The sequence below is a fragment of the Blastomyces gilchristii genome (genome assembly GCF_000003855.2).
Source record: "Blastomyces gilchristii SLH14081 genomic scaffold supercont1.1, whole genome shotgun sequence".
NCBI lineage: Eukaryota > Fungi > Ascomycota > Eurotiomycetes > Onygenales > Ajellomycetaceae > Blastomyces > Blastomyces gilchristii.
Window position 1 is genome coordinate 156,225 of NW_003101682.1, and position 267,748 is coordinate 423,972.

Genomic DNA, 267,748 nt, shown 5'->3' on the forward strand with positions numbered 1-267,748 from the left:
TCAGTATGAGTGTATAAGTGACTGAGATATAACATCTTCTATCACTGTTCTGTATACTCTTGAGCTTGATAAGATGATTATTCAATGTCTGAAGCTGTGTGCAGAAGTCTTCATACGTCTGGTCTTCATCTACACTTATAAGAATCTGTAAGAGTTCAAAAGTCAATGTCTTCTTAAGCATGCTAATCTTTATTCAATTCTCTTAAGATTGATTATCTGCTTCTAGAATCTTGATGTTGAAGTCAGAAATGAATATTATAAGAGAAGTGTTTCTCTGTCAGATACTCTGTAATCAATCTAATACTTTCTGTTGTATAACAGTGTCTCAGAACAGAATATCAAGATATTTTATAAAATTATCAGATATTCACAATACTGATTCACATGCTTTTATTCATGAGTGAAATTTCTGTTTTGCATGATCTTTCAATTGTTCATTGATATATCAATCTTGATTGATTAGTAAACTGATAGCATCTTCATCTACACTCAGTTTCATAAGCATTTTCATTCTTCATGATGAGTAGAGAGTGAGATCAGAAGTATTAAAGTATATAGAAGCATCTAAGCATTCTTTCAGTGCTTTTGTATTTAATTCTGTAGATATTGAAATCACATGAGTTAATTATTAAATCTCTTCATATTGAAGTTGTTGAGTTGCATGTATATCTGCTATCTGTTGCTGTTATAATTTCAACATTGCTCAGAGTCACTGTGACATTATATCTATACTTGCATTCAAGGGTTTTATATTATCATTAAACATGATTATATTGATTGTCAGATGTGTGATATCTGTAAAATCTAAAGAAGTGTAATTATATTCTCATATATCTGAGTGTCAAAACTCTCAGATCTTTCACTGATATTCTCTTATAAGATCTTATTCTCTTCATAAGATCTTGTTACAGGGTCAGAGTGACTGATAAGTATACTTCTATCTGAGAACTCAGTGTTCACTTAACTATTTGACTGTTTCTCTATTTCTTACACATTGTTACATGTTTAGATATCTCTTAATAAATAATCATTTCTAATGAGAAGATAATGCATGAATAATCATTTTCTAATAAGAAGATGATAAATGTTTTTATAGTGTAAGAGGCCTATGCTGAATAGATCAGTATAATACATAGATCTTATATAACAAAGATAAAAACATTAGAGAAGGAAAGAAAGAGAAAGTGTAGAAATCAGTAATCAGAGTGAATATTTATACACATATGTGATGATGTATGCAGTGAAGCTTCAGAGTGGAAGAATCTATACACATTTGTAGCAGCTGAGGATCGGCGATCATCTATACGCGTTCATGGCGGCTGAGGATTGGCAATCGAGAATGGCTGAGAATCAGAGCGTATGTGTTCGAGAGTGAAGTGGAAGAATCTATGAAGTGTAACAGAATAGTCTATATGATTGATCGGGCGCAGCCCGCCACATAAGAGTAGACAGTAAGTCTCACTGAGACAGTATAAAACTACTATCTAATGTTAAAACTGTGTAATAGAATCAGTTGAATTGATAATAAGACTATCAAAAAATCTGATTCTGGTCTCAGACACGGTTACACAGTCAGTCTAATTATCAGGCATTCACAACACTGATTCATATGCTTTTATTCATGAATAAAACTTCTCTTTTGCATGATTCTTCAATCATTCATTGATATATCAATCTTAATTAATTAGTGAAGTGATGACATCTTCATCTACACTTAGTTTTATAAGCATTTTCAGTCTTCATAATGAGTAGAGAGTGAGATCAGAAGTATTGAAATATGTAGAAGTATCTAGGCATTTCTTCAGCACTTGTATTATGTTCATATTCAATTCTGTCAGTGTTGAAGTTACTTGTGCAGAGATTTCTAGTTAAGATAATCATTGAATTTTCTTATATTGATATTGTTGAGTTGCATGCATATCAGCTATGTATTAGACTGGCCGCCGGGATCATGAATTTCATGTTTGATCTCATTTGATCTGATTCTATACATTTCTTGATGTGAATCCCGCTGGGACTAGTCATTAAAAAAACATGCAAAGTGACTATATATCAGATCTTAAAATGAAACCATGACTTGAAAAAAATGAGAAAGTGGTTTCATTTCATCTCATTTAGTCTCATTCTTAGCATAAAGTTACTATTTTTAGACATTTTAAGGTTTTTTTTAGACTATTTTTAATTTTTTAAAAAGTAACACTTTTTGATAATGCTCAAATGAGATTTAAAGTCATTTAAAGCAATAAAAATAATTTAAATTGAGAAGTGAAAATCATAATCTCATTTGGAAAATGTGATAAGAGTAGACAGTAAGTCTCACTGAGACAGTATGAGACTACTATCTAATGTTAAAACCATGTAATGAGATCAGTTGAATTGGTAATGAAACTATCAAAAAATCTGGTTCTGGTCTCAGACACGGTCACACGGTCAGTCTAACTGACACACTGTCTAGACAGCTTGATTATAATATCATTGATGAGAAGAAGAATTCTATAAAAAATCCTCTGTTATCACTGCAGAAGAAACTGACTGTAGGGAATTGAAGTTCTCTGAAGCTCAGAAACAGTCCTGATAAGACAGCTGCATGATTTAGTATAGAAGGTAAAAGAAAACTCAGATTCTCACAGAGAACTGACACTGAAGATCATGAGCTTCTCATATCACATCTTACTATCATTGAATTGATAAAGAATGAAATGATCTACAATCTTTCAATCTGACTACTTTTGAAATTCATTAATAAGTTATAGAAGGAGAACATCTCTACTGCAGCTTAAATTCAGAAGTTGAAGAAGAAAGAATCTGATTTGAACTTGAAAGAGACAGGCTCTGAGTGAGATGATACTGCTAAGAAATCAAGTTACTAATAACTAGAAGAATGTGAACTTCTACTACTAAATGATTTAATCTTTGTCTCTTATAGTAGAACAGTGTGTCAGAAGTTATTGAGAATTCAATATAATAATTCTTATACTAAGCACTTCAGATTAGAGAAGACTGAGAAGCTTCTAAAATGTAAATATATTTGTAAGAGGCCTACGCTGAATAGATCGGTATAATATTAATAGGTCTTATATAACAAAGATAAATATGTTAAAGAAGGAAAGAAAGAGAAAGTGTGAGAATCAGCAATCAAGATGAATATTTATATGTGTATGTGATGGTGTACGCGGTGGAGCTTCAGAGCGGAAGAATATACGCGCGTTCATAGCAGCTGAGAATTGATGATCAGAAATGGCTGAGAATTGAAGTGTATGTTATATGTGTTCATAGCAGCTGAGAATTGATGATCAGAAATGAAAGAATCTATGAAGTGTAATGAAATAGTCTATATAATTGATCAGGTGCAGCCTGCTATATTAGCTTCTCTCTTTCAGAAGCAGTTCTCATCAGTCAAGAACTGCTGTTTCAGATAACACAGAACTCAGAGTTCAGATCAGTTGATTATAGCTGACTCATTTCATAAGATATTGTCAGCTGCAGCTGCAGAGTCTCTTATCAAGAATATTCTCAATCTCTCACTCAAGCTCATTATCTTCTTCTATGATGTCTGATGACTGTCAGTCAGAAGTCAGCTGAGAAGAGAATAGATTAATGATAGTATAGCAGAGTAAGCTTGTGTAAAATATATTATGAATTTCTGATAATATATTAAGACAGTAGTTGTGACTATCTAGAACTTCTATCACTTTATACCTGATATAGCAGTAATCTAGCATATGAGATGAATATGTGATTTATATATTCTTAAGATTCAATTATATCAGATCTTCTATCTTATATTATTCAGTGAGATCTTGATAAATATTAATTTCATTCTCTTGATCTTGTTTTACAGTTGTTATGAAGATCTCTACTCAATTACAGATATCTCAGAGCTTTATTACTATATTATCAGTGATCTGAATTAAACTGCAGAGATTCAGTGTGAACTGTGTAATCTCTAAAAGATTTAACACTTTCATATGATATTCATATATAAGAAAGAACAGGCTTATATTTATTAAAATAACATCTTAATCATTGATAGCAATCTCTGTATGTAGAAGAAGATTATATCAATTATCTTATAAGTAGTTGTAGAACTTATAAAGATAATTCTTTATAGTCTGAATTATTCATTCTGATATATCATCAGCCTTGAAGTGATAGATAGTTAACAGATAGTATATAATCTTGAGAACTTGACAGATTCTAGTTCAGAGAATACTCATGAATTGATGACTCTGATCTGATACTATGAATCTCAGTAATTCATGTATTTAATAGAATGAGCTCTGTAGAAAAGCTTCAGTGACTTGTTCAGTATTTATCTTATTATAAGATTCTAATATTACATCTTTGCTCAATTGATTCATGATGATCAGAATGTTTCTACAACTCTTACTCTTAGATAGATTGATAGTGAAGTCAATTACTACATCTTATCAGATTCTATCAGAAATATTAAGTGATTTCAGTAGATTCTTTCTACAGTTCTTTTATGAGATAATGAAAGAACAGTAGTTGCAGTTTCAGACAAAGCATCTGATACTGTTTAATATCTCAGATTAATAGAACTCTCAGAAGATTATTCTATACAGTTATTTACAGTCTGAATAATCAGTCATATGTAAATCATGCATCTCTTGTATTATTCAGATGTGTTAGAATTTGAAGTGAGAGACTCAGCATTGTTCATAAAATCATAGAGTGTTATTATCATTGATTGAATATTCTGAGATGTTAATTCTTACATGTAATTCTGAGAGAAATCAGAATACTTCTTATTGTACTGCTTCAGTGAGTGTTTGAAGAAGTTTATCAGTTTAAGCTACTGTATATTATAGCTCATCTAATGTAGGTTCAGAAGAAGTTAAGATATCAGTGACAGTTCTAATCAGAGAAGTATATATAGTGTCATGAGCTGTTTCATCTTAATCAACTAGTATCTTCAGATTCAAGAGTCAGTGCTCTTAGTTCATTCAGTAAGTATCTGTTACATCAGATAACATATTCTGCTCTTATTATAAGAGAGTATCTGTCATCAAGTTCTGACTGCTAGAACAGTAGTGTATTGTAAAATGAAAGCAGCTTAAGAACTCAGATCATTGTATCTGTTATTTGATAAGTTTACAGATAGTTGTGAAGTATTTGAGATTCTTATAATCTGTAGCTATCTCAAATTCAGAGATACTTCAGAGTTCAGAGTCTCATTCTTCTAAACAGTGTATAATTATGAGAAGTTTCTTATTATAGATCTCATAATTGCATTCAGCAGAACTCAGTTTCTTAGACATGAAGACACATAATTATAGAACATCTTCATCATCATATTATAATATTACTTCTTCTATTATATAGTCAGAGAAATCAGCTTCAATAACTGTCTTATGATCAGAATTAAATGTTATCAGCAGAGAGATATTAATGAACATCTTTTTCATCTATATAAATACAGCTTCATTGTCTGTTGATTATTGAAATACTAAGTCTTTCTTAGTGAGATCTGTAAGTGATCTCACAATATCTGAGAAGTTTTATATAAATTACTGATAAAAGTGAGTAAATCTGATAAAGCTTCATACATCTTTCACAGTACACAGAGCTTCTCATTCAAGAATGATGAAGACTTTCTCAGAATTCATTCAAATTCTCTTGTCAGCTTGTATAATAAAACTCAGATACTTGATACTCTTGACTTCAAAATCATACTTGTTAATATCTATTAGTAGTTCTGCTTCTTATAGCTATTGTAATATCTTTTACACATATTCTTGATATTCTTTTCTGAATTCATTGATGAAGATGAGAATGTTATCTAGATAAGTAGATACAAACTTATCAAGAAAATCTCAGAGTACTCAGTTGATATACTTCTGAAATGTACTGAGAGTGTTAGTCAGTTCAAAGAGTATAACTATTCATTCAAAGAGATCATAATATGTTCAGAATACTGTAAGTTATTCATCTTCTTTGATAATATGAATCTTGTGAAATGCAGTGATAATATCTAGTTTTATAAATCATTGAGCTTATCTGATTCATGCTAGAGTTTCATTGATAAGAGATAAGAGATATCAATCTTTCTTTATCAATCTGTTCAGATCTCAGTAGTTCACACAGAATCAGAGTTCTTCATCTGATTTCTTTACAAAGAGAATAGAGACTGTGATGAAAGAGTTACTAACATGTATGAATTCTTTATTCAACAGATTATTAAGTGTCTTTCAAAGAAGAAGAAGTTCATCTCAGAACATGTTATAAAGAGAGTCTTATAATGATTCAGAGTTCTTATCATTCTTTTTCTCTAACTTGATACTGTGATTCACTTCAGAATCTTGTAAGAGAGATATATTTATAATATTATCTTATCAGAAGTCATCTAGATATTCATAATATTATTGAGAGAGTTTTGTATAAGAATCTGTTATTATAATATGAAATAACTTTTCTAGAGTCTTTTTAATATCAGTCAGACTGATGAAATAGATTAATATATAATTCTACTATCAGTAAACTTATTAATAACTCTATCAGTGATTTTGATAATAACTTCTTTTTCAGAGTATTTTATAAGTATTGACAGAGATCTGTGTAAGATTCATAGTCTTGTAAATATCATCTTCATGAATTCTATTATTATTAGAGAATATCAAGCTTCTGTTTTAAGCATTCAGTAAGATGTCTTATTCAGATAGTCAGACAAGTTCTAATATAAGATTATAATTGAGATTATTAACTTTATATGTATAGATATTTTCATATTGATGTTCTTTCACATCTATGTTTAGTTTCATTATGTAATGAGTATAAACATCTTTCAGATCATCAAATCCTGTGAGAAGTTGAGATTTTGATAAAGAAATATACTGAAGATTATGATATCTTACAACTGAAGATTTTATTATTGTATAGTGACATAGATCACTGTCTATCATGGCTTTCATATTATACATGTTATCAATCACAGTAGATACAAGAATTGTATTCATTATTATCTTCTCTTCAAATTGTTATTGTCTGATCTCTTTAAGTTCCTGTTTATAAATTTGAATAGAAGCTAATCTTTTTCCTGTTTCACTGAGACATTCTTGTAGTTATCTTCTGAATCTTTCTTCACTGCAATGTGATTGGTGCGGACAGACACTGATCTTTCTCTTGAGTGTGAAGACACATAGGTTGATTAACAGTTGAAAGCAATATGTTCTGATCAGTTACAGTTGATACACACTTCATGTTGACATTGATCAGTGACTTCTTTGGGAGTGATCTCAGGGACTCAGAAGCCTGTTTGAATGGCGGAAACTCTTACTTGTGCATAGGCATTTGAATCTATTCAGTTCATGGCCTCTGCATCATTGTTCTTCGGTGCGGGTGTATGAGTGGCTGAGGTGTAATCGTATTCTCATACGTCTGAGTGTCAGGACTCTCGGGTCTTTCACTGACATTCTCTTGTAAGATCTTATTCTCTTTGTAAGATCTTGTTGCAGGGCCAGAGCAACTGGTGAGCAAGCTTCTATCTGAGAACTCAGTGTCTGCTTAACTGTTTGACTGTTTCTCTATTTCTTATATGTTGTTATGTGTTCAGATATCTCTCAATGAATAATTATTTCTAATGAGAAGATGATGTGTGAATAATTGTTTCCTAATAAAGAGATGATGAACATTCTTATAGTGTAAGAGGCCTACACTGAATAGATCAGTATAATATTGATAGATCTTATATAACAAAGATAAAAACATTAAAGAAGGAAAGAAAGAGAAAGTGTGAGAATCAGCAATTGAGATGAATATTTATATGTGTATGTGATGATGTACGCGGTGGAGCTTCAGAGTGGAAGAATATACGCGCGTTCATAGCAGCTGAGGATCAGTGATTGAGAATGGCTGAGAATCGGAGCATATGTTACGCGCGTTCGTAGTGGCCGAGGATCGGCGATCGGGAATGGAAGAATCTATGAAGTGTAATGAAATAGTCTATATAATTAATCGGGCGCAGCCCGCCACAATATTTAAGACAAGCTTCAGACAGATGTCAAAGAGTATATTAAGACTTACAATGTCTGTCAAAGAATAAAGGTCTCACAGTATAAGTAATACAATGAGTTAATATCACTGTCTATTTCAAAGAGCTCATGACAGAATCTATCAATGAATTTCATAGTTGATCTGCCTAAGTCAATAAGAGTCAAAGAATATGACTCAATTTTAATTATTATTAACTACTTTACAAAGATAATCAAATATATTTCTACTTATAAAAAGATTAAAGCCTCTGAATTGACTGATCTGTTTTTAGATATTATTATTCATGATCACAGTACTCTGAAATTGTTAATAATAGATTAAGAATTTCTCTTCATCAGTAAATACTGATGAGCTTTTTACTATCATCTTATAATAAGATATCTTCTCAGTACTGTATTTCATCTGCAGACAGATAGTCAGACTGAACATCAGAATTAGACATTAGAACAGCATCTTCAAACATTCTATTAATATTATTAGAATGATTAACCTAAACATCTTCTAATCACTGAATTTATGTATAACAATATAAAGAATGCAATCTTAAAGATATCTTCTTTCTATACTTATTATGAATATAATTCTTCATTACTCAGTGATGTTGTGAACAATATTTTAAAGAAGAGAATAGACAGTCAGAATGTTGAATAGATACAGAGAATAGAGTATTTCTCAGTATCAGAAGTAAAAGCAAGATTGAAACTTTTGAATAAAATTCATAAGAAGATGATTAAAAGTATTCACTGTGCTCAGAAGTAGCAGATAGAATACTATAATTGAAAACATCTTTTAATAAAGTTCTTGATAGAGAATCAAGTGTTACTTTCAGCAAAGAATATCAAGATAATGAGATTATATAAGAAGCTCAGTGAATAGTGACTAGAATCTTTCTCAGTAATAAGAGTGATGAATAAGCAGATATATAAGTTGAAATTAATCTCAGAATTGAAATCAATTTGTTCTATTTTTCACATCTTCTATTTGAAGTTCTATAAGCAATGCTCTGAGACAGAGCTGTCTCAGTCAGATGATATCAAGATTGAGAGTGATACTGAATATCTTATAAAGAAAATATTGAATAAGTGAACACATTATGATAAGCTCTAATATCTTGTTAAATAAGAAGATTATTCATTGTCAGAGAATTTATAAAAATCACTTAAGCATTTGAAAAATGCTGAGAAATAGATTGTAAGCTATGAGATAACTAGTGAAGATCACTCTGTTATATATTAGAGATATTGAATAAGAAATACTACTTAAGACTTCTTATTTTTTCTCAAAGAGTTTTTTTAGAGATAATTTTATAATGATGAGCTGATGTCTTGTAAACTCTATAGCACTCTTCTTCTATTTTCTCTCAAAGAATTTTTAGAAGTTTAATAAGACTATATAAGTGTAAAATTCCTGAAGCAGTTAGAGAAAAGAAATATTTGAAATTAATAAAGATTGATATTATTAATCTGCAGACTGCTGCTATTCTAATAGAGCTGCAGCTCACAGAAAAAGTAAAAAGAGAGAACTTCAGAGTCTACTTATTAATAATCACACTCTTATTAAACTTATTCTTCACTGTTGAAGTCTTCAGCACTGATATCTTTATCTGTTAAGAAGTTAGCACTGTAGTGTCACAGAAGAGTATGAGAGATGTATAAAGTATTAATTTATTAATTTATAAAGCATCTCAGTTATCTGCTTCAATTGAAGTGAGATTCTCTTTAATCAGTGATTTATCTCTGTGATACTTTCAACAGTGACACTGACTGATTTCTTCTTAAGATCAGTTATTCTGAGATGTTTTTTCATCTCAGAGATTCACACTTTCATCTTCTTTTACAGATAAGTAAGAAGAATCTTTTCAGTCTTGACAGAATTTATCAACACTTAAAGCTCTGAGACTCTCACTCTGTACTACTTGAGTATCTGAGCTTCTTATCAGAACTGATATAACATCTTCTTGTAGAGTAGATAATACTTACAGAGAGATAGAAGTCATTGTTACAGATATAACAGAAACAACAGAAGTAAGAGAAGAGATAGATGTATAAGATTTATTCTTTCTTCAACTGCTTAGCACAGTGTAGACAAGTGACAGTGTTAGTCAGAGACTGCATCAGAGTCTTCTTACAGAGAGAAGATAAAGAAACTGCAGAATTCTGTGAATTCAATTCAGCAGCATTCTGAGCAGGGCTTGAGTGTGTCACAGAAGAGAAACTACAGATTGAGCTTCTCAGAGCTGCTGTTTTCAGAATCAAGCTCTTTTTAAGATTCTCTTCAAATAATTACACAGAGTCATACATCACTGTGTCAGCTGAAGAGAGAAACAGTGTCATAATAGCAGCAGAAGAGGCAGAGAAAGAACTGAATACAGATAAACTGACTGACAGAAGAAATAACATCTCACTGCAAGATGTAACTACTATCACTACAGTTGCAAGAGGTGCAGAAGAAGAAGAAGATGTGATAATAAAAGCAGTACTCTCACAGCTCATTGACACTGCTGTCTTCATCTTCAATCTGACTTTCTTAACAGTCACAGAGATCACAGCTATATCATAAAGACATTTATTACTTACTAGAAATATCAGAATAAGTCTCTTATTATCTTTCAAAAACAATACTCTCATGCACTCACTATTGAAGATGAGGAAGAAGAGGAAAATTATGTCACAGAGATGAGAAATCTTTTAAAAAATTCTGTCACTACTGTTAACTTTATCTCTAAAATACACTACTTTTGCAGGAAATTTCATACACAGAATAGAATATAATGAGTGATCTGTAAGTCACTTATTAACTATATTTTTCACATTTCAAATCAATATATAAGAAACTCACTTATCACATATTTAATTTGAATAGAGATGAGAAAAGAAGATCTACACAGTCAGTAGAAAAACTCATCTATTTCTTTGTACTATATACAGTACATGCACTGTCAAATCAGTTGACAACTGTTATATTATTATTATTATTATTATTATTCTTTCATTATACTCATATGCAAGCGGAGCTTATAATGAGTCCTTGTGTGATGTTAAATACAGGTCAAGTGTTGATTATACAGGAGGAAATACAGGTATTGAGACCATGTCAAGATAACAAGAACATAGGAAAATACAAAGGAGTGACAATTAGATACATGCAATAATAACATCTCAGCTCAGAAACATAGAGTGATTCATTGAAGTGATTTGTATACCTCTGTATTTATTAGAAACCTGAGGTGCTTGAGTTTCAGATTTAATGTATCCCCTGCGAGTTTCGAACCCACGCGCCTTGGTTTCCCACGCCAAGGCGCTACCGGGTGGCCGCATTAATCATTCAGTCACCGGGGTAGTTAACAACCGTTGCTATACAATAAAGATAACTTCTAATTCAGTAATCTTAAAAGCATCAGAACTATACTCTTAAAGAGAAGAGTATTATCACACTCTCAGCTGTGCTAAGACTCTGTTGCAGTTTTATACAGCTTATTACTTCTCTGCAGATGATTTCATTTATCTTATAGATTATTTAAATCAGTTTTCAATCACTTTATAACATCATTCAGATATATTATAGAAAGATTCAATTGATAACTATGAGAATCTCACTTCTATACAAGATCAGCAGATTACTCTTTCTTAATAGTGAGATACTGCTGAGGTATTACTTCAGCTATTCTCTCTCATGAAATAAGAGAAAAGTATTCACTCATTATCTATATAGAATAGCTAGATACTGACTTCTTATTAAAGAAGTCAGCAATTCATTTTTCTTCTACTGAAATATATACAAGAGTTACTGTATTTCTCATATAATCTTCTTAGTATACTAAGTATCATATCTGTGATATTCTCATAATAACTCTGTAGTCTATAAGCTTGCTATTTAAGCAAGATAGTCAAGCTCACTTATACAGCTTTTTAAACAACTATCTCTATATAACACTGCTGATTAGTCACTGCTTCGGTTCTGCTACATTACATTACTTCTCAATTTAAATTATTTTTATTGCTTTAAATGACTTTAAATCTCATTTAAGTGTTATCAAAAAGTGTTACTTTTTAAAAAATTAAAAATAGTCTAAAAGAAACCTTAAAATGTCTAAAAATAGTAACTTTATGCTAAGAATGAGACTAAATGAGATCAAATAAGATCACTTTCTTAATTTTTCTAAGTTATGATCTCATTTTGAGATTTGATATATAGTTACTTTGCATGTTTTTTTAATAATTTGTCTCAGTAGAATTCATGTCAAGAAATGTATGAGATCAGATCAAATGAGATTAAATGTGAAATTCATAGTCCCGGCGGTCAGTCTAGTTGTACATGTAATTACAACACACATAAGACTTCTCAGAAAGAGAGAGAGAGACACAGAGAAATGCAGAAAGCAGAATACATTATATCAATAGCTCATTCTCATAACAATATCTAGACTGACCGTGTGACTGTGTCTGAGATCAGAACTAGAATTTTTGATAGTCTCATTATCAATTTAACTGATCTCATTACACAGTTTTAACATTAGATAGTAGTCTCATACTGTTTCAGTGAGACTTACTATCTACTCTTGTCATATTTTTCAAATGAGACCATGATTTCCACTTCTCAATTTAAATTATTTTTATTGCTTTAAATGACTTTAAATCTTATTTAAGTGTTATCAAAAAGTGTTACTTTTTAAAGAATTAAAAATAGTCTAAAAAAAACCTTAAAATGTCTAAAAATAGTAACTTTATGCTAAGAATGAGACTAAATAGAATCAAATGAAATCACTTTCTCATTTTTTTCAAGTCATGGTTTCATTTTGAGATCTGATATATAGTCACTTTGTATGTTTTTTTAATGATTAGTCCCAGCGGGATTCACGCCAAGAAATGTATGAAACCAGACCAAATGAGACTAAATGTGAAATTCATGGTTCTGGCGGCCAGTCTAACAACATCTTAAATAAGACATACAAGTCTCATATCTGCAGATGTAAAAGAGTATAACATCTATATTTCTGTTTCTGAAAACACAGATATCTTTTATCTGCATTATAAAGTCAGATAATAGATATCAGAGAATAGACTGATACAGATCTATTATCTCAAAGAAATTCATTAGAGCAGATGTACTTATAATATTAAATTTAACAGTTATAAAAAGTTTCTTAATATCTGTTGACATTATAACTTTGTGCATAACAAAATCTATAATAATTTCTTCTTGAAAAATCAGCATTAGAAGAGAAGAAGAAAAAGAAAAAAGACTTACAATTTTGATACTGTTAAAGAGAGAAGTGATTCTTCAGTATAAATAAATAATTACTTCATCACAAATATTTAAAATAAATGTAATAATCAGTGTTCATGACCAAGGTTCAGATAGTTATATTATATACTATCTTCATATAATATATCATTCTAGAGATTAATAAAAAGAATGAAAGTGTATATACTGAGAAACATGATTTATCAAGCCTATGCAACATCTCTTTAAAATAAAGAGAGCTGGTAATGAAAGCAGAAGCAGTAGCAGAGACAGAGAGAGCAGAAGTAGCAGAAGCAGAAGTAGTAAAAGTGAGGATTACAAGAATAGAAATAGTAGAAGTAGGAGAATCAGACACAGAGACAAGTGTAGAAGATTGACAAGAAGTAACAGAGAAAGAAACAGAGAGAGCAGAGAGAGATATGAGAGACTCAGTTATATATAACACAGACAATTTCTTTATTATCATGTTCTTTAAGTTCTTGATCAATAATTCAATATTGAGATGTTCACTATTATCTGCAGATACAGATCTGTCAATACATAAAGATTCTACATGAATTAAAACAAAAATATCAGTATCTGTATTCACACACAATCAGAAAACATAATGAGATACTCACTGAGAAAAGAAGGTCAAGAGTATATAAGAAGATGAAGAAGATATGCTATTCATAATAGTATATTCTGACAATCATTAGAAGATAAACAAGTTCTGATTATATTTCACAATATATTATACTTTCTGCTAATGAACTGCTTAATATGAGCACTATGATGATACTTGTTATAAGAATAGAGAGTTATCATCAGAAATATATACAATGTAATAGATGAATTGATTGAAAAAAGCTTAATAAAGAAGAGAGTGCAGGAATCTTGAATAAGATGATAATATTTAATAATAACAATAATGAAGAAGATGATTGAAGAATGAAAAAAGTTAGTGAATAAGTAATATAATATAATGAAAGTCTCTTTGTGAGAGTGTAAGAAGAACACTAGTCAGATCAGAAATAGACTGTATAATCATGAATGCTAACAGCACACTAATCTGCATGAAGCTAAAGCTTATGTCATAGTTATATGAGTATGACTGAATCTGATGAAGAAGAATGTGATTCAGAAGAATGTACAATTACTAGATAATAACACAGCTACTTCTGAACATGCTTATAAATGTGAAGAGGTCATAGCAGCCACTAATTAATTTAGTATAATGTATATAAGAAGCCGGCGTATGCCTGTAATCGTACGCTGGCTCAAGCAACCTTTAAATCATATCACAACCTTTGAATCACACTCAGTAAGTGTGAGACTGATACATCTGAGAATAAGATCTGTGAAATCTTTTCACAGTTGACATCAGAGACCTTTCAATATTGAAAGAATTAAGAGATAATAATCTCTGAAGATATAAATAAGAGAATGTCTGTGAGAGAAGATTTTTTCACAGAGTTTATAAGATGCTGTAAATGAAGATCAGTGATCTTCTTCTTCAAGAAGTTATTACTTATATAGAGAAGATATAATACTTATAATCAAGAGATATTAATAATTATCAAATTCTTTAAGATCTGATAATATTATCTTCAGAGTAGCAAGTACTCAGTACAAGTTCTCACTGATTATACAAATCTATGTTACTTCTTGATGTGGTTCGGAAGAACGTATGACCGCCGGATAATAACGCGGCCGCTTCCGAACTTGCTTACGAATGTAAAGGGGCCATAGCGGCCATCAATTAATTTAGTATACAGTATATAAGAAGCCGGTATATGTCTGTAATTGTACACTGACTCAAGCAACCTTTGAATCACATCTGATAGCATGTCTAAAAACTGATGAGAAGTGCAGGCTTCTCCAGAGTATGATAATTTCATCTATGAAGTGATTTATAGTTATTATGCCAGTGTGATTCTAGAACATCTCAAAAGATAGTGTATGAAGAGTGATGAGTGAAAGAGTATTCAATTGATACTGCTTCACTTGTTAAGAAAAAACTTCATACTCAGACAAATGCCACATATGTGAATGAATAAGATGTGAGAAAAGAAATGAGAGTAGTGAACTAGATTCAAAGAAGATCACTCTTCACTGAGAGAAATAAAAGAGAGAAGTGATTATCACCGGAGTTGTATAATAATAACAGAAATCATATAATGATATAGTAATATAATAATATAGTGATATAATAATATAGCAATATAATAATATAGTAATATAATAATAGAGATTGTATAATCAATGAGAAACTACTGAAATAAATATCTTCTCTAGTCAATATAAACAACACTCTTCTCTGCTACCTGAACTGAAAGGTATGCAGAACCTCTCAGAGAGTTTACTTGAAGCAGTAAGAAAAGCAGCTGAGACTGTCAAATCAGAATTAAAGCTCTGTATATATATGAGAATTCTAAATGAAATTGAGGTCTTGTGTACACAGTGACAGACTGAGACAGAAGTCAAATAATAATTGACATTCACTGTGAATCAAGTATTCACTATGAAGAGCTTCACTGACATAATTATCACTATTAATAAGAATAGAGAAAATCAGGTCTTAGATCTGCAGTGAGAGATTGAATATTTATATAGATAGATAACTATACTAAATCTGAAGATCTCATCACAATCATTTATAATCTCTTTAGAAGTATACACATCATCAGAGACTGCTGCACAGAATGAGAATCTAAGTATGAAATATATTAAGTCAGAAGATCTGCTGAAGTTATTAAGCTTTAATAATGACTGAAAAAATAATGCTGCAATCAGCTGACTAAGTCAGATACAATTATATTATTAAATTGAATACAAACTTATAGATAGATAGTTAACAGAATTTTAACAAGTCTTAAGATCTGCTACATTTCTATACAGAAAAGCAAAGTCATTATAAATAACTAATAAAAAGATAAATCTCACAGATCTGAAGTGATATTCATTCTTATAAATATGAAATGAGTTTTTCAAATGAATCTTACATGACTTTGAGAAAATAGATATATAAGATAAGTATTATAAATACTTCACTGAGTGTAAATAAGTAAGTAATCTTATATTATACTTCACACACTTCAGTTTATACTATCTTATATTAAATGAAGAGCTTTTAATATCTTTCTATTTACAGATCTTCATTCATGATCTTATACCTGAGTTGAGAGTGAAATGAAAATGCTTAATCTTATAATCAGACACAGTGAAAGAAGTGTATAACATTCTCATTATATGAGAATAAATGAGTTAATTATAACAGAAAATACTGCAATCAAGTATATCTCAGTGAAGAACAGATAATCAGACTTCTATAACATAAGTCACACACTCAGATGTGATAAATCTAGATCTGAATACTATCACTAAAGTGCTGAATTCTCTGCAAAAGAGATTCTCTGAGTGAAAATCTTGATATTATAAGCATTGAGCTTGCTTCAACTGTGAATGTTAAAATCATAATATAAAAGATTGCACACAGTGTGTACAGTCAAGAGAAGTAAGAGAGTTAAAAAACTAGTAGAATCAGTAAGCTTGAAGACACTCACTGATATTCTATGAAAAGTCTTCAAAGTGAAAGAGATGTCTGTGTTAGAAGATTCTCTGAATTCTGTGAATATCAAGAGAAAGCAGGCTTCTGACTGAGATGTAAGTAAGAATGAAGCAGACACTCATCTCAATACCTTAAGACCTGAAATATTAATATATAAGAAGCACTTGAGTAAGAATTAAGAGATGACTGTAAAAGTGTTAGCAGACACAGAAGCTTCTATACAATATATTAATAATTATATAATTCAAAGACTAAAAGAGATCTGCTGAGTGAAGAATCTCTGATATATAAGATTATCTGATAACTGATATTTGATATCATCTACAAGAGTAAGAGTTTTCTTATACTTCAGAGAATAATCTTGTTATATTTGAGCATGAGAGCTGCAGAATATGAAATATAATCTTATTCTTAAACTCAATTGATTTTAAAGATTCAATCTGCAGATTCAATGATGTACATGTCATATACAGTTAACTGATAGAAAGAAAATAGTTCATACAATTTTATCAACTGATATAAGAAGAACATTTCACATCTCTGATATAGAAGAATTAAATCTGCTTACACATTAACAAGTAAAGAGAATGATTTATAAGACCTTCTCTGAAAGTATTCTGTATATTATACAGAACTCAGAAGTGAAGAAAACTAAGATAAAGAATATATAGAAGAATAAGTATATGAAGAAGCTTCTGAAGAAGTATGAAAAGATCTTCTGAACAGATCTTTCACTGAAATTGCTGCTGAAATGAGAATTCATACATAAGATTAACACAGAGGACATGAAACCAGTTAATCAGAATGCATACTCTCTGTCACAAATGCACTTTGAAGAACAGAAGTATCAGATCACAGACCTTCTAGAACATAGTCTTATATAACTCTTATTAAGTGCATGAGACTTTCCAGTTCTATTTATGAAAAAGATAAGTGAGAAGTGACAGATATGTATTAATTATCAAACACTTAATAAGCTTATAATCAAGAATGAATATTCACTATCACAGATTTAATAACAGTTGAATATGATTGAAAATGTCTGATATCTATCAAAGATTGATCTTCTCTCAGAATACTGACAGATCTGTGTAGACAAACTATCAGTTCTGTGAACTGCATTTAATATATAATAAAGAAAGTTCAAATTTCTGATAATATTATTCAGTCTGATAAATATGCCTGTCATCTTTCAAATGATGATGAATATGATTCTTTATAAACAAAATAAAACCTCATATTTTATATATCTCAATGACATTCTAGTCTTTTCAAACTTATATAATGAACATCTGAAGTATCTTAATAAAGTGCTTATAACTCTGACAGAGTATAAGCTCTATATCAAATCAACAAAGTATGTGTTTAAAATGAAAGAGTTGAAGTTTATAGAATATGTAGTGAGTGATGACTGTATATATCTCATTCTGAAGAAATTGAATATCATAGTAAATTAGTCACAGCTGAGAAATGTATATTATATACAACAGTTTCTTGAGTTGATCTCATATTATCATAGATTCATCAAGGATTTCACATGAATATCTGTATCACTCTCAAATCTCTTAAGAGAAATGAATACAAATTTGTGAAAGAAGAAGTTGCATTCAATCATCTGAAATACTGTGTACAAAGAGGCTTTTCTCACACTGAGAGAATATGTAATAATATTCTCAGTGCTTATTCAATCAGATCATGATAAACCTTTCTATATCAAGACAGATATATCTGAATGAGCTATCAGAGATACTCTTCTACAGATGAGTAAGAATGACAAGCTGCATTTGATGATGTACAATGATAGAAAACTATCAGATGCTGAGCTTAAATACAATGATCTCTCACTTGAAGAATAACAAGATGTTAGATGATAAGTATCTTATGAAAGTAGTAGAAGAGATGCTTCTGAACTTCAAGCTGAGGAAATTGAAAAATGATATTATGCTTTACTATAATCTAGAATATGCAGAAACTCTCTATCTAGAATATTCATTTAGATGTGACTTAATGACTTACATGCACAAAGGAATTCAGTCACTTAGAAAGCTCTGAACTTATAAGTGTACTTAAATCAAGAGTATACTGATCAAGCATGACTGAGAACATTCAGACATACACTCACAAGTGCCTGAATTGCCAGATCATGAAAGAATCTAAGAAAGAGTTTGAATATAAGAAAGTGCAATATCAGATAAAGTGTATAATACAACTGTTTAAATAATGAGAGATGAACCTCATAGACATATTACTGCAAACATCAAATGAAAATCAATGAATAATCACTGCTATTGATTATACTACTGACTGGTCAGTTATGAAAGCAGTTTCAGAGACAATAGAGAAGATGATGATGAAGTTTCTACATGATAAGATCTATATCAACTATGAAATACTATATGAGATTCTAACTGATAATGATGCAAATCTTGTAAGAGAAGTAGTGAGACATTTCATGAGCCAGTTACAGACAAGATATCATAGAACAATGCTATATCATCCGCGGATAAATAGAAAGATGAAATGCTTGAATGACATCTTAAGTAATATGCTGATGAAATATCTAGTGAGCAAGTCTATAAGACTATAAGATGAATATCTCAGACAGGCACTATTAGTCACACAGATTCAACAGCATGCAGTCTTTAAGTGTTCATCATTCTATCTGTTGTATAAATTGCATTCATACATTCTGAAGAATGCTTTAGAAAAGATGGAGAAGAAAACAGCAGTTATGAATACAACAGTTACAGACATAACAGTTGTGAATGCAGCAGAAACAGCAGTTGCAGATACAGCAGTTGTGAACACAGAACCAAGATTGAAGAAGATCAGCCATGCACATGCAAAAGTTAATAAATTACTTCTGAACTGAGCAATTCAATTGAAAAGAATATGAGACTCACTAGTTAAGAAATCAAGTCTTAAGATAAGAATGTAAGTTCTTATATACAATGAGAGTTCTGAGAAGTTTCAATCTAGATAATTTAAGTTATATAAAATACTCAAATCACATTCTCTGAGAACATATGCATTGAAAGAATCAGAGAGATGAGTCTTACACAACTTAATAAATAATTCATGTCTTATGAAAGCAAAGATACAAGATCTGAGTGAATTATAATTATTCACAGCACTATCATCAGTGTTGAAAAAGAAGAGACTTATAATTGAAAAGTCTCACAAAGTAAGAGAAATCATAGATGCTTATAAATCAGATAATCTCACTTATTTCAATCTTTTCACAATTATAAGAAAAGAATGAGAAGAAATGAAGAAATCAGATAAATATCACACTTCAATAAGTGATGAGACTGTAGTCAGTCATATAATAACACACTGCAGATAGTGAGTATAACACAGTAAAGAGTAGTTTCAAAGCAGCAGACTTGCATATGAGTTAGATTGCAGAAGAAAAAGAAATTCAGAGTTGAATTTAACTGTTTACATTAGTTCAATCACAGAGATAACAGAGAATGAATCATCTGAAACATCTGTAAACATGTGAGATCAAGCCATCTCAACTTCTGAAGATTCTCAGAGATTGAATGAGATTAGTTTCAATGAGCTGTTCACTGTAGTGATCTGAGTGAGTGAAGAGAGACAGTATAATACATGAGACAGAATTACAAAAGATGAAAGCTGCTGAATCTAGTCACTGAACACTGTATCATATAGAGGTCATATAAGAGTAGTGACTAGCAGACAAAGAAAACGTGTAAGAAAAGAAAAGAAATAATGAATTGATTATCAACTGTAAGAGTCAGCTGTAAAAGACAAATGTTATCATACACACTTCATTCATTTTCATATGCCACATGTTTAATCTATTTTCAACATCAAAAATAAAGAAAATCTCAAAACTTGAGATCTGCAAGAGATTTGAGAGCTGCAAGCTACTCTTGTAATAACACTGTACATGTCTCTGATTCCTCTACTGCTCTGTGTACAACATTAATGTCATTTATCACAAGATTGACTGAAATGCCAATATAGAAATGTGTATATATATATGTAGAAAAATTGAAGAAGAGCGTGGAACCTGCAGAACCAGAAGCCAGGACAGAGAGAGTAGAGACAGAAGAAATGAAAGAAGAAGAAGATGCAGAACTGAATGAATGACAGCAGAAACTACTCAGAACTGAACACTTATAACTTAGTATGTGCACAACCTTCTCTGCAGAGAAGGAAGAGAAAGTGATAGAAGAAGTTTAAGAGTGAGAGAAGATAGTCTCAGTGATGTTATTATCTTTAATTAGAATGATCTCTGACACTGAAGCAACTAAGAATCATTATTAATGTATAAAAAAACTGTAAAATCAGGAATGAGAACAGTTACTGAATGAACACTCACTGGCCTTAGAGTTGTACATACAATTACAACACACATGAGGCTTCTCAAAAAGAGAGAGAGAGACACAGAGAAATACAGGAAGCAGAACACAGTATATGAATAGCTCATTTTCATGATAATATCTCAGACAAGGTGTATGAGTCTCACACCTGCAGATGTAAAAGAGTATGATATCTGTGTTTCTATTTCTGAAAACACATATATTCTTTGCCTGCATTATAAAGTTAAATGATAAACATCAGAGAATAGACTGATATAGATTGATTATTCTGAAGATATTCATTAGAGCAGATGTATCTGTAATATTGAATTTAACAGTTGTAAAGAGTTTCTTAGTATCTGTGAATATCATGACTTCATGCATAATAAAACTCATAACAATTTTCTCTAAGAACAGAAAAATCAGCATCAGAAAGAGAAGATGAAAAAAGAAAAGACTTACAATCTTAACACTGTTGAGAGAGAGAGTAATTCTTCAGTACAAATGAATAATTATCTTATTATAAATATTTAAAATGAATGTAATAATCAGTGTCTGTGACTGAGCTTTAGATAGTCATGTTGTATACAGTCTTTATACAATAAATTATTCTAGAGATCAGTAAGAAGAGCAGAAGTATATACACTGAAAAATATAATTCATTAAGTCTACACAACATCTTCTTGAAATGAGGAGAGCTGATAATGAAAGCAGAGGCAGCAGAATCAGAAAGAGCAGAGATAGCAGAAGTAAGAGAATCAGTCACAGAGACAGAGATAGTAAGAGTGAGAGAATCAGACACAGAAGCAGGTATAGAAGATTGAGAGAGAGTGACAGAGAAAGAAACAGAGAAGGCAGAGAGAGATATGAGAGATCTGATTATACATGATATAAGCAATTTCTTCATTATCATGTTCTTCAAGTTCTCAATCAATAATTCAACATTGAGATCACAATCATTAGCAGACATAGATCTGTCAATATATGAATATTCTATATAAATCAAAACAAAAATATCAGCGTCTGCAGCCATGTAAAAAAATCAGAAAAACATAATTAGATACTACTGAAGAAAAGAGAGTCAGAGATGTATAAGAAGATAAAGAAGATGTGTCATTCATAATAGTATATTCTGATGATTGTTAGAAGATAAACAAGTTCTGATCATATTTCACAACATGTTACACTTACTGCTAATAAACTGCCTGATATGAGTACTATGAGAATGCTTGTTATAAGAACAGAGAGTCATTATCAGAAGCATGTATAATGTAATAGATGAATAACAGATAGAAGATATTAAACAGAAGAAGAAGCAGAAATCTTGAATGAAATGATAATATTCAATGATGATGATAATGAAGAAGATGATTGAAGAATGAGAAAAGTTAGTGAATGAGTGATATAATATAGTGAAAGTTTCTTTGTGAGAGTGTATATAGAATGCTAGCTGAATCAGAGATAGATCACATAATTGTGAACACTAGTGACACACTAATCTGCATGAAGCTAGAATGTATATCATGATTATATGAGTATGACTGAATCTGGTGAGAGAGAATGTGATTTGAAAGAATGTATGACTGCTGAATAATAACACAGCCACTTCTGAACTTGCTTACAAATGTAAAGGAGCTATAGCGGCCACCAATTAATTTAGCGTACAGTATATAATGTGGCGGGCTGCGCCCGATCAATCATATAGACTATTCCATTACACTTCATAGATTCTTCCATTCCCGATCACCGATCCGCGGCCGCTATGAACGCGCGTAGTGTACACTCCGATTCTCAGTCATTTCTGATCACTGATTCTCAGCTGCTACAAACGCGTGTATATTCTTCCACTCTGAAGCTTCATCATGTACATCATCACATACATGTATAAATATTCATCTTGATCACTGATTCTCACACTTTCTCTTTCTCTTCTTCTTTAACATTTTTATCTTTGTTATATAAGACCTATATATTATACTGATCTAATCAGTGTAGGCCTCTTACACTATAAAAATGTTCATCATCTTCTCATTAGAAACAATTATTCATTGAGAGATATTTAAATGTATAATAACATGTAAGAAATAGAGAAACAGTTAAACAGTTAAGCAGACACTGAGTTCTTAAATAGAAGCTTACTCATCAGTCACTCTGACCCTGTAATAAGATCTTATAAGAGAATATCAGTGAAAGACCTGAGAGTTCTGACACTCAGATATATAAGAATACAATTACACTTCTTCAGATTTCACAGATATTATATATTCAATAATTGATATAATCATATTTAACAATAATATGAAACTCTTGAACATGAGTATAGACATGATATCACAGTGACTCTGAGTAATATTGAAATTATAACAGCAACAGATAGCAGATATGCATATAACTCAACAACTTTAATATAAAAAGATTCAATGATTAACTCATGTAATTTCAACATCTACAGAATTAAATACAAAAGTGCTGAAAGAATGCTTAAATACTCTTATATACTTCAATACTTCTGATCTCACTCTCTACTCATTATAAAGAATGAAAATGCTCATGAAACTGAGTATAGATGAAGATGCTATCAGTTCACTAATTAATCAAGATTGATATATCAATGAACAATTGAAAGATTATATGAAATAGAAATTTCACTTATAGATAAAAGTATGTAAATCAGTATTATAAACACCTGATAATATTATGAAATATCTTAATATTCTGTTCTGAGACACTGTTATGTAATAGAAAGTATTAGATTGATTACAGAGTATCTGACAGAGAAACACTTCTCTTATAACATTTATTTCTGACTTCAACATCAAGATTCTAGAAGCAGATAATTAATCTTGAGAGAATTGAATGAAGATTAACATGCTTAAGAAGATATTGACTTTTGAACTCTTACAGACTCTTGTAAGTGTAGATAAAGACCAGACTTATAAAGACTTCTACACACAGTTTCAGACATTGAATGACTGTCTTATCAAGCTTAAGAGTATATAGAACAGTGATAGAAGACATTACATCTCAGTTACTTATATATCTGCACTGAAGAACAATAATGATGCAGATGTCATGAACTGAATAGATTCAAATATCTATATATAAGCAAGAGTTTCTGCTGTTCAAACAGACTTTCAAGTCTCTGAGATTACTTCTGAAGAAGTTGCTGATCAATGTCAATATGAAGTATACATCAACTATAACTGATCAGAACACATTACTTTCAACTGTCAATCAATCTATATATCTTCATACTTGAGAGAAAGATCAGTGTCTTCTTATTTAAAGAATAAATCAGCATCTGTCTGCATCAATCATGTTATATTAGAGAAAGATTCAGAGAATAACTATGAGAATATCTCAGTGAAACAGAGAAAAGATTAGCTTCTATTCAAATTTATAAACAGAAGCTTGAAGAGATCAGATGATAATAATTTGAAGAGAAGATAATAATAAATGCAATTCTTGTATCTACTGTGATTGATAACATGTATAATATAAAAGTCATGATAGACAGCAGTCTATGCTACTATATAATGATAAAATCTTCAGTTATAAGATATCATAATCTTCAGTGTATCTCTCTATCAAAATCTCAACTTCTCACAGAATTTGATGATTTAAAAGACATTTGTATCTGTTACATGATAAAGCTAATCATAGATGTGAGAGAACATCAGTGTAAAGATGTCTATATATATAAAGTTAATAATCTTGATTATAATCTTATATTAGAACTTGTCTGACTATCTGAACAAGATATCTTATTAAATGCTTAAAACAGAAGCTTGATATTTTCTAACAATGATAGAGTTTATAAAGATAATATTCCCAAGATCATGAATCTGACACAGATCTCTGTCAACATATATAAAATACTCTGAAAAAGAAGTCATTATCAAAATCACTGACAGAGTTACTGATAAGTTCACTGATAGTAGAATTATATATCAATCTATTTCATCAGTCTGATCAATATTAAAAAGACTCTAGAAAAGTTATTCTGTGTTATAATAACAGATTCTCATACAAAACTCTCTTAATAATATTATGAATATCTAGATATCTTCTGATGAGATAATATTATAAATATATCTCTCTTATAAGATTCTCAAGTGAATCATAGTATCAAGTTAGAGAAAAAGAATGATAAGAACTCTGAACTGTTATAAGACTCTCTTTATAACATGTTCTGAGATGAACTTCTTCTTCTTTAAAAGACACTCAATGATCTATTGAATAAAGAATTCATATATATTAGTAACTCTTTCACTGCAGCCTCTATTCTCTTTATAAAGAAATCAGATGAAGAACTTCAATTCTGTATGAACTACTGAGATCTGAACAGATTGACAAAGAAAGATTAATATTCTTTATCTCTTATCAATGAAACTCTAGCTCACATTGAATAAGCTTAATAATTTATAAAACTAGATATTATCACTGTATTTCATAAAATCTGTATCACTGAAGAAGATGAATAACTTACAGTATTTTAAATATATTATAATCTCTTTAAATGAATAGTTACACTCTTTGAACTGATTAATACTCTCAGTACATTTCAGAAGTATATTAATTAAGTACTTCAGAATTTCCTTGATAAGTTTGTATCTATATATCTCAATGATACTCTCATCTTCACTGATGAATTCAGAAAAGAACATCAAGAATATATACAAAGAGTATTATAACAATTATAAGAAGCAGAACTAATCAATAGATATTGATAAGTATGACTTTAAAGTCAGAAGTATTAAATATCTAGGTTTTATTATAGAAGCTGATAAGAGAATTTAAATAAATCCTGAGAAAGTCTTCATCATTCTTGAATGAGAAGCTTTATATACTGTGAAAGATGTATGAAGCTTCATTGAATTTGCTAACTTCTATCAACAATTTATATGAAACTTCTCAGATATTATGAGATCATTTACAGAACTTATTAAGAAGAACTCAGTATTTCAGTGATCAGTAGATGCTAAAGCTGCATTTATACAGATGAAGAAGATGTTCATTAACATCTCTCTACTAATGATATTTAACTCTGACTGTGAAATAGTTGTTAAAGCTGATTTCTCTGACTATATTACAGAAGAAGCTATATTACAATATAATAATAAAGATATCTTATAATCATGTGTTTTCATATTTAAGAAACTGAGTCTCACTGAATGCAATTATGAGATCTATGATAAGAAACTTCTTATAATTATACACTATTTAGAAGAATGAGACTCTGAACTCTGAAGTATCTCTGAATTTGAAATAGTTATAGATTATAAGAATCTCAAATACTTCATAACTATCTATAAACTTATTAAATGATAGATACAATAATCTGAGTTCTTAAGCTGCTTTCATTTCACAATACACTACTATCTCAGCAGCCAGAACTCAATGATAGATACTCTCTCATGATAAGAGTAAGATATGCCTTTCAATGTAACAGACACTTATTAAATGAACTGAGAATATTAACTTCTAGATTCAAAGATATTAGTTAATTAAGATAAAACAACTCATGACATTATACACACTTCTCTGATTAGAATACTTTCTCTTCAAATCATCTCTAATACTGATATCTTGACTTCTTCTGAATCTATACTAAATGAATTATAACATGCAATAGTTCAAACTGATAAACTTCTTCAAACACTCACTGAAGCAGTATATTAAGAAGCATTCTGATTTCTCTCAGAACTATGTATAAGAACTGATATCTCAGAATATTTAATCAATAATAATAATACTCTATAATTCTATAAATAACACTGAGTCTCTCACTCTGAACTCTTATACACTCAGATAATACAAGAGATGCATGATTTGTATATAATCAGTTATTCAGACTGTAAATAACTGTATAGAATGATCTTCTGAGAGTTTTACTGATCTGAGATATTAAACAGTATCAGATACTTTATCTGAAACTGTAATCACTGTTCTTCTATTATCTTATAAAAGAACTGTAGAAAAGATCTATTGAAATCACTCAATGTCTCTGATAGAATCTGATGAGATGTAGTAATTAACTTTACTATTAATCTATCTGAGAGTAAGAATTGTAGAAACATTCTGATCATTGTGAATTAATTAAGTAAAGATATAATATTGAAATCTTGTAATAAGATAAATACTGAACAAGTTACTGAAGCTTTTCTACAGAGTCTGTTCTATTAAATGTATGAATTACTGAGATTCATAGTATCAGATTAAGACTGTTAATTCATGAGCACTCTCTGAATAAGAATCTGTTAAGTTCTCAAGATTATACACTGTCTGTTAACTGTCTATCACTCTGAGACTAATAATGTATTAGAATGAATAATTCAGACTGTAAAGAATTATCTTTATAAGTTCTATAATCACTTATAAGATAATTGCTATGATTTTCTTCTACATACAGAGATTACTATTAACAGTCAAGATGCTATTTTAACAGATATAAGCCTGTTCTTTTTTACACACAGATATCACATGAAAGTGTTAAATCTTCTAGAGATTACACAGTTCATATTGAATCTCTGCAGTTCAATTCAGATCACTGATAATATAATAATAAAGCTCTGAGATATCTGCAACTGAGCAGAGATCTTCATGACAATTATGAAATAAGATTAAGAAGATTAAATCAATATCTGATGAGATTCTGCAGAGCAGTATAAGATAGAAGATCTTGTATGATTGAATCTTAAGAATATATGAATCACACATTCATCTCATATACTAGACTACTGTCATATCAGATATAAAGTGATAGAAGTTCTAGATAGTCATAACTACTGTCTTAACACATTATCAGAGATTTATAATGTATTTCATACAAGCTTGCTCTGCTGCACTATCATCAATCTATTCTCTTCTTAGCTGACTTCTGACTGACAGTCACCAGACATTATAGAAGAAGATAATAAGCTTGAGTAAGAGATTGAAGATATTCTCAATAAGAGATTCTACAGCTGCAGCTGACAATATCTTGTAAAATGAGTCAGTTATAATCAACTGATCTGAACTCTGAGTTCTGTGTTATCTGAAACAGCAGTTCTTGACTGATGAGAACTACTTCTGAAAAGAAGAGACTAATGTGATGAGCTGTACTCAATCAATCATATAGACTATTTTATTACACTTCATAGATTCTTTCATTCTCAATCACTGATCCGCAGCTGCTACAAACATGTGTAGTGTATGCTCTGATTCTCAGCCATTTTCAATCATCAATTCTTGACTGCTATGAATGCATGTATATTCTTCTGCTCTGAAGCTTCACCGCGTACATCATCACATACACATATAAATATTCATCTCAATCACTGATTCTTGCACTTTCTCTTTCTCTCCTTCTTTAACGTTTTTATCTTTGTTATATAAGACGTATATATTATACCGATCTAATCGGCGTAGGCCCCTTACATATAAGAAGCCGGCGTACGCCTGTAATCATACGCTGGCTCAAGCAACCTTTGAATCACATTGATAATAAAGAGCTTGATAGAATGTTAAGTCAGATGAGTAGAACTGCTTTCAGAGTATAATTTCTATATCTGATACTATTCAGATCAGCTTAATCTCACTGATACACTGTTTAAACAGCTCAATTATAATATTGTTAATAAGAAGAAGAATTCTATAAAAGAATCTCTATTATTACTGCAGAAGAAGCTAGCTGCAGAGAGTTAAAGTTCTCTGAAGCTCAGAAACAGTGCTGTTAAGACAGCTGTGTGACTCAGTATAAAAGATAAAAGAAAACCTGAGTCTCTGTAGAGAACTGACACTGAAGATCATGAGCTTCTTATATGTAAGAAATCCCGCTTCTTGCGGATTCTTTATCTCTATTTCTATCTCTCATGTAACTAATAGAGTTACCAGCTCTTGACTACACACAACTATATAGACTGAAGTTCATGACTACTATTCACAACTCAGCTTGAATGCTATTATACATTTAATCTCTATATTTATCTTTCTATCATAAATACTTCTAGTAGTTAACAGTATATATCATATCAAGCTGTAAACACTTAAATAATCATCTGCAAGTACTTATTCTTACATTTCAAGCTCTGTTAGTCAGCAACTGTCTATTATAACTGAAAGAACTAGAATCTTATATACTTCAATCTCTATCAACTCTACTGCAGGCACTCAGAAGCAGTCATCTGAATTATGAATAATCTCTGTAAAAGAAGTCTCAGAGAACTTACTAATTACTCACAGAATATTATTCTCTATATCTGTAACAGAGAAATTCTCTGAATTAATAAATGAATCAATCTTAGTGAAGAACATTCTTGAGTATCTCTCACAGAATCAAGCTATTTTTCTATAAGAAATGCTTACTACTTACAAACACTTTTAAACTGAGTCTCTAGACATGATCTTCAGAAATATCTGTGAACTGAAAAGAAACTTTCTTAAGCTGTAATCACTTAAGATTAACTACTGAATCACAATCTATAAAAGCTTTTATAAGTTTGTATTTAAAATTGACTCATAAGCTCAGCTGTGTAATATAAAAGATGAAGAAGCTGTTATTTATATAATAATAAATCTCTACTACACTGAAGTCAAGAACTGACTGAATTATTTAGAAAATGATTATAAAAGATCTCACTGATCTGTTCTCAAGATCTATCTAGAGAATAAGTTAAGAGACTCTATAAGCTGAACAGAGAACATCTGAGCTGTGATCATTAATATTAGAAAAAGAGATGGGAAATCTGATGAAGACTACTCACAGTACTTTATAAAATTATAATATGAATTAAAATCTGTGAAAACAGAGCTCTGAAACAAGATCTGAATAATGATGTTTATAAAGAAACTAAATAAAAATATATAGAATAAGCTCATTGAGTAAGACTCTAAGTTCTTAGCTCTGAAGAAACTGATAACTCTCATTTACTGCTTATAAATCACTATAAGAGTCACAGATCTGTAGAGAGTGAATCACTGACTGACTCTGTGAGAGTCAGAATAACAGAGAATAGGTTTGCTGAAAAAAGATGATAAAATATAGAGAGATTTATAGCTGACTACTGAGCAGAAAGAGAGAGCTTTATAAGCTTCTATAAACAGAGTGTATAATAGAGAGATTAAGAAAAAGAGTCTCTACTTTATCTATTCTAAATCAGAACATCTCTGTGCAAACTGTCTGAATAAATTAAAATAGAAATTTGAGAAGTCATAGACAGAGTCAGTAATAGTCTTCTTAAGAGTCTTAAAGCTGATATCTGAATCTGTTACTCTCTCAATAAAAATACATACTCATAGAAAGAGATTATACTGCAGTACTACTGTCTCACAAGTATAAGAAGTATTAATAAACTCAGAATCTCAGGTCACTGTAGTGTTTTTAAAGCTCACAGAGTGAATAAGCTGAGTAATAAAAACTGAAAATCTGCTCTTATAATAAGCAGGATGTGAGAACTCAGATCTGAGAACTGAGAGACTTATAAAAGTCATCTTTAAATTACAAGATCTCTCTGAAATCTGAAGAAGATTTGCAGAAACTGTGATTATTATAAATATCACAGATGACATGTACTTGAGACTTGTATAACTTTAAAGACATAATCCGCACATAGCTGTTCATAAGTCAGATTTATACTTTCAATCAGTGTTAATAGACTCACTTATGAAGATAGAATCAGTTAATAATATAGAGTTAATTAGAGAAGATAAGCTTATCTATATAATGACTTTATAAATATCTGAGAACTTCACAGTCATGAAAACTGAGCTTCAGATATCAGAGAAATATCAAGATCTTGTAGAGATGTTCAGTTCAGCTAAGATAGCTGAGTTTTCATCTTATTATGAGAAGAATCTGATAATAAATTTAATAGAAGAATAGAAATTCTTCTGAGAATCAATCTATAAGCTCTTTCATCATAAGACAGAGGTCTTGTGAGCTTATATAAAGAAGAATCTGAAGAATGACTTCATTTAATCTTTACAGGCCTCTGTGAGAGCCTCTGTGATATTTATAAAGAAGAAGAATAGAGATCTCAGATTGTGTGTGAACTACTGTGATCTGAACTTTAAGACTATAAAGAGTTGTTATTCTCTATCTCTGATTGAGAATGTGATTAACTGTCTCACAGAAGTTGTTATATTCATATAACTGAATATGATTAATATATATATACAGCTGTGAATATAATCTGAGAATGAATAAAAGACTGTCTTTAGAACTGTACTGAGATTATTTGAATATCTAGTAATGTCTTTTGATTTGACTAATATTTTCACAGTATTTCAGTCTTTCATTAATAAAACACTTCATGTATATCTGAATGTCTTCATGATAATATATCTGAATAATGTGATAATGTACTTCATGAAGAAGAAAGAACACACTGAGTATGTATGAACTATATTGAAGATCTTAGATGAGACAGAACTGTATATTAAGCTTATAAAGTATAACTTCAGTGTCTGTTAGATTAATTTTCTAGAATATGTAATCACTGCAGATAATATTCAGATGAAATCTTCACAGATTAAGACTATTCTATCATGACTGAAGTTAACTAGTATTTATAAGATTCAGATCTTTCTGAGCTTTGTGAATTTCTATAGATAATTTATCTTTGTATTCATAATAATCTTCTTGACTCTTACAGACATGCTGAAGAATGAAAATAAGAAGAAGTCATTTCATAAATAAAGAATAAAAAGATTATTGAGAAGAGAGAACTGTGAGAACTTTCTTATTTCAGAAGCTTATAAGATCTTTGTAAGATTGAAACAGATATTCATAGACACAGTAATACTGTTCTACTTTGATTTCTTACTCTTAATCAGATTGAAGACAGATGTCTTCTTCTTTATAATTTCAGAAATAATCTTATAACTACAGTTAAATAAGAACTGAGTTTCAGTGATTTTTTTCTTACAGAAGATGCAACTTGCAGAGATTAACTATAATATTTATAATCAGAAGCTTTTTATAATAGTGAAATTCTTTCATTACTAATGTCACTACTTTAAAAACCTTGTAACAGTGATTACTGTTAGAACTGATTATAATAGCTTATAACAGTTTACTTTAATCAAGAAACTCTTATAATAACAGGTTTACTGAGCTCAGAGACTGAGTGAGTTCTGGTTCAAGATAGAGCATATCAAGAGAACTAAGAACTCAGTAAATGAACTCTTGCACAGATCTGACTATGTTAAGAAGATCAGAATAACAGATATAGAGAGACTAGAGAAGATAGAAAAGCTTTACAGAATACTCAGACTGAGTGTTGTAAAGAGATTGACTGAAGAGTCTCTCAATTCTCTATAAGAGAAAAGAGAAGAGAGAGATTAGAAGTCTATACAATTACTCTCTATAATACTGAGAGTTAACACTCTGAGAATCTTTATAAGAATTCTTGAAGAGAGTATCTATAATCTGAAGAGTTTACAGGCTTTAAGAAGTACTGCAGAAGATCTGATATAAGAAAAAACAAAGTATAAGTCTTTATAAGATGTTCTATTCGGGGGGGGGGGAACTGTAACTGAAGAATGAATATACTCAGTATATTCAGAAACTGCTCACAGCAGAGATTAATCCTGCAGAAATAAAGAATTGAAGAGACTTAAATAATCTCTTATAAAGAGAGAGCTGAATTTATATATCTATAAATGAGTTTCTATGAGTAGAACTTATTAAAAGATATCATGACTCTTCTCTAGCAGGTCATTTTACAGATACTAGAACTCATAAGTTACTTATAAGAAAATACTTCTAGCTGAAGATGCAAGAACTTATGAAGAAAATAGTGAATTCTTATATTACTTATCAGAATTCATGAATAGTACAGTTCAGATTATATAAAGAACTTACTTCTCTATTCATCTTATAAGAATCTTAGAAACAGCTAGAAATGAACACTGTTATAAGCCTCTCTGAAAGTAAGAATATATATAATGCCTGCTTTGACAGTGTGCTGATGATAGTAGATCACTTCATCAAGATAATATACTTTATATTCATTTATAAGAACTTAAAGTCAAAGAATTTGACTTATATCTTTGTTCATAATATAATTCAGTTGTATGAATTATCTGTAAATATTATCTCAGATAGAGAATTAATCTTTACAGAGAAGTTCTGATCTGATCTGATAACTATATTTAAGATCTTATGAGATCTAAGCACAGCTTTTTATCAATAGATAGATGATCAGACAGAATATCTGATAAGTATATTGAAATAATATCTGTAATGCTTAGTCAATTACAATCAGAATAACTGAGTGTATTAATTATCACTCACAGAGTTTATATACAATATCTTAAAGTATATCAGTATAAGTAAAACTCTCTTTGAGATGCTCACTGAGACTTATCTGTGAATAATCTTGATGAATCTATGAGAGTACACTATAGAGTGTAATGATGTCTGTAAACAGACTGAGAGAATTCAGAATATCTGAGAGAAAGTCTGTGAATTCTTGAGAAAGATCTAAGAGTATCAGAAGAGATACTATAACTTCAAGTATATTATAAAAAGTTTCAAGAAAGATAATAGAGTCTGACTGAGTCTAGAAAATATCATTATATAGAGATTTAGTAAGAAGCTGAATCTCTTACAGACAGAGTCTTATAAGATTATAAAGAAAGTTAGTTTATAGTTCTATAGATTAAAACTGTCATCTGAGCTGTAGATATACAATGTCTTTTATATCTCTTTACTTTATAAGTATAAGAAATTCTTAGAAGAGAATTCTGTGACTCATCACTCTATTTATAAAGTATTAGAGAGTGAAAGATAATATCAGATCAAAGAAATTATTAACTCAGAGAAGTGAGATTGTAAGCTCTGATTCAAGATTCAGTGATAAGAGTATTCTGATAAGATGAATAAGTTCACTTGAAAATTATTCAGATGAATAAGACATCTGTGAAAGCTGAGATATGACTTTCATATCACAAATTCTGATAAGTCAGAATAATGTAATCTTCACTAAGAATCTAATTATAACAAAGATATTAATACTGTTATTTATAAATTCTAGTCTATAAGATAATGAGTTTTTACTGAGATGAACAGTTCACAGTGTATACAAAGAAAAGAAGAAATCATATTCTCATTAAAGTTAAAAAATAAAGAAAATAAAAACAGAATTATAAACACAATTTAGAGATTAATAAAGAAAAAATAAAGAAAACTCATACTTACATTCTTAATATTTATAACACTTAATCTTCTTATAACTATCAATTTCTCTCTTCAAAGAAGCAGAGAGTATCATATCTGTGATATAGATAATTATTATATTTGATATAAAGATCATCAGAAATGCACAGACTTCAAGAGAGTCAGATATCAGAATATATACAGTTGCAGCAGAATCTTGAGAACTGATTATCAGTGTGTATAATCAGATATCTCTTATAAAGCTATGTCTGCTCTCTCAGTTGTACTGAAGTATTCAGTCTGAAAATAATTGAGATACAGAGAGAGAGCTTATCTATTCAGATTAACTCTTATCACAAATTCATAGCATTCACATTGTCTTGATTATCTGGATTTTGTGAGTACTCAGAGACTTATCTTTTATTAATAATGAGATTGTGAAAATGCGCTGCAGCGCGAGAACTGTTGATAGAAAATCTAAACATATTCACATATGTCTGATTAGAGATTATGTGAGTAGAGATAGGCCTACAGAACTGCAGAAAGTACTGACAGTATCAGAAGCTTTGCAGAAACTATTAACTAGAGTCTGTAAGAAATTACTTATAAAGAGACTTACAGCAAAGAGTAGAACTATACTACTTAAAGTCAGAGACTGATCTGAGAGAGACTCAGAGTTAATCACTGATCTGAAGATCAGATGTGATGACAGAGCTGAAGAAAGTGAAGACACTGTTATAAGTGATAACACTTCTGCTTTATCAGCTAGTAAAAAGTAATCAGAGAAGTTATGAAGATGTCTGTGAGAAGCTCAGCAGTGATCAGATATTATTTATAAAGATATTGAAATTGAAAAAATTTTTATTCTTGAGAAGTTCTTGAACTAATATACAGACATTGTCAGAAACACTCTCTCTCTATTATCTGAGTGAAAACACTTTATGAATGAATGAGAATACTCACAGTTTATAAGAATGAGAGCTGTTACAGAAAAAGAAAAAAGAAGATGAGATTTTATAAACAGATCTGAAGTATTTATACTACTCTAGAGAAGTTTGTTTATACTATGAGTGATTCTGTAGAATAGTCAGATCACTCTAGTAAATAAAGAATGATTATGAATTACAGATCTTAATCTTTCTATATAACTATAAAGAGTGATTGCAGACTGTGAATATCTTGATTCTATAATTCTACAGAGTTAATAAAAGAATAGAAAATTCCTCACAATTCTACAGTGTTAAAAAATGATGATTTGTGAGAATGAGTGAAAGATCAACTCATAAATGCTTCTCTTTGATGAAAGTGATCTCACAGAAAGTGATTCATCTGCAGAATGAATCTGTGTAATGATTATATAAGAATCTCACAGAAATGATTAAGAGTCAGTCAGAACTCTTCTATATGAAAGATGTAAGATAAATCTGTATGATAGTCAGAGAAAGATCTGCAGGTTACAAAGAATCTCACAGAATAAGAAACTGAGTGACAGACTCTTTTCTCTTCATGATAACAATGGATTTTTCCTCACTGAGATTTTTTATAGATATGAAGAGTTTTAGTGAGTATCACTGCAGTACTGAGCCTGATTCTATGAAATCACTCAGTGAAAGACTTCATAAACAAAGTCTTAGAGAGGAAGAAATATGTAAGAAATCTCACTTCTTACAGATTCTTTATCTCTATTTCTATCTCTCATGTAATTAATAGAGTTAGCAGCTCTTGACTACACACAACTATATAGACTGAAGTTTGCAATTACTATTCACAACTCAGCTTGAATACTATTATACATTTGATCTCTATATTTATCTTTCTACTGTGAATACTTCTAGTAGTTAACAGTACATATCACGCCAAGCTGCGAACACCCGAATAATCGCCTGCGAGTACTTATTCTTACATTATATCATGTCTTATTATTATTGAATTGATAAAGAATGAAATAGTCTACAATCTTTTAACTCAACTACTTTTAGAATTTATTGATAAGTTATAGCAGAGAGATATCTCTACTACAGCTTGAATTCAGAAGTTAAAGAAGAAAGAGTTCAGTTTAAACTTAAAAGAGATAGACTCTGAGTAGAGTGATACTGCTAAGAAATCAAGTTATTAATAGCTAGAAGAATATGAACTTCTACTGCTAAATAATTCAGTCTTCATCTCTTATAGCAGAGCAGTGTATCAGAAGTTATTAAGAATTCATTATAATAATTTTCATACTGAGCACTTTAGATTAGAGAAGACTGAAGAGCTTCTAAAATATAAATATATTTAAAACAAGCTTCAGATAGATGTCAAAGAGTATATTAAGACTTATAATATCTGTTAAAGAATAAAGACTCTATGATATAAGTAATACAGTGAGTTGATATCACTGTCTATTTCAAAGAACTTATAATAAAATCTATCAATGAATTTCATAGTTAATCTGCTGAAGTTGATAAGAGTCAAAGAATATAACTTAATTTTAGTCATTATTAATCACTTTATAAAGATGATTAAATATATCTCTATTGATAAAAAGATTAAAGCCTCTGAATTGACTGATCTGTTTTTAAATATTATTATTTATGATCACAGTACTCTGAAATTATTGATAATAGATTAAGAATCTCTCTTCATCAGTAAATACTGATCTGCTTTTTACTATTATTTTATCATAAGATGTCTTCTCAGCACTGCATTTCATCTGCAGACAGATGATCAGACTGAATATCAGAATCAGATATTAGAATAGTATCTTTAAGTATTCTATTTATATTATTAGAATAATTGACTTAAGCATCTTCTGACTGCTGAATTCATGTATAATAATGCAAAAAATGCAATCTTAAAAGTATCTTCTTTCTATACTTATTATGAATATAATTTTTTATTACTCTGTGACATTATGAATAATGTTTCAAAGAGAGAAATAGACAGTCAGAATATTAAATAAATACAGATAACAGAGTACTTCTTAATATCAGAAGTAAAAGCTAGATTAAAACTTTTAAATAAAATTTATAAGAAGACAGTGAAAAGTATTCACTATGCTCATGTGATTCAAAGGTTGCTTAAGCCAGTGTACGATTACAGGCATACGCCGGCTTCTTATATATTGTAATATTGTACACTAAATTAATTAGCAGCTGCTATGGCCTCTTTACACTCATAAGCAAGTTCAGAAGCAGCTGTGTTATTATTCAACAGTCATATATTCTTCTGAATCACATTCTCTCTCATCAGATTCAGTCACATTTACATGATCATAACATCCACCCTAGCTTCATGCGGATTAGCATGCCACTAGTGTTCACAATCATGTGACCTATCTCTGATTCAGCTAGCATTTCATGTATGCTCTCACAAAGAAACTTCCACTATATTACATCTCTCATTCACTAACTTTTCTCATTCTTCAATCATCTTCTTCATCATCATCATCATTGAATATCACTATCTCATTTAAGATTTCTATTCCTTGTTCTGTTCAACTCTTTTCATCTGTTCATCTATCACATTGTACATGTTTCTGGTGATGATCTCTCATTCTCATAACAAGTGTTCTTGTAGTACTTATACCAGGCAGTTCATTAGCAGTAAGTGTAATGCATTGTGAAATGTGATCAGGACTTGTTTATCTTCTAACAATCACCAGAATGTACTATCATGAATGACACATCTTCTTCATCTTCTTATACATTCTTGACTGTTTCCTTCTCAGTGAATTTCTGATCATGTTTTCTGACATGATTTTATGTGAATGCAGATGCTGATATATTTATTTTTATTCATATAGAATCTTTACACATTGACAGATCTGCATTCACTGATGATAGTGAACTCAATGTTGAATCATTGATTGAGAACTTAGAGAACATGATAATGAAGAAATTGTCTGTGCCATGTGTGGCCAGATCTTCTGTGTCCCTTCCTGCTCTCTCTGTTCCTTTCTCTGCTGCTTTCTCTCAATCTTCTACACCTGTCTCTGTGTCTGGTTCTCCCACTCCTGCTACTCCTGTTCCTGTGACTCTCACTCCTGCTACTCCTGGTTTTGCCATCTCTGCTTTCATTACCAGCTCTCCCTGTTTCAAGAAGATGTTGTGTAAACTTAATGAATCATGTTTCTCAGCATATACACTCTCACTCTTCTTACTGACTTTCAGAATAATTTATTGTATAAAGACTGTATATAATACAACTATCTGAAGTTTAGTTGCAGATGCTGATTATTACATTTATTTTAAATATTCATAATAAGACAATTGTTCATTTATATCAGAGAATCACTCTTCTTCTTAACAGTATTAAGATTATAAGTCTTTTTCTTTTTTATCTTTTCTTTCTGATGCTGATTTTTCTGTTCTTAGAAGAAATTGTTATAAGTTTTGCTATGTATGAAGTCATGATGTTCACAGATATCAAGAAGCTTTTTACAACTGTAAAGTTCAATATCACAGAGATATCTGCTCTGATAAATTTCTTCAGAATGATAGATCTATATCAGTCTATTCTCTGATATCTGTCATCTGACTTCATGATACAGGCAAAAGATATCTGTGTTTTCAGAAACAGAAACACAGATATTGTACTCTTTTACACTCACAGATGTGAGACTCATACATCTTGTCTAAAATGTCATTGTGAGAATGAGTCATTTGCATACTGTGTTCTGCTTCCTGTATTCTCTCATGTCTCTCTCTCTCTTTCTGAGAAGCCTCATGCATGTTGTAATTGCATGTATAACTCTAAGATCAGCAGGTGTTTGTTCAGTAACTGTTCTTATCTCTGATTTTGCAATTTTCATACACTAATAATGATTCTTAGTTGCTCTGATGTTAGAGGTCATTCTAATCAAAGATGATAACACTGCTGAGACTACTCTCTCTCACTCTCAAGCTTCTCTCATTACTTTCTCTCTCTCTTCTGTGAGAAAGATTGTGTGTATATCAGATTATAAGTGTTCAGCTCTGAGTAACTCTCACTGTTATTCATTCAGTTCTGCATCTTCTTCTTCTTCTGTTTCTTTCATCTTCACTCTTTCTGCTCTGGCTCCTGGTCCTGCAGATTCTGCACTCTTCTTCAATTTCTCTATGCATACACATGCGCATTTCTATATTGGCATTCCAGCCAATCTTGTGATAAATGATATTAATGTTGTATGCAGAGCAGTAGAGAAATCAGAGATGTGTACAGTATTATTATAAGAGCAGCTTACAGCTCTTGAATTTCTTACAGATCTCAAGTTTTAAGATTTTCTTTGTTTTTAATGTTTTTCAGATGACATGGTGTTGGAAATAGATTTAAATATATGATGTATGAAAATGAATGAGATGTATATAATAATATTTGTCTTTTACAGCTGACTCTTACAGTTGATAATCAATTCATTATCTCTTTTCTTTTCTTACACTTTTTCTTTATCTGCTAGTCACTACTCTTATATGATCTCTATATGATACAGTGTTCAGTGACTAGGTTTGACAGCTTTCATCTTTTGTGATTCTGTCTTGTGTATTATACTATCTCTCTTCACTCACTCAGATTACTACAGTGAACAGCTTATTAAAACTAATCTCATCTGATCTCTGAGTGTTCTCAGAGGTCAAGATAGCTTAGTCTCATGTATTCACAGATGTTTCAGATAATTCATTCTCTATAGTCTCTGTGATTGAACTGGTGTAAACAGTCAAATTCAACTCTGAATTTCTTTTTCTTCTGTAATCTGACTCATATATAAGTCTGCTGCTTTGAGACTGCTCTTTACTGCATTACATCTGCTGTCTGCAGTGTGTTATCATACAACTGACTACAGTCTCATCACTTATTAAAGTGTGATATTCACCTGATTTCTTCATTACTTCTTATTCTTTTCTTATAATTATGAAAAGATTGAAATAAGTGAGATTATCTGATTTATAAGCATCTATAATTTCTCTTACCTCATAAGACTTTTCAATTATAAGTCTCTTCTTTTTCAATGCTGATGATAGTGCTGTGAATAATCATAATTCACTCAGATCTTGTATATTTACTTTCATAAGTCATGAATTATTTATTAAGTTGTATAAGATCTGTCTCTCTGATTCTTTCAATGCATACATTCTCAGAGAATGTGATTTGAGTATTTTATATGGCTTAAATTATCTAGATTGAAACTTCTCAGAACTCTCATTATATACAAGAACTTATGTTCTCATCTTGAGACTTGATTTCTTAACTAGTGAGTCTCATATTCTTTTCAATTGAATTGCTCAGTTCAGAAGTAACTCATTAGCTTTTGCACATGCATGGCTGATCTCTTTCAATCTTGATTTCATGTCTGTGACTGTTGCATCTGCAACTACTACTGCTGCATTTGCAACTGTTGTTCTCTTTCTTATCTTTTCTGAAGTATTCTTCAAGATGCGCGGATGCAATCTATACAACAGGTAGAATGATGAACACTTGAAGACTGCATGCTGTCAAATCTGTGTGATCAGTAGCACCTGCCTGAGATATTCATCTCATAGTCTTATAGGCTTACTCACTAGATATTTCATCAGCATGTTACTCAAGATTTCATTCAAGCATTTCATCTTCTCATTTATCTGCAGATGATATAACATTGTTCTATAATATCTTATCTGTAACTGACTTATGAAATGCCTTATCACTTCTTCTATGAGATTCACACTGTTATCAGTTAGAATCTCACACAGCATTTTACAGTTAACATAGATCTCATCATGTAGAAACTTCATCATTATCTTCTCTGTCATCTCTGAAACTGCTTTCATGACTGGCCAGTCAGTAGTGTAATCAATAGCAGTGATTATTCATTGATTTTCATTTGACATCTGCAGCAATATGTCTATGAGGTTCATCTCTTATTATTTAAACAGTTGTATCATACACTTCATCTGATATTGTACTTTCTTATATTCTAACCCTTTCTTAGATTCTTTTGTAACCTGGCAATTCAGGCACTTATGAGTGTATGTCTGAATGTTCTCAGTCATACTTGATCAGTATGCTCTTAATTCAAGTACATCTATAAGTTCAGAGCTTTCTAAGTGACTGAATTCTTTGTGCATGTGAGCTATTAAGTTGCATCTAAATAAAGGTTCTAGATAGAGAGCTTCTACATATTCTAGATCATAATAAAGCACAATGTCATTTTTCAATTTTCTCAGCTTGAAGTTCAGAAGCATCTCTTCTACTACTCTCATGAGATGCTTATCATCTGACATCTTGTCATTCTTCAAGTGAGAGATTATGATGTTTACTCATTCTGATTCCTTGTATTCTCTCAGTATATTTAACACAAATGTTTCTTGTATCTGATTCACAGAACTCTCACTCATGAAATTAAGTCTGTAACTGATTATATCAGACATCACAGCATTCAATCTCTTTCAGTATTTAATATGAAGATTGTACACTTGAAACTCTGAGATTTAATATGCTAAGTATTTGAAAGATTTTATTATTAATTATAGATAGACAAGGCTTTTGTGATCTGTGATCACTGTTATTGTATGCCTGTTATTAATATATCTATTTCACAATGTCAGTGTGTGCTTAATCACTAGCAATTTCTTTTCATGCACTGAGTAATTGAGCTCAGTGTCTGATAGTTTCCTATCATTATATGTCACTGAGTGCAGCTTGTCATTCTTGTTCATCTGTAGAAGAGTGTCTCTGATAGCTCATTTAAATATGTCTATTTCAATGTAGAAAGGTTTATCACAATCTGATTGAATAAGTACTGAGAATATTATTATATATTCTCTCAGTGTGAGAAAAGCCTCTTTGCACATGATATTTCAGATAATTGAATGAAACTTCTTCTTTCACAGATTTGTATCTGTTTCTCTTAAGAGATCTGAGAGTGATACAGATATTTATATGAAATTCTTGATGAATCTGCAGTAATATGAGACTAACTTAAGAAACTACTATATATAATATACATTTCTTGACTGCAGTCAATTCACTATGACATTCAATTTCTCTGAAATGAGATGTATACAGTTATTACTTACTACATGTTCTACAAACTTTAACTCTTCTATTTTAAACACATACTTAATTGATTTAACATAGAGCTTATACTCTGTCAGAGTTGTAAGCACTTCATTAAGATGCTTCAGATATTCATTGTATAAGTTTGAAAAGATTAGAATGTTATCAAGATATACAAGATATAAGATTTCATTCTGTTTATAAAGAATTGTATTCATCATTATTTGAAAGATGATAGATGCATTTATCAGACTGAATGATATTATCAGGAATTTGAACTTCTCTCATTGTATATTAAATACAGTTCACAGAACTGACAGTTCATCTACACAGATCTGTCAGTATTCTGAGAGAAGATTGATCTTTGATAGATATCAGATGTTTTCAACTGTATTTAACTGTTGTTAAATTTATGATAGTGAATATTCATTCTTAATCATAAGCTTATTAAGTGCTTGATAATTGATATATATTTACTACTCCTCATCTGTCTTTTTCATAAATAGAACTGAAAAGCCTCACACACTTGATAAGAGTTGTATGAGATTATGTTCTAGAAGGTCTGTGATCTGATACTTCTATTCTTCAAGATGTGTTTGTGACAGAGAATATGCATTCTGATTGACTGATTTTACATCTCTCATGTCAATCTCATGTACAAATCCTCATTTCAGCAGCAATTCTGATGAAAGATCTGTTCAGAAGATCTTCTCATACTTCTTCAGAAGCTTCTTCATACACTTGTTCTTCTACATATCTTTTATCTTGATTTTCTCCACTTTCAGATTCTGTATGATATACAGAATACTTTCAGATGAGATCTTGTGAATTGTTCTCTTTACTTATTAATGTGTAAGCAGATTTAATTCTTCTATATCAGAGATGTGAAATGTTCTTCTCATATCAGTTGATAGAATTGTATGAACTGTTTTCTTTCTATCAGTTAACTATATATGACAAGTACATCATTGAATCTATGAATTGAATCTTTGAAATCAATTGAGTCTGAGAATAAGATTGTATTTCACATTCTGCAGCTCTTGCACTCAAATATAGCAAGATTATTCTCTGAAGTGTAAGAGAACTCTTACTCTTACAGATGATATTAAATATCAGTTATCAGATAATCTTATATATCAGAGATTCTTCACTCAGTGAATCTCTTTCAGTCTTCAGATCATATAATTATTAATATATTATATAGAAGCTTCTGTGTCTGCTAACACTTTTACAGTCATCTCTCAATTCTTACTCAAGTGTCTCTTATATATTAATATTTCAGGTCTTAAAGTATTGAGATGAGTATCTGCTTCATCATTCTCACTCACATCTCATTCAGAGACCTGCTTCTTCTTTATGTTCATAGAATTCAGAGAGTTATCTAACACAGACATCTCTTTCACTTTGAAGACTTTTCATAGAATATCAGTGAGTGTCTCTGAGCTCACTGATTCTGCTAGTTTTTTGACTCTCTTGCTTCTCTTGATTGTACACACTGAGTGCAATCTTTTACATTATAATTTTAACATTTACAGTTGAACCAAGCTTGATACTCACAATATCAAGATTTTCATTCAGAGAATTTCTTTTTTAAGAGATTCAGTGCTTTAGTAATGATATTCAGATCTAGATTTATTATATTCAGATGTGTGACTTGTGTTATAGAAGTCTGATTATCTGTTCTTCACTGAGACATACTTAATTACAGTATTTTCTATTATAATTGACTTGCTTATTTCTGTATAATGAGAATATTGTATGCTTTCTTCACTTTGTCTGACTGTGAGATTATGCATTTTCATTCCACTCTTAACTTGAATGTAAGATCATGAATGAAGATCTGTAAATAGAAAGATGTTGAAAGCTCTTCATTCAACATGAGATAGTGTAAGCTGAAGTATGTGAAGTATGATATAAGATCACTCACTTGTCTACACTCAGTGAAGTGTTTGTAACACTTATCTCATACATTCACTTTCTCAAAGTTGTGCAAGATTCATTTGAAAAACTCATTTCATATTTGTAAGAATGAATATCACTTCAGATCTGTGAGATTTATCTTTTCATCAGTTATTTATAATGACTTTACTTTTCTGTGTAGAAACACAGCAGATCTTAAGACTTGTTGAAATTTCATTGACTGTCTGTCTGTAAGTTCATATTCAATCTGATAATATAATTACATCTGACTTAGTCAGCTGATTGCAGCATCATTTTTTCAGTCTTTATTAAAGCTTGATAACTTCAGCAGATCTTCTGACTTAATATATTTCATACTCAGATTCTCATTCTGCACAGTGATCTTCAATAATATATACACTTCTGAAGAGATTGTGAACAATCATGATAAAATCTCCAGATTCAGTGTAGTTATCTATTTATATAAATGTTCAATCTCTCACTGCAGATCTAAGATCTGATTTTCTCTATTCTTATTAATGATGATGATTATGTCAGTGAAGCTCTTCATAGTGAATACTTGATCTGTAGTAAATGTCAATTGTTGTTTGACTTCTGTCTCAGCCTGTCACTGCATACACAAGGCCTCAATCTCATTTAGAATTCTTGTATATATACAGAGCTTCAATTTCAGTTCAGTGATTTCAGCTGCTTTTCTTACTGCTTTGAGTAAACTCTCTGAGAGGTTCTGCATATCTTTCAGTTCAGATAGCAGAGAAGGATGTTATTTATATTAACTAGAGAAGGTATTCATTTCAGTGGTTTCTTATTAATTATACAATGTCTATTATTATATCATTGTATCATTATATTACTATATTATTATATCACTATATTGTTATATAATTTCTGTTATTATCATACAACTTCAGTGATAATCATTCTCTTCTTTTATTCTTCTTTTGAGTAGAGAGCAGACTTCTTTGAATCTCATTCACTGCTCTCATTCCCTTTCTCATATCTCATCTATTTGCATACATGGCATTCACCTGAGTGTGGAGTTTTTCCTCTACAAGTGAAGTAGTATCAATCAGATGCTCTTCTGCTCACTGCTCTTCATACACTATCTTTTGAGATATTCTAGAATCACACTGATATGATAACTATGAATTGCTTTGTAGATGGAATTATCACACTCTGAAGAAGCCTGCACTTCTCACCAGTTTTTAGACATGCTATCAGATGTGATTCAAAGGTTGCTTAAGCCAGTATACAATTACAGGCGTACGCCGGCTTCTTATATATTGTAATATCATATGCTAAATTAATTAGCAGCTGCTATGACCCCTTTACACTCGTAAGCAAGTTCAGAAGCGGCCGCGTTATTATCCGATGATCGTATGTTCTTCCGAACCACACTCAGAAGTGATAGATAAAATACTATAATTAAAAACATCTTTCAATAAAGTTCTTGATAGAGAATTAAATACTACTTTCAGTAAAGAATATCAAGATAATGAGACTGTGTAAGAAGCTTAGTAAGTAATAACTAGAACTCTTCTCAGTAATAAGAGTGATGAGTAAGCAGATATATAAGTTGAAATTAATCTCAGAATTGAAATTAATTCATTCTGTTTTTCATATCTTCTATTTAAAGCTCTATAAGTAATGTCTCAGAATAGAGCTGTCTCAGCTGAATAGTATTGAAATTAAGAGTAATACTGAATATCTTATGAAGAAAATATTGAATAAGTGAATATATTATAGCAAGCTTTAATATCTTGTTAAATAAGAAGATTATTCATTCTCAGAGAATTTGTGAGAACTGCTTGAGTATTTGAAAAATACTGAGAAAGAGATTACAAGCTATGAGATGACTAGTAGAGACTGCTTCATTACACATCAGAGATATTAAGTAAGAAATGTCACTTGAGACTTCTTATTTTTCTTAAAAAAAGAGTTTTTTAGAGATAATCTCACAGAAATGAGTCAGTATCTTATGAACTCTGTAACACTCTTCTTCTATTTTCTCTCAAAGAGTTTTTTTTTAGAAGTTTAATGAGACTATACAAGTGTAAAATTCCTGAAGCAGTTAAGAGAAAGAGATATTTAAAACTAATAAGATTAATATTATTAATCTATAAGTCACTGCTATTCTAATAGAGCTGCAGCTCACAGAAAAAGTAAAAAGAGAGATCAGAGTCTACTTATTAATAATCTTATTCTCACTAAACTTATTCTTCACTGTTGAAGTCTTCAGTACTGATATCTTTATCTACTGAGAAGTTAGCACTGCAGTACTGCTGAAGAGTATGAGAGATATATAAAGTATTAACTTATTAATTTATAAAGCATCTCAGTTATCTGCTTTAATTGAAGTGAGATTCTCTTTAATCAGTGATTAATCTCTGTGATACTTTTAATAACAGTATCAGCTGACTTCTTCTTTTTAAGACTGATTATTCTGAGGTGTTTTTTTATCTTAAAGACTCACACTTTTATCTTCTTCTACAGATAAGTAAGAGAAATCTTCTCAGTCTTAATAAAATCTATTAATATGTAAAGCTCTGAGACTCTTACTCTGTACTGCTTAAGTATCTGAGCTTCTTATCAGAACTGATATAATATCTTCTTATAAGATAATACTTACAGAGAGATAGAAGTTATTATTACAAATATAATAAAAATAATAAAAGTGAGAGAAGAAGTAAGTATATAAGATTCTCTCCTTCTTCAGCTACTTAGCATAGTACAGATAAGTAACAGTGTTAGTTAGAGACTACACTGAAGTCTTCTCACAGAGAGAAGATAAAGAAACTGTGAGACTCTGTGAACTTAATTCAGCAGTATTCTGAGCAGGTCTCAGATATGTCATGAAAGAGAAACTATGAATTGAACTTCTTGAAATCACTGTCTCTAAAATCAAGCTCTCTCTGAGATTCTCTTCAAATAATCATACAGAGTCATATATTACTGTGTTGATTGAGAGAAGAAACAGTGTTATAACAGCAGTGAGAGAGATAGAGAAAGAATTAGTTACTAATAAACTAATCAGCAGAAGAGATGACACTTCACTGTAAGACATAGTTACTACTATCATAACTGTAAGAGATATAGAAGAAGAAGAAGATATGATAATAAAAGCAGTGCTTTCACAGCTTATCAATACTGTTATCTCTGTCTTCAATCTGACTTTCTTAACAGTCATAGAGACTGCAGCTGCATTATAAAGACATTTATTATTTACTAGAAAATATCAGAATCAACTTCTTATTGTCTTTCAAGAATGATACACTTATACACTCACTATTATAAATTGAGAGAGAGAAAAAAAGATGTAATAGAGAAGAGAAATCTTTTCAAAAAATTCTATCACTACTATTAACTTTATCTCTAAAACACATCACTTTTACAGAGAGTTTTATATATAGAATGAAATATATTAAGAGATCTGTAAGTCACTTATTAACTATATTTTTCACATTTTAATTAATATATAAGAAATTCACTTATTATATAGTTAATTTGAATAGAGATGAAAAAAAGAAGATCTACACAGTCAGCAGAGAAAGTCATCTATTTCTTTATATTATACATAGTATATACACTGTTAAAATTGATTAATAACTGTTACTATATAATAAAGATAATTTCTAATCTGATAATCTTAAGAGTATCAGAACTATATTCTTAAAGAGAAGAGTATTATCATATCTCTAACTATGTTAAGACTCTGTTATAGTTTCACACAGTTTATTACTTTTCTATAGATGATTTTATTCATCTCACAGATTATTTAAATCAGTTTTCAATTACTCTATAACATTATTCAGATATAATATAGAAAGATTTAATTAATGAATATAAGAATCTTATTTTTATACAAGATTAGCAGATTACTCTTTCATAATAGTAAGATATCACTGAGGTATCACTTCAGCTACTCTCACTTATAGAATAGAAGAAGAGTATTTACTCATTATTTATATAGAATAGCTAGATACTGACTTCTGATTAAAGAAGTCAGTAATTCATTTTCTTCTACTGAAATATATATAAGAGTTACTGCATTTCTCATACAATCTTCTTAGTATACTAAGTATCATATCTGTAATATTCTTATAATAACTCTGTAGCTCATAAGCTCACTATTTAAGCAAGATAGTTAAGCTCACTTATACAGCTTCTCAAACAACTACTTCTACATGACACTGCTGACTAGTCACTGCTTCGGTTCCGCCATGTTACACTCAGTTTAAGAATGTTTATAGATAGTAAGTATTTCTTATAGAAAAATAGCTTAATTCTGTAAGAGATATTTAAAAATATTCTTTATTAAGATTAATTTATTTACAGATTTAAAGAGTTTTTCTATTATAAATATAGAGAATAATATTCTATAAATAATTAATAAGTTCTTTAAAACTTCTTTTACAGAGATTATTTATAATTCAGATAGCTGCTTCTAAGTATCTACAGGTAACAGTAGAGTTTATAGAGATTAAAGTATAGAAGTTTCTAGTTCTTTCAGTTATAATAGATAATTACTAACTGACAGAGCTTGAAATATAAGAATAAGTACTTACAGATAATTATTCAGTGATTCACAGCTTGATGTGATATATACTGATAGCTACTAGAAGTATTCACAGTAGAAAGACAAATGTAGAAATCAAATATATAATAGTATTCAAGCTGAGTTATGAATAGTAGTCATGAACTCCAGCCTATATAGTTGTGTGTAGCTAAGGGCTGCTAACTCTATTGATTACATGAGAGATAGGAATAGGGGTAAAGAATCCGCGAGAAGCGGGATTTCTTACAACAGGCCGTTGCAGCTTCCTCTACAGGCGGTCACATGAGGTGTGCATTTTTTCAATCAATCATATCACAGAATGAGGCCTGCAAGATCGCGCCTTCTATTCTAATCAGGTTTTTAATGCATCTAACATATTGCTTCGCTTCGCTCCGCAAATTAACTCTATGTTCTTTCTGTATAGATATAATGTAGCTGGCTTCTCTCACATGAATACAAGAGATTAACCATTCTACAGTTCTTAAGGGCAGCTAGCTTTGATCATAAGATTCATATACTCTGTACAATAAACTAAAGTTAAATGCTTAAAAATTCCCCAAATGGTGCTACAGATATTATTGCACGTATTATACTCTGTATGAACTTTGATGGTTTATAACGCTGTTTTCAAATTTCTAAAAATCACCAAATGATCTCTTCTGTAAATAATTCTTGCATATCACTAGCATGATTCATAATAATATTGTGTAACACCATTATATCTCCTCATATTTCGGATTGACATTTGCCATTTCATAGGAAAACTAGGGTAGCAAATCCCAAAACAGTTACAGGTATTGAAAAAAAAAAAAAAAAAGAAAAAAGAAAAAGGGGGGGGAGGAAGGAAAGGAGAGAGGGGCAGAGAGAAGGACGGAATGAGTGGAATGAGGGAAGCGGGCGGGATAATCAAGTGAGACAGTAGGAATGGTGGATAGACTATGCACGAGCAAGCAGCAAAGATGGAGTGTACACTTCACTGTAGATTCAATATCAGCGGGAAATGAATTGCGGGTGACGGTAGTAAGTGACAGTTTAAAGAGACGAATAGCTTTAAGCGTAGCCATGGACTTTCTTGGGCTTCATCGCCCATCCAGTTACGCACCGCCACCCCGCTCCAGACTGCTGCCCCTCCGCATAAACACCAGGGACCTCATCCAGTAGTTTTCCCTTCTCGCGGCCCATCTCCATCTGGAGTTTCAACATCCATTGTTCCCACATCCACCCACCAAGCAGGCCAGTGATATTGGCTATGTTGCTCGTAGTTCCCATAAGTTCACCGGCTTCAGGATGGATATCTGCTTGCGTCTGAGGGGCAGAGGTTCCCGCACCAAGAGGTAGAAACATCCATGCTCGCTTGGCTGATGAGAAATTGGCTTTCTGCAGTCGAGACATGAAAGACTTAGTAGGGACAGGATCGTACCCGCGAGTCTTAAGGTTAAACCCAAATTCAACAGATACGGCGGCACCATACGATCCAGCGCGAATGATCTCCGAATCCATCAGGAAGAACTCGAGGATACCTCCTGGTTTGAGGCATCGAAAGCATTCCTTCAAACACAGATCGTACTCGTCCTGCTCTTCAGCATATGGGCGATCGGTCTTTAACAAGGCGTGGAAAGTACGAGAAGATATGACGTCGAACTGATTGTCGCGAAATGGAAGTTGCCAAACATTTTGGACAGAGACCTGTCGATGGTTTGAAGGCCCGTTCATTCCTGGATTCACAATGTGCTGCTTCGTAACAGCCGTGTAAACTTTGACGTCGCGGTGATCCCTAGAGACATGCCACGCCCAGCCGCAAGATGGTTCGCCACCAAGGTCTAGCACTCTAATTCGCCGGGATCCGGCACTCTCCACACCTCCCAGAGGAACCTTTGCTCTAGCAAGCCGCTTCACAGCCGGGGCAGACAGGAGAGAACCACCCTTCAAAAATTTTAGAGCTTCCATTGCCCACACTGAACTGCGTAGCTGATGTGTTGCATCCTGTTCCTTCTCCAGCTTGGAAAACTTAGCTTGGTCAGCAAGGATCTGGGGGACGGTGGAATTCCGGGGAGCTTGGGAGAATGGCCCGCGATAAGGAGGGCGAACAGGGTCATTCAGGGCATATTTCCCAACGAGGCCGTCGATGTGCTTGTCCATATAGCTGAGCCGCGTTGCCTGAACGGATTCGAAGCGCAAGTTGCCATGGGAAAAAGCATGACGGGCATTAGACTTGCGTACTAAGCGCTGAAAGGCTCGATAGAACAAGGCGCCACCCTCCACAAGATGACAGGGGGACTTTAAACAAGCGCCGTTTTCCAAAATAGTGGCTAGTCCAAGCGACTTCCTGGTCGAGTTTGGCGAACTATCTTGTGGGCTTTCCGCGACAATTAATGCCGGTGCGCCCTCAACCTGGTTGACGGGATTAGTCTCACGTAATGCGGACAGGTAGGCTGTCTGGGCTGCGAGCCAAATGCTTGTACGGTCGAGATTGGAAGTAGCCTGAAATTTCAATTCTTCTTCGTATAGTTCGTCGTAGTCATCCGCGATATGACCAATGCTGGAATTGCGTTCCCTCCCGACGGAATCAAAGGACGTGTATAAACCATCGAAGAGCAGGTAATTTGCTGCCTTCAGGGAGGCAGGGTCACTGCGACCCAACGGATACGTAGTGGGAAAAAAGCCATCAGATATCATGGGCTGGTTCCAAGGGCAATTGTAGAAATTCTCCGCTGTAGCAGATGAAGGCGGTGGGATGGTAGAGAAACACCAAGTATGGCGTGCATCGCCTCCTAGTGACGAAAAGAAGCCGCCCGGGGATGGAATGCTGAGAGGCGTGAACGGATTTGAACCAGCGGAAGCAGGAATCGCAGCGTTCATGCTCCGGGGTCTGGCAGAGTACAGTTTCACTTCCTGCATTTCGCCAATTTCGTTGACTCCAGAAATATCAGAGTCGCGATCACTATCGTTATCTAACTCGATATGTTGAAGGGTGGCAAGAGCGTTTGTTGGAAGCTCAACACCTATGTTCGAACTATCCGTTGACGAGGGTCTATTGATTTCCGGGATATCCAAAACACTTTGTACGTCAATTTTGGGTTCGCGCTCCGGAATACGCGGGAAATGACCCAGGACATGGCTCCAGTCTTCGGGGGGTTCCATCTCAATCTCAACCTGAGGACTCATGGTCGCACTGTTGGGGGATTCGACGTTCCCATTAGTATCGGAGTCAACGTAAAAGCGTAGATACTGTGCATCCCAATCAACGTCTGATGCCACTTCCAGCTCAGGAGTTCGCGGTGCGCTCAAAGTAGAAGGTTGGTCCGAAGCTGCACTGCCATCTAAGGATGGAGGAGCATATACCTCCGGAACAAACCTTGGCAGGCGAGAGAGAGCTTCTGGCGAAACGGGTATTTTGGGCGGCGGGGTTGGCGGAACAGGGGAATGCTTGTGGAAAGAATTGAGATTGGCCCAATGTGTCGAGGAAGGGATAACAATTGCGGGATATTTTTTGCGGCTACTACCTGACGAAATCGTGGAGAGTTTTGATGACTTGGTAGATTCGCTGTTCCCCTGGCTGCAAAGGGACGGACAACTATCGCTCAGTTCCCCTTCATCATCCTCATCAGTGGCATCGTAGAGATCGTCAAAATCGGGGTTCTGTCTAGGGCCTAAGTGCATTGAATGGGACGAATCCGTAGATCCTGGGGATACAGCGCGATGTACAGGCCCGAGGGGTGAGCGGCGGGTCGGTCGGGTCTGATTCACTACTGAGTGCCGACCAGCGGCCGCGAGCTTGTAATCAATGGTCCTTTTTCCCTCAAACTGGGACTCTCGTTTATCTTCGATTATGGTATTAAGGTGTCCACTTCGACCCAGCCGAACTTGTGGCTTTGTTTGGATGAAATGGTTCGCCATGGCAGCAGATACCGGATCTGTGAGCGGGCAAAATCCAAATTCGGAGGTTTTCAAAATTCTTAAGCACGTCGAATCAATAAAAATAATAAATAATAAAATGAATAAAATAAAAAAACCAACTAAACGGCTGATCCGTCCTCGGACTGGCGAATTGAATCAAGATCACTGTGCCCAGAATAGGGTTTGGAAAACAAATAAGATATGGTTTTAACCCGATCAACAGGTTAATTTCACGAACAAACCGTACAGAATCAAAGAATGGGGCTGAGGGAAACAATGAGAAATAGAAATAGGAATGAAAAAGAATAATAACGATTAAAATGGACAGCGAAAGGGAAAAGAAAAAGAAGGAAGGGGAAAAAAAAAAGGAGGAAGTCAAAAGGTGCACACTCAATATGCACTCAGAGGAACAACCAGAGTTGAAAGGAATAAATAAAAGATGAACGCAAACACATCCAGGATTCAGCAGCGGCATTGAAATGGTATTAGTACTCGGTGATTGTTACTCAGGGCCACAGGCTGCGGTCACAATAAGCACCCACGGTCTTCAGGATGAGGGTTGCGAAGGGCCATGATTGGACATGGCAGCATTGACAGCATTGGCAGCATTGGCTGCAGAAACAACTCCAAGGGGCCTTGCATGGAACAAGCCTGAAGAGTATTTGGCTGTTGCTGCCAATCAAGTTGATCATAAACCCTCTTCTGCAACCTCACCTCCCTGAGCCCTGAGTCTCTGGGCGGGCGACACGCTGATCGAAGTGACGTGACGGATTTGGGGAGGTTTGGGGGACGAGAGGAGAGGAGTAACTTAACTTTTATTAGTTAACAATTAACTTAGTTAACTTAGTTAACTATTGGTTGGTGTGTTCTAAGCGCCCAGCGTCCAGCAAACCAGGTCCGGCCAGACCCCCAAGCCATCGGCCCATCGTGCTGCCCAATAATAACATGCCAGTGCCGGCCATCGCATCGCCAATTCAGGATTCAGTCAGCCCTTTCATTATTGAAGATGGATTGAAGATGGATGCCAAAAGTAGGCGCGGTTGCAGGGCTGCAGCGAGAGGCCTTGTAGTGCCACTAATAACTTAGTCACCCCGCCGCCAAATAGTTATTATTATAATTATTATTATTATTATTATTTCGCACTCCAACTCCTCTTCACCCCCAAGCTTTGATTATATAGTTAGTTACGCGTAGTTATACCTAGCTAACTGTATGTGGAGATATGACCATAAACTAACTAGTTACGGAGGAGAAGAGAGGGGATTCCGAGGTCCACTCATGTGTCAAACTGAGGGATATACATTTTGTACAGGACATACAGTACGTAGTAGCGTAGGCTACCCAACTACGGAATATTTGAATGAACATATCCTATAACTAACTAGTTAATAACTAACTGGACTGATGGTTAACTTAGTTTAAATTGTGTAAGATTTGCCTTTCCCAATCAGGGATAGCCTCGGCATTCCGAGTTTCCTTGTTATTCCTTCGGAAATGGCGGGGCAGAAATTGCAGAAATTGCAGAAAGTGCAGCAATTGAGCATTGTTATTATTGTAGATAGCATTTAATTGCGTCTTGGTGACAACTCTCTTCTTCTTATTCTTCTTCTTCTTCTTCTTCTTCTTCTTCTTCTTCTTCTTCTTCTTCTTCTTCTTCTTCTTAGTTAGTTATTAATTAACTATTAACTACCTAGGTTGTCTCTTCTATTGCCCGCGAGAGCTTTACCCCTCCCCGAGGTCAGCTTAACTTGTTCTTGCTACTCGCATCATCTCACCTCTCTATTTCTCTGCCTAGGATTCCTTGATCAGTTTATTTATTTATTTATTTATTTTTCTTCCTCGCGTCCATATTCGTTCTATAGGAGTCCATCTGTCCTCTCTTCCAGCCCACTCATTCGCCATCTGTCCGCCCTCCTCCCCTCCTCCTCCTCCTCCTCCTCTTCCAACCATGACGCCGCCAGCTATCATTGCTCCGTCCATTCTATCGGCAGATTTTGCCGCCCTTGGGTCAGCATGTTCAGATGTGATGGACTGGGGAGGTGATTGGATTCATGTGGATATCATGGATGGCCATTTCGTCCCCAATATCACTTTTGGCCCGCCCGTTGTAACCAAAATCCGGAAACATGTAGCCGAGCCTAATAAACACTGTGAGAAAGGTACCTTTGATTGCCATATGATGATTGCAGAGGTGAGTTTTGGTTTGCTATAATCCCCCTCAGCCGTCGAGTAATCTGTTTCTCTCGATGACCACAGAGTTGTGTTTTTTATCGGATTATCATTTTTCTTTTTCCTATTCTTTGAATTGGCTTTTATTAATTATTCATTTATTTGTTCATTTTTAACATATATCGACTCAATATTGGACGGTATCCAATGAGCGCGGGCGTAATATTTGACTTTGGAGGCGCTTCCCCAACCTCCCATTGTATTTGCCAGTTGCTAGGTCCAGGGCTGTTTGAATAGTTTCAATTCCGCTTTGTTGTTAATTCACGATACCATGAAAACAGGCAGCCTGCAATCCAATTTTATTGGAAAAGAATAATTTGCTAACTCATCTGCTGCGAGAGAGGAGGGGTTGCTGCGCCCCACAACCCCCCACCCAGCCACCCAACAAACGGCGGCCGGGGGAGGGTTGTGTGTCCGGCGCCAAAACAGCATTGAAATCCCCCTCCTGTTACTGCGCATGATGTCACCCACATAGCCACAGAAATGGGTGAAAGAGTTCAAGAAAGCAGGTTGCAACTTATACTGTTTCCATTATGAAGCAGCCGTCGCGTCAACCGCCGCGAAAGACCCAATGGATAACTCCACAACGCGCCGCACCAGTCCCACCGAGCTTATTCGGTATATCCATGATTGCGGTATGCGAGCTGGTATAGCTATCAAGCCAGAGACGGACGTTGATGTGTTGTGGGATATACTTGATCAGAAAGATGAATTGGACACACCTGATGTGAGTCTACCATAACCGCTCGCTACCGCCATAACAAATATAATAAATAACCTCTTTGTACGATATCCAAAATTGCCCGTTTCCGATTGGACTCTGGCATTTCGATCTAATACTAACCAATAATCCTCCACAGATGGTTCTCATCATGACCGTGAGACCCGGATTTGGCGGACAAAAGTTCATGGAGTCTCAATTGGAGAAGGTCAGGGCGCTACGAGCACGGTATCCCAAGATTAACATTCAAGTCGACGGGGGTCTGGGAGAGGACACCGTGAAACTAGCGGCGGACGCTGGGGCCAACGTGATTGTTGCTGGGTCGGCTGTATTTCATGCACAGAATCCTGGGCATGTAATTAAATTACTAAGGAATGCGGTTGAGGATCAGAGGAAAAAGTCCACTTGAGGAGGCCAATGCGAAGTCCATGAAGGTTAGATAGAATTGATGCTTTGCAGGGAATAAGCAGAAACAGCCGATGTAGAAGACGTAAATACTCTCAATACCGTACTGTACATACAAAAATGTTGCTGGGGCGGTTGCGCCTAAGAGACCCGCAAAGGGAAAAGGAATTCGGGAATAGCCCTTTAAATGTCTTTGTGGCGTTTGTATCAAGGATCAAAGGTGCAATACACCCAGATGTGATATAAAGATAGGGATCACCGCACAAGCAGAGCAGCAGCTAGTGAATTATCCTGATTAAAGGGGTTATTTTCTATCATTTTAGCTAAGCGTATAAATCCTGGATTAGCTCTCGTAGCCTCCTCATAACCCACTTCAGACTCAGTCTTCCGAGGTTTCTGCGGTGGTCTCTCCTTCGCCCACTTTCTTCTCCGTGCTACCTTCATCCTTGCTTTGTAGTGGGTAAATCTGCTCCCTCTCCCGCATCATTCTCCTTCCCTTCGACGTGTTCGGTTGCAGGAACGGCATCTGGCTTCTCAGCTTTTCCTTCATCCTCAAGTATGGCCCCTTCCTGCAATGTACTAAGCTCTTCGACAAGCTGGTCTTGGTCGCTGGGCGACGTGGCAGAGACCACAGACCCACGATGATGCACCGGCATGGACACTCCTTCGGGGCTGTTTACCTTCAAGTCAGCAGTGGATTCGGCAGCTACCCCAGAGAGTGACGGTCTGTCAGCCGAGATGCTTTGACGAATTTCTTTTATACGCTCTAGTGCACTTTTCGGTGCCTCCAGGGATTCCGGGCTCCGCTTCGCTTCAGGTTCGGGAGTTTTAGGACTCTCCTGCTCTAATGCAGCCGAGGGCCCTTGGGCAGTCGTAGCCTCAGACTGTTGTGATTCCGGCTGTTTTGATTCAGGCTGTGTTGAGATCGATTTGGCGGCTAGGTTTGTTCTTGTGTTGTCCTTAGCTTTTGAAGCTGCCTCTTCCCCGGCTTGTCGTAAAGCGAGCGTGATGCGATCTTCCGTATGTGATTCCCTTGACGGGGGGGGCTCTTGTATTTGGATTCGTGAGGGAGTGGATTCTCTGGGAACTGAAGTTGCAGCGGCTGTGACTGAGGGGGCAGTAATATCCGGTTTTGACGAAGCAGTAGTCGTGGCCGACGGTATGGGGCTACTTTTAGACTGCGAAATCTGCAGTTGCTCTTTGAGTTCCCCATATTCATTCCATTCCTCAATCTCTTTTAAATCCTAAGCATGGTTCTGTCAGCCACGACATATGCACCCGTGTATAAATATACACCCAATATATGTAATATACAAGTAAAAATGCCACTCACCGCAACGACCATCTCGTCCCTCACCAGCACGGGCAGGCTTTTCCCCTTTGACCGCCTACGCCACATTGTGCGGGCTTCCTCATCTGTGGCAACATCAACAGCCCGAAACTGAATTTTGTTGGCTTTTAGGATTGTTTCCACTCGCGAGGTGGCTGTGATTATGTGGGATGAGCCTGCAGTCAGGGAGGTAAAGAGATAGAGCGTGTCGGTGTCAGAGAAGTAGGATTTGGGGAGAGAGTTAGCCATGATAGGAGACCCGACGAGTGTTGGTTGCTAGGGATTAGATAAATACTGTAATTTGCCTGTACAGAAATGCAGAAATATTAGAGTGAAGGAGCTCTTGAATAATGAATTAGAAACGGCAGATAGAACAAAGCGTGTTGATAACCACAAACAAAATCCATGGCTGAAGGAACAAACAACCGATGATGTCAAGAAGCCGGTGGATTGGGGGATTGTCACGTGTGCAAAATGTCTTGCTGTCTATTCTGTAGTTAACTAATGGAGGAAGCAACAGGGAGCACTCTCTCTCTCTGTACTCTAGTCAACAACTCCTTTATTTTCATTTCATATTAGATAGAGCCAACTCTTCTCACCCTTTGACCCTGCTCATGTCTGTGATTTTCAAGTTACTTGCTTTCTGTTGAGTGTCTTTTCCCTTTATCAAAAATTATCCTCATCTGTTGTGAATAATAAGAACAACCTTCACACATGAACTATAATATATTCTATGACTCTACGGATTTAATCTGTTCTTACCCAGGCATATGGAGCCTTATGAAAGTCATGAAGAGAATAGTCATATACAGGCTTCTTTGATTTCTTCTCTCTTTTCATCCTGGCAAGGAGAATTTAAAAATCTGAATACACTGAGAAGTTAGTATGCTCTGTATATGTTCTTCATTGAAAAGAATATGAACAAGAGTGATCATTCAACTGATTTATGTTACATACTGTTGACAGATAACAGGTCTGAAAATAGAGAAGTGATTGTACCTCCTGCACAACATTCACCTGCCTTAAGGAAAGTAAACCGCATCTGGCTGTCCTTGTTTAGAATTGCGACCAGAATCCTCCCTCTAAGAGTGCTATGCCCTGCAGTGTCATCAATTGTCTATCCATTCAGTCCTCACACCTCAGCTTATAGAAACTAAAATGTCTTTCTCTCTAATGTTCAAGCAGATTGAGCTTTGCGGCTCCTAGCTAGTAGCCATGGTACAGAAGGATACATGGAGACTCTCTGTGGATTGAGCCAGCCACACTACCTGTATGTTGGAGTCAGAGCTTTTGCCGATAAATTTACTGAACCCTCAAATTTTTCACTGTATAAATCTTAATCACTATAGTGTGTACAAGTTTCCATTCGGCACTCTGATGTTTCTTTTGGAGAAAGGTTGCTCCACTGTCATGTCACTGAAGCCAGTCTCATGGAAATCCAGGGACTGTGCAATAAAGGCCAATCTTTGAAGTTCAGAATGAGGTCTCTTCTCTCATGAAATTGAAACTCTGCTGTTTGAATTTGTCCATTGTGTTATTTCAGTGAATTCTGTGTTCTAGTCTTCTTTGAATGCATCCACCAGTGCTTCCACCATGCTGGCAAGAATAGCTTAATAGGCGGGATCTTTGGCCTGAGAGTCTGAAATGCAAGCCAATGACTAGTGAGGCTTGCAGTGGAAAAAAAGTATTCACACTCATAGCCCATCATAATGAACTCTGAGGCACAGAGATCCTCAACAAGCTGATATAGTGAGCAGAGAGAGTGGTGTATCACAGATGTGGTAGATTGGGATGTTGTGGATTTTTGATTCCAGATTGATGCTCATTGTGAAAATTAGAGTGGTTTTCAATATCTTCCACTGATAGAAGTGGATATGGCAAAGGAATATCACCATGGAAAGGGCCAAACAAGAAAGAAGAGGGTTGACCATGGATGGGGAGAGGCATGTATTCGCTGTAATGTCGGTCGAATCTCCAATGGAGAATGGCCATGAATTATGGCTCCAAGCGGATTGCACATTTTGTTGTCTGGCGGTGATAACCAGCGTTCGATCTATCTTTGTTTGTCTCGTTGCCCAGGTGTTTAACGGCACAAGCTATTTTTTGAGAAGTCTGCTGCAGTTGATTCACCCTATGCTCAACTTAAAACATTGATTAGCGGGATGATTTGAAGGAGTATCGACTGAGCCAGACTCACCAGAAGAAAGGATATCCCTGATCGGCTTCTCAACCTCCACGTTCCCTGGACGGAGGCGGTAGAGAAGATCTCTAGCATATGCAGCTGCCACCATCGCTGCATATCGTTGCCATTCCTCATTCTTGTGAGACTCTGAATAGTCGCATATTCCGCGAATTACCAGACAGGGAAAGTTAAACCATAGTGGATTGCTGGATAATCACCATCTTCAGTCCGTTGGGCACGAACTGTCAACTTTGATGGATGATCACCACAGACTACCGCACAGCTTGGTTTAATGTTTAGGGGATGAATGAATCCAGGTTTATATAGCCTGTCACTACTTGGTTCTGGTCGCTTATACTTCTTTTGTAACCTCGGCTTCTTCTCAAGAACACTGTTGACAACCTTCATGAGCTCAAGACCTTCATTTTCAAAATGTGCCTTGAGTCTATTCACAGCCTGTAGGACTGTTGGCGGCTGGTTCAAAACCCCTGTCTGTATGAAATTATCCACATGAATCGTTTTGCCGAAGTCATACTGGAACCCACCACCCACCCATCCCATCCCGCGGACTGATCACCACAATGTCACCCAGGCGGATATCATGCTGACTTGGGACGCCGCCGCCAATGCCGACATCAGGCCGTTCTAATGTTGGGAAAACAAAACACCATTGCCACTGTTGCTGCAGAGGAAGTGCCATACTCTCCATCAGGCAAGACAGCTATGGCAACATTGTGGTTCCCCACTCTTCCCAGGGTGTAATCATTGTTCTCATTAGGCTTCCGTTTGCCTAGTGGTTGGGTGTTTTTCATCAAGAAAAGCTTGTGCCGCGACATACTCGAGAACGATGGCACAGATTCAGCCGATCGTGTAGTCCTGAGGGTTTGCTATGCTAGCTGCCAGAGTTTCGCAGCGTCAAAGTGTCTAAGGCAACTCAGAGTCGGAGACTTGACATTCTATCGCTTGTCGGATTGGGTGGAATTACTTTGGATATAGGTATTGTAAATGCCTGAGTGTTATCCCTTTTTTTTTTGGCTTCGCAAGAGAGGTTTAGTTAGCAGAACAGCTGACGCCATGAATTGAGGCAATGAATGACTTTAAGAAGAGCGCTGTTGCTTTCAGCCTAGAGGATGGCTCTAGGCAAGCTGCAACCATCAACCATTAATTAAGCGCTTGGGCTTGACATGGCCCCTTCTTTTACCAAGAGCTGGGAATTACTGCTACTAGTAGACACTCATCACCCTTCAATCTTGCTATCTGGATGGTCTAAGCACACGCAAAGAGGGCCCCAAACCTCAAGGGTCATGGGCGATTACCCAGTAGTATCTCACCAAGCCTCGCCTCCCTCAGGTGCAGCATGGTCAGTAAAGCGGCGTGCCACCGGCACTCCTCGAGGAGGATGATATTGTTGGACGGATTGCAAGCTTGTCGAGCAAGTGTCAAAGATAAGTTGATTGAGGGGAGCATGGGGGCATGTGACTCCGGTTCCCGGAAGTTCCAAGGTTGTCCTGCTGTCGCAATAGCAAGCACGACTGTCCCTGATTTGCGAGGGTCATCGCATAGATCCACATCATTTTAAACGAGGTGTCCGTTCAATCTGGTCAGAGCACGGCGTCACTGAATTGTAGTGGCCGCTTGGTCATGACTGGTTTGCAGATGTCTCCCCGGCTTGGCGTGCAACTTCGACGCTTGACGCTGCATACATCGGCGGCTACGTGGCAGGCTCACATCCAGTAAGCCCTGGTACATGGGGTCGTTGGCCCCCATCAGCACCCCAAACAGCTCACGAGGTTAGCTCTAATGCATGGACTTCAATGGGCATTTTCATCTCCGGACAAAACATTAGACGACACGGGATAATTGACAACGCAACTAATCCCTCAGGGAAAGGGCATCATTGTGTGTTATGCGCCAGTCACGCACTGTATTTGGGCGTTTCACTTCAACCGTTTCAAGGGACGAATCGATGCATGCTGGAAGAAAGAATGGACATTTTGCCAAACACTGCAGCGGATTCTTGTCCTGGCGTCGACAATAGTAGTAACCTAGGGATATAATGAATTGGGCTATCCGCTGTTCCGCAGTTCCGCAGTTCTCCTCGTCGTCTCAGATGATGTAGGAACTCTCTGGAGGCCTATCACTTGAGTATACTCCGTACGGTGTATAGAGTAAATGATCCTGAGAGAATCCCCCCCCCCTTGGGACGAATGTGAAGGCGGCAGGGGAAGGTCTAAAGCTTTCTCAGCCAGGACTGTTGTGATGGTGAGAGAGAGAAAAGAGAGAACGGTTTGGTGGGGCACCATCTTGTTGATAATAGGAACAAGAAAAACCCATCATGACCCACGGGCGAGAATTGGATCAATTATTATTGGAGCCCATGTTCATTCGACAACTGGCCGGCAACTCCCTAAGCAGCCGGGCCAAAAACCAGGCCCATTCACAATCCAACCGTCGCCCGATTTTGCGGCAGGACGACGTTCCTTTGGTCGCCTCACTTTGAAGCTGCGGGTCCATTGGAGTCCTGGTTGGCAGTAGCTAGCAGTAACTAGTTAGCTGGAAGTGTATTGGTTGGACAAAGGGACGAAGGTTCTGTCAGAATACGCTCCCGTAACTATTTCCAACTGGAACTGCCAGCCAGAGAGTCGAACCCGGGTTTGTTTTGTGTCTTTGTGCCGGATCCCAATAATAATAATTATTATTGATGTCGCGATACGAGGATCCTGCACCGGGTCAAACCAGTCCCAATTCTCATCATTCCTTCATCCTTAGTGGCCCTGCGGGTTCACTCTCCAATCACTGCCTTAATAACTTCATGGTTATTCAACGTCGACATGCTCGTATTGGCTGCGGCTTCATGCACGGCTGCATCCCCCAATCCAGCTAGAAGGAATTTCTGCTCCGTTTTATAGTCCTGCTTGTCCTCTCTTCGCCCTCCGCCGATTGCTCTTCTCTCGGCCTTCCCTTTCACTCCCTCCCGAAATACATACAGACATTTTGTCAGGACAGTCCTGCAAAGGCTTCGCTATCAGATCAGAAGATCAGGAAGTCTTCTCTCTGACTATCTATCCCTCTTGTATGTCAATTCAATAATACTGATCCTCGCTTTTGGGGAAAAACTGAATATTAATTAATACAACCCAGATTACCTGCCTTCTCCCCAAAATCCCTCTCTCTCGTAACTCCTTCAAGGAGCCAGGACCAGGACCGGAACCACATCCACCACAACCACAACCACAACCACGACTCCAACTACAACACTTAGATAACACGATTTGAGGCACATCTAAACATAGCCATGGCCCCTACTTTCGACGATAGCCTCTTCACATCGGCTCTCACCTCCTCCCGGAACGTCTTTTTGGCCAACAATGCACATCTCCCCGAGTTGGAACGTGAACAACTTTGGAGCCAACTCCTCATCTCATTCATGCCTCATCAAAATGTACTCGCCGGAAACACGTTGAAAAACGGCGATGCGAGTGGAACCCCGGACCCTGCTGCCAAACGATCCTGGGAAGATGTGCCGCGCACGATAGCTTCAGCATCACCTCCAGCCAAACGGCGAGCCACCGTAGGTCACCACTTCTTTGGTTTTCATGTCCCTTCTTCTTGTCTCCTCTTCACTGGTTTAACATCGGCTGCATGTAGACTCCGGAATCTCAAACCGCGGTTGATCCAAGTCGCCCAGTTCCCCAACGTGCATCTCCTGCCACTGTCCGTGTGAACCGTCGCCTCTCGACCAGGTCGCGAAACGGGGGTTCACCACTCCAGAAAGCCGGAAAGCTCCCCAATGTGTCATCTCCACACTCACTAGGCGTCCCGGTTTCGGCCACTACCCCCCCGACACCTTTGGCTCCTAAGCAACAGTATTCCCTCCAAGCCCAACAGCTAAACATCAGCAATATTCACGAATACTCCCCTTCGGAGTACGCCCAGCAGCAGTCTTTGGATGGTCTTCCTGACTCACCATTCATGTTTGAGCCCGGCCCCGAGTCCTCCCCGTTGAGCAACGAGAAGTGGCAGTATACCACCCCCTTCTCTGACGGTTTGGTTCCCCCACCATCTCGAAATTATTCGAGAAGTAACTCGACCGCAGCTGTTGAGATGAGTCGAACTGCAACAACAGATTCTCTCTGCGGAGGAATGGGTATGATCCGGTTCGATTCGACCGGATCAGTGCCTAACAATCTGGCAACGCTAGATGATCATTCTTCTTCCTCTCATCTCTCTCATCAGTCATTAAACATAAACAATGACGCTAATTATTGCATTGCCCCATCTCCTATTTCGAATTTTCGTTCGAGTAGTAACATGAATAATGTTCGCTTTTTTTCTCAATCGTTGCCTGAATCCAGGCCTGCTTTCCCTAACATTTCTCCTTCTACTTCCCTTGCTTGTTCCCCGTCGTCCTCATCCCCCCTTTCTTTAACTCCTTCATCTTCTGAGATGAAGCATTCTCTGTCTAGCGCGAGCGATAGCTCGTCGCTGTCAAATCAGTCTAGGGCTGTGCGGAGGACTCAGGAGCAAATTGTGCAAGGCACACGGCGTATCGCCCCAAAACAAGAAAAGAAAACTGCTTCACACTCAAAAGTTGCAGAGCACACAATGCTTAGGATTTCGTCGGAAGATGGCACGTCACGAGAAGTAGCCGCAATTCCAAAAGCCTCTGTTCACCGTCCCGCCAGAACGAAGACTTACTGTGGTAACTGCAAGGAACACCCAGATGGCTTTCACGGCGAACACGAGTTGAGGAGGCACGTTGAGCGTGTCCACTCAATGGTCCGCAAAGTCTGGGTGTGTGTTGACATCTCGCCTGACAAGCAGTTCCTCGCAAACTGCAAGGCTTGCCGTAACGGAAAACGGTACGGCGCCAACTACAATGCCGCCGCTCACCTTCGACGCACCCACTTCAACCCATGTCAGCGTGGGCGCGGAGGCCGCGGAAAAGACAGCGAAAAACGCGGTGGTAAAGGTGGCGGCGTTCTTCCTCCCATGGATGTGCTAAAGCATTGGATGGAACAACGAGAAGAATATGTCATCGACAACGTCATCGACAGTGACAACGTGGCTGAGGAAAATATCGCTGCCAGTCCCTCCGAACCCAACGACAGCAAGGGCTACACAAATGACTCCCAAGACCAGAACGACAGCCGAAACCCAAGTCAATCGGACGAGGTCTCTATCACACCAGAAACAACCACAGATCTTTACTCAACGATGACTATCGACCTTGACGACCTCAACGCGACGACTTCGAACTCAGATCTCTATGGTCAGGGGTTCCCTAGTGGGTATGATGGTGTTGAACAAATGTCGATGAATGTTCTTGATTCATCATCCTTCTTCGATCCGTCTCTGTTCGATGCTCATCAGTTGGGTGGGCTCGACCCCTTTATTCCCGTTATGTTGTAGAACACCGTTGGTCTACGAGCCCAAAATTTCTTCTTCTATTTCAATCTCCTCTACTTCTATTTCAGCTTTCTCTTCTTTTTCGACTTGTCTAATTCGTTTCTTTTCTTTTCTTTTTCTTTTTTCTTTTTTCTCATTCTACTTTTTCGTGTACTTTTTTCTCTTTTTCTCTGTTCCTCTTTCACTTTGTCTAATCTTAATTTTCTCATTTTCCAAGCTGGAGCATTTATTGCCTCCACACTTCTTTCCTTCGGATTCTTATCATCCGTCCAACATCTCACCATGTTAGCGGACTACGAATCTACTTTTTAACGTACTTTGAATGATGACTGTAACGAGTATGATGGTTTACCTATCTACTATTTCTATTTTCTACTTTTCTTTTCTTTTCTTTTATTCCCTAAATATATATCTTGCCCTGGTCTATTCAATAATCGCCTGAAAATCTCCCGCGATTCAGTAGTTTTATGTATAACCTACGTTTTTCCTCTTCGATTTTCCTTATTTTTGAATCTCTCCCCCCCTTCTGATTTCTATGTGCTCGCTGAAACATAGTAGCTAGCGCGGTTCCCCTCTGCGGCACTTTTTGAAATAATGCTAATAGTACCTATTGTAATGTTTTTTTTTTTAAAAAAAAAAAAACAACTAACTCCTTCCTACGACATTGATCCGTCCACCCGGGTTTTTTAAAGTTCCAGATACTGAAAAATCTAAAACATGTTTCTCCCTCCCTCTTTCCGCCTCTTTCGAGTGGCTTTATCCCAACGCTGTACATGTGTAATCTACACGCTGCACTAGCAAGATAATTAACAAACGTGCATGAATAATAATAATAATAATAATAATACGCACAAGGAATGCCCGAATCGCTGTTGCTGCGGGAGTGCGGAGTCTGGTGATCATGATATTCAATTCTGTGTCCAGCTGACCATTTTAATGGATCTGCCTCGGGATTGATTGGCTAGCTCAGGGCGCTTCCTTCCGCCTTTGGATGAACTGTTGATCCTCGTCAAGCCTCACCAGAGCGGGGCTCAGGGTCTAGGGCTGAACGCGGGCCATCGATTCCTACTGGTTGCTGCTGTGGGGATGCCACCATCGGGCGCCGGTGAAGCCATTTATCCGACGGCTGAGCGGGAGAGCTTATTGTGTGATTGGCTGGCGGACAGGGCCCAGGCACAAGCGGGATGACTAAGTATGTGGTTCGACGTGGCTGGACTGTGGCTAGGCGCTAAATTGGCGCTAATATGGCGCTAATAGGGTTATCACGGCGCGATGGTTGTTCTACGCCGCGTAGATCATTATTATCCACCCCGGAATCGATTCATCATCTATAAGACTTATAAGGTTACGACCAAAATTCCCTCGGTGGCGAGGTTGTTGTTATTCTTCGAATAATAATCACCTAGATACTACTGTGTCTAGACGTCTATACGATCCAACACAACTATCGAGTCTGCTGACCCCAAGCGAGCAAAACTATACCACCATTATTCTCTCCAGTTCTAAATTATAATCTAGAGACTACTCTTTTCTCCTTGCGTTAAACCCCAACAACTTTACCCCTATCTCGCTCTCTCCTCTATCTAGAGACATCATCATGGCTTCTCAGGGTAATTACCCGCAACAGCCTCCACCTCCCCAGCAAGCGTAAGTTCTTCCCTCGATCCCCTTCACCCGCTCGCTCGCCCTTCTACAATCACAACAACCACCTAACACACTAGTTTTTTGTCCCCGCTTTAGCTACGGTGGCTACCCGCAGGGCTATCCGCAACAGGGATATCCCCCTCCGGGCCCTCCTCCGGTACGTTTTCCATTCTCTATCCTATCCCTCCCTCCCGTTCCTTGCTGCCGGAGCGCCCAAGCTCATAAATAACGCCTGACACAAACCACCGCATAGATGCAGATGCAATACCAACAGGCTCCTCCGCCAGAATCCCCCAGGGATAAAGAACGTGGATGCTTAATGGCCTGGTACGTCTATTATCATACACAAAAACACACACACATATATATATATATATATATTATATACCCACCTCTCCCTTTCAAAAATTTACAGTATCACTAATATCTCTTTTCCTATGATATCAGTCTGGCAACGCTCTGTTGTTGCTTCCTTTGCGAGGAGGCATGTGAATGCTGCATCGATTGTATTTCATTCTGCTGCTAGTTTTGCTAGTCTTCGTCTGTTCGTACTCCGTTGTTGAGCTATGCTTCATGCTTATTCGTCGAATGCAACATACCTACATACATACATATACGACAACACCCTGCATTCTGTGCAGTGCATAGCGGGTCTCTTGCTGCATTGATCTTTTTTTTTCACTTTCTTTTCTCTTGGAGGGGGGGTTATTTGGTTACTGCGGGCTTATATATATGTAGCTCTATTTGATATTCTGTTGATATTCTGTTGATATTAACCTGTAACCCTATTCTGGGGCCATGATATTATTATTATGGTTCGTATAGCCCTAGGTTACAAGGTGGAACGAGGTTACGATCCTGGGGCAGTTAGTGTAGGTTCTCAATCCAACAAAAATGTTTGGAAATTCAAAGTGATACAGCCATAACGGCCTTATTCTTTTTTCATCATGAAACTCTGACAGATTCTCATGTGCATGTACTCGAAGTTTAAGGGGTGGTCTGTTGAAATTGAGTGAACCGCGTAGTAGTAGTGCATGTATCATTAACGGGGTATCAGAACAGTAGAACAGGAGAGAAGTAAAAGCTAACTATTGCGTTCAATATTATATATAAATATCTAACAGCCGTTCAACCAAGTTCACATGAATCATAATCGTATCCAACCGCTATATATATCTGCACTTCCATGTCATTAAAGCACACCGCGCCGTAGGAGAAGCCCAATAGTGGAAACAGAACCAAAAGAAAAAGATTCATCAGTCGATTCAACAAAAGGCATGTAAGATCATATAAGCCCCTAGAACGCGACATTGCTCACTTACGCCATTGCATTTTGGAAGTCCTCGGTGCGACGCTCCGCCGCCTCCTTGGGAGAAGCAAGCACCCATTTATCCTTAGCAACCGGCTTCAGAACCCCTTCTTGGACCGCCCACTCTCTCAACGCAACATCTTCGCAGGTTTCCACGTCGCGCTTCCCGTAATGTTTCCCAACATGCTCCATACGGTCATCCCAGCAGTAGGTGCCAGAAAACTCCCGGCCGCAGAAGGTACATATACTCCGCCGCGGCGCTTTCCGCCGCTCAATCCAGCATCTCTTACGCACTTTCTCTAGGCTCTTGTCAAAGGCATCTTGCTCCTGCTTGCTTGGGGAGACTCTGTTAGATGACGCCCACGGAGAATGCATACGTCGTTGATGCTGCGTGAAAAGGTCCTTGCGGTTGAAGTCATTGGGTGAGCGCAGGTTTTGTGAAGATGAGGTCGGAATGCAGGATGATGACGCCTCTGGGGTGGAAACATTACAGCTTCCCACGTCGCAGCGGTAAAATCCAAGCTGGAGATGTTGAGAAGAAACGTGGCGCTTCCATTCGTTTTTGGCAGAGAAGGTACTGTGGCAGCCATATGGGGCAAATACGCAGATAAACTGACGATCGTTGGGCTTCTGTTGGGACCAAGAGGAGTAAGGGCCTCGAATAGACCGCCCTGATTTTAGCTTGCGTCCCTGTTTTGTGGCCGGCTTGGAGAGGACGTGGTTGCGCGTTGATCTGCGGTTATTGTTTAATTTCCGTGGTGGTGATGGCATGCTTCGTTGAGATTGGATGGAATATGCTGTCCGCTTGCGTGGGAGCGGCCCCGGCTCTGTTCTGGGAACTTGCTCGGATTGAATTTGGGTCATTGGGGAGGCTGTTTGGATATTGATCTCCTTTGGAAGTTCTCCAACTTCTTGTCCGTCTTGGTCTGCAAGAGAGGATTTGATGACTCCAGGAAATGAGCTCCTCTTGGGGAAATTTGCGTGGAAGGTAAATGATCGTCCAGCCCATCCAGAGTCGATTTCAAACCTTTGTTCTGCCTCCGGGTCTGGATCAGGGTAGTGTTGGACTTCGCGAAGGCTGACTGAGTGTTCACTTCCACAATAAGAGCCTTCCACGTTTGTGGAGAGGAAACAGTTCGATGGCCCTCGATGTTGGAAAGTGTCACTTAGAGGTGAGGGAAATGGGCTATGACTGCTGGTGCATTGGGACTCTCGGGATGCATATACATGGCTCCACGACTGTTCACTCAAGTTAGAATCGGCTTCTGTCTCACCGCCACATGATCCGCTTGGGGATTCGTATCTCCAGCTTGAACGAGATAAACCACTGGGTTCGCCATCGCTCTCCTGGGCTGATAATGTGTGCAACTGGTAAAACCTAACGTGTGCAATCTCATCCGTAGCGGGAATTGGCGAGCAGCTATCGGCAGACTTTACCAAGTATGGAAATTGAGTCTCCGTGTATGTTGTTCCGGCCGCTATGGCATCATGTCGGAGCTCGCAGGTATCAGAAACATAGGGGTAGCTAGCTGGGGTTGTTACAAAAGGCAGAGTAGTCGCATTCATGGATAAAGAGTACGGGTCTCTCGATGGCTCATCACCGGAAAAGCGAATATAAGGAACGTCGTTTATCTCTTGGGTGAACCCGATATCTGCCATTTTAACATAAGCAAACTATTATCAACTCAAGTCAGCAACCTCCCCAAGGTCGTGGCATCCGTAGAAGCTTTCGAAGCTTGAGCAAAAAGTGGGTATTATTAGAGACAGAAAGATGAACGTATGATGTCATGTCAGACATACGAGTATAAGTGAGCTCTTCGGAGGTATTCATGTGGAGGGGATCATCACTCAATATAAAGAAACTTCTTACCGGCCCATCCTAACTAGACTTAATGGCCCTGGTAGTTAATCGAGTACGGCGTCAAGTATTAACCAAACGAGCAAGCAACACACGAGGAGATGTCGCAGAGCCGCACAGCCAGTCATAATTTCTACGCTGAGAAAGAAAAAAAAAATTGGTTGTCGACTCTGGTCGAATCGAGTGATGCAAAGCTCAACCCTGGTCAGCCCCTGCATGGGCAGGATGCGGGCGTTGGGGGCTGTTTGTCCAAAACTGGTTCGCCAGGTCAATTGATAGCGGCAGTGCCTGGCGAGTTTGCGAACAAGACTCTAACTAGCCCAGTGGCCCAAGAAACATGCAAGGATGTCTGGGGCGCATTAGAATCATAAAGGGGCTACGAAAGCAGCCTACAAGATAGCCCTGCCCTGTGAAGGGAAAGTCAAGGCCGGGGATCGTCATCATTTCTCCTCCTTACGGCATCCAAGATCTGCCGTCACCCAAACTCCGGGGAGTCGGGACCCAAAAGAGACTCGGGTGCATGATCTTCGAGTTGAGTTATTCTTGGAATCGGCATGGTGACACTCGTTATGGTGGATTTTGTGCCGAGGGAGAAATATGTGAAATTTCAACTAGCATCCTGCGGCACAGCTTTCAGCGTTTTAGAGGGGAACGACTGAGCAAAAGCAAACATCCGGACGCTTCAGACTGGCTGAACACGTAAGATGCTGTTATAGCATAGTTATACGCTGTACCCAAAGAAAATTACACGGCTTGCTATGGTCCTTTGGGGTAAGTAGACTAATGTTGAAGCCCCTTGTCTCCAATAAGAATTCTCCTTTGTAAGGTGCCAGTTGGATCGGAACAACATCGTTCGCCTGCGCCGACGGCGACTCCTTGCGAGTCAGCCACATTGGGGGATCTGGGGCATCCTCAATTCCTCATTAATACAGCGTAATAATTGATGCTGGGGAAATCCTCCGTTCAACTGGGATCACCGCGGGGCAGCGAGGTCTGGGGACACTGGCTTGCGCTAATGTCACCAGGCAATCGAAAGTGGCTAATTACTTTTGAAGCTAGAACGCGATGGATTAAAAAACAGGGCAAAAAAGAAAAATGCGTTGCTTCATGGTAAACTCATGTTCACGACGGCTGCTGTTAGTAAATCTCGACACAACCGCTCATGACTTAAGCGGAGTTAACTATCAAAAAAGGCATGTACGGAGTAACTGCCCATCTGATTTTGTTTCGCTTTAGCTCCAGCTGTCACCAAGCTATGCAAGGCAAACCGGTGCCTTTGCGCATGAGGCAAACTCGTTACCATGGAGTTGACCAGGGGTTTGGGGGTTTCGAACCAAAACTCAGATTGCTGGTGAAGAGTGAAGCTGCGTCCGCTCAAGGGAAAAACGGCACCATGTTACACCAGGCGTAACCAGGCGTTGTTCATGGGCTCAACCCCGGCGCCGCCACTATTCCGTACAAGCGCGATCAATTCCTGTTCTAGCATCCGCAGAGAGGAGGGGGAGAGGGGTTAGATTCCGCGATGGACTGTGCCGCTAGCTAATTTTTAGCAATGTTGAAAGTTGTCGGTGGGCAGTCTTGGACGAAGCTCTTCCGCTGTGTAGAGCTGGGCAACTCTCGACCCAAGTATCCCGGCTCGTCGGATGGTTCATCCATGCCTTCCTATCCTATTAGAACTATCACCACCCCAGAGTAGCTGTGGTGTTGCTCGCTCTCGAGGATATGCAAAAATGTTTTGACAAGATATTCTTTGTAGCCTCTTTTGAAGAACTGATGGTTTCCACCCTAAATCTCAGCGAGCTTCTTTGCTTCGGCGTTGAGAAATTTGTTACATGTGTCCTGTACAATGGATACCCTATTATTGACTTAGCACTGCAAAGATTGCTGCTTAACAGGGTGCAACTATTAATAATTCCAGAGGCGTGGGGTGTCCCCGGCTCCTGATAAGACTCCACTTCCCCGGTTTAGATCTAATTGCTCATCAGTATCTGCTTTTGTACCTGTGACTGTCTGTTTTTTCTTCTTTTTTCTTTTTTTTAGAGAGAGATGGAGGGTCAGCGAAAGATTGTATGTACTACGTTACTAGTTATATTTAGAAACGTTTGCCATAGCACAAAACAACACAGAGCAGGCTCTGCGATTCAACTTTGAAGGAGTATGAAATCTTTAGCCATTCCTTGCTTAGTGTGAAGATATGAAGGACTTAAATTGTTCTACTTCCTAATTAATAGAATGTTGTCTGTCAGTTTTTTGCCTTTTTTCCTCCGCTTTCTTGATGTTCTAATTCGTGGCATGGTGGCTTGGGGGCGGGGGGGGAGAACTTTCCGGTTTTGAGATCGGTACGCGGTACGTCGACTCAAGCCCTTTTGCTTATGACCTCTTCTGGCTGAGGAAGGGTCCTTTGTCAGGGAGGCGGATCGACTTGCGTGAATATTTGGAACCCGCCTGGCATGGGAGCGAGGCAATTGGGGCCCCTTCAAGGAGCTATTATTGCAAACTTCGATGTTGAAAGCCTGTCTACGCAGTAGTCGAATGTGTCCATCTCGCTTTGCTAGATTTGGAAGCCTAATCGCACTAGCCCCCAAGTCCACGAAAAGTGCGTGGCAGTGTCTTCGAACTGCCGATGCACCTCGCTCCGTGTTGCTATTTATTATTCTTCTTCCATTAGTTATCTTTCCCGCGATGATGTCATTGGAGATCTGCGTTTGACGATACCATACCGTTGATGGGATTTCACCGGGAGTTCATGAATCCAGGGCTTGCAAGATTCCCAAAACGCAGTCTCTTCTCCCAAGCAAAGGAAAGGCAGGCTGCGCATCGTTCTTTTCTTTTGCTTGTCAAGCAGAAGTAGTTAACTAGTCGCCGCCTCTCATAGGCTGTGAAAGTGAAAATGCGCGCCGAAACAACGCAGCAACACCCCAACCGCCAGCAAGGATCAAGGATGGCGGGCGGTAGAAAAAAAACTAAAGCATCCCCACTAACGATGAAGCTCAAAGCAAGTAGCTGATTCTCATCCAATAATCTCGCCGGGAGGGAGCCCGTAGTTGGGAAGGGATCATTGGGCGAGGGCAGCGTGGGCAGAGAGGAAAGGCGGCGGTTACTGTGCCGGAGTGGAAGCAAGACGTGCGTGTGAGGCTCAAGCGATGATTAATCCGCCTCTTACCCACAATCCGGCGCCTTTTATCTTTCCAAGTCCAACCTCATGCCAACTTAACCATGAGTACCAGAATAGCTATCCACAAGGGTAAATTTCACTGGGCATGATAGATGCCCGCTTGTTCGGCAGCAAATAATGATCAATACTCCAGACGAACTATCAGCCCTTCCACGCCCAGTTGAAGTCAGCTATGAAGATGAAGAACTTGTTGGCGCAATGCGCGCTTGGGGATTGTAAATAGTTGCATCTCAAGAGAAGTTACAGAGTAGAGGCTCTGTTTTGAACCACTGTTTTTTCCTTCCCTTAAGACTGAATAGCTAACCATGTCGTCGAACCCAGGTCTTGAACCCTTATACAATTTCATGCCCTCCAGAACTTAGGACCGTAGCAGGTCAACAAATGGGGCCTTTGGATGAATGCCCTTCCTCCATCCGAGGATTTTGCATCCAGTAAATTGATTCGTTGTCCTGTCCCCTCAACTTCGCGATTGTTAATCGTTATCAACGTTCTGATGTATGCTCTACACAAGCTTTTTGCCGAGGATTGCCATCTCTGAACTGGTATAACATCATGATTGTTGCAGAGGTAACAATGAGCATGGTATTAACGAATATCTGAATACATCATTATATTCAGTAGGCGGAGTATATTACTTATCACTCAATATGTAGATCGTATATCGATGCTACACCGGCAAAATGAATATCAGGAGTACGTGCTGCCTAAGTATGTACTGTACAAAACAATGTACACAAGGAAACAGACGGTGTATAAACATACTCTAGATAGCTACCATGTTCTCGTCCCCCCTCATGTCAAGTGATCAAGTCAAATGCATTGGTTTAATTATTGCCTGTCTTTTGGTATGAATAACTGAATTTATTTGTTGTTATATCCTTATAGTTGTAGTTTGTCTGTTGACTAGTTCCATACTGTGAGACAATACAACGGCACAGTTTAAGTCTAAGTGAATAGAAAAACGCTCGTGTACTTTATTTCTATTCTTTCTTCTCCTTCTTTCCCCCCTTCTTTGGTAACTACCCTAACAAGCCAATAGAAAAACACTGCGCCCACAATTTTCGCAGGAATAAAGGCGAACAAAATGCCAATGTTGGACCAGTGATCTGCACAATAGATATTGACATGCTCAAGGTAATCGTCAGTTGTCATAATTGTGCAATACTCACACATGTCAGTTTTGTCTGGAGTGAGGAGACGACCATTAGCGACCCCGTGGAAAGAACAGAGGAAACAAAGTAGATGAATGGGGAGAGGTGATAAAGAAAGATCCACAAACGTGGCATGGCATCCAGCGTGGCAAGGACACTGTGTGATTACAAGATTAGCGAACAACTACCATATGGTTCTAGACAGTACATCTTATTGAATGCCTACCTGCAGAAGATGAGAGTTGACGAGAATAACAACTGGCCGACATTGCCAGCTGTTTCGGCTAGGTCAATCCCTGAAACAGGAAACTACCATAGAACCAAACGTAGAACCATAAAAGTGGAAGATCCTTCCGCTGAAACCCCATCGGATAGTACCAGGCGAAAAAAAGCAGGGACTTTCTAACTATACCTCATAAAATGATCTCATTGCGATGTAAGATGGGATACTTTGCTGTGTCAACATAGGAAACATGTTTAGAAACATAAAAATCCTGAACAGTTTGTTTTGTAATACCGGGGCCTTGTAGAAGGTGAAACCAATAAATAAGAGGCTATAGAATATTTAGTGATTGTATACCCTATACCCGAAGAAATAGAGAGAGCCGTAAAATCAAGCAGAGAAGTACTCTAGGCATAGCCTCCATCTGTTGAACAACAACTTACCGAGACAATAGCAATAAACGCTTTGGAGTAAATGTATACTGGATTGCGCCAGTACTGTTGAAGCATCCGTTGTTGGCAAATCAGATATTGGTACCATAGCGGCATTGCGGATTCTGGAGATCCTTCTTGAGAGCCCCGGTTCTTCTGCGACTATTCCCTCTTCATAACAGCCAGCGAACGTTGCACTTTAACCTTCTCTGCGCTAGAGTTCTAGATCGCTGGCTAGTCTTTATTGGTATGGGAACTAGGAGCAGCACCAATAACCTCCAGCATCCACTCGGCAGGGTTGGCGTCAAGGGGACACTTTGAGGCTCCCTTCTTCTCGAAATATTCGACCAGTGTGCTCATGTTCTTCCCAAGGTCTCCAAAATAAACCGCTTTCCCCCCTTCGGTCAAAAAAAAGCAATCGATCATTAAAAAAGATGACGGTTGGTGGATGATGCACAGGATGGCTTTGTCCTTCCGTCAGCAAGCTTTCGCATCAGGTTTGCAGATGGACCAGGCCGTCGGGCTATCAAGGCCAGACTTAGGTTCGTCGAAAAAGAGTAACAGTTCGGGCTTGGCCGCGAGTTCGACTCCGATACTGAAGCCTTTCCGTTCCTCTACGTTCAAGCCCTCTCCAAGGACGCGAACAACCGCATCGGCGTATTACTGCATGCCTAAAATCTTGATGGCTTCTTCGATATAGGCAATTTTTTTTGGCACGTGGAGTGGTGGGTGGTTGGCGAAAAAGAGCGCTGAAGACCAAGGATTCACGGACAGTGCTAGTTTCTGTACGTAGGTAATCGTTCTGTTGTATATATATATCCAGTTTTCCGCTGAAAGGACGCATCACAAGACGGCCGTCAACTAACATTTCGCCTGTTACAACACCCATTGTGACACGATTAACTAGACCGATTGATCTGGAACCCCAGACGTCTCATCTAGAAGGGATAAAAAAGCCTTCCATGCCATTCGGTCACTGATTGAGGACGGGCTCACGCGTAAGCAGCTTACCTGACTGGTATGTTTGACCAGATGCACGCAAAATTCAGTTAACCATCTGCTACCCAAGACTCCCAGTTGTGCCTATTTCATACCAGGCAATTACATTCCCTCCCGAGATTCACTCCCTGCAAGACATATGCGCCGCCATGGATTTTTCGCAAATCCGTCTGCTGCTGGGACTATTACAGGAGGCCGGCATTCCTGTCTGCATTATAGGCGAATTCGCTCTGAACTACAATAACGCACCACGCGTCGTTCATGTAGGTCCATTCTCTTCGCATCTGCCTCCCGCCGCAGGTCCATATGCTTACTGTTCCGCGCTTGTAGGACCTTGAGCTTTGCGTGCCTGCGGATGATCTCGGGGCTGCAAAATCTGTATTCGAATCCCAGGAAGGTCTGCTTGAAATAGAGGACAAGACGAAGTATAACCTCTATACTCAATACAAAAAGGGTTTCCCTCGTTTCCGTTCCTACTCCAAGCCTAGGTTCTATGTGGTCATATTTACCGATAAACACTACCACCTAGACCCTCTGCAGAAATGCGTGATATATCAAAAGGAGCATCAGCACACACGGGAATACAGCCGAGAGCTGCTCGATTCGTTTTCGCCAGACGAGATCGCCACTCTTCCGTTTCCGCGCTTTACTCCGCTCTTCAGGGGTTTCTGTCGCTCTTACATCGAGACCCAGGAGGCTACAGCTGCGATGGCTGCCGAGTGCCTTGTGGACGGAATAAACATCAATGAGGAGTGGTGTCATGCACACTTCGACCCTCCTGAAAGTGCCGAGTCGGGTTTTGCCCTGAGACTTGTAAATAGTAGAGGGTCTCGGATTGATGACTTCTCACTGAATCAGGTAACCTGTTTCATCCCCGATCTCCAAGAGGCGCAACGACTACAAAGGATTCCAGGGTTTTATGAGTAGGTGGTTTGAATCGGCTCGGACAAGCTGGCAACTTTGCTATGTCCCTTCTGAGGTAATGTTTCAAGCATGGGTGTGCCCGAATATTAGAGCGGATTTGTTGGATTGCGTGCTTGCTGCAGCCAGCAGCCTTGGCCATCTGGGATGTTGTTAGTGGTTCATCACTAATCTTGGTTATCATGTCATGAATAAGCTCAAGCTTCAAAGATGCTAGATTTGATTCCATCTTGTGCAGCAAGAGAGAGAGATAGAGTGAATGGCTTCTGTCAAGTATCACAGAAGTGAGCATCAAAAATCAAGAGCTCTGACAGTGTCATTTGACTAGTTTGCATAAAATATTCTATTGATACTGTACATGTATAGTACACTCATTGATGAACATATATCAAACATTCTTAGATGATCAAATACATGATGAACAGAGGAAAACTCAACTTGACAAGAAGGCAACACTGCTCAATTCTTGGGCTGTACTATGAGATCAATTTCAGAACATCCTACCAGGTTAAAGATGTTCATTTTGGCTGCCATTTCATGGATGTGAGGCTATGCTATTAAAGAATCAGCAAGTCTGTGTTTCATACATCATTTTCATATCTGAAGTCAACATAGTCTGGAATTAGTCTCCCTGCATTTGACTGAGCTCTCTTGAGATCAAGCTTAATCTCACAATTTGTTGTTGACATTTGCCTTTGAGAACTTTGTGAGATATCTTTACACACAAAGATCAGATGAGAGAACTGTATCTCATTCACTTCTTATGAGAATTGTTGACAAGAAGTTATATTTGATAATGATTATTGTGTTGCATCAAACAATACATTACAATACAATTATGAATAATAACTACTTGCACCTGATTACTGAATGATGATAGAAAGCAATAGTAGATAAAGAAGATGCTGAAGAACATGAGATAGATTTTTCTAGAGTTCTATAGCTAAAATAAGCATAGTTATTGATTTTATCAGACTTGAGTGTTTTTAACAAGAATCAGATGTTTTTTGATAATGATACAGAGAAGCCCTTCTCATATTCATTAAGTTAAATGAAAGGATTAAGACACACAGAAAATAAATTATTAAATTATGGAGATATCATTAAAAATATTTGATTCTTCGAGTGATTACTTTATGAGTGGTTGAGTAGTTGAGTGATTATGGCAAGCCTGTGAGAACTTCAATCAAGCAAGGCAATGTTTCTCGACGGCGCAGAGTAGAGTTATGGAGAGAGTGAGAGGGCCAACCTTTGTTGTCTTTAGCCCCTTAGGTATAAGTTAGCGGAACCAGTGACTACCAAGCAATATTGGGGACTGTATTTTTATCTCGCTCTGTTGTTGCTTTGTTTTCTTTTTGCTACTATGCCGCGAGATAAAGAGTCTCATTCCCCTTCCCCAGGATGTTCCCCCGTTTCACTTTGTTGCTGGTAATCCAGCCAGAGTTATTCGTCGCATCGAGACGACCATGGACCCTAATAGCAAGTCAGCTAGCTCAGTAACTAAACGAGCGGGAGACAACGACAGTGGAGTTTGAACAATTGTAATATATATTTAAGAAAAGAAAGGCAAAGTTAAGGAAAAGATGCAAGAAATATCGTACTAGCCTTTCTACCAGACAGACCCAGTTAGATTACCTCAAAACTCAGAGCTTCCACTCTAAATTTCTTTTGTCAACATATAGCAGAACTACTTCGCTATGAACGCGCCCCCTTGTTCGTAGATCAACCAAGGTAATTCTCAAATATCTATCATTGATGCAGTGAATTGGAACAGGTGACGTATATCTATGCGGTTAACTTTAGTGCATGTGCGAAATATCTAGGTAATATATTTGTATATATCAACACGCCTAGACCAAGACCAAATATATGATCTTTATAAAGGTCAGATATAAATACATATATCTGGATACGATGACTCAACCAACCGCCAATACAAAGCCACAACACTCCGGTCCCTATCCTACACTTCAGGATATCGGCAAATATCCCGAGCGTCGTCCTTCACGCATTCCCAAATAACCCTCCTCACCTCCATCCCGACCTTCTCAATCGAATCTACCGTCCAGATCACATCCAAATGCTCATATTCCTCAATTACCCTCGAATGCACAACACGAACATAGGGCTCACTCCTGCCTTTTAGCCGCCGCAATAGCCGACTGCCATCAGTAAGCTGATCCGAACCCGCAACCCAGAGCGCCATGGGCGGGAGCATTAGAACAGGGTATTTCCTACCCCCGTTTGCAGGGTGGCTTTGCCCATCTGCTTTGGGTGTCTATAAGGCACTTGGAGGGGCGATACAGTCCCTATCGCCGGAGGGTAATGGTTTGTATTCCTTCGGATTGTACAAATGCCAAAGTATAATTAACGCACCATCTTCTGTCTGAACTCTATAGGACTCCGCATCCAGCCCAACCCGTCTGGCATAGTAAGAAATCACAAACAAGGGGGTCTTGACCGCCTTCCAGTGGTTCATAGGGCGCTTTGCCAATGCCCACACTTCGTTCCTCAGCGTCTACTTCAGAGCGTGGAACTGAGGGTTTGGCTGCTAGCTTTCGTTTCTCATCGTCCCACACCCACGCCGCACTCTCCCTTGCATGCCGCCGCTGGCATTCCTCCTGCCAGAACGGCCTATCCTTTTCTGGGTCCCCACCGCGAAGACGGATGGATAGGTCTTTGGCAGCGATTAAGCTACTGCTGACAGATGCTGCAAGCACGATGCCAATGAGAAAAATCAGGGATAGACAAAAGGAGACAGCTCGTAAAGCGCGCCATTGGACGGCAGTGAAAATGGAGGGTGGTTTGTATTCAGGCAGGGGAGGGAAAAGGGGATGATGGGGATGTGGATTCTCGTCGATGATTGGTGGAAGAGCGGTGATACTGATACTTTTCTCAGAACCAGGACCACTTGAGCAAGACGATGCAGACACGCAATGTTTTTCCGCATCTACAGCAGGCGGTGGGGGGTAGCTACTGATGATGAAGCGATGGTAATTGTATACTCAGTGCCCTTAAAGGCGGATGATGTTCCTGGAGTATCATCGGCGTTTGCAGTTTTCATGGCTATTTCTCACCCTCTTCTATCGACTGGAGTAGTTATACGTGTACAGAGGCTAGCACTGCCACCGCACATGGAAAGATTCAATGAACAACTATAAAATGAATGGATGAATGGATGAATGGATAAATGGATAAATGAATACATGAATGAGTTGAAAAGAGTGAAGAGTAACTAATCAATAAGCTGAAATGGAGGTAGACTCTCTGCTTCCTGCTTAACTAAACTAGGTAACTTATTAGTGAACTTATTAGCAGCTGGAACTGAGGCTGGGCTGGTTAGCTACGAGGAAGACGAGAACAAACCAGGGAGCTCGGAATTTTAGCTCTATTTCTACAAGAATGTATGTTATGTACATACATATTATCCCGCAACTAACTGGGTTCCTACTTGTTGTCATGATGCTTTGGCACCATGTTTTGATGACCTAACAAAAAAAGACTCCCACTGAAAGTTGAAAATCATAAACCAAGATAACCACGCAAAGTATATATACAAGAATACAAATAAAATGCGAGAGCCAGCGATATGCAGGAATCCATGAGATGACGGAACAAGACAATTTTTTATTTGGTATATTACTACTCAAAAAATATTGCCAATATTTTACTTCTCTATTTTTCTGCTTCTCTATTTTTCTACTTCTCTATTTTTCTATACATCTTTTCCTCACAGAGACCCGTTCTCATCTATTCGTGTCATGCACAACCGGCCTTCGCCCTCTATCAGAAGAATCATCGCCCTGTGCCTCTTGTGGTGCAAAACTGCCTGAAGGCAGCTCCGGCGCGTCGTTAGGTCCATTTTCCCGAGTCAGGTTGTAGCGACCTTGTTCCATGAGCTCCGTTTCGGCGACTTCCATATCCTCAGACCGGCTATGCGACCAGCCCCTGCCTTCCCTGGAGCTCACAGAGTGAGACCCCCCCAGGCGAGAGAAGAGGCGGTTGCGCTGGATGGAGGACGAGATACTGCCCCGAGACGGGGATCCGGCGGCGGGGCCGGCAAGACGGGAATGGTGGGAATCTATGGAGGTGCGGGCGGTGGCGTGGGAGCGCGATTGCTCGAGGGAGTCGAGACGGCGTTGGGCCTCTGCCTCTTCCTGTTCGCGCCGGCGGCGCTCTGCCGACTCGCGATTTGCATTGAGGATGACCTCGTTGACGCGGTTTTTACCCTGGCGGTCTGCGTGGACGTCGGATATCGAGTCTGCCGCGCTGAGCTCGCTCATTCCGAGAGAGAAGTCGACGTGCCTGGACACTGACTCGCGGCGGCCGCGGGTGGAGGAGGTCGTCCCGGAGCGGTTTCGGAGGATGGAAGGGTTATGACTGACACCGGTCGAGGGTGCACGGCCCAGATCGCCCAGCGCGTCACGGGATTCCGAGATCAGGTGTGGATCAGTTGGGCCGTCTCCCGGGGGGACAGGGCCGCTCGCGCTGTCGCTATAGGTGGGAGGAGCGCCCTGGTGAGAAACGTGATATGGCATGTCATGCTTCGCACCGATCATGTTCATACGTGGTCCTTCGATACCCACCTCCTGAAGGATGAGCATGAGAGCGCAGATAAACTTGTTGCGTCGCTGTAGACGCAGTAATTCGTTTTGCCAATTTGATTTGTAAAAGAAGACGACATTTAGAGTGACGGAGTAGTTTTCTGTCACCTTTCGTAATTCGGTGAGGATTTTCCCTTGATATTCGCGGTTCTCAGACCGTACAAACTCTGTAAGCCGTAGCCGGAGGGTGTCAATTTGCTGAAGGGTGGTCCCGAATTTGATGATAATTGGAACGGCTTCGGCAAGGGCGCCGCTACGTCGTTGGTTTAGAATGAAAAGCGTATTGAGGTAGCTGTTGGGTGCCTGCACCACATGCCCTTCCATCTTCTTAAATTCTGTATATAGCAACGCAATTTCTTTCACGAAATAGTCATCACCAGTTAGGGTTGCGCCGGTATTTCCGTAAATGGAAACACGATCACCCACGTCAAACGGGTGCTTGATGAAAACGAATACAATAGACTTGCGACCAAACCAAGCTCAGTTAGTATGGCGAAAGAAAGTAGCGGCAAGGATTTGCAAAGAGTAAATAAAACGGTACTTACCTGTAGAAACTCCTGGGCTGTAGCAGAGAATAGCCAGGAGAGCGCCAAGAGCGTGGAGCCCGCCGAAGTCAAGACACCGGCAGTGGATGCGGAAATGAGAGACAAAAACACAAGGATAGTAATGACGACAACGATGAAAACAAAGACATTATCGAGCTTAGAAACGACGGAATCCAAATCCTTCAGGGAGGCAGTGATCGACTTGCGCTCTCTGCCGATTTCCACGCAGACGGCTTCCAGTTCCTCCATTGAGATATCACCATTCATATCCTTGTCAAACATGGTGAAGGCAGCTTCCGCTTCGTCGCCGTTGTCAAAGGCGGCCTTTAGGTCTCCGGAGAAGATGGTATCGAAACCGTCGCGGACAAAAGTCCGATACATACGGCGGGCGAGGACCTGGCTACCTGATGTGGTGCTCAAAAGGGTCAAAACGACTTGGTGAGGGTGGCTGCTTTTATTCACGGTCTTCCCTGTGAAGTCACCTGCGACGGCTCCAGCTACGTCCCCAACCTTGTTCAAGGCAGATCGGGCAACTCGCTGGGCGACCCCAGCATACTGCATCGGGGTCCTGTTTCCGGAGGTCTGTGGCGGGGATTCCTCAAAGTCGCGATCCTCCAATTTAATTTTCTGCTTGGAATAAGCATATAGCTTCGCCAAGCTGCCGATCTGGAACTTGTTGATCTCAATTCGATCCGCATATGTTCGTAAATGGAAGCTGATGGCGATCAATTGGATGATGATTTTCTCTATAAAATTGAGAGTTGCGCCGACGAAGACTGAAACGATGATTTTGTTAACAACGACCTCCCACGGCTTGGTCCCGCGGTCGCCATCGATATGGTGATTGGTCATGGTTGGCAAGAAGGAGATCTCGATCCCGAGCCACCAGAAGAAAAGTGTAGCAGGTAGTTCAAGCTGCTTGCCCAAATCGCGCCACTTCTTCGAATTATTGGTGAGGACACTAGCTACCATACTCATGGGGGTTGGGAGAAATTTGGCGACAATACGGGCAGCCCAGAGAGTGAGCCAGACGATCTCCAGCCAGACGGAGAACCAGAGCAACTTTACACCACCTACATTGGCATGAGGATAAGCGAGCAAGCCGACCAACAGCGGGATCAGAAGGATTAAGACGAGCGGAATGATATAGGTAAAGTATCGGACAAGGAAACTGGATTCATGAACCTTTTTGAAAAACCTGGCCAGATTCGTTGTGGGATTATCGGGTGGGTTGTAGATGGCGGCCTGCTCATGCAGAGGGTTTGTTGCGGCCTCGAATTCGTCCATGGGTTCGGAACGTCGGGAGCGAGTGCGTGAAATGGACATGGACCGGCCACTCTTTTCATTAGAAGGGACCTTTTCCTCAATCGATACAACACGTTCTGCCTCCATCATAGCCAGTTCGTCATCTAGACGGTGGGCCACTTCCCTGGCGTGGGACTTTCGGGACGGTGAGGCACACGGCGAGTAGTGCGATTCTTGATCCATGGCGGCATCGACATCCGGGGGTTTTAATTTCGGGTTTGGAGGTTGTGAGCCATCATTCACCACAGTGTCGTCCTCTGAGGAGCTATTATTCCGCAGGGGCGCCTTCTCATTGTGCGGTTTGTAATTCGGGTTCTCGTCAACCGGCGAGGTCATATTGGAGTAGGTGGCTAGGACGTTTGTATCCTCTATGCGTTATTTTTATTTCCCCCCCCCTCCTCTCGATTCTTCGGTCGTTGTTGGTTGGGCTATAAAAGCCGCAAATGCCCCAGAGTGTGACCCGATGCGGGACGTAGTGGTTAAAGGAAACGGTAATGTGCTGTGAGTAATCGCGCGGCGGTATAGGATATCGAAGGGCGGCGGGGAGAGGTTTTATTTAAGATGAACTATTACAGTCGAAAAAATGGCATATTTCGGAAGCCAAGTGATGAATGAATGGAGGCGACTGATTGACGAGGGAATCGCGAGGGGGAGAGCTGGCGGTTGTGGTTTGACGAGGGGCTATTGTTTGATAAGTTATAGTGGAGTAGTTCGAGAATCGGGCAAGATGCGATCTGCAAGATTAAGAGAAAAGACGGAGAAAGAAAGGGGAGGTAGCGGTATGCCAAAAACAGAGATAAATAAAAAATTGGATAAAAGCGAGGGAATAAGAAGGGAGAAGGGGATGGGACGATGACGAAGCCAGTCAATGGCGGATGGCCATTGTTCTGTTGTTCTTGTTCTTGTCCGGAGCGGGGAGAGACCGAGAGGAGAAGAGATTTTATTTTCTCTTGTACTCCGTAGTTAGTTAGTTAGTCGACTACTCCGAGGAGAGTGGGACTGTCCCGCTGCGTAGTTCAAGGGCTAAAGACAATGTACATGTACAGTACATGTACAGTATGTAGTAATAAGTTAATAATATTGTACATGTAAGTAGGTATGCGACGCGAACCAAGACTCAAGACGGGGAAGATCCGCTGTAGTTGTTAGTAGTGACGGATAATGGGTAACTATACCAGCTCCTGGTGAGGTCCCAACACAGCAGAGCAACAAGTCCTTTTTTTTTTTTTTTTTAAAACCCAATCACACCACACCACAACACTGACACTAACTACTCCGTACTGATGCCGTAACACGGGCAGATGGGTGGATGTGCTGGTGGAGACAATAATAGCAAACCTCTGGCCACTGTTATTCACTGCTCATGGATTCTTCTTCCTCCTGGAGTTCTGGAGGTTCGTTGGAGTGGAGATTGTAGCTAGTAGTGTCATTGGAGTGGAGTGGGGAGTGGGGATGACATTCCTTGGCATTCCTGGGCATTAGTTCCTGGAATGTACAGTACATGTACAGGTAACAGTACAAGATAAAACGAAATGAAGCACCGCAACAAACAGGCTTGATGTTGTCGTTGGAATAAGAAGAAGAAGAATAATAATAAGAAGAAGAAGAAGAATAATAATAATAATAATAATAGTTCATCGTTATAGTAAAATGAATTGAGATCCTAGCTGTTATGTATACACCTCTTAATACGCAGCGTACAAAATTCTCCGAACCCATTATTCCATTCGCAACACGCCACATTCCACATTGTGATCAAGGTGTTAACTAGCCATCGCCACCCGCGGGCTAATAATAATAAATAATAACGGCTTGACAAACGGGGAAGGGGAAAAAGAGTTTAATTTCATGTTTCAAAACCCAGAAAGGATCCAGGCACAGAAATGCGAAACCGCTGCGCACAGTACAGTACAGTACGGGTCAACCGAACCATTAGTTATTTCAAGATCAAAGATTCTATTATTAGTTAGTCCAAGTCGGAGTACAGTAACTACGTACTGTACTGCCATAAAAACTACCCGCCATCCGACGTCGGGAACCCCTTTTTCGGCTTCTTGGCTTTTGATATTTTCCACCATCATGAGGGATTAGAGATTTGGGATTTTTCCCCCTCCTCCTCTTAGCCATTCCTGGGGTCCGCAGAACTAGACCGACCTGGTGAAAATATAGTAATGATAATGCCAAATATGCTACCTGCATCCATCAGCCCCACCTTTTTGTGAGCGAAGAGGAGATGATAAATTCACCACCCGTGGCCTTGAAAAGAGAAGAAAAGAAAGAAAAGAGCTAGACAACGATCAGGATATAGGTAAGTTACTCTGTACAGAGCTTATACACATGTACATAAATAAGAAATCTACTCATCACAACAACACTAAAGCAATGAAATATTATGTGATAATATTGAATTTGAATTCTCCAAATGTCTAAAGGTTCAATAATAAGTTACTAGTTGAGTACATAAACTCGTATTGAGCTTATAATACAGTAAAGTTGAGAGAAAAATCATAACCAATATGATAGCATAGCATGTGCAGATAATTATAATGCCATCAAGGACCCCCCTTGTATAACCTCTAACTAGTTACCCCTGTCAAGCAAGAATTGATGGAGTGAGATCACATGCAGACTCTAACTTAGGGTTTGCATAAAAAAGACCACAAGCACTCATAACTATAGTAGCGACAAGACAGGTAAGAACATCATCCTCTTGAATGTGGATTGATAAAAGTCTGACCCCTCATGTCATCATGGTATATGAAACTGTGATGAATTTCTTGTGTCAGAAAGAATGCTTGATGCACATCCTGTTCATCTTTTGCTCCATCCCCTTGCTAGCAGTGCAGTCTCCCCAGTATGATCAAAGGCAATGTCATGTCAATTCCAATGGGGTCAATCTATAAAAATGAGTCACAGAAGAGAGCAAGGCCATGATTTCATGAATATAATCTCAAAGTGAAATGATATTCATTATTTTCATTGTGATGAAGTAGGTAAACTTGATGAAGATTTCTTCTCTTCTAACTTCTGACACCTCTTACGTATGTACATGTACAAGGTATGGTCAATCATTTGTCAGACATGGCACTTTCTTGCCTCCAACTTTTTGCTTTTTGAACCGTCCCTACCTACTACCTATTTCTAGGGTATTATCCTCTCCCTCTTCCACCTCGTCGTCTCCATTATGATTCGTAAAACTCCATTGCCGGGCGTCCACACTCTCAGCGTCCGTTTCGTCAACTGAAGTATCACACTGAGCCAGCTGTTGAAATAGAAACTGTCCCATTGCCAGATGATGCAAAATGCTGAGATTCTGTATAGACTTTCTGTACCTTTTTGCTCGCAGCCTCAATAAGTGTGTCTCTCACCTCCTTCGCCCAGTCGCGGGCATTTCGATATGCAGTAGTTCCATGCTGAAAATATATATATATATATTTAGCTGCATCAGTCAGAGTGGCAAGGTTTCCAAATGAATATCCCCCTCCAGCACATTTGAGATCACAGATCTTATCTTCAATAATTGGAATCACTGAGACCGTTACTGATTGCTCTTTAGATGCATGTGTATCTGCTTTCCTGAATTCTCTGAATTCTTTGTCAGAAAATTTTGATGATGAAAGAGAAGATTGAGGTCTGACTAATCTTTCATTAATGTCCCCCCAGTTGTTCAGTATTGGTGGGATCTGACCATTAGGATACTTATATTCTGGGGGTTAGATGCCATGATCAATTAGTTTCTGTTCAAAGTTACGTTTATAAGCTGTGGGGCTGGTGGTTTTGGTGGTTTCAGTGCTCTGTGTTTGTTTCTCTGCTTTTTAAGGATGGAGCAGAACTGAGCTGGCTCAAGTTTGTCGTATGCTCAAGAGGATCTGTAGATTCCAAGTACTGGAATGAGAATGATCAGCTCCGATGCCAGAGGTATCTGGGAAAGACTTACACCTCTTAAATCTGACAAATTCGGACCACTGTTCCTGGAAAACTGTTTTATATCTTTCAAAATATCCGATGCACACGTGTGGGGAGAAAATTGGGATTGTACTGGGTCACCTGCATGCTCTCACCAGCTCAGCAAGAAGCTGCTGAGTGAGTGGCCTATGGGGTTTTCAGTAGCGCAAATCATATGGGAATAGAGCAGTTTGGCTGTTCCTTCAGTTTAGCTCTCTCAGCGCACCTTTAGTTAGCCAGATTTTTGAAAGGTTGTCCCAAAATCCTGGTAGTGATTGATACCTGGGTGAATTGCTAACTAAGCTTCTGCTTTTTTGATTGATGTTGCGATAATCCATTCGGATGGTGCTCTGAACGGGAGAACGTTTCCGTGGTGGATTGGAGAGAGGTAGCCCAGACATATGGGAGTCAATAGGTTTGACAAGCTTTTCTATACTCCGCAGTTATGTTGAGGATGCATAAAGGATAGATAAGGATATATATCTATATTCTGCGGTGCTCTGCACCCAACGATATCTTTAAGACGGCGTGAGTTTTGGGTAACTAACTAGTTAGGGGAACTGCGGCGCGTTTCGAGCTTGCACATCGTTCAGTGAAACAATTTTTCATCAGGACTCCACAATCCTCCGCCGTCCATTCTTTAATTTCAGGCATAAACCCTTCCCGAAAGCTTAATTAATTTACCTTTTGTTACTGTGCTAATATGTAAAGGGCAATAGTTTGTGTCGCAAGTCCAGGTTCGATACGCCGAGGTAATCCTCGCAAAGCAAACTAAGATCAATTCGAGTTGGCGTGTGGTAATCTGTAGTTACAGAGTATTACTGTGGTATGATAGTTAGGTCGTCCCTGGAAGCTGGTTGGTGATCTATTCTTAGCCTTAAGCGCCGATACAAGCGTTTGTCTTTCTTGTCTGCAGGCGTGGTTAAGCGCTGTCCTCCCGTCCCCTCCCCAAACTCGCTTGAAAGGAAGAACGAACTCCCATCCATCCCATGCTCCCCATCTTACCTTTTCCGCCTGTCCTCACTCGAGAAACACACGTTTACGGCGGACGGCTTCTCCAAGCTACTTTCAAGTTCACAGAATACGTGACAACGACGAAATCTTTGGGCGATTATTATGCAGCGTCCTCCGCTTCGTTGAATCGTTGGCGGGAATGTCTGGCATTAGTGGTTGGTTTCGGCAAACTAAGAAGTTCATGTGGGTCAATCAGCCAAACCCCCAAGCCAGCGGCATTAAACCCACAGACCAGATTTCCTCTGGATGATTGTGACATCTCCAAAGTCTCGGATGAAACTCTTATCGGTCTTTTTGACACTGCGCCAGTCCTCCACTCCTTTTAGGGAACCCACATCGTCCGCCTGTCTCGGACACTCATTCTTAAAGGCGGTGTCAATGCACGACCATGTGAAGCTAGCATTCTGAAGCTTGTTGGCGAAAAAATCCTCAATTCCGGTCCCCAAGGTTCATCGAATCCTCAACATTGAGACTGAAAATGTTTATTTCGGTTGCAAATGCTTGATGTAATGGATTTCGTTGAAGGCAGAGTAGTTGAGGATTTTTGGAACAGTCTGACTGAAACGGAACGTGTGGAGATTGTCATCCAAACAGCCTCTATACTCAATACTCTGCAGTCCGCTCCGGTGCCCCAGGATCCAGGACCAGTGGGCTGTAAAATATGCTTGGCCCAGGGTTTTTGGTTCAGTAGTATGGGAGGCAGGCCCTTCAACTTGAAGAAGGACCTGGAAGACTGGTTCAACAGCAAACTTACAATCTGCTAACATTTCAAACAATCCCCAAGCACTCTTCCACAATTTCGCATCGACAAACTAGTTCTCACATATCAGGATATTGCTCCCCGAAACCTGATATTAGGCCCTGATGACAAGGTCTGGCTGGTTGATTGGGGCTATGCTGGGAGATATTCCGAAGGATCCGATGCTGCCTCATTGAGTGTGAGGAGGTATAGTGCACCACTTTTTACTGATATGTTTCTTAAGATGAATCCCAAGCATGTGGGGCTGACGGAGCAGTTGAAGTGAATAGTGTATGCTTTGACGACGGGACAATTTATTTATGTTTTGGCAAATGTTTGACAAATCGGCAAATCGGCTGTTGTATACCCTCCATAAGCTTTCAAGAGAAAGATTTTTACCCAGGCATTATCTTCGCTTACTACTCGAGCTCATTGACGAAAGGTCAGTGGTGGACGGATTCCGTCTCCAATCTAGGTGATGGTCTAGTACTACTATTTCACAAGATAGCCTCGTAGCAGTATTGCGCCGTCCCTGCCACTTCCAATCGAATGCTTACTTTGCTTGGTGAGAGGTGGTTCACTGGCTACCATGCTGGAAATGCGAGGTGCCCAGGAACAGTCGGCCAACCATTGCCCGACAGTTCCTTGGTGATACACGCCGGACCGTAACCAATGCTGCACACGAAGCAGAGACATATCGAGTTCTTCATTAGTACTGTAGTCTGTGGCCAGTAGAAAATGATTGCTGTGACTGTGAGGTGCTATGACTAACAAAATATGGGTAGCACTAGGGGTCTCGACATAGGTGCAATGTAGAAAGGATGGAGGGGATATAATATTTTAATGTACTATACATGTATGTACTGTACATTACAAAATGCACGGCATGATGAATTAAAGATATAGATAGTTATAGCATGTTTTTCCGTCTATAGATTATTCGAAGTGACGTGAAGAGAGTTTTGGTGAACCGTGGGAACTGGCAGGAGAGGGACAGGGGAGCCCGTTGTTTATTTATTTGCCTTGATTTCTGGATAGTGAACACACAATGGCCTCTCTCTCTCTACATCCGGGAAGAACAGAGCAATTTACCCGAAGAAGAGATGATGATGATGATGATGATGATGATGATGATGATTGTGGTGGTGGTGGTGGTGGTGGTTGTGATTGACACTGAGAACGGCTACATGAAGTGGACAGCACCTCATCCACGTGATCTCAGAACGCATCCCCTCTCCCCCTTTTTCTTGGCGGCCGCTGACGCTAACCGTGTTGGACGGTTTTGATGTGTTTGGCAGTTCCTCACGTTCAACCTCTGCCCTTGTCTCCTCTCCTCTCCTCTCCTCTCTTCTCTCCTCTCTTCTCTCTCTCTCTCCATTCCAAACGCCGTCTTTTGGTGATTGCTTGCTCTCCTTCTCCTCCTCCTCCTCGTCGCCCATCCCCATTGTCTCTCCTTCTCTTCCTCTTCCCACGTCTTGCATCACATCTGCCATCATGAGAGGCGAGGTACGTTGCTCTTGAATGTCCCTTTGTTTACCCCCTGCACGCCCTATTTCAACCCGCGTTTGTTGGCACACAACAACGCCTCCCCCTCCCCTCCTCCCCCTTAGCTCACATACACTTGTTAATCCCTTCCGTCCATCAAAATATAACGATTACACACCCCATATATTATTGTGTTGTTTTGATATGATGCTGACATTTAAAATTACGCCTTTAGGTCTGCCATCTCCATATCGGCCAGGCTGGTACCCAGCTTGGAAACAGTGCTTGGGAACTGTACGCTACCAAATCCCTCTATTCCCTCACCGCTTTTCCACTTTGCTTATCTTCCCTGATGATCACGCCTGAAATTACACCTGCATTTCTAAGTACCATGACTAACCGCCAATGCGACGTGTCTATTAAAATTTCAGATATCTTCTCGAACACGGTTTGAAGGCTGATGGTCGTCTGGACCCCGAAGCCACAGACATTGGTGAAGCTGGGTCCTTTGAAACCTTCTTCACCGAGACGGGCAGCGGCAAATATGTTCCTCGCTCTATCTTCGTCGATTTGGACCCTTCCGTATGTCTAACCAGGATCTTCCAAGTGAAAAGGAGCATGATGACAGGGTTTGGTTAACTGGTTAACTTACGGACTATATTTAGCCAATCGATGAAATCCGCACTGGTCCCTATCGCCAGCTCTTCCACCCTGAAATGTTGATCAGCGGAAAGGAAGATGCAGCAAACAACTGTATGGATAGGGGACTCTCATTGTGCCGATTGGAGAAATTTGTGACTGCTGACACATCTGTTACCAGATGCCCGTGGTCACTACACCATCGGAAAGGAGCTTGTCGACAGTGTCATTGACCGAATTCGCCGTGTTGCTGGTATGACTGCCATTTTTGGTTTATTTTCTAGATACTCGTGGATGCTACAATCCCCCCCCCCCCCCCCCAATTCGAATGAACAGACCACTAAAAAGCACTTACAATAGACAACTGTTCGTCCCTCCAGGGATTTTTGATCTTCCACTCTTTTGGCGGTGGTACCGGTTCCGGTTTCGGTGCCCTCCTCTTGGAGCGTCTCTCCACCGATTACGGCAAAAAATCCAAGCTCGAATTCGCTGTCTACCCAGCACCCCGTGTCTCAACCGCCGTTGTCGAACCATATAACGCCGTTCTCTCTACCCACAGCACCATTGAGAATTCTGACTGCACATTCCTCGTCGACAATGAAGCTGTCTACGACATCTGCCACCGCAACCTTGATATCCCCCGCCCTGGTTATGAACATCTCAACCGCCTCATCGCCCAAGTTGTCAGCTCCATCACATCTAGCTTGCGCTTCGATGGTGCCCTGAACGTCGATCTCAACGAGTTCCAGACCAACTTGGTCCCTTACCCTCGTATTCACTACCCCCTCATCAGCTACGCACCCGTTGTATCCAGCAACAGAAGCTCCCATGAAAGCTTCAAGGTCAACGACCTTACCTTCCAATGTAAATATCACATCGCCCTCCAAACCCAATCCCCCTAACCAGCCAAGTGGATCAGCTCCTAACATGAATACAGGCTTCGAACCAAACAACCAGATGGTCGTCTGCGACCCACGTAATGGAAAATACATGGCCGTGGCTCTCCTCTACCGCGGTGACGTCGTCCCCCGCGACTGCAACGCCGCTGTTGCCTCCCTCAAAGCTAAGACCTCCTTCAACCTTGTCGAATGGTGCCCGACTGGCTTCAAGATCGGCATCAACTACCAGAAGCCCATGCGCGTGCCAGGCGGCGAGCTCGCTCCAGTCGACCGCTCCGTCAGCATGTTGTCCAACACCACCGCAATTGCCGAGGCCTGGAGCCGTCTTGACCACAAGTTCGACCTGATGTACTCGAAACGCGCCTTTGTGCATTGGTATGTTGGCGAGGGAATGGAGGAAGGCGAATTCTCCGAAGCACGTGAGGATCTTGCTGCGTTGGAGAAGGATTACGAGGAGGTTGCCAGCGATAGTCTGGACACGGAAGGGGATGAGGGTGTTGAGTATTAAATATGACATGAGTCACTACCCCATTTTTCGAAGTTTCCTCTGCTTCTTTTTTATTTGAAATTACAAGACAAGACAGAGAGAAAGCAGAACACAATAGTCTGTTATGATACGTCTCCTTGCCTTCCCCATTCCCAAACAACCAACCCCCTTGTTTCTTGAAACCGTCTCTGTATTGTTTCTCCCTGCTCATGCCAGCGCCAACGTCTATGCGAGTGCCATCCTTTTTGAGCTATACCATCTTATTTTAATTCAATCCTATTCGTTTGAGATGCTCTCTTTTAATGTCCGTTTCTTGTTGTGAAGTGAAAAGTGTTGTTTGTCGGATGTTTTCGTTCGTACATAAGGATAACATAGTATAGCAAAATTGACGTCGAGGTGGGACAGTTGGTATCGACGTAATTATCAAGCCTATCCGTTGGGGTCTTTAGTTGTTTTCGATTGAGGTAACGTGGGAGGTATACCACTTGACGAAAGTATAGCTCACAATGGAGATAGTTTTGCCGTCCGTAGGAGGTACATACTATAGCAAACCTAGCACAAGCTACTGGGTTGGAAGGCATGCCGGGTGCGTATATGTACAGTGCAATACAAAGAAAACGTATCCAGGAAATGTATAGATAAGTGTAAGGAGCAGTGTTGCTCAAGTATATATGTATCCTAACTAGCCAAGCATGTGCTCAATATCTTGTAAGGATTTATCCTGGCTCCATTCCCATTTGAGCATAGAGAAACACCAGAACTCCCCTGATGGGCAGGTGCCCTTATAATACAACCAAAAAAGCGGCTCATACCCTTACCAAAATTTCAGACCAACGTAAAAACAGCTTATAATCCACTCCGCACCACTATTCCCCACCACCATCACCATGATCACCACGATTCATCTCCTTCAACAACCCCAAAACATGCTCATACGTCCACATCGTCACAGCACTCGCCGGCGCAGCCTTGATCAAACTAACCGTCAACCCCCTATACAACCCCCTAACCCCCTGCGCCGCCAAAATATCCCTTATAGTCCTCAACACCCCCTCATACACGGGGATATTGGTGTGAATATACCTCGCCCTCGTCGGGCCCTGCACCTGCAACCGCTTCCTCACGAGATCCAACGGAAACACCCCCGTCTTCGCAATCACGCTCGCCACCACGCCCGCGCCCGCATCGCCCGTACCATACGGCAATTCCCAGCCGGCAATGGGGTTGCGCACGGCCTCGTACGCAGCGAAGAAAAGGCCCATGTACGGGATGATCTGGGCGATGGCGGCGGTGGCGCCGCGGAAGAAGCCGCGCGGGCCCTCTGTGCGCGCGATGTCGCGCACGGACGCGCGGAGGGAGGCATAGATCTTGTCGTTGCCCTGGGCGGCGAAGCGGGTGCGGAGGAGGTCGAGGGGATATGTGGAGGCGGTGGCAAGGCCGCCGGCGACGGCGCCGGAGATGAATGATTCGGCGGGCTGGGGGATGGGGTGTGGGAGGAGAGGGAGAGGGGGGAGGGCGCGGAGGGCGCTAGAGACGGCGCGGTAGCTGGAAAATTGGATGCCGCCATAGCAGACGTAGAGGAGTTCAGCGGGTATGTTGCCTTTCCAGAGGCCCTGGAGGTTTGGGTTCAGGTACTTAGTTGGTTGGTTCAATGGGGTTGTGAAGAGGAAAGATAGGGATTGGACGTACTGTTATGCCTTCATCGCGGAATATAGACTTGAGGGTTGAGAGTGTCCCTTTGTATACAGGGCCTTTGATGTCGCGGTGGGAGAGGGGGTCGGATAGTGAATGAATTTGGAGCTGCAGGCGGATCTTGACGACATCGAGGGGTGCGATGCAGAATCTAAGGTCTGTTAGAACGTTTTAAAGGTATAAACTCCAGGTATATTGCTGCGTACCTCGAGACCAGGCCAGCAGCTGCGCCTGCAGCAACTACCTGTATTCTGTTGCCCTATAAATTCCGGAAATATTAGTTTTCAAATCCAGATAGAAAAGAGGCCGCTGCATATATAATTTTTGATTGAAACATTCCCACTCACTTCCTCATTGAGATGTTCTCCCCCAGCCGACATACACAGACAAGAGTAGAGCAGAGGTCTCTCCCGTTTTTCGGTAGTGACCGAAGAGATTCGAAAGGTTAACTGGAGATTTCCAAAGAGAACATGGGTGGAATTGCTCTCTTAAACAAGATATAACTATTAAACCGCTGAAGGATGGATTTGGAAACACCAAGAACAACAAGGATTGAATTCATCGCAAAGGAAATAAATATCCAGAAATCCTCCGAATCACGTGATTCGATACTGCCGGGCGATTTTTCCCCTATGGCGGCTCGCAAGAACGACAACAACAACAACAACAACAACAACAACAACAACAACAACAACAACAACAACAACAACAAGGACGAATGGCAGACAGATAGACGACCCAGTGGCAACAATTAGGCGCTCTTTTGCCTCGCTTATTGATAGCTTAGATTCCCCAGAGAGATTGGCGCCATGTCTTTTGCTCTCGCGCCTCTGCGCCAGGCTCGAGCGAGGCTGGCCGCTTCATCCCAGCTTCGACGGACTGCCGGCCAAATTGTGTACCCGTCTATTCTACAGCTGCGAGCGGGTTACAGCGATTCCGCCGAAACCCAGACTGCCCCCGAGGCATCTAGACCGATCGTGAGGAGGATCCCGTATGCACCTGGGAAGGAATCAACAACAAATGGGAAGCCGCTCGTGCGGATGGTCGGAGGATCACCCATGAGGTCCTTTATAATCCCTTCCGTCAAGTCTGCCGCAGTTGGCGAGAATGGCACAGTGATGATTACGACCGCAAACCAACAACTGGTTTATATCCATAGCATTCGATTACGGGATGCCTGTACCTGTCCCAAGTGTGTCGACCAGTCGACAAAACAACGAGAGTTTCGCATGACTGATATACCCGATGACGTTGCCGTGGAGACTGTCAAAGTTCAAGATGGCCAATTGGTAGTGACATGGCAAAATGATATCCCTGGTTATGACGAGTCCCATGTGTCGACATTTTCCCCAGAGCAATTGTCTATTATGACCGCGGTTGAGAAGTTTTTCCGAGCCAAGGAGGGCCGCCGCACCTCTTGGAATAAATCCATTATGGAGGAGAACCAGCATTGGGTTTCGTTCAAAGATTATATGGAGGACGATTCACAATTTTTCCTTGCCATGCGCAGTTTGAAGCACTTGGGCTTGCTTTTTGTCAAGGACATCCCGGATTCGGCTGAGATGGTTGAGAAGATTGCGACCCGCATGGGCCCGTTGCGCAATTCATTCTACGGCCAAACATGGGATGTCCGCAGTGTTCCAGATGCCAAAAATGTTGCCTATACCAATAAACACCTTGACTTTCACATGGACCTGTTGTATATGAAGGACCCACCTGGGTATCAGTTGCTTCACTGCTTAAGGAACTCCTTCGAAGGCGGCGAGTCGCTCTTCGCAGACACCTTCCTGGCGGCGGTACGTTTGCTGCGAAACGATCGCTCTCTGTTCGACGCCCTTGCCAGAACGTCCACTCGTTTCGAGTACAAGAATAACAACCAGCATTACCAATATTCCCATCCTACAATCGAAATCGAGGCTGGAGAGGAATTCCTCGGAAACCCGCCCAAGACGAGCACTACCCCTTACGTCAACTACGTTAATTATTCCCCGCCGTTCCAAGCACCTTCCTACCTAACAGAGCGCGTGAAAGACGTTTCGGATGTGAAACTCTACCTTAAAGCCATGAAAGCCTTTGCTGCCGAGCTTGCCAAGCCAGAGAACATATTCAAAATTAAACTGGAACCGGGCCAATGCGTGATATTCCAAAACCGTCGTGTGGTTCATGCGAGGAACGCATTTGACCTCTCCGGGGCCAGCGATGGGGAAAACAGCGGCGAACGATGGTTGCGCGGCGCATACGTGGACGAGGATGCTTTGAAGTCGACATATCGCCAGCTGAGTCAACGGGATCAGTTCAGTTGGATGAACCACCCCGCACGCAAGCTTGTAGCGAGTTTATATGAGCAGAAGACGCAGACTGCTACGAAGGATGTTTAAAGAAGTCGAGGATCAAAGTCAAGACACCCAGAGGCAAGGGCTCCGAGCTTTTGGGCCCTTGCGTTTGTGAATCCCCCTGAACGAATGATAGAGGTCAAGAAATATGTAGTTTAGCTATATTGACTAATCTTATTGTTCAGCATCTGGTCAGGGCGATTCTAAGTTTTTTTTTTTTTTTTTTTTTTTTTTTTTTTTTTTTTTTTCATTTCAGTGGGTGGAATAGTATTTGGAGAAGGAATCAGTATGCAGTGAAGCGAGGAGCTAGGGATTGTGATCTTAGAAATGCATATACTGGCAATTGTGCACTGTATTTTAGAATTCGATATTTCCACTTCCTCTTCTCGTGTTATTTTACATTTAATTGGCAATCCCCTCAATTCCATTGATTTTGCATTATTATCTGATTTTGGGCTTTATAACCTGCTGTCTGCTGTATCCATCCCGGGAAACCCTCTCTCGGAAAGTGCCCAGTCCGATTTGAAGGGTGGATACTATGCCAAGTGGCCCACGTTGCTTTCATGCTCAACTATCCCATGCGTGGAGATAGCACTAGGGAAAAGCGGGAGAAGGTCGAACTGCTTTTAGAACAAGTATACCACGGAAGATGTAGAGAGTCGTAAGAAATAGATCTGAATACGAAAATTCAAGACGGAAGAGTTTACTGAAGAAATTGCATTCCGCAATTTAATCGGGGGAGTGGAAAGAACGAAAGATATCTATGCTTATCCTCGCGGTGCTACCGAGTAATCTTTGAAAAACTCCGGGTTTGCGCTGACTTCCTCCTTGACCTGTTGGGATTTGAATAGCCGCAGGTTAGTTACTGGCATTTCACAGTTGGGTTGGTCCAGGATAAGAAACCCAGGAGGAGAAGCGTAGGGAGGCCAAACGTGGCCCATAGAAAACTTATACATATAAAGAAAATTAAAAGAATAACTCACTATATCAAGTCCACCCACCAACTCGCCCCCTATCCACAACTGAGGGAACGTCGGCCAATCAGCATACTCCTTCAAGCCCCGCCTCACGTCCTCATCCGCCAAAATATTGAAAAAGCCATATTTCACGCCATTCTCACGAAGTATAGCGACGATCTGCCGGCTGAAGCCGCACTGCGGATCGTTTGGTGTTCCCTTCATAAATAGCATGACTGGGGCAGCCTTCACTAGTTCATCCAGACGGGCGAAAAGCTCTTCATTCGTGGGCGGTGGGGTGGGGGAGGTGGAGGTTGCGGCTGCCCCATTTGTGTTGGCGCCAGGGGTATCAGAGGTGCTAGAGGTGGAGAGGTCTTTTCTTGGTTCTGCATGAAGAGGGGGGGGGATGGATTGCTTTTCTGCCCCGGTGGTACTGCCCGTTGCTGTCGCACCGCCGTGTTGTTCAATGGCGGCGCGGGCTTTGATTGCGTCGGAGCCGGAGAGGGACTGGAGGGTCTTGCCGTCGCGGACAAGGACGATAAAAGGGACTGCAGTAACGTCATATTCTTCGGAGATATCCGGGAGCTCTTCAGCGTTGACGCTGACGAAGGAGATGGCGGGCGGAGTGGTGGCGGGATAGGTAGAAGCGAGGGTGGAGAGCACGGTGCGCATCTGGGTGCATGGTGCAGCCCAGGGGGTGTGGAAATAGAGGACTAGAAGAGCGGATGATGGGAGGGAGGAGATATGATTATAGAAGGCTTCTTCCGAAGCAATTTCGTTCAGGGTTGACATGGTTGCGGGTTCCAAGCTGGATATATCCCGTTGTAAGGCGGGGTATGACTCGAGTAATAAAGGTCCTATTGGAAGCTGGAGAGAAAAGAGGCACTTGGATATGCGACGAGTAAGATGTTATACAGAGAACTACGGGAGGAGAGGACAGAGAAATGGAAGTTCGCGAATTTGGCGACGACGGCAAAGGCAATGTCTCCGGGGGATGTAGTTATGGATGGATTTGTATGCTGCGAATCTCCCGCGGTCGGATGTAATTTTTTTTATCAGATTGTCCGATCGCGTTATCAGATTTGTCACAGAGCTTTGGAGTTCTTGGTGCCGGATAATCATTGTGCCGTTACATCACGTGGCAGAGGCAAACGGAGCAAACCGCAGCTGGATGCCAAGCCATGGTTGTATCTCTAGCGCATTACGCAGTTGCAGTGCAGTACATACATATAGCTACTTAAACAGCTTGATACGCAGCCCTGGAAGCCCTGGCTACTTCCCTTGGTGAATCAGAATATTTGTTGCTAGACCACCAGAAGCCATCGGGGCCCGACAAGAAGGCTGAGACCGAGCTGCCTTTCACAGCCTGACCGATATCAGAACATATATTGCTGACACTCCCAACAGCTTAGGCGGATTCTGTGTCGGATTGCCCCAATAACTAAGGAATTTTCTTCTTCTCTTAACGAGTCATATTCAGTTAGAATACTTCATCCAACCTTAGTGGCCCCTTTCCGTGCCCATTTCAATATAAAGATTCCGTCTGATATACGATATAGAGTCGTTCACGAAGGATCGAGTGATTAAGTGATTCGATATGTGCTCCCGTTTGGCCAACGAGGAGGGCCGTACGCCCCTGACAGCTAATGAAACCAACCAGAGTTATCAGTGAGTTTTGAAAATTCGAGGACAAAACAAGTTTATTCCATTTCTCTTCAAAACAGCTCCGAGTGACTCGTCGAGTGGACCACGGACCACGTATACCGCTAGGAGATAGAGCCTATATATTGTTATCTGGATACCCACAGAGCCGTGAATCCGCTCATTCCGACAGAATTACCTCGACGCGATATGTATGGACCTTTCACTGGTACTATGTTTGGAGACTCTTTTAGGGCTGTCGGATTTTTTTTTTTTTTTTTTTTTTTTTTTTTTTTTTTTTTTTGCTTATGAGGGTTTGAGAGGGGGGAGAATCTTGTCGTAGCTTGCAGTAGGGGTTGCTGGCAATAGCATTGTGATCTATCCAATTCGTTTTCAGCCTTTATCTATGGCAGTTGGTTTTCACGTAGTATGATCCGTCTATTTGATATCTCCAATCCCAGCAAACGGGACGAAGAAGTCTCAGCTTTGCATTTCATATACGTGCTGTCGTAATTCATGGACTCGTGCACTCGGGAAGGAAACCTCGACGATTAGTTACTCATCCACGCTCCTGATCATGTGGCTCAATTAGGGCTTGAGCTTGTCATGTGATATAACATTGTCCTGGAAATTTTCGCGTGAAGGGATCGCGCATCAACCAACGAGGTGATTATTTTAATGCATTGTATATGCGAACTTTCGAGAAACAAGCTGAGTGTTTCTCGGCTATATGCAACATGCTCTGGTAATCATCTCATGGCCACTCCTGTGTTCTTTCATTGTATTGAATAAAGGTACTACTTAAACCATTTCTCCATAAAACCTTTCACCCGCTACACATCAGTTCGTGCGATTTGTACAACTGCTGCTTGGCGGTTACTATCTGGCTTCTGTTCTAGCCAGCGGGATCTATGACTTCTGATAAAAAGCGTAAACGCTCGCAGTCATTTGTGCGAGGCGCGAATGTCAGCCCCAGCAGCACATCCCCTACTCCCCAAAACAGCACTGGATTTGGCATAGCAGAGACTCTTTCGATGCTCCGGAACGACAGTAACAATACCTACCAAACGCCTGAAGCGGCGGCACCAATGAAGAAGCGAAAGAGAGCAGGGAATGAAAAAACGAAGTACCCAACCCTAACCTATATTGAAGGTCGATTGCAATCTTCCATCAGAATTGCAGATTTGCAGGGACTACTCCTTTATTGCTTCGGTGATGGCATTGCGCCGCAATGGATTTCAATGAAGCATTCTGGTCATGTCAGGAAAGTGGTCATCCTAATGGTTCCTGGTCTGGAGATTGGCATGTTTGACGGTACTGTTCCATTGGTACCTGACAAGCGCCATGAGTCTGCATCGGATATGAATGATGCCGACGATTCTACGACTCAGCATACTGAAAGCGAGTGGACCGAAGTCCAGCGTAGCGAGAAAATCACGGGTGAATTTGACCGATGGAAAAATGGCCTTCCAACTGCACCGAGCACAGCTCAATTCAACCCAAAATCGCTTGCGGCGGACCAGCTACCGGACCCCCTCAAACCGTTAGCTGAGATTTTTCCACATGTTTGGCCTGTTAAATCTCCGGGAGACACGAAATATAATAAGGTGCACTCACCGCTGCAAGCAATTCTATTGTCCGCTCTGCCAAAGTCTAAAGAGACAAATGAATCTAAAGGCCCGAAACCTCCTCGTGGCGCAGACAACTGGCCATCGAAACGAACGCCTATTACAACCTTTATTAGTTCACTGAATGATTTGATGGATAACGAATATGTGTTACATCCGGCATTATTCGATAAACCCGAAGATGCCTCTGCTAACGCGAATTTACGAGCCTCTTTGGGACAGGGTCCCGATGATGGTTGGGTGGACACCAAAGTTGACAGGTATTCAGATGGTACAGTGTCAGAGAATGACATTCAACAAGGTAGTATAACATCAGGGCGAGAGATACTGTCCCTAGACTGTGAAATGTGCATCACTGAAGGAGGATCTTCGCAACTCACGCGGGTTAGCCTTGTCTCCTGGGATGGTGAAGTGGTGCTGGACGAATTGGTCAAGCCGGAGAAGCCTATTATCGATTACCTGACACGTTTTTCCGGGATAACGAAAGAAATGTTGGATCCTGTAACAACCCGTTTGCCTGATGTCCAACAGAGGTTGCTGTCTTTAGTGGGCCCTCATACTATACTAATCGGCCACTCTCTCAATTCCGATCTCTCCGCCCTCAAGTTAACTCACCCGTTCATCATCGACACCTCAATCATCTATCCCCACCCTCGCGGATCCCCCTTGAAATCAAGCTTAAAATGGCTATCGCAGAAATACCTCGGGAAGGAAATTCAGAAAGGCCAGGCCGGACATGATTCCATTGAAGACGCACGAGCCGTACTCGAACTTGTGAAGCAAAAGTGCGAAAAGGGTGAACAGTGGGGAACAGGCGATGCTTCTAACGAAAGCATATTCCGCCGACTTTCACGAGCCAGTGTCCCAGGGAGGGCCGCTAGTGGTGCGACAAAAGAGGGTCGAACAGGAGCTGTTGTTGACTGGGGCAATCCGGAACGAGGATTTGGATCTCAGGCGACAGTTGCATTGGGTTGCAGAAACGATGACGAAGTGGTTGATGCGGTGAACCGCGCTATCAATGGGGATGAGGACGGTCGCGTGGTGCCGGGCGGTGGTGTAGACTTCACGTGGGCGCGCCTACGTGAACTGGAAGTCTTCCGCGGCTGGTGCAACCGCATTCCTGACCCGTCCAATGTAAACCAGTCTACTGCAATCCCAGTTACAAGTGCGGAAAGTGATAATTCCGAATCCGAGCGCCTCGCCTCTGCAGTCGCGAAAACAGTCTCGTGTATCCAACGAATCTTTGATTCCTTACCACCATGTACGCTGTTCATGGTGTACTCGGGCACAGGCGACCCACGGGAGGTTTCCCGTCTCCAGGAGCTACATAAGACCTACATGCAGGAATTTCGCAGCCAGAAGCCGTGGCATGAACTCAACGTGAAATGGACAGATACTGAGGAGCAAGCGCTGAAGAAGGCTTGCCAGAGGGCGAGGGAAGGATGTGGGTTCATGACTGTAAAGTAATCTGGCAATTTTGTTTGCTGTCTTTTTTCAAGACCTTCGTGTGTTATCCCGCTTTAATATCCTACTTTAAATAACATCTGGAATTCGCTTTTCCATATGCATGTACATATACTCCGTATGTATAGTCGATTTCAAGGCTGGTGTGGGTAGGCAACTATTCATGATGCAGCGTATAGACTACACTAATAGGCTTCGGGGTGGGTTGGTAGATTTGGCTACCCTAAAATTATTTGACTAGTGGGTATGACAATTGAAGAACCATCAACTTTCTACCTTGACTAAGCTGTTTAATGTCTGTTACTGGATATAGACTTGTCAAATGCATATTTACTGACAGGGAAACAAAACTGAAGGCCCAAAATCGATCAGCGTTGGCTCCTCACCCCACCTCTTCCTCACTTCAACCTGCGGCCATTTCCAACGCTTCTTCTCTCTGCATGGCTAATTTTGCGAGAGAATCGCGGGCTGCGATTTGCGATTTACGTCTTCCACGAGTCGGGTGGTGAAGGCTTCTTGTGGATTTTGCTGTTGTCTGTGTAGATTCTTCTTGCTCGTTGACAATCGGGCGAGAATCCTTCTGATCAAGCGGTGGGTTATCACTGTCGGTTTGAGAGTTGGGGATCGTTTGCTCATGGGTCTGAATGTTTGGTGCAGGAGAGGACGGGCTTTCTTGTAGTTCACCACCCTGTAACTGTGCTACCGGTTCCTCCCCTGTGTGGACCTGATTGGGCTCAGTGCTGGAGGAATGCTGAGTATTTTCATTATCTGGAGGAGCAAGGGAAGAGCGTCTTGAGAGTCGCGCACTGGCTCTTCTTGCTCTGTTCACAGGTTGAGGATTGTCCAGGGTTCGGGGCTCTACGGCTTGTCCGTTAATGGCCTCCGTAGGACCAGGCGGCTTTGTTGTGACCTGGGTATTAGTATCGGATTCTTTTAAAGGTATTTTTTTCGTCGAAGCCTTTGCGGATAAAGACCCTCTTCGCGGTCGTCCAGGAGGTTTCTTTCTGGTAGCATTCTCTTGACTTGGTTTGGTAGGGTCGACTTGGAAAGCTTGGTTTCGCTCGTGCGCTTGACGTTTGTTTGGGCTTGTGCGGGAATCCTTTGCATTGCTCTCTCTACAATTGACGTTACTAGATAATGCTCGATATTTTGGACCCTGCCACGGTTCAGCAAGTTCATCAGTGTCAGAATTCGAGCCTCCATGATGGGTTATATTTGAAACGAGGCGGATCGGCTGCGAGTTGTTATAAAGAGGTTGAGACGCCGTGTTCGCCGTCGAATTCCGTCCTTCTGAATTCCGTTGACCGCGCCCAGCATCAAACAGAGAAATTTCTTCTGGGAACGGGCGTTTCCCGTTGGAATTCAAGTCTAAGGGGTGATCTCTTTGATTCAAGACTAGAGCCCCGCCATCTATATTCGGAGACGCGACAAAAGGACGGTTATTAAGACCAGAGGTTGGCTCAACCCGAGTTAACAACATATTTTCTAACTGGCTGCATTTAAACCTTAGAGAATGATTTTCTTGTTTAAGCGCTTCTATTTCAATCCCTTTCGCTCTAACTTCCCGCAACGCCGTGGCGATTAGTTCGTAGCCATCATGTAATGGTGCTTGTGGTGTGTGATTTCGGGACGAGATTGTAGTTTTTAGGCACTGAATCTCATCCCGTAGAGAGCTGATTGTATGCTTCCATTCGTTGATCATGACGTGCATTTCGTCCGAGGTAGCTCTTGCAGACGGGGTGTTTAGGTGCCTTTCGTTGTCTTTACTGCCGGATTGACCACCTGTTTGTTGCTGATAAGTGCGTTTTTCACAGTTATTTGGATCCGCGGCCTCCAAAGACGATTGTTTCGTAACCGCATCTAGGCGTGAAGGGACTAGCTCTCTAGTAGTGAGATCCCGTAGGAGGATTGAATGCGAGGACCAAAAGAGGTTGAACTGACTTGAGGGGTTTAATATATATCTTCGGATAAAGCTTCGCGATTGTGTCAACTCACGGATATCCATCTTTAAACATTTCCTTCTGAACCCCTTGCCCAACAGTTTCCAGACAGTTTTTGCAAATGGTTGACTGATATTGTCCATCCTCGGTTGGGTGCGGCTCAGAACGCGGATTGGAAAGGATGTTATTGTCAAATAGGCAGATCGACCCGGGCGTGAATAAGTAGGAATCGCAGCTAGTCCATGAGTTCGGGGCGATTGCTAACAGGGCGTCGCATCTACGGCAATGACAGGTTACAGTTCTGGAAGCCTCCCAAGGGACTAGGAGAGAGGCCGCTGAGGAGATGATGGGGTTGGCAGCCATCAAGTCGAGCAAGAAAACAACGCAGCTATGTTCATAAATGGCTTTGATAATATTTGAATATTTAGCCGCTCATCCATGCTCCTTCATATGACCTGGTAGCATTAGATTCTTGGGCATGAACTCAGTTAAGGCTGCTTGCTGGTAAAAGATTGTGAAGGTTTGGTAAAGTAGATGCAACTTGCTGCTGACTAACACACACACATTACACTGGGATAAGTTACTCCGGTTTCCGGTAGTTAACTAGTTAAGTCAGTTAACTAGTTATTTTCGTCAAGGCCTCCCTAATATTTTAGTGGCATGTTAATCATCATTCCGGGTGGGCGCATTCTCAAACATCCCCATACAAATAGGAGGGACAGCTTCTCATTCTTATTCCCTCCCTCTCTGTACAGAGTACATCAAACCTGTGGAAATAACTTTTTTGGTCTTGTTCCATGAGTAAGTCGTAAACCCTAGCTGGGTCCAGAGATGTACCTGTTCTGTCAAATATTTGGTGAGATTCCTTATTTTCCACCTAGCGGGGGCAGCAGGGGGTGGGTTGGGCGGTTGCCATGTTGGAGACGACGATTTTCACGTAGCAAGCAAAACAAGATCTGGAGCAATGGAATGATGGGAATTGAATATGTACAAGCGATTTGAACCTGTCAAGCTAGGGGAAAGAGGTATTTATATATAGCCATACATACTAACGCGATTCTATCCGTACAAACAAATCGATCCGAACGTAAAGAGGCCGGACAAACCCTGAAGTATATCATAAAGAGTTAACCTTTTGGATAATTCCGTACGATACGGTAGCAACCGCAGAATACTTACTTGCCATAGCTGGTCAGCGGTGCGTATGGGTTGAGTTACTTCAATGCGCAGGCAAACTCCGCAATAGCCCAACAGTCAAAAAGAAAAATGCAAGAAAAATGACATCAAAGTACACCAATGGCAAGCAAAGAAAAGAACAGTTAATACCAGCGCGAATCGACTAATCTCCCTCAGATATCGCCAATGTAAAACGACAATTGTTCAAGCAAGACAAGATATCAACCCATGTAAAGGCTTTTTTTCCCCTTCTGCTGTGTGACATTGAGCCATTCAGACACTGCCAGGATTTCCTCAATCAGGACCAAGTGTCTATCAGGGTTGGCTTGGTAATGGCCATGGGTTTCCTCGGGGAAGCTGCATTGTATGTACCGAGACAGTCATGCACGGTACGTGAGCTCGCGTGAAGATTGTGTATTATGAAGATGTGTAACATGGGGCTCGACCTTTGTCACGGTAGGTCCCTGGTTGAGCTTCCAACTGTAGAGGTAAACGGGCGTGCATTCACTTCCCATGTCATTAATAAAGCTCTCTTGCCGTGCCCAGAAAACGTGTATCTGCGTTGTTTGTGTAGAGCGGAAGACCGAACCAGTCCACGGATTCTCTTTATCGCGGTAGCAAGTAGCAACGACTAAAAGCTTTCTTCCTCGTTTATAACTGTCCGTCCAGAACTCTCCAGCTGCTGAAAACTCACTCAGATTCGTGTGTCAGCAATGGGTAAAAAACGAGGAATAAATTGTCACTTGGGAATGGAAGAGGGTAATCCCGAAAATTATCGAATGCTGTTTTCCCATAATTTTTCGAGTGGCTTTGGGCGTCTCATTCAAGATCACGAAGTGGCCTCAAATTTCTGAAGACAATCACATACGCTCTGAGTGCTGGCAAAAATTCCCTTCACGACAAGAATATAGAACATAATTGATAATTGAAGCAATACAAAATGGGTTTTCTGCTCATATTCTTCCCAATCAACACCCGATGGGGTGGGAGGTAGAGAACGTGGTCATGACTTTGGTCGATGGTGCCGCATGTCTGTGTGCGGAAGCCTTTCCCGTCTGGTTGTGAATTCCTTCCTGAAACATGTGCTGATTTAGTTTTCACACCGGATGCTTTGAAACACATGCCCATAACGCGCCCAACTGTTTGGATCACCTCTAATATGAAACGTTGGTAACGTTTGACGATCCTGGCGTCTGCCACATGGGGACACGGTGCCTGAAACCAGTCACGCTCCTCCTATCTGACTCATGAACTGAGAGGAGGGGTTCAATAGGCGGCAGATCCTTTTGTCGTCACACGGTGCCTAGGAAAATCAGGCAAGAGGGTAGTTGAATACATGGTACGGAGTAGTTAAGCTATAATAGTGCTGTGCATCAACGATATGACTCTTTAACCCTGCACGTTTAAGCTTCTGGTGAAGGTTGAGGGTTCCTGGGTGTGGTGGTTCGGCAACGGGATCCCGGGGGCGGGGGCCGAGAGGCTCTGCCCCCGGCCCCGCATTTGGCAAAAGCGTCGGGTTTTAACTCCAGGGACGACTCGGGCCGGGAACCTTCTGCCTAAGCAAGCACCTGACGCCTGGGGCAGCCTAGGATTATCCTTACGCCGACATTCCGAGAGACTTCGCCGCAACCACGATATCTCGCCATCGAGCTTCACAATTATCCTCGTTTGCTAGCCTCACCCCAAGATAGATTGCCCACGGGTTCGGCTCTCCCGCAATTAATCCGCGGCGGCCGCGTTAACCTTCTTGTTGGACTTGCTTAACTCTCTAGAGAACCACAATTTTTGTGTGAACTCTCAAGTTTCTAGTAAGGAGAAGCTCCTCCAGTCCATGGGTACGGTACGGGTAAGTCAAGGCCTAGCCATTGTGCTCCCAAAACATATTTACTTTGTATTATTTTGAGCCAGGTGCATTGTTGACTGATGGAAATCATGTGTTATTGATTAGGTTAATTGCCGCTATTTCTGTTTGAGCCACTCAAGTGTTCCCCTCGCAGCAGCGATTGCCCAGTCCTGTCGGCTAGCAGACGTAGCTAATAAGGCGCCCCGTGCAAGATATATGAGATTTCTGGGTCATTGGGATAACTGGTTGTTGGCTGGTGTTGCCTAGCTCTTCAAAACCTCTAATAATTGTCCAGGCAGAAGCGATTACCTGCCCGGAAAGTCAGGCACCTTGGCAGAAGGTCTCTTGGCTACTACATCTTCCTGACTCTCACATTGATCTCGACGTTGTCGCCAGGCGAGCGGCTACTGATACTCATTGGTTTGAAAGTTCCGCGTGGTGTGACTCGTCTCTTAGCGCAAAGGAAGACCGCTGGAACCACATTTCTCGCTGCCTTATCCTTGCCTGTCAAGAATTTATCCTGTCGTTGGCCAGCTGAGGAAATTCCTCTGCCGCTTGCAGAGCAACGGTAAGCTTGCGAACCTTTCGTCCTAGGGCACCAAAATTCGGGGAGGCTGTTTTCGGTGCTTGTATGGCATTTCAGAGTCTTTGTTGGCAGGGTGACGTTGCAGGAAAATCTCAATTATAAATATTCCTTCCTTTTGTCCGTTGCTAAGCAACAGGCAACGAACCCCTTTCGTTTTCAAAAGACCAACTTTACTTTCCACGCGATATTTTGGATTCAATTTCCATCGCCTTCGAAAACTGACTGACGGCTTGTAATGCAGACCCTCACTGCGCCTTGCGACTGGGGTTGGAACCCCTTGTGACAATTCTCATCCGACGCTAAAACAGAGCATCTTTAAGGATCCTACGGGACTCATCCTCTCACCGACGTACAACTTTCTTTCAGAGAGGGTAATCCATATTTTCTGATACCTTCGCAAAGGCAGCACCACGAGGGCGGATGCATGGTCTTCAGCCTGCTTGACGGTTTTGATGAATCACACACATACAAGTCCCATTTCTTGTATTTAACTGGGGCCATCTCCATCCATTTTCGATCAGTTTCAAAACCCATCAGCTCTACAACACACTCACTTCCCCTTCACTTCCCGGCTGCAGAACTATCTTCCGCATTCCCTAAACCCCGTTCACAATGGATGAAGCAACGCAGCTTTCAACGCAACCATATGCCGACCCTCGGCGGATAGGGCTCAACAACTCCGGGCTTGATGAAGAGGATGTTCCCGACATCATCTGTGTTTTACATCCGAACTCCATGGCAGCCCACAATGCTGTATCTGCGACTGCGCGTTTTGGCCCACAGCATATCTTACAAAGGGACAATCTTGAAAACGACACCGGACTTCCCAACAGCTCTCCCGGGGACATCGCGTTGAGGCTTTCATCCTCTGTAAAAGACGTGAGTATGGGCTTTTGTTTCGGTCGTAATCCTAATCGCTGCGATATAGTCCTCGCTCGGGATGATAGCGAAAAGAAGATATCAAATGTGCACTTTCGGATCTATCTAACGCGCGACAATATCTTGATGCTACAAGACACTTCAACCAATGGGACCCTTGTAGATGACAAAGTTGTTCGGAAAGATAATAAGTATGGTGCTTCCTCCACACAAATGCTCGTCCCCGGCTCTATCATTCACGTGGCGAATGATTCGACCACTGGCATCAAGTTCATAGTCCGTATTCCTCCTCGGGATGGCTTTGAGCGTGAGTACACACAGAATGTGATTCACTACATGAACCGAGTACAAAACGCATCCAAAAAATATGGAGATGGTGGAGCAAAGCCTGGAAAGGCGGCACAACGTAATGGTTATCTTATTGTCCCTCAGCAAGGCGGCAATACTCATGGGATGCACTGGAATGGCGGTTCCAAGTATAATGTCACGGGACAGGTTGGTAAAGGCGCATTCGCCACGGTTTACAAACTCGCAACGAAAAACGACGGCATGGTCTACGCTTGCAAGGAGCTCGACAAACGGCGCCTTATGAAGAATAATATTTCAGACCACAAAGTTAACAATGAGATGTTGATCATGAGCGGATTACGACATGTAAGGCCCCTTTCTTGGTAAACATATCTTTACCCTATGGAGACTAATCCTAGGTAGCCGAATATTGTCGAATTCAGAGACTATCATGATCACGATAACCGTTGGATCTATATCATCATGGAGTATGTCCCCGGTGGCGAATTATCCGCCTATCTTAATCAATGTCATCACCTCGCGGAGGAGCAGGTAAAAACAATCTCTCGACAAATCTTACATGCCCTCCAATACCTTCACAGACGGAAGATAACACATCGTGACATCAAACCGGATAACATTTTAATCCAGTCATTTGATCCCTTACATGTTAAGCTTTCAGATTTTGGCCTCTCCAAGGTCGCCCAGGAAGAATCCTTCATGAAGACGTTTTGTGGAACGCTCTTATATTGTGCCCCTGAAGTTTATCCAGAGTACGACAACTATAGGCGGGGCGAGGCAAGGAAAAGGCGACGTGCTGCTGATTCGTGAGTAACTTCGTGTCATTTCACATCGGGCATTGTGCGTACTAACTATGTGTTTCTAGGGTCCCTAGAACATCGCCGTACGATCAATCGGTAGATATGTGGTCTTTTGGTGCAGTGTTATTTCATATCCTCTGTGGAACTGCGCCCTACGCTGGCCGAGGAGATGATAGGGGTGCAACTATGCTGCGCAATATAATGACAACCGATGCAGATTATGACTTGCTTCGAAAAGCTGGAGTATCGGACAGTGGTATTAATTTTGTTTCGAAGCTTCTTAATCGCGATCCGAGAGCTAGACCCAAGGAGCCCGAGTGCTTCCAACACCCGTGGATCGTTAACGTTCCAGACGAACTTGATTACACAGAGTTCGACGGTCCCAAAGTTCAGGATATCGACACAACTTTAGCTGCCGTAGGTGAGGCTAATGAAGATGAAGAAGCAGATAGGCTTGACGCCTCTCGCCTTCATCTTAATGATAAAGTTGATGAAGATTTAAATGAAGAAATTAAAGATCAGGAGCATGGGGTTGAGGACGAAACGCCCACTGACCACAAGGACGTCAAAAGACAGCGACTTTCTCACTATCCTGAAGATTCAAGCCAGCACGTTGTAATGGCCCAAGTTCCAGCTATAATCAAATATCCTTCGTTGCCAGACCTTGGTAGCTATGATCTAGGCTCTGGTCTCGGTGGCCAAGGAACTCAGCCGCCCATGGCACGTCTTTTTGGGGAGATATCCGGGCCTGCTCTGAGGAGTTCCGCCGCATTTGAAGGAAACGCAAACCGACCAACAGCAATGTTTGACTTCCAGCCTCGTTTCCAAGATGAGGATGTTTATGATGACCCTTCCTCAGAGATGGAGTCGTCTCTAAGTTTCAGCAGTATTGATAATCCAGCAGAGCTACACCATCAACAACTGCCTATCGGGTTGGAGCGGGGTGCTTCTGCCCCAAGTTTAATGGGAGCGGAATCACTAGTGGGTCAGTTGCACATGGAATCTCCTGATGTCAGAACACCAATCTCCACAGCCCATAATAGTAATAATCCAACCACCCCGGAATCTTCCGTGGGCAATGCACCCTCGTCCCAAGCCCGGGAATCAAAATCTGGCGGCCACGACGAGGCTAAGAAAAGGAGTTCAAGCCAAAAACCTGGTGGGCTCGACTCTACCGACCAAGCACATCGAAGATCAGTCGGCCAGGAATCCATCCCTACCCCGAAAGTTACGCCCAGAAATCTCACCAATCCATGTTGTCTTGTGCGTGAACAAACATCTAAATCGTTCGACCCGAAACACCTGCTCGAGCTCTCCACCACTATCGACGAGCACACTGGAGAGGAAGTCGCACAGGTCGATGGTTCGAATACCCCTGAAGAGCCGAGCGAGGCGAACGAGACGAATACGCGGTTCGCCTCCAGGATCACGAGTCCTGCAAACTCCCCGAGACTCACCCCTCCCTTCGGAGCGCTCATATCACTTCCCGGTTCAATCACAGATGTATCACTCCACCTCGAATCACGCATGACATCATGGGGCCGAGGACCAAGAGTCAATGTTCGTTACTCTGATCCTATGGATAGCCGAATCCCGGCCTACGCCCTCGAACTCACTTTCTGGGCACCGTCGATCGAATCCCGCATCGCAGCCGGTGAAGACTGGCGAAAGGTTCCTGGTGTCATGGCCATCCTCTCTACCAAGGCGAGCAATTGCATTTGGGTTAATGACGTGGAGCTACGCAAGGAGACGCCGGCGAAGGATGCGCGTCTCTTCGGAAAACTGTACACAGGCGATATAATCACGGTATTTAGGGATCGTGAGCGCTATCTGCGCTTTCGATGCGAGTTTTATCACGGGGAAAGCATGAAGCTGCGGCCGCTTGAGGAAAAAGGGTTTCTTATTCAAAAGGCGAAGTATCCGAAAAGTGGGAGCAAGGGAGACGGGAGTTTGAAAACTGAGCAGGCTGCTGGCAACACCACAACGACGGCGCCCACCATCGCTCCAGAGACGGACGGGGAGAAGAGTGTTGATTGGAAAGACAATAAGAAGGATAAGAAGAAATAGTTGCTTGATATCTCCTTTTTTTGTATTTTCCCTTTTCTTTTCAGGTCTGTTTGATATGGTCGATCCGCAAGCGATGAGATTTTGTTTAACTTCCCTTGAAACAGGGCCCGTATGCCTCAGTTAGTTGTATCCGACACAGCTTCCTGATTTATGCTCTCATACGCTGTCATTTTGTCCTTTATTTACATACTATTTAAGCTAGTCCGGTTGCCGCACTCATACCCTCCTTGACTGCATCTTCTTTTTGTTCACGCGCTCTGACCGGGATAGTGAAAGGAGATGATATTGTGAATGAAACAAAGCATCTACATAGATAGTACGGCAATGTACACGCAAATTGTCATGAAACTCAGTAAATATTGTCACCGCTTTTCCAGGAGTAGTTGTGGCTAGAAATTCTTCCATTGGTAATTTTCATTCTTCTGGCAGCAAAACGGCCAAGGATCGGGTTCAACCCCTGAAATTAGCGCCGAATAAACTTCTGTTTCTCCTCCCTTTGTTCGATATCTAACGCCCCATGAGGCGACACGGAGGATTCCCGAGGTCTGCGCTAGGCTTACCTAGACATCGTGCAATTTTTGCAAAGGGGAAGATGGGTGGTAATTCAGGAATCAAATAATAAATACCACGGCTGCACTCTGCCGATCCAGCCAGTTGATCGCAGAACGATGATAGTTCCGTCAAGATGAGAATACCAATCCCAGTGTCTGTTCTTCAGACAATACCTCTATCAGTGCTGCTGGGCCTGACATCTCTCCTGCCCTACACGTCGGCCCAATGGTTGTATCCGCCAAACATTCCAGAAGGCAAATCGCTCTCGGATTACACATCGGGTGCAGACCCAATAATCAGCGACTATTACGAGTATGATATCATCGTGGGCGGGTTCCGAACGCCCAAACCCAGCTTCACGATCTCCCGGTGCGCCAAAAAGGGACGAACGGAGCCCATCTACCCGTCAACCGTCACGTTCAATTCCTCCGACGGACATCTCGCTGCTGATGGCACCTGGCAGTATATGGATTCTCATAGCAATGGCCCATGGTCAAACGAATACCCAGCAGGCAAGCACCCATGGATCACCCCCGTGTGGCATTTAGTTGACAACGAGACGACAGGGACTATATGTTGGTGGGAGTTGTATAGTGTCAGTGAGGAAAAAATACACTGCCATCCGACACAGGGGCGGGATTGCGAATCGCCGTATACGCGGGCTGTGACAGTGCTGGGGAATGATACGGAGAATTACTTCGCAACGGTACCGTTTACCGTGCACGCGGGGTTGAGGGAAGGGGGCAGGAATTATACATGGAATAGTGGGGACCACACGGCGTCCAGAACAACATTGGTTTTCTCAAATATGCCGACAGGGAACACGGCGGTGGGGTTGCGGGCTGCATTTTCATATACGGGAGCGGGAGTCGAGGGCGGTGGGTTGTTGTTAATGGCTTTGATGGCATTCCTGGGTGTTATTGGGAAATTGCTTCTATAGACCTGAGCAGTCCAGACTGTTCAGAGAATTCTATTTTGTTCTTATGGGACGACGGGTTTATTTTCTTGTCTGCGCATGATACCAAACGCTGGTAGCTTGCATCAACCCATAACGATGCATCTATCCGCCGGGCTTTGTGTATAATGTACGTGTACATGTATGTATGTACAATGTACATACCTTTACATACATGTACATTGCCGGTGTCGATATGAATGTATAGGTGATGATCATTTATAGCTCTCAGACATCTCTATTATATATAGACACGGTTTTAACATATTTCGTCTTTTCCCATAGATCGAATTTTCTCGATTTTCTAACCCCATCTAAACAGCCCTTTCGAATAACCAGCGTGGGCCGCTCCGATGAAGACCAACAGTATATCTCTCAAAGCGGCATACGCCATACCACTACCACCGCCACCACGTAAGTTCCCAATCCTCTGCACAGCTCCTCCGTCTAACACTCTAATAGGTCCCCATTTCCCAGATGGCGCGGTAGTGGAAGAAGTTATACAAACAGTCAATCATGGTAGCCAGATTCGCAGATTCACAGTCGTCCCGGCGAGTCCGATTGGGCATACTATTTCGCAGTTACCTCGTCTGCGGCGGATAATATGGCGGCGAAGAAAGCATAACCACGAGTACAACGTGCGCCGAATATACAGGCCATCCCAGCGCGAAGCGGTTCTTATCCAGACACGGGGCCAAAGTGTGTACTCCTGCGAGGACATGTGCACCAGGTGCCAATCGGGATGTGGGCCGTTCACAACATGTGTAGTCGCCAAGGTGAGCGGAGAGGAATCTCCCAGATCAGGAGCCTGCGCAAATTGCGTCTGGCGTAGTTTTCCCAGAGAATGCTCCCACCGCCAAGCTATGAATGGAGATACTGAAGGTGGGCGAATCCTTCCTATCCATGTCCCATCCATACTTTTTGTGTTTTTGCTTTATCTTCGATCTGGAATCCTGTTACCTTTTGCTCCCCTTTCGTTGAATGCATATTGACGTGCCAATCAAAGGAACCGATGAGGAATGGCAATATGTAAGCGGCGACGATGACGAAGAGGACGACGAAGGAGAAGAAGAAGAACCCTTTCTACCTAGGCCGTCGCGGTCGTCGCGTTCACGAGGCATAACCTCAAGAACAAGGTCATCCAAGCGAGATTTGAAAAGGAACAGCCGCACCACAGGAGGCGAAACACCCAAGCCGAAACTGTTGACGACGCCGAGAGCAAAAATACTACCCTGTCCTGCGGTCGTTATTCCATCTCCGTCGAAGAGAAATACCGCCACCCCAGCAGGGCAGAAGTACTTCAAAATCCCTCCGGGCTTGTCGCCAAACACAGCAGAAGATATCCACCGTGCCATTGACGAGCTGAATGTAGTCCGTGCAAAGCTATTCTCCCGCCTTGAACTGCTAGAGGCTGTGCAGGCGGTCGACTGGGAGTAGGACCGCGGGCTGACCTTGGTGGTATTCCTTTTCGTTAAACTCTCGAATCCGAAATCCGTATATAGAAGGGGGGGGGGCATGTTAGACAAGTTAGACAAGAGAGCGAGTTGCTAGCCTAGCAGGAGATTAAATTCCAACGTGCTTCAGAATTTACCGTACTTTAATTTGAAATCTCTCGCGAGCACAACCAGCCGAATCATACTGCATATAGGAAATGGCAGTTTTGTCTCCAAAATGTCTTACAGATGGGTGTAAAGTAACTCTCTGATATAAAATGAGTGCATGCCAGTCGTGTGGTTAGGGTGAGGTACGACACGGCAATTGGAGATGTTCCATTCTTATTGATATCTTGCTGCCCCATGTCCCATGAAGATTCCCTTGAGCAATCAATCTCTAGATAAAACCACAGGGTAGAATCCCGATCTCTTCCTGCAGCCAAGTAAAATGCGCTGGCATGTTAAAGACAGCACTTTTTTCCCCCGTAGATGCCGAGCTTACGGTCATTCGCTTGCTACACAGATACAAGGAGAACTGAACTGCTCCTTTAGCACCCGAAATCAACTGGACACCACCGGCATTTAACGAACTCGGGGATGCTCTCTTCTCGAAGTTCCCTAAGATCCAGTTCCATATATCTGGATGTGCCTTACGGGAAGGGTAATGAGTTGACTGCGGGGAAAAAGGGGTTCGTTCGTTGAGTTGAGCTGCGGAAAATACTTCTTTACTTGCTGGAATTCCCAGAAACGGTATTCTAATACCTAACTACATAAATCAGACACCGGCGGGCAATTACAAACAGGACGTCTCTGTTGGTTGAGGACAATGATGAGTATCCGTCGTATGTTTGAAATTTCGGGATTGATAAACACACTAACGTATGTAATAGAACAGTGCAAAAGCTTAATTCCACATAATACTCATTATCATATGGATACACACCAATTAAGTTACACTAGTCCTAATGTAATTAGTTATTATAAGCTTCACCCCACAGATCTCTCAGGTGTATCCGGCCCCCCGGCCCGGGCCTACACAGTAGAGCCCCGGGTAAAGGGACCCCCCCAGGTATAGAGACCCCCCCAAGGGTATAGAGACCCCGGGTAAAGAGACCCCCCCAGGGTATAGAGACTCCGGGTTATACAGCGTAGAGAACCCCTGAGAATAGAGGGGATGGAGCCCTCCCATGATGTGGGGGTCACTATTTCATACAATCTCCAATGAGGAGGAGATCTTGATGACTTTGTTGCAGCACAATCTCAACATCAACAGGACTAACCAACTATGTAACTAGTAGTTAGTTAGTGACTCGCTGAGTAACTAGTTAAGTACGGACGGTACGGAGCAAATGTTACAGATTATTAGACATGGCAAGGGATTAGTGAGGGCCGCGTGGAGCGGTATGATAACTACGGTAGAGAAATGAAATAATAATAATAATAATAATGAGGGAAGACGGGACAACAGGACACATATACAGGTAACTATGGTATGATAATATGAGCACGGAGTAAGTACTGTACATGTGTGGGTGGTGGATGTGCAGTATATATATATATAAAATAAAAAGGGAATTATATAATATCTTGAAGGAAGAGAAGCATCTAAATATCTAATGAAGAGAATAAAATAACTGAAGAGATCTCTGAAGATTGATTTTGTTTTGTTTGTGTTTTTTTTTTTACATTTTCTGCTGTTTTTGTGATTGTTTTTCTTTTTTTTCTTTTTTGGCTGTCGAATCAACACCTCAACTTCTTCTCCCTTCTCTTCTTCTTCTTCCCTCTCTCTCCATTCTCCACTCTCCATTCTCTCTCTCTTCTCTCCTATCTCCTGCTGCTATATAATCCGTATATCCCATCCCGCCGACCAATCGGGCCCTGCGATGTGTCTCACCACCCGCCCTCCTCCACCCACCCGCCGCCCATCTAGCTCATCCTCGTCGTCTCCTGTCTCGCCCTTAGCTTCTGGGCACAATCGCCCCCAATCGCCTCAATCGCCTCAATCGCCTCAATCAATCCAGGATTGATATTTCAAACTTCAGACAAATCTCAGTCGCTACAGATTCTCCCTTGGCCGCCATTGCTACCATCGATCACCAGACTTCTTCCCCTTCCTCTCTCACTTATACCAAGTATCCTTTTACTCACCTCTCGCCTCCTGAACTCCTCTTCCGCTGTGCCTTTTTTCTCCCTTCGGCCCGCTAAAACTCTTATCCCTCCTATTCATGTTTTTGTCAATCAAGAGACTTCGAACCCACCAAAGAAAAACTCGCAAGATATTCAAAGTATAGCTCCTTCGCCGCAAACATAGTCATGCACATACACTATACATAATCTATTAATAAGACATATACGCATACATACGGACCTGCATACACACAAAGACGCAACAGGAGATTCTGTGGAAGCGCGGCCACCGAGGCGGGCAATAAAGACACATACACACACACATATATATATTCTTACATACATCTCCCTGTTCGTGGGTTGAAAGGGAGAGAATTCCGCCCTCTCCCATTCTTCCTGCTCCCCCGTATTCGCCCTTCATCCTGGCTTCAAAATCTTCGAGGGATAGCCGCTCTCCCGGTCCGCACCACCGAAGACGCTCCTCTGTCCGCATCACCTCCTCCGTAAAACACCTCCAATCCTCCTCCAAGCGGGCTCAGGCGGCAGCATCAGCAGTAGCAACAGCAGCAACCACCTCCTCCCTTTCGCCTAGCTCAGGCTCCCTCCCCTCCATCGCCTCCCTCCCGTCAGGCACCCTTCCATATCCGGGCCAGTCGTCCATGTCCCTCTCGAGATCACCCTCCCCCCGTCGTGGCGGAGGATGGTCCAGCCCCGGCTTAACCATCGGCGCCGGCAGTTCTAGAGGCTCCAGTCCGCGAAGGGGATTCAACGACATAGCAAACAGTAGCACAAGCAGCGGGAATGGGGCTTTCTATCCAAACGGTTCACCAATCGCTGGCTCGGGTCCTGGCAACGGTGCGGTGACCTGGGCTTCCGCAAAGGCGAAAAGTGACCGCATAGTCGGCTACCCTTCCTTTTCCACGCGAAACAATGGCTTCTTTTCGAGACAGCGACGGAAAATCTCCGCAAGCCTACCGCGCTTCCGTGTTAATTCCATGCTGGATTACAGTGAGAAGGAAAAGCTGGGTCGCGGGCGATGGCTGCCACGAGGGCTAGGCGACATGCCCATGCGCGCTCGTATCAAAACTCTTCTAGGCAGCTTGATTCGGCGGAAAAGGTTCAGATACTTGCTCCTCCTGCTACTAACTTTTCTCTTTTGGCTGTTCTTCTCAACTCGTGAGTAACCCTCGTGGTTTAAATTTTTTTAAATTTTTTTCCCCCATATATATAGCTCGTATATGTTAAATAAAAAAAAGGAAAACCCCCCACTAACATTTGACAGGCATTATACAATCATACCGCGCATCCTCGATAGGTGGGGGTAAGAAAATCGTGATGCTCGTGGGCTCGAATATCGGCGGAGGAGTCATGGAATGGAAAGGCGCTCGTGAATGGGCAATTGAACGGGATAGTTTGAAAAACAAGAGGAAATACGTCCAGCGCTGGGGCTACGAACTGGAAATCGTCAATATGGTTACGAAGAAACGATACGCACACGAATGGCGCGAAGGGTGGGAAAAAGTCGATGCGATCCGCCAGGCTTTACAACGATATCCCGATGCAGAGTGGTACGTACATGTTCAATACAGAATATTATATGGCCAACAAAAAAAAAAAAAAAAAAAAAAAAAGCCAAAACTAACAAATACATCCCTCCATCCAGGTTCTGGTGGCTAGACCTCCACACCTACATCATGGAACCGACCTACTCCCTCCAATCGCACGTCCTCAACCACCTCGAATCCAAAGCCTACCGTGACATCAACGTCTTCAATCCGCTCAACATCACCCACCCCCCCACCGCGCCCTACCTCGATCCCATCTCCCTCTCCCGGACGGGCGACGACAAAACCTCCTCCATAAACATGATCCTCACCCAGGACTGCTCCGGCTTCAACCTGGGCTCCTTTGTCCTCCGACGCAGCACCTGGACCGAGCGCCTGCTGGACATGTGGTGGGACCCCGTGCTGTACGAGCAGAAGCACATGGCCTGGGAGCACAAGGAGCAGGACAGCCTAGAACACTTGTACATCAACCACCCGTGGGTGCGGCCGCACGTCGCCTTTATGCCGCAGCGGCGCATGAACTCATTCCCGCCGGGCGCGTGCGGGGATGGCACGGATAGGCGCTTCCACTACCTGCGCAAGGAGAGGGATTTCATCGTCAACATGGCCGGCTGCCAGTGGGGACGGGACTGCTGGGGAGAGATGTATTATTATCGCCAGCTGGGGTACTTCCTGAATCGGACGTGGTGGGAGCGGTTTAAGGAAGGCTTGGCGGACATCTTTTTCAAAATGATTGGGAGGCCGCTGAAGAGGCAGTTCACATAAATTTACCTGTTTTTATCTTTTATGTTTCTTATTTTCTATCTTTTTTTTGTTTTCTCATTCTGTTTATCGATTATCCTGGTGATATTCCTTTGGATTTTTCTTGTTATTTTTCTTTCTTTTCTTTTCTTTTTTCTTTTTTCTTTTTTTTTTTAAATATATATAAATTTCTTTACCTTTTCTTGTTCTTTCTTCATTTCTCTCTTTTCGTCTGATCAGGATAGGATACACTTTCTTGCTTTCTCTCTTTTCGTCTGATCAGGATACACTTTCTTGCTTTCTGCTTTCAACTTGTGCCATGATTTTTAATGTTCTCTTCTCCCTTCAAAACTTCAAAACTCTACATTGCATGAGAGCGCATCTCTCTCTCTCTCTCTCTCTCTTTTTTTTTTTTTTTTTTTTTTTTTTTTTTTTTTTTTTTTTGTCATTATTTGTAATTTCCCACTTTCCTTATCCATCTCCACCCCTTTTATTTCCCCATATTCTTTTATTTTTCTTGTATTGTACATTACATGAACATGTACAATTGCGCCGGTTGTTTCTTTATTCTTCCGGCTTCCCTTCGCATCCCTGCACTAAGCCTGCTCTACGGAGTAGACATGCATGTATTCTAGCGACCTGGACATTTACATTTCATGCATTATGTTTTCTACTGTCATCCCAAAATATTTTATTTTTATTTTATTTTCATTTCTTCATTTTGTTACATATACCTCCTTGTTGAACTGGCTGACATCTCTGCATGGTGGATGTTGATATGTGTGCTTCCATATATTATGGTCATACACATACCATACATGGATATAAACACAGATAAAATATAGCAATTCAGACTGTATATTTTGAAACTGTTACTTCAGCTTCTAATTTCAATAAACAACAGCAGATTCATGCTGTATTCTTTGCCGTATCGCCATAGCTCTCTCACAAACATCGAAAGTTCATAGATCACGTGATCACTCTCATTCTGCCGCTCATCCAATAAGCAGCAACATCCAAACCTCACATTAGGCAATTGAATACCCCAATTCAATATCAGCACGCTCCAACCAGACCAATTGCTTTCCATTTACCTACCCCAGACCCATAGTCACCCGGAGAACAACAGACACCAGAGGAGCAACAACAAACATGCCCACCCCGGAATCCGCCGCCTTCCTCGCCAAAAAGCCCACCGTAGCCCCCAGCTACGACGGCGTCGACTTCGAGGACACCGCCGCGCTACACAATGTGCGTGACGCCATCATCCGCGAGCAATGGGTGCGCAGCATGATGGCGCGGCTGGTCGGTGAGGAGCTGGGGAAATGCTACAGACGGGAAGGGGTGAATCATTTCGAGAAGTGTGGGGTGTTAAGAGGTGGGTGGTTTCTCTCCTATGTGTTTCCGTGCTTTATATATAATTTTATTTTTATGTTTGATTTCCCTTGGGGGGATTATATTGTGTGTTTGGTGCTAATTTCTAAACCGTGCGGTGCGGTATGGTGCGGTGGTAGATCGGTATTTCGAACTGTTGAAGGAAGCGAAGATCAAGGGATATTTGTTCCAGGAGAAGAATTACGTTTCGAAACCGGCGTCGTCGTGAGAGTGTGTTTGGGTGTGGGGGATGTAAAGTTGCTGCCGGCGGAGTCGAGGCCGGAGAGTGAGAGCGGTAATATGAGCTGCGGGGAGCAACGATGTGTGCGACGGCGGTGTGGTGGAAGCTTGAGCGTTGGCCAAATGGACGGAAGCCGGATTCTATCAGACGACGGATGATTACCTGCCTTGCACGCGAATTGGAAATGACAAGCGGTGGTGGGATCGGATTACATGGGATACAGGCACTGTCCTGGCCTCATTTGTTTCGTTGGACCAGGAGCACCTCGGTCTTGAGCGGAGGTATCACTTCGTGCCCCAATGGCGCCCTGCGCTCGAAACTCCTCTCACCTGGGTATCGGTCCTCAATTGCGACTTTTCGACCTTCTTCTAGCCGGGTCTTATACAAAATTTCGTTGCGCGCAGTTAGTTACCTCTGGTGGCGTTGCTTTCCCAGCAGCCCTAGATTATCTTTGCTCTCCCCTGTCGATGCCAGTTCGGATGAGCAGAGATATGTGCTGATAAACATGAAAAAGAAAATATCTGTGTACTGTATATATAATAGATTTAAAAGGGAAAAAAACGTTAAAACTTATATAGAAGTCATTATTATCATGTCATCTTCAATTGAGTCATAAACATTCCTCTCCGCTTGGAAAAGATATAGGGACTACATATAAGTGAGTCCATCAGCCAAATGGCTTACAGCAAACCCCGACAGAGTATATACTAGAAATATCCCCTCTCAGACACTTCCCTGTCATCAACTTCTTCATCGCTGCTACACGCCACATCGAAGGACTCATTGGTTTCTGGTGGCGCACGCATGCCTACTAGTTGTTCCGCATCGAGTTGCGGCGGGCTATATGCTGCAGGAGTGGAGTGGATGTCTCTACCTGAGGGTAGGTTTGCTAGGTACGATGATGACGAGGGGATGAGCTGGGTATTTATCTGTATCCGGCCGGTTAGCAGTTCGCAACAAATTTCTCTCTCCCCCAGGTGCTAGTATAGACATACCGTATCATTTATCTTCACCCACTTCGCCTCAAGCATATCCAGCACCCTCCCTTCCTCCTCCCTTCCAGCATCGTCCCCCCAGTCCATTTCCGCCTCGCGCTTCAGCTCCTCCCCCCTCGACGACGACGCCGCTTCCTTCTCAATTTTCCTCTCCTCCCTCCGCTCCGACCACCCCCTCTTCAATTTCGAGAATCTCGCACCAAACCCCCCCTTCCCCGTCCCTATCGCATCCCCTTCCAACGTCCCCCGAAACCCCAATACTCCCCTCCCAGCCCTCAGCCAGGCAATGCCCTCTCCCGTCTTCCCAGCCATCTCCGCATCGATGCCAAAAAACCTACAAGCCTTCGCACGACACACCCGCGCCAAACTGCGCATGTAATTGAGCAAATCCTCGTCAACCTTGGAGTCGTTCCCTTGGCCACCGACAGCACCGGCGCTCGAGAGAGCCTGCTCCGCATACTCGGCTGCGCGCACGCACAGGCGTGCAAAAAGCAACGTACGCACTTTCGGGATATCGGGCGGTTTGACCATCCATTCCGTGTCGAGAGAGTTTCGCGCCTGGATACAGGCAAAGAGGTAGGCGTCGTCCTTGATGACGGCAAGCAGCGTGGCTTCCGCGAGGGCTAGGGTTGCGAGGGCTGATTGTGTGGACGGGTCGAGGTCTGGAATGGGAATTGACGAGGTGTCTGGTCCGGCTGGCGAACTAGGTGTGGATGTAGATGTAGCTGTAGTTGAATGTTTATGGAACTTGGAAGTCTGCGGGGGAAGAGTTGTAGCCGCGCACAGGCCCGAGAGCGAAGACGAGGAAGCCAGAAACGTATGTACACTGCTGGCCTGCAGTATATATTTGGTCGCCGTTTGCACAGCCGCCGTCTTCATTTCTGGCGTAGGCGTTTTGTTCGCATAGAGCGTTTTCAAATATCTAGCCCGCCCAAGGTTGGCCAGGACATACCCCAGCGTCGCTAGCACGAAGGCAATTTCAAAGTCCAGTCCGCGGCCACGGACGCGAGAAGATCGACCCAGTCCCACTTCACCGCGTCGCAGACGGAGCAGCGAAGAATCTGACGAGAGCGTGGTGCGCCATTCGACCTCGATCTCAGAACGGAGGTGGATCTCGATATGCTCTGTGCCGTGTGGGGTAGGGTCGGAGCTGAGGCTGTGCGAGAGGGCGAAGAGGAAGGGGATGTAGTCATTTAGAGCGGTGAGGATAAGCTGTAGGTGGTCTGATTGCTGAGCAGGGGAAAGGCGCTTGTGCTTCTTGAGGGCGAGGCGGAGGGCATGGCGGGCCGTGGAAGCGGACTGGGGGAGGGAGGGGTGGGTGGGGGAGGAGAGATAGGACTGAAAGGATAGGTGGGAGGTGGTGGGGAGGGTAAACGAGAACACCATGGCTATTGGTGTTAGGTGAGCGATGGTATTGGTTTATTAAAAACGAGCTGTAGAGTTATTCTGCTCATGGGTGTGGTGTGGTTATTATGTAGATGAAAGGGGGTTGGTTCAGATTGGAGATGTTTATCTACTCACTCCCCACAACGAAATCATACTTCTATGTCCTAATGCAAGAGCCACAAAATAGTACTGGAAAGAGCCACGTATAAATATCAACGATTGATTTCCTGAGACATACAGACGGGAGAGATCCCGTATATTTATATACAACTATGTCTCGCTGTTTCAATGCTGGTAGTTGAATGGTCCCTTCTCCTCAACAAGTCCATTTCGCCATCTCTGGTATCCTTCCCTGTAGCAGCATGTCGCTAACTGTTGGGGAATATGGCTCTGTATAGAGTTCCCTACGACTTCATTGGTTCCGTTCCACCAACTTATCGCCACACAACCCTCTCTCCGTTTGCTATTGGATATGTAGAACATCGCTGAAGGGCTCCAGGTAATTTAGAAGCCGTCATGTTTCCTATCTCGATAATTTGTCGCGTGAGAAGAATTTTGTAATCGATTGTTCTGTCGCAGTTCCTCCGCCCCCCACTATTTCGTTCAAGCAGCTCGAATCTTGATGGAGATTCCAATATATCCAATAACCATGTTCCGTCCGAGTTGGCATGAGACTTTGCCTCATTCACGTTGACTGAGTGTCGTTTTGGGGCTTGTGAGTTACTGCTTGAAACAGTCCGCCTTGTCTAGGATAGCGCCACGATGGCAGGAGGTTCGTTCATACGAGTACTCAAGATGCTGCGTAGGTAAATATGGATAATATGTATTAAGATCTTCCCGATCGATATATAGGAGACGTTCATATTTCCATCTCCACCACATCGGACAGACTGCTAGGGACACTGCTCATGACGGACGAAGCAGCTTCGGTGCTCGCTTCTCTCGATCGGATCTGCATCCCCCAAGCTTTTATACTTTGGGCTCCGCCCTCTATCACAATGGGATGCACCTCTCCGCTTTTTCCGAGGACAGTACCTTGATACCGCGATTCCTCGCCGGTTTTGCTATGCTTTTTCTTCAGCGCTATGATGGCCACATGTGTCAGCTTGAAAATCAGCTCGAAAAATGCAAACAGAAAGGGGTCATATGCTCTTGTTTCAAAACATAAACACTTTTCACTAGACGTACCCGTGAGGTAATCCTCCTTCTCGAGCGTGTCTTCATCCACTACATCCCCTTCACTGGGAATGAACCCAGCTACCCGTCTAATTTCCTTATTGACTGGTCCCGAAAACCAGGCCATAAACGCCTCGAGTCCGCGCATATCCTCTTCACCCCTTAGCACCTCCTCCGAGAGAGACATCTGGGGTTTCAGGGCACCTGCATCCCGCAGCGCCATAATGACGTCGTGGAGGTTTGGGATAGGGATCTCATCGTGGCTATTGTTGGCATGGTCGCTGGTGAAGGAGGCAAGGAGGATCAGATAGCGAGCGGTCAGGTCGGTGAGTGTGTCAACGACCGCGGGACTGGCCGAATGGAAGCCTGCAGCACGAAGAATTTGGATAACTGGGGGACGTAGTAAGGTGTGGTAAAGATTGGGCGCCGACATCTTCTGCCATAGAATACCTAAGTATCTGCTGCGACTCCACAGATTTGGAAGCAGACAGAGCTGGGGATGCGGAGTGTCTGGAGGTCAAAGCTGGGACTTGACATCGAATGCAGAGTCGCACATTCACATTCGCATTCACTTTGGCATTCGCATTCACGTTCACCTCAAGCTCCTAGTATATCACTCTCCCCAGAAATAGCGACAACAGCACCGCATCTACTATTGAACAAATGATTGTTGACTGTTGATTGTTAGCTATCGGTATGGCCGGGCCTGGATGACTCAGCAAGGGTAACTATCCGCTAAGCTCAATTAGGCAAGAGAGCGCAACCTCAGCTCCAGCTCCAAGCGGGATAGATAGCTAACTGCAGTTTTAACAACCCATCGACAGCAATATAGGACAACGTTCCATAGTCTCCCTCTTTTGCTGCTCTCAGGCAGATTTCCATTTATTGTTATATACTCAATAAGTTCCTCTACGGCAAACTTCACTCTATACTACGATTATAAATTATTAAGCCCCTTTGCGATGCGCAGGAGGGCTTAGGGTCCATCGCCATGTCTTCCCGACCGATGCTCAAACTGACCTTCAGCAAATCAAAGGTTGATCAGGTTACCAAATCCGCTTCTTCTCCTCCTCCTCCTTCTACTCCAACTACACCTGGAGGATCCTCACTCCCCAAACTCAAATTCAAAATTGGTCCAAAACCAAGCGCTGAATCCGGCCCCGCGGCCTCTGCTTCCAAATCCTCCAAGAAACCCAAGGCCTCCCGCTCCAAGGCCTCTCAGGATACTCCACGAACAAGTGCATCGAAGAAACGAGCAAGGGAAACCTCTGGCCATGATGCGGGTATTCGCACGGCAGCTAGAGGGTCGGGGACTAAGGCTTCCACTTCATCTAAACCCCCAGCTGTAAAGCGCATCAAACTCAGCACTAGACCACCGCCGTCCATTCGTTTGAAAAGCAAGGGAGAACCGCTTTTCCGACCAAAGGGTGTGGGATATGACTCTGAGGCATCGGACACAGAAAAGGACCCCGCGTTGGAAGAGCAGTTCATCCTCCGCATGCAGCCAGGTGAGGATTGCGATTACCTCCGCCAAGCCGTGACGGAGAAAAGGTTTGGACCTCGAAGCCAAGGTGGAGCCGATATTAGCTTCAAGTCGTTGACAAGGGATGGAAGGCGCTCTGTTCTCACCATTCGCGGACGCATATATGCGGCATCCCTCGTCGATCTACCATGTATCATTGAGGGCATGAAGAGCTGGGACAGGCGGGGCTGGTATAAATCCGCAGACATCTGCCAGATGCTTCTTGTCCTTGGCCGCGTGAACTCAGAGGAAGAAGCACGTACCTATCCACTACCCAAGGACGTCGACGAATCCACCTTTCAATACGCGCATGGCATCACCCCGCCGCTCCGTTGGGTGCGCAAGAGACGGTTCCGCAAACGGATTAGCAATAGAACCATTGAGGCAGTCGAGCTGGAGGTTGCGCGCTTACTAAAGGAGGATAAGGCAGCGGAGAGCCCGCCTGAGTTCGAGATACTGGATTACGCGCAGTATATGCGGGAAACTAGTGCCATGAGCGAAGATGGCGCGAGGTATAACCTGGCAGGGCAGGAGTATGATGACGAACAGGATGCTGAAGGGGAAGAGGACGAGTACGGCATGGATGGCTACCCCCCACCCTCAGCGCAGGAAGAAGGTGGCGATGACTTCGAAGATGAGCTTGCTGCTGAGATGGAGGCAGCACTTGCAGCTCATGCCGATGCCCCTGGCCTCGCCTCTGGAACTGCTGGAGAAACGCCTATGCCCATGACGGCTCAGGCAGCAGTGCCGATAACAAAAATAGAACCCGGGGCCGAGATGGAAGGCGAAGTTGACGGGTACCCTGAACCCGGCACGCCCAACACCAAACTCCAAACACCAGGCGAGACGTCTGGTGACGAGGACGAAGACGATGAAAGTGAGGAAGGTTCCTCAGGCGACGAAGCAGATCTAGACGAAGACGCGCTAGAGCAGCAGCGACAGCTAGAGCAACAGCGGGAGGAGATTGCAGAGCTTGAGGCTTTGGTACAAACCGAGACGCTCAAATGGGAGAGCATGGCCAATCCGATATTGAAATCGAAGCTTGGCAAGCGGGTACAGAATCTTAAGCAAGCGCTGGAGTTGAAGAAGGTTTCGTTTGGAGAAGGGGGTGAGGATGGGTAGATCCCAAATATCGTCGGGCAAATTGCGCTGGTTAGTTTGTTACCTTGTTACGGATTATTGGCGTTTATAGTACCTATACTCATAATGAGGATATGGGGCGTTTGTTAGTGGGAATGGCATTTTTATGGAGTTCTGTCTCGTTTTATTCTTGCTCTTGTCTTTATTTATCTGAAGGGATGGAGTTTCAGGGTCACCCGTTTGGTAACTACTCACTCCCCGGAGTGAGAAGCGATTTATTTTTTATGCAGATATCATTGGCTACGGTTGAGAATAACTTATCCTTGGAATCCAGAGAGGGATATGATCGTGAGCAGTCTATCCTAGTAACGTCAAATTCCTATATCTACTATGTGCGCCGTATGGGGGCCCCCGTTTCATCGTTAGGTTGGCGTACTATACAACCGCCCAGCCTTCCACAGGAAGTAAAATTGCATGCAAACAGTGTTTTTCGCCGCCAGCCCTTTGCAAGAAGGAATCAAGCTCAATATATAGCAGCTCTGTTTATGGGCTGGCTGTTGGGATAAAATTGAACATAGCCTGATGGAAATCCAGCACAATATAGGGGAGGAAATGGGTTTGACTCTGATAGAGCTCCTCAGTTTCTTTATCCTACTCCAATCACTATGAGCATGGTCTCCTGTATTCACTTGAATTGAAGGGTTAAGTCTTGACACTTCTGTAAAATTCTGAAAAACATATAGTATGTGTTAAGCTGTCTCATTGTCCAGCCCCCCCCTTTTTTTTGTTGAAGCAATTCACAGTGTTTGTCTGTCAACATGCAACAAGAACATGTTCTGTCTCATTTTACCTTCACACTCAAGATACAAATTCTTTCATCTCTTTGCTGCTTTAGTTCTTGGTAAACAGGCATTTATCTCAATTGTCATCAGTTCAGTACACTCACGGGAAACAGCAAAGCATCATCATCAGCAAACCGAACTCACAGAGACAAGAGGAAGAGTGGAAAAAGTGGTATCATGGCCATGGCAATAGCTGCAGCTCATAAGAAGGCTAATATCCGCGTCTCTAGCTTCTTGACAGTCCCACAGGAGGGGATTGAGTAAGTACTCATGCCAATTGTCTACTTGTACCCTTTTGAACCAATCCCTAGTTATTTGAGAAAACGAGAAAGACAATCAGTACTATTTGCATTTAAACGTCCCTCTTCATTCTATCACTCGTCCCATTGCCTGGAGCTTCCGCTCTCTAGCTCAGTCGAGCGGTTGAATGGCATATGCTCTGCTTCGCAGCCCCTTTGCTTCATCTTACTATAAGTTCGCATCAAAGGAGAAGAAAAAGGACGAGAAGAAACCAATGTCACTAATGGTTCCATTGTTGGTAAACAGTATGGGCGCCTTTGCAAGGATGCCTCCGCCTGTCCCAGTGGAGGAGATGAGGATGCCCCTGACAATCCGCCAGCGTCGGTGAGTCCTGCTGGTTCCTTATTGATAGTCTCAACCCTCTTTTGTGGTGAAATACAACCCTTCTCTACGACTAGAGGGCTCAGGGGAAGTGGAGGAGACAAGGGAGGCGAATGGAAGCGGTGATGTAATCTGCCGATGCCTCTGAATAAGAAAATGGCTATGAGACGCAGACTATGCATACGTGGAGAAGAACTAATGGGGTCAAAAGGAAGAAGAGTGAGATGCTGACTATGAGGGATCTCACAGTCGCTTTCCCAACAATTTGGCAATTGTCCTTCCAGACAAATATGGCCAATCATTGCCTCAGCTTAGGAGTCAAAGTCACGACCGGCAGGTCGAGCAGAACCACCAGAACCAGCAAACCCAACAAGACCATCGGGGCGAGCAAGACAAACAGGCCGAGGAGGATCATCGGGCAGAAAAAAGCGCGGAGGCTATGGCTGCAGAATGGATGAGCTGGCTCAAAATGATGGTCCCGGACACGAATATCCAGTGGTTCGTGACGGAGAACAGGGACGTGATTTACAGGTTCTATGTGAATTATCAGGTGAGTAGGAAATCGAAAGAAAGAGAAAGAAAAGAAAAAGAAAAAGAAAAATTGAAAGCACAAGACCCAACTTGCCCCTTTTAGATGCCAGATTGTCTTTTGCTTCTCAATCTTTCTATTTCTTCATACTACTTGTATGTTGGGGAGGAGGGGGGAGGGGGGTGAGGGAGAAATGCTAGGTCAAAAAGACAAGCACAATCAAAACGAAAAGTGAAAATAGAAAATAAAATAAAAGCTGATGGGTCTAAATAACAGATCACACAAAGTCTCTGGGACGAGTTCTCAAGAGGAGATCTGATGTATCGCGGATGGAAGACAGAGGCGCCATCTTCATCTCTCACCAAGTTACCCATCGAAATAATTACGATGGTCTTCAACGAGCTTGATGTGCCCGACCAAGTGTGTCTAGGCCTAACAAACAAAACCGCAGCCAATATCACCCGTCACCTGAACGGTGGGTACGGTGTGCTATACGACAGCTCCATGCGGCTGCAGATCCTCTTCCGGCTGGAGTCGTGGATGACATACGAGCGACGGCTGTGCATGGCCTGCGGCAAATATTTCCCTCTGGACCCGCTCTTCTGGAAAGAGAGGAAACGCCAGGGACGGTGCAGAACGCGCAGCATGGTTTATGGGCGTGTGGATGCGGATTTTGAGTTTCAGGATGAGACGTGCCCGGAATGCACGGCGGCGATTTTGTGGGGCAATATTGCGATGACACATATTGGGATGCAGATGGCTATTCGTTGAAGGGAAGTTGTGTCAACGGGGGGGAAACCGACGGAGCACTTGCAAACGTACAATGACGGGGTATCTAGAGGGGAGCGTATTTTCTCTGTGTTTGGTAGATAAGGGGATGGTTGATTGTGGTACTGTTACGTAGTCGCGGTCCCTTATGCCTGCATATTGGAATATCGGTCGTTTCTCCGCTTTTCAATATTGCCGTGAAAACATCGCAGAGGGGGGTTCTGAATGTATAGTCTCGTTGTTTCGAGTTGATGAGGGCGTAAACGAAGGACCCCTCCGATAGTCGTAATAAAATGTATGTCCTGTATGTACAACAAGTATACGCGATATCTTCCCATGTGCATTATATATTTGATACCTTCCTCACTTCTTCGCTCTATTCGTACTCCGCGTTTTCATAGGTGCCTCTAGATTGTCCGTAAACGGTCGATACGGCGCCGCGATGAAATGTTCTGGCGCTCTCTGCAGCGACGAGACATCATCCCTCTGAGGCTCCCCGGACGATGGACGCCGTCTCTGCTCTTCATGAAGCTTATCCAGCGGTTCGCCGACGATGTGATACTTAGCCCAGTTAATAGGGGGCATGCGCACGACGCTCTGCGGGGCGGGGATTTTCCCAAAAGCCGGACGTGGGTGCTCGTCGACATCCATAGCACCTACATCCGTAACACTAGGCGTACTTGTATTCGCTTGAGCCATTATCCCGTCTGCATGTCCATCTTCATCACCATCTTCAATGCCGGTGGGATTGAAGATATCGCCAGACTTGGAGGTAAGGGTGCCTTTGGCGAGTTCCCGCGCAAACGCTTCCGGGTGTGCCACCGCGGCTTGTTTCAGATGATCAAGTGTTTTTATGTCACGGACTGCCTGTTGTTTTTGGATCTGGAGGATGGAGATGGCGGAGCGCAGGGCGATGGCGTCTGGATTGTCACTCTCGGATATGGGGACGGGGGCAGGCTCAGCCATAAACGTGGGTGCAGGGTTAGATGCGGGCGGCGGAGCCGTGGAGGTATTATGGGTGTTATTATTTCCGGAGCTAGTGGCAAGACAGAAAGTGGAGGCGGCGGAGGTATAGGGGGGCGGGAGAGCTTGCTGCATGGGTGATGGCGGCGGAAGCATGGCGGCGTGGGAGAGGACGGGGGTAATGGGGGAGTAAGGGGGGTGGGGAGGAGTGCGGGGCGAGCCTTCCGGTCGCGGAGGATCGTTCTGAGTATCCATCACTGCCACTATATTGCTGCAGGATCACTTACTAGAGGGATCCATTGGTGAATGTCGAACAGTAACTATCCCGGCGGAGCTATAACGGAGCAGAACCGGAGTCTGTCTGGGTTTAGGTGGAGAGGTTTCTCCATAAGGTGGAACACGTGACTGCAGTAACGTACCTAGGTAACTAGCCGGAGCAACTAGGTAACTACTGTTGGGGGTCCCGGGTTGATCGGCTCTTCTACCCTAGTTACCAGCAGTGCGCTGGTGGTGACTGAGCTCTTTTGCCCCAAGTAGTAGCCTAACAACTACCAACATCCTACTCATGCCCATCCGTGATCGATGGATTGTGCTTAACAGACAACAAATAAGTACCGTGCGTATACTCTGCAGATCAGAGGCCCAGCATAGGTGAGATATTTGCATGTCTTTCATGTTCTTTATTGCAAATGTTGCTACTGTTTTTAGCTACGCCTGAATCCCGGTGGAGAATCTCTTTGTGGCATCAAGACGCTCAAGGAACACGGTACAAGGCAGCTTACGACTGGCCAGTTTTACAGCACAGGAAAACGAAGTGAGTGGATAATTGATTTACGGCCCTGCAGACCAGCGGAACACCTGGAGATGTTGCATCGAGGGACTCATAAATACGCTCAAGTGCTATGTGATAGCCATTATAGTGACTGCATTAGTTCTCTCCTAATGGTGTCTTTTTACTGTAACATTCCCTTCTTTTTCCTCACCATTTGCTGCTTTTCTATTGTTTCCCTTTATTCTTCTCAATTGGATCCATTTCCTGCAACAGAAAGGAGTCATCCCAACATATTCATTGCCTGCGGTTGAGAAGCCTTCGCACTTCTTTATGATATCACTAGCTGCTTCCTTCGATTCGAGGATCCCCAGAGCGGCAGCGCTGGCGGCAAAGACCACATTATGTCGCTTGTCGATTACAATCAACTACAAACCAAAACAATTGGGTGGTCCATTCAGCCATTGTGCGACAATGCCGCCAACAGTCACGAAGTCACGAGCTCCATTATTTCAAATCCTTAAAGCGCGGGGAGAACAAAGAGACGAGTCGCGTTCATGACTCGACATCGGGCAATCCACAGCCACACTGACGTCCATATCCCCGAGCTACGGTTGTAATCGAAATATTACACACGGCTGAGGGAAATGACGTGCTTTCATTCCCATGATATTTTTACCAAGATTTAAAATTCCAAGCACGATTGGCCTGCTAAAATTGCTGCTGATGGAGCCGGCCTGACACAAGTAAACTTCTCAAAAGGATATTTCTTCCTCAGTCGGTGGGAGGACAAACAAGAGTTGAAAATCACATTCAGCACCTCACTGGCTGCCCACCCATGAGATACGATACACTTGCCTGTGAAGCCTGGATTGGGTTACACGATGCACGAAAGACTTATCGATTTGGTGATATGATCTCCCTCGCATGCATGGCATCCGAGCAAACGCGTCACCCTCCCCATCCACGGCAGCCAACCCCCCTGAGCCGACATTGGATGGGGGGGGCGCACAGATTGCTCAATAGCCATGGACTTCCCACGGTTTTCTCATTTGAAGAATGCCCAATGAGAGGGATCATAACAAGAGTTACTAGAACAAGGGGGCTCCATGTGTCGTCCGTTGCTGCGTTGCTGCGTAACACCAAGCGAGCAGGGGATGGTTGAGAGCAAGGATGAAAGAGGAAAAAAAAAAAAAAAAAAAAAAAAAAAAAAAATTACTTCATTCCAGGCCACGTCGCAATTCCCTGCCTCCCGCTCATGGGCGCCCATTTTTTGTCCATGGGAATCCTGGTGCGACGTTTACCCCGTGCTGGCCGCGTACAGAGTGAATTTTAACCCGCCCAGGCTGGTCACACAACGGCCATAGCCTGAAGAATGTTGGATTTTACGGGTTATATCTCATTTTGTATGTATGTATGTGCCCACATACCCTGAGCTAATCCGCACGATACTCGTGGATGGCATATGGCCAAGGCCAATGCCGATAATTTTGTATTTTTTATTTTCGTTTTACTGGCACTTGGAGGATTTGCCTAGCCGAGCATACAGCATACCCGCTACTGAACTGACAGCTGTTTAGGAGGAAGGGGTGTGGGTTTGTGCTCCCAACGCCGTGGTAGATCCCTTTTGGTTTCTCGAATGGTGAAAAACCCAGGTACCGATACAAGTGCGGGCCAGTTGCGCGTTTCTGTGTATCCCAAAGATACATATTCCTGGTTTGCGGCGCCCTGCATTTATTTTTATTTATTTTTATTTTTTATTTTTTATTTTTTTCTTCGTTTCCTTGTCTTTTTTTTAAATACGGGATGTGTAATGTATGGATTTTTGCAGTTTCGTGATGCTCCTGTTGCCCAGTGAAGAAGTGCCTCTTGATATTCTTGCTGCTTCAGACGTACCGAGGACATCCCGGAGCGCACACTTAAAGCTTTAAATAAATGAGCTATAGGCAACAAACGAACTGCTTATTTTGTCTACTCGTTGCAAATTATACATTCATTTCTTGAGGCTTGATTTCTCATTACTTCGGGAAGCACTCGGCGCGATTCCCCGTAGCTATCATGGTTGACTACTCTGTGCCCGCGATATAGATGGCTGGCAATGCAGACTTTGTAAAATAGTGAAAGGTATCCCGACATATCAGTCATTACTCCGTATATTCCTCTGTGTTGAATCAATTGTGTTCCTTGATACATGTCCAATACTAGATTGATGTGGAGGGGTTAACCTGAAACCAAGCCAACAATATGGCTCCGTTCTCGAATCATCTTGTGTATTCTCTCCATTTGAAACATAGACTGCAGGCCGTTGACAAGCATTCTCCAAGTTTTAGTTACATTCAACGGTTCTCTCCTCATCACTCTATTGTTCTGCTGTGTTGTGTTGGTTGGAAGTAACATAGTTATTTAATTCCTGGTCCCGCCAAGAATTTCCCCACTCGCGCCGTTTTAGAGCAGAACCTCCGCCATCCGCCATCCGCCATCCGCTACCAAACCACTCAATCGCTTTAAGCCACAATTGTCCCGCCCGCTTTGGCACAATCTGCCCGTCCCGTCCACATACATGTCATACCTGTAGTGGACAATGAAGCGCAAAACAACGTCTGCGCGGAATAGCCTCGATGGCAATGGCCTGCCGGGCCCCAAAAAGCGGGCGCTGGACACCAAGACCGTTAAATCGCGATTCCGCGAGGGGCTGCTTGATAGAGCTACTCTGGAGCAGTACAAACAGAGCTATGCGGCCTCCGCACCGTAAGCCGCACAGAAATTTTAATTTTTGCCGTCAACAATGCTCCTCAATCGTCAGCTAACCGCACCTCTTACAACAACAGGTACAAGCACGGCGTGATTTCCCCGCTCATAAACCCCACGCTCCTCCGCTCCGTCCGCACCGAGATCCAAGAACACCTCTCCTTCACCGAGAAGGAAACAGACATCTACAAAATCTTCCAATCAGGCGACCTCGCCAACCTAGATGGACTAGACGATGCCTCGCTGTCCAAACTACCCTCGCTCCTCGAACTACGCGACGCCCTCTACTCTGCGCCTTTCCGCAAGTATCTGTCCGAGGTCACGGGCGCAGGTGACCTGAGTGGTCGCAAGACCGACATGGCCATCAATGTCTACACTGGCGGCTGCCATTTGCTCTGCCACGATGACGTGATCGGCAGCCGGCGCGTGAGCTACATTCTCTACCTCACGGATCCGGACGTGGCATGGCAGCCGAGTTGGGGAGGGGCACTGCGTTTGTTCCCGACCACAGTCGAGAAGGACGAGGCTGGGAAGGAGGTGAAGGTCCCCAGTCCGGACTTTAGCCTGTCGATTCCCCCGGCGTTCAATCAATTGAGTTTCTTCACGGTGCAGCCAGGAGAGAGTTTCCATGATGTGGAAGAGGTTTACTATGCGGGTCCCAATGGGGAGAAAGGCGGAAAGGAAAGAGTGCGCATGGCGATTAGTGGGTGGTATCATATTCCGCAGGAAGGGGAGGATGGATATGAGGAAGGATTGGAGGAGAAATTGGCCGAGCGGAGTAGCTTGCAGCAGCTGCAGAGTTCCGGGGATACGACGTTTGACCGGCCTCAGCCACGGGTTACGCCGTATAAAGATGCACAGGGAGACAGCAAGGAGTTTACAGAGGCCGACCTGGACTTCTTGCTTAAGTATATCACGCCTTCCTATCTCACTCCAGACATCACAGAGGAACTCTGTGAGAACTTCACCACAGACTGCTCGCTAAGCCTTGAACGGTTCCTCCATGATAAGTTCGCCGCACGGCTCCGGGAATATATTGAAGAGCAGGAAAAACCATCTAATGCCCTGCCCACTGCGTCGCACGAGATAGAGCAGAAAACTGATTGGAAAGTCAGCCGGCCGCCCCACAAACACCGATATCTGTACCAGCAGCCACGACCCGCCGGACAAGAAATAGAATCAAAGACGCCTATTCAGGAATTGCTGGAGGATCTCTTGCCTTCGCAGGCGTTTAAGAAATGGCTCGCCGTGGCGACTGGATGTAGTGATCTGCTCGACTACAATATTCTTGCGCGCCGCTTTAGACGAGGCGAGGATTATACATTGGCGAGCGGGTATGAGGGAGAGACGCCGCGGCTGGAATTCACGATTGGGCTGACGCCAACGTCTGGGTGGGAGAAGGAGGGCGACAATGGCGACGAGGAGGAGGGGGAGGAGGAGGAGGAAGATGAAAACGGGGAAGCCGATGGCAAAGGGAGGGACAAGGCCAAGTCAAGCGCCAACGGAAAGGAACAACAGCCTACAAAGGAGAATTCGACAGAAACCGAAGACCACTCCGTCGGTGGATATGAAATCTACATGGCTGGTGACGATGACGACGACGATGAAGAGGAAGAGGAAGAGGAAGGGGAAGGGGAAGGGGAAGGGGAAGGGGAAGATGAAGATGAAGGGGAAGGGGAAGAAGGAGAGGGGGAAAGCAAAGAAAAAGAAAGTACTAAAAAAAGTAAAAAGCCCCAAAAGTCCGACCCAGCAGTCTACAAGGCCGCCTCGGGCGCGGACGGCGACGACGGCATCCTCTTCAGCATGGCTGCGGGCTGGAACCGCATGAGCATTGTCATGCGCGATTCGGGGACGTTGAAGTTTGTGAAATATGTTAGCCGCTCTGCGGCGGGGGATCGGTGGGATGTTACGGGGGAGATTGGGTTGAAGTTTGATGAGATGGAGGAGGATTAGGATGAAGATTGCGATTGGGATGGAACGGGGAATTTATTGGGGGTTATATATATATATATATATATATGAGGGTCCATGAAATGTAATAAAGAGGTTAAAGTATGTGTATATGAATCGGGAAATATCGTAGGTATGGAGGTAAGTAAAGCGGCTGTAGATATGTATAGTTAGGAATAGACATATAACGAAATTCATCTCCTCTTTCCCCACTCCCCACACAACGTTCCGGTTTCTTGTTTAATCCTCATTTTTTTCTAGATATAACTAGATATATATATATATATTGCTTCCACGTTAAGCAGTCCTTAATATATTAACTATCCAGGCCAGCCAAACAAACACCTAACTAACCTTTAGCTAGAAGTGTGTTCCACGCGAGCTCTCTCCCCAGTCCTCAACCTGGGGTAATTTTAGGTTTCAAATTTAAGCTTACGTGGACCTCGTGTTAGAGTTATCATGAATGGTAGAGAGAATAGTACGGAGTAGTTATTGAGGGGGAGCAAAACGGCGGGGGGACGTGGGTACAATTGCGGCTGCGAATGAAATTCCTCAGTATTCGGCGCACTGACCCATTCATCTTCCTTTTTGACAAGAAGACTCTTGTCGCGTCAGGGTTGGTCGCTGTGTCAAAGGAGACGGATGGTAAAAATGGTAATGCAAACTTTGCAATTTTCCTTTTTTCTCTTCCTTTTTTGCATTTCTGTATGCATCACCAGTTGTACATGTGCAAGTGTAACCCGGAGCCCTGCGTGGGATGCGGTAACATCCTTTCCAGAGAGAGAGAGATATATATATATATAATATGACAACGTAGCAGCGGGAGCAGACAATTACTCAAGACCATACATATATAAATATGAATATGCCGTTAGTTGTACACTTTTCTTAGAGGTGACTGCCCGTACGGTTATCCCGTAAAATGAATCAAAAGAACAAGTGAACAACGTCCTAATCGAGCTTGATTGACTGGCTGCCTACTACCTTACCTCCCCAGATTGCTCAAAGGGAGCCAAAGAGAGGGCCCAAAAAAAAGAAAAAGAAAAGAGAAAGAAAAGAAAAGAAAGAAAAGAAAGAAAAGAAAAGAAAAGAAAAGAAAAGAGAAAGAAAAGAAAACAAAGAATAACTAGCTGGTAACAGCGGATCACATCATTTTTATACCACGCTACATCCAAACCTCCAGACGTCGTTCTTCATTCGTTCCCTCCAACCTGTTTTTTGGGTCCAAGCGCGGTTGCGGGGGTGGGCGGCGGGCGGCTGGCGGCTGGCGGCTGGCGGCGTCCAGCACGGTAACAACTTACTTAACTAGTTAACTAGTTACAGCGCACCAGCTTACGCAGCGTGCGTGCAGCTAAGCCACAGAGCAGCTAAGTTAATAATTCTAACTTAGCTATTTAACTTGGCTACTTCAAGATTGAGGCAAATCCATCGATAATCGTTAGTAATATGCATGATGTGTCTTCGGAATATTAATAATAAAAAGCATGTACAGTAAGTAAGTAGGTTTCTAAAAGAAACTTTATCTCAGAGTTAAATTTAGTTGTTAAAACGGGGGTGGGGGGTGGGAGTATACTTTTTTTTTACATGCGCGCGCCAGAGGGTTGTGGGATGTTGCGGTATGGTATGAAGGAGGAATAACAAATAATAATGGAAAATAGAAAATAGCTAGCAAGTCCAATCACCAAAAAGAAGAACAAGAATAAGAAAAAGAAAAAGAAAAGAAAACACAAAAATACGGGGAAATCGATTCCGTGGAAAGTAGTCGTTGGAACCTGAGAGAATGGCAATGTGCTAACACTACTGTACTCCGTAACTAACTACTCCGTAGTTGAGAACATATCATATATTTTATATTTATTATTCACAACGGAATTTAGCTTCTGGCGTCTATTGGGTTCTTTTTTTTCTTTCTTGGGTCCAGGTTCCCGCAACCCGCACCACACGGATAACAGATCATCACTCACGGCTACTCTGTCGGAGTGTGGCGATTGGACGGAAGAGAGAGCCGACTCAGAATCAGAGAGTAGAGAGAGAGAACAAAGAAGAAAAGAAATAAGAGGAGTGAATAGCATCTTTCTCTGTACAAGTAGTGACCTGAACACTGAACACTGCATCACTGAATAAGCAGTTGTTCTTCTGTTCTTCTTTCTCCTGCACACACACACACACACACACACAGAGAGAGAGAGAGAGAGGAGAGAAACAGCAGGGAGACAAGCACTATTCGTGGAGAGAAATATATAATAAATAACCTGTAGATTGGAGAATTAAAGCCAAAAGCAGCCTAGATCAGACTACGGTGGGGGGTGTTGTACGCCGCGTATTTTCCTCTCCTCGCCCGGCCGCGTGGCAGAAGTGGGTTTGGAGATCGGCCGGGGCTGGGGAGGGAGTTCATCATTCGATCGTCATTATTATTGGGCAGTAGAATCCCCGGGTAACATGCAGTGAGATGATCATGCTCCCTTCTCTCCTCTCTCTCTCTCTCTCTCTCTCTATATATATATATAACTAGAAACAAACAAACAAATCCATTGAGGGAATATGTGTATGTAGTCAGTCAATGATAAATACTAGACACTAGGTTATAGTTATAGAGTAACTAGAGTAGTTAGTTGAAGAAGAGAAGTATTTATGTATTTTTTACAAAAATATACAAATTAGTTTATTCACTGGTAGATAAACAATAATAATAGCATGTATGTATGTAATGTATGCAAGACGGATTAGGTAGTGTACAGTACATGTACATACATACATACATACAGGCTGCCCAATAATGTCTTGTCGTCAACTGCATTCTGGTCGCTGGGACACAGTCTATCTCGATCCATGGCGCGAGTCAGCCCGCAACCCGCAACCCGCAGCTCCGGGGATGCTTGGGTGTGCACAGGTACTGTACAGGCTCAGTACATACTTTGGAGACAGCCATGGTTTGGGCGAAGTTGTCTAGGTAGATATAGGAAGTAAACAAATAAACTACACGCAGACACAGAGACAAGACACAGACAGAGAGAGAAGAGAGACAGACACTAAAGAGTGGTGGGATTAACGAAGGATAAACGAGGATGTTAAAAATAAAAAGCCGATGTAGTAGCAAGCCACGGCCAACTAGTATCGGTGCTAGCCTTAGCCCATTCTTGCCATCCCATCCTAGAAACCCTAACCCACCCCAATAATTAGCCCAATTAACCCCCCCCCCCCCTAACCCCCCCATATTAACAAATCCCCCCCCCCTAACAACACCCTAACGACCACGCCAGACAACCCCCAACCACTCCCAACCAGCCCCAAACAGGCTCTAAAGAGGCCCCAAACAGGTCCCGAACTGGTCCTTAGGGTTATAACTGGCTGCAACTGGCTCCAACTGCCTTGGACCCCGTTCTGCCGCCACGTGCCAGCTCGGTTCTGTCTTCTTCAGCAAGAGCCTGAAGGGAATCGAGTTGTTGTATCTGTGTTGTGTGTGTCTGTCCGACCTGTCTGACTACCCTGACTACATGACTGTCTTTTCTTCTCCCTCTCTCTTTATCTCTCTCTCTGTCTATCTGTCTGTCTGTCTGTCTGATGCATCTTCTCTCAATCTCTCCTCCTTCGTGGTTGCTATCTTCTCCCCGGGCAACTGAGTAACTAACCAAGCAAGCCAGGGCTGGGTGAGTTACCCCAGCTATTCTTCTCCATCGCCCGTTCTGTGTCTGTCCTCCCCTCCCCACTTCGTCGTCTTCTTCTTCTTCTCTCCTCTGTTGCACACTTCTTCTCCAACTCCTCTATTCTACTGTTCTTCTACTCTCCTACTCTCCTACTCTCCTATTCTCCCATTCTCCCATTCTCCCATTCTCCCCTCCTCTCCTCTCCTCTCCACTCCTCTCCTCTCCTCCAGCTGTGCACTCTGTAGAATAATATCCCATCTCAATCCCCTGATTCTCGCGCTGGTTCTTCTGTTCTGAGTCTCTTCCGAATCTCCTCCCCTCGTGCTTCTCTCTTCGTTGGCTTGCTTGGCCCTGCCAGCCCTTCCAGCTCGGCAACCTATCAGCCCTCCTCCTCCTTTCCTCCTCTTCTCCTCGTCCTTTCATCCTCTTCCTCCTCGACAATCTTCCCCCCCTAACGAAATCAAATTGCTTCTTCAACATTCTCGATATCAATCTTACTCAACCTGGACAGGACAGGACAGCCATAAACCCGAAACCCCTCCCTCTCGTCCCCAAGAGCCAGCCAGGTCAACCTTGTCGCCCATCCCAATCCTCCTCTCCTCCAGTCCCTCCTCCTGCGGCGCTTTGGAAAAACACACCAACCTCATCTCTCGCTCCGGAAGATGGACGTCTCGGTTGCGCGTCGTCCATGGGAGGAACCAAGGGCCGGCCAGCAGACTCCCCAGGCCGCTGCCGCCTCTGGTGGTGCTGGTGGTAGTAGCAATGCTGCTGGTGCTGGTGTTCAGCAGGTCCAGAAACTGCCTTCTATCTCTACCCTTACCGCCAGTATGTCTCTCGGCAATCTTGCCAATGGTGTTGTTGCCCCCGCAGAAAAATCGCCCGCGCAGGCCTCCATGAACACCGTCGAGCGGGACTCCGGCAATTGGTCCATGCCCCAGAGTGCCCGTATGTTGTTTTTGATTTTTTTTGTTCCCTTTTTATACAACTTGTCTATTTTTATTATATTGAAATATATGAATATACATGTGCATATATATGTGTGTTATATCTGTGTATATGTATACTAATCCATTGCTCATCTAGGCTCCTCCACCTACTCAAACACTACCAATGGCACCAATGGCACCAACGGCACCAATGGCTATGCGCAATATACCTACATGACTTCCTCTCAACACTCTCCAAAACATCCCCAGTCACAACGGCAGTCCTCAAAAGATCAACAACCACAGACTCCCTCCTCTGCTACGCCATCCTCCCAACAACAGTCCCCCACCTACTCCATGCACCAGCCAAACGCTATGCTCCCTTCTATAAACCAAAACTTTGACAGCGCCGTCCAACGACCCCCTGCTGAGTTCCCCGAGTCCCGCCGCAGCAGCATTGATAGTCGAATGAACCAGGGCATCGGCTCCTTGGCCATAAACCAAGCCTCGCCATACCACAGCACCAATGCCTCTCAGTCGTCTATTGTCTCGGGCCTCCAGCGCGACCGTGGCATATCCGGGGAATATTCAAGCGTAGCAAGCCAACGCGGGCCCCGCTACAGCGGTGAACAACGCCATCCACTCTCCCACTGGGCCCCACACGGGTCAACAACCGCTTCTTTTCCTGTGCGGGAGGACTTGCCCCCCGCCCATTTCACATCCTCACGCAGAGATATTTACAATGCAGAATCGCCCACTGCAGGCCAGGCCTATGCTTTTCCTGACCCCGACGTCGCCCGGTCATCCGATAAAGAAAGCGCCCGTGGCCAACCCTCGTCCCAGTTAGCACCACGGAGTCTCTGGCCAGCAGTGTGTTTACGACAGATTCCAGACTGCCACATGGCCAACAAGGTTGGTCCTCTTTTTTTTTTTTTTTTTTTTTTTTTTTTTTTTTTTAATTTTTTAATTTTAATTTTTTTTTTTTTTATATCTCTTCTTCTCTTCTTTTTTCTCTTTTATATATATATATATATGTATGTATGGGCACATTCAGTACTAACTTACTGTTGTGCTAGAACTGCCACAAAATGTCCATCACCATTCCCTACAGCAGAAGCAGGTTAGAGAGTTAATGGGCGATCCGGAGTCACCCAACGGCGCGACCCCGTACAGTAGAACCCCGGAATTGCGCGTCACGCACAAGCTGGCAGAGCGCAAAAGACGTAGTGAAATGAAAGACTGCTTTGAACTTTTACGTTCACGGCTGCCATCAAACCAGAGCAGCAAGTCCAGTAAATGGGAAACTCTAACTCGAGGTAAAAGCCAACCCTAACGTAACGGCCCCTCAACTAAAAATACGAAATATCAAGCCGATTTTACAAAGGAATACCAGTGCTAACGGATACCAGCAATCGAATACATCGGCCAGCTCGAGAAAACAATTCAACAAAGCCGTCACGAATCCGTCACCCTGAAAGCCGAGGTCGCGGAACTCCGCCAACAGCTCAATGAGCAGCTACAACGCCAATCAACCACAAATGGCCATCACCCCCAGCCTACCTATGACCGCGCACCACCACAGCAAACAAACGGTACACATCCACACTCCCATCCACAGCCTCAGATGTATAGTAACGGCCACGGGAGCCCCTATTCTTCTCCCGGTGCTGTGCAGCCCCCACTCCCCTCCATGGACCCAGCGAGAACTCTCCCGCCGCTGATGAACGGCTCCCTGGCACCAATGCAAGGTGTACAGTATACCGAGGGCCGGCGATGAGGGTGTTTTACGATTATTATCACTGCTACTACTACCTATTATTATTATTATTTTGTTTGACTACCTGGACTGTAATACTGTTTTCGTATCTAATTCCCGTCCGCTACTTTTGATCCGGGGAAGGTTGGACAGCATCGCTTCAGGACCGCTTTCGATCTATACCACTGCAACGACTCCTATATTTTTAAGCGCCTGCCTGAGTTTGACTGAATGTTTCCTTTTCTTTTCTTTTCTTTTCTTTTGCCCCTCTCCAGGACGATTCACCTATCTATATTAACGCCATTCTTTATTTCACCCCAATCGACCGGCTTGTTTTACGTCGTCTAACGGACAGAACCAAAAGTAACACTCGACCATCGCTTTAAATGTCGACATCGGCGCTGCCATTCCCCATGACGCACATGAATGATATACATCGGCCCCACAACAAAAACGCTTCAACTCGAAACCGCGTTAACTAGCTACTATGGGGGAGATGGTTTAGGATTTTTCCTTACCTGGATGCATGCACATCGATTTCCATCCCTACCTGTCAACTCGCCAACCTTACTGACCGACTTACTTGCGACATCGACAACACCTTCCACCTGCCCGCTAGCCTACTGTCACCACCGTGTAAATCTAATAGCAGCGAAGCCCCATGGTATATTCCGCGCTATGGCATGACACGCTGTAACGTAGCGTGGTGTTTTTTGTCTTACCATGTCATACCCTGTTTATGTCACCCGTCCTGCACGATGGGCGTCAATTACAAAAAGAAAGAAAAAAAAAAATCACCGCCAACCAAGCGGATAGTCCCGACTTGAATAAAAATAAACGAACACTGGATGAGGCTGCCAACATCATCAGGGGCAAAATGTCAGATGGGCTGATACGACGTGATACGACGCGATACTATGCGATTGCGATGCGATGGACCGGTGTTCTATGCACGTTAGGTGGAACGTTGATAGACTGGTGCCTTTAACGAGAAGAGCCCTGTCCAGGGGAATGACACAGATATTATATGCGCACCCACTGGTTTAAACAAAAATACGCCACACGATCTTCCTCTCTGACTGGCTGTCTGGCTTATATTTATTTCTGCTAGCGTGGGGAGTTGCTTTTTGATATCCGTTTCTTATTTCCCGTGGTTCCTTTCTCTCGTTTTTGTTCATGTCAATTTTCATGGTTTTTTTCCCCTTTCATTTCAATTTCGATATCATCTCTTTTTTTTTCTCTCTTTCTTTTGATGGAAATATGCGGACACGGGAAGGAAAGGGAGGCAAAAAAACCGTCTTTGGGTCTTGGATTCGGAGTTTTTTTCTTTCTTTTTTTTTTTTTTTTTTTTTTTTTTTTTTTTTTTTTTTTTTTTTTTTGGGTTCACCTCCCTCTCTTTTCATTTCCTTTTCTGGGCTTGATTTAATTTACACTTCCTGATCTGATACCGATTCCCTTGATGACCTGTCTCTTAGTCTCTGCTGCTGTCCTTTTCCTTACACTTTTTGTCTTATTCATTTCCTCATTTTCTGGCCCATTTTACAGTGCTCCCTGGCTGGTTCTTTTTTCTTTTGTTTCTCTCACCCTATACTCCACAGACTTGTCCACTCTTCTTGGTTTCCGTTCCTTTTTTTCTCTCTGTACTTTTCTTATCTCTCTATTCTTTACTCTACTCTTCTCAAAATCCATCTTCACCTCTCAAGGCCATTACTATACCCCAATCAACGTGCCCGCTCATATCTATTGACTTCTTCTTCTTCTTTTTGGGCTCTACTTACATACTATGATGTCTGATTTTATTTATTTTTCCTTCTTTTTTAATTGATATTCAACTTTACATTTCCTTTTTTTCTAATGATTCAATTCTCTTCAATTATTTATCCATTATTTTATTTATATATCTATCCTCTTTTAGCTTTTCTCTACGACTCACTCCACAGAACGCAGAATTCTTTGAAAAGGGGGAGAAAAAAAAAATATATATATATATACATTATGTCATGTCATTTTATATCACTCAACTCTTTAAATCCACATATTGCTTTGCCCACAGGCTCACAGTGATGGTCCACTGCGCATGCAACCGAGTCAAACGAGTGAAAATCATGAAATTGTGAAATATGCACAATCGAAGCCGGTACTTCGTGTGTAGGGGATGGAATAGTGAAAGGGATTCATTTCCTAACGGCGAACTATATACATTTATATTTTTCCCTTTTCTTTATAAGATGCAGACTGTTGTTATTGCCTCATGATTATTATCTTGCAACGGTTACGTTTCCACTGTATCATACCATGCTGCCATAGATATTGGGATATCGTTTTTTAAGCGCCCGCCCAGCATGACTAATTTCCCGTTGCCGCCCAATCAAGCCTGCGAGGACGATCCCGATCGCGTGATTGGCCAACGCCTTCAACCAACAACCTCAACGTGACTGCTCCGCTCCGTAGTTAATAAATGTAACTTGCCTACGTTGTGAGGAAAAACGAGTTAGAAGCAGGATAGGATAGGATGCTGTTCATCAAAGGTTGTTGCCCCAGACCACAGAGTCTCACGTGCGTTAACTAGTTAGTTACTAGGTATAGTTACAACCCATCAACGCCCGCCCCAAGAACCTTTCGTTTGTCCCTAACCGCCGCCAGAAAGCCACAACAATCCACAACAATCCACGCGCCCAACACTGTGGATTTTTAAACCACTCGATTATTTAGCCAACCAACTCTTGCATTTATGTTGAATCACCCTCCCTCCCTCCCTCCCTCCAACTGTTTCCTCCACTGTTCTTCATGCAGAGTTGGCCTAGAGCTACATGTAAGTCCCATGATTTACATGTCTGTTATTCGGGGGTTCTCTTTTCGTAGCGCCGGGCCAGAAAACGAGTTCAACTACCAGATGCCATTTGCTCCTCCATCCCGGCGCTATATCCACTGCATGCCATATCAGATCAGACCAGACCAGACCAGACCAGAGAAGTGGGAATCTCACTTCCCCTTTGATGCTTTAGGAAAAATCCACGGTTGGAGCTGGAGTTGTTCGGGGGAGCGAAAGGCTGCCGGTTTCTCTCTATAAATTGTGTCCGTTCTCATCTCCACCTGTTGTGGAAATTGGCATATTGAGCGGAGCGCCGCCGTTCGTGGGCGCCAAAGGAGAGGGTAGTAGTAGTGTAACTACTACTGTCTATCCCCACCTATCGCTCTTGTTACTGACTGACCGACTGACATTTGGATCTATTCTTGTATCAGCATCCGCTTGGCTGCTGGCTGCTGGCTGCTGAGAGAGAGAGAGAGAGAGAGATGAGGAGAAGTTTTGAATTTACTCTTCATTGATCAATTTCCCTCTCTTATTGGTGTTGCTTGTGAGATGTGTAACTAACTACTATTGCTTGCTTGCTTTCTCTCTTTCTCTCTCTCTTTCTTCTGACAACTTCCTTTCTCCTTTTTCCTTTCTCTTCTCCTTCTCTCTCTCTCTATTTCTCTTGTCACTTGTTACTCTCACATAAACACTACACTCTCATTTTTTAGATTATATTATCTTATTCTGTTGAATGCATGCTTCTTCTGTTGTTTTGATCACATCAAATATTAAATGAATATTCCATTCTTTTGTGCTATGTGAATAGCCTATTTCATTGATATTGTCATTCAATAGATGTTCGTCTTTCATTTCACTGGCAACAAGACAACAACTCATTTATCATAAACACTGACAGTGACAGTGACAGTGACAGTTATTTTCATTGTTTGTTATTGTTCTCCTCATTCTGTCCTTGTGAGGAGTTTCTAATATTGGAAAAAATTCCCTATAATGTCAGCTTTATGATCCAATACTCTTGTTGCATTTGCTACAAATATCTCTGTTGATATATATGATGGTAAGCATTTCCTACCTTGACTACTTTCATCGGAAAAGAATATGCATGCATAGAGGTACTGACTTCAACATGCCCTGTTTTAGCCCATCGTTTTGTCGTTTATGATATAGCCGAGATGGGAAATAATAACGCTCAATACGGGGTGCCGCCGTTGGCCGCTTCACATCTCCGTGCACAGAATATACCTATATTCCCATTGTCTTCGCCTATTAACGAAGAAATATACACCCCCTTCGAATCGCCCGGAAGCTCACAATTGGCAGCCCCGGACAAAGACAACCCCTTTGCCTCGTCTGAGGACTATTTGACCCACGGGAAAACACATTCTGAAACCGACAATGCAACGCAATTCGATAGCCAAATGGAGGATAAACAGAAACTTCTTGGCGAGTCCTCTCAAGCTCCCCGCCCTAGCCGTTGGGATTCAATTAAACGCGGACGGACTATTATGAAGCGGAACCCCAAAGAGGCCACAACAAACAAGAAGACGCGTCCCGGACTCAACCTCGTCACGAACTTCGCCAATGATACGCCCAAGTATAGAAGAGACGCAGTGTCGAAACGTCGACAGTCGGCTGGCAGGGGGTTTATCGACCTGAATGATCTACGGTTACTCTCGAAGGGGACGGAAACTACGAGACCAGTACAGGCACAGGGGAACAGGCTGTTGCCGGAGCGGAGAATATCGTCAGCAAAGGGGTATGAGGAAATCAAAGACAATGTCGGAGAGGCCACACAGGGCCCACAGGCCAGTAACCATGTTAAAAAGATGAAGAAATCTCCTCTGGATGCGTTGCGGGCCGGTTCTCCTAGCAAATCACAGGATCTATCCCCTTCCGATCGCCCGATTATGATTGGGCTAAGGGTTCCGTACAATAACGCGGGAGGCCAGGGGAAGACCAAACGGCTCGGAGATGATAGCAGCACGCCGATTAAAAGCAACATTGGCAGCCCAAATAGCCAGAAAAGCACAAATTCTACACCTATTACTCCAACCATCATCATCACGCCTGCCAGGGAAGATAATCCTTGGGACAGCTTCAGTAGCGGAAGCCCCGAAGCGCGGCGTGCACGACCCGCTTCGAGCATCTATTCTCAACCTACGCCACGGGCGAAAGACGGTCGTCCACCATCTATCATTCCACCTGTCCCGGCGATTCCTGCGTCCCATTCTTTCACCAAGACTGAGGCTAGTGATGTATTTGTCGACCAAGGTTCGACGACGACGACGCCCGCGCGAAGAAATCGCGCGTTCTCTATTGGGACTGTGATCGAGGATGACTCGCCTGTATGTAGACGAACGGCGCGTCCACGATCCATGTCAGATGAAAGCAGACTGCATGCGGGAATAGCCAGCAGATATAGCATCGACACCATCGCTACAAGGCCTCGATCGCAGGGATGGTGGAACCTGTTACTTTCTCCGCTCCTTTCTCGCTCAAACACCATGGCGAGCAAAATGAGTTTTAGGTCGCCCCAAGATGAAACACCGCCGGTTGTTCCCGCGTTTCCGTTTGCTGTGTCCCAGTCACTACAGGTTGACAGTAATCGGGACGGAGAGAAACGTGTGGTGGAGGAAGTTTCTTTCTTTTCACCAGATACCCCTTACAGCGCGGAGGAGAAAGAGAGCCTTTGGGCATCTGCCGCGGGCACGGTCGGCAAACCGCGTGTCGAACGTGAAGGATCCGCTTCTGAATGGGATGATGATGACGCTGATGATTGTTCACAGCCATCTTCACGCCAATCAAGGGATAAAGCTTCCCACATTTCCACGGTTTCCGCCCAGACTATTCCTTTCATGATCTCGAACCCTACTTCTACTAGCTATACACAGGAACATTTTCACCAGAGCGTACATGACTACTCTACCAATAAACAAAGTCCTCTACACTTACCATCTACGAGTCCACGCACTGGGTATTCTAGAAACTACATCGCAGCTTTCCCACCGGTGCCTGGCGAGAACGTTCAGGTTGAGAATCAAAATCCAAACAACCCGTTTTTCCAACGATTTGTCGATAGCCTGAGGAGCGGAGTAGAGCCTAGGGAGCGGTCGAATTCTGATTCAACCGTGATCGAGGACGAGCCAGATATTTCCCCTAACGTTCGTCAAGCTACGGTTACTCCGTTGCTCAGAGCTGCGGCAATAGGGCCTTTCCAAGCTGGGCCGACGGCGCCTCTACCACCGATCCCTCGACGTGTATCTTCCTCACCAAACCCTTTTGACAGCTCCCCGAGTTTAAGCGTGGGAAACTCAAGCATCCAACCTCCTCCTTACTCTCCGCCTAAGAAAATCACGAAGCTTAGGCGATATAGGGCTATCTTACCTTCAGATTTGCACCCGCAACCCCAATCGCCAGGACCGTTATCCCCGGAGACGCAGGCACAAATGACGTCAAGAGGTGGTGGAATACTATTATCTGGCATTCAGCAACCCCAGCCCCCTGCAGCAACGTATAGTGCCAGAAACGAACCCCTTCCACGAGGAGTTCTACCGCCCCGTCTGCCGAACAACCCTGTCCGCCTGTCGGACGTCGAAAGACCGGTGGATGTACGAGCAAATAGCGAATCTAGGCGTCGGAGATTAGAGCGAGAAGATCGAATGGCTAGGAAAGTTGGAGGGCTGTGGCGCGGGAGGGGCTGTTTGAACAACAGAGGATGTTTTGGTAGATCCGGTCGGGAAGGCAGAAAGAGACGCCGGTGGTACATGTGTATTGCAGCTATTTTGATCGCCATTATCATTGTCAGTGTTGTACTCGCGGTTACGCTCACGAAAAAGAGTGATGACACCCCCGAATCGCGCTGGCTGAACCTGACCGGCTACCCGCCCATGCCAACCGGGGTTTCAACCATTTGCGGGCCCGAATGCAGCGGTCGCGAACTCAGGGTGTATACGCCCGCCACCATGTGGAGTTGCGCATTACCCAAAGAAAACCAGGATGCCAATAAGCCGTTCGACCCGGACCAACCGAACTTCAGGATCCAGATAAATTTCCGGAACGGCACCTTTGCTCACAGCACAGTCCCTTCCAATCAGGCGGCTCGAAAGAGGTCGGTCTTCACAATTTTGAGCAAGTCGGGCGCCTCCCCCAAATCTCTCGATAGTCGTCAATCGCTGCAGAAGCGGAGCGGCGGGTTCTCCCCTATTCCCGCCCCGCCAAGTATCGAAGAGCAGGAATTTCTCGGAAACACGACCGATGGAGTCACCGGGCCGTTCGCAGGGGAAGACACCCCATTCCTTGCAACCTTCCTCTCCCCAGAACCAATAACGATATCCAGCCGCGAGCGACGCGCGGACACACCTCCACCTCAACTTGAAGGCATGGACGCCGACGACCTACGCGACGCCATCCCCAACCCAGCACACAACCCGGACGGGGCCGCGGCGCCCGCAAACCTCCTCCCGCTGCCGATCGCCCAGCCAATCCGGCTGTACGACCGCGGCCTCCCTACCGAGCACTACGGCTTCTACACGTTCTACGACCGCTCCATCTTCCTCAAAGCCGACAGGCCGCTGAACAACGACTCCGTCCTCTCCGTGGTTCCCGACGACGAGAACGGCGGCTCAACGCGCTCCGCCGCCCGCGTGCGCTGCACCTGGACGCAGACGCGCTTCCTCGTGCAGATCTGGACGCAGCCCGCGCGGAATGGGATGGGAGTGATACCGTCGTCGCCAACGTCATCCTCTGCTGCCTCCTCCTCCCCGCCAGAGTCTTCCACGGCAGGCCTCCAGCCGTCCGGCACAGATTTCACGCGCCCGGGCTCCTTCCCTTATCCTATCACCATCGTGCTGGACAGACATGGCGGCAATCCCAGGGCGAAGATGGTGTATTGCTACGAGCTGGATTTGGAGCAGCGGTACATTGTGAGTTCGAAGAAGCTGCAGGTGGAGGATCGCGGGTTTGGGGGCCAGCTGGTTAGGCCGGGGACGTTGCTTGGTGGTGGGAGTGGTGGTTCTTCATTTGGTGGGTTTGATGGTGGGAATGGGGGGTGTCGGTGTGAGTGGAGGAATTGGTTGACGGTTAGATGATATCTGGGGGAAAGGAGTGGGGGGGGAGAGGGTATGGATTTTATGATGTTTTAATTATTTATCATTATGGGTTTCTACATGTGGGGAGATGGATGGTATGGAGTCTTTCTTTGCTGTGCTTTTTTTTTTTTTGGTGGGCCTGTCTGGTTGTCCTTGGATTTGTTGTGATGTTTATGTGATTTTTGAGTTTGCTGAAAAGAATAATGGGATGTTGGATACCTACATCGCTTGTAGTATAGTTTAGCTTTCTTTGTGCAGATTGTGTATAGTATATAATAAGTTACCCCCTTGATCGGAAGATATTTCAAACTTTCCTCCTTCCTTGTTCCCTGTCACCAGTTTCCTTCTTCCTTGCTTCCTTGTTCTCTATGATGATTCTGTTCGGGGTTTATTTTTATTTTTATCTTTATTTATTTTTATCTATATTTATTTATATTTCTGTATTTTTTTTTTTTTGCCCAACCACTTTACTTTTTTCTTCACCATCATGCTTATTATTATGATTTGCCTTATAAGCTGAACTTCTAGCCCGAAACTAGGATGAACACAAAAGGCAAACCAGCCGTGCCATGCCACTGCCCATGTGGGCTGTGTGTCTCGTCTTTGCCCGTTTCCATTTCCCCAACCAAGCAATCGTGAATATTGATAAATTCCGCCTGCAGCTCAACCTCGGTCAATACGCATCTATACGGGCAAAGCGAGGCCAGAAGGCATACGTAGCGTAGTTGTAGTGCTTGCTCTTGGTCTGTCTCTTCCCCCACCCCACCCCCCACCCCCCAGGTGGTGTGACTCTCGGGCTAGCAGCGGAGCTAAGCAGGAATAAAATCCTCCGGGAAATGTAACATTATGATTTTATTAAACCACTATACTATATAGTACGGAGTACTGTACTGCAAGTTTTGGGCCAGCGGGGAGCTTAAGAGAGCGAACGGGGGCACGCCAAACCCAATTGATGCTCGGCGGAGCTCCCCGCCCACCAGCCTGGGCCGACTCGAGTCAAACTCGGAGCGGGAAATTGAATGGAGGTGGCGTTGTGGGGATGGGATATTAATGGACGCTTGTTCCTTCAGCTAGTTTGGCGGGCCGACTGTTGGCAAGCTGGGCTGCAACTCGCAAGCTGGAGTCCGAGAGAAAGAGAATGAGAATGAGAATAATAATGAGAATTCGGGGAGCATTATTTGCCGAGAAAAGTTCATTTGTGGCCGATGCGATGGGGTGTGTGGGGTTAGTTTGAGGTAGTATTTCGCGCTGTCGGTCGGCATTTCTTACCTTGATCATGATAATAATATTTTATTTTCTCCTCCCTTTTCGTTGTATGTATATTATATTTTTCCTATGGTGGTTGGTGTGTTGACATCTCTGCTCAACATGGGACAAGAAATAATACGGGATGGAACCTAGATGCATGGATCCTCCTTATGCGTGGACGGGTTAGTTACTTGTTTTATGCGCTTTTGCATGTGACTGGTAAAACTTGCTCGGTTGCGCAGTGCTTCAAACTCGTCAGTTTTCTCCTCTCCCAAATAATAATAATAATAATAATAATAATAATAATAATAATAATAAATACCTAAATAACCAAATCCCATGGTGACACAACGCCAACCAAGCAAGCAGTGTCTGAGTGTCTGACAGCACGGCAATAAATGTTTCCACCCGCCAATGAGCGGATGCCCGCGCTGCGGGGGAAACGGCCAGGTTGAGCGCGGCGCAACGTCTTGGCGCAGGGATGGAAGTGGTAACTGTAGGTAGGTGAGCATCGAACCAACCATGAACAGCAATAATGAAGAAGGACTAAATCGTGAGAATAATAATAATTATAATTATAATTCCTGGGATTTTCTTTTTCTTTTTATTTTTCTAGTTTCCCTTTGTTGGAAATCACATTGAAAACTCCTGCCATATCTCTGTTATCAGTGATCAGTAGAATTTGCCTTTCTTTGACTGCTGTGGGGCATAGCTTAGGAGCTTAAATATTTTAATCCCTCTCTTAGAAGTTGGAACCCCAAACAATAAAGACATGGCTAAGTTATAGAGCAACAAATATCGCATCCATCCTGCCAACCGTTTGCGGCGGACGGGGACGCGGTTGGTGGCGGAGTCGCTCGCTTTTGCCCCCTCGCGCATTTCCTGCCCACCCTCAGGGCTCAAGGCTCACCCGGTCCGCTCTGTGAAGCAGCTTCATGCTTTGCCTGATTCGGGCGTGGCGTGTAGGAAACGGTCCTTGGCGTCCCACCCCTGGATGCATGGTTTAGATCCCAGTCTCCAGCCGCCTGAATCTGTCTTCACGAGAGGATTGGCAGATATCTCCCGTATCCAGCCATCACGCTGACCCTTCCCCAAGCTTGAATCGAAACTTGGCATGTTCAGACTGCTGGTTGTCTCCACGATTGTCCTGATGATGGATCTGAACAAGAATAATCCTCCTCCTTCTTGGAAGATAGGGGACAAGTAGCGCGTTTTGAGAATTCGTGAATAAAGATCCCCAGTCGCCCGCACCCTCCTCCCCCGCAAACCCTGCTCTTTTTCTTTCCTCTCTTTTTTCCTCCCATCGTCTGTCTGTCTGTCTGCTGGCGACCTCCCTCCCCCTGGTCCTCCCCATCCCGTCTTCTTCTTAGGCAGACTTCGGCCCCCTTATCCCATCTCAAGGTCTTCTAATAATCCACAGAGTTAGCCTATGTCGTCCAACGAACTGAGGGAGACAGGGTCTACGGAGAAGAACGAGCCCCTGAACCTGAAGCAAGTCCAAAGCCCTGGAGTGGTCGAAACAATGGAGACCGTTGAAGAGCCAAAGAAAACGCTGTGGGAGAAGGTGAAGACGCCCGGCTCGGTATACCAGATTCTCATTTCTGCGGTCATCGCGATCGCGATCGGTTTCGCGGTGAACACAACCGTGGAAAAAGTGCCTGTTGCCGCTGTCGACCTGTGTAGCATTCCCGGCAAAGTCTGGTTGCGCGCGCTGAAGATGATCGGTAAGTAGTGAGAACCACACACCACTCTTGCACCCCAAAACTATATAATTATAAGAAAACACAGGAAAATAAAAAAAATAAAAATAAACATAAAAACATAAAAACATAAAAACATAAAAGAAAGGAGAGGAAGATAAATAAACCTTTTGACTGTTGACCGTTCTTGTGCTAATTCCGTGTTAGTCCTGCCTTTGATCGTGGTCTCTCTGATCCTCGCCGTCCAGCGCCTGCGGGAGATGTCGCGCGGTGGCGCTCTCCTTGCCCGCTGGACGATTGGGTACTATCTCTTCACCACTCTGGTCGCCATCTTGCACAGTACAATCCTCGTGTCATTGGTCTGGGCCAAGCAGTTCACTGAAGTCGATCCAGAGACGCGGGCTATCGACAAGGACCTGCAGAAGGACATCGACTCACGATCCGTGTACAAAGCACACGATATCGTCGTCGAGCTGTTCGAGACGCTGGTGCCGGACAACATCGTCGCGGCGTTCGCTAATGATGTCCTCCTAGGTGTGCTCGTGGTGTCGATTATTCTCGGCTATATGATTCGGGACCCGGCGACCTCTTCGATTCTGAAGGTCGTGAGAGAGATTGAAGGGCTGATCACCGTTGCCATTACGTTCCTCATCAACATGGCGCCCATCGGTATTTTCTTCCTGATCATGCCGAACCTGTTCAAGCTCGATATCAAGGAGGTTGGCATCAATCTGGGTCTGTTGATCGGAGCGGGTCTCTCCGGCATGGCCATTCAGCTTTTTATTATATACCCCATCCTCTACTTTGCTGTTATGAGGCAGAATCCTTTCGCATATTGGATGAAAAACTCACCCGCGTGGGTCACCGCATGGGGCACGGCATCGTCCGCAGGTACTATGCCGGTAACGCTGAAGTGTCTTGCAGCTCGTAAGGTGCCAGATACTATAGCCAAGTTTGCAATTCCGCTTGGTACTCTGGTCAATATGGACGGGTATGTGATTTTTTCTACTACATTTCCTCTATGGGCACATCCGTGGATACGTACGTTTAAAACTAACACGTCCCTTTCTCCTTCCCCTTTCCCTCACAGAACTGCCATATACCTCCCTATCACCGTAACTTTCCTCGCAGCCACGCAAGGCCAGGTCATCAGTGCCGGCCAGTACGTCGTAGTGTTCTTGACCGCGACGCTCGCCTCGATCGGCACAACACCAATCCCAAGCTCTTCCCTTGTCCTCATTATCATGATCGCCAATAGTATCAGCGTTGAGGTGACGGGCATGTACGGAGTAATCACAGCCATTGACTGGTTCATGGACCGTTTCCGAACCATGACCAATGTCACCGGTGATCTTTATGGTGGTGCCATTGTCGCCAAGATCACTGGCATCAGAGACCCGATTGTTGATGCTGATGGTACTATAATTGATTCGTCTGCACAAGATGAAAACGCGAAGCGAAACAGCCAAGTTTAAATAAGTACATAAGCCAAAACAGAAAATAACATTATTTAAAAAAGAAAAAAAGACGGGGTTGGAGGGGGTGAGCCGGGTTGGAAAGGTTCGAGCTTATCATGTATTTAACCAATGCTGTACTCTGGAACATACATAAGATCTATATATATATATATATATATATTGTGTGCGGCGCCTGTGTAGCATCTCCCTTATGTCCGGAGTTAGTGGAGTTGAAAAATGACCGGGCCCTAGTCAACCCCGAGTTCATAGTTTATGCCAATGGCGGAATATAAGCCGGACATAGCAGAGCATGCGCGTACCAATTCTCAGCACCCCATATATCCAGCGGAAACTGACGTCAAGGTCCTATTTCACGCGTAATACTAGCCTCGCGCTGGGGCTGGGGAGAAAAATGAAAGCCAAGTTCTTGCTCATGTGCATTTTAGCCTGTTCCGCTCATTCCTGAGATTGTCAAAGTACTGTAATATACATCTTTGGCTAACAAGTTTGGAGGGTACCTGGCCATAGGGTAAAAGCTTTGAAATCAGCAGGTCAGTTGAGATTAATGGGGAAGGGAAGGCGCAGGAAGGAGAGGAAAAGAATGCTTACTCGCTGGGCTTTACCAGCTTTTGAACGCAGAGGATATCGCCATTTCCAAGTTCGGCCCGTTCGAAAGTTGAATTAGGGTCCACGTTGAGGATCATTGTGGGTTTTACTTCCTACGGGTTCCGCGCGGTCAGCCGAATGGGATGAGGAAAAAAGGAAAGAAAAAGAAAAAAGAAAAAAGAAAGACAGGCGTTCAATTCTTACTTCATGAACTGAAAACCTCGTATCCTCTGGCCATCCCATGACAGTGACGATGTGGGGACGAATTGTGCTATCCTTCAGAACGTAGAGTGAAGTGACACCGCGCAGCGTCTGACTCATCACGTCGAAGTTCTTGATAAATATTAAGATCGTGTCTCCTCCACTTGTCACCTGAGGCAATGGGGCTGGTACACCTGCAACGACTCGGCTAACCTCAACCCATATATGAGGGTTGCTTCCAGTGAAATTTGCGTCGAGACATGCCCGCGCGATGGTAATGTTGGCGCGAAGTAAAGGCTCGTGAGGCCTGCGTGTTCCATTCTGGCGATTGAGGCAAATCCACAGGGTACATCGTCCCGGGTCCACTGCTACCTTCTGAGCGACGGATTTCGTGAAGTCGTTAACTGATGTATCTTTGCGGATGCGCAGGGTGGTCGTGTTGCCATTATCCACGCTGGGGCTAGTCATGTCGAATCCGCTATGGAGGCGGAACTGGGAGGCTGAAGCCAAGACGGTGTGTAGGTAGAGGCGTTCCTCTTCCTTCTCCTTTTTGAGACGTGCAGCCATTTCCCGTTCCTCCACCAATCCGTTTCCTATTTGTATTTTAAAAGTACATGTTAGAAGGATTAAAAGAGAAAAAGAAAAAGAAAAAGAAATACCAACGGAGTTGTTGAGGATAAGGCGGCAGGAGCTTACAGAACACCTACCGATATATGCAGGCACATCGGCTGCGGTAACGCTAGCAAGAATATCGTTTATCCTTGATTTCCGGACATAAATTAACATGTATGCGTTCGTTGCCTGTCCGTCCCCCCCGTAATTGTCTTCCATGACATTCGTTAACATGGCACTAGTAACCCGGTCATCGTTAAATTTATAAAAGGGCAGGTTAGCTCCAGGTCGCAAGAAGACCCAGTACCTTCCGCCGTTAACACCGCCGCTATGAACGACAACACCGGTCAATCGGTAAACCCATGATTCAGACCTGTCGGTGTCAGCTGAGAGATATGGAGAAGCATCAAATTCTTCCGGATAGGCAAAGAAATCATTGACTTTCATGAGCCGGCGCTGGGCCATGTCATACGCATATCTTTTCAAGTGCAGATAGAGAACATCAGGGAAGGTTTCAAAGAGAACACCACTAGTAGTTTTTTGAATACCATTTTCCGTCCGCTCCTCATCAACTATCTCGCGGATATATTCTGCCAAGCTTTCTTCGAGGGAGCGAATATTCTGGATATTGATGCTGATATCCAAGAAGTCTTCTATTCTTGATTGTTGGGCGCCGTCGATGGTAGTATAGGTATTTGTTTTGCCGCGAAAGATGTCTGGAAGTTTGGGCTCCTTCGTAAATCGATATAGGAGCAATCGAGCCATCTCCCGGACGTCTTGTTGCATAAGGAGTTGCTGAGGGGCCCATCCAAGTCCCTTGGTGAACTCCAGCGGTGACACTGGCTTATCATCGGTCTGCAGAGAGTAGAAAAGACGTTGCAATGCCCACAAGAACGTGTTCCTATTGGATTCATGGTTAAGTGGTAATTGGTAGATAGCCTAGATGCTGCCTCTTAGTGCCCCTGAAAATGAATAATATTGACATATACATCGAGTACGGGCCGGCGTCCCTTGCGAAAGCTGTTCGTAAAGTAAAAACACTGCAATATAACGTTTAGATAACCAGTGGAGCCGAGGTTTTTCAAGCCAACGAAGCCAGTCACTTTCTTTGAGTCGTAGCTGTTGTTGTGACATTAGGTTGTGGTTCAGAACGACCAATAAATGAGGAGGATACGTACTTGTAAAACGTGTGATATAAGGATCCGGTGTGATCTCGGATTACGCGAATATAAGCTGTGATATTTGCTTCATCGTTACCCAGCAGGGATGGTTTATCCCCAAGATGGCCTAACAGCCTTCGAAGTTCACAAAACTTTGTGAAGCCCCAATCAGGGTCATTAGACGAGAAACGGAAGTTTGCATCTGAAGCAATGTTAAGCTAAGACGTTGACGTTAAAAGGGTAGGTTGGAGGAGCGTATGGATGCTTACTCTGTGAGATGTAGGATTCCGGACTATTGGTATTCCACAGGACTACAGCGAACTGGACACAAGCATGCCAGTGCTCTGGCATTTCTCCATCATCGAAGCCATGTTTAAGGTAGATAGATAAATGCTGATCCCTGGTTATTTCCGCGTGGGTAGAGGAGTATTCGCCTACTCGGATTAGACCAGGGATAGTCCAAAATTCTATACACATTTCCCAAAGGGAACCACATAGTTACCATTTGGATCCACCGCACTCAAATTTCGGGCTCAGCTCTGTCTTTTCTAATTCCGTCCAATTGGGTAAGCACCAGGTGAAATGGGATTCATGCGCCGTCTCCAAGGTCGGGTCGACGGGAAGCAACTTGGCCATCATGGCTTCATCTGTAATATTTCATGGAATTAATAAGCCTCAAGTTTCCTCCTGGATCTTGACGACATCGGGGTACACGGTCTTCAGGATAGAATATAATCAGATTGAAAAATAGATTGAAAAAGAAAAAGAAAACGGGTAACCTTACAATCGGTGGCCAGAGGCTTGGATTCCTGTTTCTCAAATCAGTTCGAGATGTTTGTTCCTCTTCATGAATAGTTTGCATTTTAAGAGAGAGAAATCTCACATCTCCCGTCAATTGAGGCTGCCCGCCTTGGGACATTTGCGTAGCCATGGTGCCAAACCTTGGCTTTCAATAATGATGGCCTTTGGACTAAACAGCGGAGTGGGATCAAGCTCAACCAACAGTGAGAGATGACCATGGGCAATATAACAAGGTCGAGGATGCCAGCGGGGCGGCAGCGCGTTGCAGATATGAAATCTGTCGGGTGTTCGGGATCGACGGCCCACGATGTATAAGTATAAGTATGGGGGACGGACGTTCGTTCTGCAAGGCTCGCTTGAGTCACCACCTCGTATATACCCATGCCGCGTGGTAGGCTAGATCACGCCCTTCAGCCCACGGGTGGGCCCTACGTCCAGTTAAATGTGTATTATTCGATGTGATTATTAATGTGGAAATACTCAACTGCCATCAGGAGCCTGTGAAGCGTTTTTTTGACAAAAATTTCAAGATATCTAGTAGATGCAACAGAGTACTCTGTACTCTAACTTAATACTACTAAATAACTATATGTCAGACCATTTAATCCATGCTTAGTAACGCTCACTTATTGAAAACTTTTCTTTTCTTGAGATTTATTTCTCTGTCTCTTTATTTCTGATAATATGTATCAATATCAGAAATAATATCAGTAATAATAAAATATTAATTATAATTATTATATTATTTCAGATATATTGATTTTCCTGCAATCTCAGCTGTATACAATCGGACGAGAGAGGAGTGGCCAGTTAAGAAGATACTGCATTCTCAGATTCAAGTGCAAGGGGATGAAGAGATTCTGAAGAATCATGTCTCATCTCATGAGAGTCTACCTGGCAACTGTGAAGCAATCTGATTCCAGGTTGCAAGAAATTGGTCGGAGAATTCCATGCAGAATGGAAGCACAAGTGTCCTTCATTGACTACTCCGGCAGGCTATAGACATTTTAAGCAAAGACGGGGATCACGCAGGGACGGTAGACGTAAGATTGTAAAGTCAAGTGATTAGAATCTTCATCACTGCTCGGAACTTTCTCATTGACAGTGATTGGTAGCTCTATAGCTCTCTAAATAGGTTCTTCATGAGAATCGTTCTCTCTGATGAATAGAACAATATCATATCTCTGATTTTTTCTTTTAAATTTAATTTCCTGCAAAGCAGGAAACGCCCATTTTTGCATCCACTCAGACTCAACAACATCCTGAATGGTAGCCCTGTCACTTGGTAAATATTGAAGCATCATCTGAATCATATGCAGGAAAGCCTTCTTCTCACCCTCCCCCTGCTCTTCCATGTCTGATCGCCGCCGAGCTGCATTAACAAACCAATCATACCGTTCTTCCAGGCTATCAGCCGCTATCTTGGAAAGGAGCATCAGTCATGATATCAATAGTTGCATCCTCATTCAAAAAAATCGGCTTTGGACTCCCATTGTGACCACCATGGATCAGGGAGCTTTCCCAGAACACTGACTTGATCCTGGAGTATGCCTCCACCTAAGGTACTAAAGGGGCCCCCACTACCAATGATTTCAAATATAGTACATCCAAGGGTCCAAATTTCGCTGGGGAATGAAAGGTTATATTCATCATTTTGTTTGTCAAGAAAGACTGCATCAAACTACAACTAGCTGTTTCCATGACTAGGCAATTGTGAGCTCCATTGGGACTAATTTCAATGAAATTGTCCAGCAGCTGTCTGATCACATGGGTGTGGAGGAAGATGTTTTAGAATATCTACTTCCTGAGACTTTGAGACAGAATCAGCGGATTTTATTTTGATAGCAACTAACTCCTGTTGCTTCTGGTCAGCAGCCAGCCATACTGTAGAGCTGCCACCAAATCCGAGATTCTGGACAATAGAGTAACATCCATCACAGAGTCGATCACCAAGCTTTAAAGGATAAAAGCCACCTGGACAGTACCGCTCTAGCCGTTCGCAATCCTCAATGTATTTGTACTTCGGGGCTTTGTACTTCGGGGCAAGTTTCAGAAGCTACAGGGCTTTTGTCCCTCTTGTGTCGAGGCCGTGAGGTGTGGAATGTTTTTAAAATAGTGGGTGTGCATTTCTCTTGTGAGAGATGCCTTGATGGTACCAATGTTACAATGGATGGGAAGTGACGTCTCCATGTAAAGTGTAAAAGACACGAATTGATGGGGATCATTTCGTAGGAACCCTGGAGAGAAACGAAGCTGGCGTGATCTCCGCGTTTATCTGTAGGATAGTTGAAGGTTGTATTGATAGAGCTATCTACAAAGAGCTTAAATAGTGGTTGGTCACGTGATCTAGGGAGATCGCCACAGCCAATAGCCGCAACGGCCGTAACGGCCAACATTATCGGCTCCTTCGACCGTTTTTTCTGACTAAGCAAATATGATCCAAACAAACATATTGACACAACATGTAACTATAACAGCCTTTATATATTTTTCAATCTCTTGAGATCTTTCAATCATCTTAAGATAACTAGATGATAACATATGAATGATGATGAAAAAAATGTGAGAATTGGCAAAGTGATGATATTTTGCATAGTGGATAGTGGTGGTTTAACCAACCCACTATTAGGGATTAATCTATTAATAACTAGTAACTAATGGGAGGTAAGGAGGTAGTCAGTTTGCTTGGCACAGTTAACATCTTCGAAAAGATCGAACTACGCTGTACACACCGCTATCAACACCCTCGTTGCGCTCTCCCTTCAGCATCCCTTCAGCATCATGGAGCGAGGCTAATACAAATTTACGATGTGAATATCCAACAACGCTGGAAAATAAGTCCAATTGTGTGCGGAATCCTATTTTTGCAGCGAAACAATGTCCCTTCGAAAACCTCCGTCCAGCTCGTCGCTTCTCTCGCCAGCCGCATACGACGATGATGTTCGTTCTCTGAGATCACTGTCGGATCAGGACTCGGACTCGGAAGATGATGAGCTTGTAAAAGGCTCTAGGACGACCTTGGAGTTGTCCCGGCACGATAGAACTGTTCTGGAGGAGGAGGAAGAACGTGAGCGGCTGCTCGTAAAGAAGAGCCCAACGCATGGGCTCCGGAGAATATTTGGTCATGAAAATGGCAACAGCGTGCGCATTGGGAAACAGGAGAGGAGAAGACAGCGGCGTTTACAGCGAAGAGCAGAACGGATAAAGAGCATGGGCGACAAAGAAGAGGAAGAGGGCCTCATGTTCGAAATGGAAGAAGGCACCTTTCATGACGATGCAAGCTCCGACTCATCAGCGGCATCATCGGATTTGGTCCATGTTACGGTAGGTAGTTGTAACTACAAATCAGTATGTATTCTTTATGTTTATTCCCTCTTTGATCGCCTCCATGAGGCGCAATATCTTGCCGGCCGTGCGATTGCTGGCCTACCGGTGAACTAACTCATTTATTTTCGACTTTAGTCCAGAAGTTCATGGTGTTGGAAATTAGCCCTGTTATCTTTGAGTATTATAATTCTATTCCTTATTCTCTTCTTGGGCGCGTACAAGGAGTCAATTGGTTTCCGAACCTCTCGCCGGCAACGCACTATTTTATCGAATGGTACTTCTCTTTTCCTCCCAACGACGATTCTTATCTCCTTGGATGGATTTCGAGCCGACTTTCTCAACCGCGGTCTTACCCCAATGCTCAATTCATTTATCGCTAACGGAGTGTCCCCATCATACATGCTTCCCAGTTTCCCTAGCGTAACTTTTCCTAACCACTTTACCCTGGTGACTGGGCTTCACCCTGAAAGCCATGGTATTGTGGGTAACACCTTCTGGGATCCTGCCCTTGGGGAAGAGTTTTATTATACTGATCCTGCCAGAAGCATGCAGCCGAAGTGGTGGAATGCAGAGCCATTGTGGGTGACAGCTGAAAAGCAGGGCGTTCGGACAGCCATCCATATGTGGCCAGGTTCCGAAGCCCACATCGGCAGCATTGAACCCACGTACCTTGATAAATACAATGGGAGGGAAGACTTGGTTCAAAAAGCCAACCGAGTGATCTCATTTTTGGACTTGCCGGGCGACAAAGAAGCTGAAGACTTGCCACCAACCACTAGTAGACGGCCGCAACTCATAGCCGCATATGTGCCTAACATCGATGCGGATGGACATACTTTTGGCCCGAATAGCACTGAAATCCGAAATACGATAGCTCAGGTAGATCAAATGCTTGCAAATATTTTCCAGGGGCTTCATGACCGTAATCTGACCAACATCGTCAATGTGGTCATTGTATCTGACCATGGCATGGCAACCACCTCAACGGATCGCTTGGTCCAGTTGGAGGATCTAATCAATATTGATTTGGTGGATCGCCTCGATGGGTGGCCCCTCCGGGGCATACGGCCCAAACGGCCTGAAGACCTCGAAACCCTCAAGCAGCAGCTAGCTGAATCATCCAAGCCATATCGCGATTCAATCGAAGTTTACACCCGGGAAACGATGCCTGATCGCTATCACTTCTCCCGTAACGATCGTATCGCACCGCTATGGGTAATACCCAAAACAGGGTGGGCCATTGTTGAAAGAACGAGTTTCGATGTTAAGGAGGCGAAAAAGAACAACGAAGTTTATCACCCGAGAGGCCTACATGGATATGACCACGAGCACCCTCTCATGAGATCCATTTTTGTTGCTCGCGGCCCCAAGTTCCCTCACAACCCAAATAGTCGTATGAAAAATTTCCGTAAGTCTCATCCGTCACAAACATTGCTGCTGAGTGAATACCAACTAAAGAATGCGCGCCAGAAAATATCGAAGTATATAATATCGTCTGCGATTCCTTAGAAATAGAACCCCATCCAAATAACGGGACTCTCCGCCTCCCTCTAAATCCTATAGGTCTTCATTCTCCCGAAAATTCTCCAGGTGCCGAAACCCCAGACGATCCGCCTATTAGCACGAGCCCTAGCAATGCTGCTATTACCTCCAAGCCTCATACAGATGCACCCAACCAGCCACCAGTAACGATATCTGCCGATGCCCCAGACCCGACCTCTATATCCGAAAATAGTGGGCAAGACAGCGACGCCTCTTCTAAGAGCTCACCATCCCTGTGGGATAAACTTCTCGATAAAATCGAACAGCTAAAGAATTGGACCCAAGGACTTCTAGAATCTATCGATGGATGACATATCATGTCTCCATTTTCCATTTACTTTGGGGGATATAACGTCTTCGCCGATCTTGTACACTTTGATATATTACCTCTTGTTTGTCTCAATTACCGATACCCAGCACAGTTGCACACCGTAACATTGATTTTTGCCAAACTTCGTCGTTGCATGTATCTGCGTCCTTTACCACTTTGGTTTAGATTTTTTTGGAGTTTTGGAATTGTTTTTGTTCTCTGCATCTGTTCCTATTGTTCCTAGACTGATTGATGTGCGGCTCAATTTGATAGCTCGTAGTCGACAGGTATCTTGTTGCCTTTGCCCCATACTCCCTCTCGACTTTCCTTGCGTTTCCTCCTTCGAAGCGTTTTGTTTGTATACTTGAAAGATAGTTTGACTTTGTTTTACTTGTCATAGCTGGCTACTTGTTTAAATTTAAATTTCCCTTTCTGATTTTCTTATTTTTATTTTACATTAGGTGTCTGGCGAACAGGAGTATGAATGATGAGAGTCATATTTTTCAGCTATTGCATGAACTTCGTCTAATTACAGGAGTCTTTTCGCGTGAGGTTGTTTGGGTGCGTTTTGCAACGCGGCCTGGGACTGGGCTTGGAACTCGGGTCCGGTGGTTGATATCAGCGCTTGGGGTTTTGACTTGGTAGAGTCGTTTCTGTTTTGACTGTGTTTTCCCGCGGAGTATTTGAATTCTCTATCTAATTGACTATAGATGGCCCGGTATATGCCCGGGGGGGTGTGGAGGGGTGTGAGCAATAGTGCAATTTCCTGGCTTTATCTCGCTGCTTGACCCTCTTCCGTCCTCATCTGGCTCCACATGCAAATCATTTTTCATGATCAGTTTTGCCATCACTGTCACTGCTGAAGCGACAAATCCAGCTTTGCCATGCTGGTGACTGAAATTTCGGCGCGTTCTCTGAACATCTCTACTGCGACAACTCGTTGCGGTAGGGATATAGTTGCTCCGGCATCGTGTTAAAGTACACTGTGGAAGCAAAGTAAACCCATATTCCCGGTTCTAATGAGCGGATGACATATCTGGCGGCGACGAAAATTGCTGAAATTCCAATGAGATAGTAGAAGCATAGAGAAGTCAGGAATGGCGGGACATCCCCAGGCGTTCTAGGGTGGGAGAGATCCAACCAGTTCACGGTTGGCCGTTCCTTACCAGCACAAGCACTGTTCTCCAAACAGCTGCGGCTAACGATGTCATCCAGGATAGTTAACTCAGTTACAGCCCGTAGTTAAGCAGTTAGTTGTGGTCATCTTGGACGCTAGTCAAGGAGAAGTATGGAGTAGCACCGTGTGGAGGGCTGTTTTCGGTCTCTACATATTCGCTGCGTATATACATAAAAATTGCCCAAAAATTTGGATGACCACAGGAATTCAGAAGACTGGCTTTTACACCCATCTTCCACGGATATTGAACTGTGCCTAGAAAAAGATTTCACGGGGTTTTTAAATGAGAGCAGGCATGGCTACACTCGCCTGCATTTTAAACCGATCGAGTCGTATGTTGGAAAAAGTTCTGTTGCGGGAATAAATTATCTATGAATATCATTGGTTGATTTGGATATTCAAAAGTCGAATAAGCTAAACTAAGTATCATAACATAGGAAAGAGGAAAAATGAGTAGTAAATCCAATTCGTGTGGTAGCGATAGATATACTTCATAACAAGGATCTCGGACCAGAATAATTCCTCAAGGGCATCGGTCCCCATATTGGGCTTCTCACCAAGCCATTGATGTGGCCAGGTAAGGAATGATTACTGCCCGGGTAGCCTAACCTCGTCGCCGGAACCAGATCGAATTTGACTGACCTCGCTGTCCGCAAAACATCGGCCACTTTCAATGGCTTACGGATCTCGCCGTCCCTGGTGAAGAGATCCCAAAGATGCTTGGGATAAGCCGGTGGTATCCCCCAGTTAGTCATCGCTATAATCGGTGTAGCTTTAGTTTTGGGGTCGGTTGAGAAGGGGGCTTGGGTGCGGACGATGTGGGTTATATCTGGGCCGTGAACAACATCTCGTCCAACCTGGAACACCAGTACGTAGTAAAGTGTCAGATGAGCAGACTCGATGTAAATGGTCTGAGGACTTCCATATAGCGATTGATGCATGAAATGCACAATTTTTAGGCCACACGTGAAAGGTTTCTGTAGTCTGGTCAGAGGCACTCACATCCATGTAGATGATATCTGGCCTTGTCAAATGCTGGCCATGGATGCACCGCCCCAAGTATTCTAAGGCTTGCTGATCGTTGCTAGCCACGTCACGAGTAATACCCCTTATTTCGAGCATTTTCCCCAGGAGGCGCTGATTAACTTGACTATTGTCATTGTCAGAGTAGATGCTGGTGTCCGACTGGCAGCGCACTTATAACTGACTACATCATACACTTTGGCAAACCATAAGAAGAGGGCAAAGGTAATTCTTGCACATACTTTTCCACAACAATGAGAGCATGCATTTTGGACGATTCGGTATATTCTGTATTCTGAAGGGTAGTCGGTAGCGATGGAATAGGATGGCTCGTCTAGCTGGTGAAGGGCTGGAAGACCTAGGTGTACATATACTTCAGCAATTATTCTGACATCAATCTTTCTTCAGAAGCATATCACGCCGGCTTTGTTGAAGACCTATTAACTCTAATGGGGCTGTCGGTATTGCGATATAACATCATAAAAGACTTAATATCTTGAGGCTCAGTTTCAGCCCCTGAACAGAGCGACGTCATCTCACTAGTGCCAAACCGCAGCTAATTATAGTGTCGTTGTCACTTGGCGTTTGCACAGAGATCAAGGCGCCGAACAGCCTCCACGCGAACATTCAGAATATATAATAATGAGGCTTCGAGTTCGAAACCCGGAAGAGCTGTGCTGGAGGGAACCGTAGCCCCTGCCCTTAATTCTGGCTACCCTAACAAGGCGGTTCTTATTCCCAAGGAGCCGCGGGTAATTAGTATTATTTAACCATTATAAATAATTGAGAGATGGTGTAGTCCACCAAGCTTACTGTGTGTAGAAGAGAAAATTGTGAATTGTGGAAAAAATATAATAGTGATTATGAATTATGGGCACATGCGGATTTACCCTGGCCTGGGTAACCTCAGATATTAGACGAGGTATTGAAGGCCCGAGGGGTAGCATTCTTGGAAGGTTGAAAGCTACTCCTTCGGGGGGACTTCAACCTGGGATAACTACTAGATAGGAGATTCAAGAATTCGAGTGGGTCAGTTGAAATTGCGATCAGACAAGTTTTTACGGACAATTTTCTTCATGCCATTTTCATTGCCTGAGAAAGTTGCTCCGCCATGGTCATATGAAGGCTGGGCTTTCCGGCCGAAAAAAAAAAAAAAAAAAAAAAAAAAAAAAAGTGGTAATGGAAGCTGAAAAAAATTATCAAAATAAATAAAATAAAATAAAATAAAATAAAAGAGCAACAGAAATCTTGATTCTTCCTTGCGTTATTTGCTTTTCTTCGGCAGATTCAAGCCCCACACTCAAGATAATCTCATCTGATAAAAGGCTTTACATACGTACAGTGCGTATGTACACATACAGGACCTGGTACCGAAACAGCCCCGTTAAGCCGGTGTCAGAATGGTAATACGACTAGTAACACTTCTGGTATGGTATAGAGAGTATCTAGTAAAGTAAATTACTTGGGATGTAAACTTCATATTCGGGGAACGGAAATGACGTATTAAAATGTAATACCAATCTGGACACGGATCAGATAAGTTTAACTCGGGCCATTCTCCTGTACCACACATTCGTTTCCAACAAATCTCGGATCAGATAAGGAGACGGCAAAGGAGCTCCCGGGAACATGCCATTTGGTATGCCTCAGGTGAACCCGTTTGCATCCACGGGTGCTTGGGCCCGCTGCAGATGCATGGGAAAAGTGTTGCCAAGTGTGATTCGGGGAGTTAATTACGGAGTGGTTGTTTTCTGGTGAGCTCCACTTAGGGGGGTTCTTTCAAACCTACGATACCGGGTTTACTTCCGTAGTAGCAATTATTGCCAGTCAGGAAGCCTTAAATTCGGATCGCAAGATGTTCCAAGTTCCCCCCCACAAAGGGAAGGTCTTTCTCCCTCTGAACTCTTTACTCTGCTCTGCTATTTACTATCCTGTGCTCAGTCCACCAAACCATGCTGTCGCTTTCCTATCAGGGCATACCCACCTATATTCAGTCAATTATCTCACCCGTTGTTAGCGCCCTCTTTCCCCACGGTTTATTCCAACGGCAACCTCTTACCATGCCCAGCAACGAAGGATCTGTAGGCTCGTCCAGCACCACAATTCCGAAAAGAGTCCTTGTGATAGGCGGTTCATATTCTGGGCTTGCCGCAGCTCTGAACCTGTTGGACCTGTGCCAAGGTCGAGATTGTCGATTTGCTGGCGCCTCTAACACCGAGGCTGTTCAGCCCGCAGAAACAAGAGAGAAAGTCCCAGTACAGATAACCATCGTGGATGAAAGAGATGGTTACTGTAAGTCGACTGGCAGTCCCCGCCAATCAATGCATGTGAAACTGAAAACTAACAAAACGGAAATCGTTCACAAAAGTCCATCTTATTGGGACTCCACGCGCCTTCGCATCGGAAGAGTATGCTTCATTCTCCTGGAGAAAGTTCGCCGACATTCCCGCCCTGCAGACACCAGCCATAAAATTCATACAGGGAAGCGTTACTGGCGTGGACTGTGAGCGAAAGATCTCTACGATCAAGGAGGCCGGCACCAACAAGGAAATCACCCAAAAGTATGACTACTTAGTTGCAAGCTCTGGGTTGAGACGAACTTGGCCGAGTGCGCCAGAATCCCGGAATAAGGATGACTATTTCAGGGAGGTAGAGGGACATATTGCGAAAACAAAGCTGGCCCAAGAGTCCGTCGTTGTCATCGGTGGTGGTGAGTTCCCCAATCCAATGAGATACACAGTGTTGGTATGTCTAATGAGGCATCACACATTAACTGGGGGAATAATTTCTACAGGAGCCGTCGGCATCGAAATAGCAAGCGAGTTGAAAGAGATGCATCCAAACCTAAAGGTCATCCTAATCCACTCAAGGGACAAGCTTCTGTCATCGGAGCCTCTTCCTGACGAATTCCGTGATCGGGCCCTCGAGCTACTCCATGATACTGGCGTCGAAACGATCATGGGCTCACGGGTAATCGACACAACCCAGGCTCAGCTAAACGGGAACATAACCCCAAGCTACACACTCACATTAGCAAACGGACGTACGGTAAAGGCAGGATACGTGATCAATGCCATATCGAAATACAGCCCAACAACCACATATCTGCCCAGCTCTGTGCTTGACAAAGAAGGCTATGTGAAAGTCAATCCAACGTAAGGAGCATCTCCCCACACAACTACGTGGACAACATAGGAGTTCATATCGCAACTAACATAATACCGATAGTCTAAACTTCATCGACGAAGTTCCTAATGCTCAATACCACTTCGCAGCGGGGGATCTGGCCCTGTTGTCTGGTATCAAAAGAGCCGGGCGGGCAATGTATCACGGGCACTACGCCGGGATGAACATTTACCAGCGGATGCTAAACGAACGATTCGGGACGCCGCCGAAATTTTCCGAAGTGGCACACTTGCCGCCGTCCATGGCGATAGCTGTGGGGAAGAATACTGTCGCCTGCGGCCCCGAAGGCGTGGTGTCAGGAGAGGAAATCGCGAAAGTTTATTTTGAAGATGACTTAGGATTTGGGAGTATGTCTTCGCCTCTCTTCTGTTTGCTGCGGATCGTGTCTACATATACGAGTGGTTTACTAATATTATAACAATAAATTAGTTTGCTGGAATTACCTAAAGCTCGGAGAGGCGGCGGAGTCTTGACGTTTGCGTTTATTCATGGGATGACTTAGGCTTGCTCTCTAGGCCCTATGGTGTTTTGGCGTCCAGGCGAGATATAATGATAGTCAGGGTATAGGTTTCATTATGTGAAGGGCTACATTTTATGGGATAATCAACGGGTCAATTAGAAATTGAATATATCAGTTTATGGTAAATAATTTTCTCTTTTCGTATCTTGGTGCTTCAAGAAATGTTTCCTGTTCTAGAAGTAGATATGTAGTTACGTTTGGAGATTTATTTTTGCCAATATAGGCATAGAATTTAATAATAAAGTAGTGTATAAAGGAGTATCTAGTAGCATTATTATTATAAAAGTTGTATCTGAAATTGTAACGAAATCGCCGTAGAACAAACTCTATGTTCGATGCAAAACGCGAAAAAGCTCAGTAATAAATCAACAGGTTAAAACTTTCGCCCAATATTACTCAAAGGCTTGATGCAATGCATTTATTTTATAGCTTTCGCTGCGCTCTGCTAACTCCGTATGTGTGCCTTGATCAGTGCATCTTCCATCCTCGATAAGGAAGATGACATCTGCTTTCCGAATCGTATAAAGCCTATGCGCGATGGCAATCACAGTCATGCCTTTGGTGGCTTTCTCTAAGCCGGCTTGGAGAAGCTGTTCAGATTCCGCATCAAGGGCACTCGTCGATTCGTCGAGTAGAAGGAGCTGAGGCTTCCGGACAAGAGCGCGGGCAATTGCGAGCCGCTGTTTCTGTCCACCTGAAAGCTGGTTTCCACCGGGTCCGCAGTTCGTGTCATACCCTTCCGGCAGACTAACAATGGTGTCGTGGATATTTGCCAACCGGCAGGCTTCTTCGATTTCTGCGTCTGTTGGCTCGTGACCAGGACGGGCTCCAAGCGCAATATTGAACCGGATGGTGCCTTCGAAAAGGACACTATCCTGTGGGACAAGGGCGATGTTATCGCGGAAAGATACACCCTCGCGGCTTGAGATATCCTGGCCATCAATGTGAACACTGCCCGAGTTTGGTGTATATAACCTCTCGATGAGTGATATGATCGTCGATTTGCCGGCGCCGCTTGGGCCAACTAGCGCGGCAAACTGGCCTGGTTTGATACGGATATTGAGCCCATGAAGAACCGGAACCTCTTGACGTGCTGGGTAGGAGAACTTCACGTTGTTGAGAGAAACACTGATCCCTCCATGGGCTGAATCGGGGCGATTCTCTTTTGAATCAGGGCTCGCTTCGAGGTCATTGAGGCCCCGCTCCAGCGGTTGAATCGGCCCAGAGAGTTTCTTGGTCGATCCAAGGTCAAGGAGGTTCATAATCCGAGCAAGCGCGGTGAACGCGCGTGTCACGTCGGGAGCAAGCGTGAACATCTGGCCCCAAAGCTGTGCGCTGACCAGGAGAGCCATGAGCACAATAAAGAACTGTTTCTGCGAGTATTCCCCGGCAATAATTCTCCTTGCGCCCCACCAGTAGGCAAGTGCATATAGGAAATTGCTCAGGCCGTACGCGATCGCCAGCCAAAGGTTGGCATAGGCGCTCTGTTGTGCAATTTCCTTGGTCGGCCCTTTCAGTGAGCGTCGATAGGTTCTCAAAATCTCATGTTCTAGGGAAAGAGAAGAAATAGTCTTGATCGAGTTGACGGCTTCAACTGTGATCCCGAGAGACTTCTCAAAGGCCTTTGAATGGCGTTCTTGGAAGCGTGCCATCGTCATCACTCGCATAACACCCGCACCCAGCATCAGAGGCACAACGGCCAGACAAACCAACGCAATCTTCCATGCAATCGCGTGGGATAATGCAATTGCTGCGACCACATTCACCAGTATAGCAATAATGGTACCTACTACGGACCCAGTGAGGCCGGACAGAGCATTACCATCCTGGGTGATGACCGAAAGTAAGAGAGTAGGACTTCTTCCATCTGACTGATGCCATTGCAAGTCCTGCTCCATGAGAGCCCTGAACGAGAGAACTCGAACTTTGTAGGTAATCTTTTCGGCCACCCAGCCGAATGCTGACCAGCTTCCCAGATTAGCGAAAAATTCGATGATAGCGAGGATGAAAAACATCAATCCGTAAAATCTGCCAGCAGACCTGATGGAATCTGCAGTTTCGCATGGACTCAGCGCGCCAATCGTGTTGCCGAAGATAATTGCAGAGGCGGAATATGTGCCTCCAACTACGAAAGCACAAGTCAATGCTACGAGAAGGAAGAGGATTTGCGGCCGGAACATTGGACCCAAGGCCTTCAGGGTTGACCATATCGATCGCTTCGCATTAATATCGCCGCAACTACCTTCATCCATCTGCGTGGATGTCTCCAAAGAGCGTTTTTCGTCAAGACTAGCTTCGCCGATATGTGGACTATCGCCAGCTTTCTCGGTCATGTTGTCCAATGAATCTTTTGCTACCGACGAGTCACTCGAGATATCCTCCTCTTCTTCCGGACGAACATTGAGATTCTGTAGACGCACTAGACCAGCGTATGCGCCATCTCTTGCTATCAGTTCTGAATGAGTTCCCTGCTCAACAACTTTTCCTTGGTTCATAACGATAATATTATCGGCGTTCTTGATTGTGGAGAGACGATGAGCAATTGATATTAACGTCCTCCCGCTCATTACTCTCTCAATTGCAGACTGGACGCGTTGTTGACTGGTAGAATCTAGAGCGGCGGTCGCTTCATCGAGAATCAGAAGTTTCGGTTCTTTAACCAAAGCTCGAGCAATGGAAATTCTTTGCTTCTGGCCTCCAGATATCAAACTACCACTCGAGCCGACTAGAGTGCCATAGCCATCCTTTAGACGGCGGATAAAAACACTCGCGTCAGCGAGATATGCCGCCTTTTCCACCAGTTCTATGATTTCGACAATATCTGGCCCACGAATCTCTGCTTCTTTTGCCAGATCCTGTCCATTCCTAACGGCGGCTGCAAGATCGGAAAGCTTGTTTCCAAGCAAGGCCGATGTCAAGTGAGAGTGGGTTGGGGAATTTATTAGCCCTAAAGCAATATTCTCAAGGATGGACCTGTCGAGTAACGATGGCTCTTGTTGGACAAGGCTGAGGTTGCTTCGTAAGAATCGAACGTTCAGATCTTGGATGTTGTGTCCGTCAAAAGATACTTCTCCGCTTGCTGGATCATATAGGCGTGTTATTAGGCCTGCAACAGTGGATTTCCCGCTCCCGGATAGACCAACGATTGCAGTGTGCTGTCCAGCTGCACAAGATATCGAGACATCCTGTAGTACAGGTTTGTCTGGCCGGGATGGAAAGGCAAAGGAAACATTTTTCAGCTCAATATTACCCGAAGCGCTAGGGAGAGACCTCCCGACGCCTTCGGCTGTGCCATCTATTTTCGGTTGTCGGTTGATATCGGCTTCTAATTTTTCGAAGGTAACTCCTGCAGCATCAAAGACTTGAACAAAAGGAGCGACCTGGCTAAGGATCAAAGTAGCTGTTAAAAAGTTAAGTTAGCATGGAGGATGCTGGGTGTTGGATACTGGATACACGAATGCGAATATCTCACCATCAACCAATAAGAAAATCACTGTGTATGTAGTCCCGACTGTTGATCCGGGAGTACCAGAGGCAACCGCATCCGCGATCGTTCTAGAGCCTTGCCAGAACGCCAGGGCATTTGCGGAGAACGCGATAAAATACAGCAATCCTGACTGAGTGGCAACAGAAAGTGCCTTCCTAATTCCAGCTGCCTTTGCATCTCCCAGCAGACCAGCGAATTTTGATTCCAGCTTTGCGTTTGCGGAGAAAGCATGCACAACTGTTGCGTTCGACAGTGATTCCATCGCAACAGAGGATGCCGCAGCAACGTTCTTCAACATGGCTGCTGCATACTTCTGAGTATAGTAGCCGCCAACGAGTGACATGAGCAGATAGGCTGGTGTCAAAGACACTAATTCTCCACCTAGCTTGGGATCTTTGATGAAAGCGATGATATAAGCTGTGATGAAAAATGACACGCTATTGAGGACAACGCCGACCTTCTCAGAGGTCCCTTGTTGAATCGTCGTTATGTCACCAGTGAGCCGGGAGGCGGCTTCTCCCGCTGGCATATCGTCGAAGAATGAGACATCCTGTCGTAATAAGCTTTTGAAATACCGCTCGCGAAGCCGTTGGGCCAGACGTTCACCGAACAAGTTCCACGAAGCGACATAGATATACACCAAGGCAAAGTAGGCTATTCCAATATAGACGACTTTGAGGACCTTTTCATTGACTTCTGCTTGAATCGCCGCGCCGAATTGAGAATCCACGCTACAGGACGCAGAATTCAGATTGTCAACCAATTGGCCGAATAGAATGCCCATAAGAGGGAATGGCACGCCTGATGCAATCGCGGCTAGCAGGCCGACTATAAGGAGAGTGAGGTCAACTTTCGTCGGCTCCGCATAAACCAGAAGGCGGACATATCTAGTCGCCCTTCTAATAAACTGTGTAGTCACCTCAATAGTTAGCCACGCGCTCGACAGATGTCGTTGAGAAGGCTATTCTTACCTTTCGACCTTTCGCAGTCTCAGAATCGCCAGCAGCTACTTTTTCTGATGCTTCAGCCATGTCTGCGTTTAGGGGCAAGAGAACTAAGTCCTTTGCCTAGCTACCGTGATTTACAAGGTGATGGATATTTTTTCCGCAAGCATAACACTAGCAAAGAAATGATTCATGGCGAGAACAGAACTTACTTCTTGGTAGAGCTTGATGTCATACCAAGATGAGTGAACTTGACTGCTCTGAAGACTTCCTCTCATTTCTTTATTTTCACTTTTTGTGGGTCAATTGCGCCAACACTCAAGGGGGGCTGAGTTAGCCTGTTGAATGGACCATTGGTATCTGCAAAACGGATCTTATCAGATTCGTATCACGCTAGTAAACACCTGTATGCCAAAATACGGCCGGCGGGAGAGAAGGAAACGCCGAAACGGCGAATACATCAATACATCCTCACGTTTTGTTGTTACACTATGCAAATGTTGATACCGCGTGTAACAACGGACCCACATAGGAAGGATCAGATAAGTTTAATACGCCCGGTACCGGAGATTGATTCATCTTATCAGATCAAATGATGTCTGCCAATCGCGGGCCAGGCAATGTCGCACTGGCCTGCCCCATAGCCCATAGACCATATCCACAATAGTATTACCTGCGTAGTGGCTTCTCGTTACTCAAATTTGTGGAGCTCTATGCTGATCGTGTTAGAAAACAACCCGCGAATTACAAGAAATAATAGAAGTTTTCCCTGGTAGGACTGTGGGCCTGTGGAGGCCTGTGGAGGCCTGTGGCATAATCGCTCACGCGCGATTAGAATTTTTTTCTTTTCTGTATGTAATTATAGTTCTTACAAGTCGTTATCATGCCTTACGAGACGGTTTGCAAAATGGCTCTTACAGGAGTTTAAAAACAGCCGTGCCAAGGATCACCAAACAAAACGTGGCGGAGCCCTGCTGTAAGTTTCTACTATTTCCTGACAGAACGATATGACCCATTCGATCTCTGCACCTAGGGATGCTCCTGTGGTGATGGCACAGAGGGGAGGAAGACTGAGCTGCAGCTTACGCGGAGCTATATTGACATTTGCGGGAAAAGACGAGAAAGGAAAAGTATAAAATTCACCCGCCGCAAACACTATTGGATCCGAAATGAAATACTCCCTTTAGAAATACCTGTCTATAGCTTGCGAGGGGATATATCTCGCCTCATGAAAGTAGCCCAGAAGACGACTCGCCATTGATCTCACAAATATTCTAACTGCATCATGAGTGAGCACTTAAATATTTGCGAAGGCGACAAGGTCAGCAATCATGCTCAATTGAATCGCTCTGCAAACGGCGGGGCAGATGGGGTTTCTACTGAGCATCCTCTCCTATTTCTCAACGGTTTTGAGGATCAGCTTGATCTCTTAGTTTTGGCATGGATTTTGCTCTTGTACCGTGGGAGCGGCCTCAGTGAAGATGGAGAATTCTCATGGAGTCTGAAGGCAACATCGATAGACAACCATTCGATTTTGGAAGCAGGGTTCTCAGGGAACGTCAATGAAATAGTATCGGCAGAGAGCGATCCCATCACAAAAGCACTCAACTCCATTCGCGCAAGACGGACCTCTACTTCTAGCAGTGCACATACGCCACTAGCAGATTACTCAATATCTTTCACGAACGCCGCTCGAACCTTGAGCGGTAGTACTGACGTAAGTTTCTTTAAATTTGACTCTGCCATTGATTCTCTCGGCTAAATCCAGTATGCAGGCGCCATTTTGCATAGAAATATTAGCATTGAACCCTACTTTGTTGATCAAACAACATGGACAGCATTCCACCCTATCCTCGCATGCTATCCGCGTTCAATGTTCTGGATTCATGGATATTCTCAACGCGATCCTCAAAAACCCGGATCAGGCAATTTCGCAAGCGATGCAGATTGGGGATCTTGAACTGCAACAACTATGGAAATGGAATGCCTCAGTGCCCCAAACAATTGATGATTGCATCCATGATATTTTTATGAAAAATGCGCGAAGGCATCCTAATCGTCAGGCGGTTGTCTCCTGGGATGGCGAGTTGTCTTATGGGGAGGTTGACCGGTTTTCGACGCTGCTAGCAATTCATCTCATTGAGTTGGGTGTTAAAATTGGGAAAGCTGTGCCACTTTGTTTCGAAAAGTCAAAGTGGACAGTAGTGGCAGTCCTCGCCATTATGAAGTCCGGGGGTACATTAGTTCTCACAGACCCGAGCCAACCTGAGGCCCGATTGCAGACCATAGCTACGGAAGTGGGTGCAGATCTGATGTTGACTTCGAAACAGCAAGAGGAGTTGGGACATAAGATTCTACCTCATGGAGTCGTGTTCGCTGTTAGCCACGATTTTTTCTCACAGAGACAACCGATCTCGTTGCCGTCTTCCGCCTTACCCTCCGTTCCCGGGTCATCTCCACTGTATATCATATTCACGTCAGGAAGTACAGGCAAGCCAAAGGGGGTGGTAATATCACACACGAACTATACCAGCGGTGCGTTGCCGAGAGCAAAAGCTGTAGGCTATGGCCCACACTCACGGGTGCTCGACTTTCCTTCATACGCGTTCGATGTCAGTATTGATTGCATGCTATGTACTCTCGCCCAAGGAGGGTGTGTCTGCGTACCATCCGAAGACGACCGGGTGAACAATCTCAGTGGAGCAATAAGAAATATGAAAGTCAACATGGCTCATATGACGCCGTCAGTTGCAAGGGTTCTCGAAGAAGATATTTTACCGTCCCTTGAGGTTCTTGGTCTTGGGGGGGAATCCGTTTCCATTCAAGATGCGGCAAAATGGGGAAAGTTAACAAAAATCATCATCGCTTATGGGCCTTCAGAGTGCACGGTTGGTTGCACAATTAACAATAACATTGCCCTCGATCGATCATATACTAGCATCGGCAAGGGTGTGGGTGGTGTTACATGGGTGGTCGATCCCGCCGACCATAATCGCCTGATGCCGATCGGAAGTATTGGTGAACTTATTATGGAGGGTCCGATTGTTGGACAGGGTTATCTTAACGACCCCGAAAGAACTGCGTCTGTTTTCATTGAAGACCCTACGTGGCTGCTTTCCGGTTGTAAGGGTTTCCCTGGAAGACATGGACGCTTCTATAAAACGGGAGATCTTGTCAAATATGACCCAGATGGCTCTGGCTCAATAATTTTTGTGGGTCGAGGTGACCAGCAAGTGAAGCTCAGAGGGCAGCGAGTAGAGCTAGGAGAGGTCGAACATCATTTACGAACAAGGCTGCCCGCTGGGACTGTTGTTGCTGCGGAAGTCATCACACCAGGAGGAAAAGGAGGTGAGCCAACCCTGGCTGCTTTTATCGCAGAGGAAAACTCGTCGCCGAGATCCCAGACCAATGGAGAAATAGCAACCTTCTCCGAACAGCTCCGCCAGGTCCTAGAGGTGATGGATAAGGAACTTGGAGCTGCCCTTCCCCGGTATATGGTGCCAGCAGCATATATCCCTCTATTTGAGATGCCGTTGTTAGTGTCGTGTAAAACAGATCGAAAGAAGCTGCGCAGCATTGGGTCCACCATGTCAAGAAAGGAGCTCATTAGGCTTAAAGCATCTTCATCACAAAAGAAAAAGCCGCAGTCAGAGATGGAACGAAAGTTAGAATATCTTTGGAAAGGTTTATTCGGTGCTGAAGCGGAGATCGACGTGCAGAGCAATTTTTTCGACTTAGGGGGCGATTCACTCATGGCCATGAAGCTGGTGGCCAGTGCACGTGCAGTCAACCTTCTCACCAGTGTAGCTGATATATTTCGGTACCCAACCCTATCAGACATGGCTCTGACCCTGACGCATGTTGATGCCGAAGCACAAAGCGAAGTACCGCCATTTTCACTCATCAACGCAGACTGGAAAGAGGAGGATGCGCGTATCCAAACGGCCGCACTCTGCGGAGTCGACGCCACATCAGTCATCGATGTCTACCCCTGTACACCACTGCAGGAAGGGTTGATGGCCCTTTCTGCCAAAATCAGCGAGGCATATGTTGCGCAGAGAGTTGTCGAGCTAGCAGATCTCCAAACCGCACAACGGCTCCAAAACGCATTTGAAACTGCGGTTGTTGACTCCCCTATATTACGCACACGAATAGTTCAAGTTCCCCGCCATGGTCTCATGCAGGTTGTTTTGAGAGATGGGATCTCATGGCGCTCAGGTGCGGACCTAGAGGAGTACCTGGTTAGAGACCGGAACGAATCAATGGGATTGGGCACACCACTAGTCCGTTTTGCAGTCACATCCAACAAAGCAACAGGTAAAGTCCATTTTGTTTTGACGATACACCATGCCTTGTACGATGGTTGGTCGATGCCATTGGTCGTCCGGCGCGTTAATAGGGCGTATAACAACCTGGAATCAGAAATTTCAATCGCTTTCAATTCCTTTATTAAATACCTCGGCAACCTCAACTACAAGGAATCCGAGACCTATTGGAAGGAACAACTACAAGGCGCCAATCACTTGCAGTTTCCAGCTCTCCCGCATGTTGGATACCAAACCCAGGCTCAGTCACTTCTGGAAGAGTATGTCCCGCTAGGCAAGACTCTGGCATCAAGTACAAGCATCGCGACCGCCATTAGAGCAGCTTGGGCTATAGTTGCAGGGAAATATACCGCATCCAACGATGTCGTGTTTGGAGAAACCCTTACTGGGAGAAATGCACCGGTTGTGGGTATTGAAAAGATCGAAGGCCCCATGATCACCACCGTGCCCGTCCGTGTACGGTGGGACCGGAATGCGCGTGTTGATGAGTATCTGCGAAGCGTTCACGACGACAGTATACTTCGTATTCCCCATGAGCACATGGGTCTACAGCATATCCGACGCCTGACCCCTGACGCGCGCGAAGCTTGTGAGTTGAGAACAGGTATTGTCATCCACCCAACCACAACAGAGGATGACACGAGCGTAACTGGGGAGGGGCCAGCTAATGGCTTTGTCCCAGCTGGAGACGAAGAGGCTGCTCGTGAAGCGTTAAAATTCAATACATATGCTCTCATGTTGGTTTGCTCGTTAGATCCCAAGGGCTTCCTGGTCATGGCCAGTTTTGATTCGGCAACAATTGACGTCGGCCAGATGGACAAGGTTCTGAAGCAATTTGGACAGACTGTGCAACGACTTTGTGAAAACCCGAATGCGCTTGTCGGCGATCTGTTGCCAATGACAGAAGACGATCTAGCGGGGATATGGCGTTTCAGCAATATCAAAAAGCCGAATAGTTTAAGTGAGGCAATCTTGGGTTACGACTATTCAAAGGCAACTGCAACTTGGATAGTTGACCCTCAAGACCCGGAACAGTTACTTCCACTTGGGGGAATAGGAGAGCTTATAATTGAGGGTCAATTCACATCATCCACTTCGTCCTATATCGACGGTACCAAATGGCTTGCTGCCGGTCATCGGGATATTCCAGGAAGGCGAGCGATGCTCTACAAAACAGGCCAGTTAGCCAAGTATAACGGAGATGGCTCGTTAGTCTTTAGAGGGAAAAAGGGCGACAATATCAAGCCTAACAAGGAAGCTAAGAAACCTGAAGCCAAAAATCAGTCGCAGATATCAACCCCAAAACAACGGAAATTGCAAAAGCTCTGGAGCCGTGTCCTTGGGATTAGCGAGGACGAGGTTGGTCCGGACGACAGTTTCTTCGACCTTGGCGGGGACTCTATTAGCGCTATGAAATTGGTTTCTGAGGGGAGAATGGAAAATCTCGAACTGAGTGTGATGCAAATCTTCCAGAATCGTAGTTTTCGCGATATGGCGGATATTGCGAAGGAGTCGCAACAGCTTCAGAAACCTACCAAACAATATATCCCATATTCAACGCTTGATGTCTCAGATATTGATACTTTCGTTTCTGAGTGCATTCTCCCATCACTTGCAAACTCAAGCTGGGAAGTAGTAGATGTCCTGCCTGCCCGCCCTCTCCAGGAAATCGCCGTAGATGGGACCATCAACCTTCCTCGATATTCTGCACGGTACGAACTATTTTACCTGGATTCAGCAGTCAACCGTTCGCGTCTGTTCGAAAGTTGTCGGGAGATCATATCCCGCAACGAAATTCTACGGACAATTTTCGTCAAGTCCGGAGGTTCTTGCTTCGGCGTCGTAATAAAGGAGCTACAGCTACCCCTAGTTGAATACGAAATAGACAGCGACTTAGTTGCTTTCTCCGAGCAGCTTTGCAATCTTGATGTGCAGACAGTGATGCCCCTCGGAACGCCCTTCATAAAATTCTTCTTTGTTCAGTGTTCAACCGGGCAAAGTTGCCTAATCATGCGGATTTCCCATGCTCAGTATGACGAAATCTGCCTCCCAATTTTACTCCGTCAGCTTTCCGCTTTGTACGAGGGCAAGCCGGTTCCTGAGGCCATACCATTCTCTTCCTTTGTCCACCACGTCGTCCGAGAGAACATCCCGCAAAGCATCGAATACTGGCGAAACCTACTCCGAGGCTCCTCCATGTCAACTCTGCGCCCGTCAACGCCTTTGGAGAGTAAAAAGTCGATCTTTATATCCAAACCTTTTGATATCTCAACCCGGTCCAAAGAAATCACGCTTGCCACTATCCCTTCTGCAGCATGGGCACTATGTTTGGCTCGCCGTTTGTCCGTTCGTGACGTAACATTCGGTGAAGTGGTCAGCGGCCGCAACATCGATCTCCCCAACTGTGACATTGTGATGGGACCAACTTGGCAGTATGTTCCGTTACGTGTAAAGTTCGAGCCTGGCTGGACGGCAATCGACCTTCTCAACTTCGTGCAACACCAGCACATTTCAAGCGCGCAGTTCGAAGGAATCGGCCTCAAGGAAATCGTCCGGAACTGCACAGACTGGCCCGAGACGGTGGATTGGTTTGACACTGTGGTGCACCAAGATGTTGAGCATGTCGAAAATCTAGCGTTTTTATCAGCCAATAGCCGAATGGAGACGATATATCCACACCTCGAGCCGCTTCGTGAGTGGAAGGTACAGGCCTTCCCGAAAGGAGACAGCTTATGTATCGAGATCGTCACGTTCGAGTCCTGGCGCGCGGAGGCCGACTCTATCCTCAACGAAATGGGTGACATTATCTCGCAACTAGTGACAAAACCGGATTCCGCCCTATTCTAGACAGAAAAGAAGGAAGAAAGTCTTCCGCCGCGACCCTATGGAACTTTCTATCATGCCTTAGGAAATGGCTAAGATAGACACAGAGACGCTGCTGCACAGTCGCTTGGGGTTAGTCCATAGCCGTTTCCATTGGATATTTGAAATCTAGGTATGGCATAGGTGGTCAGCACGCGTGTATCTCCTCTTTCTATTTCCTCTATTTATCATGTTTCTATTTCTAAGGGGTATTTTGTTCGAATAAAGAAAAGGAAATACGAGTTTCGGGATTTGATTATGTTATGTTTTAAAAATTTACTCACAATTGTTTCCGTTTCACGCTTGTTAAAAGTCTATGATATATTTCGAGTAGCAGACCATTGAATATCACTCCATTCTATTACATTTTCCCTGTAAAGAAAGTCCTGTGAGCTGATAATAACCGACCTCCAGATGCCTGAGCTTCCAATTAACGTAGTAGAAATAGAATTCTGGGACCAAATGCAAACGGTTTAGAAACCCAAACTCGATCCATGCCTCTACTCAATAAATTAAGACATCTCTAAGTTCCAAGCGTGCAAAACGCAATTAAACGCAAAAAAAGACGAAGAAGGGAAAAGCAGACAAGAAACAGGGTTGGGAGTATTGAGAAATAATACACATCAATAGTCTACTTAACTTCTAACGACGAACGAGGCCTTGAGTCGAATTGGTATACATTTCCAGCTCTTCCTGGGGGTCATACAGTTTTCTTTTATCCCTCACGAACAACCCTTTGAAATCAAGCGGGTCCAGTATCTTCTGCAACAGGGGACGCGAATCGTTGAAAGCGCCCTCGATTGCTTCGTTTGCTCTCTCCTGCCCATCACGACCCACATACACCCGCGAGTCGATTGGGAGAATATGGCCAGGGTGGAAGATATTGAACATTGCGGTGTTAAGTAGCATCACAAGCGCCTCACAGATGAGGAAGGGATGCTCCGCTGTTCGAAATGAGTGGCCCTCCGGGACAAATGTTTCTAGAAGCAGAAGAGGTCAGCCCAGAATGACGGCAGCATGAGAGTAAAAGCAACAGTACAAACTGGAAAAAAAATATATATATATATACCTGCGATATGGTACGCAGATCGTATAATAATGAAAACCGACGAGGTGTAAAGAGAGTACACCACCGTCATGAACCTTCTCCCCGTACCACCATCCGAGGTAACGGACCACTTTGCACGCACTTCACGGACTCGGACATGAAATAATGTCAAAACAGCCACAAACACTGCGAACAAGGTCACCTGGATAATCATAGCAACTCGAACCAAGTTTAACCCAACTTTAAAACGAGCGGCCGTGTCGGTATCAGCACCCGCAAGTAGACCGGCACCAGCCCAGACGCATACTTCCGCCAGGACGTCAAATACGATAAACGTGCGGACGACCCTAATCGGAGACATTGGAGCGGCGGATGGGACAAAGCTAAATAGCCGTCCGCAGATGAAATAATCTGCGCCAGCATACGTCGGCCCAGCGCCAAGAATGAACATAGTGGAGATTGTGTAGAGGGATTTCACATTCCCCTTATCAGAAGCGAGAAGCGAGCGCTGGAGAAAGCCGATTGCTGAAAATATGGCGCCTAACGTCAATGGAATTGTGAATTTCTGTGGTTTCGATGTCCTGGAAGGAGGTCAGGATGAGAAAGCCCGAGTATGTATTTTTTTTTGATCGTTGGTAGAAGGATGGTCTCACCTATACTGCAATTCATGCAATGCTGCAGAAAATGCATAGGCCGCGGTAAAGAAAATAGCCACACCTTTGTTTGGAGAGTAGTGGTATAAATCTGCGTGAGCGGGCGTTAGGAGAGAAGTAAGACCCTGCGTTGGGGTGAGTAAGTATTTACCTTCTGCTGTAAGCTCTGATGACATGGTTGCTCTAAATGATATTGATATGAGAAAATAACTCCCGCTAGGGGTCGTAAAATAACAAGCCCTTTTGTCATTTTTAAGAAATCCTGAGAAGGTCAGAGGCCGTCCCATCCCATCGCCTTTATACCGTTCTGCCCATGGTCAAGCCCCGCGAGCAGCCCCTGACAAGAAACATAGATGCTGCGCCCATTCTCTTCACCAGGAAATTTACCACTTCTGGGGAATGTTTCGAAAATCATACTGCCATATTTCCTCGACCCACAAATGCTGATGGTTGTGTTGCGGCGTCGCCTGTTTCTGATGCTGTAGTGCGCTATTTGCAGCGATGGCGATGTCAGAGAAAGGAGAAGCTCGATACCCGATTAGGAAATAAGCGTGGCCAAGACATCTGCGGATGCCAAGAAAGGATTGGAAATCGCCTAAACGGGAATAGCGGTCGATCATCCATTTCAGCCGCCATTGAGATGACTTGACATAGCACAACTTCAGACTTGTTCATCTATGGATGTATCTCGGATAGGACTTATAACCAATGCAATTAACAGAGCCTGTTGTGCTTAGTTTATTAAGCCTTTCGGCACCGCTTAGGGCAGTAGCAGCAATACTGCAGAGCTGTGGCTGTTGGATTAGCAGCGATCCTTCTAATATGTGGAACAGCCAGCTGGGGCAGAGAGATATTGCAGCGCCTGAATCCACTTCAGGGCAAATGAATAAGTGAAAGGACAATCACCAGATACACCAAGCCCCATGTGTTCAAAAGGAAGTCAAGTTCATTTGACAAGGTGGGAAGCGAAACACATCTGTCCCAACCTCCACGCTGCTTTGAAGCTGACGATGGGTAACTTGAACTTGGCAAAAAGGAGGGTTAGAATAAGGGAGATGAACAGCGCAACCCCCATTTCCCAATGAAATAAATCTCTTGAAGATAAATCTTTGGATTAATTGTTGCCTATTGAAAAGCAGTAGAGGGGAATCAGCATTGATGTCTCTGAAACTACACATACAAACAAATCTACATCTTAATACACAAGTTGTATAGGGCAGCAAGAATGAAGGGGATTGCACTATTATGTCTGTCTATAAGATAAGGGAATATATCTCAACTGCGTTGCCGTGCCACGGGGACTTATTAGCCACAAAGAGAGAATATCATAGGTATAGATTAGGAGCGAGAAACTGCTCCTATCACAGCTAAAAGGCATTCTTAGGTGCAATGCTGGCAAGGCCGCTTTCTCACACACTTCAGCGGGCGGACTTCGGGAGCAGAATCGTAGCTCCACAGGGGCGAGGGCAGCAAAGACTTCGGACGTCCTATGACTTCTATGAGTTGCTGGTGAAATCGCGTCAAAGTAGCCGAGCCAAAAGACCTCCGAGTCGCCAAGCCCAAGAGCGTTTCTCACAAACTGCTCTCCCAAAACTCCAAGTCGTCAATTATGAGAGCCACCAAATCGAAAGTTGTGGCACAGGAAAAAAAAAAAAAAAAAAAAAAAACCCACGGAAGAACCTCATCAGCGGGGAGCGAGACTCTTGGGATAAACCGTGGGCAGGAGGAAATACTCCAGTCTCGGGTTGGGAACGTGGATACATGTTCGTTACCCGGTATCCGATACATACGCCCAAGGGATTGATATCAACGGTATGGTATGACAATACAGATATGTATATTGTATTGTATTTAACTGTATTTTAACTCACGCTATACGAACTATATATACTACATCAATCTTATCAATCAGCCACCTGCAAAATATGCAATGCCCTATCCTAACCACGAACAGTAACTACCCAAAAGCGAGCCATGGTCGGATCAGCAAATAGCTTGCTGTCGGAGATATCGGACCACTTCGAGCGACCTTGTTTTAAAAAGTGATTCCTCCCATCACCTACCCTACCTCTGTTGCTGAGCTGCCTCTTGATACAATCACCTTTCACCACCTTTCGTTTCCACGCTCCCTCTCCCTCTTCCTCCTCCTCCTTCTCCCTGTTGTAACTCCAAAGCGTTGTCACTATGCGGAGAACTTTCCTCTCCAAGCTTCAGACTCATGCGCCTATCGAGGAGAAGCAGCATGCAAGTAGTGTAGAGGACAAGGAAATAGGTGGTGCGCTTGTAGGCCAAGCGATTACGAGCGACACCGACGAGAGTCTTTCTGCAGATGCCCAAGATGGTGTACGCAAAATCCAGGCCACCACCCAGGTCTGGAGCAGAAGACATCTCATCTTTGCATATGTCATGTATGTTCGAACGTCCTGTCCATCCCCTCTGCCGTCTCTAACACCTCACGCCGCCATCATCGGCCCGAGGCAGGGCTAAAACGTACATAATAATAATAGGATATGGGTTATCGCGTTTGTCGACACCATGCAGCAGGGAATGTCCAATTCTCTCCTCCCATATGTCACGAGTAGTTTTCAGCTGCACTCGTTGACGGCTGCAACGGGGATAATGTCGAGTATCATCGGTGGTCTGATCAGGTTGCCCCTTGCGAAAGTCCTCGATATCTGGGGTCGACCGCAGGGCTTCCTAATCATGGTAGGAACGCTGACCATCGGTCTTATCATGATGGCTGCGTGTAACAACGTCCAAACCTATGCTGCTGCCCAAGTGTTCTACTGGGTCGGGTATGTATACTCTACCAGTTTTGACTGTTATTATTTTGTTAGAAGCTAATCCACCGTTCCGCGCTTTTCACAGATACAATGGGATGACTTACACAATAAGCATTTTCATTGCCGATACGTCTGCATTGAAAAACCGAGCCCTGATGTTTGCGTTTGTTTCCTCACCTTATATAGCTACTGTCTGGATTGGCGGACCGCTTGCAACTGCCTTCCTGAATGGCCCCGGCTTCAGGTGGGGATATGGTGCTTTTGCCATTATTACCCCTATCATCACTCTCCCTCTGTACGGGGTGTTTGCCTGGAACTATAAAAAAGCGAAGGATTCAGGCTTGTTGTCTGAAAAAGAACGTACCCGTACATTCTCCCAGTCGTGCAAGTATTATTTTATCGAATTCGATGTTATCGGGATCCTTCTCTTGGCTGGCGGATTGGCTCTTTTTCTCCTCCCATTCAGCCTTTACTCTTATCAAGAAGATCGGTGGAGGTCAAGTCTGGTCATTAGCATGATCATTATCGGTGGTCTCCTCCTCGTCGCTTTCGCACTATATGAGAAGTACCTGGCACCCGTCTGCTTCATCCCATTCGGGCTTCTTTTCGATCGAACTGTGCTAGGCGCCTGTATTCTTGCAGGAAGCTTGTTTATTAGCTTCTTCATCTGGGACAGTTACTTCCCCTCTTTCCTCCAAGTCGTCAACAACTTATCAATCACCCAAGCAAGCTATATCGTTAATATCTACAGTATCGGCTCCTGCTTTTGGTCCATCGTTGTAGGTATCTTGGTGCGGTGGACTGGACGCTTTAAATGGCTTGCGCTCTATTTCGGTGTGCCTCTTACTATTCTCGGCGTCGGTCTCATGATCGCCTTCCGCCAGCCGGATGTCAACATCGGATATATTATTATGTGCCAGATTTTCATCGCTTTCGCTGGCGGAACGTTGGTGATCACAGAACAAATGGCTGCGATGGCCGCCACATCCCATCAATACGTCGCCGTCGTTCTCGCCGTTGAAGCCATGTTTGCAAGCATTGGTGGTGCGATTGGTCAAACTGTTGCTGCTGCGATCTGGACCGGAGTATTCCCCCAAAGATTGGCTGAGTACCTACCTGAGGAGGCCAAGGCCAACGCCACTCTCATCTACGGGGACCTCAGGGTACAAAAGTCGTATCCAGTTGGAAGTCTTGAAAGGATTGCTATTAACAGAGCCTATGGCGATGGGCAAAAATACATGCTTATCGGTGGTACCGCGATCTTGGCTGTCTCTCTTGGAGCTACCATGATGTGGAGGGATATTAAGGTTAAAGATTTCAAGCAAGTCAAGGGCCTTGTTGTTTAGAGCGCTCCGTGTATGTTTTTATGATATTCTGGTAAACTGCTTGCACGTCTGGTGCGCTAGCATTGCAGCACAATGCAATGCCTTTTAGCCGTTGGGCACATGGTGAGGGGTAAATTGGCCAGGGAAATGATGGAGAAATGGGAGTAAATGGACGGGGGTTTGGGAAATATCGGCGCACAGCTTTTCGGTGGCTCTGTTTTCGTTCCCTTAATTCATTAAAGTCAAGAAGAATCTATTTTCTCACTTCTGTGAATTTCTCGTCCTTTTTTAATCGCCTTTCGGGTTTCAGATAAGTTATTTTTAGTACAAGTTCGGAGTACTGTACTATGAGATAGGATAGGCGGCGCTTCACCATTGATGTCATCCTTTCTCTCAATCGAAGTCCAACGCCCGGGTGGTAGTTGTTCCGTGGATGGGGTTCGCTACGGGAATTTCCATTTATTAAGGTTGAAAAATCCGACACCGAGCCATTATCTCTCAGTTTTATAACATGAAGGAATAACATCATCTACTTTCAATATCTTCCCCATCTCAACATCGCGGTACCTATACCTCTCTCTCTACGGTAGAGCAATTCGTTTTCACAAATTCGGTGGCAAATTCGGACCCATACGGAGTAAATAAAGTCTAATCACATATTAATTTCTTTTTTCAAGAAAGTACCAATTAAATCCCGCAACAGGGGAATACCAAACAACAAAAATGGGTCTAATCGCTCTTCCCGCCACGATCTCCGACATCACCTCAGTCTACGATGTCTACTTTGCCGCGTTCAAGGACGACATCATCATCGAAATCCTGTACCCGCGTGGCGTGGACGCCGAGCTGCGCAAGGAACATACAGCCAAAACATTACAATGGTGGCACGGCCTCACAGTGACACATACATTGAAATGTGTAGATACCGACACTGGCAAAATTGTCGGCATGGCAGTTTGGGATGTATACTGGCGGGGGAAGACCGATGAGGAGCGGAAGAAGCCAACCATCCCGTGGCTAGAGGGGGCAGAGAAGGAGAGGGCCGAAGCATTCCTTGGGGCTTTGTGGGAAATGAGGGAAAAGTGGTTGGGCGGGAGGAGACATGTTTGTGAGTGAAAATCCCATTCCCTTCCGCGCCGTTTAAGTACTTGTTACTGTACATCCATACGCTTTTAAGAAACACTTGTACAAACTAACCTACCCACAAGACTGCGCCCTCCTCGCAGTGCACCCAGAGCACCAACATCGCGGCATCGGGAAGCTGCTGATGGACTGGGGCCTGGACATCGGTGAGAAGCTGCAGTTGCCAGTGTACCTCGAATCCACTAAGGCCGGAGTGCCATTGTATACGAAGCTTGGGTTTGAGAGGCTGTCTAAGGGCGCCCTGTTGAAGGCGGAAGTGACTCACTTTTCCTCCGATATCGAGGCTCCCCTGATGGCCAAGATGCCGTCAGCGGCCCGAGGGATGATGTTTGAAGAATGGGCGCAAAAAGGATACCCGCCGTTCGGCTGAGTGTCGAGGCTCTATTTGGCTTTTTGGTGTGGCTTATTTTAGTTTACCAAGAGTGCAAGCTAGCGGGGGTTCTAAGGGACAAGCAGATCCGGTGGTTCATTTGTATATATTATTTTAACCGTAGAGTATCATGATACTTGGCATGGATTCATACACGGATTGTATGGAACAAGTACAGGCCTTTTTATCGCTGTAGTCTCTCGGTTGCGGCCCACTATGATTGGGTCAGGTGGCGGGGGAAAACTACTGTAACTACTATACAATGGAAATGCCTCAACTTTAACTTTTACCACGCGAGAAGGGCAAGAGGAATTTCCCCTGCACTCTCACGCAAGGAAGCAAGGATTTCCAGCCCCAAAGGAAAGGCGGTCTATGAGGGGTCGGAGCGCGAGCGGAATAACGAAGAAAAGAGAATAAAAACAACACCCAAGGTCCCCAGCACGCTAGAAAACAGAAAAAGAAAATATGATACAGCTGAGCGTTGCATTAGAGTTATCAGATCCGTTGTGCAAAAACCTTGTTTTCATTTCAGATCAGATAACGAACGAGCTGTAAGCATACGTACAGTATGAATGTAGCTTACAAAACATCGTAACAGACAAGTAACCATGGTACAGTACATGTATTCCGCAACCCCGAGAGCGCAACGAGAGGAAACATAGCCATGGGATAGGATGAACAATATCAATAAAAGTTTACTCCTGAAAAAAAAGGGCTGATTTACTAAGTCTCCCTATCTCCTGTTCCTGCAGGCTCGAGTGATCGTGTAATTTTTGGCTAGTTTCTCGCCTTCAAAGAAACAAGACAGGTCTTGGTGGATCAGTATAATGCGACTAGGGATTGTGATAAACCAATATCCGCATATGCACATGCCAATGCTATAACTTTTTGTCCATTTTGCGACCTCAGAAAGCCAATTCAATATTATTTATACATGCGGACGTACATAATAGAAGACAATTGAGATCATGACCATTCCAATCAGCATACCACAGTTCGAATATGCCCCGGTGAAGACGACATGGCTGACGCGCGACGTGCTTCTTTTCGCCAACTCAATTGGCTGCGAAGCAAGGAATGGGCTTCATTTTCTTTATGTACGCATTATATGATATAGGATATCCCAATTGAAAAAAATGAAAATGAAAAGAAAAAAAAAAAGAGAGTAATACCATTCCTGATGCTAATTCTGACTCTCAGGAACTACACCCAAATTTCCAAGTCTTCCCCACGTATCCCATTGTGCTAAGTATGTCATCTTCTTTCCTTGCCTACGGAGATAATCTATATATCATATATTAAATGCCAGTACCAGCCTTCAAGCACGCCGATGTAGACACCGTTGACTTCCTCGCGCGAAATGCGGCGCGAACCTTACCTCCCGGCTGCCCCAAATTAGACTGGGGTGTAGCCGTCGATGGGAGGCGACGGATGGAGTTCCTACGGCCCCTTCCGCCATCCAGCGACGGGAATACGTGGGAGATCCATTCGAAAGTCCTAGGAGTGTTCGATAAGGGCGTCGGGAAAGGAACTGTGATGGAGATGGAGCATGTGCTAAAGCAACGGGAGAGTGGGCAGGTGTATACTCGCGCTTGGGAGAGTGCATTCTTCAAGGGAACCGGCGGTTGGGGCGGGGAGAGAGGTGAAGGCTGCCCCTTTCCAGTTTCTTTCTTTCTTTCTGCTAGATTTCTAAGGCCCATTGGTTCTACTTTTACAGTGTGGTGTGGAATGCCGGATACATGGATGACAGAAAGCTTTGCTTTTACTAATTGAGAGAACTTCCAGGTCCGAAAATTAAGGGGTACCCTCCTCCAAGTCCAGCAAGAGAGCCAGACGCAGTGTCAACCTTCCAAACTAACACAGAATCTGCACATTTGTATCGGTAAGACATCCTATTGCTGCTTCTTTACCTGAGCACTTGGAGCCTTGGTTGTATTTTAGGTAATGTCTCTAAGCACTATCATTTTCTACGAATTTAGACTGAACGGCGACTACAACCCGCTTCACGCCACTCCGGAGTCCGGGAAAGCGCTGGGATATGGTGGTATAATCATGCATGGACTCTTCAGCTGGAACGTTGCAGCCAGAGAAGTGTTATCTCGGTTTTGCGGTAGTGAGGGCTGGCGTCTTCGCGACTTTGAAGCGAGGTTCGTAGCACCCGTTAAACCGGGGGATAAGCTGCATATCCTCATGTGGGATATGGGGTTGTGGAAAGGAGCAGCAGCCGTAGACCAAAACGCCGAAAGACTGCGAGAGGTAAGATTTGTGGTGAAGGTTGGTGACAGGGTCGTATTGTCACATGGAAGAGCATTGGTGAAGGAGGATGATCAGGTAGAGGATGTAAATAAGCCTAAGTTATAGATGTATAAATAGTGCAGGAAAAATAACAGGCTAGGAAGGTTTAATAAAACAAAAAAAACATCTAGCAAGCAATATACATGTCTATATTAACATAAAAGACACTGCATACAAGAAAGAAAAAAAGCTCAAGTTCATCCAAGCCGCCCCATTTAATTGTGTGCGATTAACGCCCCCCGGTATATGTAATTTTTTTTTAAGTTCAAACGCAAAACAAAAGCGGTAGGAATCATCAATAATTAATGCGTTTTCAGGTCGCCGTAGTTTCTTTGACAAAAGAGGCAACATATTTTTCGCTCCAACACTCGTTTTCTCACAAATCAACCGCCGAATGGAAAATTTATGCGAAAGCTAATGATGTGTTTCCTCTAAAAACTGGTTCCAGAACGTCATACTAGGTACCGATTTTCTAAAGCCGTGCGTAATCTGCACCTCGTTTACTGCAAGCAAGTATAGAATCAAGCAGTTCGCTGCTGCGTACCGCAAGGATTGATAGAAGACTGTCGCTCAACTGCACAAGATTAATTGTCAGTACAAAATCGGGATGGAAATCCAATTTTCTTTCTTTTTTTTTTCTTTTGGGGGGGGGGGGGATTTAACATACACCATGGCTGCTTTCACAACACCCCTGGAGCCAGATACCAGCATCACGTTTGATTTTTCCTTGGTGAAACCGTAACCGATAGTCCCGATCTGTTTGGAATTTGTCTCCATTTGCTGGAGCCTCAACAATTTGTACCAAGGGTTTGAGCATCGTAGCAATTGGGTTACGTTTATATCCCGTAGCAAGAACCACTAAGTCATATACCTCGCCCGAGGATTCGACCTGCCCAGATTGTGTGTCCTTGAGCCGAAGCTCTACCTGATTGTTTGGCAATTCCTCCAAGCCCACAACCTCGCGGCTGGTAACCAGGCGAAGTGGCCAATTAGAAGGGTTGGGATCCAGGACTTTCTGGCGATATAACTTGCCATATACTGATTCTAGAAGTGGCAGTCGGACAACACCGTAGTTGGTTGCCTTGTTCTCGAGAAGAGACTGTTGACGTGCTGAGTGGTTTAAAGAATAAAACTTATCGACACTGCGTGGGTCGAAAATTTCATTGACACTGTCGAATTTGAGAGTCATGTTAGAGTTTTTTTCCTGTCAACATTAAAGGTGGGAAATTGGCTTACAATGGGCTGTCATCGCTGGGCTTTAGTGCCGAAGCTTTCGTAATGAGGGTGACTTTAGAATTGGGATATCTCGATTGTATGTCCTCGGAAATTTCCACTGCGCTCTGGCCCCCACCAACGACGGCAAAACGGTAAGAACCATTTCTTTCTTGGAGAAGCTTTTGTACAGAATATAGATAGATAGAGGAATGGATAACAGTTTTGGGTAGGGGTTGCGTAGAAAGTCCCGGCGGAATTGCTTGTTCCCCTCCACTCGCCACAATGACGTGCTTGGCAGCCAGCTCTCGAAGCTTCCCGGAACGAACATCACGGGCCATCAGTTTGAAATATTCGGCAGGCCAGCCGGGCGTCGCTGCGACAGCAGTAACACTGACTACCTCTTGATTATACTGGACCCAATCGTTAAAATGGGACGCGCACCATTTCATGTAGTCATTGAACTCTTCGCGGAAAGGCAAATGGGTAGAGAGGTTCGTGAAATGGATGAGACGGTCCTTCTGGTGTAAGTAGTTGAGGAAGGTGAAGTGAGAGCGGGGGTTTCGTAGAGTAGCTAGGTCTTTGATAAACGAAATTTGCATTTTGCTCCCGGGAAGTAACATGCCCGTGTGCCAGCCAAATTCTGGTTGCCTCTCCAAGAATAGCACGCGACGCTCAATCCCGCGGTCCCGCATAGCAATTGCTATGGCGAGGGCTGCAGGCCCGAACCCAACACAGATTATATCATGTTGAAATCCCCCATTCGAACTACTCCCCGCATTGCTGTTCTCTTGCATGATAGCCGCTTCCCGGCCGTGGGAATTGTCGTTCTTGAGTACTGTCTCCATTGAGAAGACGATGGCGACGTTGGTAGCGGACGTGACGGGAGTAAATGATACAGGGAGGCTCAAAGAGGGGAGAAGGATAATACAAAAGAGGAGAAGATTCTAAGGGAAGGGAAGAAAATCAGTAGGGAATACCAAAATTTAAGAGAACTTTGTTCAAATAGGTGAAGACACCGTTCCCAGCAGATTGGCACCGCCGGGTTGGGGTATTATTATAGAAAGGCACGCATCTGTTTACCTGCGAAAGATCAGCCCACTTGTTGGGGGAAACACAACTGAGGTTGTTCTGTCCCACAACGATGAACCTTGCCAAACAAGAAAAGTAGCTAGGGATGAGACGTTGAAGTGGCCTGAAGCCTGAACACGGGGACAAAGCGGGAAACCGTTAGTCTCAGCCAAATACATGTCGTCACGGACCCGAATACGCTCCAACCTTTGCGGAGGCCGTAACGCCGAATTCGGTGTATTTCAGAGCTTGTAACGCTCCAGTGTAAATTTCGCCGATGGGACTGATAAGATTATCTGATTGATTAGATTTCCTGGCCCACCCACCCACGAAAAGCGAAAAAGGGATTAACATCTAGGTCCACTGTACTCCGTAGCATTCCACCTGCTCACTCGGTTAAAGGAAATCCCTTTTTTGCAACTCGTATAAATAACAAGCACGTAATATTTGCATTTATGTGCGGTATTCGTATATCGTCGGCGGAGTAGCGAGATCGGAATGACTTCGGAAGGTTTCGTTTCTCGCCCTGAATCCGAACCAGCTGTATGGGACGGGCTGGACTGGTCGCATTACTTCATAACGGGTTCCAGCAATTTCTAAAAAAGAAAAGAATATAATATATGCTAGGGTTTATCAAAGTGGACTTCTGTTCTTCGAAGCATTTGGCGGCATGTTTAGTGTCGAGTATTCAATGCCCAATTGTCAATAATGGCGACTATATCGAATGATACGCCTCTCTGGAGGCTGCAACAGACATTAAATCACATCCTGCCGCAATCCGTTCACAAAGATGAAGAAAACCTAGCTATCGTTCACGGACCCACCCAGCCAGCGCTCTGGGAGATGACATTAGGCGAATTGTTAGAATTCCAGTGTTTGCGGTATCGTGACTTAGAATGTGTTGTTGTTCCCTGGACGGGGGCGCGATGGACGTATGGTCAACTCGAGCATGAGAGTAGCCGCCTTGCGCGTGGCCTTTTGGCAAAAGGAATTCAACGCGGAGATAGAATTGGGGTTATGGCAGGCAATTGCGAGGAATATGTGTCTCTGTTTTTCGCCGCTGCCCGGGTTGGCGCAATCCTGGTAGTCATCAACAACACCTATACGCATGCTGAGTTGATGTATGCTCTTAACCACACAGGTACGTTTTTGTTGCCTTTTCTCTTGATACGTTTCCTTAAAATCTAGGCCATAATGACTGATGGGTAATAGCGTGCAAATTGCTCTTCATTGTTCCTCGGATCGGCCGACACGATCTTGAGAAGGCATTGGAAGACCTTGACTCTCCCGATATTTCACAACGACTTCCAAGTCTTGAGGAAACGGTGATGATTCAAGGGCACTTTAGAAACTTCGGAACATATGAAGATGTTGTTCTTGCCGGAAACTCCGTTCCCTTGAATGCGGTTCAGCGACGACAAGACACCTTATCGCCATTCGACGTCTGCAATCTGCAGTTCACGAGTGGTTCAACTGGAAACCCAAAAGCTTCCATGCTAACACATCAGTGAGACTGCTTTTTCCTTGCGTTGAATCAATTCAGAGATGCTGATTTATGCATAGCAATTTGATCAATAACTCGCGATTCATCGGTGATCGGATGGACTTTACTCAGTACGACATACTCTGCTGTCCGCCACCATTATTTCATTGTTTTGGGCTAGTCCTAGGGCTCCTCGCCTGCATCACGCACGGGTCCAAGGTCGTGTATCCAGCCGAAACCTTTGACCCCGAAGCAGTATTGAGAGCGATATCAGAGGAGAGGTGCACTGCACTACATGGAGTGCCCACAATGTTCGAAGCAATCTTGGCACTCCCAAGACCCGATTCATTTGACTCCTCACAACTCCGGACAGGCATCATCGCAGGTGCGCCAGTGCCGCGGTCACTTATGAAACGGCTATGGAATGAGCTCAATATGACTGAGTTCACGAGCAGCTATGGGCTGACCGAGGCTTCTCCAACATGCTTCAACGCATTCACCAGCGACTCAATTGATACCCGGCTCACGACCGTCGGCAAAGTGCTACCGCATGCTAGGGCCAAAATCATTAATCCCGAAACAGGGGAGACTGTGAAAATTGGGGAGCGAGGAGAACTCTGTATGTCTGGCTATCAAGTTCATAAAGGATACTGGGACAATCCAGAAAAATCTGCCGAGACATTGCTAGAAGATGAGGATGGCACGATTTGGTTGCGGACTGGTGACGAGGCGGTGTTCAATTCAGATGGGTATTGCAGCATCACCGGGCGCTACAAGGACATCATTATTAGGGGAGGAGAAAACATCTATCCTCTCGAAATTGAGGAACGCCTCACAGCACATCCAGCTATCTCGCGAGCTGCAGTGGTTGGGCTACCCAATAAGCATTACGGGGAAGTTGTCAGCGCGTTCTTGGTGCTTAAAACTGGGCATACTTGCCCACCTGAGGAAGAAATAAGGAATTGGACGCGGCAGACGCTCGGAAGACATAAGGCTCCCAAGCATGTGTTTGTGTTTGGCTTGGATCCAAGACTCCCGGCGGATATGCCACAGACTGGAAGCGGGAAGATTCAAAAGCAAATACTAAGGGATCTGGGAAAGAAATTGGTTGAGGACTGGCGTGCAGGTTAACGCATATATAATGTACTGTACATGCATACACACTTTATAGACCGAAAGTATCCAGTATCGTCCAAAGTAGAACTTATCTCAGGATTTCAAACAGGTCTCTGTCTTCAAAACGAGACAATCCGAAGCCAGACGCTCCAAAGTTTGAGGCTGGGTGAGGCTGATAACTTAAGTTAATACTGATTACATAAACGGCAACTTTTTTAAAGAGATCTCGGGATGGAGACAGAGCAGAGAACAATAAATCACATAAATCTATTTAACCATAATTCAATCCCAGCCTAACAGCCTTACGAATCTTACAATTTACTTTTGCTCTGCTTCGCCGTCCCATTGCTAGTCACACTTCCGAAATTCACCACCTCGAAAAACCGCACCCGCTCGCACCTCACCATGGCAGACCTCTTGTGAGGCAGGTCTCCCCATTTGTGAACGTGGAAGCCATGCGCGGCATCATATCCTAACACGGGCCCATTGGCTGCGTTCGGTTCCCCGACTACACATGTCGTGCGAGGTTCATCAAGAAATATGTAATGAATCAGACTGGTCCACCATGCCGTTGCCCGATGCGGGCCGCGGAATCGCGCATCACCAACCAGCGAGTGTCGGCCACGATCCCAATCTAGGGCAGGGTAATATGTGCCCATGTGGTCCTCCTACGTCGAGAATTATGAAGTTAGTGGTCATGGCAACTGACAACAAAATCTTTTCCGGTGGGGATAGGAACAAATAAGTTGAAAAAAAAAAAAAAAAAAAAAAAAAAAAAAAAACTCAAACGAACAGGGGAACAGATCATACCTTAGCCCAATAGATCTCGAAATAGGCGAAATAAGTATCGTTAAATCGCGCCAATACCGCCATCTGGTGCGGATCTTCATCGATCTTTCGCAAATATTCGCGATGCTCGTCCAGCGTACCAGTCTCTTTCCAGTTGACGGCGACTCGCGGATCATTCTGCCAAGTATGAAACAGCTGGAGATGTGTCTCATTTCTATAGTCGAGATGATCCATGGCGAAAAATTCATCTAGGTGCGGAATATACCTACTATATATCGGTGCGCCACGGGCAGGCTTTGCCGGCCGGACTGGATGTTGCGCATGGACTGGCCGGTTTGTGAGTTGTGATGTCAGAGTGTACTGAAGAGGGAAGGCTGGATATTCCGATGGCTGCTTTCTGGCACTTCCTTCAATCGATGGGACAAGCCATGCAGCCCGAGTCCCCAGTGGAGAACCTGCGCCTTGCCAGAAGGCCGCTCTAGAAACCAAAATATCCTCAATTTTGCCCAACGGCTGCGGTTGAGCCGGGCTGGGGAAATGCGTAGAAAGTCCCGTCGCATTGCATTCGGCGTATAACAGGTCCTTCTGCGCGCCCGACAGAGAAAGTCGGAAGGATTCTTCTGATGGCCTCATAGAGAAGATCGCGTAGACCATCGTCCATAGCTGGCCAACCGTTGGTGCCGACTCTCCATCCCAAGTCACAAATGATACCATATTGCGGCAAGCCCGCGCCCAAGCGGTGTTATCTGATTCGGCTGGTAAGGTAGCCTCAGGACCGGGGATCAACTCGCTGAAGTAGAGCATGTCGTGATGCAACGGCTCCGGGGGGGGAATGGCGCCATTATTCTGATCGCTTGACAGTCGAAGTTGGAAAATCCTGCCATTAGGTCCTGAGGAAGCCTGGTACAGTTCATATTTTGTTTTGTACGGCTCTGGAAGCCGCACGAGCGGCAAATCGCGCATCTCAGGGGAGGAGCTCATTTTTAACGTATGATAGCCTGTATAGCTGTGCAATGATATACGGATCGTGGAAGCCTAACGGAATGAAAGAATGCAACAGCCTCAGGTTTATCCAATAAGTTTCAGGGAAGCCAGGGAGGTTGACTATAGCAGGTGAGTTGTCGCACTGCTTGTCCCCAGCAATGCAACCTTTGAAAAAGCAGACTCCAAGCGCCATGCCGTGTAGTCGAATGCTAGGGGCTGCAACATGATGCTCCAACCCCTCCTCGGTTCTTTTCCAAGAATACCGAGAATGTGGACTTGCAACCGACTGGTGGATGCTTCCAACGTATCCGTCCCGGTCGGGGGAAAATACAGGGGTTTCCACTCAGGGGTAAAATAGGTATTCAAGGTATATTACCATCGGTACGAAGTATTCAAATAATACAGCAATATACGGTACAGTATCTTCCAGCCTGGCTCCAATTTTATCCATCTGGTAATCGGCAAGAATCGGATAAGATCACAGCTGACAGGAATCATCACAGGAATCATCACAACTGACAGGAATCATCACAGCCCGAGCTGAGCTCATGAAACCACCCGCTCTTCGAAAGCATGATTACGGTGACAAGAGCGCTTAAAACTTCCTTGGTCTAGCCCCGCCCCTATCATCTCGGGTTCGTTATCAGATCTTCTAGCAAAATGGCTTCGATTGTGTACAACGAGTAGAGTGCCATACTAACGCAGTGGAGCAAGATGATAAACATCCCGATTTGACCCGGCTGCTACGCTAGAGTGTTAAGAAACATTTCCAGACAATAATGCAGGAACGTGATAGACACCAGTCGGCGAAGACAGAAGTCAAGCTACGAATCGTAGAGGAAAACATCCTATTCTTTCTCAATGATATTCATCAGGCTCAGTTAAGTTAAAACCTCACATTCTCGAATCTACGCAAGAACTATCGGAGCAAGAAAGAAAACAGCAAAGATTCGAACCACCCGCTTCAATTAGCTTCATGCCGAGGAGGCTGGGCTACAGCCGCATGGTGCTTCAAGCTTATAGTTGCGGGCCTTAGAACCAGCCACCAGGAGAACAAGTTCCTGAACCCGTCGTGGCGCCATACCTGTGTCTGAATTTGGTTTGCAGAATTTCCCGGAGGGCCAGCTCCGGCGGAGCGGAAGCATACATGGAGGAAAATTTTTTCTCCAAGGCAGGGAAAAGGGCAGTAGCTTGTTGTGTCATTCCTCGGTAGCATCCACAACAACAAGGAATGGCAAATTCCTCCTGATGATCACGCTGAAGGGGCCTGTTTTTGTTATCTGATCAAAATAACCGAGGAGAATGGAGAATTGGCCCGCAAATTGGGTTTGTAATATACGAGAGGATCTGTTGAAATTACCAGTGTGGGGCATCCTGTTTGAAAGGTTAAAATTTTACATACATACATACATACATACATACATACATACATACGTACGTACGTACGTACGTACGTACATTACATTTATACATATATACAATACTGTCGCTATGGTACCGATGTTTTCGGTACCTGTTTTCAGCTCTGTAAGATTGATAAGGGACAGAGATGTCTCAGAAATGAGGGGCGGGCGGGGTAATTTCGGCTTTTTCTAGTCATTTTTTCTTTTTTTTCTTTTTTTTTTTTTTTTTTCTTTTTTTGTTTTTTTGTTTTTCCTCTGGAATCAGTAAACAACACAAATGCGACGATTTTTTTCACAATTGGCGCAACAAGAGAACGCCTACACTTGATCTAATAGGGGTTTGTAGCTTTAGCACCATGGACAGCCAGAGTATCTTGTACCACACATTGTAAGAAGAGGCCGATCCAAGCGCTGTCCCCCAAAATCCAATTGCACATTTATCTCATCATTGCGTTCAATTCCTCCACCACAGCTTGTATTTTTTTTTTCAGGGGGGGGTCAATCACAGTGACGCCATGACTTTTACAAGGTCATGCTGGAATGTCAAGATCAAAGACTGGCTGGTGTGTATAGAGTGCTCCGTGAAAGAGAGAAAAAAGTGCAAAGATGTAAAAAGGGACATGTAATGCTAAAAAAGCATGTAACAGGTCCAGGGTCTCGAGATAATCGACTCTCTATATAGCTAGCTCCCATGGTGTATGAATTCAGAGCAACATGCCTCCGTTGTCCTAAAAGTCCAAAACATTTAATTGATGAAGCTGAAATACTGTCTGATCTTCTAGACGCAGAGAATGTAGAGCTCACTTTCACTATCTCTTCACACAAGGTGGAAGCATGTGTCATATCTCAGAGTAGTATATTATTGCATAATGAAGATGTGCTGTAGATTCAATGTAAACAATAATCATTAGTGACAGAGAATAGAGATGAAGCTCAGATCAAGAGCATCTAATGACTTGATAATGGGCTAATTTAAACTATATTGTAGCATCATGGAAAGAATGGTGAAAGTTTCAAAATGGTATGTACTGTACTATCATGCGCAGGTACTTCTTAGGCCTGACCAATATAGGGATCGAGAAGTTTAATAACATCCAATTTAGTCCGGCCTCTCATCAAGTCGTTGTATCTGGGCCAATAGGTTAGCCAATACCAAAGCCGCACATTCTCCTATGTATGTGTAAGTGGCCAAGTCAGAGGAAAGCTTTGCTGTTCCTATATATATATGCCCTGATATATACCCTAACATTTCCTAACGTCGACGTGGATGAAAGAGGGAAATCAAGTGAAGCATTCGCTATATGTAGATATATTTTATATGCCTGTCTAGAGGGCAATATGGCTTTGAAAACTAAGCGCTGGGTATGGTGGGTTCGCCGCGAGAAGCGCTACTGAACAGGGTAGAGGGCAACGGTTGAACATCAACAGAGTACGTTCCCCGGATCTTGGGAAAGAAAGCGGTGATAGCCATGGGATGGGGTCTTTGCGTTCATCCAGCCATGTCAGAAACGTTTCAAGCATGTTTACTTCTCATCATTTCTAGACAATACCAAATGGAAGACCAGATATTCCGTGCTTCCCTTCCCTCCCTTCCCCTTTACTCTCAAGGGGGATAGCCCCTGTACCGTTATCCAAGTTTCAAATATAACAGGAACGTCGCAGTAGACCTTATGAGCTGCAAGCCAATTGAAAAAGAAGAGGGAAGACAGGGGGAGCTTTTGGATCCAGATCAGGTTGAAAAGGGGGCTAGCGGGTGTATATATCGCTAGGCCAAAGATAGGAATGACTATCGAATGATAAATTGAGCGAGGTGATCATGAAACAGGTTGATCGGAACAACTTGTACTGTACACCCATCGTACCATGTGGCAGTGGAGTTAGACAATCTGAAGATAATAAGAGAGCGCCAGGAAAAGAGACAAGCCATAGACAGCATCTGTTAAGAGATCGCCCCCAGTCAACAAATCTCTTTTTTCGTTTCCTTTTTTCTTTCTTTTAGAGGTGGAGAATATCTTCCAGCTCCCTGTGAAATTTTTTTTTTTTTTTTTTTTTTTTTTTTTTTTGCCATAAAATGTCCAAACCACCCAAGAGCGATTAAGGCAGCTTTTGCCCTCTTTAGCGTGAGGTCTTTGGTCATCAGAATAATTTTCCTGTGTGAGAGAAGCCTTTGGAGATGGCTGTGGTGATCAAGATATATAAACACGGAAAAGGAAGAAAGTGAAAGCAAGCAAGGAGGCAGAGAGATAAAGGAGGATTCGTCATCGTAACTTGAAACCATCGTACCGGCAGAGCAAATGTCAATATGGACAGACCGGTAGCCAGTTAAACAGTTTCAATCTTTATCAACCATCCAATTGACAGATCAACAGATGTACCCCTCACCGAAAGAAAAGTGGGTGGCAACTCGACGTCACGGGTGGTACTGCCTAGGTATCAACTATGGCAGAGACACTGCCGCAGAAGAAAATCGGCACAGTAATATAACTGTGATTTCTGCGCATCTGTCGATGTCAGAACAGAGGGATCAGCAGCTCGTGGGATGACGCCGCTCCGGGATGCCTTTTTCCAAGAGTAGGTAGGGTTAGGCAAGAGGGATATTTTCCCGAAAAAGCGGAACCGTCATATCTGAATATAGGCACATGGGGCTATATCAAGATAGGGTAGGGTTGATATGATAGATGCTGGCTCATATACATGAAATGTATATAATGTGAACACATATATAATCCCAAAGGAAACAAGACGAAATGAAACCACCGCTCGCTCACCGAGTCACACGAGAAAAGCGGCAAAAAAGGGTATCAAATTTCAAAAACCTACGCATCCGCATCCGCATCCGCATCCGCATCCCCATCCGATGCGAAGAGCGAAGAAGACATGAAACTTGGGAAAGACAGATCAGACCGAGAGAAAACGTACAGCGTCCACTGAAGACATGACTCCCAGCCACACACACTCAGCCCCATCCACGCATGCACCGGACGGAGAAGGAAGCGGTGAGCGTTTCCATTTATATCAAAAACCAAAGGACAAGCTGGGAGGTGAAACACTCGTACAGAGCTCTGCCTCAAGACTCGGAATCGGAACCGGAATCGGAATCAGGATCAGGCCAAGTCAGAGTTGGACTCATCGTGAGAAACGCACATCAACCTCCAAATTAAAATAAATAAATAAATAAATAAAAAAAAGCCTCAGCCATTCCAGCGTTCGTCATTATGGTTCTCGGAATTACTTTTTTGAAGTCGAGAGTCGGGAACCAGAGCAGGCGGGAGGGAGGTGGTAACTAGTACCTGTACTGCAATAATAATACAGAAAAAAGGAGGACAGGAATTGGCACAGAGTGGACAATGAGAGAGAAAAAGGCATTCATGTGTCCTTTCTTTCAGATCAGGATTTTATTTTACTGATCTTAATCACTGTAGGGAGTCTGTTTTGTTTTCTATTCTCTCTCTCTCTCTCTCTCTCTCTCTCTCTCTCTCTCTCTCTCTATAAAAGGCAATATGCAAGGTCTTGACAAGGAATTCATGAGCAAGAAAGAAATAGAGAAAAGAGAATGACCATGCATGGCCATATATTAATCAAGCATGCCTCGTTGCATGGTGTTAGTCGTTCCATGCCGGACAATGCCATTGTTCAAAAGCGGCTTAAGAGAAAAGGTGTACGTACATACTCCGTACATACACACTGTAAGCTTCTTAAATCACTCAATAATACTCAACACACACTCTTATTCTAAAGATAATAATTAATTATTATTATATAGAGTAAGTAGCTAGCTACTCCGTACTCTCTTCTACTCAGAATGATTCAACTGGAAAACACTTCTATTTTTCAAATATAGTCAGTCAATCTTAGTGTATTATTATTATTGGTTGGATGTGTATTTTAAGATTTTCACATTTCCCATAAGGCACAGCTGCATTATTATCATTATTGATGCGTTTTCGATTAATTCCAGGGCTGAAAGAGGGCAATGGAACTGCATGTTTAGTTTAAATAGCCACACGCGGTTAGGAAGGAAAAAAAAAAAAAAAAAAGAAAAAAAAAAAAAAAAAAAAGAAAAAGAAAAGAAAAAGAAAAAAGGCCGCCCAATATGAGACATCTTAACTGGGTAATTTCTTCAGTCAGCTCAAATTCGAGGGCTGGGTTCGCAGTGAGCTCACTGCAGAGAGAGGAGAGAGAATAATATATAATTAAAATAATAATAACTGCTGCAATGCAATCAATAAAATAATAAGAGGTAACTTAGGTATTGGTGGGAAGATCTTGGACGCAAGTTAGCTGTGAACAACATACTGCGTACTGCGTACATACATCCCTTGACCGCCCGGACCAAAATACCAGCAAACACAGCTAGTCTTTTTAAGTACAGACGAATTCTCTCACAATAATAATAGTTATCTGTACTCCGTAGGTTGATTTATACATATCACATTTTTTCCCTCTCCTTCCAAGTTCTAAACTGTCCAATATTCATTTAATAATAATATTATTATTATCTTCCCGGGGTCCCCGTTTGCGGAGAGTCAGTCAGTCAGTCTCCGTCGGGAATTCAGCGCACGGAAGATAGACGGAAACCGAGAGACAGACGGGAAAGTTACCCGTAACTAGTTAGTAAGGCGACTAAAGTTCAATAGTAATTTTCCTAGCGCACCCAGCCATTTCTAGTTTTTGGCCCCCGTCACATCATCACGATTCACGATTCAACCAGCACAGCAGGCTGGCAGCAGAAAAAAAAAAGAAGAGAAATAATAAAAAAGAATTGAGTGATTGATTGTGATTTATTCCCAGCCAGCCCGCAATAAAATCGCCCAAATCGCCCAAATCCGCCAGCCAATCATCAATCAAATCATCAGCCGCCTTCCTTGGCGATCCTTGGCGCTTCCGGACTCCGTCTTAGCTAAGCTCTGAGTCAGCAGGCCCGGCAAATCCACAGCGACGTCAACTTTCCCACCTCCAACCAGTCACGACTCACGACTCACCACTCAACCACTCACCACTCACTACTAACTCACTACTAACTTCACTACTTTCCACTCTCAACAACACTCACAACCCGCCACCCAAAACCCACTCAGAGACTTTTCTCCCCTTCCCCCTTTCTCTTCTTGTCCTGTCCTGTCCTGTCCTGTCCTGTCCTTGTCCTGTCCTGATCCAATCCAATCGTCTGCTGCCAACCCTTGAAATTCCCAGCAGAATCAATCCACTCTCCCCTCTGACTTGGTTTTTTGTCTCGAGTCCACTAGCCTGGTCACGTTGCTGGTCTCTGATTTGCCCGTTCTACTCCTCATTCTTCTTGTTTTGCCTCTGAACTGCAAAAAAGAAATAGGCTCTGCTGCTGCCACTGCACTGCGGCGCGTCTATTTCTTCCAATTCGAATCCCCCTCTTCAGCCAGCCAGTCTCCGTATTGCCACGCCACGGTTTCTTACTGCCACTATTGGTTGGTTACTGCGCCTGCCCGCCCCCCCGCCTCTTGTAGCGTGGGTAAACGTAAATTAAGCAAGGTAAGTAAGTTTGTTTTTGCCGCTGTCACTTGTTGTCCGTTTTCCGTTGTCAGTTGTCCGTTGTCTGTTGTTCAGCCCCGTCCACCCAATCAATGCGCCCCATCTCTGCCGTCGTCTTGTCTCCTCTGCCCTTGCCGGCAACGGGTCTCTGTTTTGATGTGATGGACCCGGCGATATAACTACGCATAGTACATTATTACATGTACATTGTACGTTGCTAGATGATTATTAAATAGGGCTCAATGTGTAATTCTGACAGTCAGGCTAGGCTATGTTTTAGAACCTCGAGGGTATTATTTCCCGCCGACAACAAACTACAACAGCAAAGTCCTCCCTTGCCACAGCGCCTGTTCCGACTCTCTGAAACGCGGCCCCCTCCCTCCAATAAAACATACCTTGAGACAGCAATCGGTAGTTAAATCCTCATAATAAGGAGAAACAACTCCAATCGAGCCAGATACAGTTTGTTTGTACTTTGTTTATCTATCCTACCTACATGCGCCGACGACTGTGTAAATAGTTTATATATACGGAGTACATATATATATATATACATAGATATATATATATATATATATATGTAGTATATATATTTTATTTGTTACTCGCCTCTTGCTACGAGAACAGCTGCAGTAAGTTTGATCATTTTTCTTGTCAGTTCTTCCTCTTCCCTTCTACGCGGCGTATTCCCTCCTGTGACGAGCAATGATGTATGTAGCCTGCATACAATCGCTCCCGCATTTGCCAACACATAACCCCCCCCAATTATTTTCTCTCTTTGCCATCGCCTTGCTCTCGTTCTTAATCCCTAGCCCTCTTTTGCATACCTAAAAACTCTGTTATTCTTGTTTACGTTCGCACTCTCCTTGTTGTCGTTGTCATCCATCCTTGCCAATCCTCCGATCTGCCTCGATTCCCTACCCTTATTTCTTGCACCATCCCTCCTCCCCTTATTTATATAGCCTACTTGTTTAGTCTCTCCCCAACGTTGCACTCGTTGTATGGTTGGTTCTCCGCCTGCTTGTCTCCCTCTCTGACATCAGAACGAAGCTCCAATATTTTACCTTTTTTCCCTCCCCCCCCCGCTCTCTTCGTTCTTTCACCCTCTCGACGTTGGTCCTACTTGGCAGTCCGGCAACCCTCTTTTTTGCCCCAGGATTTACCCGGCTCCAGTGACCAGCCTTGGGCACCACCTCAGATCGGGCCTACGACGTGGCAGACACTAGCCGATATCCCCCCCATTCCCCGTCCCCATCCCCATCCTTGCCTCTCTCGGGCTCGTCCGTCTGCCCTCTGGCCTCTCCTCCCCCAGGCCCAGTTATGGTTCATTGTCCTGATCAGAGACATCTGCAGAACACGAACTGAAGCCACCCACTTTCGCTGTCAACCCTTGGGCCTTGTTACGATATCTACGTATTTCTCGGTGTTTTTTAGTATTATTTCTTTCTTATTTCTCTTTTTTATTTCTCTTTTTTTTCCCCTTATTTTTTTAGTGCGACAATTCTTACATTCTTTTTGGGGGGTTCTTTTTTTTTTCAAACTCACATTATTCCCTGATTTCTCTCATTTTTGTTGTCACAACTTTCAAACTCATTATTATTGCTTTTCTTTCCCCCGCCCTAAAGAGTAAAGAAGCAAAAATTATAGTACCCGCACCAACCCCGAAAGGAAAAAAAATAAAAAATAAAAAATAAAAAAGTCTGGAAAAAGAAACGAAACGAAAAACAAAACCGACCACCGCTGTTTGACAACACATCAACGCGCTCTTCTGTCACCCACCTTGCCCTCAGTTCCCCCCGGTTTCCTGCATCAGAGCCCAACCACGTCTTCACTGAGACTGTGCTGTTCAACCATCGCTCGAAAGGGACCCTTATTTTAAACCTTCCATATTACCTGCTTCTTAAATCCCTTTTCCCGCCTCTTTGTTAACAATCGAGGCCCTCACCTGTCGTCGCGTTCGAAAAAGTTTCTGAAACCCGTTTTTGGCTCGATTGTGTCAACCAAAGAAAAGGCAGGAAAGAGAAAAAAAAAAATAAATAAATAAAAAGAAAAAAAAAAAAAGAAAACTCGTGCGTTGAGCGTGTGCACGCACATAGCCGATCAGTCTTTTGGCGCCGACCGCTCGTATTGGTCTGTTTGCCCCCTCCCAACCGGACCTAAATCCAGTGACCATCCCACTGCTGCATTAGGTGCTGACGCGACCGAAAAGGCTGCAGATTCCCCATCCCAGCGACATCGAATCATTTGTTCGCGCTTCGCCTGTCGAACGCTTTCAAAAACGTTCCTTCTCGACCCTTCGCCGCCCCCGTTCCCCGTCCCACCCTATCCTGTCCGCTCCCCTTCCCATCCTATCCCTCGATCGGAAACCACTCGCTACTCGCTCACATAATAAAATAAAATAAAAATTGCTGGCTTGCGACTCCATTGGTGCGCTTCCCAACGCATTTGCCGCCGCTGGTTTAATCCAGGTAGATAGATACCTTGGGCTGGAATCTCAGCTCCTCGTTCGCTCGCTCGATTAAATAGAATAATAAAAGGGAAAGAGGACAAACGCGAATTGTTTTCCCAAGTCGATTCCACCCAACCAGCGCGACCATCCATCATGGAGTATCCCCCTCAATATCAACAACCTCACAACCAACACCCACACGCATCATCACACATGCCTCCATACCAAACCTCGCCTGCTAATGCTGGCCCGCCGGTCGGGTCTATCACCTCCCCCACAAACGCTCAAGCACACATGCAACATCCCCACCCAAACCACCAAGCCTCTCCGATCCTCCCGTCGCAATCGCATTACCAACAAACACAAAGCGCGCCCGGCCAGGTACACCAGCAGATGAATTTCCCTCAACAGTACGCTCCACACCCACAAACATATGGAATCTCCCCTACCCAGGCCGCTGCCGCCGCCGCCATGGCCACCGCTGCTGCCTCGGGTCACCAATTCTACCAACCATTGCATCAGGACTCGATGGGTGGTGGATTGCCACCAGGCGCTCGTGGCTCACCTAGGTTACCATCTTCCCAGGTGAAGAGTGAACGACATCCAAGATCACCACCGCAAGTACCTGTCCAGATGGCGCCGCTCTCCAGCCAGGTGCAAATACCACAAAACGCGTCGATACAGCAGCAACAGCAACAACCACCATCGCAACAACAACAACAGCAGCAGCAGCAACAGCAGCAGCAGCAGCAGCATCAGCATCAGCAACAACAACAACAACAACGTCGCATGAGCCAACAAGTCAGCAGTCCACATGTACAAAACGCCCAACCCGCCCTCAACCACAGCCACAACCACACCATGCAACGACCCCCGCCAGGCCCGTCACCGATGTCCGCCCCGCCTCAACACTCTCAACACCCTCAGCATGCTCAGCACCCACAACATACTCAACACCCTCCACCTCCACCTCCACAACAACAGCAACAACAACAACCTCCCCCGCCCTCGCAAGACCTCGTAGCCACCACCTCTGCCTCCGCCCCCGCTCCCCCAGCCGCCCCAGCCGAAGAATCCCCCCTCTATGTTAACGCCAAGCAATTCCACCGCATCCTCAAACGACGCGTCGCGCGCCAAAAACTCGAAGACCAACTCCGCCTAACGTCAAAGGGCCGCAAGCCCTACCTCCACGAATCGCGACATAACCACGCGATGCGCCGGCCGCGCGGACCGGGCGGCCGGTTTTTAACGGCCGAGGAAGTGGCCCAGATGGAGAAGAATGCTGCAGCGGGCGCGACGGGGATTGAGAATTTGCCAAATCATGGGAGTAATGCCAATAATAACAATAACTCTGCTGGGATTGGGGCGAAAGGGAATTCACGTCCAAATTCACATCCGCAACCACATCCACACTCCGCCGCGCAGAATGTGTCGCCGGGGCAGAAGAGGAAGGCTGCAGCTACGGCGTTGAGTGGGAATGGACAGCATGGCGGTGGGCATGGGGGGAAGAAGTCGAAAACGAGCGGTGCGGGTGCGGTTCGGAGGCCGAGTACGAGTGCGCATAGTGATGGGGATGGGGATGATGATGGGTAGTGTTTTTATATATATTAAAAAAAAAGAGAGACGGTGGGGGGTTGGAAAAGGGAAAGGGAAAGGGAGGAAGGAGACAAAGAGTGAAACGAGGGAAGAAAAGAAAGAAGGGTATGAAGTCATGTCTATAGGATAGGTTTCTGCGGTGCTGCTTTGTCTGCATTGCCTTGCTTTTCTTTGCTTCATATGGTGCTTGCGTGCCTGCGTGCCTGCGTACCCGCTTTTGTGTGCCGTTTTTATGGGGGGTGTTGTATGATCCTTGCTGCGTTGGTTTGCTCTGTCTTTGTCCTCTTCTGTGTTGTTTTGGGAGCGTCTCTTTTTGCTAACCTACAATGTACTGTGCTGTTTTTTCCCATGCCATCTCTTTTATCCTCGTTTAATTTGATGCAATCGAATGTGTGGGAAATGGGTTCCATTTTTTCTTTTTCTTCTTTTTTTCTCCTATTCCTACTCTTTTCCTCGTTCCTCTTTTCCTAACCGTCCAACCTTTCCATTCATCTATTCCAGCCAGTCACTCTGTATTCGCGGAAAACAAAAAAAGATTGCCAATTTCAACTTCCCTTTTGTCGTTTTCTGCTGTTGCTGTTTTACCAAGCCAATTTATGTTCTTTATTTTATCTGTTTTCCGTTTGCTTTTTTTGTTTGCTTTCGAGTCATTTTTCTTTCTCTTGTTGTTGTCTCCTTTCATTGAAACCTTTCAACCTTCCAACCTTTCCTCTCCTCATTTGATGATACTTCTCTACCGGTTATCTCCCTGCCTGCGCTGTCGTCATCGTCTCTGCCACGCTTAATGCCTGCTCTATTTTTCTCTTCTCTCCAATCGCTCTAATACCTCTTTTTTCATCCATGCTGGAATTGGTCGGGGTGTTCATTATGTGATTACTTTTTCTTTTACTTTTTCTTTCCATCCCTGCTTCGTCAATTTGTTTCTCCCCTCCTTCGCCTGCTCCTCATCTCCTACTGATACCAAACCCCACAACCTACTTCATTTCAATGTTACTATTTTTCATGCCCCTGCTGCAACGCTTCTCCCATCTCACATTTCGAATTTCTACTTTTTCTCTGGTCTATATACACTATCAAATGGGCTACATGCCTAAATAACGCTTCGGTGCGTGAAATCTTTTTTCTATTCTATTTTATTTATTGACTTTTACTTCATATATTTTATTATTATATACCTTTTTGGCTTTTTCTTAGCGGATTTTTAATTTCCATATGCAACTATTTTTTTTTTTTTTTTTTTTTTTTTTTTGGCACCGCTTCTCCTCTTCTCATAACCTTTCTTACGGTCAATTTCAACAGGGTGAAAGGAAGCCCACGGCGAGTGATTAAAAATTAAGCAAAAAAGACGAGCGTCAAAATCTCCATCTTTTCATGTTTCGATCTCATTTTATTTTCTGGTTTTCTGGCCTCTTTCCGACGTATTCAATTGATTCCCTTGTTTTCTTTTTTTCTTTCTTTTTTCCTGTCTTTTTTTATTTATCAATAATTGACATGATGAACGATTCTTCTTCAACCTAAAAAAGGGAAAAAAAAAAATGTATATATTTGATATGCGAGCCTTTTATATTTTATATACAAGTGATTGCAAATTTTCTGATTTTAGGTGATTTCTTTTCTGTTTGATCTTTTCCCTTGCTTACATTTTTTTCTTCTTTTCCCAGACGTATTTGGCGAATTTCCTCATGATTGATTGCCGTGTGTATGAAATAGTTTTTGTATATTACAGCTCAGCTACAGTTTGATAGTTGAAATGAAAATTGAATCCATTCAGGAAATCAGGCTTCAGGCAATTTTCTTCATACACGCTCTCTCTTAGCAGCCATAGCTCCGATATTGAATGAGAAATCTAGAGATTAGTTAGTTATCACATGACTTGTTTAGCCCTGGTTCTTTCTCGACTTCTTCATCTCTCATTCATTCAACGACATCCAAGCTTCATTGGAGCAACTATTCTGCAAACGTCTCATTTCATCAAATCATCTTCTGTCAATATCTCACTAGAATCTTGCTAGGGAGCTCTACTGCATGGTTGATGCATTTCCATCTCGATTTCTGTGTTTGAGCTCATATTCCATATGCATGCAATCTCAAGTTTTCTACAAACACTTGGACTTTAAGTTTTCTTGAAGGTCGTACATGTCTTCATTTTTAAATAATTTCTATATATATTCATTCAATTGTCAGCTTCTTAACTGCTGCAAATCAGCATCGCCACCATTCGTTTCAATTCTAGTGTACGTACCCAAGTGCATGGGGCTTGAACGGGCACGTGTCTGCAGCTTCTTTTATTTCTGCAGATTGTCTATCAAAACCAAATGTTCCATGTTGCTCACTTCCTCCCACTCCTGGGTTTCACATGTTCTGCGAGCCATAAATAGCCTTTATCTGGCGGATCATATCGCCGCGCAAGGGCTGAAGTCCCCTATCTAGGATTAAACCGCCGGAAATGGCCCGGAGACAGCGAGTTTCAAAACGGGATACGAAGCAACTTTTAATCAATTTGACAATCGACCATGGCAAGAAACTAACATATCGCCACCTGCGAATATCACGCATCTGACACTCTTTGCGGAGCTCCCAGCCCACCCCCGCCTCGTTTTGGCATGTTTTGATATTGAGTCTTGCGTTTCGTTCTTTTGAGTGGGGAGGGAAAAGATCTCTCTGGCTACTATGCAATGCGATTGGTTTGGTACGGATGTTTTCTATCTTCTCCCTTCTAGACTCCCCGTGTTGGATGGTGGATCACGGAGCTGTGGCCTCAACAGACGAGATACCCCCTGGTGAGCGCGCGTGGAGGTAAGGGAGAAGGGCCGTTTGCTAGCCTTCCATCGTTAAGAAAGGATGAAATGTTTAGTTTACCGGGGCTGTCACCATGTCATTTTCCGGCGTCTACATCTGATAAATGGCCATCCAGCACTGGTGACTGGCTATTCGACCCATGCCAGTGCACGTCGGGGCTTTTCCTGAATTCGATTTCACGCCACTAGTACCTTAATTCTACATGCCCTTGATTCGTCTTTGTGACCGAGACCCGACCCGCTTTCGCGGACGCCTGATACCTACGTATGGTAGCCCCTAATTCGACAACGATCAGTCTCAGCTTCTCCCAGAGTCCAAGAATGCCAAAGACGGCCTACGTGCACATGATCGACGAGGCATGTCTCATCCATGTATGGTCCGTGTACGCAGTAGAGAATACATGCGCATCACGCCATGGATATCAGCCAGCAGCGCACGGTGGAGCCCCCGTCCCGTCGCACAGCCCGCAAGCCCCGCAAGCTGGCTGCGCAGGTAACTACATTATTATACATACAAAGACTGGCTGCGCAGGTAACTACATTATTATACATACAAAGAGATGACTAGCCACGGGGGCCAAATGTCAGACTTGAATGGTATGAGCGCGCAAGGCGAAACGGCCCAACTCCAAACCCAATCGGCATGATAACAATGGTGGACCCCACCCGCATTCAACTCTAACCTCCCTCCATCGTCCATTCAGAATCACCAGACGCCCTCTCCCAACCTTCACCAAGCTACCCGCCGACCCATACAGCGCTCTCTACCTTGTCGAAAGAGGTCCACCACACTCTCAGTGCGCATGAAGTTTCGCTCTCGTGACATCGCCCCCATTCGCGAGAACCAGTCGGTTCAAACCGTGACCTAGGCAGGGGGGGTAGGCAGGAAAATGGGAGAAGACTACCTAGCGAATGGCCATGGCGAACACCCCTCTCGCCACTTAAGGCGAGACGCTTCATTCCCGCGTCCCCCCCGGGCCTTGCCTATTCTCCGCCTTCCCGCTAGGGCTTCTTTGACAGCTTGCTTGATTGAAGCTGATATTACCCTTTCCATCACAGCACTGCTGCTTCGCCTCTTTCTTGCTACCTGATTTCGACAAATTGCGCCGTCCTTAAGAGTGTTTTGTGACTACCTAGTTACTACAAAGTGCTGTGTTCACTATGATTTGTGTCTAGACCTCTATCCTTTTCCTTTCCCTTTTACGATGATATCTTGACAGCCACCCTGAAATTCTTTGCCGCCTCAGAAAGCAGGGGAGGGAAGCCCTGATTTTCTTACACACCACTGATATCGCTTCATTTCTAGCGAATTCAAGTCTGAGCACTAGCCACGCCGCTTTGCAGCGATTCTGCTCACTTCACAATATTCCGAAGCATCACCCGCTCCGCTTCTCAAACTTGGTTTTGTTGGGTAAGATAGAAGTGTTTCCACCATGGATTTTGAAATCAGTTACGGCCATCTTTTATCGAACAGCATCACTCTCAAGTCTACAAAGTTTTAGAACGAACTTGCGTGTCCTACCTACCTACCGGTTCTCCTACCCTGTCTGATATGCTCCGTTGTCCGTTATCGCCGTTCGGTTCTTGACTTTTGTTCCCGATTTCATCTGCCATACAGATAAGGAACGGGAATGGGGGGGAACATAGAACAACGTGAGGTGAGATTTGAGTAATGAGATAGCTCTCTCATCCTCACCTCCCTACGTGTGACAAGGATGGGAAGGTGTGGACTATAAAGTTGGCTCAGCTGCCTGCGACTCCCTCGAAGGAATAAGGGTGTCTCAAGGGGGACATAGTGGGTGGTGCAGAAAAACGGTGGTACAGAATGGATAGAGAGGGAGCGGTGAGGATGAGCTGGGGGTCAATAGAGGCGTGGTACTTTTCTTAAAAAGGGCACACAAAACACAGGTTTATTTATAGTATGAGCCTACACGTACGTGCTTATTTTGAATGCAACGATGTTGGGCATGATTGGCTTGAGCAAGTTGCCAGTAAAGTAGGTAGTTGGCGAAAGGTATATATATATAATTCATGTATCGAAGACAGAAACCAGAAACTACACGCGTTATCTTTCACCCATCATTATTCTGCACCAGGAAAGTTGATGCGGGCTACGAGATACTTCTGAAAAGGAGGAGCAAAAGAAGAAGCAAAATTAAAACTTAAATCGAACCAAAGAATAAAAATAAAAATAAAAATAAAAAAACCAGTCCATGACACAAAGAGAAACAAACACAACAAGAAAGCAAAATCGCACAGGAGAAACGAAAACAAAATTCCTCGGCTTGGGCAGCAAAGCATAAGAAGACTTCACAAAGACCAAGACCAGACCGGGGCCCGCCTCAAGGGTGCAACGATGCTGACACGTCGAACGAACTCAAAACAAACCAACGAAGAAAATCCGCCCAATTCAGTCGTTAGTAGTTATTACCTGCAGTAGCCTCCCAGTCCGGCGGGAAATTGAAGAGGGGAATGAATGTCTTTCGCTTTGTTCACCTATTTTGTTCTACTTGCGTACTTGAGTGGTTTATTTCGCGGGGCAGAAAGGGGAGAGCGCACAGAACTGCAGATGCTCGCTGTCTAAGGTTGAAGGAAGACGCAATGCAATATATAACCTTAAAAAGAGAAGGGTTTGCCTGACGTTGGTGAAATCCAAGGAGTCTAGTTGAGACATCCAGTCCTATAGATTGTTGTCCGTCTTGGGGGCTGCTGGCTGGCTTGCTGAGTAGAATCATCGAGAGACCTCTGAATTTAATTGATCTAGTGAATATTCCCAAATCCTGAGCCTCAGATATATGTATATTTTTATTTTTATATCTTTATATACAGCGATACAGAATAAAATTTATCTTGCGCGACTAGATCAAAAGTGGAAATGGCACAGCAGAGCACTGATAGACGGGAAGAAAACGCGGGAGTAGAAGAGCGAGCAGCAGGGAAAATAAAAACGAAAAGAGGGAGACAAAACTGAGCACAAAATATGGGGTGGTATACTAAAACAAAACTTATATATATATATATATTCAAGTCTCCGTCTGGTTCTAGTCTGCGGGGGGTATCTTGTAAATTATAAAAAGAAATGAGCACTCAAAGAAAAAAATGATTAAAAAAGGGGGCAAACGAAGGGGATGATGGGAAACAAATTTTCGTCTGCGCTTATGCGCTAGTTGTCATGAATAAATATGAAAATAAGAGAGAGAGAGAGAGAGAAAGACTGATGAGGTGCAAATAGGAATGAGGTGGTCATACCCTAGGGCGTTCAAAATCACGTTCAAGGAAATAGTTGAAGTGAGTGAGTATGGAAAGACGCGGGAATAGAGAGAACAAATACGAAGGGAGAAAGCAACAATAGAAGGTACTGGTCATATACCCACTCTCGCAGCAATGTATCAGTTGAAAGCATTAAGGCGTCAGGGCTGAAACCGTAAAATGGGCAGAGGGTAGATAGAGGGGGGGAAAAATGAGATCTTATACAGGACAAATGCAACAGAAGCGGAATCAAAGAGTAAATCCAAAAAATTAAAATACTGAACAAATGGGAATATATATATGTATATCTTACTCTTCTCCAACTCTTGCCAAAAACTCTTCCTAACCAATCAAATCACCGAGGACAAAGAAGCCCGATACAAAGCTCTCATCATCTGCCACCACTGCCACCCCCGTTACCATTAGCCTGCGTGCTAAAATATCCCTGGTCAATTTTCAAAATCCACTCGACTTTCTGCGCCTCCGTCCTTGCCGCAAACAGGAACGTATTCTGCGTCCCGTAAACGGCAAACAGATTCGGGCGTCCTCTCATCGACAAGCCGTCGCCGTTCTGGCTAGTTCCGCCGCCGCCGCCGTCCAGCAGTCGAGCAAAATCCGGCTCATGGTCGACGCGCGAGTTGCGTAGATTGATGGCGTTTATTTCGTCGCCGTCGGGCACGGAGTGGATGTGAAGATAGGGGAGGCGGAGCTCTACAAAACGGCGCACCCAGAGGTTATTTGTGTCATCGGGCGTGTACAGGTAGCCGGACTTGAGGACGGTGGGATTTTTCGGCATGTGTTGGATTGTGGCAACGAAACGAGGCTTTGAGGGTTGTTGTTGATGTTGTCGCTGTTGCTGCTGTTGTTGCTCTGGCGGCGGTTGGGGCAGCGGTGCCTGTTCGGAGGGGATGGGGGAGCAATCGCCACTGGTTGTGGCCGGGCTTGTTGCGGAGGAAGGGTTTCTTGCGAAGGCAGCACCACGACTAGGCGGTTCGGTGTGATCTTTGACAAGTATGATTTCAGTTGGGTCCGGTTTAGTCGACCATAGATCTAGGTATTTCCGAAGCAGTATATCTCGTCGCTCACTCCCGTCTTGGCCCTGGAGCGGAGTAGATCGACCGTTTGTCGGCAACGGGGTTAAGGTACGAGTACTCAATGCTCCACGAGCGGCGTCTATTTCGGCAAGGCGTTGTCGCCGCTTTCGAGCACCAATGAAGTCGCGGATAAGGGATATCTTCCGCGGGGCCCATCCCGTCAGTAGCTCTTCACCCTTGACGTAATCATTCTGGGTGTTCATACGCCACAGGTCCGCCGCTCGTTTCGCGGATATGGGCCGGACAGCTACGGAGAACATCCCCACAGTCGAGTGCACAACGCGGATGGAGCTCCAGAACTGTTTAAACATCGACTGCGGTCGTATATACGCCCTGCCTAGTATCTGTAGAGTTTGGTCGAGCTCGAATACGATAGGCTCCTGAAGACGTGGTGATATCAGATTCCAGCGAAGGGATATTTGGACGCGATACTTGTCCGCCGTTGTCCGGTCGAGTAATAACGACCCATGAAGACTCGAATCCCATTGCCCGACAAGAGTTACGTTGGATGTCCCATCAGCGTTGTCAGTCACCATCGGCTCTTGTATAAGTTTGAGAGGAACATCTGAAGATTTTAGGTCCACATCAGGAATCTTCCCCCATGGGTCAAGGAGCCGCACCGTCCCGACTCTCAAAGCAGTGATATCTTCCCATGGCAGGCTTTCCGTCGAACTATGAGTGAGATTGACCACGATGCGTCGCTGTAAGCCTTGATGAAGTTGATAGGTGCCAACATCAAGGCTATTGCTCTGCACCACCTCGACAGGCATGTATTCCCCATTCTCAGCAAGCTCAAGAATTTGTACCCGCACAAAGACATCATGCCGCTCTTCCTGGTAAAATTCAGACTCGGGAATCCGCGGCGTCTTTCTCTTTTGAGGCGGAGCCTCGGGCGAGTCGCGCATTTCATCCCAACTGAGCAATTTGTCCAGATGCATTGCCGTCACCGAGGCGAAAATGCACACTTTCAAGGTCGAGTTCCTAGCGCTGTTGAGGGGAAGGCTCATGCTATGAACGCTCTCAAATCTAATTGAGTTTTCATCAAAACCACTAATCATCTGTGTGGTTGTAGCGCCGCCCTCGTCCGAAACACCGGGTACAAAGAGCTGGGCATGCACGTCAGTCCCCTCACGTTCCGCAAATCCCACCATATCCCGCATAACCACGTTGAACTTGAGAGTTGATGAAGGGGCTTGTGCAGAAGATGGTTCGAGAGATAGTTTAATGATCCCGACAACGCTTTGGGTATACGGTGAAATGGCTTCGATGGAGAAATCCTGCACTCTCGACTCGAACACCGCCGTCAGTGGGATATCCGCATCACCCACTAACGAGTACTGCGGAGTGCATGTTTCCGAGAAGGGATTTTCGAGCTTGAAGTGTTGAATATAATCCGGCCGATCGATATACTGGTGCATCTGTCGCATGGATTGAACACGGCGTTGTAGTTTGTCTATTGACCAGATGTAGATAACATTGTGCTTGAAATCAATCACCCGAACCCCGATGCACGGTTTCTTCGCATCCTCTAGAGCCACGTCGTCATCGCCCGAAATGCCGTTCAACACTAAATCGTAGGAGGAAGCCATGTTATGTCCAACATCGACAATAACGAATTGGAAAACGACATGCTTATCCATTATCTGGCTCATGATCTGCGCTTCCTTGAGTAGCGATGCATGCTGAAGAACCGATTCGGCCATCCGAACATAATTTCGCTGTTGCCAGTGCAGAACAACAGACCTGGCTATTGGGATCTCTCCAGGTTCCAACTGTGTGAATCCGTTTTCAAATATCCTCTGGGGACCTGTATACCCCATGTGCTTTATTTGCGATTCAAAATCTTCCTTTTGTTTTTGCAATTGTTGCTGAAACTCCTCCTTCGCAGCCTTGAGCGCATCCTCCATTCGTGCTTTTTCTAAACGTAGCTCTTTTAAATCTGGCGACGCTGTTCCAGCTGCCGCTGCTGCAATTTTGCCTTTATATTCTTCCTGCTGCCTGTTAAGCTGCCGTTGCATGTCGTCACGAACCATTTGTAGCGCGGTATTATCCACCTCCCCGTCTTCATCGTCGCCTTGGCACGGCGTTCCCGGCATGGTAAGCGCTGTATCAAGAGAAAAATTGTCAATAGTTCCATTTGACATGTACTTCTCCCGTACCGGATAAGAGCTAAGCGAATCTGAATCGTCCTCTCCGTCGATCAATTTGCTCTCTGGGCGGCCCCGCCTCACTGCTCGGGCCTTCTGGACATCATCAAATAATGCATCTAGTTCATCGTCCGTGAGATGTGAAATTTTCTGGTCAGGCCCTAAGATCGCACTTGCGGCTTCCCTTCTAGCATAAAACCAATCAGAGTCTCGACCCCTTTGCGATGGCAGGGGAGATTCAGCTCTACTAGAATCCCCATCGACTTCTGAGCCTGCCTTGCTCATGGATCGGTCATGCCCCGTTTTTCCTGGTGCCGGGGATCCAAGCTGGCTTGTTATGATGGAGTGTCGAAGAAGGCTCTGTTCCACTCGTTCAGCACGCGCCTCTTGGGGATGATTGAACCGGAAGATGTGAAAGTCACCCAGGATAATACGAAACCCACTTCGTAGTCGTTTGGGTTTATCGATACGCAATCCGTTGACCATAACCGCCGCGCCCTCATTAGGTACGATGGTGACAACGTTATCGACATTCTCGAAGCTACAGTGTTGATGAAGTATTTTTGAACCATTCAATCGGATTTCCGAGGTTGCCGCCGTATCCACGTTCCCGACGGTGGTTGTGCCCGGCTTAATGTTGTAAACCAAACATTCAGCAAGCAAAGGGTCATCGCTGAGGTTGACAAGATGTGGTATCTTTTTAGGGGTGCTGAGCCCGACGAAGCCTTTCTCGATACTGATACCCAATTCCTCCAGCGCCGCTTCACGTTCTTTATGAATTTCCTCGGTCTTCTGCAGCTTCTCTTCCCAAGTCTGGTTGAGATCCTTGTAAAGCTTTTCGCTCTGGTTCAGTTGCTCCACGATCTCTGCCTTGCTGACCTTTTTAATCGTCCCATCGGCCTGCGCAATAGATACCATCTGTTGCTCAAGCGGAGTGCCAGGAGGATAAACTTCTTCAGCGAGGCCCCCGCCAGGAGCGCCCCCTCCGGCAACAGCTCCTCCACCAAGCTTACTCCTAAGCTGCGCCAGTTCCTCCTTGAGTTCTCGGATCATCCTAGCGTTAGGATCCTCATTAACAACAGCATGATTCTTGATCCTCTTGGCGGAATCCGCATAGCGCAGCGTACTTAGTGTCTCATCGTAATTTATGTCGGCTGGTGAGATAGCTGCGATCATAGCAGTCATCGAGTTACCGCCCAGAGAGTCCTTCAAAAGCCAAGTCAAAACGGAGTCACGGTATGGTACCATTGAGGCGTTTTTCTTTTTCCCGGCAGATAAATCTGCCAGAGCCGCAATGACACGACCAAGTGTAGAGAGCGAACGATTGATCTCGGCACCCTCCTTGAGCCGCGCGCCAGTTGCGCCTGTTGAAGTAGCTCTCTCTGAACCAGCTAAATCGACCAAGCTAATGCGAGAGACTTTTTCGGTATCCATGGTGGTCTCCGTATCGTGTCGCTTTTGCGTCACCGTAAGGGTAAAGACAGCGTGCGATCGACTGGAGGTTTCGTTCATGTTTGTTGCCGCGACCGTTCGCGCCTTGTTACCTTCGTCCATCAGATTCTCGATTTCCTGGAAGGACCGCACTACCAGCTTCGCCAAATCTTCAACATAGGGCCCAGTTGAAGGATGTTCTCGAACTTTAAGATTACCCTTGGTTGTCGGATTGAGCAAATCCCGTACTCTCTCATTATAAATCTCCAAATACGACACCTCCACCGTACACGTTAGATTTTTGTCCGCAGATTGCAGCGCGGCGATCCTTAGGAACATGTCCTTGCAAATCTTCGGGATAACGCCAGCTTCCTCGCCATATCCCATCATGGAATACGACTTACCAGAGCCAGTCTGGCCGTAGGCAAAAATACAATTATTATATCCTTGAAATGCATTGTCCAGCAATGGTGCGCCCAGATCCTCGAAAAGGTTATCCTGGCCGGCATAATGAGGGTCGTTGCGGTTAAAAGACCAGTAAGATTTATCGAACGCGAATACTTTCGGGCCTTCGACGCTTCCCCCGCCTTGCTTCCCTCCTTTCCGTGATTTTTCTTCTGCTCCGGGAGGTGGTGTGAGCACGGTCTGCGAGCCTTTCATTTGAACGATACATTTTGCTTTCCGGTCGAGTTCTATAAGGTAGATTGGTATTCAAGAATGGCTTCCAGTCAGCATGAAGTTTCTCTAGAAGAGTATCTCGTGGAATAGTATACTTGTATACTTTGTATACTTTGTAATAATCACAGTGCTTTTCCTCTGAGGCGAGATGCAAGTATGCACAGTGTCGCGAAATCCAGGGGCTTAGGGTAGGGGGGAAAACCGGAGTAGACTGACCTCGGCCATTGAAGGGCCGCACTCTCACCACCACCTTAATATTTCCTCCTCCGCCTGGTGCCATCTTCACCCGTGCCCCATGCACTCAGTTCCTCTTCTCTTCGCCTCCTCCAATCCTAATATCGATGCCTCAAAATCAGTCAAGCACTCCAGGAGGTAACCGGCGGTCGATACCAAGGGAAACGGGGCACGAACGGGTTCGCGGAGGGATGGCGACAACAGAACAGGGTCATATGGGTTACTGGGGGGCGGGGGACGAGAATTCGCGCAGGCCTGGACGCTCAAAGGAGTGCGGGGAGAGGGTCAGCCCGGCAATATGGCGCGCTTTGTTTGGTTCTGCAGCGTGTAAACAATCAACGTCATCTAAAGGGTGGTAGCGACAAAGCAAATGAGTGCTGCAGTCATTCGCCATTCAAGTTTCCAAAGTTCAAAGGTCACGAACAGCCCAGTCGACTGGATCCCAGACGCGTGAAAAGAACGATAATCGGAACTGATATCACGGTTGGTTGCGATAGCGAGTGTCCTGGATATTTTTTTTTTGATGTCTGCATTTCCGTTCCGGGGGTTCAGCCACAGATCGCGGCCTGGGAAATTAGAATTTAGAAGATGCGGCCACCAGCCATGATTATGTCATCACCAAGCCGGTCAAGCCACACGGTCCCTTAGTCAGCCGATCTCTCGGAGACAAACACAGAGCCATTTTTGGTATCAAAAAAAAACACCGGAGAGCGAGATCTTGAGAGAGATCCAAAGAAATAGTAGTCAGTCGCAACATCTGAGTTGTCGCATATCCCTGGGCTCTGCAACTGTTGTTTGTTTGTGTCTGCCGGTTGCCTCACTGGTATTATATCCAGGTTAGTTAAGCTCCCAGCCAGCGCCTCCATTCATCAGTGCCTAACTCCGGGTATTCGGGTAGTTAGGGGAGGGAACACAGCGCCGGAGGAAAAGTTAACGTGAACTATGACAAAAAACGAACTTCTCTGGGAAACTTTCTTCTATCCTATTCGCGCCTTGAAGCCTTGAAGGCGATCTTCTCCGCCAATGAAAATGGATGATGGCACGCTTCCAAAATTCAGATCCAGGCGCTTCCCCTTTAAGTTACAGTCAAATACGATTATTCAATTCTTGTGGCACCACACTAGTTATGACCTTTTTGCCTGTGACGTGGCGGCTGTGAAGAAAAAATGGATTGAATGGATTTTGAATTGAAGGATTTAGAGTGCTTGGGGGCAATGGTTGCAAGCCACGTGAGGAGGCACGCTTGGGGGTTCTACCAACTAATGTCTGAACTATATATATGAAGTATGTACATGTACATGTACATGTACTACATGTACATACAATAATCTATCCAGGTGCTTGTTGCGTGCATTGAGCATTGCAGGATGGGATGTGGCACACACACCCCCCTCCCCTCTTCCCACCTTCCCGCCTTCCCGCCTTTCCCCCCTTCCCCCTCGCCGCCTATCTTGCCCCGTCGATTGAGGTGCTTTCTTAGCAAGAAATAGCAACGAAACCATAGGCCCGGGATGTTGCATTTTACGGGGCGGGTGGGCGCAGGTGGTGCAAGTACCGCACTTCGCTTCGGTCAGTCATTGCCCGCATCCACCGTTGTTGTTCACTGGAGGAGGGAAGGTGACATACAGTACATGTACATGTACAAGCTAACAGGGCGAATAGTGACCTCGAACTCGCAGCGGGCAGGCGAACCCCTCACTGCGCTCACTGCGCTTGCTACTACGCTCGCTGAGCTCTACTTCGCTTTTGTTGTCAGCTCTCGTGCTGGTCAACTGACCTGTATTGGGGAATAGATCGCCCGGCAACATCTTGCCGTAGTCTCCTATATATACTGAGCCTATTGGGTGTCTGCATATCCGTCCTTAGATCAGTGGCAATCTCAACGTCTATTTTGGACTCCCATTTTCCCATTTCCATTTCCATTTCCCTTTTCTACTCTCTGTATCTCTCTCTCTCTCTCTCTCTCTCTCTCTCTCTCTCTCTCTCTCTCTCTCTCTCTCTAGATAATAGATTGTTCAAATACTATGCAGACCCTTCGCTCGCCTCTAACCATGCCTTGGAAAGCTCCTTTAGCTACCAGACACTACCTCGCTTCGGGTTGCAGAGTAACTGGTTCCCGCCAGTTAACCTCACTGTGTCGGACTCCCGTACGGTGGCAAACGAGGCACTCCCCTTCGCTGCGGGGATACTCCACGGAATCTTCGCAAACTCCAACAAAAAGAAGCACCCAACTAGGAGTTGCGGCAGCAGTTGCCATCTCTATAGGCCTGGGCCTCATAGTTTATAAACGACCTGCAAAGGTTGCTCACGCCGACTCCAAAGGGGATTATCCCGTTCACATCAAGAATATAGTAGATGCCTCTGAACCTGTTGGAAAATCCCTAAATCTATCGAACCTCCCTGTAGAGGAAGCACAACTCATCAGCGCCCCAAATGTCCCCCCGCCCATCACTCGAGATCACCCTGTCCTCCTCAAAGTGCCGCTGACAACCACGACGAAGATAAAGCAGCTCACTAGCACCTACAAGTATGAGCAGTGGACCTTCAACAACCAAGTGCCGGGCCCGTTTATCCGGGCGCGGGTTGGGGACGTCATCGAGCTCTCCTTGACAAATACCGATGTGACAGGCAACCCTCACAACATCGACTGTCACGCATTTACAGGCCCTGGAGGAGGAGCGGCGCTGACAACTGCTGAAGAGAACCAAAGCAAGACGGGCAGATTCAAACTACTATACCCAGGGCTATTTATCTACCACTGCGCCGCAGCCCCCGTGCCCGTTCACATTGCCAACGGAATGTACGGCCTCATCTACGTACAGCCGGAAGAGGACCCTCTCCCCAAGGTTGATAAAGAATACTACGTGATGCAGAGCGAGTTCTACCACGAACCACCCGAAATCGAGGAGAATGGGAAGCGTTCCTCCCTGGTGGAGTTCTCATACCCCAACGCCCTCCGCGAAGACCCGGACGTGATCGTTTTCAACGGCAGTGAGACGGCTCTCACCATGGACCACCCCCTTAAAGCCACGGCGGGTGAAACCATCCGGGTTTTCTTTGGCAACGCAGGCCCGAACCTGACTAGCTCTCCGCACATCATCGGCAGCACGTTCCATAAACTCTACCGTGACGGGGACGTCCTGACCCCCCCCGCGCAGAACGTGCAGACGACCACCGTACCTCCCGGCGGAGCGACTATTTTTGACATGAACACGGTTGTACCGGGGACATACACGCTGGTGGACCACGCTATATTCCGGCTGGATAAGGGCTGTGTGGGATTCATAAACGTGACGGGGAAGCCGAGGCCGGACATATATCAGAGCAACGAGCATGCGGAGCCGTGCGTTGGATGTAAACTACATCCGTGAAATGATGAATATTTTTTCCTTTTGACTTTTTGACTTTTTAGCTTCTTTTTTGCCTAGTTAGTTATTTATTCCTGCATTTCGATACGTGTGTCTCTTTTATTCCCCCCTACTCTCTCCAAATTATCAAGAGGCGTTCTCATGAATATCATTATTACCACACAACTTTTTGGTTCAGTTGTCTAAATAAACGGGTATGCAATGTGTGGATGGAGGTTAGGTTCGATGCCCCATGTTTCTTGGTCTGTGGGTCCTACGCGTATATAATCCAGGGTTTGGCTATTAAGACCTGCGAGAATCCACGCTCCCGCAGCATCATCTCGATTTATTCTCCACGTTATTGCCCAGGGTTTGTCACTATAGATAGGTACTTTGTAATGTACATGTACAGTACATAAATAAATACAAAACTTATCACAGACCAACATCAAGTGTCATATCTTCTCTCTGATCTTTAAAATACCTGTTTTCAATTATGGAGTTCGAGCCCATTAAGAGCGGGCAATATTGTGCTTATTAATTATTTAATCTCCAGCGGGTGTCTCGCCAATCCCTTACCGGCGAATTAGTGAAGGCACGCCCGTAGCGTATTAAATATTAGTTATAGCACACCCCGCCCAGCCTCGACGTCAGCCGTTGTTTTTTAGGCTTGCGACGGGCATCAACACAAAAAAAACAACCACATCGCGTCGTCCACACCTAGGCCATCCATTCCCCCTATTTCGATCGTTTTCTCTTCAATTAATCCACCCCTTCACACGCAGTCCTTTTACTCTTTTGCCCTGCATGGAGAATAGTCTGGCGAACCTAGTCTGCAAGGTCAAACTCCGTCCATCACTCGGCCCTGGGAAGGGAAACTACAACCAAATCAACTGAGCGCAACAAAGCCTAAGAAGAAGAAGAAGGGAGAACAGACAAGAAAAAAAAAAAAAAAAAAAGAACGCAAAAGAACAAATCCCGTGGCAATCAATCAATCAATCGAAGAGGGATGGTGCTCCTGGGGCTATCAGGCCGCTACTTCACGCTCGCCGTCATCGCCGCCGTTTTCATCAGCGGCATCCTGTACGCCTCCTTCTACCACATATTCAACGGCTTGTCCTACCAGCCGAAATCCCAGTCCCAGCTCCCGCCATGTCGCCCCGTCATCCCGGCCGCGGGGTCCAATAACAACGGCGGTGCCTGTCCTGGGGACGCACCATGGAAGTTCGAAACGGAGCGTGACGGCGATAACTACGGCTTAAGCAGGGCGCAGTGTCAAAAGGCGTTTCCGAAGCTCTATGTTGAGATTGAGAAGGCGGTTGTGGCGAGGCGGGGGAGGAATATTACTTTTGATGAGCTGAATTCGAAGCCGTTGAAGACTTCGATGGTTAGAGCTATGGTTTATCAGGGAGCGGTGCGTTCGGTGTTCCCCCCAAAACCCAGTCAATCCATATATATATATATATATATGTTGTGTGCTAACATATTCCCCATTTATTCTAGCTCTATGTCATAAATTTCGAAGATATGAGATACACCTTCAGCCGAGCAAAGGCGTCCCTAAACGCCCTCAATCGTGCCATAAGCGCCATCCCAAACCCCAATGAAATACCCAACATTGAATTCATCTTCACAACAGAAGATTTCCACGACGACCCACACCCCGTATGGGTGTATTCCAAACGTGAAGACGACGGCTGGGCCTGGCTCATGCCCGATTTCGGCTACTGGTCCTGGCCCGAGATCAAAGCAGGCCAATACCGCAGCGTCCGCCAACGAATCGCCGCCATCGACGAAGGCACTGTGATAAACGGCAAAGCGCACCCGCCCCTGAAATTCCAGGATAAGAAAAAACAGCTCCTATGGCGCGGCGCCATCGCCACGGCGCCAGAACTCCGCCAGGGCCTCGTCGATGCCACAAAGGGCAAATCCTGGGCCTCCGTGCGCCCTCTCACATGGGCCGACGAGAAGAGCATGCAGGAAAACTTCATCCCGATCGAAGATCATTGCAGATACATGTTTGTCGCTCACGTCGAGGGACGCAGCTACTCCGGCCGGGGCAAGTACCTCCAGAACTGCCGCTCGGTGATGGTCGCGCACCAGCTGAACTGGCGCGAGGCACACCACGGCGCCCTGGTTGCTGCCGGCCCGGACGCCAACTACGTCAAAGTGAAACGCGACTTCTCCGACCTGGAGTCCAAGATGAACTACCTACTGGACAACCCGGATGTGGCGGAGAGGATCGCTGAGAATTCGGTGCGCACGTTCCGGGACCGGTACCTGACGCCGGCGGCGGAGGCGTGTTACTGGCGCGAGCTGATGCATGCGTATGCGTCCATGTGCGACTTCGAGCCGGTGCTGTATACTGATTCGAGCGGGGATCCGAATTCGGCGCGTGGTGTGCCTTTTGAGTCGTTCGTGTTGGATTGGAAGTTACCTGAGTCCTGAGTCAGGATGTTAATGATTTCTTTTCTTTTCTTTTTTTTCCCTTTCTTGCACTATGCATAAAAAGGGCTAGATCTGTTATTTATTTTTTTTTTCTTTTCGTCCTGCTATTTATATCCACACGGCTAGAGATTTCAGGCTTCTGTACATTTTCATCCTGTTAATATCTCATTTTCTTATTTTTTCTTCTTCCTGTTCTGGGACGAGTGCATTTTTTTTTCATATTTATGATGATCTTTTCTAATTGTCCCCGGCGCTGTGGATCAAGGGTGTTTTACTTTTACTCTTTTCTCGATTCTTCAATTGTTTGTATATACGGCGCCTTTTTTTTAATTTTTTTTAATTGTTATTTTTACCTCATGGACAGTGTGTACATGTATGTACATGTACATCACTAGGTTCGTTGAGTGTACCGGATATATTTCTGCTTAACCTTCTCCCTGATGATTCCCCCTGCCCTTCTCACCCCCGGTCCCAAATGTTATTATTGACATGGCATGGCTAGGCCTGGACGATAGATTTTTGTTGGTACATTGCACAGAGACACATACATACATAAAAGAATAGACATTAAACATACTGATTTAACATGCTCCCTTTCCATGATAAGGCCCAACGCTTCCCCCTACCCCCTACCCCCTACCCCCTACCCCCTACCATGCTTCGTATTTCCCCCGAGAAAAGGCGGCGCCTTTCTCCCCCTCATTGACAAGGAAGCAAACGTCGTATCAGGAACTAAACAAGCATCCGCCCCCAAGCCCTGCTAAATATAACGCCGCAATCCTTCGCTCAATCCTAAACATGGAACATGGCACGCAGGGAAGGCAGCAAAGCAAGCACGCAACAAGACTAACTAACCATCGCACGTGTTGACCTTTTCTCTTCTTCTTCTTCTTCTTCTTTTTTCCCCTTCCCCTCGTTTAACAGCGGCTCAGCATATAAACTGAGTAGTTCCGCGGCCAGCGGCCACCTCAACCTGGTCTACCCCTACCTATCTATGTAACCGCTCCCTCTGCTCTAACATACAGCCCGTGTCTCTGGTAGCAAGACGGGGGGGGGTTGCGGAGGAGTGACTCTGGCGAGATGGCGAGGAGGAATCTGATCAAACCACCCATCCTGCTCTTCTTCCCCCCCCCCTCCCCTCCCCCCACTGCACTGTGTAACCTCCTCGCCATCGTGTTAGGTGCTCAGCCCAGCTAGCCCAGCTGCGGCTAATATGTCATGCCGGGGGTGGCTTTTTGTTATGTTTCACTTGTCCAATAGTTCGTTTTTACTTGAGTTTTTTTTAACCGACCCCTCGAGGGAAGGGGAGGGGAAAGTACATGTACGTGTCGTATCTAAGATACTTTGCAATATCCTGTTCAGTTCTATTTTTAAGCACCGTCTACAGGCAGAGGGTGCTTGTTGGGGAATAATCCGTGCAATCAGTTATGTAGCTAGCTTTTGAGAGCGGAGAGAATGGCTTTGGTAACGAAGCTGGGAAGTGAGGGTTCACCGGGGACTTACTGCGTAAAAGACAATTTGCTGCTGTGAGAAACCGGAGGGATTCCATCGGACGGCGTCTTTAACAGGAAGCCTTCTAGAGAAGAACTAAGAAATAATAGTTCGAGGGTAAAACAAACCTTCTAATGAAAGTACTAAATTTCTATCTTCGGCTAATAATGAGCTAACTTACTCTTGACAGGACAGGGAATTGCCAGACTGGGTTCATAGCTAGCTTCCATATATCCCTGGCTGGCGCGAGATTGATAAGGGAGAGGTTTATGTATGTAACTGCGGACTTGCAGAGCCTGAGACGGAAAACACGGATGCTGCTGAACACACGTCATACTGGGCATATTGCCGCTATTTATCATTATTATTATTGGTTTATGTACATGTACCACCAGGCAGGCGAGCTGACTTCGATCTTCAAAAGCTAGGGCCATTGGATGGGTGTTCGTTATTGTTAGGGCTGAGAGCGATTTGGTGACAGGTATGTTAGTAGTAGGAGATTTCTCGCCTTTGAACATATCAAGGTTGAGGTTCTAAAGTAAAATAAAATATGTAGAAAAACGTCACCTTTTGGGTCTAGGCCTTTTGGATGTAAAGATACCTAATAAGAGCTGAAGTCAACAATGTTAAAATGACGAACCTGTACTCCATACATAGCGATCAACCAGGGGCAAAAATGACATGTACATGTACATGTAACTACAGTACATACATGTAATAATGGCCACTTCTACCGAACATCATCCATATCATATGCGGGGAATGGGGTAAACTCTAACAACATCAATATCGTACAACCCATGCGGCTTCAGAGGCAACTCATCAAAAATTGAACTGCAGCCTCTCTCAGGGATACCTGGATCCATCTGATAGCATCTGTTCTTTCGGCTGGGTCATGGCCTATTGGGGCCTTGATCTCTCTCGCACCAGATCTCGAGTTAGAGAAACCGAGATACCCCCCCCAACCCCCGTCATAACACACCACCTGCCCACAGGGAAAGCCACTAAGGTTTGTCTGTCGTCTACAGGCGTTGGCAAGCTCAAGCTCAATAGCCCCGTCGTAAACTATGGAGATAGAAGCCCGGCATGCAGAGTACAGTCCGGGGGTTCATAGCCCGAAGACACGGTGCCAAATGTGGTAGGGATATGTAGCTAGACATGCACATGCACATGTACATGTACATGCATGTACAAGCCGACCTGGTCAATCAGATGCAGCACTATCTAGATTCAGCGAGCTATTGATTCTCCGCTGCTCGCTCGCTTCGCCGGTTCCATGGGTGGGGTGGTTTGTCTGTAGAGGTTGCTTATTGGTCTGAATGTTGATCCCCCACACTGTGGCTGATCAGGCTTTGCAGTTTGCACCGTGCGGAGTCAATAATAATAATAATAATAATAATAATAAATGCGAGCTTGGAACCCTCCCTCCTCATCTTCAAGACAACAAACCGTTCGCCTCTCAAGCCTGCGTCAAACCAGTGTTGGATAAAAAATGAGGGGCTATTTTTTTAGCAACCAAGTCTCCGCGGGACGAGAGAAATATTATTAATATTGCTTAATTTTCGGTTGCCATTTTTCAGGTTATTCATTGGTTGAATAGCACCAGGTCCAAAAAGTCCCTGATTATTATTAAGTTAATTATTAGGAGCAAAGTGCGTGCGGAGAAAAAAAATAAACTCTTGGCGGCGAACCCCCGCATATAAATTTGATGGAAGATTGTCGGAGAATAATCGTCCCTGATTTTGGCTGTTTTCGGTGCAAAAGCATGCGGGCAGGCCAGAGAAGAAAACCACTTACATGGATGTAATCCACGGAGATGAAGTGATCGAGATAACTTTGACGCTCTTCAATTCAGGGTGAGCGGGAATTTTAAGAGATCGTCGGGATGATTCCAGGGCATTGCATGGGCGCTAAATTAATGCGCCGCGCTAAGTAACTAACTAGTTATATCAATCTGTCAGTCATGGCGATTTCGCTAAATATCTCAGCGTGACCGACTGCGACAAGGAAGTGTTGCATCAGAATAATGAATGGCCCATGTGTGAGATATCACTGAGCATTTCTTAATTCGGCTTGTTCTTGTCGTTCTCAATATTCTCTTTCTTGTTAATCCTTCGCCGCAGGAAACATCATGGAAATGGGCGACATCCGGTTCCCAGCGGCAAAAAAACACCGCTGTTCATGATCAAGTTGGGAGCGACTGGCCTGTTGAGATAATATTATTATTTCTAAAAACGATCTCCGCGGGTAGAACGAATGTCCAGCTTCGGTCGAATAAATATATCATCACCGTGCATGTTCCACGGTTAGAAGGATGTTTTGTATGTAAAATGTTTTGCTCGCCAGCCAGCTATTTTCCTTGGATGCAGACAGTAACTATATCGCACAATTCCAGTGTGCTTTCCCCATGGAGTTTCATATCCTCACTTGGATGAACTTCTTTGCTCTCGCTGTCTCACTAACGTTGCACATTCATTATTGCCACGTTGGGCGAATGGCAGAAATGTTTCAAAGAACCGAAGTCTAGTTGGACATGTTATTTGGGGGAAGATGAGCTTGCAGTTCAGCCTCCGTTTCTGTTTCCAGCACTTAATTTTCTTCCATGGCATATTTGTTCTGAAGGTAATCTTTGGATAATCTCGCCGTCTCTGTTTCCGATTCCAAAGGAAATGTCACTGGCCTGAAACACCTATGATCCATATGTTTCCATATCTTAACCATTGGAAAGGAAAGAGTCAGTATACATGGCACTTTTCCAGGTTAATAAACTCTTATGGATGCAGGAAGTGGTATTGACCTTCCTGCTGTTTCATTCCTCTTCTCTCTCTTCCTTTTTCTTTTGTATATGGATAATTGCGCCATGCTATCTAGCTCAGACAGGTGTCAATTTACTATCACGACCTCTGGAGTCATTTAACTCTAGATATATCCCTCCGATTTTATTTTTTTTTCGATATTCTGAAGCAGCCAAAATAGATTTGAACGTGATGTTTCAGCGAAAGCACAGATTGTTTTCGCAAAAAAAAGAAAAAAAAATTCTTCGGCCGCTTCAAAGCCATCCAGGGGAGCTCATCCGCGTGGCTCTGTGGGGTGAAGATCAATCACTAAGATAGTTCCTGTGGGGAAGAATCTTCACAGCTCCACAGAACATCTGCGAGGCCTGGATCTTCGCGCGGCGCGGGACGTCTTGTTTCCTTGCTTCTTGTCATAACTTTTCCCTGTCGTTGTTTGCCCTCTGATATTCAAAATACAAAAGGGGATGGGGATGGGACGATAGTAGAGCCTGCTCTCTCACTGTTTTTTTTTATCAGCTTTATGCTCATTGAATTCAGCAACAAAGTACATCCATGTGCCTATCCTACTCTAGAATTCGACAATTGACGAGGTGTGGTTGAGCAGATCTTGGTTGATCTTTTCTCTCTCATATGGAGAATGCCTTGGGGAGCGAGTCCAGGTCGAGCCACCGCATTAGATGCAGTTGGTACATTCATCGGCATCAATTATAAGCTCAACATGAGACGGGGCATAGCCTCAACTACCACCTCATCCATCTCCACCGCTTCCCAGTCTCTCTGCACGAGTATCTCAAAGCTCGCCATTTGTTGGAGGTTCCAAGCCTAAAAATAAACAAGGGGCGTCCATCCATATATTACGCCATCCCAAATGGGGCTAGTTAGGGTTTACTGGCTGCCATGCCCTAGTCTCCCCGATTCAGACGCTGGCGCCCTTTCCTGGGAAGTTAAATTCAGTATATATATATATATATATTGCGTCGCGATGATCTACAATAATAATAATATCAAAACCTGTCTGTCTTTTCCGTCGTTCAGGACATTGTTTCTGGCGGCCAGAACTACTACTGACAATCACTGACATTATACGATGCGAAACAATCCAGCTGTACAAAAACATTTTAGAGCGTCCTAAACATGGCATCCGGTCTACAGTTGACAGTGAACGAAGGATCATCTGAATTAACAAAGTTAACTGGTGGTAGCTGTCAACCCAACTTACGCAGGATGAAACGGACTGATCCTTCTCTCAGCCGCTCCCGCCACGCAAGTGCGAACATGGATAAAATCAAGAATGCTCTCAGGTGTGTCGATCGCACTGTTCTGGAAGTTTTGATTATTTCCATCCCGTCCCTGGGGTGTGTGGCTGGATAAATAATCCGCCTAGTTATGACAGGTTCACCAGTTCCCCTATATAAGCTATGTTTTGTGTCGAATATCCCCCCCTCGGGATCTTCTTTTGTTTTAAATTTTTTTTTTTTCTCCTTCCTCTTTTTCTTGAATCGATTAGCATTCGTCTGTTAATCAAACAAAAGAAGGAGAATCTTCATCGGTCCATACACGGGAAGACCTATTCTTTCCAAGATGCGTAGCCTTCTTCAATCATTATTGTCCGTTTTATCTCTTGCTTATACCATAAATGCCGTGAACACGACTCTTTTTCAAGGCCGCTTTGCCAAACCTGGCCCGCACCAAGTGATTCCGAAAGACTTCCCGGATCCTGCAATCCTGAAGGTTGGTGCTGACTGGTATGCATTTGGCACCAACGCATACAACAAAAAGGTGCAGGTAGCAAAGTCCAGCGATTTTGAAAAGTGGGCAGTACTCAACACAGACGCCTTGGCTAGCCTTGGTCCGTGGGAAATTCCGCGTGACCAATGGGCTCCGCATGTTATTGTGAGGGTATGTTGATGATTATTCAAAACGATTTCCTTTTCTACGGTGAATCTTTATGATTGTGAATTGGCCGCCCTTCTGTTATTTATGATATTTCTACCAACGACCTTCAAGTAATTTGGCTCGCTGTGAATGAACTAAACAATCTCATTGATACAGGATGATGGAAAACTGGTCCTCTACTACTCTGGAGTCCCCAAAGAATTCCCTCGCCACCACTATGTCGCCGCAGCCATCTCTGAAGGCAAGAATCCCGCGGGGCCCTACCACCCACTTGACGAGCCCTTCGCCCGTCACATAGAAACCGGTGGCTCGATCGACCCAGCTGGCTTTCTCGACAAAGATGGCTCCCGCTGGGTGGTGTATAAAGTCGACGGCAACAGCATTGGTAACGGGGGTGATTGCGGAAACAGCATCCCACCAATCGTCCCGACACCCATCTACCTGCAGAAGGTAGAAGGAGACGGCGTGACAAAAGTCGGCGATCCGACCACGATTCTCGACCGCGATGAGAGCGACGGCCCACTGATTGAGGCGCCCAGCCTGATACGGTCGTCGGAGGGAGTTTATTTCCTCTTCTACTCTTCGCATTGCTGGACGAGTCCTGCGTATGATGTGCGATATGCGACGTCGCGGTCGATCAGGGGGCCGTATGTGAAGGCGGCGAAGCCGCTGATTAAATCGGGTGACTATGGATTGAAGGCTCCTGGGGGAGCTACTGTTGCGGACAATGGAGAAAGGATCCTGTTCCATGCGAACTGCCCAGCAGGCAGGTGTATGTACGCGGCGGACCTCGAAATCAAGGGGAAGACTGCCCGGATAGCATAGTTATTTGCGTAGGAATTGATTAAACTTGCAAAAATGGAAGGCTGCTTGAGCATGACGTCTCTTTTCCCTTTTCACTGTGGAGTTTGTTTCACATGTACATGTACATTCACATTTGACAGGAAATGTATCACTATTTAAAAAGCACTTCAATGTATGGACTTGTTGACTCTCCTATCACTTGGTAGGCGTCTTTTTCGAAGACCATCTCAGGCGAACTCCAATTCAGCGGCAAGTGTGCTTCTACAGGGCTAAGGATGTAAGAGGCCCCTTGCCGAATAGTTCCGATGAAACCGAAACCTTATAGATCGGCGCCCCTGCCTTCGTGATAAGGGAAATGTCGATTCACTCAGCTTCCCTGACAGCCAAATGTATGTAATATACATACATGTACATGTACATATCGGCAATTATGCTCCATTTGTACACAATTTCCTTTTCAGGACACCTGATTTCTGCCTCGCAATTAAACGGCAAGGACGTTGTCCCAGGCGCATTTTCGACTTTTGCCAATTCGAAGACACCCATTGCATGATTTGAACATCTCTTCCCTTGCCAATACAAGTTTTTATGAATCCATGGACTTGGCCGAGCCGGTCAGATGACTCAGCACTGACTCAGCTCCACGTGACCAAAGCCTCACCACCGGCGCCTCCTCGTGTTCCATCAACCAACCTCGCCGTCGCCAACATCATTCAACTCTTTGTCGACGATCTCACAACGTCAATTGCTCCGCCATCCCCTGGACAGATTCTGTGCTCTGTTCGACACCTTGGGGATTGATCTTTCTAGGCTTCTTGTAGGTTGCCGAACCTCTCACCTCTTCTCCCTCGTTCTCCCTTCGCCCTTGTACTGTACTACCCTGCCCTTTGTCTTTCCACCTTAACGGCCGCCTCAACCATCCATTGTCTTGTGCTTGTTCACGTCCTCCCGTTTATTCCTTATTTACATCTTGATCCATCCCTTCCTTGTTCTTTTTCTCCTGCCAAAGCCTCGTCGCCCATCTTGCTCGGTTCCCTTTTCTTCTCATTATCAAATACCTGCCCCTCCGCTCTTGTCTCTCTTCCTGTCCTTTCTGCTTCTCCTCAAGGCGATTCTCGCGCCTCGTGCTCACCAGGAAGCTTATCATTCATATTTATTTCTCTCTTTACTCTTCTTTTATCGCTATCAGTTGGCGACCCAATTCTCTCGTCGCTTTTGGACTCCCTCGTCTCTTCAGCCGCTTTTGAATCCTCGTCTTCTTTAATTCTACATTCCTCGTCCCTCGCCCCTCCGTTTCCTTCAGCTAAATATTTTGAAAACATTACTCTAACCCTCAAAATGTCGACTCATAGCTCCAACTTTCGCCCCTTCGGTCTCCGGGTCTACGAGGTTCGTCCCCCGGTGTATAACTTTACGAGGCCTAGTTTTATGCGCCATCGCCCACCATACTCCCCACGATAGAATTCCTTAACCCTTAATACCAGTTCGGAGCCAGCAACTTCCATACTAAGCCAGTGTTGCATGACAACGCTTGGTAGAAGTGTACGTGTCTGCGTTCCTGATGGAGTCATACGATTCTTTCGGCTCCCCCACGGCCACCTCGGCTAAAGGTGATGCGAGGTGGAGCCGCGAAGAGGACGCTTTTGCTTCTTCAAGGCCAGCCATGGATTCATATCGACGAAGGTCGCCTGGTGAGTATAAATTTTCTAATATTAACTCGGATTTATGCTTTCTGTGCTGTGTCTCCTGTCGACCTTCGCCAAAATTATTAACAGCTCCCAGCCTCCCAAGACCGTCGTCGAGCCGCTGGACGTGGCCGATCTCGATCTCCTGTCGCAATTGATCGGTATCAACCTGGCGATCGAGAACGTGCGCCTCGTGGCGATGAATATTATGCCGCGTCTCGTGACCTTGCAGCCCGTGATCGAGAAGAGCGCCGTCGTTTACCATCCCCTGTAGCGGCAAACATTGACCGATATGTTCCAGGGCAAGATTCTGCGAAGCCCGTTTTACGAACCAACCCTCTGCCCAACCCGTTAACCCTCGACTTCCAAGTAGGGTTCAACTGGTTCGCAGAATGGTGGAGGGCAGACCAGGCAATAAAAGAAGAAAAAGAGCGGGCTAAACTCGGTGGAAGACGACCCACTGATCGAGTCAAGGGTGAACGAGAGGCCCGGGAAGACCGCGAAAAGGAACGCGCACAGATCCAAACGGCTTATGACGCCTACAAGGCTGAACTGCAAATCAAGATGGCTCGAAATTTTGTCCAACAACACAAAACGGAGGAGTGGTTCAAGGAAAGATATGTTCCCGAAACTAGGGACCCTCTTCGCCAGCGATTGATGGAGTTCAGAACTGGTGCGTATCGACAGTGGGAACAAGATGTCGACGCTGGAGTATTTGACGAGTTTACCCTGGAAGGTATCTACAAAAGTGAAAGCGACGGAGCAGGTGGTATCATTGAAAAGGAGGAAGGAGAAGCGACGGCCGTGGGAGAAACCCTAAGTGTGCTCGATCTGGTTCCCGCACGCGGAGGAGATTTACGCGACGATTCGCAATTTCAACCTGCTCTTTTGATCAAAACTTTAGCGCCCAATGTAAGCCGTGACAAAATTGAAGATTTCTGCAAAGAACACCTTGGTGAAGGAGATGGCGGGTTCAAGTGGCTTAGCTTGAGTGACCCTAACCCTGCCAAAAAGTGTCACCGGATGGGTTGGATTATGCTTCATCCAGCAGCTGAAGGTCCATCGGTTATCGAGAGAGGCGATGGTAGGGATGAAGAAGGTGAGGAAGTGGATGGCAGTGCGGCAAATGGATCCAACAACACGTCTGCTGCTGAAAAGGCTCTGGATGCGGTTAACGAAAAAACCATCCATGATCCTATTCGCGGCGACTTTGTATGTCACGTTGGCGTCCACGTTCCCCCGACGAATCCGAGAAAAAAAGCACTTTGGGATCTGTTCTCCGCCCCTGAACGTATCGAGAGGGATCTCGAGCTGGCTAAACGGATGGTATCTAAACTTGATTCAGAGCTTGGGTCAGCTGACGGCCTATCGAAGATTGAGAGTCGAGTCGAAGAACTACGTGGAAAAGGGTTACTCCGCCCTCCTGTTACCGGCACCGCAAAGGAAAAGAAAAGCAAGCCGTTCGAGTCAGACGTTGACATGATCCTCTTGGAAGATGGGGAGGCCGAGGAAGGAGAAGAACAAGAAGAGTCCTACGATGAGGAAGTCGATAGTGAAGACCTGCTCATTAAAAAGAAGCAGCTGGATTTGCTAGTTGAATATCTGCGTCGCGTTTATAACTTCTGCTTTTTCTGCGTTTTTGAGAGCGATTCGATTCACGAGCTTGTTCGTAAATGCCCTGGTGGCCATCTTCGCCGCCCTCGCTCCGGACTGAGTACCCAAGCAAAAGCCGCGGCAAAGGCCAGCGCTCTCGGTCAGCCGTTCCCTACGAAGAAAAAAGAAACTACCGAAGAAGAACAGAACGGAGCGTCTCCAGTAGAAGAGAAAAAACCATCACACTTTTCATCGAAGACTGAACAGCAGACTCAGCGTGCTTTCAACTGGGTGCGGACGTTTGAGGAAAAGCTCCTACAGATATTGGAGCCCGAGAATGTGGACTTGAAAAAACTTGGAGGAAAACCCGTGGATGAGGCAGTGGAAGAAGAGCTCTCGAAATTTGTCAAGCAAGAAGATGAAGCTAAATTCCGCTGCAAGGTACCAGAGTGTACCAAATTATTTAAGGCCCACCACTTCTGGAGAAAGCATGTGGAAAAACGCCACCCGGATTGGTATGGCGATATCCGCAGAGATGTAAGTTTGAAGCACAGGACAATTCCTTTGCTCATTTGTCTTATCATACTAATTTCGCATCTTAGCTACTCCTGGTCAATGCCTATGTCCTCGACCCAGCGCATATCTCCCCATCAAGATCCGATGCTACCAGCAACGGCCATTTCACATACCCATCCGGCCATATGGCCACCGGAACACCTCGTGGATTCAATCTTGCAAACATGCCATTTGGTTTCGGAGCAGGGAATGGCCCAATGCCTGGCGGACATCCTTTCTCGGGCCTACCGCCATCCGCAGCAGGATTTACCGGTTTCATGAATGCAGCCGGCCCAGGCTGGACTGGCAATGGACTCCCAATGACAGGCACTGCATCTGGAGACCCATCAGGTTTGCATAACCCAGGAGTTATTCGACGGGGTAACCGCTACGGCGTCAATAGAATGGGCCCATATGACCGGCGGGGCGGTCGTTTCGGTTCGGGAGGCGCAGGCGGAAGTATGGGCGGCAACGGTCGACTCAGCCCCCTTCGAATGGGCGGCATGTCTGCGGCTGGTGGTCGCCTACCTTCAGCCTCCGGGGCGGCGTACATCCCACCCGGCCACCCAGCCGCAATCGCCGCTGGAGTTGGTGGTGGGTTTGGTCCCGGGAGCGGTCGGTGGGGTGATGGCGCAGGCGGGAGCGCACAAGCCATGGGTCCAAAAGAAGCAGTACAAGGCCGTAGCTTGAAGAGTTACGAGGATCTCGACGCAGTTGGGGGAGCTGGAAGCGGGGAGTTGAATTATTGATTTCTTGCGTTTTTTCTTTGTTTCTTTCTTCCCCGTTTTCCCGTTCAAATTATTTTCCCTTTTCTAATTTTTTCGTTTGGGCTTTTTGCCAAATTTGCCTGAAAGGAGTGTGCTAGCTAGCTCTACCTTTTTTTGGTCGCGTCTTTTATCGCTTCTTTTATCGCTTCTTTTCTTTTTCCCAAATCAAATCAGGAAGAAATGTGTGTATCTATATCTATAAATCTTCTAACGTCATTTTATTTTTCTCATCCCTTTGCCTCTTCTCATGAATTATCATATCAATGTTGCCCAAAAAGGAATGGATGGACGGATAGTTGTGGGTGGATGTGGAATCAAGCCAGCTTATACCCATGCTTCCCTTCCCTCATAGATACCTTCAGTCGACAGAGAACATGGAGTATATTTATTTAGGCACAGCCCACAGCTATAAGATCCTTAAATTGAACATTGAACATTTCAGAGCCGTCAATCTCGGGAAGGCTCTAACATCCCGAGCAGAAAAAGTCGCTTTCATCAGACTCTGAGAGCCTGAGAAAAGGCCTAAAAATCTCTCTATTTATTTATAGAAAAACCAACTTTTCCATGCAAAAAACATGTAGTGGCGCCTGCTCAGTTGGCTTCCTAGCAATTACTCCATCTATATGGTCTCTCATATCTCTCTCTATTTATTATAGAAAAACCAACTTTTCTGAGCAAAATGAATATTTGAATGCTCTGACTCATACAGCTCAGATCAATCTTCAAATCTTTATTCTTTTTTTTCATTCTGCTCTTCTCATACATTCTCTACAGTATTTACATTTCTTATACTTTTCTCTATATTCATTTTTGATCTCTGTGTTCATGGTCTACACTGCTAAATGCTCTGTAATATGATCTCGTGTGATGTCATGTGCATCTCTTTGAATTCATGGATGGGATTGAACAGCCAGCTCTGCGGCCTGTATGACTCTGATTAATCTGATAATGGTGATAGGGGTGATACAGGGTAGAAGGGGGTGGTAGGGGTAGAGGGTGATAGGGGTAGTAGAGGTGGTAGTGGTGGTAGAGGGGGTAGGGGTGATATGGGGGTAGAGAGTGGAAGGGGTGGTAGGGGTGGTAAGGGGGGCGTAGGGGTAGAGAGTGGAAGTGGTAGGGGGGGCTGCGGGGCGGTAGAGGCGGTGGTGGTAGAGGGGGCAGCGCAAGCAGCAAAGCGAGCGTAAGCGAGCGTTTGATGCTTGTTAAAGTATAAAGAATATCGTCATAATAATTGGTAAGAAACGCCAATCAATCCATAAAAATTACCGGCTCCTCCGCTCCATCCCTCCACTGAACACCCGGTACTTTTCGCACGCTTCTATCACTAGCAAGATACATTAATAAGTAAATATGCGGCGCGACTTCGCCCCATGTGTATATTTTAACCGTGACATGTTTCGCGTTAGCAGCTCCTCCCGGGCCTCCCCTGCCCTCTTGTCGATCAGACTGGTTTCCAGTTTCCGCAGAACATTGGATGTGGTCTGGAGACGTGAGGTCGATTACAGAGTGTGAAAGGGAGGAGGAGGCAGAGCACGTCGAGCAGGAGGGAGGAGGGTGGGGGTGTGGTTCGCAAATGCACCAGACGCCCCAGCCGGCGCGGCCATCGTCGGCGATGAATTTTGAAAGGAAGTCCCAGAAATCGAAGAAGTGTTTACTGGTCCAGGGCTTGCTGGTGGGTGTGGCAATGCTGTGCGGAGCCCAGGGGGGCGCATTTATATTGTACTTATTATTCCCGTTGGTATTGGTGATGGAGTCGGAGATGGTGAGGTTCAGAAGCCAGTAACCGCGCTCCAGGGTCCGTAAGGGACGCGTCTGTCGCGACGGGTTATAAACCCTGGACAGTTTGAGCTTGCTGGTGAGCATTTGGAGGGTGGGCGTGATGTGGGTTGTAAATTGAGCGGTGGAAGAAGGCACGGGTCGCGGTGGGTTGATCTCAAGAGGCAAGGACGAGAGTCTCTCGAAGGTTGCGGACGGTGCCGTTGCTACTGGGTTATCTAACGCCTGGTAACGCTCCGGCTGTGGCTGTGATTGCGGATGTGATGGTAAAGTATTTGGAAGCTCAGATGCGGATGATGCAGGAGTAGCTGAAGAAAGAGGAATGGAAGACGGTATGCATTCTGGAGAAGCCGAGATTCGGCGTCGTTTTGCCTGAGATCTCTGGGCCTCTAATGGTGTTCTTCCTATTTGAATAACCTGTCCTGAATGTCTCGGCGGGCTATTGTCCCTTTCAACATCCCAGCTGGCTTGAAAGGAGGCCTGGGAATCGGGAACTTCGCTGGGCGGCGTCTCGGTAAACGAAGAGTTCGGAATGGCTGATTGTAGGCTTCGGCCGCCGCTGATAGCAGGGACCTCAGGAGAATTAATACTTGTAGTCACAAAGGAATTCTCATTCACATTCTCTGTATCACTCTGCGAAAAAGATCTTCGAATCGAGATCTCCGGAAAGTCCAACAGCCCACATGTCGTTTCCCCGAAGCTTGGGCCCCATGCCGATGACAAAGATGTACTCTTCCCTGAAGATAGAATATTAGGGATATTTTGTGATCCGCTTTGGCCTCGTTCCTCTAGCTCTGCGAGGTGAAGGGCATCATCGCCTTCGGCCTGCGGGGTTGTCTGGTGTGGAGCATCAACGATTTCGTCCGTACCAGTTTCGCTGCTCGGAGACTCAGGATAAATCCTAACCCTTGACACCGGCTCGAAGTCAAAATATGCATCTGCATGAGCCCGGTAGTTTGCATCCTCGTTTATAGTACCGGGAGCCGAGATGTGGACGAGTATTTCAGTGCTGTTGGGCATCGGAGCAAATCATCAGGGAACGGGATGGAAGCCCAAAACTATCATCGTCATGGTAAGATGCGCTCCGGGATATTATTACTTGACTTTTCTATTTCTTCCATCAATATGTTGATACTCGCCAGCGCTTTCTGGGCGAGATTATAAACCGCGGTCAAAAAGTTGTGGTTGGAAGCTGAATCGCGGGGTGAGGTTCAAAGTTGCCTCTTTGGGACCATCCATGTCCTAAATATTATTATATTTAAACCTTTAAATATTTATTTAGTTCTGGAAAACTCAACTCTGCACAACCAAGCCGGAATGTTGTCTCGCCATCCAACAACAAATGAAATGTACATGTACCATTTAAGTAGCCTACAAAACGCTGGATTGATGTTGGTTTAAGATAGAGATAGGCCACCACTCAAGATATCTGTTATGTCTTGCATTTAACTTACAGCTAAAATCCATACACGATGCAGAGAGAAACTCATGTCAGACGCTCCAAATTGATTGAAATGCAATTCTTGCTCCCAAATTCATTTCCCTACTCGGTTCACTCTCTCCCCATCGCCTTCTCAATCGCCTCAAGCCCAGCGATAACCTTCTCATCACAGAATTTTCTACCCACAAGCTGCAAGCTCACCGGAGCTCCCTCATATCTCTCTGGCCCCGTATAAAGATCATAATTATATCGATCCTTGTCGTTGCGGGGCTGATAAGTCTCGTCGCGCGTGTCTACCGCCGGATCTACTGTGGTAACAGGGAAAACAGCACCGGGGTAATCGAGCAAATTCCACTGTGCCGTGTAGCCCCAATATCGGGCGGTTTCGTGAGGCGGAGCGCATCCAGGGCCGACAGGGCTTAGAATCAGGTCAACTTCACCGGTAGGCATGGTTGCTGTTGCTGACCAGTGTTTGGCGTATGCTTCGCGGTAATTGTCGCGCTCAAGGCACAGCTGAGAGAATTTCTGTCAGCTCCACTAGCTACGGTTTACCAAGGCGAAGGGCATATGTTGTTACATAAATACCTTCCAAAATTCTGCAATGGTATGTGGCTTCACGGTTGGCTGCTCGTGAATAATGAATTTGGTTAATGGTAGGATTGGTTCACCGGATGCATTTATGGAACTAAGGACATCTTCACCTCCGTCCGTAAAGTACAGAGCGGAAATGATATCCCATGCTTTGGAGTGGTTCAGCGGCACCCAGTCGACAACTTCCATGCCAGCATTCCGGCATGCATTGGCAACTTCTCTGAGCGCACGGAGAATAGGAGGATGCGGTTTAACAACACCATCGTCCCATTCGATGGCGATTTTCAGCGGCTTCGCTAAGGTGACTGGGGCCCATGGAATCGGTGTCAATGACGGGTCCATACGCCAGGGTTGGCCATCCAATGCGACCTTCATGAACAGATTGATCGCTTCCCGACTGCTACAGAGCGGGCCATAAGTGGCAAGGATAGCGTCAGAGCCAACCATTCCAGTCTTCTTTCCCTTTGCAGAGATGCGTGTGCAGGTCGGTTTAAATCCGTATACGCCGTTGTTGCTCGCGGGACAGCGGATGCTGCCTCCAATATCTCCACCCACACCCTTTGGAAGTTTAGTATTTTATTGTCTTGAGTGCTTTAAACAAACAGTTTTTATACAGATCAAGAAAAACTTTGGTGTTGATGTAGCTCACCAAAACACTACCCCGCATTGCAACCAAAGCTCCTTCACCACCGCTGCTACCTCCTGAGGTGAGGTTACGGTTGTGGGGATTGACAGTCCTGCCGTATATATTGCTTGTGCATTCCAGATGCATGAGAAGCTGGGGGCCAGTGGTGCGAACATAGAAGACACAACCGGCATGATATAGCGTATCATTCAGAAACCCTTCTTCTGAGGGATGATCGATCCAACCGACGCTGGACGCGTTGCATTTCTTACCTTTCATGCCATGATGCTCTTTGATGGAGATAGGTAGTCCATGTAGAGGTCCTATGGGGTTCGGGAGCGAATCGAGATATTTTGCTCGTTCAACGGCCTCGTCCCACATAAGTTCCGTAACACAGTTTACCTGGTTTAAAAACAGGTTTGATCAGCAAAAGTCGACAACTTCATACATACAAATGCGTAGTTACATCATAGCGGGAGAAGGAGAATGAATGAATGTCGGGAGCACGCACTGCATGTTGAGCAATCGCAGCTCTACGGAGGAATGCTCTGATTAACTCTTCAGAGGTAACCTCCTTGGCGCGCAGCATGCGGAGAAGAGCAATGGTATCGTAATTCTGAGTAAGTTCATATTCACGAGCAGTGAGGAGCTGCTTGGGCAGATCTATTGAGTTCAGCGGCAGCGGATCAGGCAACGGGGTGAGCGGAGGGTCGACTTTGGCGAGAGTCGCATCGCGGTAATCGCGAACGGTCTGGGCCTTTTCCTCCCAAGGTTCGATCATCATTGTTGGAGTAGAAGTTTGATACTAAAAATTAAGTCTATGGAAATAAATAAACACTTCCGATAATTTTAATTTATTGTCAAGAGGGCTTTTGAGTGAGTGAATCTTAATTCGAGTGGAAGGGATGAATGGCTTTACATAGGTAAATTAACTGTCCACGGCACCCGTTTTAACCCCTTCCTTCCCCTCATCCTCATGATCAGGAGTTTCAGTCTGTGTCTCCTCTCCCCAGTCGTCCGCCGTTGATAGGGCTGCTTGGTTCTCTGTACGCCTGTAGCTTATACCCCTCATTTGCTGACTGAGAATTCGGCCGCAGAGGGGCATTGCCAAACTCCATCTGCGGTCTATGGATCTCAGATTCGGGACCCAGCTCGGCCCATCGTATCGACATGTTGGTTGCTTCGGCACCTTGAGCATTTGTATGTCGGCACGGGGAATAAGTCTCATTGGTTGATAAATAACATTTAGTATTATAGGTTCGGCAGCTTCTTCAGAGCGTGGGAGAAGAAGCGCCTTGATAGTGTGGTTGAACAGCATGAAGTTTGTGTATTTAACCTCCACCTCCACCTTTGGGGGACATGAACAGCCGAACGGCAGAGAGGATGATATAGGATGATACTAATAATTATGTTGTGTAAACCTCGCCAACAAACTTCATGTCAGACCAGAAAACTTTACAATCTAAGGAAGAATATTTATATAATGGCCGTTTCAATGCTGCAAGCTAGGGGGAACAAAGGATGTCATGGGCGATTTTCCAGTGTAATGAATATCAGTCTCACTCTACTATTTCACTGCAGTTGCGCTCAGGGACCTGTTAAATACTCTCATCTCAAATCTCTTTTACCAGCCACGGAGAATCTGCTCGCCACTGGGAAGGGAAGCTCTGTTGATGCATACTTGAGATATATGCTTCCTGGGGATGTGGAATAAGTTAAGCGATATCTTCCAGCGGTTGACATCTGATAGTCAACGGGACCATCTTCATGGTATTAAGTCATGGATGTACATGTACATGTATATGAACTGGGATTCGTTGGCTACAAACAATGTGGCTTGCAAATGAAAATGGACCCAGCAAGTATGCTGTCAACATTGCAATTGCTGCTGCTGATGTGGCTCTGTGGGCTCGAAGAACGAACCTGAAGGAAGGACATATTCGAAAGAGATCATTTCGCCCTGTTAAATGAGCATTGAGGGACTTATTGCCAAACATCAGCAGCATCCTGTTACTCAACCAACAAGCATGAGCCAACGTGACGGAAGAGATTATTCATATATTCATCGCTTTCAGTACTTTTTAGCCCGAGTTGGCATTGCTTTCCTAAACAATGCTTCTGTTTATCAAGGCCTGGCGAGGGATCCGGCGTGGAGGAGACCCTAGTGTCAAATTGTTTAGAACAGAGAGTTATAATCAGGTGTCGAAAGAACGAGCAAAAAGCGCACTAGCAAAAGAAGCCTCAAGTAAATGCCATGGATAATAAAGTGGAGCATAATCTAGGATGGCTCTTGTGCGTCAAACTAGAACTGTGTACAGTCCGTGGACGAGCATCAATGAAATGGGAACGTAGCCCCTGAGAAAATGCACAGCGGATGCCACTCATAGAATTAATACGGAGTCAAAAAGTTTTCCAGGGTTACTCAAGCGTAAACATCATCCCGAATCATTCATTACCCCCTGTAAACTTTCCTGAAACCGGAAGCTAAGAGAGAAGCTGGGGATGAAGCCGAACCCCTTGACAAGTCAAAGGGAAGACTGAAAATCTTTGCCATGTAATCGCCCTCTGACGTAGCGAAGAGGATGGTCTCATTAAATCAGGGAGACCCGAAAAGGCGCCGCATGAAGGCCATCTTCCCGATTTTGGTAAACGAGGATGATCAGATGACGGACTAACCCCATATCAAGAACCCAACCAGCCCGTTTAGGGGGTTAGATTGCCCGTGGGCTAAATGAGAAGTTGAAAAAAAAAAGCACGGAGCCTCAGACATGAAGCATTCATGGGTCTCAGCAGCCATTATCGGAATGGCCGTTGCCCTTGCTGTGTTTAGATCCTCGAATGAGGAGACGGTCGCCGTTTCTGAGCTCAACGCTCATGTTTGAGCCCTCAGTTTGTTGGGGGCAGAGATGAACACTCGGGACGCCACTCGGGTAGCCGTGCAATGACCCTTCCATGGTTGTTATGCTTAAAAGACCTCGAGAACAGGATAGCACCTACTAAGGCAAAGCCGAAGGACAAGCCTAATCCAGAATTAATAACATCCGCACAACTGAACGCGAGTTTCTTTCAATGAAAGGCGAATATCCAGGACGGTGATGGTCGAATGAGAGAGCATATCAAGGACAGGTTAAGCTCAAAACTTGTAGCCTCCCTGCATCTGCGCCGACCAAGTTTGACCGAAAACTTCACTTACCTCCTCAGGCCGGGCTAACTAACTGAGAGGAGCAACTATCCCTGTTGACTGTGACGGCTATGGCATTTAGGGCTGCTTAGCCGCGGGTATCCCAACAGTGCTCAGCGTTCTTCCTCAGGCCATGGCCAGCCGCAGAATTCCTAGTGGGTGGTGGTCCGGAAGCCTGTCACCACTGGTTAGTTCCTCATGGCTGAGAGAAGTTGGGAAGAAATACAACATGAAAATACTCACTGCCCACTTCGTTTGGAATCATAATTATTGCTTCTCCCTAGTTTCTTTTTTGTCGCCCCGGGGTATCAAGGGTTCTGCGAAGAAGGTTCCTCTTTGATGTCACACCCTTCTCCAAGAGTCATTCTTCCTGAAGGCCTCCAGCGCGTATACTTACATAAATTGAGCGGCAGGAAACCAACCAAGGCTCGCAGCCCGAAGCTAGACAATAATAATAGTCCACTGATCCGCCCGCGACCTTATCCTCTCTCTCTGTACACAAAAATAGAGCCAGAACTTCTAATCCCAAGCAAGCTTAACTCAACTCCGAGACGCTTATTACTCAGCAGCAACCAGCCACCTTCGTGAACCAGACCTCATCATTGACTATTGAGGTCTCTGACACCTTCAGCTTCATCTTTGCGTCCTACCGTCAGCTCGGTTAGGTTTCTTGACACCCGCACCTTTGCATCCTGGCTGATCGCACAGTTTCACTCCTATTTTCGCTGCCATTTCTTCAACGCATTATATCCGCCGCCATCTGCGCCACTCCGTATCCGTAGGCCAAACCCACCAGCGACAAGATATGCGCCAGGAGGGTGCTGGCATCTCTATATCCTGTTCTGAGTTGTCAGCCTCCAAGGTATTTCTCATCGAATAGCAAATATTAACAAGTCGAAAATGGCCTCCCTCGGGCACCACAATGGTTCCCCTTCCAACCAAAGCTCGCGGAACGGAAACGCTGGCGACCAAGGTATGCATGCCGACTGTATATGTAGCTATATGTATACATATATAGACTCCTTCTTTGAATCCTTTTATCGTCCTCAGAGTTGCCCTACCTTGCTCAACCCTTTTTTTTTTTTTTTTTTTTTTCCCCTTCGGTTCTGCGTTGGTGTGAAGATACCGTTACACCCCCAAATTGGTGGCTATATCATGCCCCCAAGAACCCCCTTGCAAACCCATGCAGTCCTCCTACATTTCACCCGCAAACGTATTTATATATGGATTCCTCTTTCTTATGTTACATTTGTCTCCAACTTTTGCATTGATTTTTTTTACGTCTCCCTGCCTTCCTTGTTATTGCAAAGTACAGAAAGAACTTGGGCTTGCGTTGTGTTGCGTTTTGTCCGTGAACATCTATCTATTTGTACCAGCATTGGCTCACTTATTTGCGCTTTCGTTTTCCCTTCCGTGGGGGCCCATTGGAACACCGTAAATGGCATTCTGCTCTCTTTTCCACCCGGGAACGTAAATGCCATTTGCCTATCTCCCATGGGTCCTCCATCAAGGGTAGAACAATAGCGTACCGTGATTTCAGGCACCCTACCCACATCCACAAAAAGCCCATCACTGATGAGCATGTCCTTCCTGAAAAACTTGACTGGACAAAAGAAAACTACGCGAGGTATATAGCCCAGCGACTTAAAGTGACATAATCTATGGTCCTAACCCGATGAGCAGAAGGGCAGCCACCAAAGCGCAGAGGCCCAAAACCAGATAGCAAGCCTGCGCAGACACGGCGGCAAGAGCTAAATAGACAAGCGCAAAGGTAGTCACTATGTTCTAACATGGAAAGTTTTGCATAGTACGGCTGCTAACTTAATACCAGAACACATCGAGAGCGGAAAGAACAGTATATCAGAGCACTAGAGACCGAAATATCACGATTAAGAGAATGCTATAGCAATGATATGTCAGCTTCCAATATGTCAATCCAAGCGTCAAATATGTCAATTCAGCAGCAGAGAAGGGTATTACAGGAGCACAGGGACGAGAACATATTGCTGAAACAGATTCTCGCCTCTCATGGCATCCCCTTTGAGGCAGAACTCGAGCAGCGAAAATTGGCTCTGCGTTCCGGCGCCCGACACGCCCATACAGACTCCTTCGCCGGCAGTACTGCCCATTCTCATGCTCCATCTCAAGCCCCATCGCAGGCACACTCTCACTCCCTCTCCCAGGGATTCTTAGGAGATGGCACCTACCCCACTGCTACTCCTACCACCGTATCTGCTGTGAGTCCCGGGACTGGCTCGGATTACACAGATCCGCAGGGTAGTGGAAATATATTTACTTCATATTCGGGCTCACAAGGGATTCAAAGCGAGCAGCCTGGCGTTCTGGGGGAGTCGAGTGCTTGGGGGGGTGATAGTTCGGTAGTAGACGACCTGCCGGGCATTTTTGAAAAGGAACCGGAGTTGGGAGTTGAATTCGTCCTCTCGTAAGGAAGAGAACAAACCCACCCACGTATCTATTGTGTTAGGTGGTGTACAGTTGCTATTGAGCTAACACTGAAGCACAGCCTTGAACAATCCTGCCGAACTCATATGGAATTTCTCTGCAGGCGAGCTGAAGACGATGCGGAGACCGAAACGATCTCCGGACATGTCTTAATGGCATCCTGCCCACCACCAACCCAAATCGTTTCTACGGAACCGGGCCAGATGTATCCCGTCCGCACGTACGATCTCCCGCATAGCAATCTAACAAGACTCCTCAATTTAAGTCGCCAGTTGGTCACGGACGGGCAGATCACACCGATTATGGCGCTGCAGTATTTGAAAAGCCACGACATGTATCCGTCATTAACGCGAGAAGATGTCGAGAACATGATGGATGACCTCAATGGCAAAATTCGATGCTACGGGTTTGGTGCAGTGCTGGAGGACTTCGAGTTCATGGACTCTTTCAGCAGCGTGCTTGCTAGTAAGCTGAAGTCTCTCATAGATACCGCTCCTGACGATCCCGCGTCCCTTCCGGCAACCCCCAGGCAACGTTTGTCGGATGATTTGATGTATTCTTAAAAAGACATGCCTCGTTCTCTCTCTATTTTAATCACCCTTCTGGATCCGTTTCGATGTCTTTATACTTATTTCAGTGGAATATATCACTTTTTATTTTCATTCATTACTCTCCCATCGCCAATGGGGAGGAGTACAGATTCAGCCAGTGTAATAATTTGTTCGTTCGCGTGGGACCGCATTTAATTTTTATTTTGTTATTTCCCCTTCCTATTCTCCTCTTCTGCTATATATATATGTACTCTATTTATTTTTATCTGAAAGCACTTGTTACACTCTGTGTATATCTGTTTGCTTGGTTGTGCTGGTTGGTAAAAAGTTCTCTATCGAATTATCAGTCATTCAAAAATTTTTCCAGTATACAGTCGCAACATTTCTTATAGTTATTTAGTAACTATGGGAGAATTCCTATCTTTAGCTACATGTATTATAAATACGTCGCTGCTGTAATATTACACACCGAAACGTAAAGATACGTCTTATATAATCAACGCCAAGACTTCCTCCCACATCGAGAAATTGAAATGAAAAAAGTCTGAAATTCAACGTCGACGACATCACAGCTGCCCTCATCCGCTCAACAACGACTCATCGACGAAGAATAGGAATCAGACATCATGGCTCCTATTTCGATTACAGATATCGTTGCATCGCTCCCTTCAGAGGACTCATGGGGACCCCCAGTCACTACCGAAAGCACTCTCGATGGAGTTCCATATGCCCCTTTCTCCAAGGGGGATAAGCTAGGGCGAATGGCAGATTGGGCTACGGAAGGGAAAGACGGAAGAGATGGACGGGGTGGCAGACAAGCATATAACCGCTTGTACAGAGGTTTGTACACTCATTTTTCCATAGATCTCATTTTCGCCAGCTTGATAACTCATGCGACATAACTGTGTAGATCAGCAAGTGTACGGTGCTGGGACATCTAGCCTGTTCTCCGTCCCGGTGGCCGAAGATGAATCCTCCTTCTCTGTCGTCGATAATACAAGATCCTCTACGAAGACTCGCGGATTTGGTCGTGGCGGGGGCACCATCTTCCGTGGCCGTGGCCAACGAGGTGGCCCTGGACAACGCGGCCGCGGTGGCTTCCAAAGAGTGGGTGCAGGACGAGGCGGTCAGTCTGGCGGAGACCGATACTATGACAACCGGGGTGGACGAGGTGGCCGGGGCCGCCGATTTGGATGGAGAGATTACGACAAACCCCAACGTAATCGCGATAGCTCAGTGCACATCCGCACTGAGTGGACCATGCGGGAGGAGATCGACTTCACAAGACTTGCGAAACTCAACCTCGAGACTCCTGATGGCGAGGATATTGACAATTACGGCTTCCTGTACTACTATGATCGCACATATGATAAACCTCCTGTGAGGAACACGGAGCGAAAACTGCAGTCTCTTGATCGTGCTGCGTACAACGTCACCACTACCGCCGACCCAGTCATCCAAGAACTAGCCGAAAAGGATGAGGCCACCTTGTTCGCCACGGCTGATATTCTCTCCATGCTGATGTGCGCTCCTCGCAGCGTGTATTCTTGGGATATTGTTATCATCCAACAAGGCAACAAGATTTACTTCGACAAACGTGACAACGCATCCATCGACTTGGTAACAGTCAACGAGAACGCTCAGGATGCACCTCTCGAAGCCTCAGAGGCAGGAGGAGCCAAGCAAGACTCCATCAACACCCCTGGTGCCCTCGCCATCGAAGCCACTGTCATCAATCATAACTTCGCTCTTCAAACCGTGATCGAATCTGACACCTCCAAGGTCGAATTCGCCCACCCTAACCCCTTCTACAACGCGTCCGAAGAGAGCGAGCCCCTCGCTTCCAAGGCCTACAAGTACCGCCGCTTCGACCTCTCTCTCGAGAAGGACGAGGAACAGCTCCAGCTGATCGTGCGCACTGAAGTCGACGCCGTAGTCAAAAACAACATCAGCGGCGATGACCAGTACCTGACCGTCAAGGCCCTCAACGAATTCGACCACAAATCCCAAGGCGCCGGCGGCGCACTCGACTGGCGCACCAAGCTCGTCTCCCAGCGTGGCGCCGTCCTCGCCACCGAGATGAAGAATAACAGCTGCAAGCTCGCCCGATGGGCCACACAGGCCATCCTAGCCAAGGCCGACATGATGAAGCTCGGCTTCGTGTCGCGCGCCAATCCAAAATCAGCCGCTGCGCACGTCATCCTGGGCGTGGTGGGCTATAAGCCGCGCGAGTTTGCTGCGCAAATGAACCTGAATCTGTCGAACGGATGGGGTATTGTGCGGACGATTGTGGACTTGATTCGAGGGTTGGATCATGACGATGAGGATGACAGTGATGGCGATGTGCGCAAGTTCGTGCTTGTGAAGGATCCGAATAAGCCTGTGATTCGACTTTATCAGGTTCCGGTAAATACGTTTGAGGAAGATGAGGATGCTGGGGCTGAGACAGTGAAGGAGGAGAAGGAGTCGGATGAGGATGAAGCGTAAAAAGATGCTGGCTCCCTTTTTTACTTGGTTTGATTATGTTACTTGGTTGATAAAAAAACGTCATTGATAAGGACGCCGTTTCATGACCCCTTTTCTTTTTCCTTTCGTTTGTTTCCTTAGTTTTAAATTCCATCTCCTTCTCGAGTATGTGATTGATGATAATAATGCCTCCTTCCGTCCTTTTTACGTTCTACAGATACCGGAAAAATGTTTCAGAAGCTAAAGCTTACGAGAATTGGTCATCCGGAAGAATATAAAACTTTTAGCAATATATTGAAAGTGGTTCTGAAGAGGCATAAGCGAGCCACATCGTCATGATCAAATCCCACGTAACTAATCCGTAGGCAGGTAGCCAATAACTCCAACTGCCACCCCTTCCTATTGTCATAATGCAATCCGCCCGAATCCCATCCCATCGGCGCGATTCCCGTAACTCTTACCCCAGCTGGACGGCGAGGATCATGTAGATAAAGAGGGACTTTGAAGAAGTATGAAACACGGGAAGAATTATGCGAAGGACGTAACTTTTTAGGAGAAGAAATGAGTCGATGAGTAAACACACATATAATATATAATATATATAAAATAAACCCTCATAAATATTGTAACATAGACAGAGAAGAGAAAAGAAAAAAAACCAATCAGTTCATTCGCCGTCCCCATCTTTCCGCTTACCATCTTACAATGCGCAGGCGTTGAAAAGCACTGTTCGTCTGCCTCGGTTTAACGACTTTCTCTTCCTGCTTCTATCTTTCCTGTCCCCTTCCTACTTACAATCGAGTCGATTTCGAAGCCAAAGGAATCATTCCGGAGAAACGCAATGAGATACAATAAAGACAAGGGGAGGTGAAAGGAGACGGCGACGACAAGACATATGGAAGGTAAAAAGAAAGAAAGATAAGAGAATATGCCAAAATAAATCCATCCCAGGTCCATCAATCATTTCAGAACTAGATAAGATAAAAAGATATAACGCAAAAGAAAAAGAGGGGGAAAACAAGAGAAGCCAGAAGCTCAAAATTCAGTTCAGTTAAGCGAAGAAATGACAGGGGCAGTAGAGCCACAAGTAAGTCAACACTGAGTGGAAGCAAAACAGAAAAAACTGGACATGATTCCTAGTTAAATCGCAATCCCAATACCCAACCCAATTTAAGATTCAGACAGCGCAACACAACTAGAAAATCAGATAAGACAGGCCAGAAAAGGGAAAGCAAGTGAATTCATATCATAATATATCGTCACAAATCATATCGTAAAAAAGGGAGAGGAGCCAATAATGAAACAAAAGCAAAGTATAAGATGCCACATCCGGTTGGAGAACAGTTACCAAGTATCAACCATCACAAAGGAGACATAGCACAACGACACCAAAACCCCCAAAACCCCATTCCCTTCTCCAGACCTGTTCATAATATCACGACCTGCGCATCCAATCGAGCCCCCTCAACCTCCTCTCTCTACTTTTCTCACGCCGCATATCCTGGTCGGATGCGCGTGGCGTAGCTTCGGACTCATCCTCAGCTATCTGGTGATCGACCGAACCAATACCAACCGCAGCACCATGCACGTCTGGCGCTAGTGTACTGAGCGCTTTGCCGGGGTTGAATCCACTGGGCGTAATTGAAGTCGTGGGTCGGGGTGTAACGTCCTCGCCGGATGGATCGGCGGTGGGAGAAGTGGTGAGGACTGGAGTATGTAGTTGCTTTTGTTGGGTTGTGCCGGGTGGTGTGATTTTTGTGATCGCGGATTCGGTATTGACTTTTGACGGTGGCGCTGAAGGTAGGGGTGGGGGTGTAGATGGAGTTTTTGGAGCCTGGGTTGTAGACTTGGAATGTGAGGGTTGAGATTGGGCTGTAGAGCCCTGCAATTGCTCTGCCGAGGCAACAGAAGTCGTCGTCTCCGGGGCGACTTTCTCAGAGATCGAGAGCGGCGGCTGTATTCGAACCGACGATTTGGCACTGGTGGTACTTGTAGGGACAAGGGGATCGGTAAGCGCACACGACTCCTCCTGTTCCCTATCCTCCGGCAAAGTCTCCAACCCATCCTCCGCAATTCGCAAGCCAGCAAGTCTTTCCTCCACAACATCAACGCTCGGGCCGGGTGCACCTACAAGCGACGATGGTGTCACTTCTCCACCGGTAGCAGTGCCTCCGGGTGAACTAACCGCTGTAGTAACAGGACCCTCTACACGCCTCTCGCCAGCATCACTAACTACGCTACCACGACTATTCGTCCGCATCAACTCCGTTCCCAACTTGGATCCTGACCGTTTGCCCTTCCCGGGCGCAGTTTGCGGACTCTTCGGCCGGTTCTGCGACTGGGAATTTCCAAGCTCCTCGTCCTCATCGTCCCCTGACTCAGCCCCCTCATTACTCCTCCCCCGCCCGTGTGCCTCACGCTTCGCGCGAATATCCTCGACGGAAGGCTGGTTGCGCGTACCCCGCGCACGCATGCCTACCACTGGCATCGTCATTGCCATAGCCGGAACGGTTGATGGGGCGGAAGCTGCATGGAGGACTTGCGGGATTTGGGGTGGTGAGGACATAATTATCGGGTCTGATCTTAGGACGCTAGGCTCATCGGAGATACCAAGACCACCACCGCCACCACCGCTCCCAGTGCCCTGCACATTCCCCCACTCATCCGTAGCCTGGCGACCAATGATAACGGGTAATTCTTCGGGCTTAATGGAGTCGAGGTCGCCAAAGTAGCTGCTACCGATGGAATCTTCGCGGCTGGAGCCGCGGTAGGAACTTGTGGGGATGGCTGCAAAGCCGGATGATGTGGAGCTGGGGCTGCAATCAGGTGCCATCATCGAGGATGTCAGCCGGGAGCTAACCGGAGGTAGTATGGGATGATGCGCTGGGAGGCTGAGCGAATGATTCTTTGGCGGGGGCTTCCACTGGCAGAATTTGCAAAGGGCCTCAGTGAGCTTGGAAAGCGTGGGCGGTTTCTCGATGAGCGCATCGAAATGGTGTGTTTCCGGAAGGTCTTTGAGGTAGCCCGTGCAGCAGATGATAGGAGTATGTGTATTGACACTCTTTGTATCACGGATCATGCGCGCCACGTCTGCGCCATTGAGCTGTGGTAGTTTAAATTCCATCATGATGATGTCAAATTGGACTTCGCTAAGTGCGTAGCGCATGGCCTCTGATCCATTGACGGCGGTAATTGTGCGGCATCGTAGCTTCTCAAATAGTCTTTCCATAACCAGCTTCGACACAGGATGATCTTCGCATATAAGAACATCCAGGGGGCGGAAATAAGGTCCCTCGGCAAGATTGATCTGCGACAACCGTCTGGAACTTTGTCGTCGCCTTTGGACCTTGAGGAGCGCCTTAGCCTTGGTCCGTGGATCTTCATTATCAGACGATGACGGTGAAATATCAAACAACTGACTTCGCCGTTTATGGTGTCCAGGTACAAACGGCTCTTTAGAAGGGGCCGCTTCGCTATCCTGAGAACCAACAGTCTGCGACCTCGATCGGGAGGTCGGTGCACTGCTCTGGCGCGGCTGGGAAGTACCACCCGACTTATCAGGAGAAGGTGTTGGCGGCTTCACATACTTAACAGGCGATGAGGTAGCGGAAGTAGACATCATCTTAAAATTTGTTGATAAACGTGGAGGCTCAGGGTAACTCCCCGGCTGCAGCGATCCGCCAGGCTGATGGGAAAATGACGAGGATCCAGAGGTTTTCCTCCGCTCATGATTCTGGCCCGTACTAAATTGTACCAGAAGCGGTGAGGAAGGTTGTGAAGGTCGACTAGGGGACGAAGAATTCGCCTGACTGAGACTCGACGGCGACGCTGGGCGGTTCGTGGCTTTGTTGTGTGACAGGGTCCGCTGCAGAGGCATTGGTAGCAGAGGGCTTCCCTCCAGCGATGGACCGGAGCTGGAGGCGGGCGTATGCGTTGGTATTTGCCTTTGCTGTGCCTGCATAGCCTCCATTCTCAATTTCTGAATGACATCCTTATTCGCCTTCTCCAACACAGGTAAGTTCTTGAAGTTAAAGTTCCCAAAATCATCCGCCAAAACCGGCTCGCTAAGTCGTCTGCTGCGAGTATCACGCACATGTGGAGGGATATGCAGCGGCATCAGCCCGCGCTTCAGAGAATTCACCTGTGTGCGAACCTTGTAGAGAGCATCGTGGGGTCTATCAGGATAATCTGGTCCTGTAGCGGCGGGGGGAGGAGATAGCTGGTCTTCCAACTCTTCAGTAAAAGACTGTAGCGTGGCACCCCGAGCATCGAAATACTCCGTATCTTCCGGGTTCTCCGGAGCGGGGACAAACTGTGCCTCATCCTCCAACAGCGTATCCCAGTTTATATCCGCGAACCACGGATGTGCACGAACTTCAGCGCCCCCGTTGGGATATTTCTCAGAAGCATTCGAACCAAGTCGCTCCTCTGGATTAATGGTCATCAACTTATTCATGAGATCCTTTGCTTCGGGCGTTACCAGTTCATCTGCTTCTTCAGGCCAATTAATTCTACGGTTAAGGATATTCTGGAAGACTTCGTCTGGGGTGGAGGCGTTGAAGGGAGGGTATCCGTAGAGGAATTCAAACAAGATACAACCAAGAGACCACCAATCGCTCATCTCATCCTGTCCGACGCCATTGATAGTTTCCGGGGCGAGATAATCAGGTGTCCCGACGAAACATCGATTATGATCCTCTGGGTCGAAAAGGGCCATGGCGGGAGGTATCAAAGATTGCTGGGGTGGAGTACTGTGCTGACCAGACATCGAGGACGCTGGATAACTGGTACCCGTCTGCAATGGGAATAGGTGCGGAGAATCGCTTCCTTCACTCTGGGTTTCCTCCTCGATGGGACGGCCTTGTTGTTGCTGTTGTTGCGGTGGAGGGAATGACGGCTGTGGTTGAAACGACAGGGGATACGGTGTGTCGCCACCGTCATATAATGAAAAACCTCTAAACATCCCCGTCAAACTGTCACTGCCCCCGCTGTCACTTCGATACCCCGAAGCACGTCTCGACGTTTCGCGATTAAACGACTGCTCTTTATTCAGGCTGAAATATGACGGCTGGTTAATCAGCATAGGGAACTCAGGAGTCATAGACGGCGTGGAACTTGGTGATTGTGTCGGCGGGAAATCAAACGACGCCGACCGCGACGATGCCAGCGATGTAGCATGAGTAAACGGGCCCGTCTTAAGTAGATCCGGCGCAGACTCATTGGGGTTCTTGAGAATACGTTTCTGACGGCCTACAAGCCCCATCCGCGAAAGGCCAAAATCGGTCAACTTCAAATGGCCCCGTTGGTCGATGAGGAGGTTATCTGGCTTCAGATCGCGGTGGACAATGCCCCTCTCATGGAGATGTTCAATGCCCAGAACCACTTCTGCAACATACTTCTTCGCCCAGTCCTCTGTCAGACCGCCGAGAACTTTGACCAGAGATGCGCAATCGCCGCCATTGAGGTATTCCATGACAAGGTACAAATAATCCTTGCTTGAGAAGGTCCAGTAGAGCTTCGCAACGAAATCACTCTCACCCTGCCACATCATAATGGCCCGTTCAGCCTTGACGTTAGTAACCTGGTTCTTAACAACCATATCTGCCTTCTTCAGGACTTTGATGGCAAAGTACTCAGCAGTCGATTTCTTCTTGGACAAGTAAACACTACCAAATGCACCCTTGCTAATCGGCTTGATGATCTCGAAGTCTTTGATAGAAGGCGCAACCGCCCGTGGTGGTGGCGGGTGGCTGACCGAGCTAAGATGCGGGGAAATAGGAGTCTTGGCCAGGTCCGGAGAAGTTGCAGATGACAGTCTGCGATGGTGATGATGGGAAGATGGTGGATAGTATTGGTGCGTATTATGGGCTGCAAGCTCAGAGTTGCTGAGCAGCGGGGATGTCATTGGTGACGTGAAGCTTTCGCCCATGGATAACCGTGGTTTGGATAATCGGAGCGGAGAATGGGGTTGGTTTCGGGCAGGGGATTCTCTGCGTGGAGACACCGACATGCCGGGCAGTATGAGGCTTTGGCGTTTACGGTCTCTAGAGCTTGTGACACGACTAAGCCCCCGCTCAGAGGTTGGAGACTCAGTCCGGTATGTCCCAGTCCCAACGAAAGCGGAAGAGAGTATGCTGCTATCGCTATCACCCGCGTCGCTTTCGGCGAGCAACGAGCCCCTCTTGGATGGTTGCGAATGGCTTAGCAAACCGCCAACACTCCTATGAGACCGAGGCGTTGGACACTCCATTGGACTACTGGAACGGGTCGAGACAGCGACAGATGAAGGCTGTGGTCTTTCTGATTGGGAGGCAGGAGTAAATAGCGGAGTTGAGCCGACACGCAACGCAGCAGTTATTCCTGACGGAGTGGGTAGTGAGGACGGTTGAGTAGACGTATTAGACGGGCCATCGAGGATCTGAGCCCACGCTGAATCTCTACCTTCGTCCTGAGAATCTCCGGCGACGCTTGAGGATGAACCTGACGAATCGCTCAGTTCCCCTGCAGCAATGCGTTCCGCTTTACTCATGGCAGCAGAAATACAGTCCTCGACAAGAACTGTAAACTCGACGCGGATACGCTCACTATACTCTACAATCTGCCGATGGCGAAACACCGCATCCACCTTGGCACGGGCAAAGCGTTCGGTGTCCGCTGATAACGCTGCTAAACCCTGTTCTTGGTCCAGGGTATTGCTGCTTGGAGATTGCCATTGCATGACTTGCGATATTCTCGATTCCGACTGGGGAGATTGTGTTCGAATTTCTTCTCCCACGTCTGTTCGAGCGTCTTTAAGTGCTGGTGTGTTGATCTCTAAGGCAGTGTCGCAGAGATCTAAAATCAATTCCACAATGCGCGCAAGCGGTCGTCGAACAGCAAAGGAAGAGCGAGTGCGATTATGACCTAGACCTGACGTCGATGGATCGCGTGAACGTGGTGGTGTTCCGGAAGAAGAGGACGAGCCTGAAGTCATGCCCGACGAAGGTATGAAGGGCCCGATAGGTAAACCCTTATACTCTGCTTGAGGGCCGGCGAAGGGGCTCGAGTCACCAGAAGCTGACCTGCCTTTGCGAGCTTCTAAAGCATCTAGAACCTTAACGATGGAGTGGCGATGTTCGTTTAAATTGTCCTGTGCCATCTGGACGTCCATCTCCGCTCCATGTTCTTGCAGGCATAATTCTGAATGTTTCTCGAACCACCACGGGGAGATTTGGCGCTCACAGATTCGACATAGCACCGGAGGGGGAAGGGGGACGTGAGAGGGATCCCGAGATCCCGCTTCCGCGAGAGCTGTGAGGTAATTTGCAAGGACCTCTGCGCCAACGCCGAGCGACTCGACGAGGAGTGGGGGAAGATCGATTGTAACTTCCCGTGGTTGAGTAGATGGCCGTAGCATCCACATAGTCTAGATCCCATAAGAAACTAACTACAACAATATCTCCAAACGTAACAGAAGAAGAAAGAATGGAATGCTTACGTGACTTTCCGTAGTCGGAGACCGGTCAAAAACCATAATCCCCTGCCCCTCGAGATTCAGGATATGATAGTCTTCATCACTCTCCTGTTGCTCCTCTCTCTCACGTTCGGGATGCTTCTCCTGAGGCTGAGAGACATCCACACGTCCCTCTTGCACTTTCTCTTGCCTTGGTGCTTCCGCATCCCATACCTCTCCTTCTTCCCTTTTTTCTTCCCTTTCACCCTCACCACCACCCTCACTACCTACATGCTCCACCTTCACCTCCCCAGCCTCCCGCCTAAGGAACGACGCCGGCCCCGTTTTCACCGCAAATCTAACAATATGACTTTTTGAATCATCGATCTTCATGCTCTCAATGGCATGCTCAAACGCCATCTTATTATCTAGGACAAGCTCAGAAATCAACAACCCCTCAACATCTTCGACGTTCGTGCCAACCACCTCCTTCCACGAGGGGCTGACCCACTTAATGCGCCCATCGAGATCGAGGTCAACAATAACATTCAGCGTCTGCTCGGCGGCTTCCTTGAGGTCTTGGCGTTCTTTGCGGAAGTCTTCGCTGAGCGTACGAGACATTGGCTGCGGAGAGGGACTGTCACTACAGGTGTCGCGGGCCTCCTGCCTGAGAGCGGCGACAGCAGGAGGTGCGAGGAAGCGAGGCGGATTGGGGGTGTTTTCAGCCCCATTGTCGGCCATTGTACGCTAATATAGACTGTATATCGCCGAGGAGGCACCGGGTGGTTCGGTCAAATGTCGATTCTTGCGAGCAAGGGGTTTTACGGAGGATAATAGATGGTTCGATGTAGATATGCAGGACAACCCTTTCGTCAGGATTGACGGATTGGCGTATCCCGTGAGGCGGGCGGGGCGTTCTGCCGTGGCGTCCTTGCCGGAGCACACGGGGGTGGGGGAAAGTACAGGGGCCAATGAAGGCGAGATAGGTATCAAGGAGACAGTAGGAAACGATGTAAACCACAGCAAGACAAAATTGCCTCTGGCCAGGCCGGCTAGAGCGGTGCCCGGAAGCAGCGTTATAGCCTCATCCGTCAGCATCAACTATCCATGACAAGTATTGGGCCCGAGGTCAGAGGAGCAGGGCGAACGGTGTATGCCAGGAAGGAAGCACGCAAGCAAAATAGCGTAGAGCGATTTGTAGTTTTTCGTTGCCAGCGGAGAAATATGGGTAGGCCCAAAGGTTTTGAAAGGAGGAGTAAAGTGGTGGATCGAGGGGGTCTGAAGCGCGTTGCAGACACGATATCAAGTAACAAGCAAGTCTGACTGAAAGCTGCCCGTTTCTTTCTCCCGTGCTTGTCCTCCTGCCTTGCGCCTCTCACTATTCTCACCCAATTCTTGCTGGTATGTGTCTTTCACACACACACTTCTTCTTCTTCGTCGTCGTCGTCGTCGTCGTCGTAGTCTCCGGCTTCCCTAAGGATTGTCAGTTCGGGGGGTCGAGCGGTGTCGTTCTGCCTCGTAATGAAACAAAAGAGGTCACAAGGTGATGGACGGTGCTAGCTAGGTCCATCCATCCACGGGCGAGATTTCTGCAAGACGTCTGTAGTCTGTCTGTAGCTTCTCTGTAGCCCAGGCAAGGGAAGTTATTTAATGCGCACAGCAGACACGCAGGGCAGAGATTCGCTCTTCAACCAGCAAAGGTGATCAAATGACGAGGACAGGACGCGGGCACAGGCAATAGAAACGGTGCTTGCTGGGGGGGGGGGGGGGGAACAACCTCAACCAATACAAGATCAATAAATATACAACGAAGCAAGAAGACGATATGCCGGGATATCAGAACCAAAGCACTGGACAGAATGCTGACCGTCAGGAATCGAGGATGTCGTTCGTTTCAAGATAACTTTCGCAGCGAGATCAAGAGCAAAGCGTCGCCAACTTCGGACCAGAAGCGGAAAGCGTGTATGGTATCGTATAGCGCCGGGTCTGTTTGGGGTAAAACAGTGCAACTCCGCTGCCAAGAGGCGGTATTGAGGGCGTATTACTAGGAAAAGGCAATTAGTCATGACAGGGCGCGGTGCGTGGAAATAAACAGGATACAGGTTATATCTCCCTTATTTCTATTATTATTGTTTTGGATAGAGTCTGGTGAATATATGCCAGGATCTGACATTATACATTCCACCTAAGGAATAGTTACTGTACTCCGTATGCACTGTACAACTGTCATTCCATCAGCCATCAGCCATTGAACTCCAGGCGTCTCCAAAGGCAACAGCCGCTCCGGTCATCGGCGGAGTTTGAGATGGCGCCGTTACCATATCTTTTGATATTTACTATGTGTTAGAGATGAACCCCCTTTGAATAACCGGGCGCCGGATCAGAAAAAGACAACACATTGTCAGGATGAGTCACCCCGATGCTTGCCTATACTTGGTGTTGTATAGGATCAACTTTGAGGTATTAATATTATACACTGAACTAACTCCACACACCACACCACAAACATTGAGGCTAATAATATAGAGATAACAGCCAGGGGAAGACCATGCAAAATAAAAAGAAACAGGTAAAATGATCCTATATACTGATGACCAAAGATTTACCTGATCCATGGGATATCTCGTTAGTTAAACAAAAAGCGAAAATGTACAGTACATAGTGAGGAAGTGGAATATTAAACTGATAGAACCAGGAAACAAAAGGTACACAAAAATAAATGAAAATAAATGAAATGAAATGAAGAAATCTACAACTCCTTCTTCGCCTCAACCCCCTGCTCCTTCTCCAAAACCGTCCCCACAGACCTCACCACCCCCTCCTCCAACGGCACAACAGGCACATACCCGATCCGCCTCTTCGCCTTCTCACACGAATAATACCGCGTCATACACGAAAACCGCACCTCCTTCCTCGACATCCGCGGCTTCTTCCCAAACAGCCCAAACACCATCTCCAACAGTCCCCCAATAACCGTCAGCGCCCCTTCAGGCAGCGCAATCGCCTTCTCCGGCTCAACGACCTTGCCCATCAGCGCCCAGATGCTCCGCGCCATATCCCAGAAGTACACGGGGCTGTCGTTGGTGACGTTGAACGCCTCGCCATCGACGCGCTCGTGGTCCAGCGGCGCTGCGCCGCCGGATTCTAGACGTTTGAATGTGGCCAGGAGGCACTGCGCTGCGAGCATGTGGGCGTAGGCGACATTGCCCGCGTAGGTGAAGTCGAAGAGGTTGTCGTTGTCGCCGAGCTGGAAGCGGAGGACGAAGGGGGAGGATTTGCGGGCGTGGTCGGTCAGGCCCTTTGTGACGGTTGTGTCGCGCTCGCCGTAAATGCCGGCGGGGCGGATGGAGGTAGTCAGCATTCCTGTTGGGGAGGTTTTGTTGAAGTTCAGAACCAGGGTTTCGCCTTGGGCCTGCAATGAGAATAATGTTAGATTTTCATGAGATATATATTCGTATCCTCGCGGGAAAGAAGGAAAATAAGAGAAAAACAGAATACCCACCTTCGTCTCCGTATAATACTCATACTGCAACTTCCCCGTAATCAACGGCCACCTCTCATCCGCCCGAATCAAATCACTATGACAATCATGCACCACGGACGACGAGCTCGTGTACACAAACGCCTTACACACCCCACCCCACTCCCCCTTCAGCCCCCCAGCAACCTCCAGCACATTCCTCGTCCCATCCACATTAATCCGATACAATAATTCTGGCGTCGACTGCATCGGCGGCGGCGAGACGGTATGGATCACAACATCCGGCTTCACCTTCCGGAACACCTCCAGCAGTTGCTCGGTGGACATGATGTCTGCCTCGTAGTACTCTGCGCCGGGGTAGCGGTTGTGCACCGTGCGCAGGTCGAGGACGCAGACCTTTGTGTTTTTGTAGGATGGGTAGCGGCCCGCGAGCGAAGGGACGGCGAAGCGGGTGTCTGTCTCGCCGTTGGCTTTACGGACGGGGCTTGGGATTGTTCGATTCTTTTCACTGCTGTTGCAGCCGGAGCTGGCTTCGGAGGGGAAATTCAGGAGCTGGTCGACAATGTGACTGCCCAGGAAGCCGCAGCCGCCTGTGACAAGGACGGTGCCTAGCTCAAGGGTATTTGGGGTGGCCATGGTTGGCGTTTCTCTGTGTTCTGTTTTCCTTCTTTTTTCTGATTCGATTGCTGGAAACTCAGGAGATAGTTAGGCCGTGAATACACAGTAGAGTACGGGATAGCAGGATGGTTCGGGGGGGAAGGAATTAGTAGGGATATGTTCAATGCTATAGCTGTTACATTAAGGTTATACGGTATAATTAAATAGACGTTGATAGGATGAGGTTCAGGGGGTTGGAATTGAGAAACATTGAGCCGTGAGCTGAGCTGGGTGAAATAATAATAATCTTGGAGTCCGTCCCCGATACAGCACGGTGTAATTTTGGTAAATCGGTGACACGGGAAGCTCGGACCAACTAGCTTGAAGTTTCGGGCGTGGAGCAGGACCCAATTAGGACTAGCGGCGGCGGAGATTCTTAGGAGGCTTCTCGTCCAACTAACTATCCAACTAGATATATGCTTCATTAACTACGGTAAAAACAGAAAACACACCCTATTGCTCTATGTAGCTGCCGGGGAAACAAAACCTAAGCAAGAAGACAGGAATTAAAAAGCTTAAGACAACAAAATGGGAACATTCCTGTGACAAAAAAAAAAACCCTATTTTTGGAAAAGATGAGGAAAGGAGAAACCGAAGAAAAGAGTAAATGAAAAGACGGGGCAAAGGCCTAACATAATTAGAGTTTCATAGAAACCGAATGCAAAATAACACATCTTAAAACCAGAAATTAAAAAGCTGCCAGTGACGAGTTAGACGAGTTAAAACCATATTATGACGTAATCACAGAGTACACCTCTTAAATCTGCGAGTGGATACATTGCTTGTATGCGAAACGAGGGTGAATGAAAGGTGGGCGGGTTATATGGTATGAAGTAGACGGAGCCAATTAAGGAAGAAAACTTTGTCTATCCAGAGGGCTCAAATAATGCCTATTAATTAATTGGAAATCTTTTAGCACCAGTTTCCGAGAAAAATTAAAGAGTAAAAACGGAAAAAGGGAAAAAGAGAACTCACTCAGTACTCCGCTGCACAGACCTCCTGAGCAACCGATTATACTTTTTCTTATCCTCCTCAGAGCCCCAGAATAATTTCGACGCCTCTGGATTCACGGTCGTCCACGGGTTATAGGGCGGGGCCTCATCCTCCAGCGCCTCCACAATAGCCTCAATATGTGCCTTCATCTCCTCCATCTTCTTTGGGAAATAGCACAGAACCCCGTCCTTGGAGATACGATTGTGGAACAGGGGTGGCTTAACGATGACCCGCGGCTGTTCATCAGGGAACTTGGGGCTCAGGTAGATTCGGATCTGGAAAATGCCACCGTCAAACTGCGTCATGTGTTTACCAAAGTAGGTCATGTTCCAGAGGAACGGGTTCCCCTCCTCGAGGTCTAGATCGATCATGAAGTTCCCCCTATTCTTGAGATCTGCAACGGTCTGCTCGTGCTGCCGCTGGAGGTTGACGGCGATCCTAGTCTCGTCTTTTTTCGCCTTCATGCCCTCCGCAGCCCAACTTTCGGTCTCTTTCATGATAGTCTCTTTGATAAGGCCCAGGCGTCTACGAAGGTCTGGGTAACAGAAACGGCCATTCATAACGTTTCCGACGTTTTCAAAGGGCATCGTTTTGAATGCCTGTGAAGGGGTAACTTGGGGTTCTGCAGCGTCGATTGCGAGAATGTAAGATTCGTAGTACCATAGGAATCTGCGCTTTAGGAGATCTTCGAAAGGCTCAAAAGTTGGGCGGTCGTCCTCTCCGGTCAAACGATCCTCTTCCTCTTCCTCCTCTATAAACCCGGCAGGACATGGGGGAACGACCGTGCCATCCGATTGGATACCAAGGAACTCTTCGAGTCTCTGGATGACTGCAATCCGCAGAGTCTCATGTCGAATCTAGATAAGTGTAGCTGTTAGAGAGATAAAACATAAAAGGATGCCAGATTTGTTCTACATGGATACAGTGTGCGTTTACCTTGGCAACATATTGAGACATATTCTGTTGATCGTGGTCAGACCTGGCGTTCTCAAATCCAGGTTCGTTTTCATAGGGGTTAGCGGACATCAAACTCTGGATGGAAATCAGAACAGATTCCAAGCCTTGGGCTGAAGACCATTGCTCTCCACGCTCACCACGCCAGGTCCTTTGCTTGCAGTTAGCGACTATATTTTGAAACAACGTAAGAGTTCTGGGAAGAGAAAATTACCCTAGTATAGATCTAAATGATACTCGAGTTGTCAGTCAACCACGAAAGAAGAAAAGAAAAGAAAAGAAAAGAAAAGTATACATCTGAAGTTCCAGGGCAATAAGAGAGTTACCACTCACAAGCAAACTTTTCCAGAGGCGTAAATATTCGGGTTGTAGCGACATCGGCCGCCATTTGTAGTTGTACAATGAACAGTTGGTGGTGTTCCAGGGTAATCTAGATCAAAACACCAAAAAACCATGTTCAGTATTTTGATGAGCACAACATGCACGCGCGCACAGAGAGAGAGAGAGGAAGAATCCAAATCAAACCTTCGGGGAACCTGATCGAGAACTGTAGCTAATATGTCAGCGTGGTGGTTCATCGGATAACCGCGTAGATGGATGGATATTGGACTACAGGCCACAAACCTCGAAAAATCCAAACTCATAGGGCGTTTCATGAGGGCCCACGATCAGGGCCTTCATGCTACGGATATCTGATTCCTTGCAAGCCACCGCTAGGGCTGTGATGGGTATTGTATGTTAGCGTCTTTGAAACAATCGTGGGCAAATGGGGGCGCGGATGCCGCATGGTGACCCAGCAGCAAAGCATGCCAGCGACTTGCATGGATCTAAATAAGTAAAAACAAGACAGAAATCAAAATAAACAACAAAAAAGGAAGACTTACACAAGTCCGTGCCATGCTGAATCTGGCTAATTTCCTAATCACAGCATCGAGCTGTTAGAAATCCAAGGGAGAGAAAAAAAAAAAAAAAAATACCCTACCCATGCAGGACTTGTCCAACCATGAGAGAGGGAGTGGGAGGGATGTTTCATACACGGCCAATGCGTAAGATCGCTTGATTAGACATTTTCCTTTGCTATGAGAACGCAACCTGGCTGCTTGCAACGAGGAGACCTAAGTAGCAGAGGCCCTTTCGAGGGCCTGGGGGAAGATGAAGAAGGGCTAGGTCGAAGACAGCGCTTCAGGCCACCCGCTTCAATCTAGTTGAGACGGCTCTGGGGCTTTTTTGTTTCGTCAATTTGGGTGGTGTGGGTAAGGTGAGAAAGGAAGAAAGTGTGTAAGAAGATATTTTATGAATGAAGTGTGGGTGTGTGAGCCGGGTGTTCCAACAAGGTTTATTTCTTCTGTTCTTTTCTGTCGTTTCTTTCTTTCTTTCTTTCTTTCTTCTGTTGGATGTTTCCAGGGCAAACGGGTTCAAGATGAGAATGAATAATGAACACACAACTCAAAGAACAAGTGACGGAGATGTTCAAGTGATACAAGAGAAGAAGAGCCGGCAGGTTCCAGTCGCAGCCAGGCAGAGATGTCTAATACCTGATAGATAGATCCCTCTCTACTCTGTGTCAGGAGAGACAGCAGATCTAAGTTATAACACGGAGCTCAAAGCTGCAGTGCATCCAACATGGAAGCAAAACAAACACAATATGCCCTGAGCTCTCTTACTTAGGCTATCTAGGTATCTCAATTTCAACGGGAAGAAAAAAGGAAAAGAGAGAGAAAAATACTGCGTAGATACCAGAAATAAAAAGTGGGTTTACATATGATGAAAACTTTCTTTTGTCATTCTCTCTGTTCTCTCCTTCGTTCTTTATTTCTTTCCAGGCGAGGCTGACCAGTTGGCTGTGAAGTTCCCGACGGTGACTTGTCTTGTCTTGTCTTCAACGGCCAGCCAATTGTTGCTGTGAGCAGGGGAAGTATTTATTGCGGCTGGATCCTCCGCGTCGTCGCAGGGAGAGAGAGCAGAGAAAACAGAGAAAACAGAGAAAACAGGGACAGACAGGGACAGACAGGGACAGACAAGTAAATAAACAGACAAGGTCAGTGGGCGCTGAACCTACGAATTGAAGAACAGCACTAACTAGCACAACGTTCTTAAATAACGGGTGCAAGAAGCTGGTCGCTCAGCAGCGGGTTTGGTGGCTTGCAAACCTACGCAGCGGTACACTCCGTACAGTCTGTAGAGGCCGATAAATAAATATGATGATGCTTATTTCCGTCGGTTTGCTTTAAATAAGCGGTCCAACGACGACGGTGACCGTCATACTGAAACAGTTCGTTTGAGCTCCTTTGTCCACCACATACGCTACGCTGCGTATACGTTTTACATCCTTCCAGCTAGTTACGTTACAGCCTACTTGGTCCTTGTTTGCCTTGCTAGAACGCTTCTCGAGGCCCCAAGAAGTTTTTCGTCCAGATCACCCACCAGATATGCTCGTCCATGAAAGATAAATGACTTCAATAATGACTTCATATACGTAAGGCACTAGCCCCTCTTTCCACCAACCGACGACCGGTCCTATAGCTCAGTTGGTTAGAGCGTGGTGCTAATAACGCCAAGGTCGCGAGTTCGACCCTCGTTGGGACCATGCGGTTAAGCTTTTGATATTTTCGACATTTTATTTTATTTTTAATCTTGCAGGCTTGCAGCTGTATAGATAATAAGTAGTTAATGAGGAAGTGCAAAAAGAAGAATTTACACAGTCGTGCAGTCAACAATATCAGATATTTTTGATTTCCTTTCCCGGTTTGTCAGGAAAAACAAGTCATAAGAAAATAGAAGTAAAAAAAAAACCGAAAACGATTTCTTAGTGAATGGTCCCAACGAGGGTCGAACTCGCGACCTTGGCGTTATTAGCACCACGCTCTAACCAACTGAGCTATAGGACCTATCATTCGATGGAAGCGAGACGCCCGGGTTCATTCACTGTCTCTCAGGCACACCCAAATTTTGCTCCTAATTTTTGCCTCGAAGCGTTCGACAACCTCCTTCCTGTACATGCAAAACATACATGTATAAAGAATAAATGGCATTTGTCTCTTTGTCTCTCTGCCGTTCTACTTTATCTGGTTTGTTGTGGTTGTCTCAGGTTGATGATAAGTTGGCCATAAATCATGGTAGTCCCCTTCTCCTCCCAGCGACATACTTTTAACACTTGACAACAAACAAACAAATCTGTGAAATTGTGCTATGTGGATGTTTAATCAATAGGATATTGGCACAATGGCTAGTTTATTGTAATAGTCTGTTTGTTTAAGGTCGTTGAGCATTTCCCCTGAAGGCATACATATCTACATCCGTACGGAGTAAACATATATCAACATCAAGTTCCACTCTCTGTGTGTATCGATCCCAGAGCAAGGTAGCCTCCAGGATGAACCTTCCATTTAAACCAAAATACGGAGTATATGTATCTACAATTCCAATGCAATACCACTACTTTACTCTACTTCTATGAGCACTCCCAGCCCGCCGTCCGCCCTCTGTCCATAGCTCGATATGTCACGGGGCTCCTCCGATTGGGTAAGTGCCTCGGCCACGGGCGGCGAAACCTCCCTCCCCCGACCTGTCCTCAGCCATTCCGTCGACTCCGTCTCCAACAAAACCAGCTCCACAAAATACCAAGATACCCAAGCCCTACAGCGTGCGCCCTCAAGCCACGGTACCCAAACACCAGCAGCAATGCAGCACGGCATACAAAGCGCCAACAAGAACAGGAACAAGGATAGCAATGATGCAACCTCAGCGGACGCCATCCGAATCCGCGACAACCAGCGTCGATCCCGCGCCCGGCGCAAGGAGTACCAGCAGGACCTGGAGCGGCGCGTGCAGAAGTTTGAGCAGCAAGGAGTACAGGCTACAATAGAGGTACAAACTGCGGCTAGGAAGGTTGCGAGGGAGAATACCCTGCTGCGATCGCTGTTGAAGCTGAAGGGGGTCGCCACCGCGGAAATCGACGAATACATCTCGAATGCGAACGGGGGTGAGAACGGGGCGGCCATGACTTTGAATGGAAATGGAAATGCAAAAACGAACGTGAACGGGAACGGGAATGGGAACCTGAATCAAAATAATGATAGACTTAGGGCTGGAATAGGGTTTGCGCAATTGCAGCCTGCAACTTCTCCCAACTCCACGACCGCGTCTCCCTCCGTCCCTCTACCCACTCCCACGACAGCCGTGTTTCCAAATACCATGAACCAGAACCAAAATGAAGGCCGGAACGAGAATCAGCCTTCAAT

At 44.6% G+C, this 267,748-nt stretch overlaps 60 protein-coding genes and 2 non-coding genes across 74 annotated transcripts in view; 36 read left to right on the plus strand and 26 right to left on the minus strand.

The window, feature by feature from the left end:
* Window positions 1–49,048: 49,048 nt before the first annotated feature.
* BDBG_00010 (uncharacterized protein) lies at window positions 49,049–53,722 on the minus strand. Its single transcript, XM_002628718.2, has one exon. The coding sequence runs from the start codon at window positions 52,641–52,643 to the stop codon at window positions 49,797–49,799; it is 2,847 nt and encodes a 948-aa protein (XP_002628764.1). The 5' UTR covers window positions 52,644–53,722; the 3' UTR covers window positions 49,049–49,796.
* Window positions 53,723–54,278: 556 nt separating this feature from the next.
* BDBG_00011 (ribulose-phosphate 3-epimerase) lies at window positions 54,279–57,487 on the plus strand. Its single transcript, XM_031719688.1, has 3 exons — window positions 54,279–54,834; window positions 55,348–55,599; window positions 55,733–57,487. Exons 1-3 carry the CDS (start codon window positions 54,592–54,594, stop codon window positions 56,000–56,002), a joined length of 765 nt encoding a protein of 254 aa, XP_031575552.1. The 5' UTR covers window positions 54,279–54,591; the 3' UTR covers window positions 56,003–57,487.
* BDBG_00012 (uncharacterized protein) lies at window positions 54,282–57,820 on the minus strand. Its single transcript, XM_002628720.2, has 2 exons — window positions 57,332–57,820; window positions 54,282–57,242 (listed from the first exon to the last, which is right to left on the minus strand). The coding sequence occupies exons 1-2, from the start codon at window positions 57,575–57,577 to the stop codon at window positions 56,439–56,441; spliced, it is 1,050 nt and encodes a 349-aa protein (XP_002628766.1). The 5' UTR covers window positions 57,578–57,820; the 3' UTR covers window positions 54,282–56,438.
* Window positions 57,821–59,323: 1,503 nt separating this feature from the next.
* Window positions 59,324–60,219, minus strand: BDBG_00013 (uncharacterized protein; the record flags this gene model as incomplete). The annotated part of the gene is made up of 4 exons (XM_031719689.1): window positions 59,324–59,469; window positions 59,526–59,657; window positions 59,729–60,002; window positions 60,046–60,219. The coding sequence occupies 4 exons, from the start codon at window positions 60,217–60,219 to the stop codon at window positions 59,324–59,326; spliced, it is 726 nt and encodes a 241-aa protein (XP_031575553.1).
* Window positions 60,220–61,979: 1,760 nt separating this feature from the next.
* Window positions 61,980–65,764, plus strand: BDBG_00014. Of its 2 annotated transcripts, XM_002628722.2 has the most exons (3): window positions 61,980–62,583; window positions 62,652–63,081; window positions 63,159–65,764. In XM_002628722.2, the coding sequence occupies exons 2-3, from the start codon at window positions 62,806–62,808 to the stop codon at window positions 64,920–64,922; spliced, it is 2,040 nt and encodes a 679-aa protein (XP_002628768.1). In that variant the 5' UTR covers window positions 61,980–62,583; window positions 62,652–62,805; the 3' UTR covers window positions 64,923–65,764. The 2 variants fall into 2 exon arrangements, with proteins under 2 accessions (XP_002628768.1, XP_031575554.1); XM_031719690.1 differs by having other exon boundaries at window positions 62,652–65,764.
* Window positions 65,765–66,089: 325 nt separating this feature from the next.
* Window positions 66,090–67,761, plus strand: BDBG_16038 (uncharacterized protein). The gene is made up of 4 exons (XM_031724073.1): window positions 66,090–66,566; window positions 66,660–66,720; window positions 66,817–66,890; window positions 67,011–67,761. Exons 1-4 carry the CDS (start codon window positions 66,517–66,519, stop codon window positions 67,087–67,089), a joined length of 264 nt encoding a protein of 87 aa, XP_031575555.1. The 5' UTR covers window positions 66,090–66,516; the 3' UTR covers window positions 67,090–67,761.
* On the minus strand, window positions 67,423–72,939 carry BDBG_00015. 2 transcript variants are annotated; one of them, XM_031719692.1, is made up of 3 exons: window positions 72,451–72,939; window positions 69,743–72,385; window positions 67,423–69,546 (listed from the first exon to the last, which is right to left on the minus strand). In XM_031719692.1, exon 3 carries the CDS (start codon window positions 69,529–69,531, stop codon window positions 67,882–67,884), a length of 1,650 nt encoding a protein of 549 aa, XP_031575557.1. In that variant the 5' UTR covers window positions 69,532–69,546; window positions 69,743–72,385; window positions 72,451–72,939; the 3' UTR covers window positions 67,423–67,881. The 2 variants fall into 2 exon arrangements, with proteins under 2 accessions (XP_031575557.1, XP_031575556.1); XM_031719691.1 differs by having other exon boundaries at window positions 67,423–72,385; window positions 72,451–72,904.
* Window positions 72,940–74,882: 1,943 nt separating this feature from the next.
* BDBG_00016 lies at window positions 74,883–77,310 on the plus strand. 3 transcript variants are annotated; one of them, XM_031719694.1, is made up of 4 exons: window positions 74,883–75,495; window positions 75,618–75,708; window positions 75,788–75,972; window positions 76,040–77,310. In XM_031719694.1, the coding sequence occupies exons 3-4, from the start codon at window positions 75,859–75,861 to the stop codon at window positions 76,634–76,636; spliced, it is 711 nt and encodes a 236-aa protein (XP_031575559.1). In that variant the 5' UTR covers window positions 74,883–75,495; window positions 75,618–75,708; window positions 75,788–75,858; the 3' UTR covers window positions 76,637–77,310. The 3 variants fall into 3 exon arrangements, with proteins under 3 accessions (XP_031575559.1, XP_031575558.1, XP_002628770.1); XM_031719693.1 differs by having other exon boundaries at window positions 74,883–75,708; window positions 75,780–75,972; XM_002628724.2 differs by having other exon boundaries at window positions 74,883–75,972.
* Window positions 77,311–78,593: 1,283 nt separating this feature from the next.
* Window positions 78,594–79,694, minus strand: BDBG_00017 (uncharacterized protein; the record flags this gene model as incomplete). Its single annotated transcript, XM_002628725.1, has 3 exons — window positions 78,594–78,908; window positions 79,078–79,603; window positions 79,636–79,694. The coding sequence occupies 3 exons, from the start codon at window positions 79,692–79,694 to the stop codon at window positions 78,594–78,596; spliced, it is 900 nt and encodes a 299-aa protein (XP_002628771.1).
* Window positions 79,695–79,846: 152 nt separating this feature from the next.
* Window positions 79,847–84,648, minus strand: BDBG_00018 (mechanosensitive ion channel protein). Its single transcript, XM_031719695.1, has 2 exons — window positions 81,780–84,648; window positions 79,847–81,696 (listed from the first exon to the last, which is right to left on the minus strand). The coding sequence occupies exons 1-2, from the start codon at window positions 83,418–83,420 to the stop codon at window positions 80,377–80,379; spliced, it is 2,961 nt and encodes a 986-aa protein (XP_031575560.1). The 5' UTR covers window positions 83,421–84,648; the 3' UTR covers window positions 79,847–80,376.
* A 3,370-nt stretch (window positions 84,649–88,018) lies between these two features.
* BDBG_16039 (uncharacterized protein) lies at window positions 88,019–88,496 on the plus strand (the record flags this gene model as incomplete). The annotated part of the gene is made up of 1 exon (XM_031724074.1): window positions 88,019–88,496. The coding sequence occupies one exon, from the start codon at window positions 88,019–88,021 to the stop codon at window positions 88,367–88,369; it is 351 nt and encodes a 116-aa protein (XP_031575561.1). The 3' UTR covers window positions 88,370–88,496.
* A 44-nt stretch (window positions 88,497–88,540) lies between these two features.
* On the plus strand, window positions 88,541–89,250 carry BDBG_16040 (uncharacterized protein; the record flags this gene model as incomplete). Its single annotated transcript, XM_031724075.1, has 2 exons — window positions 88,541–88,779; window positions 88,828–89,250. 2 exons carry the CDS (start codon window positions 88,541–88,543, stop codon window positions 89,066–89,068), a joined length of 480 nt encoding a protein of 159 aa, XP_031575562.1. The 3' UTR covers window positions 89,069–89,250.
* Window positions 89,251–90,276: 1,026 nt separating this feature from the next.
* BDBG_00020 (tubulin alpha-2 chain) lies at window positions 90,277–92,313 on the plus strand (the record flags this gene model as incomplete). The annotated part of the gene is made up of 7 exons (XM_002628728.2): window positions 90,277–90,288; window positions 90,503–90,561; window positions 90,699–90,849; window positions 90,933–91,020; window positions 91,088–91,159; window positions 91,267–91,770; window positions 91,844–92,313. The coding sequence occupies 7 exons, from the start codon at window positions 90,277–90,279 to the stop codon at window positions 92,311–92,313; spliced, it is 1,356 nt and encodes a 451-aa protein (XP_002628774.1).
* A 450-nt stretch (window positions 92,314–92,763) lies between these two features.
* Window positions 92,764–95,347, minus strand: BDBG_00021 (mitochondrial thiamine pyrophosphate carrier 1). Its single transcript, XM_002628729.2, has 4 exons — window positions 94,332–95,347; window positions 94,191–94,243; window positions 93,982–94,135; window positions 92,764–93,905 (listed from the first exon to the last, which is right to left on the minus strand). Exons 1-4 carry the CDS (start codon window positions 94,362–94,364, stop codon window positions 93,159–93,161), a joined length of 987 nt encoding a protein of 328 aa, XP_002628775.1. The 5' UTR covers window positions 94,365–95,347; the 3' UTR covers window positions 92,764–93,158.
* Window positions 94,675–97,143, plus strand: BDBG_00022 (gamma-butyrobetaine hydroxylase subfamily). Its single transcript, XM_002628730.2, has one exon. It carries the CDS (start codon window positions 94,794–94,796, stop codon window positions 96,360–96,362), a length of 1,569 nt encoding a protein of 522 aa, XP_002628776.1. The 5' UTR covers window positions 94,675–94,793; the 3' UTR covers window positions 96,363–97,143.
* On the minus strand, window positions 95,662–99,538 carry BDBG_00023 (thioredoxin). Its single transcript, XM_002628731.2, has 3 exons — window positions 99,114–99,538; window positions 97,301–99,053; window positions 95,662–97,150 (listed from the first exon to the last, which is right to left on the minus strand). Exons 2-3 carry the CDS (start codon window positions 98,063–98,065, stop codon window positions 97,085–97,087), a joined length of 831 nt encoding a protein of 276 aa, XP_002628777.1. The 5' UTR covers window positions 98,066–99,053; window positions 99,114–99,538; the 3' UTR covers window positions 95,662–97,084.
* A 39-nt stretch (window positions 99,539–99,577) lies between these two features.
* BDBG_00024 (exonuclease) lies at window positions 99,578–103,581 on the plus strand. Its single transcript, XM_002628732.2, has one exon. It carries the CDS (start codon window positions 99,826–99,828, stop codon window positions 102,007–102,009), a length of 2,184 nt encoding a protein of 727 aa, XP_002628778.1. The 5' UTR covers window positions 99,578–99,825; the 3' UTR covers window positions 102,010–103,581.
* On the minus strand, window positions 101,726–104,521 carry BDBG_00025 (uncharacterized protein). The gene is made up of 2 exons (XM_031719696.1): window positions 104,002–104,521; window positions 101,726–103,946 (listed from the first exon to the last, which is right to left on the minus strand). Exons 1-2 carry the CDS (start codon window positions 104,307–104,309, stop codon window positions 102,410–102,412), a joined length of 1,845 nt encoding a protein of 614 aa, XP_031575563.1. The 5' UTR covers window positions 104,310–104,521; the 3' UTR covers window positions 101,726–102,409.
* A 2,224-nt stretch (window positions 104,522–106,745) lies between these two features.
* On the plus strand, window positions 106,746–112,106 carry BDBG_00026 (CAMK protein kinase). Its single transcript, XM_031719697.1, has 5 exons — window positions 106,746–106,968; window positions 107,071–107,533; window positions 107,793–109,084; window positions 109,142–109,545; window positions 109,605–112,106. Exons 3-5 carry the CDS (start codon window positions 108,164–108,166, stop codon window positions 111,604–111,606), a joined length of 3,327 nt encoding a protein of 1,108 aa, XP_031575564.1. The 5' UTR covers window positions 106,746–106,968; window positions 107,071–107,533; window positions 107,793–108,163; the 3' UTR covers window positions 111,607–112,106.
* Window positions 112,107–112,291: 185 nt separating this feature from the next.
* Window positions 112,292–114,810, plus strand: BDBG_16041 (uncharacterized protein; the record flags this gene model as incomplete). Its single annotated transcript, XM_031724076.1, has 3 exons — window positions 112,292–113,036; window positions 113,453–113,995; window positions 114,120–114,810. The coding sequence occupies 3 exons, from the start codon at window positions 112,292–112,294 to the stop codon at window positions 114,548–114,550; spliced, it is 1,719 nt and encodes a 572-aa protein (XP_031575565.1). The 3' UTR covers window positions 114,551–114,810.
* A 1,277-nt stretch (window positions 114,811–116,087) lies between these two features.
* On the plus strand, window positions 116,088–119,385 carry BDBG_00029 (mannan polymerase II complex MNN10 subunit). The gene is made up of 3 exons (XM_031719698.1): window positions 116,088–117,849; window positions 117,956–118,241; window positions 118,337–119,385. Exons 1-3 carry the CDS (start codon window positions 117,333–117,335, stop codon window positions 119,001–119,003), a joined length of 1,470 nt encoding a protein of 489 aa, XP_031575566.1. The 5' UTR covers window positions 116,088–117,332; the 3' UTR covers window positions 119,004–119,385.
* A 746-nt stretch (window positions 119,386–120,131) lies between these two features.
* BDBG_00030 (NADH-ubiquinone oxidoreductase 12 kDa subunit, mitochondrial) lies at window positions 120,132–120,582 on the plus strand (the record flags this gene model as incomplete). Its single annotated transcript, XM_002628738.2, has 2 exons — window positions 120,132–120,357; window positions 120,494–120,582. 2 exons carry the CDS (start codon window positions 120,132–120,134, stop codon window positions 120,580–120,582), a joined length of 315 nt encoding a protein of 104 aa, XP_002628784.1.
* Window positions 120,583–121,301: 719 nt separating this feature from the next.
* BDBG_00031 (pH-signaling protein PalC) lies at window positions 121,302–122,975 on the minus strand (the record flags this gene model as incomplete). The annotated part of the gene is made up of 2 exons (XM_031719699.1): window positions 121,302–121,523; window positions 121,590–122,975. 2 exons carry the CDS (start codon window positions 122,973–122,975, stop codon window positions 121,302–121,304), a joined length of 1,608 nt encoding a protein of 535 aa, XP_031575567.1.
* Window positions 122,976–123,834: 859 nt separating this feature from the next.
* BDBG_00032 (bromodomain associated protein) lies at window positions 123,835–124,584 on the minus strand (the record flags this gene model as incomplete). The annotated part of the gene is made up of 2 exons (XM_002628740.2): window positions 123,835–124,058; window positions 124,164–124,584. The coding sequence occupies 2 exons, from the start codon at window positions 124,582–124,584 to the stop codon at window positions 123,835–123,837; spliced, it is 645 nt and encodes a 214-aa protein (XP_002628786.1).
* Window positions 124,585–124,959: 375 nt separating this feature from the next.
* On the plus strand, window positions 124,960–127,689 carry BDBG_00033 (transcription initiation factor TFIID subunit 7). The gene has a single exon (XM_002628741.2). The coding sequence runs from the start codon at window positions 125,143–125,145 to the stop codon at window positions 126,793–126,795; it is 1,653 nt and encodes a 550-aa protein (XP_002628787.2). The 5' UTR covers window positions 124,960–125,142; the 3' UTR covers window positions 126,796–127,689.
* On the minus strand, window positions 127,025–130,923 carry BDBG_00035. 2 transcript variants are annotated; one of them, XM_031719701.1, is made up of 2 exons: window positions 128,464–130,815; window positions 127,440–128,348 (listed from the first exon to the last, which is right to left on the minus strand). In XM_031719701.1, exon 1 carries the CDS (start codon window positions 130,729–130,731, stop codon window positions 129,877–129,879), a length of 855 nt encoding a protein of 284 aa, XP_031575569.1. In that variant the 5' UTR covers window positions 130,732–130,815; the 3' UTR covers window positions 127,440–128,348; window positions 128,464–129,876. The 2 variants fall into 2 exon arrangements, with proteins under 2 accessions (XP_031575568.1, XP_031575569.1); XM_031719700.1 differs by having other exon boundaries at window positions 127,025–130,923.
* Window positions 127,773–129,898, plus strand: BDBG_00034 (uncharacterized protein; the record flags this gene model as incomplete). Its single annotated transcript, XM_002628742.2, has 4 exons — window positions 127,773–127,855; window positions 128,142–128,219; window positions 128,466–128,766; window positions 129,022–129,898. The coding sequence occupies 4 exons, from the start codon at window positions 127,773–127,775 to the stop codon at window positions 129,514–129,516; spliced, it is 957 nt and encodes a 318-aa protein (XP_002628788.1). The 3' UTR covers window positions 129,517–129,898.
* On the plus strand, window positions 130,907–136,217 carry BDBG_00037 (oxidoreductase). Its single transcript, XM_002628745.2, has 2 exons — window positions 130,907–133,993; window positions 134,074–136,217. Exons 1-2 carry the CDS (start codon window positions 133,827–133,829, stop codon window positions 135,944–135,946), a joined length of 2,040 nt encoding a protein of 679 aa, XP_002628791.1. The 5' UTR covers window positions 130,907–133,826; the 3' UTR covers window positions 135,947–136,217.
* A 4,032-nt stretch (window positions 136,218–140,249) lies between these two features.
* On the plus strand, window positions 140,250–142,290 carry BDBG_00039 (HLH transcription factor; the record flags this gene model as incomplete). The annotated part of the gene is made up of 4 exons (XM_031719702.1): window positions 140,250–140,532; window positions 140,671–141,425; window positions 141,625–141,829; window positions 141,923–142,290. The coding sequence occupies 4 exons, from the start codon at window positions 140,250–140,252 to the stop codon at window positions 142,288–142,290; spliced, it is 1,611 nt and encodes a 536-aa protein (XP_031575570.1).
* A 3,966-nt stretch (window positions 142,291–146,256) lies between these two features.
* On the plus strand, window positions 146,257–150,171 carry BDBG_00040 (uncharacterized protein; the record flags this gene model as incomplete). Its single annotated transcript, XM_031719703.1, has 1 exon — window positions 146,257–150,171. The coding sequence occupies one exon, from the start codon at window positions 146,257–146,259 to the stop codon at window positions 150,169–150,171; it is 3,915 nt and encodes a 1,304-aa protein (XP_031575571.1).
* A 1,838-nt stretch (window positions 150,172–152,009) lies between these two features.
* On the plus strand, window positions 152,010–155,272 carry BDBG_00041 (excitatory amino acid transporter). Its single transcript, XM_031719704.1, has 3 exons — window positions 152,010–153,143; window positions 153,327–154,110; window positions 154,210–155,272. The coding sequence occupies exons 1-3, from the start codon at window positions 152,849–152,851 to the stop codon at window positions 154,592–154,594; spliced, it is 1,464 nt and encodes a 487-aa protein (XP_031575572.1). The 5' UTR covers window positions 152,010–152,848; the 3' UTR covers window positions 154,595–155,272.
* Window positions 155,019–160,352, minus strand: BDBG_16042 (uncharacterized protein; the record flags this gene model as incomplete). The annotated part of the gene is made up of 12 exons (XM_031724077.1): window positions 155,019–155,112; window positions 155,186–155,295; window positions 155,387–155,976; window positions 156,091–156,934; window positions 156,994–157,114; window positions 157,174–157,357; window positions 157,425–157,592; window positions 157,671–157,802; window positions 157,940–157,964; window positions 158,779–158,952; window positions 159,758–160,012; window positions 160,113–160,352. 12 exons carry the CDS (start codon window positions 160,350–160,352, stop codon window positions 155,019–155,021), a joined length of 2,937 nt encoding a protein of 978 aa, XP_031575573.1.
* Window positions 160,353–160,458: 106 nt separating this feature from the next.
* BDBG_00044 (ectonucleotide pyrophosphatase/phosphodiesterase family member 1/3) lies at window positions 160,459–164,572 on the plus strand. Of its 3 annotated transcripts, none has more exons than XM_031719705.1 (4): window positions 160,459–160,518; window positions 160,633–161,304; window positions 161,419–162,691; window positions 162,754–164,572. In XM_031719705.1, exons 2-4 carry the CDS (start codon window positions 160,834–160,836, stop codon window positions 163,134–163,136), a joined length of 2,127 nt encoding a protein of 708 aa, XP_031575574.1. In that variant the 5' UTR covers window positions 160,459–160,518; window positions 160,633–160,833; the 3' UTR covers window positions 163,137–164,572. The 3 variants fall into 3 exon arrangements, with proteins under 3 accessions (XP_031575574.1, XP_002628798.1, XP_031575575.1); XM_002628752.2 differs by having other exon boundaries at window positions 160,633–161,280; XM_031719706.1 differs by having other exon boundaries at window positions 160,503–161,304; window positions 162,754–164,316.
* Window positions 163,568–166,467, minus strand: BDBG_00045. 2 transcript variants are annotated; one of them, XM_031719707.1, is made up of 4 exons: window positions 166,149–166,467; window positions 165,578–166,066; window positions 165,315–165,462; window positions 163,568–165,169 (listed from the first exon to the last, which is right to left on the minus strand). In XM_031719707.1, the coding sequence occupies exons 2-4, from the start codon at window positions 165,601–165,603 to the stop codon at window positions 164,804–164,806; spliced, it is 540 nt and encodes a 179-aa protein (XP_031575576.1). In that variant the 5' UTR covers window positions 165,604–166,066; window positions 166,149–166,467; the 3' UTR covers window positions 163,568–164,803. The 2 variants fall into 2 exon arrangements, with proteins under 2 accessions (XP_031575576.1, XP_031575577.1); XM_031719708.1 differs by having other exon boundaries at window positions 163,665–165,169; window positions 165,578–166,167.
* A 398-nt stretch (window positions 166,468–166,865) lies between these two features.
* Window positions 166,866–169,376, plus strand: BDBG_00046 (uncharacterized protein). The gene is made up of 5 exons (XM_002628754.2): window positions 166,866–167,627; window positions 167,704–168,045; window positions 168,130–168,490; window positions 168,564–168,868; window positions 168,951–169,376. Exons 1-5 carry the CDS (start codon window positions 167,288–167,290, stop codon window positions 168,992–168,994), a joined length of 1,392 nt encoding a protein of 463 aa, XP_002628800.2. The 5' UTR covers window positions 166,866–167,287; the 3' UTR covers window positions 168,995–169,376.
* On the minus strand, window positions 169,157–173,788 carry BDBG_00047 (ATPase). Its single transcript, XM_002628755.2, has 3 exons — window positions 173,500–173,788; window positions 172,514–173,435; window positions 169,157–172,441 (listed from the first exon to the last, which is right to left on the minus strand). Exons 1-3 carry the CDS (start codon window positions 173,557–173,559, stop codon window positions 169,434–169,436), a joined length of 3,990 nt encoding a protein of 1,329 aa, XP_002628801.1. The 5' UTR covers window positions 173,560–173,788; the 3' UTR covers window positions 169,157–169,433.
* Window positions 173,789–174,395: 607 nt separating this feature from the next.
* Window positions 174,396–182,590, plus strand: BDBG_00048 (nonribosomal peptide synthetase). Its single transcript, XM_002628756.2, has 2 exons — window positions 174,396–175,189; window positions 175,248–182,590. Exons 1-2 carry the CDS (start codon window positions 174,758–174,760, stop codon window positions 180,642–180,644), a joined length of 5,829 nt encoding a protein of 1,942 aa, XP_002628802.2. The 5' UTR covers window positions 174,396–174,757; the 3' UTR covers window positions 180,645–182,590.
* BDBG_00049 lies at window positions 179,711–184,003 on the minus strand. 2 transcript variants are annotated; one of them, XM_031719709.1, is made up of 6 exons: window positions 182,512–184,002; window positions 182,361–182,451; window positions 181,729–182,288; window positions 180,944–181,639; window positions 179,908–180,788; window positions 179,711–179,839 (listed from the first exon to the last, which is right to left on the minus strand). In XM_031719709.1, the coding sequence occupies exons 1-4, from the start codon at window positions 182,645–182,647 to the stop codon at window positions 181,302–181,304; spliced, it is 1,125 nt and encodes a 374-aa protein (XP_031575578.1). In that variant the 5' UTR covers window positions 182,648–184,002; the 3' UTR covers window positions 179,711–179,839; window positions 179,908–180,788; window positions 180,944–181,301. The 2 variants fall into 2 exon arrangements, with proteins under 2 accessions (XP_031575578.1, XP_031575579.1); XM_031719710.1 differs by lacking the exons at window positions 179,711–179,839; window positions 179,908–180,788 and having other exon boundaries at window positions 180,828–181,639; window positions 182,512–183,148; window positions 183,267–184,003.
* A 291-nt stretch (window positions 184,004–184,294) lies between these two features.
* On the plus strand, window positions 184,295–186,883 carry BDBG_00050 (siderophore iron transporter). Its single transcript, XM_002628758.2, has 3 exons — window positions 184,295–184,768; window positions 184,868–185,155; window positions 185,229–186,883. Exons 1-3 carry the CDS (start codon window positions 184,545–184,547, stop codon window positions 186,487–186,489), a joined length of 1,773 nt encoding a protein of 590 aa, XP_002628804.1. The 5' UTR covers window positions 184,295–184,544; the 3' UTR covers window positions 186,490–186,883.
* A 62-nt stretch (window positions 186,884–186,945) lies between these two features.
* On the plus strand, window positions 186,946–188,352 carry BDBG_00051 (uncharacterized protein). The gene is made up of 2 exons (XM_002628759.2): window positions 186,946–187,576; window positions 187,677–188,352. The coding sequence occupies exons 1-2, from the start codon at window positions 187,192–187,194 to the stop codon at window positions 187,979–187,981; spliced, it is 690 nt and encodes a 229-aa protein (XP_002628805.1). The 5' UTR covers window positions 186,946–187,191; the 3' UTR covers window positions 187,982–188,352.
* Window positions 188,353–188,648: 296 nt separating this feature from the next.
* Window positions 188,649–190,495, plus strand: BDBG_00052 (peroxisomal dehydratase). Its single transcript, XM_002628760.2, has 5 exons — window positions 188,649–189,078; window positions 189,182–189,230; window positions 189,297–189,623; window positions 189,767–189,863; window positions 189,961–190,495. Exons 1-5 carry the CDS (start codon window positions 188,950–188,952, stop codon window positions 190,340–190,342), a joined length of 984 nt encoding a protein of 327 aa, XP_002628806.1. The 5' UTR covers window positions 188,649–188,949; the 3' UTR covers window positions 190,343–190,495.
* Window positions 190,496–190,748: 253 nt separating this feature from the next.
* On the minus strand, window positions 190,749–192,336 carry BDBG_00053 (L-ornithine 5-monooxygenase; the record flags this gene model as incomplete). Its single annotated transcript, XM_002628761.2, has 3 exons — window positions 190,749–190,850; window positions 190,944–191,445; window positions 191,513–192,336. The coding sequence occupies 3 exons, from the start codon at window positions 192,334–192,336 to the stop codon at window positions 190,749–190,751; spliced, it is 1,428 nt and encodes a 475-aa protein (XP_002628807.1).
* A 576-nt stretch (window positions 192,337–192,912) lies between these two features.
* On the plus strand, window positions 192,913–197,476 carry BDBG_00054 (long-chain acyl-CoA synthetase). The gene is made up of 5 exons (XM_002628762.2): window positions 192,913–193,700; window positions 193,772–194,066; window positions 194,123–195,802; window positions 195,894–197,345; window positions 197,454–197,476. Exons 1-3 carry the CDS (start codon window positions 193,268–193,270, stop codon window positions 195,171–195,173), a joined length of 1,779 nt encoding a protein of 592 aa, XP_002628808.1. The 5' UTR covers window positions 192,913–193,267; the 3' UTR covers window positions 195,174–195,802; window positions 195,894–197,345; window positions 197,454–197,476.
* BDBG_00055 (siderophore biosynthesis acetylase AceI) lies at window positions 194,614–198,160 on the minus strand. The gene is made up of 2 exons (XM_002628763.2): window positions 195,969–198,160; window positions 194,614–195,826 (listed from the first exon to the last, which is right to left on the minus strand). Exons 1-2 carry the CDS (start codon window positions 196,926–196,928, stop codon window positions 195,470–195,472), a joined length of 1,317 nt encoding a protein of 438 aa, XP_002628809.1. The 5' UTR covers window positions 196,929–198,160; the 3' UTR covers window positions 194,614–195,469.
* Window positions 198,161–206,501: 8,341 nt separating this feature from the next.
* On the plus strand, window positions 206,502–207,881 carry BDBG_00057 (HAPB protein; the record flags this gene model as incomplete). The annotated part of the gene is made up of 1 exon (XM_002628765.1): window positions 206,502–207,881. One exon carries the CDS (start codon window positions 206,502–206,504, stop codon window positions 207,879–207,881), a length of 1,380 nt encoding a protein of 459 aa, XP_002628811.1.
* Window positions 207,882–211,003: 3,122 nt separating this feature from the next.
* BDBG_00058 (uncharacterized protein) lies at window positions 211,004–211,505 on the plus strand (the record flags this gene model as incomplete). The annotated part of the gene is made up of 3 exons (XM_031719711.1): window positions 211,004–211,175; window positions 211,241–211,279; window positions 211,387–211,505. The coding sequence occupies 3 exons, from the start codon at window positions 211,004–211,006 to the stop codon at window positions 211,503–211,505; spliced, it is 330 nt and encodes a 109-aa protein (XP_031575580.1).
* A 1,345-nt stretch (window positions 211,506–212,850) lies between these two features.
* Window positions 212,851–220,668, minus strand: BDBG_00059 (kinesin family member 1/13/14). The gene is made up of 2 exons (XM_002628767.2): window positions 219,498–220,668; window positions 212,851–219,295 (listed from the first exon to the last, which is right to left on the minus strand). Exons 1-2 carry the CDS (start codon window positions 219,559–219,561, stop codon window positions 214,323–214,325), a joined length of 5,037 nt encoding a protein of 1,678 aa, XP_002628813.2. The 5' UTR covers window positions 219,562–220,668; the 3' UTR covers window positions 212,851–214,322.
* A 358-nt stretch (window positions 220,669–221,026) lies between these two features.
* BDBG_00060 (nitrite reductase-I) lies at window positions 221,027–222,886 on the plus strand (the record flags this gene model as incomplete). The annotated part of the gene is made up of 2 exons (XM_002628768.2): window positions 221,027–221,294; window positions 221,589–222,886. The coding sequence occupies 2 exons, from the start codon at window positions 221,027–221,029 to the stop codon at window positions 222,884–222,886; spliced, it is 1,566 nt and encodes a 521-aa protein (XP_002628814.2).
* Window positions 222,887–223,774: 888 nt separating this feature from the next.
* Window positions 223,775–225,900, plus strand: BDBG_00061 (DUF821 domain-containing protein). The gene is made up of 2 exons (XM_002628769.2): window positions 223,775–224,276; window positions 224,366–225,900. Exons 1-2 carry the CDS (start codon window positions 223,872–223,874, stop codon window positions 225,308–225,310), a joined length of 1,350 nt encoding a protein of 449 aa, XP_002628815.1. The 5' UTR covers window positions 223,775–223,871; the 3' UTR covers window positions 225,311–225,900.
* Window positions 225,901–226,424: 524 nt separating this feature from the next.
* On the minus strand, window positions 226,425–227,281 carry BDBG_16043 (uncharacterized protein). The gene has a single exon (XM_031724078.1). The coding sequence runs from the start codon at window positions 227,233–227,235 to the stop codon at window positions 226,963–226,965; it is 273 nt and encodes a 90-aa protein (XP_031575581.1). The 5' UTR covers window positions 227,236–227,281; the 3' UTR covers window positions 226,425–226,962.
* Window positions 227,282–230,606: 3,325 nt separating this feature from the next.
* On the plus strand, window positions 230,607–232,653 carry BDBG_00063. 2 transcript variants are annotated; one of them, XM_031719712.1, is made up of 3 exons: window positions 230,612–230,794; window positions 230,847–231,495; window positions 231,649–232,653. In XM_031719712.1, exons 2-3 carry the CDS (start codon window positions 231,178–231,180, stop codon window positions 232,315–232,317), a joined length of 987 nt encoding a protein of 328 aa, XP_031575582.1. In that variant the 5' UTR covers window positions 230,612–230,794; window positions 230,847–231,177; the 3' UTR covers window positions 232,318–232,653. The 2 variants fall into 2 exon arrangements, with proteins under 2 accessions (XP_002628817.1, XP_031575582.1); XM_002628771.2 differs by having other exon boundaries at window positions 230,607–231,495; window positions 231,649–232,561.
* Window positions 232,654–232,893: 240 nt separating this feature from the next.
* Window positions 232,894–237,556, plus strand: BDBG_00064 (arsenite resistance protein Ars2). The gene is made up of 4 exons (XM_002628772.2): window positions 232,894–233,113; window positions 233,649–233,987; window positions 234,079–236,111; window positions 236,177–237,556. Exons 2-4 carry the CDS (start codon window positions 233,858–233,860, stop codon window positions 236,876–236,878), a joined length of 2,865 nt encoding a protein of 954 aa, XP_002628818.2. The 5' UTR covers window positions 232,894–233,113; window positions 233,649–233,857; the 3' UTR covers window positions 236,879–237,556.
* A 145-nt stretch (window positions 237,557–237,701) lies between these two features.
* BDBG_00065 (uncharacterized protein) lies at window positions 237,702–239,893 on the minus strand. Its single transcript, XM_002628773.2, has one exon. The coding sequence runs from the start codon at window positions 239,690–239,692 to the stop codon at window positions 238,145–238,147; it is 1,548 nt and encodes a 515-aa protein (XP_002628819.1). The 5' UTR covers window positions 239,693–239,893; the 3' UTR covers window positions 237,702–238,144.
* A 4,710-nt stretch (window positions 239,894–244,603) lies between these two features.
* BDBG_00067 (uncharacterized protein) lies at window positions 244,604–248,044 on the plus strand. Its single transcript, XM_002628775.2, has 5 exons — window positions 244,604–245,483; window positions 246,051–246,137; window positions 246,194–246,281; window positions 246,342–246,953; window positions 247,035–248,044. Exons 1-5 carry the CDS (start codon window positions 245,411–245,413, stop codon window positions 247,534–247,536), a joined length of 1,362 nt encoding a protein of 453 aa, XP_002628821.1. The 5' UTR covers window positions 244,604–245,410; the 3' UTR covers window positions 247,537–248,044.
* A 7-nt stretch (window positions 248,045–248,051) lies between these two features.
* BDBG_00068 (translation initiation factor 3 subunit D) lies at window positions 248,052–250,656 on the plus strand. Its single transcript, XM_002628776.2, has 2 exons — window positions 248,052–248,364; window positions 248,435–250,656. Exons 1-2 carry the CDS (start codon window positions 248,151–248,153, stop codon window positions 250,009–250,011), a joined length of 1,791 nt encoding a protein of 596 aa, XP_002628822.1. The 5' UTR covers window positions 248,052–248,150; the 3' UTR covers window positions 250,012–250,656.
* Window positions 250,274–259,562, minus strand: BDBG_00069. 2 transcript variants are annotated; one of them, XM_031719713.1, is made up of 3 exons: window positions 259,200–259,562; window positions 257,468–258,895; window positions 250,274–257,395 (listed from the first exon to the last, which is right to left on the minus strand). In XM_031719713.1, exons 2-3 carry the CDS (start codon window positions 258,161–258,163, stop codon window positions 251,426–251,428), a joined length of 6,666 nt encoding a protein of 2,221 aa, XP_031575583.1. In that variant the 5' UTR covers window positions 258,164–258,895; window positions 259,200–259,562; the 3' UTR covers window positions 250,274–251,425. The 2 variants fall into 2 exon arrangements, with proteins under 2 accessions (XP_031575583.1, XP_002628823.1); XM_002628777.2 differs by having other exon boundaries at window positions 257,468–259,562.
* A 609-nt stretch (window positions 259,563–260,171) lies between these two features.
* Window positions 260,172–261,539, minus strand: BDBG_00070 (sterol-4alpha-carboxylate 3-dehydrogenase (decarboxylating); the record flags this gene model as incomplete). Its single annotated transcript, XM_002628778.1, has 2 exons — window positions 260,172–260,834; window positions 260,925–261,539. The coding sequence occupies 2 exons, from the start codon at window positions 261,537–261,539 to the stop codon at window positions 260,172–260,174; spliced, it is 1,278 nt and encodes a 425-aa protein (XP_002628824.1).
* Window positions 261,540–262,407: 868 nt separating this feature from the next.
* On the minus strand, window positions 262,408–264,575 carry BDBG_00071 (ubiquitin-conjugating enzyme E2 Z; the record flags this gene model as incomplete). Its single annotated transcript, XM_002628779.2, has 9 exons — window positions 262,408–262,450; window positions 262,536–263,410; window positions 263,490–263,658; window positions 263,722–263,733; window positions 263,841–263,937; window positions 264,033–264,054; window positions 264,132–264,226; window positions 264,392–264,425; window positions 264,543–264,575. 9 exons carry the CDS (start codon window positions 264,573–264,575, stop codon window positions 262,408–262,410), a joined length of 1,380 nt encoding a protein of 459 aa, XP_002628825.2.
* A 1,445-nt stretch (window positions 264,576–266,020) lies between these two features.
* BDBG_16044 lies at window positions 266,021–266,094 on the plus strand. Its single transcript has one exon. It is a non-coding gene; the product is annotated as a tRNA-Ile (tRNA).
* Window positions 266,095–266,321: 227 nt separating this feature from the next.
* BDBG_16045 lies at window positions 266,322–266,395 on the minus strand. Its single transcript has one exon. It is a non-coding gene; the product is annotated as a tRNA-Ile (tRNA).
* Window positions 266,396–266,652: 257 nt separating this feature from the next.
* Window positions 266,653–267,748, plus strand: part of BDBG_00072 (uncharacterized protein) — a 2,340-nt gene continuing 1,244 nt past the window's right edge. Inside the window, exon 1 of the mRNA XM_031719714.1 lies at window positions 266,653–267,748. This exon is cut by the window's right edge and continues 1,244 nt beyond it. Within this exon, the coding sequence (XP_031575584.1) occupies window positions 267,006–267,748 (743 nt within the window). The 5' untranslated portion in view covers window positions 266,653–267,005.
* BDBG_00073 overlaps window positions 267,270–267,748 on the minus strand; it is a 6,258-nt gene continuing 5,779 nt past the window's right edge. The window contains exon 8 of one of the 2 annotated variants that reach the window (XM_031719715.1): window positions 267,270–267,748. This exon is cut by the window's right edge and continues 881 nt beyond it. The gene's annotated coding sequence lies outside the window, so the exon portion shown is untranslated. The other variant, XM_031719716.1, reaches the window with a different exon arrangement.

Excerpts from the sequence above, each read along its gene's own strand:
- BDBG_00046 (XM_002628754.2), top strand. The coding sequence starts at position 167,288 with ATGCTGTCGCTTTCCTATCAGGGCATACCCACCTATATTCAGTCAATT. Across the intron at positions 167,628-167,703 it reads GGATGAAAGAGATGGTTACT|TCCATCTTATTGGGACTCCA; the intron begins GTAAGTCGACTG and ends CGTTCACAAAAG. Across the intron at positions 168,491-168,563 it reads TATGTGAAAGTCAATCCAAC|TCTAAACTTCATCGACGAAG; the intron begins GTAAGGAGCATC and ends TAATACCGATAG.
- BDBG_00064 (XM_002628772.2), top strand. The coding sequence starts at position 233,858 with ATGGAGTCATACGATTCTTTCGGCTCCCCCACGGCCACCTCGGCTAAA. Across the intron at positions 233,988-234,078 it reads ATATCGACGAAGGTCGCCTG|CCTCCCAAGACCGTCGTCGA; the intron begins GTGAGTATAAAT and ends AACAGCTCCCAG. Across the intron at positions 236,112-236,176 it reads ATGGCGATATCCGCAGAGAT|CTACTCCTGGTCAATGCCTA; the intron begins GTAAGTTTGAAG and ends TTCGCATCTTAG.
- BDBG_00022 (XM_002628730.2), top strand. The coding sequence starts at position 94,794 with ATGTCTTTTGCTCTCGCGCCTCTGCGCCAGGCTCGAGCGAGGCTGGCC.
- BDBG_00035 (XM_031719700.1), bottom strand. The coding sequence starts at position 130,731 with ATGGATACTCAGAACGATCCTCCGCGACCGGAAGGCTCGCCCCGCACT.
- BDBG_00068 (XM_002628776.2), top strand. The coding sequence starts at position 248,151 with ATGGCTCCTATTTCGATTACAGATATCGTTGCATCGCTCCCTTCAGAG. Across the intron at positions 248,365-248,434 it reads ATATAACCGCTTGTACAGAG|ATCAGCAAGTGTACGGTGCT; the intron begins GTTTGTACACTC and ends ATAACTGTGTAG.
- BDBG_00063 (XM_002628771.2), top strand. The coding sequence starts at position 231,178 with ATGCGTAGCCTTCTTCAATCATTATTGTCCGTTTTATCTCTTGCTTAT. Across the intron at positions 231,496-231,648 it reads CTCCGCATGTTATTGTGAGG|GATGATGGAAAACTGGTCCT; the intron begins GTATGTTGATGA and ends TCATTGATACAG.
- BDBG_00012 (XM_002628720.2), bottom strand. The coding sequence starts at position 57,577 with ATGGCTAACTCTCTCCCCAAATCCTACTTCTCTGACACCGACACGCTC. Across the intron at positions 57,243-57,331 it reads GGGACGAGATGGTCGTTGCG|GATTTAAAAGAGATTGAGGA; the intron begins GTGAGTGGCATT and ends AACCATGCTTAG.
- BDBG_00023 (XM_002628731.2), bottom strand. The coding sequence starts at position 98,065 with ATGTCAACCCTGAACGAAATTGCTTCGGAAGAAGCCTTCTATAATCAT. Across the intron at positions 97,151-97,300 it reads TGGTGGGTGGACTTGATATA|GTCAAGGAGGAAGTCAGCGC; the intron begins GTGAGTTATTCT and ends AAATCCCAACAG.
- BDBG_00037 (XM_002628745.2), top strand. The coding sequence starts at position 133,827 with ATGAAGCGCAAAACAACGTCTGCGCGGAATAGCCTCGATGGCAATGGC. Across the intron at positions 133,994-134,073 it reads AGCTATGCGGCCTCCGCACC|GTACAAGCACGGCGTGATTT; the intron begins GTAAGCCGCACA and ends TTACAACAACAG.
- BDBG_00047 (XM_002628755.2), bottom strand. The coding sequence starts at position 173,559 with ATGGCTGAAGCATCAGAAAAAGTAGCTGCTGGCGATTCTGAGACTGCG. Across the intron at positions 173,436-173,499 it reads AGACTGCGAAAGGTCGAAAG|TTTATTAGAAGGGCGACTAG; the intron begins GTAAGAATAGCC and ends GTGACTACACAG. Across the intron at positions 172,442-172,513 it reads GATTTTCTTATTGGTTGATG|CTACTTTGATCCTTAGCCAG; the intron begins GTGAGATATTCG and ends ACTTTTTAACAG.
- BDBG_00011 (XM_031719688.1), top strand. The coding sequence starts at position 54,592 with ATGACGCCGCCAGCTATCATTGCTCCGTCCATTCTATCGGCAGATTTT. Across the intron at positions 54,835-55,347 it reads GCCATATGATGATTGCAGAG|CCACAGAAATGGGTGAAAGA; the intron begins GTGAGTTTTGGT and ends TCACCCACATAG. Across the intron at positions 55,600-55,732 it reads ATGAATTGGACACACCTGAT|ATGGTTCTCATCATGACCGT; the intron begins GTGAGTCTACCA and ends AATCCTCCACAG.
- BDBG_00069 (XM_031719713.1), bottom strand. The coding sequence starts at position 258,163 with ATGGCCGACAATGGGGCTGAAAACACCCCCAATCCGCCTCGCTTCCTC. Across the intron at positions 257,396-257,467 it reads CTCCGACTACGGAAAGTCAC|ACTATGTGGATGCTACGGCC; the intron begins GTAAGCATTCCA and ends TATGGGATCTAG.
- BDBG_00049 (XM_031719709.1), bottom strand. The coding sequence starts at position 182,647 with ATGGGACGGCCTCTGACCTTCTCAGGATTTCTTAAAAATGACAAAAGG. Across the intron at positions 182,452-182,511 it reads ATCAGAGCTTACAGCAGAAG|ATTTATACCACTACTCTCCA; the intron begins GTAAATACTTAC and ends CCGCTCACGCAG. Across the intron at positions 182,289-182,360 it reads TTGCATGAATTGCAGTATAG|GACATCGAAACCACAGAAAT; the intron begins GTGAGACCATCC and ends ACCTCCTTCCAG.
- BDBG_00065 (XM_002628773.2), bottom strand. The coding sequence starts at position 239,692 with ATGCCCAACAGCACTGAAATACTCGTCCACATCTCGGCTCCCGGTACT.
- BDBG_00059 (XM_002628767.2), bottom strand. The coding sequence starts at position 219,561 with ATGGCACCAGGCGGAGGAGGAAATATTAAGGTGGTGGTGAGAGTGCGG. Across the intron at positions 219,296-219,497 it reads GCGGCCCTTCAATGGCCGAG|AACTCGACCGGAAAGCAAAA; the intron begins GTCAGTCTACTC and ends TCTACCTTATAG.
- BDBG_00015 (XM_031719692.1), bottom strand. The coding sequence starts at position 69,531 with ATGGCAGATATCGGGTTCACCCAAGAGATAAACGACGTTCCTTATATT.
- BDBG_00026 (XM_031719697.1), top strand. The coding sequence starts at position 108,164 with ATGGATGAAGCAACGCAGCTTTCAACGCAACCATATGCCGACCCTCGG. Across the intron at positions 109,085-109,141 it reads TCATGAGCGGATTACGACAT|CCGAATATTGTCGAATTCAG; the intron begins GTAAGGCCCCTT and ends AATCCTAGGTAG. Across the intron at positions 109,546-109,604 it reads AGGCGACGTGCTGCTGATTC|GGTCCCTAGAACATCGCCGT; the intron begins GTGAGTAACTTC and ends ATGTGTTTCTAG.
- BDBG_00014 (XM_002628722.2), top strand. The coding sequence starts at position 62,806 with ATGGCCCCTACTTTCGACGATAGCCTCTTCACATCGGCTCTCACCTCC. Across the intron at positions 63,082-63,158 it reads CAGCCAAACGGCGAGCCACC|ACTCCGGAATCTCAAACCGC; the intron begins GTAGGTCACCAC and ends GGCTGCATGTAG.
- BDBG_00051 (XM_002628759.2), top strand. The coding sequence starts at position 187,192 with ATGGGTCTAATCGCTCTTCCCGCCACGATCTCCGACATCACCTCAGTC. Across the intron at positions 187,577-187,676 it reads GGGCGGGAGGAGACATGTTT|ACTGCGCCCTCCTCGCAGTG; the intron begins GTGAGTGAAAAT and ends CCTACCCACAAG.
- BDBG_00018 (XM_031719695.1), bottom strand. The coding sequence starts at position 83,420 with ATGACCTCGCCGGTTGACGAGAACCCGAATTACAAACCGCACAATGAG. Across the intron at positions 81,697-81,779 it reads CAGCCCAGGAGTTTCTACAG|TCTATTGTATTCGTTTTCAT; the intron begins GTAAGTACCGTT and ends TTTGGTCGCAAG.
- BDBG_00055 (XM_002628763.2), bottom strand. The coding sequence starts at position 196,928 with ATGAGCTCCTCCCCTGAGATGCGCGATTTGCCGCTCGTGCGGCTTCCA. Across the intron at positions 195,827-195,968 it reads TCGAGATCTATTGGGCTAAG|GAGGACCACATGGGCACATA; the intron begins GTATGATCTGTT and ends TTCTCGACGTAG.
- BDBG_00045 (XM_031719707.1), bottom strand. The coding sequence starts at position 165,603 with ATGCATGCTCTCATTGTTGTGGAAAA. Across the intron at positions 165,463-165,577 it reads GCTCTCATTGTTGTGGAAAA|TCAAGTTAATCAGCGCCTCC; the intron begins GTATGTGCAAGA and ends CAATGACAATAG. Across the intron at positions 165,170-165,314 it reads CAGATATCATCTACATGGAT|GTTGGACGAGATGTTGTTCA; the intron begins GTGAGTGCCTCT and ends CTGGTGTTCCAG.
- BDBG_00054 (XM_002628762.2), top strand. The coding sequence starts at position 193,268 with ATGGCGACTATATCGAATGATACGCCTCTCTGGAGGCTGCAACAGACA. Across the intron at positions 193,701-193,771 it reads GTATGCTCTTAACCACACAG|CGTGCAAATTGCTCTTCATT; the intron begins GTACGTTTTTGT and ends GATGGGTAATAG. Across the intron at positions 194,067-194,122 it reads GCTTCCATGCTAACACATCA|CAATTTGATCAATAACTCGC; the intron begins GTGAGACTGCTT and ends ATTTATGCATAG.
- BDBG_00041 (XM_031719704.1), top strand. The coding sequence starts at position 152,849 with ATGTCGTCCAACGAACTGAGGGAGACAGGGTCTACGGAGAAGAACGAG. Across the intron at positions 153,144-153,326 it reads GCGCGCGCTGAAGATGATCG|TCCTGCCTTTGATCGTGGTC; the intron begins GTAAGTAGTGAG and ends ATTCCGTGTTAG. Across the intron at positions 154,111-154,209 it reads ACTCTGGTCAATATGGACGG|AACTGCCATATACCTCCCTA; the intron begins GTATGTGATTTT and ends TTTCCCTCACAG.
- BDBG_00021 (XM_002628729.2), bottom strand. The coding sequence starts at position 94,364 with ATGTCGGCTGGGGGAGAACATCTCAATGAGGAA. Across the intron at positions 94,244-94,331 it reads GAGAACATCTCAATGAGGAA|GGCAACAGAATACAGGTAGT; the intron begins GTGAGTGGGAAT and ends CGGAATTTATAG. Across the intron at positions 94,136-94,190 it reads GCTGCTGGCCTGGTCTCGAG|ATTCTGCATCGCACCCCTCG; the intron begins GTACGCAGCAAT and ends AACAGACCTTAG.
- BDBG_00010 (XM_002628718.2), bottom strand. The coding sequence starts at position 52,643 with ATGGCGAACCATTTCATCCAAACAAAGCCACAAGTTCGGCTGGGTCGA.
- BDBG_16038 (XM_031724073.1), top strand. The coding sequence starts at position 66,517 with ATGGCTTCTCAGGGTAATTACCCGCAACAGCCTCCACCTCCCCAGCAA. Across the intron at positions 66,721-66,816 it reads CCCCTCCGGGCCCTCCTCCG|ATGCAGATGCAATACCAACA; the intron begins GTACGTTTTCCA and ends ACCACCGCATAG. Across the intron at positions 66,891-67,010 it reads CGTGGATGCTTAATGGCCTG|TCTGGCAACGCTCTGTTGTT; the intron begins GTACGTCTATTA and ends CTATGATATCAG.
- BDBG_00061 (XM_002628769.2), top strand. The coding sequence starts at position 223,872 with ATGGTGCTCCTGGGGCTATCAGGCCGCTACTTCACGCTCGCCGTCATC. Across the intron at positions 224,277-224,365 it reads CTATGGTTTATCAGGGAGCG|CTCTATGTCATAAATTTCGA; the intron begins GTGCGTTCGGTG and ends CATTTATTCTAG.
- BDBG_00044 (XM_031719705.1), top strand. The coding sequence starts at position 160,834 with ATGTCCCTTCGAAAACCTCCGTCCAGCTCGTCGCTTCTCTCGCCAGCC. Across the intron at positions 161,305-161,418 it reads GTAGTTGTAACTACAAATCA|TCCAGAAGTTCATGGTGTTG; the intron begins GTATGTATTCTT and ends TTTCGACTTTAG. Across the intron at positions 162,692-162,753 it reads TAGTCGTATGAAAAATTTCC|AAAATATCGAAGTATATAAT; the intron begins GTAAGTCTCATC and ends AATGCGCGCCAG.
- BDBG_00033 (XM_002628741.2), top strand. The coding sequence starts at position 125,143 with ATGTCTTCCCGACCGATGCTCAAACTGACCTTCAGCAAATCAAAGGTT.
- BDBG_00025 (XM_031719696.1), bottom strand. The coding sequence starts at position 104,309 with ATGGCTGCCAACCCCATCATCTCCTCAGCGGCCTCTCTCCTAGTCCCT. Across the intron at positions 103,947-104,001 it reads ATGTTTAAAGATGGATATCC|TCAGTTCAACCTCTTTTGGT; the intron begins GTGAGTTGACAC and ends AAACCCCTCAAG.
- BDBG_16043 (XM_031724078.1), bottom strand. The coding sequence starts at position 227,235 with ATGGCCCTAGCTTTTGAAGATCGAAGTCAGCTCGCCTGCCTGGTGGTA.
- BDBG_00024 (XM_002628732.2), top strand. The coding sequence starts at position 99,826 with ATGACTTCTGATAAAAAGCGTAAACGCTCGCAGTCATTTGTGCGAGGC.
- BDBG_00050 (XM_002628758.2), top strand. The coding sequence starts at position 184,545 with ATGCGGAGAACTTTCCTCTCCAAGCTTCAGACTCATGCGCCTATCGAG. Across the intron at positions 184,769-184,867 it reads CTCATCTTTGCATATGTCAT|GATATGGGTTATCGCGTTTG; the intron begins GTATGTTCGAAC and ends TAATAATAATAG. Across the intron at positions 185,156-185,228 it reads CAAGTGTTCTACTGGGTCGG|ATACAATGGGATGACTTACA; the intron begins GTATGTATACTC and ends CGCTTTTCACAG.
- BDBG_00016 (XM_002628724.2), top strand. The coding sequence starts at position 75,859 with ATGGATTTTTCGCAAATCCGTCTGCTGCTGGGACTATTACAGGAGGCC. Across the intron at positions 75,973-76,039 it reads ACGCACCACGCGTCGTTCAT|GACCTTGAGCTTTGCGTGCC; the intron begins GTAGGTCCATTC and ends CCGCGCTTGTAG.
- BDBG_00048 (XM_002628756.2), top strand. The coding sequence starts at position 174,758 with ATGAGTGAGCACTTAAATATTTGCGAAGGCGACAAGGTCAGCAATCAT. Across the intron at positions 175,190-175,247 it reads CCTTGAGCGGTAGTACTGAC|GCGCCATTTTGCATAGAAAT; the intron begins GTAAGTTTCTTT and ends TCCAGTATGCAG.
- BDBG_00067 (XM_002628775.2), top strand. The coding sequence starts at position 245,411 with ATGGCCTCCCTCGGGCACCACAATGGTTCCCCTTCCAACCAAAGCTCG. Across the intron at positions 246,138-246,193 it reads ACAAAAGAAAACTACGCGAG|AAGGGCAGCCACCAAAGCGC; the intron begins GTATATAGCCCA and ends CCCGATGAGCAG. Across the intron at positions 246,282-246,341 it reads CTAAATAGACAAGCGCAAAG|AACACATCGAGAGCGGAAAG; the intron begins GTAGTCACTATG and ends ACTTAATACCAG.
- BDBG_00029 (XM_031719698.1), top strand. The coding sequence starts at position 117,333 with ATGTCCCTCTCGAGATCACCCTCCCCCCGTCGTGGCGGAGGATGGTCC. Across the intron at positions 117,850-117,955 it reads TTGGCTGTTCTTCTCAACTC|GCATTATACAATCATACCGC; the intron begins GTGAGTAACCCT and ends AACATTTGACAG. Across the intron at positions 118,242-118,336 it reads CGATATCCCGATGCAGAGTG|GTTCTGGTGGCTAGACCTCC; the intron begins GTACGTACATGT and ends CCCTCCATCCAG.
- BDBG_00052 (XM_002628760.2), top strand. The coding sequence starts at position 188,950 with ATGACCATTCCAATCAGCATACCACAGTTCGAATATGCCCCGGTGAAG. Across the intron at positions 189,079-189,181 it reads ATGGGCTTCATTTTCTTTAT|GAACTACACCCAAATTTCCA; the intron begins GTACGCATTATA and ends TCTGACTCTCAG. Across the intron at positions 189,624-189,766 it reads CGGTTGGGGCGGGGAGAGAG|GTCCGAAAATTAAGGGGTAC; the intron begins GTGAAGGCTGCC and ends GAGAACTTCCAG.